The sequence below is a fragment of the Embiotoca jacksoni genome, unplaced genomic scaffold (genome assembly GCF_022577435.1).
Source record: "Embiotoca jacksoni isolate LCO1_2020_lvr unplaced genomic scaffold, fEmbJac1.0.p SCAF_14, whole genome shotgun sequence".
In the NCBI taxonomy this organism is placed as follows: domain Eukaryota; kingdom Metazoa; phylum Chordata; class Actinopteri; family Embiotocidae; genus Embiotoca; species Embiotoca jacksoni.
This window is the reverse complement of record NW_027185274.1, coordinates 17003897-17244549: the sequence shown is the minus strand read 5'-3', so window position 1 is coordinate 17244549 and position 240653 is coordinate 17003897. Positions and strand designations below refer to the sequence as shown.

General features: G+C 41.9%; 2 protein-coding genes across 4 annotated transcripts; one reads left to right on the top strand and one right to left on the bottom strand.

Moving 5' to 3' along the window:
• Window positions 1-31135: 31135 nt before the first annotated feature.
• On the top strand, window positions 31136-192467 carry cadm1b (cell adhesion molecule 1b). Of its 3 annotated transcripts, XM_069148362.1 has the most exons (11): window positions 31138-31262; window positions 142844-142864; window positions 148461-148607; window positions 154039-154191; window positions 155035-155172; window positions 163264-163422; window positions 164982-165078; window positions 166169-166341; window positions 176178-176228; window positions 191938-192066; window positions 192210-192466. In XM_069148362.1, the coding sequence occupies exons 1-11, from the start codon at window positions 31187-31189 to the stop codon at window positions 192326-192328; spliced, it is 1263 nt and encodes a 420-aa protein (XP_069004463.1). In that variant the 5' UTR covers window positions 31138-31186; the 3' UTR covers window positions 192329-192466. The 3 variants fall into 3 exon arrangements, with proteins under 3 accessions (XP_069004465.1, XP_069004464.1, XP_069004463.1); XM_069148364.1 differs by lacking the exons at window positions 191938-192066; window positions 192210-192466 and adding an exon at window positions 178072-178449 and having other exon boundaries at window positions 31136-31262; XM_069148363.1 differs by lacking the exon at window positions 176178-176228 and having other exon boundaries at window positions 31137-31262; window positions 192210-192467.
• Window positions 192468-210774: 18307 nt separating this feature from the next.
• Window positions 210775-237714, bottom strand: arhgap32a (Rho GTPase activating protein 32a). Its single transcript, XM_069148361.1, has 22 exons — window positions 237232-237714; window positions 230034-230147; window positions 229034-229139; window positions 227970-228061; window positions 227659-227743; window positions 224197-224283; window positions 223976-224113; window positions 222977-223069; window positions 222152-222274; window positions 221895-221972; window positions 221064-221145; window positions 220808-220957; window positions 219783-219885; window positions 218104-218248; window positions 217669-217751; window positions 216812-216919; window positions 216539-216684; window positions 216246-216459; window positions 215320-215474; window positions 215077-215151; window positions 214283-214957; window positions 210775-214118 (listed from the first exon to the last, which is right to left on the bottom strand). The coding sequence occupies exons 2-22, from the start codon at window positions 230120-230122 to the stop codon at window positions 211870-211872; spliced, it is 5076 nt and encodes a 1691-aa protein (XP_069004462.1). The 5' UTR covers window positions 230123-230147; window positions 237232-237714; the 3' UTR covers window positions 210775-211869.
• Window positions 237715-240653: the final 2939 nt, after the last annotated feature.

The following is a 240653-nucleotide window of genomic DNA, read 5'->3' as shown; positions in this document are numbered from 1 at the left end:
TGACAGACATGCAAAAAAATTGGAAATCAGGAAGGGGGCAAACACTTTTTCACACCACTGTATATATATATGTATATATCTTTTTTTAATTTTATTCATTTTTTTTATTATTATTATTATTATTATTATAGATTACTTAGAAGCTTCTGATAAGATCTACTTTTAAGTGGCCATCAGATATCAAACAATTAATTTATTAGTCATTTTTAAAGCAAAAATGCCAAACATGTTCCTGATGCTGCTTATAATGTGTGAGGATTTGCTGCTTTTGTCAGTTTTATTTGATAGTAAACTGAATTCTTTGGATTCTGGACTCTGGGCTGGACAAAACATGCTATGACACATGGACACCAGGAAATGTCTGTTTATAAATCTTCTACAATTTATACCCAAATTTAACCACTTAGATAAATAATAAATTAAAAAAAATAATCATAGTTGACAGCTGTTGCTGTCAAGTAGTGAAATGTCCCTTTTGACTTGAGCATTATAGGATGTAGCTGCAGACAATCTGGACCAAAATTCATTAATTAGCATCTGACTGTTAACAAACTACCAACATTAATAATCACATAGTCTAATTAAAAAACACCAAGAAATCCTTTTTAATCCTTTTAAATGCTGCCTTATTAAAAAAGTATTATCCCTTAAATTATTTTGCCCCCCATATCTTATTTTTTTTCCCCATATTTATTTGTTGGTTTAACCATCAGTTCTGTTTCCTTAAAACTGTCTCTTGCAGCATGAGAGTTCAAAGGCAGTTCCAAAGCTTTTACCACACTGCCAAGAGGATAATTCTGGTGAGAGAAATATTAAATCCATCTCCATCTACTCTACATTTTTTTTCAACAAATCCTAGAAACAAAGAGGCTTGAGTACAGCCACATCCCTGATAACAAATCTAATGATGAAGAAAATCTTAAAGCAAAGTCAATATTTTAAGTGTAGGTAGGACAAACTGAATGTATTATTTATTCTGCCGCTGAGTTTGCAATTAATGAAAAAAAGTTCTCAATCAACTCTGTTTTGCAGAAAAAGAAAGCAACACTGCATGAATTCTGCACTAAAGGCTGATTGCTGAGCGCCACACATATTTGAAATACATTATGTCTGCATGCTTTTGTCCACGACTGCTGTGAGCCCAACGCTCTCCCAACGACCAAAGGGAACAACCTGCAGTGCACTTCTGAGTGAATGTTACCTGAGAGAACAGAGATGCGAGGGGAGGGGAGCATTGTTTGCTCGCTCAGCAGGGCTGGATCGTAGCCTTGGGCACCCTGAGAGGCTTTTTATTTGCACTGTTGGCGAGCAATGACATGCAATCGGCCAACATGTAATAAATACAAATCAACTGTGGGCTGGCTGAAAATTTTTTGTGGTTAAGTGTTGCATATTTTGCCTCAGCACACCATTTCGGAGCGATTCCCTCCAAATCGTTCCGCCAAAGGGAGTGTGGCCCCCAATTATGTTCACAGACACTCCTTTTCCTCCTCCAACCACTAAGAAGTAACCGGAGGAGGCAGCAGAGGAACAAGCAAGTTCTGTAAGTTTAGGGCTGTGTGGGGAGAGGGGATGTTTGACCAGCGTTTGTGCCTCAGCATCACATATGTATGACTCAGCGGATGACTCATAGATATAAATGCCCTCCAAATATACTGTAGTGTTTTATTCAGTGTGCATAAAGTTAAAAAGCTGATGTGGCTTGTATTTATTTTTAGGTTTTTTTTCTTGTTAGCGTCACAACTCGGCAGCATTTGAATTTCAAAGAAAATCTAAAGCGGTTCCTTCTGAAGGATGTAAATTAGGATAAATTCTCAGAAATCTGCTGCTTGAGTAATTATTGATGGGATCTCACAGGTCCAGTCAGCTACATTTTTTTGGTGTTAATTCATTTAAATAATAATAATAAAAAATAAAAAACACAACAGGAGACATCTTTTTCTATTAGCTGGCAGTAAAGTGACAAAATCAGCGAAGAAATGTGTCCAACATTTAGACAGCGTCGGGCTTTTGACTTTGTGGTTGTCTAATTTACGTCGGTCTCATCTCCTGTGTGGCAACTATAACACTGATTGCCACTTGCCATGATCATCTTCATAAAAACGTCCTTTTGCAGATCAACTCTGCTTTTGTTTTTTCTAACTGAATATGCTGCCCATTTGCCCTGAAGCACAACATAACATGCTCTCTCATCTACTCAGATTACCCAAAATCCCTTTCAAAACCTTGCCAAGATCTATTTGGTTTCCCCCCCTCTGATCTAACATATACAGTAGTAGTAGTGGTGGTGAAAGTAGTCGACGGTAGGAGATGACATCTCATCTCCGTTTGTGTCATTCTCTGCTGTTTGACAGAGCTCAGGATGGCTCACAAAACAAATGTCTACCTTTCTCTCTTTTTTTAGTTTATCTTACTCTCCTGCCTCCTCTCATCTTCTTTCACCCAATACAGCCGTGACCACACATGCATACTCTCTGGAGCTCACGCCTACATGCACATAAACACGTGCAGCACTGTACATCCATGGTTTTAGTGTTTTGTCCTGCTCATATCTCTGTCTGTCTGTCTGTCTGTCTGTCTGTCTGTCTGTCTGTCTGTCTGTCTATCTATCTATCTATCTATCTATCTATCTATCTATCTATCTATCTATCTATCTATCTATCTACGGGAGGATTCACATGTGCATCCTCCACTGTGGGAGGTTTTAAAATAGCTCGTATTACCTCCTCCACTACTGTACCAGAAGGCAACATACAGTCCTGATGTGCACACTGGTTTCTGGGTGACGGGAGAAGAGTGCAGGTCAGCGGCGCGGTGGAGGTGAGGTGCAATGTGTTCAGCGGAGATCAGTGTGACTAACAAGAAAAGATACGCTGACTGAGTAGCATCGTTTTGAAACCAACCTCTTCTTCTGACTCTATAGCTTTATGGCATGTATATTACATAATCATTATAATTTCTGTCCAGTTCAGACAGAAGAAAGTCAAACAAAAACAGAGTGTGGCAGCTGCCTGATTAAAAATGCAGCTCTGTGGAGTCTCACCAACTTTACTATTCTTTGACCTTGTGTTTTATCAAATACATTATTCTTCTTCTTCTTAAAAAAATAAAAAAATAAAATATATATATATGTATATATATATCGAGCCGTAAACAGGCCACTTTTCATGTGAAAGCAGCCCAGGCAGAGGCTCAAACATCAAAGACACGGACTTCTCTGCAGTGACGCTGAATGACTCGGAAGAAAAGCTTTGAGAAAACTTGGGAGAGCTCCGTCATTCAATTATCACCTTTAGTGCAGAAAGCCTGTGCTTCCTATAATCTCAGGACCAAGTGGGTGCGTATCAGTTGGCTTGGTGTTGTCACAGTGCACTCATTGTCCCCAGAGTCTGTCCGGCTCGGCACACAGGGCTCCCTTTGTGGACCGCAGATATTAATCTGCGTAGGCAGAGATGTGGAGGAGTCTGGCTAAGCTCACATACAACCACACACACATCAGCGCACACAGGGACACACAGAGACGCATCCATATGCATATTCATTACGTAACAGCATGAAGAGAGGATGCAGTGTCCCGTCCCCCACGGCGTCCGCATCATAAAGATGTCATTCTTCACTGATGATTTACACAATGCAATTCAGACCACAGGCTCGTCGTCACCGCTGCAGACGTGAAGTGTCGCTGCCAGATGTCGTCGCAACCAACTTTTATCATCAGCAAGCACAAAGAGGCCTTAGTTCTGCTCGGAGTCCGGTGTTTGCCTGCCAGACCAGTGACAACATTTCACCTCTGCCTCATCAGCATAACCCCAGAAAAAATATTCCCTGACCACATGTTGACAGAAATCACACAAATAATTAAAATTGAACTCAGAAGAGAAAAGTCAGTTTACAAATGAAAGCGGTTTAAACTGTTCAAACACACTTCTGTAAATGAACATTAAAACAAAATCCAAGTCCAATACATGTGCACCACTAATTAGATTGACATCATAGTCAGTCATGTTTTTCTTCGATCGCCTGTAAATCTGCAAATGTCCTGTAAGATACATATAAATGATGCTGTGAGATGTAAATACTGTCTTTGCTGCAGCCTTTCATTGACCACATTTGAGGATCTCGATTAACATTTTGCACTGCAACTTATTTCTGTATTTTATGTCTTACACTGCACTGTCACTTTTATCCTTTTATTTCATAAATACATGATGCTATTTTAGCTTGTTTCTATTTCATTTTTTTTTTTTTTTAATTTTGTGTGCTTCTTTTCTGTTTTTAATTGTTTTTAAATGTCTTTTTGAGGTGTGTTTCGTTTGCTTGATGCTTTGAGGCTTTTAATGTTCTTGCCTCACTTGCAGCTCTCAAAGTTGTGCGTTAGTTTTACACTTAATAAGGAGCTGCATGTCAGGGGCTACAGAGGAACAGAAAACAAGCTGAGTCAGAGAAAACCATAAAGATGTTCTTATAAATACATCTCAGCTATCTGCTGCCACCTGTAGGGATTTAAAAACATTACAGCGTAATAATGGAGCCGCAAATATAAAAAAAAAGCCACGACATTCTGACACAGCACTTTGCATGTAATATCAACTTTATGACATGTGGAGGCAGTATTTCTCTCCTTTAAATGGGATACTCACCCGATTTTCTGTCCTTCTCTATGACTACTGCATGTACAGAATACAAAGGCAATTAGGGATGAATGGTGACTAATGCTGATCACCTCCGTGCTGTAAAGAGATGTCATTTAGACAACAGTACATGATATGTTTTCATTCTGTGCCCTTAATGTGTGGATCCAAACGGAGCACTCTGCCTCTGACCCAATCCTCCAGCTGATGGGAGGTTTAACACACACCAAAACAACTGCAGGGATACGTATTAAATTTGGTATGGATCATGTTTGATTGATTTCTTTCTGTTTCCTTTGTTGTTTTCAAGCAAATGCACCCCTTGTTGTTTTTTGTTTAAACCTCTCCCGCAGGGCTTAACAAATTGCATCTGTTTTTTGTGTGTGTTTATTTTGTGATATTTTCCACACCATTTTTCACACTTCACTTTGTGTCTGTGGTCTACCACAGTGCAGAAAGTTTAAATTATACCCAAACCGGCAGCAATTCTACACAAGACACACATTACATCCTTGATACTCTGATATCAAATAAAAGTATCTGACCGATCCCAGTCTTAGAACATTTTGCAGCACATTTTAACCACTAATGTCCACATCTTACTTTTTGAATTGCTTATTTTTTCACAAAATACTCACTCGGTCTAATTGCTACACCACAATAGCAGACAAATTAGTGGAACAGATCCCTGAGATACACTAAAATTACAATCTGATACCGACATGAAAAAAGTTCAATACATGTGTTACATCTGGACAGACAACAACCAGCTGACCAGTGGTTTTAAAATCCACCAAAACACAAGCAGAGCGCCTCCTCTCCAAATGCACGTTATTAACTATAAAGGGGATTAATGATGGGAGTAACAGACTGATTTTAAGACCTTCTCTGCAGACAACTCAAACATCAGCTTAGTGTGAGCCAGCTTCTGTAATGTGCAGAGGCAGCTCGCATCAGATCTTCGGTCTTTCAAGCGGCGTGTCACTTTGACTGAAGCTGTATGAAAGCCCTCAAACATATCGAAACCCCGGGCTACGCAGAACGCTGCTCTCTGCCTTCAAACTACATCAGGATACTCTCTGCAATATGGAAACACTAAACAACCAGAAGTAGGAAGAGGAGAGCCATAAAATGAAATGTGAGATTGATGCAGGCAGTCGTTGTTGGCATGGAAAATCTTTTAAAATGCATGTGAACGCAACATGTTATTTTCAACGTATGTGTTCTTACCAACACAAAGGCTATTAGTGTTATCAGGCACCTGATAGGAGCCCGGGGCTAGAGTTGCTCTTAGTGTATTTGTTCCGGTCAGTGTGAAGTGCTTTTTATCCTGCGAGCCAACGGTTTGTTGGCTGCAGGCCCGACCACAACTTCAGTCTGGGTTTTGAATACGCCTTTTAGGCCGATGCTGAAAAATAAGGTGCGTTTTAAACACAGGTGGACACCAGCTGGAACAGAACTGGGCTAAAAATTCAACACTCAGTAGCAAGAGGATGATGCAAAATCTAAATCTTATAAAGCTAATTAAGAATACGTCAGAAAATCTGTAAAATGAAAAGAGTGTGATTTAAAAGGGTTGGTTGGCATTTATTAGATTTTACTTAGTAATGTAAGGTGTCTGTAAAATGTCCCGTTGGTTACATTATTATCACATCTATTTGTTGGCCCCTTGCACTAATAGGATACACCTCTTGTATTTAACGAACCGAGCACTGAATTATTATAAGAGAATAGTAGCTGGAAAATATGCCTATTCGCTGTTTTGTTTGTCTGTTTGTTTGTTTATATAAGGCTGCAGCCAGCAGTAACTTATTTTAGCTTAGCATAAAGACGGTAAGCAGGACGAAACAGCTAACCTAACCTAACCAATTACATTAACGTCCTAATCAATCGGCCAATGTATGCAAAAAAATTGTTGTGAGGTTCCTCTTGACCCTCCACTGAACGTGTCAGTTTTACGAAGAAACCACAAACAGTCTAGAAATGAAACGATTGGTCGATTTGTCAACTGGCAGAAAATCAGTTGAAAATTAAAAAGCTATTTCTTCACGCAAAAATGTCAAAACTTCTGTGGTACAAGTTGTCACATTAGGGTTAATATTTGGTTTCTAAAATTGTAAAACCTCCCTGACATTTTACCTCTGCAATAATAATTGTCAGTTGTAGTCTGACAGTGTGTCAACAATGAATTAGCACCATGTTGCCTGAACTCTTCTATGTGTTAATTATTTGAAAAGAAAAAAAAAGAGAAACACCAGAAGCGACCTGATAAAACAACCTTTCCCTCAAAACTAGATTTAGACACAGAGTCAATATGAGTCTACAAAATGGAGGACAGAGGACCTGCCCTCATTAATATTCTGTATACTTCAGGGTATGTGCTGTTAATCAGATGAGGTAGACCCAAATAACACGGAGTATCCCTGGAGCTTTGGGAGGTGCTGCGGCTCTGCGGGACGTCTGGGGAGTTGCTCGGTTTGCCCAGTTGGTGATCGAGCCCGTGTCCAAGCCCCTGTAGAGCTCACTGATTAACATCTTACATCATATTCTTTTAAACGGCATGAAAACTGAAGCAAAAAAGAGCAATTTGCTGTTTTACGAGGGGTAGCTATTTGCTCGTGGGAGTATAATTGCAACATAACCAGTGGAGATTTCAGGCTACCAAGATACAGTATGTAATCAACTGGCACTAGTCTTATTTAATGGACAATACGAGAAAAGGTATCACTCTCCGCGAGAAAGAGAAAAAAAAAAAAAAAAAGAAGAGGAATTTTTATGCTGAATTACATCATGTATGAATTATTTAAGACGTTCTAGCAAAACTCTTTATCTTTATTTTTTTAAAGCGGGATTCGCCTGATGAGTGAAAGTTGCTAACAAACTCCAGACTGCTCATTAGTTCCGTGACTTTATATAATCCTCACGCTTAAAAAGCCAAAATCAACCGACATCCACAAATTGAATATGTGTAGCAATTTGTGTACTTTGTTGTGTGTTTTAAGAACCACAGCTGTGCACGAGTATTGTATGTTTTTTCTTATTACTTAAAAGGATTCAATTTAAACGCTTAGGGCCTGATTTACTGTTCCAAAGCTTTGCACATTTATTTTGCACTTGTTTTGCGGAGTAAAGACTTCTCTACTTCTTCTTTGATTTCCCTGCGTCTCCTTCTCACCACAATAAGAGCAGCCATCTCTGCAAATGTGTACATCAGATTTAAATGTGCTCTTTAGTTACACTAAAATACACACAAAATCACTTCTCCTATTTCCACTTTCAGGTTTTGTTGATGTTATTGCGGGTGCTAAATTTATGTATTTGCATTTCCACTCCCAGTATTTCGCACGTTCAAGTAGAAACACCCAATATTACATAGGTATTCAGGCAAACATTCAAAATGGACATTGTGTGTTAAATTGCACATTTGAAAGACACAATCCTCGCTGTACGTCGTTAGTAGATCAGCTTAGACATTTTTTTGCGGGTGATGTGAAGTTTGCAGGTGATTGTACACACGAAGACCTCTATTAAATCAGAGAAAACCATTGTTTGTTTTTCCTCTATATTTCCACACAAAACTTTAAAAGGAGCCCAGGTCAGAGTGGTATACCTCTGGCATTTCTCTCATTTTGAAGAACAACACAGATTTCAAACGGAAGAAGATGAACTTCGACAGACAGGTGTTCAATTTCTCTCCCCTTTCGCTTCTATTCATTTTGTGAGAGAGATAAGAACAAAGAAATTTAGCCTGTTGCTCGTTTCTGGCGGCCCAGATCACAATTCGCAGCCTTTCAATCATCTCGATTTGTCTCTGTTCTTCATCTTGAAGTAACCTGAACAAGTTTCTTTTTGCGCCTCAGCCTGACGTCACAGATGTCATACTATTTTCTTCGATATCCAGACTGTCTTTAAAGAATGATGCCATTGTGTTGCTGTTCTTTAAATGCAGATAACGTATCTGATGTTTACAGAGTAGAACGAGGAACAAGAGATTGATGCCATCAATTTCATCCCATCAAAGAAGCATTTAAAAGCATAAAAGCATGTCTTCCATAAATTTTTCATGCCATTCTTCATTACACCCTTCATCATGTGGATCGATGTGGTAGAAATTGGCAACCAAACATCTCTACAGTATTATTCCAGGTTACTTCAGTCGGTGTCACTGAGAGATAAGATCATAAGCATCAATCTGCTTCTGTATTAAATCTCTTCTGTCATCTTTACATAGACGTGTTTTCATGGCTGTTTGTGTGTATTTTCGCAATTTATTTTTGGTCAGCATTTCAGACTTTTAAATTGTTCTGTGTTTTTTAATAATAAATCACAAAAATAAGAACAACTTGAATTACCACTTAGAGGTTATATTCCTCCGCTTAGCACTCAGGTTGTGGTGTAAATGCAGTTCATGTACATGCATGTACATACATGTTTGTTTCACATTTGTACGGATTTCCTCAAGGTGTTCCTAACATATCAGGTTCATAGTGGGAAACGGATGTGAAGTCGTAGAGACTTTTGACCTTTGACAATCAATCAGTTCATCATTGAGTTAAATTTACAATTTGTGACAAATCTGAAGAAATTCCCTCCAAAAGTTCCGGAAATACAGCGTTTACAAGTCTGGGCCAATGTGATGGGACAGTAACCTTAACCTTTAACCTTTGACCACCGATATTTTAGTAGTTCATCACTGGTACTAAGTGAATGTTTTTGCCAAGTTTAAAGAAATTCTGTCAAAGTGGTCTTGAGATACCGCATTTACGCGAACGCAACAGATGGATGAGAAGGACATGAGGTCACAGTGACCTTAAACTTTGACCACCAAACTCGAATCAGTTCATCCTTGGTATCATGTGAATGGTTTTGCCAAGTTTGAGGAAATTCTCGAAAAAGCTTTCTTGAGATATTGTGTTCAAAAGAACGTGACGGACGGACAACCCGGGGAAAGCATAATATCTAGCCTGTTGCCGATGCAAAGGCATACAAATAAGAAATAAGAATAGCAGAAGAGTTTGGTCACCTAAAAGAAATATAACATCATTACGATGAAAACACAATTGTGTGTTTAAGTTAACTAAAAATGCAGAATTTGGGATGGCGAGAAAAGTTTATTTATCAGCGTTCTGTATGTCAAAAATGATCTCTGTATCTTCCGTATGAGACTCCTAATGTGCTTCTTCAGGCTCAACTAAGAAGGAGAACGTCTGTAACCCATCAGTGATGTGCAGAAGGAGCAGGAGGTTTCCACCTGACAAAAATCAGGTGTCTCGCTGAGTCTTTCAGTCTGATTTGTTACTACAGGGGGGAGGGTGACTCCAAATACAGCGCTACTGATTCAGGTTTGACAGATACTGAGATAATTAGAGAAATCACACTCAGTACGTCCAACCGTAAATTGCTCTAAAACACAGGTTGAATTGAAGATTGATGAAATCTGACTCGCTGTGGAGTCATATATCCGCGAATGCCTGATCTCAGCTGAGTGATAGCGATGACGAATCTCACATTGCATCAGCCGGTGTGCAGCAGAGATGGAGAAGGTGTGAACCTCAATCATCCCAAACCCCCTCCTGCTGTTTTAAGATAGAAATTAAATTGTTTCAGTAAAGTGCAGCATGATACTGTAAAAGCAGAACAGGGTCAAAAATTGGTCAATTCTCCCAGCTGCTCCTTGATTACGCAAATTAGAGGTAACATTAAAAACTCAAACCAGCAAGTATTTTCAAAAAATATGCATTGGTGGACTTAATGTCTTTGTAAAATGTTATTATTTTATTAACAAATACATACTTAAGTGTTTAATAAACATGCCAAGATGAAAATATTCCATCTATTAAGAAAAAGTTTGGTAAATTTGCTTTTTCATTTCTGCTGGGAGTTGCATAGGAAGCTTGATACTTCTTTCCTGTGTTGTGAAATTTCTTCAGTAAAGCAAGTATTCACAAAGAGAAGCTGCCTTTTATTCACACATATATGTGGGAGGGAGCCAAACCTTGTGAGAGCAAATGGACCCCACACAAGGTCAAGCACTTGTTTTTATGCCAGAGGCCGCATGGTATTCTGAAATGCTGCCTTACAACCGCGGACTCGCTCACAAGAAGTTGTCCATGGACGTGTGTGGACATGAACACAGTAAAGCTATTCACACGTTTCCATTACACATGTTTGCATGTCACATATGAAGCTAAACCTGGTTAGCTTTTCATTAAGACTGGATACAGCTGGAAGGAGCGGCTTTGCCTTCATTCAAAGAGAAAATACACCTACAGCACTTCTGAAGCTCATTAATTAACACTCTATCTGACACATACGGTGTAAGAACACAATCCTTAAATGGCATTTCCACTATGAGAAAAACATGGCCTGAGATCTCGGGCACGTCTTGGACAAACAGTAAAGATTTATAGTTTCTTCATCCTGTGATGATAAGAGAATAAATAAAAGCATCGGTCCAGTCTATTAGTGCATAACATTGCCAGCCTCTGCCCATTTCACCGTATTAAATGCCCTCATGTCATGGTTTTCATCATTTTTGACAAAAAAAAGAGACAGAAATGGAAATGCTGTTTTGCTAATGAATTGCTCTGCCTGATGGCTTGGCTGTCCGTATGTGTCCACCTGGCCCATTAACTTTCAATTCAGGGAGTGGATTTTCACACCATTTCCACAATCAAAACAGTCAGGGCATGTACCTCTCAATTAATTCTGCTGACAATTCCTAAAATTGATTGCTCTCATTAGGCTATTAAATTTCCTTTTGAATAAAAAATAAATAAATTAAAAAAATTAAATGACCTCTGCAATAGCAAGTCAATACAGTGCTCTTTTATGAAGCTCATTTGATGATTCTGAGTGTTGAAATTACTGAGTCGTTCAGGTCGCCTCTAATGTCTGTCTGAGCTCCGACAGTGTTCGTATGCATGTCGCTTATGCCTAATTCAATTAATCACGAGAGGAAAAGACAGCACTATCACATTTGGTGCTTTCTGTCAGAGAGATTTGAATCGTGTGTATCTCTCAGTACAACAAAAGAGTGACGTGAAGCATGTCAAGTGAAAAACAGCCCAAGTGACGGGCCTAAATTTAGCTGTTGCATAGTTGTGTGGTGAAACACACACAAAAAGAGATAAAAGGCCAACCTGATAGTAATGGCAACTTTCTCAAGGTTACATGTCATGTTAAGGGCACCAAGAAAAGAAGCGAGAAAACAGTCCTTTATGTTGGTTTCAAATGGAACACATGAGCGATGTCGTACACACGAAATGCTCAGCGATCAAGTGGTTAACGATGCATTCAGGAGCAACTGGGAAGTGGGAAAGTTTCAGGGAGGGGGGGGCACATCTGAACGCCTGTCGAACTGGGAATTTACCACATAGGAAAGTTGGAGGTTTATGAAGGCGGTTTGATGTCACTCATGGCAGCGTTTGTGGTGAAAGGTAGCGATATACACGCTGAGCACAAAAATAATCACTTCATGGTTAATTTAGGTCAAACTAGTTACAGCAGGGTGTTGTGCTGTTAAACAACTAATTACTGTGCTGACAGACAAAGACAAGTCGTAACAGTCATCCTACACAACCGTTACTTTGCTTGCTGTTTTAAACGTTATCTGCTAAAAAATTATATCTAGAAATGTAATACACAAATACTAATGACCCTCTGAACTCCATTTCGTCTCCGTGATGGTCTAAATTGGGTGACTGGGTTGTTTGTCACTTTTCTGTATCAGACAGCAGATATAGAGCAGATTTTCTGCAGGCTGCCGTGTTGCCTCTTTGTTGTTGTCATGTGAAAGCTCTCAACTGGGAGGTCGGAGGTTACCAAATCAAAACTTTCTCACTTCCCAGCTGCCTGAACACACCATTAGTCATGAGAAAACTGGTGCTTGTCAACAGCCTTTTGAAATGCGCCCAGACGCCACAAAGGGTAACGCATAAGCAAGTTAGCAGGCAGGTAATGTAATGCTGGAAATGCACTGGCATAAGGACAGAGGGAATATGAGGCTACTGGAAACATTTTACTCAGACGTATCATTAAATTACAAAGAAAATCTCTATAGATTATCATCCGACAAAAAAACCCAAAAAACGTTCATGGCTTTTTCATTATGGTGGTATTCACTAAAATCCCTTCTTCTTTTTAGTTATCTGGCGATCCATCTGAAAATAATTACATTATTAATTAGATATTAGGCCGCCGTATATTTGGAGGGGTGTCTGTTTGATTGACAGGTCTGTAGTGCAGTCAGGTGGGGGCGTAGTGTCCTCATGATCCCAGTCCGATTGCGTCAGATTGACTGTTAGCTCCTCCCCAGCTTGTCCAAATATGGTCACTACTGGCTCCAAAAGAGCAAGATGGCGACGGCCAAAATGCTGAACTTGAGGCTTCAGAAAGGCAGCTCACAAACAAAAGGGGGACATTATGGTTGGTTGCTGCTTGATCTTAATTCAGGTTATATTAAAGATCTTTTAATTAAAGTTATGACAGTAATCAGAGTTGAGTACTGTTGGGAGATTTACACTGACTAGTTTAAATTATTTTTTTTTTTAGAACTTTTTCGCTTTATTGTCCAGTTCTAAGCACTAAACTGTAGGGTGAGAATAATAGCAGGCATACGAGCGAACAGACAGATTAATAAAACACTCCTCCATCGAGTGGGTCAATATATATTGCTGTTGAAGTCATCAAGTCAGCCTCCTGAGGCTTGTTCCAGTAGATTAAACCAGCTCCACGATTCTTATTTACATTACTTCGATATAATAGTTAAAATAGTTACATTACTTATTACATTTATAAAGAGTAATTAGTAATCTGTACTCTATTACATATCAAAAATAACCTTCCCAACACAGCCGACTACAACTGTGTATATGAATATTGGTCAATGTTGGCCAGAGAGTCTCAAAGGATAAAAAAAACAAAAAAACACCACAACCCTGTCTTCAAAACACTCAGATTCTTCAAGGATCATTAATTAAGCTGGACCAAGTGTGTTTAACAGGCTGTATAGTAAAGAAAGCACAGAAAAGACTTTTAACCCATCTCCCAATAGACAATATTCACTCTCAGGTTCTTTTGGACGTATCTTTTTTTTTTTTCATTATTTTCCATCTTTGTGGTCCCTTTAAAGCCGACTGAAGCCGTTAGAAGGCAACTGTCATGTTTATTGGTGCAAAAAAAGTGGAACAGAGGGATTTACAGTGTGTCTGGGTGACTAACTGAGACAGACAACGACACTTCATTTCAGTGTGTCATTGCGTTGTGGCATCACACGTTTAGATACTTGTCACTGCTGGGGCAGAAACTCATGATGCAATGTTTGCTCATCCACTTTGTACAGAGCAGGAAAGGAGATATGGGACTTAGGCAGACTTTGTTACGAAAACAGAGAGACACCTTGAGGAATTTCTTGAAAATTGTCATTACTGTGAAGCAAAGGTACCTCAGTTGTTTAAAGGCGACTTTGGACATTAGAAAGGAGATTGAAAACATGAAATATAGCTCCCATGATGCTTTAGGGTACATAAAGAGGAAGCATAAAGTTGCTACGGATTTGAACAGCTGTGGACTACAGACTGAGATAGGGCTGGGTTAACCAAAATCAATTTACTCATTCAAATCGATCTCCACTTTAATGATCCGATATTGATGCATAAATCCCAAGATCACATAACATTTGGACCACCCATTAGCATTCCATCGGAGTTTTAACATCATCGACTTACTTGTCTACAGTGCTAAAGTTCATGGGTATACTCACGTTATTAGCAATAAATCCATGCTGTATTAGCAATAAGCAGCAATGTGCCCATGGATAACTGTTAATGAAAACTTAAAAGCCTAATGATTCTCAGGCAAGTTATACTCCTTCAATTTAGTTCACTTTAGTGACATGAATATTAATAAGTACTTAAACAAACAGCATACAGCATCTGATTTCATGCAAATATTTACCCAGCAGCCCCGGGGCGTAAAGTGCTATGATTATTTTAGAATATCGTTTAGAATAAAAGACCACAAGAAGTAGAACATAAACACACACTTCAACCCTTAATTGTCTTTGTTATGCTTCTGCGTGAGTATTCATCAGTGCCCAGAGCCACACGGTATGACTGGCAGCTCTCTGCAAACTCAAACTTCTTGTTCATAAATTTCATGATTTATACAGATTGTGTTGTAATCTGGGGAGGCATCCCGGCATGAAGGATGAGGATTATATATTTTTCATCTCAGAAATTAATTGAAAAGACCCACAATGGTGTTCTTATCACGTGTGCCCAGCTGAGCTACGGCCGAGGTGAGATATGACTGACACAAAAAAGGGAGACTTAATGAACAGTGTGTGACTGTTGAATAGGCCGGTGCTGGATTAAAGACCTGGACGTGTTTTAATAAAGCTATTGTATATTAGTCAGTATTCAGTCTTTCAGATTCACTGTTAATTCTTACAGTCTTTTGTATTCACCTTTGTAATGGATGAATGGGCACCAGAAATGCTCTTTGGATTTGCAAGAATCCAGTGAATAAAAAAATCTTCACATTAACTATACATCTAAATACAGAACTGAAGGATATAGCCATTTAAGTCTGATTATTGTCACAGTTCTTTTGTATACCGTGATTATATGATGAAAGGGAGATTTACGTAAATTTTCAAAAACTGGTACAGTAATACACAATAAGTTAGAAACAAAAACCTGATTAAATAAAAAGGCAGACACTGATAATACTAATAAAAGATGCTGAGCGGGTGAAAATATATCTGATAAAGGTTAGCATGATCACATTAAACCAAATCATTTATATTGTTTGTCATTGTTTGACCCTTTTATTTTGGCATTCATCTGGACAGATTTTAAAATTAAAAATCAAATTAGTTGTGGTTCCTTCACTTGATGCTCTGGACTTTTTGTGGATGTTGGTTAAAGTAAGCTGAAATCAGTTTTCCTTAAGCAGCATGGTGGAGTAGTTTATCTCTGCCCTTCATCGGTGCTCCACCTCTGTAGGCCTGTTTGATCAAGCCTCGCGACATCAAAGGCGCCATTGAATGGAATATTTGGACTAAAGCTCCGTCGTACGGTGGCAGTTTCGACTTTAGAAAAATACACTTTACACAGCAAACGTCAGTTCATGTCTGGCTGCACCCTCCACTATTTTATCTTCACTTTAAAACCTGCCGCAGGTGGAATACATCAAACCAAAGGTCAGACTGAGGATGAGTCAGGTATCTGGAGGACAGTCAGAGGATGAGATCTGGGTTTAAAAGGTGGCGGGTCCAGTGCGGCTCATCATTTCAATGCGGATGGCCTCCCTTTATGTCTGCTCAACAGTTCATTATTTTCCTGAGGTAAATGTTTTGGGAAGGAGGTCAATGACTCCTTTGAGACTAAAAACTATACGCAGGATGATTTGGAGCGGTAAAACAACATAAGGTACTTTTTTTCTTTTAAAGGTTTAAAGTTCATATGAATTAAAACCCCTTCTTGGAATCCCTTCCACTCATTTTGGACTGCAATAAACTACGCTGCAAAGATAGATTTGTTTTAAAATTCAAATTAGATGAAAACATGAATAAAGCCACAAGATTGAATTAATTAGGGCCCGAGCACAGATAGTGCGAAAGCCCTATTGTTATTCAAGCGATTATTATTATTCTCCACAAAGAACTGGATTTTTGGAGGCTTTATCATATTCAAAAACTCATGAAAGTTGGTACACGTGTCTCTCAAGGCGAAAAATGTTGTATTTTAGTGGAGTCTTTTGTGTCACTTTTTTTTTTTCATGATTTGGATGCTATAGTATGATAAAGGTAAGCCACACGGTTCACGGAGGGTGAGTCCCCCTAAGGGTAAGCGACATGGTTGCGGGTTTGCTGGTTGCGGATTTGCGTTGTAAATGCAGTCATACTAATACCAAACCAGAGGTCAACGACAACAATACAAAACAAAAACTCAAACAAAAATAAAAATCACTAACAAAAAATAAAGGGTGTCTAAATCTTCTTGGATTTCTGTCCGAACTAACACAAACTCCCATTAATACATTTTAATGCTATAGTATGACTTTTTTTTTCATATTTCGGACAACATGCTATAGTATGACAGTGGTGCAGTGGTTAGAGCAGTTGCCTCTGTGAGGTGTAACTGGGTTCGATCCCCACTTGAGGCATGCATGTCAGTTCAGAAAAAGGTCCAAAAAGTAATAAGAAATTCATACTGTATGTCATCCAAAATATTAAAAAAAAAAAATTCATATTATAGCATCTCGTCCAAAAGTGACACAAAAGTCATTTCTGTATATAGTATATAGTATATACAGTGGTGTGAAAAAGTGTTTGCCCCCTTCCTGATTTCTTATTTTTTTGCATGTCTGTCACACTTAAATGTTTCAGATCATCAAACAAATTTAAATATTAGTCAAAGATAACACAAGTAAACACAAAATGCAGTTTTTAAATGAAGGTTTTTATTATTAAGGGAGAAAAAAAAAATCCAAACCCACATGGCCCGGTGTGAAAAAGTGTTTGCCCCCTCCTGTTAAAACATAACTTAACTGTGGTTTATCACACCTGAGTTCAACTTCTCTAGCCACACCCAGGCCTGATTACTGCCACACCTGTTCTCAATCAAGAAATCACTTAAATAGGACCTGCCTGACAAAGTGAAGTAGACCAAAAGATCCTCAAAAGCTAGACATCATGCCGAGATCCAAAGAAATTCAGGAACAAATGAGAAAGAAAGTAATTGAGATCTATCAGTCTGGAAAAGGTTCTAAAGCCATTTCTAAAGCTTTGGGACTCCAGCGAACCACAGTGAGAGCCATTATCCACAAATGGAGAAAACATGGAACAGTGGTGAACCTTCCCAGGAGTGGACGGCCGACCAAAATTACCCCCAAGACCTCATCCGAGAGGTCACAAAAGACCCCACAACAACATCCAAAGAACTGCAGGCCTCACTTGCCTCAGTTAAGGTCAGTGTTCATGACTCCACCATAAGAAAGAGACTCGGCAAAAATGGCCTGCATGGCAGAGTTCCAAGACGAAAACCACCGCTGAGCAAAAAGAACATTAAGGCTCGTCTCATTTTTGCCAGAAAACATCTTGATGATCCCCAAGACTTTTGGGAAAATCCTCTGTGGACTGACGAGACAAAAGTTGAACTTTTTGGAAGGTGTGTGTCCCGTTGCGTCTGGCGTAAAAGTAACACCGCATTTCAGAAAAAGAACATCATACCAACAGTAAAATATGGTGGTAGTGTGATGGTCTGGGGCTGTTTTGTTGCTTCAGGACCTGAAAGACTTGCTGTGATTAAATGGAACCATGAATTCTACTGTCTACCAAAAAAATCCTGAAGGAGAATGTCCGGCCATCTGTTCGTGACCTCAAGCTGAAGCCAACTTGGGTTCTGCAGCAGGACAATGATCCAAAACACACCAGCAAGTCCACCTCTGAATGGCTGAAGAAAAACAAAATGAAGACTTTGGAGTGGCCTAGTCAAAGTCCTGACCTGAATCCTATTGAGATGCTGTGGCATGACCTTAAAAAGGTGGTTGGTGCTGGAAAACCCTCCAATGTGGCTGAATTACAACAACTCTGCAAAGATGAGTGGGCCAACATCCCTCCACAGCTGTAAAAGACTCATTGCAAGTTATCGCAAACGCTTGATTGCAGTTGTTGCTGCTAAGGGTGGCCCAACCAGTTATTAGGTTTAGGGGGCAAACACTTTTTCACACAGGGCCATGTGGGTTTGGATTGTTTTTCTCCCTTAATAATAAAAACCTTCATTTAAAAACTGCATTTTGTGTTTACTTGTGTTATCTTTGACTAATATTCACATTTGTTTGATGATCTGAAACATTTAAGTGTGACAAACATGCAAACAAATAAGAAATCAGGAAGGGGCAAACACTTTTTCACACCACTGTAGTATAGCCAGAGCGATGCGGCTAAGTTTGATGTTTCGCCGTGGCACAGGAAGATGATGTTTAAGGTCAAACGACGCTCCAAACCTCATGAAACTTGCGTCAGGCACCAACTTTCACGAGGTTTTGAAGATGTTAAAGCCGCCAAAAAAGCAATTTTTTTTTGGAGAATAATAAGGAATGAGATCGAGAATTTTTTTTTAAAACTGCAAGGGGGAATATGCGGACCCTCGCGTGCTGCACATCGGGGAGCCGGCGGCCCCGACCCGCTGTATCCCCGACGTGCAGCGTGCGAGGGCCCGCATATCACTGCTTGCAGTTTTAATTCAACATTGTTATCCACAAAATGAAACAGGGTAGCTTTGTTGTCTGCAGTTAAATCCTAAAAGACTGAGGGAAATTTGTATTCTTGTGAGATGACAGACTTTAAAAAAAAAAAATAAAAAAAAAAATCTGTTTTTTCATTTATTCTTGAATAAAAGCATCAGACTGGCCCTTTCAGATTTATTTATTTTTCATTAAACTCCTACTGTTACATTTTATAGTAAAATTAAATAAATATTTGCACACTCGTTGCACTCTAAAGCAGCTGAAGATATGTGAGCACAATTTAAAAAACGAGTAATTAGTGAGTCAAACACTGGAGTAATACACGTGATATTGTTCTGACAGATGTCGAGTATCTATCTTGCAGACATGACAAAGGTTACTGGGCCAACATACAACAGTGCATGTTGCTAATGAAGTATTTTGATAATTGGGGTCAGCCTGTAAACACAAGCCATCATTCTCCGCTCCGGTTTGAATAACTCAGCGGGTAAATTAGTTAATTACACCACCGCATTACCTCATCACAATGTATTTCATTTCAAATGTGGCTGCTTTTAATTTGCAATGATTCGCTGTCTGGTTTATAGCACTGAGCAATTATGAGAAAGTCGTCCTACAGTTTCTGAATTGCAAACTAATTGTGAGTTGTCATTATCCAGGTTGTCTTATTCAAATTTTTCTTTAACATAACTCACTCTGCACAATGAATATTTGCTTAGACATACATATTGAAATGAAGCCATTCCCCTGTGGAAGACAGTAAAACGGTGCTTTTTAACTCATCCAGCCTCAAGAACCACATTTTTCCTTTATTGAGGAGAAAATGTTTTGAGCCGCTCAAATTTGTTCAACAACAATATGATGTGTGATACACAAGGCCTTTGTGCGCCGTTCAAAACATAAAATAAACAACACAAAAGATTAAAATATATGCAAAGAAAATAAACAACAAAAAAGTTGTGTATTATGAAATGCAAATCACACAAAAAAAAGATATGAAATATAAACTGCATATTTACCATAAACTTTTCAAACGAGTTTAAACTAGTCACGCTCCTCAAGTCTCAAACACCTAATTTGAACTATGTCAAATAAAACAGCAGACGTTTCTTGAGTTAAATATCAGCAGGTAAGGTAATCCTACCCGTGTCTACAAATGTTCCAATCAGTAGCTGACTACTTATTTCTTGGTTGTTGTTGTTGTCATTACAACACTTGCAGCAAACAGCTACTACACGCACGCTACGTCGTGGGAAACGCAAAAACAACAGAAACAGCAGAAGTAACTTCAAAGTAAAAGCTTGATTTTTTTTTTTTTTTTTTTCAAGCATACAACTGCGGCCCAATTTTGGGACACGACCCATCAGTTGAGAACCAATGCAGTGCAACGCTCTTCATGTCTATCTTCTGTTGTTTAACCAGAGTACCTACAGTCGAGGGCGCTGACTCATTCACAACATTTTGCCGCCCTCACTTTGGACTTGTTACTGTTGTGGATCCCCTTTACTCTCAGTACGTGTCATTAGGCCTCTGCACTGTCCACCGCAGTCCGAACGAAAAAAAAACAAGTGCTGAGGCTATATTATTTTTGTAGCAGTCTCCCTGTTTGGAGCTTTACAGTGTGGCAGCAGCTCCATTCCGCTGTTATTCCAATATTAAACCTTCTCTAAGCGTGTGGGTTCGAGCTGCTTCAATGTCGAGGCATCGAGGTCTTTACTTGGAATGACCTCAATCTCTTAAACCGAGCATGTATGTTTCTAATGAGATAAACGTGATTTTATCCGAAGGCACTTCACCTTGAGCTCAGCAGGACTTTATGATATCTGTCCTTAGTATGAGAGAGGAGTCCTGCAATTAGAAAATTACAAATGATTGTGCAATCTTCCTGAGCTGTGGAGAACAGCTCTTTGAGCATCTATAGAAATGACCACAATGCAAAAGGAATGGTCATTGCAGCGACCATGTTTGCGCGAGCTGCAGAGGAGCGAGGGCTGGATCAGATTGAGAACCCAAGGACACTATTGTTGCATTCAAATGGGGACGTATCGACTGTGTACACTATAAGACTCCACATGAACTTGTGGTATTCAAGGCGACGGCACTCGAAATGTTCTAAAAGCCTCCAGTTCTTGAGCTCACGTGTTTGCTGAAGTTTACAGAAATGTCCGAGTTCGTTGAAGATCGTGTTTGGTTGGATGTTCAGCTAATCTATCGTAATTTTAGTCACGTAGAGTTTGTCTTCATAACTTAGATAACATCCTACGTCTGAGGAAAATGTTGATCTTCCAACAGCCTCATCTTTTCCCTTTGTGCCTTTGCATTTCCTGCATTTGTTACTCTCCTGTTAGCTTGCTAAATTGTTCGCCTCTGTGGCTTGTAGACGCTGTCCACATTGCCGTTGCTTAGCAGCGGTGTTTTTACAACGTACGGCATGCGGTACACCCGACTTCCCACGTAGTAAATACAAGCTCACGAGTTCCATTTGAACGCAGCTAATCAGTGTCGGAAACTTTTTACTTCGTATTTCACGAGAGAAGTTGATGTCATTTGAAAGGGAGTCTATTGGACCTAGGGATTTTTGGAGCCAGCCCCTAGTGGCCCTCGGTGGTATTGCACTTCAGGGCACTTCCGCATTGGCCTCATTTTCAGGCCTTTTTTTTATGGTTTTGTCTTAAATCATTGTTCAGATTAGAACATTTTGAAGGTCGGGGCCATGTTTTATACAGTACATCATGAAAAGTCATTTCATTTTATTTCAGAAACTACACTCAAATACAGCACATATTCACACCCACTAAAATACTAATAACAGATAAAATACCAGGGTCACTCCTTTATCCTTTTAAAATATAAAATCTGATAATTACTCCTTAAATGTATTGCAAACATGAAATTATTCAGGGACAAATTTTAAAGTGAAATATTTTCACAAATTTTACTTTTATGACAGAAAGTGTGAAAAACAAAATTGTTCTGCATGTGCACTGTTCATTAAACATACTCAGTACGGCTTCATGTACATGAATTTACAAGCACAGTCAAAACCAATATGTTATCTCAGTGCCACTGTGGCAGACAGATCAATTAAGATGTTAAGATGAGAACTAAATACTAAATGCAACACTTTATCTGTCTGCTTAAAGCTTATGTTTTTTCATCTCACATCAAAATCATCTGTTTCTTATTGAAAGGGCCAATTTGTCATCGACTCACTGTAACATACAGTATATTGATCCGATGAGTAGTGACAGGATTGAGACAGTTTTAGTTCTTCTCATTAAGAGGAAAAAACAATTAACAGCATGAGCAATACATTAGTGTAATGTTTATTTGTATCTCATAAAAACATTGTGTTTGACGCACCCTTAGTTACGCAGTGATTATTTGTAGGTTACAGCAGCTTGAGAGGAGACAAAGAGGAGACAAAAAGACAGAATCTGATTTTTGACACTGAATTTTGAATCGTTTAAATTTTATAGTTCGCAAGAATCTGATAAACTTTTAAATTTCACTTGACTCCTTCATTAACTTTTTATACCAACACAGTGTGGTAGAGACAAAGAATAAAAATATGAGACCCAATTAAGGCTGGCTAAACCACTGCTGTTCACACCTGATGAAATCCTGTCTGCCTTCATAAAGACCCTCAGACTGCGGTTCTCATCCATTTATTAAAAGGGAACTTTTTAAAACACAGGGGAGGAAAAGTAATCTGTAATGCTGAGACTGTTGCTTGATGAGCTGTGTCTTTTACACAGAGCTGATTTAAAAAAGTGAATAACAGCAGTCTTTCAGGATACAATTATTAAAAGTGGGTCATATATAGTTCGGGTATTTGTTCACTTATTTACAAAGGACAAGGATGGATGAGTAAAATAAATGTGAAAGCTGTGTTGGACTTTGTTAAACGTAGAGGGTGTTTAGCTGAAGCCAAACTACAGCTCTGGTCAGGTCTTTGGGTTCGTGGGGAAAAAAACAACAACAGCATGTATGTTTTAGTCTTTGTGGTGAACATGACTTTTTATGGACTGACAGTCCGTGCAGTGTTTCAAAGAGCATAAGAAATAGTTGCAGTTTAGTCAGATAATTCACTGAAATAAAAAATGTCCAAGAACTATTACCATAAAATTATAGATGTGATCTAATTTCAGAAAAGATATCAAGTAGAGGCTGCCCCTCAGACCATCAGTTCCCCGCAGAGTTTCCCCCAGAACTGAATAGTTTCTAAGGCCTTTTGCAGTCTATATTCGCACTGCAAACGGGAACTGTGAAATGAGGTAGCACCAGTACTGCCAGAGCGCACCGGAACGAAGCTCCGCTGCTATTTTTCCCCAAGTGAGGAAATAAAATGTTCTGTTTTCTTGATCCGGTTGAAATTCATGTACATGTTTTATGTGTTTGAGGATCCAAAGTGTACGTCACTCATGACAGCCAATAAAAACAAATGGAATGGTTTAAATTTGTCCTAATTACATTTAAGATGTATTAACTGATTCACAAAGTCAACTTGAAGCCTTGTTATGATCCGCTACCATTTGTGCTGTCAGTTACTGCATCATGCGTTAATACCAAGCAGCAGTTTGTGAATGACCATATTTGGGCGAGCTGGGGAGGAGTGAGCGGTGGATCTGACTGATCTGATTGGAAACCTGACGATACTACGCCACGCCCACCGATAGCTGTAACCTGACTGCACCACATATACCTGTCAATCAAACAGACACACCCCCAAAAACACGTCTTTTAGACCTTACATTCTAATTAATGACGAGATTATTTTCAGATGGACCGCCAGAAAACGAATAAGAAGGAGTGACTTTAGCTAACGACACTGAGATAATTGCTGGAAAAAATGTATAGACTTGGAATTCTATGAGACTAGTTGAATCTAGTCTATGGAGTCGGAGGCTTTTGGAGCCGACCTCTAGTGGCACTCGGTGGTATTGCAGCTTAAGACACTTCTGCATCGGAACAATTTTTCAGACCCGGAAGCTACGTCCACTTTTATATACGGTCAGTGGTTAAAACAAACTTACAAAACTACATTATTTTAAATTAAATTGTTAATTGTTTTATTAGAAAGAAACCCCTCGTAAAAACGCTTTTATTGTGAAACATTTACAGGAATGTGTTGTGACTGAAGTCGGATGATTACATTTTAGATGAATAATCCAGAACAACCGCTGAAAACAGCAGAATTATCTTGTTGACTAGGAGGAGCAGGGGTTACGCCTTAGAAACGAGCCCTTATGGCTTAATAAAGTGTGGACTATCGGTCCATTTCTCAGTCTTGTATTGCTTTAGTTTACCCAGCTTACTGTTTACACTGTATTTAACATATAGCGGTTGCCTGTGCTCCTGTGTTCGACCAATCACTGTACACATACATCAACCACCGTTTTGGTTTTTAACTGCTCCAGCCTCAAGAGCTTCATTTTTCCTTCGTCATCGTGGAGAAAACATTTTTGAGCCGCTCAAATTTGTTCCACAAAAATAGTGCAGTGATACACAAAGCCTTTGTGCACCGTTCAAAGCATAAGATAAACAAACAAAAAAAAGCTTAACATATATGGAAATAAAATAAACAACAAAAAAGTTGTGTATATGAAATGCAAATAGCTAAAAAAAAAACATGAAATAAAAACTGCAGATTTACCATGAACTTTTCAAACGAGTTTAAACTAGTCAGGCTCTTCAAGTTTCAAACACCTAATTTTAACTATGTCAAATAAAAAGGCAGACGTTTCTTGAATTAAATAATGAAGCACACTTTTCTAATCCTACTTGTGTTTACAAATGCTCCATTCATGGCTCACTCCTCCGCTGTTATTCCAATATTAAACCTTCTCTAAGCGTGTGGGTTCGAGCTGCTTCAATGTCGAGGCATCGAGGTCTTTACTTGGAATGACCTCAATCTCTTAAACCGAGCATGTATGTTTCTAATGAGATAAACGTGATTTTATCCGAAGGCACTTCACCTTGAGCTCAGCAGGACTTTATGATATCTGTCCTTAGTATGAGAGAGGAGTCCTGCAATTAGAAAATTACAAATGATTGTGCAATCTTCCTGAGCTGTGGAGAACAGCTCTTTGAGCATCTATAGAAATGACCACAATGCAAAAGGAATGGCCATTGCAGCGACCATGTTTGCGCGAGCTGCAGAGGAGCGAGGGCTGGATCAGATTGAGAACCCAAGGACACTATTGTTGCATTCAAATGGGGACGTATCGACTGTGTACACTATAAGACTCCACATGAACTTGTGGTATTCAAGGCGACGGCACTCGAAATGTTCTAAAAGCCTCCAGTTCTTGAGCTCACGTGTTTGCTGAAGTTTACAGAAATGTCCGAGTTCGTTGAAGATCGTGTTTGGTTGGATGTTCAGCTAATCTATCGTAATTTTAGTCACGTAGAGTTTGTCTTCATAACTTAGATAACAGCACCAGTTTCCTGTTGTAAAAGGGAAAATATACTTATCTGGGGGGTCGGAGCTAAAATTAAGTTCCCCTTGTGCGGACACACACAAAAATAGGGTAACTTCCTCCACTGTTCTTAGAGCTGTGAAATAGTTCATCCCTTGCTGCCTGCTCAGCACAACAGAGACATTGTAGTGTAGTATTATCATAACAAGGGGAATTTACATACAAATTAGGACACTATAAAGCCCAGCTAACAGTTTACAGGCCACTTACTGTCTAATTAAACCATGACATTAAAGCTAAAATGATCACTTGTGTCTCCATACGGCTTACTGTGCAGAAAAGAAATAGTTTTAACTTAAAAGAGGATGCGGAGATTCACTGTCAGACATTTCCTTCTCCACTAAGTACAACTGCTGCATCACCTTTGTCTTCATTGAAGGTACCTGCTTGAGTTTACTCTGTGGATGTAATGAGGGGATCAAACAGTCACTGCTTCAACAGCAGGCAATCAAATCTACAGAAGACAGTTGTGGAGTCAATAGGATGTTAGATAGGATGTCACATGCTCAATACAGTCGAAAAGACTATCATTGCTTTATGACTGGAAATAAAAATGAATGCACAATCATTCGTTTCAGCTGACCCTGCTCATTTTTATCTCTCTATAAAAAAAGGTTGAAAGACAACAACCTTTGCCCTAAAATATAAATAAATCAATAAAATTGCAGTTTAAAACAAATAAGACGTTTGTTTGCATGTTTCTAAGCCATAACATTAGCTCTTTTGATTTCAGTAATTGAAAAATGAAATTATTGTGATGTGTGAAAGCGCAGTCTTAGAGACTAATTTGTGTGTCCAATAGGATTACAGACGATTGCTGCATGCTCTGTCAAGGTTAAAGCGTTTTTATTGGATTTTCTGAGGTCTGATTCCACAGTCATTGGTGTGTGTGTGTTTGGCAGAGTAATCGTTGGAACTGTAGTGTGGACCAGGAGAAAATACCTGCTTAATTGGTAAAATAGTGGGGAAAAACATATCGGGGAAAATTGTTTGAGCTTCACCTCATGGTACTATTTGCTGACACTGACTTGAGCCCACATGCACTGTAGAACGAAGCGGCCTCTGTCCAACAAACAGATACAGTATGTGTAAAATCTGGATTTTTGCAAATACAAGCTTCATTTAAAGAAATATTCTGCCTAATTATTATCAGAATGTGTCCATAACAACATGTGATTTAATGCTATTTAGAGGAAGATTGTTACTGTCGTTAAACGGATTGAAACTGGAAAAAACTGTGATCTGTGTTAGAGCTGTAAATGAACGTGTCGCCCATTGGGAAAATTCCTTGGTTTTGCTGCAAGTCTTAAAGGTTTTTTCACACCTCGTAGTTTTTCCGACTAGAAGTGCTTCTGCACATATATATATATATATATATAACAGGATGTTATGTCATCAATTAGACTTTTAAATTATACATTTCAGTCATGTTATTCCTCATCAACAGCAGATATAGCCACCAGCCATTTGGCTCACCAGCGAGATTCACTCTGATTTAAGACTGTTGTCTACAGCTGATACCTGTGTTGTAAATGCAGTCCAAAAACTCACGTACAGAAAAACACCTTTTAGGAACTCAGTAAGATATAATAAGCCTTCTCTGCACTTTAACCGACGGGGATACTACTGCTGGTGTCATGGGGTACATTGAAAGGTCGATTAACTCAGTTATTTTTAAAAGAACAAAGTGATTATGATTTGATTTTTCCTTTTTTAAATAAATACGTACCTCAGACTCTGTAGTTGCAGTTGAGAGTGTGACACAAGTTAGGAAGCAATTAAATAAGGGAGACACTTCAAATAGTTTTCTAAAAGTATACGAATGAATGAAATAATCAATTGCTTGCTAAAGTATCAATTGGACAGAAATATGAAAAAGCTGAAATTAATAGATAAACAGTGAAGTAAAGGTTGTGGATAAACGGTTGGGTTAAAGAGCTAAGAGCAACACGTGAACAGTGGAAAAAGTCAACTGAAAGTGACGAGTAAAAGTTTGAAACATTCAGGTTTGTGAAACAGATAAATGGTTGAGACGTCTAGCTTCTGCATGCAAACAAATCGACTATGAAAAAATATGTAACAATGTATAAATATGTATGTATAAATCCTATTTGATCTTCATGTCTATATGGATTGTGGGCTACATCTGACAGAAACGGTCTGTGTGTTGGATGAGATGGACCACTTGCAGCAGAAGAAATATTCATAGATCATAAGAAAGACATAAAAGGATTGAAGTAGCCCAAAGTTGCAGAGTGCAAGTCCCTGCAGTCTCTCCGAGTTCAGACTAGCGCTGTGACATTATTTCTCTTCCGCATGCTTGGGTCTCTCCAGCCAACTTCACATACACTACACCCTGACAAATGTATTACCATTAAGCCCCTGTAGGGCACCATGTGACCTCTGATTTATTACAATCACCTGCTATTTGTCTGCAGATGCAAAATTGCCTATACAAGCATCAGCTGATATAAAACATTTTTTTTTAAAGAAAGTGTAGCATGTGTGTAACAATTAGGTGTTTACCTGTTTTCTATTGGGGAAAATGATGGAGATTCATTGACAAACACGTACACAAGATGTTGGATGTGTATGTACTTTCTCTCACAAACAAGCAGTCTAAATTGACCACAAAGTGATTTATAACAGTCAATAATCAGTGGAAAATGCTCAACTTAATGCAACACAACTGAGAAAATGTTTCAAAGCGTCTACATACCATTTACTTAAGGGTGAAGGAAATTTACTGCATGACTTCCTGCATTAGTATCTCATTAAATCATCAGGAAGTAACATGAGTTCAAAGTCTTTTCATTTATGATCTCATGCATGAACACCGCATTATTTTAACTAAGGTGAGGGCATCATCAATGATTATGATTAATTCTGTGCAAAAAGTTTTTGGACAATTTCTTGGAGCTGTCCATTTACCTGCAGGTTACTGTGAATAAGACACAAACATACCAACTCTGACACACTTTGAACTACTACTTCCTGAAGATTCATGAGGTATTTATGCATGAAGTTATGCACAAATGATTGATAATTCATGCACCCTTACCATCAAGTGTTACCTCAGGTCAGGTTACCTGGCGCCGCGCTAGTGGCAGCCTGCTGCAGCAGCTCCCCCCTGAGAGCCCCCCTGCTGTAGTGAAGAAATTTCCCCTCGGGGATTAATAAAGTGTATAAAATCTAAAAAAAAATAAAAAAAAATCTAAAATAAGAGTTTCCTTCCTCAAAAACACATGTAGATGTGATCTGCATGTGGTTCCTACATGTATGTAAATGTGACAGAAAAGAGGCAGGAAACCAATCGAGTGCACGTGTTAAATCCCTCACAGGCGTAAAGAATTGATGACCTGTGGTATTTCTGGTAATAATTTGCGATGAGCGGGGAAAAAAAGAAAGAAAAGAAAGATAGACAGAAATGTGCAGCAACACTATTCTACTTTATAAATACTGTTGTGCTATAATAAGTTTTTTTTTTTTTTAAATCCTCAGGGTGGATAATTGTACAAGATAGAAGCTTGAAAACACTAATTTCCACATATATGACTTCAGTCGATATGTACTGTATGTGAGGAAAACTGCATTCTGCTTGCGCCTGTATGTTCACTTGTGTGACGTAAGCATGAGAAAATCCACATTTCGTTTCAATAAGCTTTGTTCTGGCTCAGCCGTTGGGGTCACTTACAACAGTCTGATTCAATTATTCTTCCTTTCAAAACAGGAGGAAAACATTTTCATGGTGAATGGTTTGCTTAAATAGATTACCATCTCAAATAATTCAATTTCCGTTAATTTGATTGATTTCATACCAAGGGGAAAAGAAATCTTAATTTAAAACCATTGCATTTCTAATCAAACATTAACTGAGAAAAAGGCCCGGGTGAAAATCTTTTATTACCAGTTTCTCTGCTAATTTAAATAGCAAACGCTGACGGCTGCCCCATTAAACGCCACCGCCACTACTCAGTGCATGGCTGGCTCGTGCGGAGGGAGATCTCCAAAATAAACTACTTAACAGCTTGAAACACACAGAGGACACACACTAACATGCACACAAACACAGGAGAATCTATGGCAGGCCGTTACTACAGAGGATCCAGATGAAGCAGTTCAGTCATCTGATCCATTCGCATCCATTATTCATCCAGCTGGGGGAGACAGAAATGCTGGGCTCCTCTTCTCAGAGAGAAGGAACCCCATCTATCCTCGGGAGCAAAAAGGAAATGCCAAGCAGTAGTGGAGTGAGTCACAGAGACAGCGACAGAGAGAGGGAGATACAGAGAGGGGGAAAACAAAAGTTGAAGGTGTGGGGGGCCTCGCGGTGAACAGGAAGTGACGTGAACCATCAGGCGTACTCCGAATTACTACAAAAAAAGAAGTTTAAAATGTAGAAAAGACATAAGAAACTATGATTTAAAAAAATAAATTATAACCTGAATGTTTCTCCAGGTGAACTCACAATCTGATGCCCGTCACCACCGACACGCCTTCAGAAAAATAAAGAAGCCAGGGCCGGCGCTGAACGCGGGGAGGGAAAAAAAAAAAACACCTCGTGGAGACGTCATGTGTGAGTGGCAGGCAGAACTGGCAAGCTGCCACAGATAATAACATCTGAGATAAAAATTTGATGTGTGGAATTCAAGCTGTAGTGATAGGAACGGCCGAGGCATTAGAGCCAACTTCTAAATGCTATCTGCTCATCCATGGAATGAGGACTGACACGCAGTCTCAGAGAATAGATTGTGCAATTAGGAGCCTTTTGTGCCGTTCTGACACAACCAGAAAGGGAAATGAGATTCAAAACATTGTCATGGCAGCAGCTCTCCGTAAGCTCTGCGATTTCCCTTAAGATTGTTCTCATGTTCCTTTTTTACAGGTGAGAACAAATCCATGAAGTCCAAACGTTAGGCGCTAACAGAATACAGTGAGGGAATGAGAGGAAGTTCCGGCGGTCACACTTATTAACAATCTGTTCAAACTGTGTGACTTTTATGGTGGAATGGTGAATCCTGAAGTGATTTTTCTTTTGTACTTTTGAGCAGCATGCCACCCCAGCTGCAATTACAACATGTAATACACGGTTTAAAGGAAAGGGGGCGCTCTTTGAGTAGGCATCAAGCAAAACGGCTTGAGAAGCAGACACTTTGTTAATTATCCTTTTGATTAAACAGGTTTCCTTTTAACACACGTGTTCCTTTTATTTTGCGATTAAAAACATTTTTTTTATTAACAAGCCTGTGTGACAGAAATATATCCACAATTAGGTTCAAATAAAACATCCTATCTTTTATCTGCAGCCTCCAAAGTGTCCAGAAACATACAAGAACACACAGTCTGCTCCTCATTGTATAACAAACATCAACTAAATGCCGTGTTATCTGAGAATTATTCCTCCCTCAGCCATAAAACCCAGAGTGCAGCTAGCTGAGTACAGGTTGGTCTCACCCACGTGAACTAACAGACTATAACCATAAAATAAAAATTACTATAATGATCCTATAAAGTGTGTGTGGTTCTCGTGGTGAATTCATGATAACACTTGCCATGCAATCACTGTAATATTCCCTCAATATTCCTGCAGGGAATTACTGTGCGGAGGATAATACATTTTTTTTAAAGTGTCCTATGGCATCACTTTAATATTCCTGCACTGTTTTATAGGCCGAGTTGTCGTTGCAACATAACGCAGCCCAATATGATGCCGGGCTCCCTGCTTAAGCCCTCCCTCCGCCTCTCATGTGTCTACATTTCCATCCCATGGCCGTCTCTAGGTGATTTAGCGCCGCCAGTCTCAAGCAGGTGTCCAACATGGCGATCACGGGGAGCGGATCTCTCGCTATTTCTTTCTGTGTTTTCGTGATTTCAGCGGCGTTACTTCCACAAGGTAAGTTTCTCCTTTTGTATGTGTGTGTGTGAGGGTGTCTGTGTGCCTGTGATGCCGCTTCCGAAGCAAAGAAAGCCCGGCGAGTACCGGGGAGAAGTTGTGGTGCGTTTTGCGCGCTAGGAACGCACAAGCTTCCCCTTCAAATCTCAGCATCACTTTCCATCGCTCTCATTCTGCTTCGACTCCAAAATACTCAGTGTTTCTGCTAACTGCTCGGCTACTTATCGGATGATTTCAGCTCAGACTGAGAGGCTGCTTTTTTACTGCAATACGCTACAGAGCACTGCAATAAAAAAGTAATGTTAGTGCTGCACAATTGCACCGCCGGAGATAAAAGTATCTCCAGTGAGAATCGAGTGAAGTGGTCGGACAGTATTTGGACCTGCAGGGGCAAATAAAAGGCAATTATTTAGTGAGACGTGGCTCTATTTGATCAAACCGAGACCGATTGCCACGGCTCCAGCGCACTTGTACCCTTCAGTTCTACCGCATAAACCTTCACAGTCCCAACTCATCCCCACATCTTCACGTCTCTCCAGTCTGCGCTTCAGGTGCGCTTTTGGAGGAAAAAAAAAAGAAAAAAGAACACGCATTGCAGCTCTGGTGTCGCTCAGTGTCCTCTGGCTGCACAAACTGCAGCCCCTCGTGTCCGCAGTCCTACACTTCTCCTCTCCCACTGTCACCGAGGCTTTGGACACCTATACAATCTGCTATCCGTCGCTGTTAGGCTTCTGCAGCTGCATGAACCAGGGGGTGCCTGAACGTGCAGGACCATTGCAGTCCCCCCCCCCCACCACCGGGCAGATATCATTTCCGCCGTGATTCCACCGTTGTTGCATCAGAGTTTCATGCGTCAGTTGTTTTGTTTTTTTCTGGAAAACGTACCCGCTGACAATATGACGCATGTGAGGCTGTTAAAATGTGTCAGCTCGCAGCCACTTTAAATCCCTCACAGGGGCAAGATGGACATGTCGTTGTGTTGTCAGGTTGTTAAAATGGCCAGCAACAGTTGGGATGTCAGGTAGAGACACCTGGAGACCACTTAAGCAACTCATGGGGGTGGGGGGGTGGTAATTTCTGTCTCAGGTTTTTTGCCATTAGTGGTAACACACTGAGGCTTCACCCATCAACAGGTCTGCAAACTCATGTGTGTGTGCCTGTTAAGAGATTGACACTTTTTAAAAGCATTTGTTTTAGACAGCGTATGTGTTTGTTGCGGTTCACTGCTTACAAAGCTTTCCCTTCACTTATTGAATTTGTTATGGTCTGTGTTGAATAGCAGTTGATTGACATTTACAGCTTCTCCTTGTCACATTAATTTAATTAACCTCAAGTCCAATAAAATAATAATGCATCATGAACGCACAAAAAAAACAACCCAAAAAAACCCCAGGATTGCAACATCAAGGAAAGTGATGCAGCATCTAAAATCCCCAAACAAGAAGTGGTCTGATGTGACCTCAGGGTTTTCATTTGTCTGATTGTCTGTGTGTGTGTGTGTGTGTGTGTGTGTGTGTGTGTGTGTGTGTGTGTGTGTGTGTGTGTGTGTGTGTGTGTGTGCTGGGAGTCTTCGTAAAGAGCTGACATTCTGCTTTTGTTTTTTTACATCGCTCAGATTTTCTTTGTTAATGATCCCCAATCAGAGGATTTGATCTTTTGTTTCCACATCTGGTGAGGAAAGGAACAATTGAATGTTCCCTTCCTTCAACAGGCGTCCTCTGTACAGTAGGTGAGAGGAGCGTTAATTAAAGGAAGACGGACAGATCCTCAGAAGAGGAAGTTGGCACTGATGAGGCTGAAGGGCTGCCTCGGCTGAGCATCCTGCCATGAAACGATGACACTTTGCCTTTTCCAAAAAGAAATGTGTTTAGCAAAGTCCCCCCTCCCCCTCCCTCCCTCCCCATCCTGAAGGGTCAGCCTGTTGTGGCGCATCAGACGGTCAGATTTCAGAGGGTGGATAGTCCCACTTATTGCCAGTTTAAAGTCATTCGTCAGGACTGAGCGATGGTGAAGTGGATCAATACGAGCTGTCATGAAGCCTCGAGGCGCCGCTGAATGACAGGATCTTGGAGAAACAAAAGGAAGCATGCAGTTGTTACGGTGCTCTCGGTTGCCAGTTGGCATGTGACCCTGCGAGTGATTGAAGTTGTTCGTCTCCGGCTGCTTTTGGTGGGTGGGGGGTAGGGGGCGAGGGGGTTGGCTTTGAAACAGAAGACTGCTGCAATCTGCTCACAGTGTGCAGCTCTGCCCTCAATTTGTGTTTCTCCACTCTGCGCTCAGGAGGGTGGTAGTTTCTTATTCCCTCAGTTATGGTGCAAGTGTCGGATCTGCCCGTGTTTTCTGATTATCCTGTGACAGTTGGTGCATGTTGGGGCTTACGGGAAGTACATTTCTACTTTTATTGGGTGTTTTACTTTAGATATGATCATTGGAGGGAGCACAGAACAGGACCAGCGGGAGAAGAAGTATTCAGGAACTTGTGTGTAAACAATGCAACAAAAAGTTGACTTGACAAAACTGAAAAGAAACAAAAATAGTTTTGGCCTGTTTTAATGTTGTAGTTGTTCAAGGTGGAGCCATAATTAATTTCTTTTTGGAAGTTTCATCTCTAAAATTGCAATTATTAATTGAACCTTTGTTTTTTTGTGTGAAAAAAATATTTTGAGAAGTCACTAATTACGAGAAATATCAAACAAATGTAGTGGAGTGAAAAGCTCGACATTCGCACTTCAAAGGTAGTGAAGTAGAATTGTAAAGTAACACAATGGCGTTTGAGTGGATAAAAATGCTACCTCAATATAATCATTGAAAAATGATCCAAACAACAAAGTTAATATCAAAACAGCTGCGGATCAATTTCCTGTGGAACCACTAATGGATCAATGGACTAGTTGTCTGATCTCAATACATTAGTGCTGTTTGTGCATCACACAGAAGAGTTCCTCTTCCTACTATCTGCGTAAAATAGTAATCACAGTACAGTGCAGTGTTTCAGGATAAATTTAATACCACAGTTAATGGCCCTTTGATATGTTCCCGCTTGTGAAGTATTTCATCGCCTTGCACGGTGAGATCATCACAGTACATCATTTGTAACAATAATATACTCTTCTATTTAAAGAAGTGAATTTATTGCTCATTAAATTTACATTAAACCCTGCTTAATAAGCCTCACTCTAATTGCCGGATAATGCATGGCACTACTTTATACCGTGGCAGCTAATCTTGCTGCTGGAAAGCGAGTGGCTGGCAGAGAATTGGCAGCTGATGCACGGAAGGAATTTAACCACTTGTGGCAGATGAAACACGGAGAGTGATGCGGGTCATCACTCGTTTCTCCGAGGGCGTTGCCAGCCTGCGTTTTTTTTTTTTTTCTGTATCTGCTCAAACTTGTCGACTTTCACACAGTTCCCAACAGGTTCAGGTGATGTGGACGTGGAGACTCATGCCGTTTAGAGGGGAGCGTAGTTATTTTATGTAGCTATAATTTACAGATGTCCCCTAAAACACATCGCATGCAGACTATTGTCAGATGCTACAATTTATCATGAATGCATTACTTCCTGCATGAATACCTCATGAAATCATCAGGGAGTAACATGGGTTCTTTATTTACGATCTCATGCATGAACAACACATTAATTAAAGCATTAACTGAGGTGAGTGCATCATCAGTGATTACGATTTATTAAACATGATCATGAGGAATTCTTTGCAAAAAGATTTTGGGCCAATTTTTGCACCTGTCCATTTACCTGCAGGTTACTATGAATAAGACACAAATATAATAACTCTGACATCATAATAATCGAAAAATATTCGTGCTCACATGAATTGTTCTCGCACTTACTGGATGGTAAAGACCAAACTTCACGTCAGGGGCCTCAAACATGATGAACTCATGACTAATGATGCTTCGTTAATGATGATTTTAGATGTGCTCTGTGTTTCAGAATTCATCATGATCATGTTTAATAAATCATAATCATTGATGATGTACTCACTTTAGTTCATGCTTTAATTAATGTGTTGTTCACGCATGAAAGACTTTGAACTCATGTAACTTCCTTCGTGATAATTCATTCACCGATAAGTGAAGTGTTGCCAACATTTGAAAGAGAAATCGCACCTTTGGCTCAAACAGTGAAAGACATCGCTGTAGATCTGCAGAGCTGTACGTAGAGCTGTAGATCTGTAGATGTCTGGCCCCGCTGTTGTGGTCCAGCCAAAAATATTGTGTTTATGTTTTTTACCGAGTTTATGAGCACCTGTTAAATTTCAGCTCATTGTGAGCGTCTCTGCCGTTTTTTACTGTCACTCGGTCGCGCCAATTTCTCTCCTCCGTTTTATGAAGGGCAGGGCTCGGCCCCCGCTGCACACACACACACACACACACACACACACACACACACACACACACACACACACACACGGAGTGCAGCAGAGACAGAAGTGAACGTAATGTTACTTAAATTGACGACAAGGACACTCGTAACGTAAAAATAAAAAAAGCCAACAAGATTAATGTAATGGACAAACATCAACCCCAAACAGGCGCGAAAGAAGAAGAGCGAGAGGAGATTGTCTACGAGTTCCTCGTCTCTGTCTACCCTTGACTTTATGTTCTTTTCACTTCATGAAAGAGTCCAATCTCTCCTCAAAAATATCAGCGCGGCTGCCGGGTACAAGAGTTCTTGTCCACAGAGTGGGACCTTTAAGTAAATACTGTGTCTGCTTGTTTTGTCCAGGTTTACAGGAGTGCTGCTGTCGGCATGTTGCCACTTTGAGTCATGTAGATGATGTATAAAAAAAAGATAAAAGAAAAAGTAAAAACTCAAGCCGTTTCTATGGTGGGGATTCGTACCGCCGTGTCGAACTGAATGACAAACTGAGGACGATCAAAAATGTGTGTCTGTCTGTCTGTGTTGAAATGGAGTAAACAGTCAATTAGGAGAAGCAGACAGATGACAGGTTCTTTCATGATTGCCGGGACAGAAGCTTCCATTCACAGTGCCGTGGTAATGAGGAGGAGAGCTGATGTCTCCGCTTATGAATATGACATTGTTCTCTGTGTTCCCCCGGATCTGAGGGGGACCTCACCGGATTGGCTGCGATGCTCAGACGCTGACAATCAGGTCCACAATGACAGAAAAAAAAAGAAAAAGAAAAGAAAGGAAAAGGGAAACGCAAGGATTTTGTTTCTGAAAGGGACACAGAGTTCACATTAGAATGGGTGATGGAGCAATTACAAGCTGCCATTAACGAGGTGGAGCACTCAAAGTGCAGCACTTCCTAAATGAAGACCTCCACGAGGCTGATATCCTCCGTAACTTCTAACATACTACAACAACATCCTAAATGAACAAACCAGAATCCTTTTTCCTCCTACCCAACATGGAAAGTGTTAAATTGTTGGGTTCCTTCGTGTAATGCTGTAAAGTTCTGTTTAAAGGACTTTGCCGTGCTAAGTGCCCTAAAATCACCCGTGTTGCGATTTGGCGCTATATAAATCAAATGGAATTGAATTGTACCATTATATAGATATGTAAAAAATATCTTAACGTGATCTCCTCCGTCCTGTTGTGCCTCCTGCCGTTACGTTTGGGTTTGTGTTTCTGTTGTGGTTTTTTTTGGGTGTTATTACCAGGATTAAAGCTGTAGCAAGTTTTGACCTTCACTAAATTTCACCGCAGTCCACCGTATCAGCAGATAATTTTAAGATTAAAGCTGGAGAGGAGAATCTAATAGGACCAGCCGCTCCCAGGAAAACACATTTATTCTTAATGCTATTAACAAATTAATGAATTAATAGAGTTATTCATGAGTGTTAATTACTGCTCATGAAAATCCTCGTGTTGTTTTGGCTTAATGTTGGTTTCAACTTTGTTATTTTTGTTTTTTGGTTAATTTGTATTTAATTGCTTAATTATTACAAGTGCACCTGATTTGTTTTTTTTCTGTCTGTTGTTGTGCAGCACGTCGGTCGGCGCTACTCTTTTCTATATTTGGCTGCAACTTGATGGAAGTCTGCATTTTCTGGTTTTCTCTGATGTGGAGATGGTATTAATTGAATACCAAGATATTCGAAAGTAATTAAACATATGAGTAAATACGGGCAAAATATATGATATAGCCATGAAAAATGCCTGACAACTGACACAAAAATGCAAGAAGTTGCGTTTAACGCCGCAAGGTTGTGTTTTTATGACAAGCACGAGCTGGTCTGGGTGCCAGGACCTCAGAAGTGGAAAGGGTTGAATGATATTTCGAAGAAGCTTCGCTGGCTGTTTGGTCGGTCGAGGCTAAAGAGAAGTCCAACATAGAGAGAACCTTGAGAGTGGTCGACACTCTCAGCATTACGACTGAATAACAGCTGGAGGAGAAAGCACTGGTTCTGTGAGAGAAGACTGAACCTCTGATCAATAAATTCAGTTATCGAGCTCCCGCTAATCCACTGCTTGGATTGGATTGGAAAAGGTGCTGGTTCTCTGCTGCGGTGTTTGGCTTTCAAAAAAAGGGGAGACTTTGTTTGTTTTGTTTGCTCCCATCGAGAGATATCGAGGTGCCTTCGGCTCCTTTGGACCAGGTGTCCTCTGCGGTTTGATGGCAGGCCACTCACTTCCACAGAAGTCGGAAACGAAAGAGCTTTTTCTCTGTGCCGGAGCTCTGCTGCACCCTCAGACAACAGGAGAGGAGCATCACCTCTCTGCCTCCTCTCCGGGCTTGTTTGGCCAGATCTCAGCTGGATAAAATAACCGCTGTGTACCCTGAGTCACAGCAGGGGGAAGTAATGCAGCGCCGCTCTACAAAACCAAAAGTACAAGTACAAGTGTTCCTTCCCAGCAGAATGCAAATACTGCACTAATCAATACATCTTACACTAATATAAAGGCAATTATCTGCAGCCGCCACACTGAACTCTGAAGTTAGAGTAAAAAAGAAACACATTTTCCCAGATTTATGTCTTGTATATACAGTGAGATATCATGAAAGACTCCGTTCTTGCTTTACACCACACAGTGGAATCAGTCACTCCCTGTCTCATCGGAGTTCTGTTTGCGAATGCATTTATGCAGACTGAATGAAATATTATTCCCTTACGCAGCAGGGTATATCTCGACTTGGGGACTATATTAGAGTATCCCAGTCCTTCAGAGTTTCTGTGTTTGCTTTTTGTTTTTTTTGTAATTTTATTTGAACCACACAGTCAGGCATGCCAGCTAGAAAGAACAAGCAAGTCTGAAAGACACAACGTTTAGTACGCTAAAGGACCAGAAAAAGATAAGAGACTTCTTTATGGCCCAAATTTAAGATGTGTTGCTGTTGTTTCATACTGTCTAGTTAAATATTTAGAATCTAAAGCCACTTTTAAAAAAATCCATTTAAAATGATAAAAAAACAGAACAAAATCTGTAAATCCTCACATTTGAAGAGCTTTAACAAGAACATGGTAGAAACCTTTTAGAGAAATTAATCATCAAAACTCTGCTGTGTTTTCTGTGTTTTTTTTGTCTACTCAGAGAATTGACGGTTAATTTCAGCCTGTCTGACTCACTTTAAATGTTTGTGTCCTTAATTTTATGTTCTGGTGCTAACGGTTCTGTGTTACATTGATAAAAGCTTGTATTATTTGTCTTTCTCATCCATAAAGACTGTATATTAACACCTTACACTAAGTGTTACATGGCAGCTCCACAAACGAACGAGTCAAAGGAATAGTTCAACATTATAAATAGAGTTGTCATGTGCTCTCTTGCCCAGAGTTTTAGGATGAGATCTGTCCACACTAAATATGTAACTGGAGCCAGTTAGCTTAGCTCAGCATAAAGACACGAAACAAGGAGAAACGGCTAGCCTGGCTACAGTTAACTAATTCACTGTATGTTGTTGGTTAAATCCAATCAAAGATCCGACTGGAAGTGTCAACGAACCAGTGGAGGCTCCAGGAAGTCTCCACTCCAGGAAGACCAAACCAGAAATAGGGAAGCCAGGTGAATGGTTTCAAAGGGGTTGAACTTGGCCTCTTCACTAAACATAGGAAATGTTTTGGGCCTAACATGGAACAAACCAATCGTCTCTTTAAAAGCTAAGTTCCCTTTCACCATGGTGGATTTCCTACCACTTGGCAGATTTCCCAAGTAGTACAAAAGAAAGCTTCTCTGCTTGTGTGCAGATTTATGTTCACAATAATAACCTTTTACATTTTAATCTTTTAATGTTTTGCCTGTTTGTGCGCTGCATGTCCCTGTTTCACATCGCTACATTAAAAATATGACCTTAAAAGTAAAGTAAAATACTGCATAATTGACTTAAGACCAGGTTTTTCTTGGTCAATCACTTCCAGCTGCCTCAAGATATCCATGCACCAACAATGTGCCTGACCGCGCCTCCTTTTAAGACCAACAGGACCTATTTTAAACAAAGTGGGCGCTGGACAGAAAAATTACAACTTTGTCGATCTGAAACGAAGAAAGACACTTCCTGAAGGGAACCATCGGGTGTAAATCACAGCCCTCAGACTGGTGTTTAACCCCCCAGAAACGACACGCTGATGTTCTTTGGATTCTGTTTGTATTAAACAAAAGCAGGTTGATTAGCAACCTACACAGATTCTTCTGAGTGGATTTTGTTAGTTCTGGAATAAGCTGGTAAAAGTCTTTAAAAGTGCTCATTGTTACAGAATCGACTCGAAGCCTCCTCTCAAGGTGAATCCGAAGAAATTTTGCTCCTGTTTACTCAGAAGTGAGCTGTTGTCTGACAGGTTGGTGTTGCCTGCCTCGGGGGCATCTTGCTCTTGAGTTATCAGCGCGACGATAGACCCATCTTAATTACTCTCCGATACAGCACCATAATCTGTCATTGTCAGGCTGATCAACACGGTGCAAACCCAAGCACTGAAGCTCATTCACCCAAACCAGAAGCCTATTGATTAGTTCTCATACTTGAGTCATTGCACCGCGGAGAGCCATGGGAGGCAATAGAGCTAATGGAAGGGGGGAACTCAAAGTCACATTGTTTACATCCAAGATGACAGGTAAATGTATTTGAAAGGAAATATGGGCTCGTTCCATCGGCTCCCAACTAGCAGACCGTCTGCAGCTAACAAGGAAAAGAAACCCCTGACTCCAAGACAGCTTTTCCATTTCAGAATAAAACCTGTCACTTTGTTGTCTGAGGCCTTCTTGAAGCAGTTTAATATGATTTGTTTCCATTTTTCTTTGAGCACTGCATTGTGGGAAAACAGTTTCCATCGACCACCCAAGCGCCCAAGAAACGAAGGCCGTGTTAATCTGCATGCTGACTGTATTGAATACACTTTCCCAGTCTGTAAAATCCGATTAAAAGAAATGTGTCGCATTGATTTTAGGCACAACTAACAATTCGGTATGTCTTGATGGAAATCATTACTGCTGGAGTCGGAAACGACGCAACTGACCTGCAGCTCCGACGGCGTTGGCTGTGCGTCGCGTGTTCTACCGCTCATCAATGACCGGCACATGTGACGCTGCAGAGACTTTTCATTGTAAGGTTTCATATAAAAAAAAAGGCTCAGGTTGAAACACTAACTTTATTGCCTGATATTTTTGTCGTGATATTGAAATTTATATCGAGATTTTTTTTGTTTTTAGGTAGTGTTGGCATCGACTACCAAAATGTTTTTATCGTGACAATCATACAGGTTATATGCATATGACGAAGCTACAGTGTCGTTTGTTTCACCTTCACCGATCAAGAATAATCACAAATAGTTTGTTATACTTGTTTTACAAGAAAATACCACATACCTGCATCCACGGTTCGATTTCCAGCCAAGGGATGTAGGTTATGTTGAACGTCACTTCCTGTCACTCGCTTCTAGCTGCCAAAATAAAAGCAAAATGTTAAAAAAGATTACACATAAATAGGACCGATGGCAGTTTGCAATTCTGTGTACTGATTTTCTGTTTGAATCAGTGCTTTAAAAGAGAAAAAGGTGACGAAACAGTTTCAACCAAAGACCCCAAAAACATTTCAAGAAATGTAATTACAAAGTTTGAATCTTCTCATTAACAAATTTTGTACTCATTTTCACCAATAACTTTGTATTAGTTTATGTTTTTCTCTCATTATGTTGGTATACAGATATATTTTTCTTCTTTCGTTTTCCCAGTGGGGTCTAAAGAGGGTGTTGACGCTCCCTTAATGAGCCACGGGCCTTAATGGACTTGCCAATGCAAGTTTTTTCCTTTATCGTTATGTCCTTGTTTTTTGTGCTTCTACTTTAAAGCAGTTTATAACTTTCCGATTAAAAGTCTTGTAAAAGAAAAACCGTTGTACAACTAAAAGTATTCACTGTAGAGGGAACTAAGCAACGAACCTACATTAATGCTATTCATTTGTCAAGATAAGCCGATTCCACATGTCAGATTTTTCACTCAAGCTAATTCTTTCATCTCGTCTTCATACTTTGTTCCGCCAGTGTACCAATTCAGGGCAAAATGGAAGAGCAGTTATATTTGCATGTATAAATATACTCAAAAGTGCACTATTTTTTAATGCTTTTAATGCTTTTGTGAGGAGGCCATACCCATCGACACTCTTGTCCCACATTAAAAAAAAGTATCCTTCCCTTCTCTAATAACATTTCGAGAGTTTATTTTAAACCTCCACTCAAAACATTTCTGATATATTAACAGATGAACAGACATAATCAGGCATACACAGATACAGTATAAATCCCATCCAACTCCCTATATTTGTTCGACTTGTAATGTTGCATTGAATTAAATTATAGCTGAAAACATCAAACATGTATGACAAGCATTCATCCCAAAGAAAGATATTTTTTCGAGTCCTCGCCTGTTTGAAGTTGTAATATCTGCCAAGTTGGCTGCCACGTGTTTCTATATATATGCACCACACACTGGTAAATTTGCATATTTTAACAAATCATAATACAGTAGATAATAGGAAGTATGCAAGCAACAGGAAAGCTCAGTGACAGAATAACTAAACGGCACCTCTGCTCACCCTTCTAGAAAATTAAGAGTCAGCTCTCGAGCAGAAGGACCTTTGTCTCCGTGGATGACGCTGTAGCTCAGGACCAGAAATCCACGCTTTAGTGTGTACACAAGCTGAATGAACAAGCAAAGTACATTTCTCACACAGGAGCACTTTTAGTTCTTCGTGCTCTTTTCTGCAATCAGGTCTCATATAGTTTTGACGGTTCGTGAATTTAATTGGTCGTTAAAGAATCTGGCAGAACAAGCAGCGGCGCTCATCGGCACAGAGCTGCTTTTCACCTGCCTGTTTAATTTGAATTTTGCCTTCATGCTAAGCACAATGACAGGAGAGTTTACAGCAGCAAAAATATGTGGACACGGGGTCTCGGAGCTCAACCTCTGTGTGCACAGACTGCACTTTGCTCAGCGCCTCATGTTGTGTATGAACCACATATGGGTTTCATTTTTTTTTCTCTTGTGAGCTCCAGTGTCGCTGCGTCTCTTGTGAGGACTGTCAGTCCATTCACTGGAGGTGTAGCGGCTGTGTCTCCTGTACGGCACAGCTGTATCCTTCCTGTCAACTCCGAAGCCTCTGTTTTCATGCGGCCGCATGACACAAAACTTTGCCGTCTTATTTTCTGGAGGCGTGGCGGTTAATAAAAAGAATCATTATTTGTGAGTCGTTAAGAGGATCGTTACTGGAAGTGTCAGTTTATGCAGCCATTAACACGCTTTTATTCCCGCTCCAACAGCAGTGACTTAGTTGCATGTAAATTCAACCAAATGTAGTTAAATGCTCCTTAATAATAATTAATGTTAACGAAAAACAATAAGAATTGTTATGTGATGTGTACAATATTATTTAAAGCTGCGTATCTGGTTAATGTTTGACATCTGGCCCCTCAACAAATAACTTTCAGTCCCTGAGTTAGTTTTTCACGCTGTGTTTTCAAGAGCCCGGCTGATACTGGATTTTTCGGCCTGATATCCATGTTAGTGAATAAACTGACCGATATTCTTTATATTCCTGACTTAACATTTTTTTACACACTAATTGTTGTTTTTGTCACGAGTATTTTCAAGCAAAATTTTTATACTACGCAGCAAAAAAACCACAACTTTTTTGTTTCTCAGAAGAAGGTGGCGAGTAGAGGCATCAACCAAGCACGTTGTGTGAAAGTGTAACTAACATCACAACGCCGAATGATAATGTTGACTGTTTGTGTCTCCAGCCACCTCGTGTTATATGACAAAGGGTACAAAAATGACAAAGACCACATCTCGAGGAAAATGTACTGGGCATCCCGGCTGTCAGGATAGTGAGGAGTTTATGTAGTTTAGAAGACAGTCTCACAGCTGGTTTGGATAGCAAATAAAAATCTCTTCTTCTTTTGTCAATGAGGAAGAGCAAGACAAGATCATCATCACTTGATGATGTTAAATCGATTATTTTTCTGGAGAATGAGCTGACGCGAATCTTCTCCAACCTTTTTTTTTAACAACTGTAGCAAATTCGCAACGCTGGCAGTATTGATTTGCACGTCTGTGTCGTTTATTCGTCATGCCTCCCACATTTAAGGTCTAGGAGTGGAGGCACTCGTAGCTAATCCAAAAACAGGCAAAGAGGTGGTGCATGCGTGGAGCTGAGGTGGCTCGAATGAAGCCTGGTTGTTGAAACCTGCACTGTGGAGAATCTCTGTCTGTCAGTGGCTGGTACCTGCAGCCAGGAAATAGACTGGACGGTACCTGCCTGTCACTCCATGAAGGCCTTCCCTAAATTATGCATAAGCCTTAATACATCTTTAACGTGAGTTGGAAAATGTTTTTTGACATTTTAACATGGAGGTCTATGGGGATTGACTCACTTTTGGCACCAGCTCCTGGTGGCCACTTGAGGAACTGCAGTTTTTGGCTCTTCTGCATTGGCTTAATTTTTCAGTCTCAGGGGTTGCTGCTTGTATACTATAAAACACACACACGCACACGCACGCACACACACACACACACACACACACACACACACACACAAATGGAACAATGTATTAATTCACACGAAGCATCTTTTTCTGCATTACGTGATACGTTCAGTATATCTGCTATGGACATCATTTTCGACAATACATTTTGTAACATTAGTCGGGCTCGTGTTTACACTCGCAACTCCTTCTGCATCCGGGATGAATTTCCTCTCAGCACACACGTCCCATTTGCACATCACAGACGGGAGACCAGGGCTTTTAAAAGAGGTGAGAGGAGCTCATGTGATTGACCCTGATTGATACTAGCTCCCAACACTGTCACTGTTAATGGAGGATAAAAGCTTCTGCCTAATGTCAGCCTGTTTTCATGTGCTGAACGGGTGAGCCCTTCCCATTCCAGAGAAGTAAGAAGAAAAATGGCACGGACAGAGATCTCACGACGGAAATGACTAAAACTTCTCCAACTTTGATAGGAGACTTTGTGTTCTTGTAGGACCTCGTGACTCGTGACAAGAAACTGATTGAGAAAATGTGTTTTCAGGGTCCTTTAAGCCTTTGCTTTTTCAGTGTTTTCCCTGCCATTAAAACACTTAGGCACAGCCCCCAAGAGTTTTTCACAGCTGAATGAAAAGAAAGATAAAGTATCTGTAGAAATTGTGGTCAAAGGAAAGAGAGTGCGCGAGCGAGCGTGTGTGACTGTGAGGTTGATGACCGGAGCGGAGTATGAGCTGGGTGAACGTGCTGTGCAGTGTGTGTACACTTTGAGCTGCTTGTCAGTGAATAAATGCAACAACTCCTCAAGACCAAGGCCCGTGTCCAGCTTTCAATCTGCAGATTAAAGTGAAGGCGGTTAGCCCAGAAGTTGGCATCAACGGGTTAGCATTTCACCTGAGCACGCTCATTTAAGGTGGACCGACCTTTAAGGTAGACCAGGTATTCTCATTTTAGTGACAATCTGAGAAACTCCCAAACAGAGAATGTAGATATGTCTGGCTGCTGAGTTTAGCTGAGTTTGTAACATTTATTAAAACTAGTCAAACTCGTGTTCAGTTAGCTGCCAGCTGAGACGACAGCCCCGCTGCCAAACCTTTGCATTTTCTGCATTATGCTACCCGTTTTACGACATGACCACTTGTACGGCAAGCGTACGGTGCACACGATTTCTCATGTTGTTACCACGAGTTCACAAGTTTCATTGAACGCAGAAAATGACACAATTTCCTCTAGTGGACGGACGTGTGTATTACACGCTCTGCTGCAATACCGGGTTGAGAGGACGGAGGACAGACTGATACTGACTGATCACAGTGTTCTTCATTCATTGTAAATTTCACTCAGTATTTTGATGTCAGGAATATTATACATATTATTGGAATTTATAGATTTCTTTTCAGTGAGATATTGTGTTTACAGTGACTTTGCTGTTGTAAACATTACTGTTGCTGCTGTAGAAACAATATTTTGTCATAGTTCAAATATAAATCTATTGTAATCTTGTTGTGAAGTTATTTATTTTAAATTTGTATTATAATTAAAAAAAAAAAAACATAAAACCAATAACAGTACTGATAAAGGACTAGGCCGATAAGATTAAAATTACATTTAAATTATAAAAACCTCCAGCTGCCAGCTGGAGAAACATTATTGGAGGATGATATAAGCCTTGTTTTACAAATGTTTTGTGATTATTATTTTTAATGCACAGTACATTATTTAAATATATAGTGATTAGAGTTGTCCAAAATTACTTGAAAATGCAGAATTTCTCGTCAAATCATTGCCAACCCTCCTCACAGCAACCCTCCAGCAAACCTCCAGAAACCCGGCACAGAAATATTTCCATACTACATCCAGCTTCAGATGTGATGTGGATTATTAAAGTTTAAGTGTATTTCCACTCAAACATACTCACCCACTACTGCCTGTTCAACTAATTTGTATGCCAAATGAAATTTTAACGGATAAACAAATCCACTTTAAGCTCAAGCAGATGTTATTTGCCACCTTGAATCTGATGTCAAACTCAATTAACCACTACTGTCTGTTATGAATGTTTAAATATATTAGATTGTCAGCAGAATGCGTCCAAGGACAGAATATGAGCAAAATAATTTTACAGCCTCAATCTGTGGTCAAAACCAAATCCAAATTTCTGTTTTGTCGGCATGTGTCGAGCTCAGCTCGGTACGGAAAAAGCTCAGCGGAAGACAGAGTTGCTCCAGTCTAAAAACAGATATCAATAAATGTAAACAGCACTGGCCTAGGGATGTCATTAAAAAGAATAGCATGTCTAGACCTCATAAAACCCAAACATATTGTTATTTCTGAGCAGCAGGAGTTATTGCCTGTGAGCACTAAGATGACATCCATCAATTTAGGGTTTTATTGGAAAATGTAGATGGGCTGCTTGGGAGATGTAAATGATTTACTTAGCATAAAGTTTTGCTTGAACAGGCAGCGCGATATTGTAGTTAGCGAGAGGCAGAGAAGTATGTGTGTGACACGGGCGGTTTTGAAGCAAAAGCTGATTTCCCCACGCCTGAAAGAATCACAATCTGTGCATGAATAATAGGCCGGACCTGCACGACGTGGATTATTCTGGTTCAAATATCAGTAGACTTAAGGGTTGTCAAATGGCATACATGTGTAATAGGATTGTTGTACACTTCGTTCATTTTGTCACTTGTACCCAAATGTCATATCTTCTAAGATTTACACTGATTGTTTCTCACTATGTGCACAAATTACTGCTTTTTTTTTTTTTATTCCCTCTGCCTTTTCATGTGATACGTTCAAGCCAATTTAACTGAACCGCTTCACATTTAAAATTGTTTTCATTGAATTTCGGCTGATATGATGGAAAGTGAAAACTTTGTGTGCAATGAAGACAGTTTATACAACAGATGTCAGAGCACAGACAAATCACTATTAACGTCATTACTACCTGCCAGTGCAATGTGACAATATGCAGTGTGTGGTGTGACAATGGTCTGAATATATTTAATTAACATGAAAAACATTCTAAATTTGGTCCACAGAAGTTTGTCAAATTGTAAGCTAGATTTTTGAAATGCTGGAGCTTCAAAGGGGAGAAGGATTTGCATTCAGTTGTGTATCACTTTGACATGTTGGCCTCATCTTCCAGTAAATCTCAAATCTACATTTATTCAAATGTGCTCGGCGCGGTGAAGGTTGACACTGCATAATCCGTCAAAATGTTCCGTTTGAAGAGAGGAGCTGGAATTATTTGAATCATCAGAAAGCAGCCTTGCAGATATTAGGAGAGAAGGAGCTCAAAGTTTTAACTTAAATCTTCAAATCTGTCGATATATATGGCATCAAATCACAGGAACTCAAGTCAGACTGAACCTTTTTCTCTCAACGTGATGCTACCATGTGTTTCTGGCAGCAAAGCATCTGAAATAATATATTTTATGTCAGGTGCAGGTGTGAAATAAAAAGGGTTTAAGATTAGAGACATTTCTTCATGAAGAACTGAACGTTTCTTTTCTATCAAAGAAATCAGTGGACTTTTCTTCCTGCTCACAAGACAACTTTCATCTGTACTGTCACAGACCGAGTCACCTGTCAATTCATAATTTAAGAGAATGGCGTAAATTGGTTGCAAAAATACAGGTGATGTCTTTTGACAATTGTCCGATTTTTGTGATTAACACCTATATTTCACCTCCTGTTCATAGATTTACATGAGTTTTTAATTTACTGTGTGTTCATTTTGTTGCACAGTAATCCTGCTAAGTCATAGTTCCTTTTACCTTCGTCTGACTATCCAGAGTGTTGGTATAAACGTGCAGTCTCGTCCTTTACCGCAGTCTGTGTGTTACCGCTGAGAGATCTGGTTCATGCAGTAAAACAGATCTGCTCGGGTCTTTTGGAGGGATTTAGCTGTTGCAATGCCAGGGCTCGACGTAGCTTCCTGGTCTGACAAGCAAAGCCAATACGGAAGTGCTTTAAAATGCAATACCACTGAGGGCCACCAGGTGTTGGCTCCGTAGACTCCCATTCAACTTCTCTCATGAAACACAAAGTTAATACGTCATGGTGTCATTTTCTAAAGTCACTTCTTATTAATTTTCTGGCGGCCCGTCTGAAAATAAATCCATCATTAATTAGATATTAAGCTCAAAAAGCAGTATGTTTGAGGACGTGTCTGTTTGATTGACAAGCCTGTGGTGCAGTCAGGTTCTTACTCTAGGTGGGCGGGGCATAGTGTCCTCAGGTTCTCAATCAGATCCGAGTCAGATCCACCGCCCCCCTCCCGCCCAGCTCATCCAAATATGGTCACTTCTGGCTCCAAAATAACAAGGTGGCGACGGTCAAAACCAATGGTTGACGTCACTGTTGGTTGCCGATTTCTCCCCTCGTGCAAACCTTACACCAAAACAAGTTCCTCTCCCCAATATTACTTTGCAAAGGGCACCATCGCTGCCAAAGCCAGAGCGTTTTTTTCTCCTGCACCACAATCACACTTAATTTGGGTGGCGACCATTGTTCAGCACTGAGAGGGCCGAGGAGATAGGTCTGACAATGCAGCACTACTTTTTTGCATTACCTGTTTGATTGATTTCGGAGCTGCCATATTATGTTTGTGGCAAAGGAAAAAGGACTGAAACTTTTAAATCTAATATAACTATAAAGTATGTGTTGGGAATAACATATATCCATGTCAGCACATAAAAAAGAAAATCACTCCTTACTTTAGAAACAAACTCATGGAAATGTTTACATATACATACAGTGGGTACGGAAAGTATTCAGACCCCTTTACATTTTTCACTCTTTGTTTCATTGCAGCCATTTGCTAAAATCAAAAAAGTTCATTTTATTTCTCATTAATGTACACTCAGCACCCCATCTTGACAGAAAAAAACAGAAATGTAGAAATTTGTGCAAATTTATTAAAAAAGAAAAACTGAAATATCACATGGTCATAAGTATTCAGACCCTTTGCTGTGACACTCATATTGAACTCACATGCTGTCCATTTCTTCTGATCCTCCTTGAGATGGTTCTACTCCTTCATTGGAGTCCAGCTGTGTTTAATTAAACTGATTGGACTTGATTAGGAAAGGCACACACCTGTCTATATAAGACCTTACAGCTCACAGTGCATGTCAGAGCAAATGAGAATCATGAGGTCGAAGGAACTGTCCAAAGAGCTCAGAGACAGAATTGTGGCAAGGCCAAGAGATCTGGCCAATGTTACAAAATAATTTCTGCAGCACTCAAGGTTCCTAAGAGCACAGTGGCCTCCATAATCCTTAAATGGAAGAAGTTTGGGACGACCAGAACTCTTCCTAGACCTGGCCGTCCAGCCAAACTGAGCAATCGTGGGAGAAGAGCCTTGGTGAGAGAGGTAAAGAAGAACCCAAAGATCATTGTGGCTGAGCTCCAGAGATGCAGTAGGGAGATGGGAGAAAGTTCCACAAAGTCAACTATCACTGCAGCCCTCCACCAGTCGGGGCTTTATGGCAGAGTGGCCCGATGGAAGCCTCTCCTCAGTGCAAGACATATGAAAGCCCGCATAGAGTTTGCCAAAAAACACATGAAGGACTCCCAGACTATGAGAAATAAGATTCTCTGGTCTGATGAGACCAAGATTGAACTTTTTGGCGTTAATTCTAAGCGGTATGTGTGGAGAAAACCAGGCACTGCTCATCACCTGCCCAATACAATCCCAACAGTGAAACATGGTGGTGGCAGCATCATGCTATGGGGGTGTTTTTCAGCTGCAGGGACAGGACGACTGGTTGCAATTGAAGGAAAGATGAATGCGGCCAAGTACAGAGATATCCTGGAAGAAAACCTCTTCCAGAGTGCTATGGACCTCAGACTGGGCCGAAGGTTCACCTTCCAACAAGACAATGACCCTAAGCACACAGCTAAAATAACAAAGGAGTGGCTTCGGAACAACTCTGTGACCATTCTTGACTGGCCCAGCCAGAGCCCTGACCTAAACCCAATTGAGCATCTCTGGAGAGACCTGAAAATGGCTGTCCACCAACGTTCACCATCCAACCTGACGGAACTGGAGAGGATCTGTAAGGAAGAGTGGCAGAGGATCCCCAAATCCAGGTGTGAAAAGCTTGTTGCATCATTCCCAAGAAGACTCATAGCTGTACTAGCTCAAAAGGGTGCTTCTACTCAATACTGAGCAAAGGGTCTGAATACTTATGACCATGTGATATTTCAGTTTTTCTTTTTTAATAAATTTGCACAAATTTCTACATTTCTGTTTTTTTCTGTCAAGATGGGGTGCTGAGTGTACATTAATGAGAAATAAAATGAACTTTTTTGATTTTAGCAAATGGCTGCAATGAAACAAAGAGTGAAAAATTTAAAGGGGTCTGAATACTTTCCGTACCCACTGTATACTCTTTCTCTATATAGAAGTTTTTATTTTTTTGTCTTTTACTTGCTGCACAATTGGCTTTAATATCTAACATTTTAGTTACGTAGTGAGGTAAAGAAATTAGTTTTATTCTTGCCGTCAAGTGTAAAAATAATTTTCGTGCTCACTCATCTTTTTGCAGCAGTGAAAAAGTGTTGTGATGAATACTGAAGAGAACGAAGAGGATGTGTCTCAGTGACTTCAGACAGGCTGTGGTTCAGTGGCCAGTTAATTTTAGTGATCCTCAACTTCCAACAGTCTCACATCAAAATATGTAATGCCAATGCTGGTCCACAGCTCGAACTGTATTAGCGTCACAAAACCAGCTCTAAAGTTGTGAGATGCCGACATTTAAGCCTGGGCTGTGAAAGAAGTAAGTCGGTGTTGGAAGAGTGACAATCACAACCCGTCATCAACACGTTTCCTGGTGCGATCGGATAACGAGTGGTCACCAAACGTACCGGTGGAAACGCAGTTGGGACGCATCGAGATCCGATCTGCTCAGGTCACATTCGGAGGTGGTCTGAGACGCTTGTGGCAACATTAGCTTTGCAGTGGAAACGCGATGCATCCTGGTCCTCACTGGACGACCACCTACTCAGCTGACGTCCTCTGAATAAGGACTAAAAAATAAATCCAGCTGCTGTTTGTTCCGACGTGTCACCGTCACATTACAGCAGGTTCGTTAGTTTGGGATTTTTTTTCCCCTCCATTCAATCTTTCACGTGAATCTTTTAGGGGTTTTTTTGGTACCAGAAGAAAATGTGATTGTGCTGAGCACAGCTGAACTGTAAAAAAAAGCAGGAGAGTTTTACTTCAAACTGGCTCTATAAAGCATCCTTTTAGCGCTTTAAAACAAGCTGCTACATGAGGCCTGTTTCACCAAAGCCTCCTCTGGAGCAATGAATCAATCCGACCCGAATCAATGGGGTTCTGACATTCAGGTTCCTGGTCCTCTGCTTATTTGCTTGTGTATTTTCGTGACATAGCCTACGTGTTCATTTGCATACAGAGCGGGGAAGTGAGATCTGATCTTAAGTGGAAATGTGGAGACGCATGAAATGCCAGGTGGGAACAGACGGCTTAAAGCGGGCTACTTGTGAGTCGACCTCACCAGGAGGCCTGTTGTTGAAGCGAGGTGTAAACAGCCTCATGGTCTGCGTAGTGAGAAGTTCAGAGGTGGTTGGATGGTTCGAGCACGGGACTTTCACCCAGGAGATGGCTGTTTGAGTCTGAGACGGAGACAAAAAAAATCAAATCAGTACAGCGCTCTGGGGTTCACAATGTCAGGAAAGGACCTTTTAATTATGGACCAGTTTTCAAGGAAACATTTCAAAAAGTAAGACGACAATTTCATGGATTTTAATAGCAATTTCTACCACCTTTCCAAAGATAAAGAGGAACATGTCATGATTTTCTATGATAATCACTTTCTATGATGATGAATTTGCGTTGACATTTTGATTGCAAGATCGCGATTACCTGGAGCGACTGAACCAAAATAAATAATGTCCTGTGGTGGTGCCAATTCTCCACTTGTGCCTGTAAAAATTGTCCGTGGAAGGAAGAGCAACAGCATGCATCGTTAAAAGAGTCACACTCTCAAACTCTGACAAAAATATGAACTTCCTGTCAATTTCATCCAACTGTTTTTATACAGATAAATAGAAACGATTATAATCATTATGCTAAATGATTGCGGTCAGCTCATATAATCACGATCGGGCAGTGATGTAATATTTGTGACAGGTCTCCATACAGCATATGAAGAATAAATAATCAGAGTACATACACTATATGAAGAATAAGAATCAAATACAGTATTTGTGGCTCAACATGCAGAAAGTTCAGCCCGGAGATGGGAAAAAAAATTTTTTTCCAGAAAGTTTGCAAACTAAAAAGTCTGAACAGATTTATTTTTTACACTGTATTTAAAAAAAAATGTATGCATAAACTTGTGTATTTGCCATCTCTTTGACTGTAGATTAGCAGGACAGGTAGATGAAGAGCGAGCGCAGAGGGAACTTTAATGCTCACTCTGATGACACCTTGAGCCCTCGGCTGATGAACTGTTGAATGAGAGCTGGCGGGCTCTCGGGGGAGCCGCTGTCTGTCAAAACATATTGTGAGCGCAAGTGACATTATGAGGAAAACACTGTCACCTTGTGCTTACATAAAGTGTAAACGCTGAAATGATACATTCGTAGTAAACAAACTATTAGTGCAATGGGTGACATGTTTTGTCCGGCGATTACGTGCAATTATGTTTAACGATTTCCCAGCGTGTCAAGACAAACCAACTGCATGTTAGTTTTTGTCTCCAGACATCGCTCCTCGTGTCGAGTAGGTCACTTTGGAATATTCATAACCTCTTATGTCATCAAACAGCAGCGCAATTTACAGCAAAAACAACCCACTCTTCACTCGGCGGCCGCGTGTTGCCAAGCCAGGCCTGTTCGCTCATCACGCATCCACAACGGCATAATTATGGAGTATTAAACCGTCACGATGACACATCCGTCAGACAAGATATGCAAAAATGCCCGCGAGGCCTACTTGGTTTACCCTTACTGTTGTCAGAATGGCCTGAAGAATGGAGGTTTGTTTGCCGGCGGATCATAATTACGACTGGTATTTACGAGAGCCATCAAGCCTTCAGCCGGGACGAGCTGCGTCTGAAGGTGACTCACATCAGGCCGCGGACACGGTGAAACAAGGCTTTCAGACAAGCTGTCTCCTCTCACCAAGCCTTTTAAATCATCATCATTCCATCCGGCTGTATGATAGTTCACATGATACATCACCTGTTAGAGCGGCAGCATTACACGCCACCAGCAGCCAGTGACAACGAGTCTGGCAGCGAGCCTTTGCCCCTTTGAACGGCCGCCGTCGTTCGACGCTTCTGTTTCCCGTTATTAAGCTTTCGCTTCCGTGCTGTTAAGTTAAGCATCACTTAAACTGCCAGTTAGCTTTCGGTCTATTTTCCTTTTGGCGCTATTTTTTTTTCTTTGTCCGACTTGTTTTTGTTTTGTTTTGTTTTTTACTGATAGGGCCAGTTGAATTTTTCATGGTTTCAATCACCTCGAAGCAGCTTGTTAGACTGACGCCTCTGACAGTGCTGTAATGCTGCTGTCCGTCCGCATGTCGCTCAGCTGGAGCTCGGCTGTCTGCACATTTACACAGTCGGAGTAAACTCGATATTGGTCATAGTCCGGCTCGAGGAAATGCTATTTCGTGCGTTCAAAGCTTGCTGTTGTGATTTGGACAATATTGCATTCACGAGCTCAATTGTCGACATAATGACACTGCTATACAGCGACAATTCACAGGGAAATTAGGTGGCATTTTTTTTTTCTCGTGTTGGTGGCTGACAGTGGAGAGATGACAGGAAATGAGGGGGGAAGAGGAGGAAAATGACTTTCTGCAAAAGTCCCAGAGGTTGTTGTAATCACATGATCAGCATCTTGGAGCTGTAGGACACCAGGACACCGTGATCGCTGCGGTGCATTCAAGTTAAACTGAGGTCTGGTCGGTAATGAAACATGATCTTTTACTGGCTTTACAGAAGAATCTCATTTTGAAGCATTTAACTGTTTTACAAGTTTCTTTTAAAAATGACTGCGATTAAATTTAAATTAAAATCTAACAAAAGTAGTTGTTTGCATATGAAAGTTAGGTTTTTTTTGCATTAATTTTTCATATTGTGCACTATGCCTATAGTAGAAAATGTCCTTATTTACATTGTGACAGTTATTTCAAAGGGGATATTTTGCATTTGTCTTCAGCTGCCGATATAAGCGGTTTAGATGAAGTTATTAAACTGTAAAGTCATTTGTATTGTGTCAGATTTCCTGTCCGGCTGTTGCCATGACCTCATTGTGAAGCCGTAGTTTCATTGTGTCCAGATATGTTCATGTTTAAGCTGCTTTTCTAATTTTGCTATAACCAAGAACAAGACTTTTAAAGGCTTTTAAATTTTACTTATTGCCAGGAAGTCCCATCTAATTCAACAATTAATTGATCCCACTTAACCCTCGTGTTGTCCTCGGGTCAAAATGACCCGCAGCTGTGTTCAACCAAGTTCTATTTTATTTCTATATTTTTATATTTTTTGGGATCATTTGTCATCATTCTTTAAAGAAACCCTCACAGCTTCCTTGTCACCAATGATCCCAAAAAATATGAAAATAAAATAGAAATTGGTTGAACACAGCTGCGGGTCATTTTGATCCAAGGACAACACGAGGGTTAACATTATCTGGGTATACAAAACCTGTTTCACACCATATATAGTACAAATTACTGCAAAAACAAACAAAAAACGCCAATAAAAATGAGCCACGAAGCTGCGCATTATTGTGTTCAACATTTGCAGTTTATTTTGAGTTAATCTCACATCCGCTGCCATTCATTCTTGAATATGTATTAATCCGCAGCTCAAAATAATCCCCAACAACTTCTCTTTGAGAAATGTTTGCTAAATTCTAGAATGCTCAGCAGTTTTAGGAATTTACTGGGCCTTTTTCAGGCAAATAACATCATATATTTGTGACAAATTTTTGAAATATTTCTGTCAATAGTTTCGTTTTAGGAAACAAACAAGGAAGGGAAGTTGGAAAATATTGAACTCCTGACAAAAACGAATGTATTTTTGGTCTTTTCATATGTTTTTATGGAATATTGCCAGCTTTATGTTTTGATCTGATATTCACGTTTCTCTTTTGAAAAGAGCCTTTGTCATTAACAGGATATGTAATTCTGATTGAGGGAAAGAAATCTCACACATAAAAACCCCTCTAATACTTCTAACACAGGTGAGAGAAATAATAATTTAAGTGGTAACACTAGAGAACTGTGATGACTAAACCCGCTTAGGTGTATGACCTGTTTCGAAGACGGAGGTCATGTGAAAAAGTACAGAGACATAAAGCAAAACAAAAAAACAACAACCCAGGACTTTCACCCGGAGAATCGATGTTCGAATCCACGACAAAGCAAAAGTTAATGTGAATTTCTTTTAAGTAACGTACATACCGTAAAGTATTGAACTCACGAAGCATACATTAAATAACTATCATGGTGCATGTCAGGGGTCGAGCTGCTCATGTTTAGTAACATATATTCACATAGCTGAGCTCCACCCAAACCAGCTGAATAGCTCGTTTTAGGTGAACAATAACAAACTGATAGTCAACGCACACATTTTGTATTACAACAGCTAAAATTGAACAGTATGTGCACGTTTTTTTTTTTCTGTATTTCTTTATGTTTTCAATTGAGTGTGTGTGGGTGGTATTTTCTGTATCTACAGTTACATAGATGTCAAATTAAGCATTCTAACATAAGATTTAACGGGAAAATCTAGTGTTTCCCCTTCAATCGGGACCCCTTGCCCCTCCTGAAAGAAGCACATCTAAGTCTAGAATGTGGCTGGACACTTTGTGAAACTGGAGGGCTTTTCATTTGAAAAAAAAAGTCTCAGTTTATGTCCTCTGATCTCTGTGTGTCAGTCTCTGTGCAGAGCGGACACAGGTGGAGGGAGCGAGGGGAGATTTTCCACTAATTAATTGACTGCGTTGATAACATTGTTTTAACTCCAACCATGATCATTTCCTGACCCTAACCACGTGGTATTTGGCACCTAAACCTATGATACCTCAGCTTTCACGCCAAGTTGAGGAAAACGTGACACTGACACGGTATCGTCTGGAGGACCGACATGCGTATTACACATTACACACAAACTGGGTAATGTTTATGATAAACTACTACCAGCACAGTAGGCTCATATGAAAGCATCTGCAAGAGCCTGCGTTTCTCTATTTCCCCCCCTCAGCCTCTTTTTCTTTGCTTCATTCTTCGTTGTGTGCCACAGCCACTTATTACAGTTAGGGGGCAGGTGTGTCTGGCCTCAGCTGGGCATTATCCCGGCCCAAATTGTCCTTGGACCCCCATGTCTGTCTCGCGACCTCGGCCGCGGCAGCCCCATACATCATCGGCTATTCTTAAAGCTATCTGTACAATTGATTAACCCCCTCCTTTTAGTCCGAGTCAGAAATGATCAAAGGCGAAGCTTCAAAGCATTTTATGGAAATAATCACTCACTCATTAGCCATATGTTTGACAAGTACACCGTCCTGGCATCGAAGTCCTCTCTATAAATCATAAACACGGATCTGACAAAGGGAGAGGATCAAATGATGAAATATAGAACCTGACTGACAATCAGTGAGATTATATTATTGATGGATCACAGAGCAAGCTGTCATAAAGTAGCCTGGTCTTTTTCATGATGTATGGCTGCTGAGAATATATTTTGGGTCATCGTTGCTGCCTCCATATTTCTTCGCACTCCGTGTCATCATTATCAGTCTGACCTGCTCTGGGAATTTTTCGTCCCCCATTCAAACACCCATGTGTCAACACAAACAGCTTGTTATAACTGAAACAATCTAAACAAATGATCTCACCGGCCACCTAAACATGTTTTCTTCCACATGATACGAAGATGATACCCACCCCGGTCCTTCCTCCTCGTCTTCCTCCCTCCAAACCGGCCACCCACTCTCCGTCCCCAGCCTTCCTGGGCGATCTCCCCGGGCTGTGAGGACAAGACAGGACAGGAGAGAATAAATTACAGCCACAGAGCACCCGGCTCTCTCTCTCATGCTTTCATTTGCACTGGCAATTAATCAGCCATCACTGAAGAGCTCCTGCATGTCAGGGTGAGGATTTTATTAGGGATGTCCTTTATGGGCCTTAATGAGACTTATGTCTTCCTTGAGTATTTAATTTGCTGCACATAGCTTGGCTGCTTGTAACCTTGAGGTGAGGATTTTTTTTTCTTTCTTTTGTCCTGAAACAGTGAAGCTTGGCAAGGATTTGTTACTCACCTCCAATGATCTTGACTTGATTTGTGCTTTCATCCTCTTCCTCCCTCACTATCACAAATCCTCCCGTCTTGCGGTTATCTAATTTTAGACACAATTAAGCCTGATTTGTTGTGTTTATTTTGACATCTCTCCTCCACGAAGCACTTTGCAGCAGAGGCGCAATACTGAAAATGTGCCAAGTTAAGCATTCTGTTGTGTGAAAAGCAGATGCAGCAGGTGCTTCAACAAGTCAAATGTTTTATTTTTATTATTGTTATTATCATTACATTGATAACACAGTGCTTAGTGATGGGCTTCTACGTGACCATTTTTTTTCTGTTTTTCTCTGCGCTGCTCGGGACTGGTTTGAAGTGGGCGGGGCTGTGGTGGCTGTTGTCGGGTTGTAAAATCGAATCCAATCACACTCACAGTCTAAGAAGCAGATTAATGAGTTTTTTTTTTTTTTAACTACTAATTAATTATTATAAATGTGGATTTCTTCCGATTTTTTGGGGCCTTTATCGGACAGTGCACAGTAGAAAGATTGAGAGGAAGCGTGAGGAGAAAGAGCGGGGGAATGATGTGCAGTAACCGGGGACTCTGCTAACTGTCTTATAGCTTATTCAGCTCAGTCAACAACTCACGTTTTATTACAGCAGCAGAACACAGTTAGAGTTTGGCGTCGAGGCTCCGGCCCTCATCTCTCCTTGCAGATATGATTACTTAAAGATATTGGGGAATGATGAGCAAATATCCAGAGATGCCCCGGGCCTGCAGGTGGATGCTGAGGTGGTGGTGGAGGGGCTGAAAGTACAAACAGCAGGGCAGCAGTGTCGCTGACGGGCGAAGGGGCGAGATGGGAGAATTTTGCAGCTTAAATCAGGGTTTCCACTGGTCAGTTGATTCCTGTAATATCCTGAAATTATAAAAAGTATTTTAAAGACATGGAAAGTCAGGGGATTCAATCTTCTCTTTTTTTTTAATTTTTTTTATCCAAGTCATGGGATGCCGTGGAGATTTTTTGTAGCATATTCAAATTTTTGTTGCCATTGTAAAGTATTTTTCGGTATAGTGTTGTTGAACTTGTTTCCTGCGTGGTTTTTATCTCCCTCGTCCACAATTACTTCAGTCAACATCTGCTTTTCCCTCCAGCTGCTAACGAAGACAAACATGGCAGGAAAATAATAAATTCACGAGTTTTGGCTTCAAAACGATGACTTCAAAGATTGGCTGAGTAGACGACAAAAAAAACAGACATAAATTTAGTAAAACTATTATTACTCTATTAAGGTCTGGGAGAGGGAGCCCTTCGTTACCACGCCAACAGTACGAAGCATGCAGCCCCTATCACTCCTCTGCTGCAGCCCGGTAGAGGAGAATAAATTATTTGTATAATTTGTTGTTCAAGTTGTTAAAACATTTTTTTTTTACGTTTTGTACTACCCCAGTAAATAAACAAACTAGTAAATAAATCTCTCAACTTGTTGGTAATAAAATGTCTGATTAACTCAAAGATGGACTGCTTTTCACTTCGTTCTGGGTCGTGGAAATTCAATGTTTTAGTCAGTGAGAGTAAGAGAATTTTATATTTTTTTTGGGGGGGGGGGGGGGGGGGGGGGGAAATGGAAAAATCTGATGCCAAAAAGCGATTGAGGAATAAATATCAGCTAAATTGAATCTGAATCATAGCTGTGCGAACTTGAAGAACAGCCAGGTTATATATATTGTGTCTTTTTAACCCTGTGTAGTTGATTGTGAGACTGGCTGCACTCAAGCAGCTCCAGCTACAACCAGAGTGGAAATACTCGGAGTGGGCGTCAACCAGTTCAACCGTAACCACAGAGTCGAGCCGTAAGAGGATACGGAGGCCATCTGGTAGCATTTGTACAGTATGGTGTGGCCGTTCGCCCGCGTATGCTGCAGGAAGGGTCGTATGACGGTCAAGAAACGGAGAGTCTCTGGAACTCTCCGGAGGACGCACACATGAATATTCCCAGCCCAATTTTCTGGGTCACATGGAAGCTCGGGCGAAGTACGCGACCCGATCACATCTGTCACCAGGTTGAATAATCAAACTTTGCGACCTTTAAAAACTTAAATGGTATCTTAACAGTTCATTAAGCTGCTTTTGCAGAAAATGATGTAACCTCAGGACGATGAAGGGGTTTTAAAATTACAGCGGCTGCCCTTTTTTTTTTTTTTTTTCAAAGACGCCACATGTTAGTAAGTAGGACATTTTACTGGGCTGCAACAAAGTTAGGAAAGGGTTTGAGGAACTGAACTAAAGCTGGGAGCTGAAAATTATTACTAAACAAAAGACAGAAAACAAGTCTGTAGTTATTAGTAATGGTCCATAACATAAAGGTTCATTTGATGAGATTCTTGTCCATCTTTGTTTTTATTTGGGTACAGGAGTTTTCCCTTTGAAGTATTATCGAGAGCTCTCAGCTACATCGTGGTCGTGGTCGCAGCCCCGGACTCTGATTGGTGGCGGTTGAACTGCAGTCTAATTACAGTCTGCAGGTCCAACCTCCACCCCTCCACTCAGTACTGGAGAACATCTGCTCACTCCTCTACACGTGTGTTTGGGTCAAATCTGGATGTTTTTATTTTCAGTAAATGTTCTTCTAAAAATGTTCCCTTGAACCATCAATCAAACTTAAGGTTTGAAAGGATGGCTGCAAGATAAAATATTTATGTTAATGTTATGTTAATAAAAACTAAGCACAGTTTTTACTTGTGTTTTAATAGCACGGCAACTTTAAGAGCATTTCTAGGACCCTGGCCTTACTGCACTCAAACACATTCACGGCACCAACCGAACTGCTTTGGTTTTATCCAGTATTAAAAACTGCCCCGTCACTATGCCAAATTTGGATCCCTAGAGCTTCATCCACTCTAACACAATGTTAATTTAAAAAAATGTGTACTCCATTTACTCAGGAACAAATCTGATCACTGTTAGCGAGCCAAAATGTCACACAGGCCACCCACTTCGACATAATCACTTGGTTTCAACATGTAAATCTTACGTTAAGATGCCTTATTTCACTTTTTTACAACTAATTTGGATTTGTGTCTCGAGGTTTGTGTGCTGTAGTAACTGGAGGCTTCTCTGTGTGGAGACAGCGAGCTACTGTCTAATGACAGCAAGTGAGGTGTTAAGGGAACATCTGTTACAGAAAATAACCTGATTTATATTCAACCCCTCTAAACTACATAAAAACAAAAAAACTTGTACTGTAATTTTGGTAATGCTATTTCCTTTCCTTTAAAATAGATTTTATAAAGTTGTTATAACACCCAAAAGCTCCTGGAACTGGACATTTTTGAAGGATCCTTAAGGGGCAGGATGGGAACTGTAAATCAGAAAAGAACTTCTTATTCCCATCGCATTCAAACACAGAACTGACGGGTCGACCCGAATTCAAAGTGGCTTTTTTAAACAGAATAACGATTAAAATTCTGTAAGAGAAAGTACACAAAGTCTTCCACCATCCTTTCAGTTACTGCTTACATGTTAATGCAATTCTGCTTATAATCCAATTATGCAATGGTCAAGTCATTTCATTTATAAAGAACCCTTAAACACAACACAGGTTGACCAAAGTGCTGCATAACTACAGAACAGAGTTAAAACACACTAAATAGAATTAGAATAAATTAAGCAATAAAAACTAAATAAAAAAAACAAAAACATTAAATACATATATTCAAAATATTAAGCCCAACACACAAAGGTCTATCAGCTGTCATTAATACTGTAGGAAGTCAAATTTGTATTTAAATTGGGGCTAATCTATACTGTTGGACTCGGGCTCATGCTGGTACAAAGCCAATATGTGTAAGCCCCCAGTCCTGCGTGTTCTTTAATGAGGCAATAGGAGAAGATGTCAAGGTGTTTATTTAACAGCAACAGAATAATCAGTGTTACAGAGCTCTGGGTCCAGACTATGTTTCCCTGACCGCAACAAAGTATGTGTCAGTTCACAAAGTCTGACCTCCTGACTCTCCCATACCAAGTCTTCTTACAGTACAGGAACCAAAAAGTAATGTATGGTGATGTGTCCTTTGTTGATTGGTCGAGGTGGGGGTTGTTTTCCTTCACAGCCTGGAGCTCTCGCGACAGCAGCTTGTTCCTGTTTATGACTCAAAGAACAACAGGATGTGACCCCAAAGGTTGCAGACCTCCCCCTGTGACCTTTTGGTTTGGCCCAGCAGTATCACTATCATCCACAAACACAGCCTTTTGTCTACACCTTAGGATTAACAGTTGACCAATACGACGCCACATATAAGCAATAGGACATGGCATACATATATGTTGTATTATTGTAAGCAAAGACTAGCATAGGATAGCACAATACCTGCTAGTTAGAAGAAGTATGTTGTGTCAAGAAATTTGAACACTTTTAAAGAGGTTGATGACCTCATGAAGTATGAAGGGGGAGGGTGGAGGTGATACTGAGAACTCTAAATCTAAAACAGATTTTAAACATCTTTTCATATCAGATTTTCTTTATTTTCTGATTAATTATAACTGCAAATTATAGACGTAGCCCCGAAGGCCACAAACACGCAGTACAGGTTTACTAGTCCATGCAGAAGAGATTCATTATTTTGGATAATAAGAATGTTGTTTAAAAAAGAACGAACGAACGAACGAACACACACACACACACACACACACACACACACACACACACACACACACACACACACACACACACACACACACTCTCTCTCTCTCTCTCACAGGTTGGTTAGTAGCTGACCGCCTGTCGATGGCCAGCTGTGTTCCCCGTTTGACAGCCAGGTGGTTCAGACTTCGGAGCAGCAGCAGCAGCAGCAGCTTCATTTAATTAGGTTACCTATTCGGCTTCTTGTCAATGGCTAATTCGCAGATAGAAAAAAAAGAGTCAACCTTTACTTACTTTAGCAGCCTAAGCATTGTATTTGTCTTCCCTAATGATTCGAGCCTGTCAAGTGGAACAGGACTGAGGAACGCATGCAGCCCCGTCCTCACATGCATAAATAAGAGTTTACTCTGGAAACGGCATGGCTGAAAATCAACACTGAACCGAGACCAGTTATTTACTCTACCTTGATAATGTTTGACAGAGGCTTATCCAGCTGTCAGTGTGTGGTTAGTATGAGGAAATCACTGGCCAAAGTGCTTTATCGGAGACGATGAGAGAATCACTGCAACCATTAGTGGAGAGAGTCAAGAAACTGAAAATTAATCAAGCATTTGTTTATTTTTTTTAGCCAAAGTGCCAAACCTTAACCGGTCCGTGTCTGTTTCTTTTTTATGTATTAGACTGAATGTATTTGATTTGCTGGTATTGTTTACTAGTTATTGACATTGTATAGACAAACATATGAATTATTAACTAATAAAAAGGTTGATGTGATTGTTAATCAGAAAAGCTCCCCCAATAATCCTAATCTAACACTTTCATCGGCCCTATTTAGCATTAATAATTGATAAATATACGACTAATAAATGGCTTGACTGTAATTCAGGTGAAATGGTGCCTGTATTAGCACCTGGGAAGCGCGAGGCTCCACCTGACTGCCCGCTGAATTGACACTATTTCACAATTATTTAAAGTGGAGAAGTGCCACTTTTCTGCTGTGTGGTTTCAGGACAGAACAAACCACATAGTCCATCTCGTAGAAGTCTGTGGGGGAATGAAAGCAGCTGAGAGCCATGTGATCATTTTGACTTCACCGGCCTTTTCCTGCCTGCCTCGAAGAAATCTGTAAAAAAAAAAAAAAAAAAAGAAGGTGGAACCTTTTTTGCATTATACCTCAATTAATTGGTCGTTTGAGGTGTGAAAGTGGTAAATAAAGGAGCAGAAGAATGAAATGACTCTGTGGGATTTGATAAACCAGAAAGTGCTCATTTCACCTTTGATTGCATGGTGTATTTAATGCCTACAGAAAGCAAATCTGGCGTCTAAGTCATGTGCCCAGTGTGCCTCCTGTTCGGTGGTGCATGCATTACACGGCGAGGTGTCCTTGGCGGCAGCGACGGAGGCGGAGAACACGGTGACCCCACAGTGTTTGCAGACATTGATCTCTAATAAACAAAGACAGGAAATCTCTGCGAACATTTCTCTTCTAAATACAGAAGAGAGCAAAGCTTTTAAATGTTTAATAGTTCAGTGATAAAATGGGGGAGCATTGATATTCCAGTCACAAGGTGTACCTGCGGAGCCTCGATTATTGCCTGTAGCTTGCACTGAAATGCTTTTATTAAAGAAAAAAGAAAAAAAAAATCACTCGGTATAATTTTTTTTTTTTGGATTACAAGTTGGTATCTTAAAAGAGCATTAAATATATGTCCTCAAATGGTGAACTAAGCGTCAGCTGACGAGAATCTCAGTGGACCGAGGTTTCATTAGTTGTTTAGTCGCTGGAAGAAAATCTTTTTAAAGCTGCTTTTTGTCAGAGACGTTATAAATTTCCCACAAGAAACCTTCGTCAGCGGAGGAGCCTTCTCAGTCATGCGGGTGACCTTGTGGGTAACCTGGGCGTGACGTGCGTCAAGTGAGCAACTCATGCTGACAAGCAACATTAGCAGCACTTAGCCGCAGCCACCGTGTGGTGCAGGTCCTCTCGTGCCCCGACTGTCACTAATCCTTGAGTATCTGAGACACAGACTCTATCAGGCTCAGATAAGAAACACTGCGCGGAAGTAAACGAACTTGAATGTTCCGTCTCTTTGCTGTTTGACCCGAAACATTCAGAATCACGACACTTTTGTGGTTAGCGTTGTCGCCAAGGCTCGCTTCTTGCACGTCCTTGTAAAAGTCACATTTCAAAAGCTCATTGTTACAGTTTTGTGTTTTTCTGTAATGTAGCTTCATGAGACTCACTCCATTCGTTGTCGGCCCTGAAACTCAAACCATTTTCTGATGCCTCGAAAAATATTTAAATTTAAATAGCTATAAATAAATAAGAAAATAAATTTAATAAACGTGCACGAACAACTGGTCGACTGCTCGCTTGAACTAGAAGTATCTGAAGTCGGTGGGGGCGGGGGGGGCAGCGCTAATAATAAAAGACAAAGCAGCAAATGCTCACTTTAAAAGATGGAACCTGCTGTTTGTTATTGTTGCTTGAAAAAAAAAATGTGTGAAAAGAATGATAGAAATGAATTATAAGTTACGTTGCTTTCAGCTCTGCCCTTCCTGTAAAGTTCAGTACAGTCAATCGTGTCGCTGCTGCTGCTGCAACACACAACTGCACTAAACAAACACTGGATGTCTTTCACATCATACTTTTTTTTTTTTTTTGTTCTCACAGCTTCAAAAAAAAAAAAAAAAAAATACACTTTGTGCCATCACTCAGCTTGTAAAAGGAATCACCATGTTAACAACATTTCACAAAACGCTGAACCTCGCAGTGCAGTACAAGATTGGAGGGGCAAGTAAAGGAGTCAGACCGAGTGACTTTTCAGCGCAGCCACCCACCAGCTGCCGGAGCTTAAATAGCAGCGTATCATTATGGCTGCAAGGAGGGAAAACACCCTGTGTTTTAGTTCTTTGCGGAGGTCGTGTGGCAATCAGTGGGTGTGTTCATGCAGCTCTCGCTGAGAAAAACAGGCTAAATTAGACCTTTATGATGAAGCCACGTAGATCCTCCGAATCCTCCAAATGGCAGTTATGGAAATTTTTGTTTTTGCTTATTTTCTTTGTACTTAAAGATAACTGCGTGTTTTCTGTGCCATTGATTGCGCCGACGCTCGAAGCTGATGGAGGTGACCCTGAAATAAATTAAATTTGTCAACATCTTATTTATGTCCCGTAAATATCACGCAGGTGGTGTTTAGTTTCAGTTGTTGTTTGTTTAAACGAGGTGATGTGGAGGGAATTTGATCTTTTTAAAGAGATCAATGCGTGTTTTGTTGCACACACTCAGCTGCAGGTTTGTCTGGAAGGAGCTCCGTGGCAGATAACTCGCTGGTGTGTGCCCTCCCACATGATGCAACACACAGCAAGTCCATATTTCTTTGAACTCGGGCTTTTCATGGTCGCCTACCAAATATTTATTCGCCGCTATTGTTTTGTTGCTTTTCTTTTGTTCCGAAAATGTAGCAGTTGCCACAAATGAAGCGTCTGTAGATACAAGTTTTATTGGCAGTGTGTTGTGTTATTGCGTCTCTGATTAGGATCTGTATTAGTTTTGATTTTCAGATATGATTCAACTCCAAGAATTCCAGTGTAATGCAGAGAATTGTAACGCAGTCGGAGATGACACGGTTTCCTCTTTGTTATCTCGCTTTCAGTGCTTTAATCTCAACATCTCGGCACCCAAAAGAGATTTGATGCTAACATTTGACAGTGCAAAGAGAAGAAGTCGTTTTAGAAAAGGGAAATTCGCATGCCATGGCGGTGAGGGGATTACGGCTTGCATGTGTCTTCTTTACATGTATGACTTTTGGATGTGGAATCAGCCGCTCCGCAGCATCTTGAATGAAGGAGTAAAACTGACTGAATTGTTCCCTTTCAGCTCGCCGTGTCTCCGGCACAGTTGATCTTCAGCACGTCCTTTTTTCCTCCCAGCATTTTTCTTTTTTTGGCCTCGTGTATTTCTGACATAGAAATATTTGGCTGTCATGTTCCCTGACAGTTCTGATGAATTCCTGGAATGAGTTCCATAAAGTGGCCCGTTTTTCCCAAGTGAGACCAACTGTTAAATATGCATGGCTGAAAAATAAATGAAGCAGCCTTCTAAGGAAACGTTGACACTCGTGAGGGACTTCAGAGTGATTTACAAGTCTGTTTTATTTGTCCGTTTCCGTTTTGATCGAGCAGTCATCGAGACGTTGAGCCGTCTTGTGTACCTTTCACAAAATGGAAGCTGCTCTTTGCCTGTCTTGCCACTTAGTTTTCATCTCCGCTGACTGTGAACGTGTTGAAGTATATATTTATGCTTTTTGTGGTCGGAGGTGACGAAATGAGGGCAGCGATTTGTCTGTGATTCCTTGCCAGGATGATTTTCTCTTTGCGCCTTTGATTTTCTTTCAAAGTAGGTTGGATTTAATGACCTGTTGGCTCATTCAGAGGAAATTTTAAACTTCCACTGTTAGCTGCCTAACACAGTTAAGCTCACCATATCTGTCCTGAACATCTGCATCATGTCCATTTCATCTCAAACTTCTGCAAACTCTCCAGCTGCTCTGTAGCGTTCAGAGATTTTAAAGGGGGACGGAACAAATACTTTTTTACGTTGGTAGAAACTTGTGTTAATTAAAGACAAAATAATCAGGGGCTAAGCACTTGCCCAAGTCAGCAGAGATCCATGTTTAATTTCTGGCAACGGTGTCGTCTGCTCACTGCTGTGATCCAAGGTACATGATTGTCAGTGTTAGTCGGAAGCACGTTTTTAAATGGACCTGATTAGAAAGGTTCACCTGCCCAAATTTGACATGCATGAATTGATTTACAAAAACAACAACAACTAAAATAAAATTGGATCATACTCTGACCCAAAGACCGTTAGAACTGGTACTGAAAATAAAAAAAAGATAATTAGACTTGATACAAAATTAGAAGCCGACAGACCCGAGCAGAGAGACACCATCAACAGTGACGGCAGCATGATGCGCCTCCAATTTGTAAGCAGCCACAGTTAAAAAACAGCAGCAGTGCAGGTCATTTTCTCTGCACTTCCCAGTTCTCACTTTCCACCGAGTGATAAAAAATTAAAAAAAAATAATAAAAACACTTTCCGACGGACTGCTGACAGTTACAGGGATGGCAAAACTGGTTTGTTGATCGCTCTGGTCTGGAATTAATTATCGAAACAACTACTGAAGAAATTGAACACAGGCACTCATCATCCTCAGAAGACGAGTCCTACTTCTCACGTAATGACAGTTGGATGAAATTCGCCCACCACCGGGGTCAACTTTTAATACTTTGGTTGATGTCCACATACCTGCAATTTGACTGATGTTCCCATCAGCCTTGGCTGCACTTTGGTTCGGTGCTAATTAGTGAATGTTTGCATGCTGACACGTTCCACTAAGCTGGTGAGCACAATTAATAATTACACCTGCTAAACATCAGAAGGTCAGCATTGTTATTGTTAGCATGTTGATATTTGTCCTACGTCCGGCACAAAGCGAGGACGAGTATGACGCAAATGTTTTTGTATTAGTTTCAGACCAACACGGTCGTCTTAATAACAAATGTACTTCTGCCCACCGCGACGTCACCCGTTGGTTTGTGAACAGCCGTTCTGAGGCGAGTTTGGATTTCGACAGTCGCCATCTTGCTAGTTTGGAGCCAGGAGTTAAAATATTTGGACGAGCTGGGGAGGAGCCAGCGGTGGATCTGACTCGATAAGATCGGGAACCCAACAATACTACGTCCCGCCCACGGACCTGTCAATCCAGACACACCCCTGAACATACCATTTTTTGAGGTCTAATATCTATTTAATGATGGAATTATTTTCAGATGGACCGCCAGAGAACTAATTAAGAGTGACTTTAGTGAATGACACCATAATGACATAATGAAAAAAAATGTTGACTTTGTATTTCACGAGACAAGCTGATGGGAGTCTATGGAGACTTTAGGAACCAACCCCTACTGGCCCTTGCTGGTATTGCACTTTATGATTCTTCGGCTTCACTTTTCAGACCTGGAAGCTACGTCTACTTTTAAATACAATCTATGACTTGTGAACATCTGAACACCCATGGGCATATTATTAGGATAAATATACGCATAGCATAGGTGGGTGCACAACCCGCATACATTCTGCTTGTTACACACACACTGACATGCAACAGCACACAAACAGGCACAAAATAAAAATAAAAAGATGAGAACGTGATAGACAATCATTGTTTACAATCAATCTGAGCGGAGAAGCGTTCTTTCCCACTAATTCCTACACCCACCTATGATTCATTAAAAGACAACCCTTTTAAATCATCATTTACATATAGCACTGGGTCTTTGTTACTCTGACTCAGACTTTTGCAGCAATTGTAGCTCCCTCTGGTTCGTCAGGGTCTAAATGAAAGTCGGAAAAGTGTTGGAGAATAGCTGCATTGGTTTCGCCTTACCAATGAAGCCCCGCGCTGGCAGCGCAGAGGAAGCTACAGGCCAACTCCTGTCTTTCAGAAGAGGCACTCGGGTTTCCCGTTCAGGCCGAGGGTGGAGTCAGCAGTGACAAGGACCACAGGAAAGCCACATTGGACATCTGAGGAGACAAAGGCAGAGACAGAGAGTTTATTGAATCTTATTTTGATTCTAACACTTTTAAAAGATGCCACTGACCTTCTCATGTCTTTAAAATCCCTGTGGTTCAGTGGCTTTGACAACAAAAAGTAACAAAAGTTTTGCACAAGGCTTTCCATTCACACTCGCAGCTTTGGTTCAGTTCAGCCGCAGGTTTTGACATATTTAATGCGGAGAAGAACTAAAGATCAATTCACACTCACTTCACACCTCGTCCATCACGCTGAGAATCACGCCGAGTATCTACCATCATGTCAAATAGTGCACTTAAAGCTATTCACAGGTGTCATAAAAATTCTCTAAAAGAAAAGAGTTTTTTTTGTTGTTTTTATCTTGTTTTTGTCTGGCAGTATCCTGAGAGCTGTCTTTGTGTTTCAGACATTTATTTTTAGATGTGCTCTTTAATCTTTCCAAATGGAAATTGATTCTGTTGGATCAATTTATTGTTTTACTGTCACAGATTTTAACATTTGGATAGATATCACATTATTCCATCAGCCTTTTATCAGACAAATTGTTCATTACTGTCAGCTAGAGGTGGAAGATAAATTCACTGCAGGTTTTAAAGTTGTCATCTTCTGCTTGGGGACGTATGTTCATGTGGAGACAGTGAACGGGTGGTGGGACAACCAGACACAACTGTCACCAGCGCACAGGCATGAAAATACAGATGATACAGATGTGGCATGAAAAATTCAGCCAATTATTTAACAAAAACACACAATAATAAATAACAGAAACAGGAGTCAAAAGAAATCCTCTTGTCAATCATCCTTCTTGTCCTGTTAACTTGGACGCGTTCCTTCTCGGAGCAGACCTTGCACCTTGAATATAAGCCAGAAAAATGTGCAAGATTTGTCCAGTTTGCCTTTGGAGGTTGTTTACTCTGGCAATCAAATTTTCCAGTTACGCTAACTGCAAGTCCAAACCCTGTTTCAGGGACCCCTGGTGACGTGGAACATTTCCCCCCTAACGGACATGACCGTGGGGATACTAGTGGAGGTTGTTTGAGCCGCGATCCCAAGTTTAAACCAGTTTAGAGTGACTTTTGAGAAAGACACCATAATGACTTGTGGAAATAATTTATTGATTTTCTATGTCATGAGAGAAGTTGAATGGGAGTCTTTGGAGCCAGCAGCTTTTTGGAGCCGACCTCTTGTGGCACTCGGTGGTATTGCAGTTTAAGACCTCATTTTTCAGACTTGGAAGCTACTTTCACTTTTATATATAGTCTGTGGTTTGAACAAAGACACATATTACAAATATTACTAAGCATTTCCTCGAGTATGTAATAAAAAGGCAGATTTACTTAATCTTTAGATTAATCTTGGACTGACGGGAACATTTTATTTCACTCGTGGGTTTGGCACAAAACCTTTCATATCTTTGTGTAATTTTATATATATATATATATATATATATATATTTCTGTATTTGCCATTTATTTTGAAAATATTCCGACAAGTAAAACATCAGACAAACCTCGCAATCATTTATATTTCTGAGCCGCAGGATGCTTTCATGAGTCATTTTGGCATTTTTGCATTATTACTTACACATGAAAAAGTATATGCAGTTTTTAGGAGCCCACACTGCAACAGATTTTGGCAAAACGTGTTGTCCTTCATTTACACATGAAAAGTGTGAATAATGTATCTCCATTTGAAAAGGTGTAATGGCAACATGGAGAAATGATCCAAACAAAAAAAAAATCATATTAACATATTGTCCAGTTCTACATTCAAATGTGTTTTCTATCTCAACATTCCCATTTCATCTTGTCGATGGTCGGACACTGGTTTCTTTTTATTTCCGGGATGATAGTTGACGTTGGCGAAAAAACGGACTCCTCCGTGGCTTTAAGCTCGCCTCACCCTGAATCAGCTCATCTGATATTCTCCCTATTGCTCCTCTCTCCTGGATTATGAATAAAATAATCATTGTTTGCTCAATGAAATTTCTACCCCACTTCCCTCTGCTGATGATTATCTTGTTTAAAGTATATCAGCTGGAAAATATACTGTGTAATTTAAATGCCAATGATTCCCCCAAATACGTTTGTGGAGAAACATAATATTGTGAGCTCTTATTGCTTTTTTATCTTTAGAAATGCCTTCGCAGTTTCCATTCGGAGGCTCAAGATTGTATGAAATGTGCAATTAGGCAGCACCAGCACCTTTGAATATGACCTTTATACATCCAGAATAGACTTTAACAGTGTGCACATGTCTGATCAGTGTTTCCTGATAAACAAATGTGTGTGTTTTTGAGAGTTTGTGTGTGAATGTGCGAATTCTTCATGCATGTTTCCAGCTCTGTGTGTCCACACGTGAGTCGGAGAGTGCCAGTTAGCCTCGCTCTCCTCCAGCTCCAGCCTTCAGCTTTCTTCGCTCTCTCTCAGAGGCTTTAATGAAGATGGGCGAATGAAGGTCAGTCATCCCTAACTTCTGAGCTCACACAACCTTTTGCCGGCCATTATGTTCCTCAACGCCTCTATTTTGTAAACACATATTACTCAGTGTGAGTGTGTAATAGTGCAGGTGTCTTTCTAAAGTTGTGAGGACCATATTTATGAGGACAAACACACATTTTGGGGAAGTTTAAAGTGCAATTTGAGGGTTAAGACTTGGGTTTAAAGTTAATGTTAGAGTTAGGCACTTACTGTAGCTGTGATGGTTAAGTTCAGGGAGAGGGGCTCGGGAATGCAGTATATCAATGAGCATCCTCACAAAGATAGAAAGACATGACTGTGTGTGTGTGTGTGTGTGTGTGTGTGTGTGTGTGTGTGTGTGTGTGTGTGTGTGTGTGCGCGCGCTTTGGTTTTGGTGGGTGGCCTGGTCAGTGGACGTGTGAATTGAATAACTGTCAGGTTTCTCGTGGTAGCGCTCAGCCATCTGGCCATGGAGACTTTTCAAACTGCTTTCTAGAGACAAGTTTTTTTTACACAAGCAAGAAAAAAAAAAACATGTATCTACGAACTTCCTCTCCAGCTGAAAGTGCAACTTTTTTCTTTGCCCTCTGAGCTCTTAACACATTAAGTATAAGATGTCAAAATACTCTGGAAAGTCAAGCATTCCCGCCTGCGATGTTTGCACCGATGTCTCTCCTGAAGAATAATTCATCATTATTAATATTCTGTGGTCTTTCTAGGTTTTTTTTTACATCAATGCTGCTCATAACTGCAGTGCTGTTTTTACTGAAATTAATAATCTGTCCGCGGCTCTGCTGGCTTGAATTTCTGCAGCGAGTTAGACAGATGGTTATAGCCTGGATTTCAAAGTGATGGAGTAAAACTAACGTTGCCTGCCTTCGCCAACTCAGATTCTTTCATCCCAGTGAGTTGCACTTAACGAAAGCAGCCCCTTGTTGCCCAAATGAAAGTGCACAACAAAGCGAATCTGCTGACTGTCACTACTCAGCACATCGGCCTTCATGGGTGCCACGCCATACTGAACGGAGCAAAGTGAAGCAGCTTTCTGCACTCAACTGCTTCTTCCTTCAGGCCACTGCGGCCTGGGGTCCTGAGAGGTGTATGGATGAATGGGAGCTTTATGGAGATGAGGAAGTGTAATGGTACCCTCCTCTCAATCCCGGTGGCTGGAACAGTAGCTCTCTGTGTCTTTTATCAGAGACATGAAAGGAGGACAATAAGCCTCTCTGCTATCAACAATATGGTGTCATTTGAAGCCGATTATCCCTCTGTTGAAGTAGAGCAAAATAAAAGACTGGGAGACAATGGATGGAGTCGTGAGCCAAGTTTTGTCCTCCGTTCTGCTTTGTTTTATTTAAAAAAATCTAATCTGCCAAAGTGCCCACTCATTGTCATGTGAGAAAATATTTCACACTTGTTTCTCTTTTATAAATGCCAAATTTGAACTTTTCTGAGGGCATGAGCAATTTAAGTCTCTTCCGTTTGTCCTCAAATCTGAATGAGCCTCAAATGGGTTTCTACCATCCAGTTAATGTCTACCGTGCACCCACTGATACGGCTGTTTCTCTTTGCTCAGGCATAATTTTGTTGTTCAGCTGTTGACAACAGGAAAGGGAGAAATGTAAGGCAGAAAATTCAGATGAAACAATATCAAATAAACTTTATATTGAAGCAGCAACTGCAGTGATGAAACCAATGAACAAATTAACTGATTCCTTCCACTGTTTGATTTTCTACTGTCAAATTTGACCAAATTTAGCATCACAAAACAAACAACTAGGGGAAAAAAAATTAATAACTTCAAGAATTTTATTTTAAAAGTTTGTCTCTTTCTGTAAGTGCACACAGTTTCTGACAGATGCAGCAGAGGATTAGTACTACTACTAATACATTTTATTCATATAGCGCCTTATATGAATTTTGGAAAATGTTTTCGCACTTTGGAGAGCGACATGTTCTTGTTGCATTAAGTTTTGCTTCAGAGTAACACAACAGTGACTGGCAGCGAACATTTAAACTTCATAACGTTTGAGAATAATGCAACCAGGCCTACACTGAATGATGGGTAGAAATAAAAGCCTATTTATTTTTATAAAGACAAATAAAAAGACATTAAACATAAAATGACTCAAGGCCATAGACTGTATATAAAAGTGGAAGTAGCTTCTACGGTCTGAGAAACAAGGCCGATGCTAAAGTGTCTTAAGATGCAATACCACTCAGTGCCACTAGAGGTTGGCTCCTAAAAGCCTCCGGTTTCGAAGACTCCCATTCAACTTCTCTCATCTAATACAAGTCCATAATTTTTTTGTTCGCTGAAGTCGATTATTATTAGTTTTCTGGAGGTCCATCTGAAAATAATCCCGTCGTTAATTAGAAAACAAGCTTCAAAAAGATTTGTTTTGTGGGTCTGTTTGATTGACAGGCAGTCAGGTTTCCACTATGGGTGTTAACCTGCATTAATTGAGAAACGGAGAGTAAAACATCGTACAGTAATCTGCAAAAGTTAGATTTAGATGCTTCTCTATCATGCAGTGCCATCAGGGGGCATCTGATCACTCTCAAAATCATTTCTGTTGCAAGACAACAAGCAAAAAGTCATTAAGGACTGTCTGCAGCCACTAGAAGAACAAAGAGTCGCGCAACAGATGGTCTGGCCCCCACAGAGTCCTGCTCGCCACATCATGGAGTCACTCTGGGATTACATGAAGGGACTGAAGCCACTGAGACAGACTGAATCCAAAGAGCTGAGGCAAGTTCTCCAAGATGCTCAGAAAAACCTGCTGGCCCTTAAAATTCTGAGCGTGAGAATTGTTGCTGCTTTAAAGACAAACGGACGTCACAACAGATATTCTGGATGGTACAGCTGATGAAGCGCCTGTGAGCAGTTTATTTAGACCGTTTTAGTTTTAGTTGGTCAGACTCCGCATTTCTTTTCTTTTTTTTTGTCACCTTTTCCCTCAGCATGTTATCTGTCTGCATGTGACCTTCGGTCTTTTGATTATCATCTCGATTAACCCACACATTTTCAATGCAAAAAAAAAAAATCATTATACAATAAGTAGTTCTGACCCAGAGATCTGATTGATCAACTGAACATTTGTAACGTGCCCAAATCATCATGACATCACACCCTGCTCATCACGAGAAATATCACTCCACCATCTCCATTGGAATATATAACAGGAATTACATTTCATATAATATGTAATATAATGTTGCTTTTACTTGTTATATTAAATGTGACCCATTTGGTGAAATCGGGTCTCTTTGGTCGCTCCGAGCACCCGTACCGTAATATCACAGATAGTCACGCACTTTGAAGCCTAGCGGCGGCTTCTTTGTTCATCAGATATCTTAGTTCCAACCAGACTGAGCTCGCTGAGCAGTTTAGTGTTTCTATGTGTTTGTATTTATTCAGTTTGAGAAACCATCTCCAGAAAGCAATAAAACGGATGACAAATCCTCTCTGTTGCTAGGTGGTTGCTAAGGGTCGGACTACTTCCTGGAGTAGTAAACATCACATACATTACATCAGAGTCTACTGACGCAACTGATTGTTTTCCAGTTCTTAGTCATACCCCACATGTTGCCACAGAAACGGTAATCGCACTAACAAAACGTTTTGTATTTTAAGAGCAAATTGTCTTCAGTGCCTCGGTCCTGACCGCCTCACTGTCGTCCCAAGCGATGTTAAAGTACACTCTCGTGTAATATTGCTCGAGTATGAAATGCCAATCATGATTTCCTATAGCACAAATCATAAAAGTGCTGAATTTATCATAATGGAAGACAAACAAATATCTGCACATCGGGAAAACAAATAAGAAGCAGCAACCTGAGGAATTTTTGGCACTTCAAATTAAAAAGCATTATTCAACACCAGTTTAAGTGAAGGCATCATAGCTCAGATACTTTGAAAATAAGTACCTTTAAAAAAAGACAATAACATCAAATCAGAGAAAACTCCACAGGCTCCAACGAAACCCTCCAATTGATGCTTGAACTTTAATCCTGCCTCCTTATGAATTCCATGTCAGCCTGCCCGCGCACGGTTTACATTGTGTTCGGCTTTCTTCTGGGTCAAACATAAAGTTCAGCCATCTATCATCCCTCGTCTTTGCCTCCCTAAAACCAGCTCCAGAGGGGCAGTTACGACCTCCTCCATCACGGCTCTGAAACAAGCCTCTGGCTTTAAAAGGTGACGCTCCTTCACTGTCCAAATGGAGACTAAATGCTGCAGCTGAGTGGCACAGTTTAGCACTTTACACCATCAGTTATCCTGCTGAACACTTTCTAGATTGAAATCTGAGCTGCACAACAGAGACGGCCTGTTTATCATTTTCACTGGTGATTTCAGCCGATTTTCGTTTGTATGATGTTTTTCTTTTTAAAGGCAGAAGCAACACACCAGTCAGCTGTTCAATGTTGTATTTTTTGTTTTTGTAAAAAGGTAATAGATAAACACTTTGTCTGAGTTTTGAACCTCGTGTCACGTCAGAATACGCTCTACTTGCTTGTTGGGCTCTCGTGTCCTTCACGGCTGTAACTTTATGTGAAAATAATCATTTATCTTCTGACCTTCTGTGCGACAGTCTGTGTGTAGAAAATCATTGTAGTGGAGACCAAATGCAGGAATGAATATAAAACATTGTTATTACACGAGCATGTGTCGTGTCTAATTAAATAAATCTTTTTGGGGGGCGTGAGAAAATAGTACGTTTCATAAGTAACATGGTTAACAGTGAACTACATTACAGAGAAATTAGAAACTGTAATAATGTGCTTTTGAAATATTTCTTTTAGCCGGCTGTCAACGCCAAAAGCAGTTATGATTGTGAATATGTAGAAACAACCAGCTCGCACGGTTTGTCAATTAATTTCAACGGAGTATCTGAGCTGACAGCTGAGTTGATGCTGCTAACAGATTATTGACAGTGGAGGCAGAAGAAAAATCTGCTGCAGATCTAAGTTCAAAGCATCAATAGAGACTCCTGTCTCATCCATCAGTTTATGCCCCGCCCACCACGTCCAACTCAACTTTATGACACAATAAAGAGGCTGGTTTCATGAGTAAAATTCGAAAGTCTATGACTAAAATAACAACAAAACTCTTGAGGGAGAATTTGTTTTCATTCCAAATAATTTGATTCTCAGTTCGAATATTTTTTTATATACAAACTTGATTTATGATAGCAGTACGAAAAATTTGCCCTCAAAATGTTTGTTTACGCAAGCATAAAAAAAGACCAAACTGACTTCGTACGTACGTGTGTGTGTGTGCGTGCGTGCGTGTACGTGTACGTGTGTGTGTGTGTGTGTGTGTGTGTGTGTGTGTGTGTGTGTGTGTGTGTGTAAATGACAGAGAAAGACATAGTTGTAGGAGGTGGGAACAATTTCTGGCTAATTGCAGTGAGTCAATCACCGCTGTCAACATGTACTGCGCAGCAGCGGCGACTACATGCTCCTAACGTTAATTTTCACATGCGATAGATTCCTACAACAAGGACCTCCGTCAACACTGTAACACGTTTCTATTTGAGTTATTCATAACAGGGTTTTTCTTTTCCTACAACTAAGAGACAAACTAAGTTGACTGAACTTTTCTCGTCAACTAAAGTTTAGTTCACACCTATATATCTATATACATACAGATGTACATGTATAAACACACCAATAATTAATTCTCATGAAATCAAAGTTGATAAAACAATATCAAGTGTGTGCAGAGGCTGTCGGGTCTCCGGGACCCCAAGCAGAACATCAGGCTCAAAGAAATTATTTGTTTTAATCCGGCTTCGTTGTGATGAAACGCCGGGATGTTTAAAGAGCGGCTGTGATTATATATGTGTAGATTATAAATTATGAGCTCCGTGATGTCGTGGGGTTTCTGCACGTGCGCGAGTAAAGAGAGAGTTAACGCGTGAAAACTTGTTGGGGAGACAGAGACAGAGAGAGAGAGAGAGAGGTGGAAAAAAGAGATGAAGGCAGCAGAGAAACATTTTTTGGGATCAAGCCAGATGCTTCAGGTCTCCATAGAAACTCCACACTTCACACTCTTCTCTGTTTTCCCTTCATTTCTTTATTTATTTTGTTGTCAGCAGTTCCAGAATAACTTAATTAAAGCCAAGGCAGGCTAGCATGCCGCGTGAGATGACAGGAGGCCTGAGATGATTTGTGATGGATTACGGCATTTTATCTTCCCTTTATTTGCTCAGTTGAAATGCACTGAAGCTTGCTATAATGCCAAATGAATGTGTGATAAACAGTGTTTTTGTGTTTGCTCAAAATGATTTAACAAACAAGTCTTTGCAAATATGCATCAGACACCCCCCCCCCTCCTCTCCTTACTTTATACATAATCCATGTTTTTGTTTTGAACCGGTGTCCCGCTGTCTGTGCAGATAAAAGCGGTGGCAGCAGCAGCAGCAGTGGGTACCTGCAAAAAAAAAAAGAAAAAAAAGCGGCGCTGCAGAGCTCCAGTGATAAACACGGCTCTTAATTGGACATCATGGGGGGAGTAAAAACACATCATCCTCACTTGAACTGCTTAACGAGCAAAGTTTGCTTTTCTGTTTATAAAACGTCACCGCAAGAATGCCACTCGCCACAAGGTCACCGAGATTTCCGGATACACAAATTAGCATCCCTGATAAATTCAAAGTCGGGCCTGATTTAACTTGAGCTTGAGGGGTTTTAAGATACAGAAAATCGGTATACATCTTAAACCCTCAAGGTTAGGTCCTCCAGGCAGAAAATATGACTCCCCCCCCCCCTCCCCCGCCTACACATCCTTTCAGAAATCCAAAATATAGACCCAGTTTCAGTCTGTCTTCAGTAAAAACCTTTAACTTCGATATGAAATACTGACTGAGCTGTCACACGCTGCCAGTCAAGCCACTGTATCAAGAGCTGTCAGTCACAGCTGAGGAGTCTTATTTTGCTATTTCGAGGCTAAACTATTGAACACGTCTCAGATTTTCTGTGATTGAAGCTTCAAAACGAAGTACAGAGTGAATGCACTCTTGTTGCCTCTGGTCGACTCTTATTCTGTGTTTGTTGCCCTGAATCAGAAACAGAGTCGAGTCGAGTTACTTTTTCCTTTAGCGGCTGCCGAGTTCTGTGGCAGTCGGAGTCAAACTCTCTGCGGGGTTTTGGAGGCAAATAATCCGAGCCTATGAGAGGACGGCTAACCGGAGTGGACGTGCTTTCCAAAACATTGTTTCTTTCTTCGGTAATGCAGTATATACAGAGCTGCCACTGCCTCTGAATTGCACTTAAGACAGTGTAACTGGGCTTTGGCTTTGCAGTTTTCTCTCCCTGCTAATGGACTGTCCTCAGCCAGTGGTGCTATCCATCACATGCACCACCTGAATTCTGGAGCCTCTATAAAGATTAGGACTGTTAAGAGAAGATGGATGGCCCTTGTCGCCGCCGAGCATCATCCCCGAATGCCTAAATTAAATCTAGAAATTCTCGTGGGGAGGGTTCGATTATCCTCGTAATAGCAGACACAGGGCAGGACCAGACTATCCCCCCCCCCCCCCCCCCCACTCCCACCCCCCGTTATCATTACAGCGGCATATCTTGAAACATTCATGAAAATTGTGAACATTAGCTTCCAGAGTCATTTTAAGGTTAGTTGAAGAGCGCTTCAGAGGTGGGAGAAAGTCTCACCTTGGTTAAGTTCTCAGTGATCTCTGTGGCACGAGACGTTATTCTCACCAGGCAGGGAGGAGCAGTGAGAGCTCACCGGCTCTCTCCTCCCTCCCTCCCTCCCTCTCTCCCTCCCCTCCCGCGTTTTTCCTTTTTTTTTTTTTTTTTTTTTTTGCCTCAGGGAATTAGTCAAAGAGCGAAGCAATCGTTAAAGAAGTCCATATTAGATTGACCTTTGTTTCTCAGCTTACACTTCTTTTGGTCTTTTAAAAGGTTTGTTGGTCCTGTGGCCTTTTAAAGCCAGTGGTTATGGATTTGTTTCCTCTCATTGAGATGGTTGACTGAGGTGGCATGGCTTTAATTCACTGTTGGAAGCCCCTTTAAAAAACAAACAAACACAAGCACTCCCTGGTTTCCTAGACACAAAGCTTCCTCTGCTTTGTCGCAGCATTTCAGAGAGGAGCCAAGTACCCGACTGCGGTGTAATCAGCTGGTATTTAAGCGCCACCAGGGGCAGCTGTGCTTCACTTTGAATGAACGTGCTGCTGTCTGGATCTGCTCTGGGCCGCCGCTTCGGGGGCGTGTCACGTCCTTATAAGCAGTTAATAGGTTGCTGATTGTTATTTAGGTGATCATTTTAGATCACCTGTTCACAGACAAAAATGTTCTTGGATTTCTTGATGCAAGAGAGGTAAACATTGTATTTTTATTTTTGTTATTTTACATTACTGAGACCAAATCTTGTCAATACAGATTCCCAGTACCTGGTTAGATATTCCAAATGTGCAGCTGTGATAGGTCTGACTTGTGCTGTGCTATTAAGTTTTTATTCTTTTGAGATTTAATTGGTCACGACAAAACAAATCTACCAATGTGCTTCATAAGTTTTTATTCTTTTGAGATTTAATTGGTCACGACAAAACAAATCTACCAATGTGCTTCATATACAGTTTGTTATAAATTCTTAAGCAAAATCCAGCATTCAAGTAACGGCAGAGTCTTAGTATTAGTAGATAATTAGTACAATGAGTAAAGCCTAATAAGACTAATCTCCATTTTCACAGCAGTGTTTCGATCGGTACAATAATGGAGTCATTGCTGTCATTTACTTCAGTTATTTTCAGCGGCCTTTCAGCTCTTTCTGTTTATGTTTCCAATTAAGGGCTCGCAACCTGTAGGAAAAACTTTCATTAAAAAAGTAAAACGCATAAAAGCAATAATGTGGTTCAGGTCATAAAAAAAACGTTTTGAATTTGCAGTTTGTCTTGACGGTGATGGTTGTGAAAAAACAGCAAAATGGAAGCAACTAGAAATAATTACCAATTAAAAATAACAATGTTGCAACGAATGATTGTTCTCATTACTAATGAAGCTGACAGTTTATTTCTCATTTAATTGATTAGTTATTTGTTTTTTTTTTAAATAAAAGTAGTACCTACATTCCCAGGAGGCATTGGAAAATGTCTCTTTTTAAAAATAAATACTTTTTAGGGCTATATTTGGAAATTTCCAGCTGAAAAAAAACCTTCTCCTGCATAACTGTGAGGCTAAAATGAACAACACCGGGCTCTACGGATGAGAAACACTGCAGAAAATTAAAAATACAATAGGTCTTCTTGCCCTTATCACCAGGACAGAGTGGGAATTGATTTTTTGATTTACTTCCAGTCGAACAAAACTGTAAACTACAGAGTAAACAACCACAGTTAGAGATGCTGATGTTACTAAACATGTTCTAAAAATGCTTCCAGCGAATGAACATCAAGCGTGAAACCACAATAACAATGCACACGTGGAGAGAAACCCCCTGGTAATATTCCTTTCTTTTTTTTTTTTTTTTTTTTAAGAAATGATTTCATTTTTTAAATATTGATTACTTAAAATGAAATCCTGTTCAATATTTTGGCTGCATCCACTCTCTAACATTATGATGCTAACAGGCTAATCAGAGTTTTATGGGGGTGTCGTGTCAGTAACTGAACATGAATCAGTCTCTTTTCCTCTCTTACTTGTTCGCTTAGTAGAAGAGTAACATAATATTGTAATTGGCCCTGGAGTATATATTTTACTTAGGCTCCTCCCCTTGCATTTCCCAGCATGTCTTCTTTGTAACTTTGGAGACTAAAGCAACCAAATTAAGTAAATTTGTCGGATTAATAGAAATGATATTTCCTTTGAATAAAACATGCAGTTTTGGAATATTTCAATCAAGACAAATTAAGATAGCTTACATAAAACAAGCAGTGACTCAAACCCATAAGTGCACAAGGTGGGAAGGAGGAATCGAGACCTGCCGACACACACATACACTATTAATGCAAATGGATTATTGTGCAGCCACTGTACGGCAATGAGTGCTTAATAGAATAATAATAGTGAAGTATTTACCTTGATGTTGGGTGAATCGTGTGTGTACATTGAAATGAAACCTGCCGATGCCACTGGAAAGAAAATCACCACATCTGAGCTGTAACTGCCTCTCTTAACAGAAAGAAACCTAAAACGCTGCCTCGCAGATTATTTCTCTGTTGATTGACAAATTAATTAGGATTTGATTGTTTCAGCTCTAAAAAACAGTGATGATAAAAACGTGATCCTGTCGCACCGGAGGCGTTAGTGATGGGAATAAAAAACAACAACACTTTAGCTCATTAAACCTGAACATAGAGGACATTCTGTATTCCAAATACCGGCGAACGAGGCAAATCAGGGCACAGGGAATAATATTTCTAAAAATCAAACATACTAACAGAAGAGGTGGATTTTAAATCAACATCTGTCATTCACAGAAGCTAATTTCAAATAGCCTACAGGCCTGGCTGGCTCTGCAGTCGAGGTTAATGGAGACTACGTTAAAAAACGAGCAGTTAAAACATACGTACTGCACAGTCGCTGCGCTACGAAGCTTTACGCCGGCTTCAAGTGCATTTGTATTCCCAGTCAGAGCGTTTTCCTGCATTTGGGTGGTCTGCAGTTATTTATTAAAGGAATGATAGCGAACACTGTAGGCATTGTGTTCAATTGATATCATTGTGCCTTCTTTTAAAACCCATCATGTCGAGCTTAAAAAGAAGTACAGTGTTTCTTCTGAGTCCTTTTGTGATTGGTGTTTTCCAGCGGCAGCGTGTTCAATAGCCTATCGTCTTTTAAAATACAGCACTCCAGCTCTTGCTTGACGCTCGACCCGGGGGGAGACTCGCTGCCAGTCAATTTCAGTTTGAAGTGTAATGAACTGCCACCAATCTTTCCTCCGCAGTTTTTATATTGTAACATTAAAATCAAGCATCAAGAATATCACGCTGCTGCTGCTGCAGTTGGTGGGAAGTATCTCTCCTCCCCTTGTGTCAATGCATCATGAAAGGTTTTCATAATTTTTCTTTTATCCCCCCCCCCCCTTTCTGCTAGCACTGTAAAGGCCCATGTGTATCGTGTCTGAAGGCTGCAAAGGTGGGAAAGACTAGCTTTTCTCATTTCCTCTGACTGTTTTGGAACTGAATCACATTAGCACAGTGACAGGGAGTGCGGCTAGATCATAAAACATCCCGCTTTCTCTCTGTCCAAATGAGAGATGTGTCTGCTCAACACTGCAGGTGCTCGCAGGAGCTGAAAGATGCAACGGGAATATTGAAAATTACTCTCCCTGGCGTTTCTTTTTTAGGCCAGCCTCGCCACTGCATCTCACTCTCGAACGGTTCCCATTTACCATCTTATCAGATTTAAAGCCATCATTACTGCGCCGTGCTCGCACTGTTTTATGGAGGTTCTGTTGCGCTGCAACTGTTTGGGACAGGAAACACTGTTGAGCAGCAGCAGCAGCGCTGGCAGACCCGAGCAGTGCCGGTCGTGGGTGCCAGGCCAAGATATGTCAAGGGAACAGACTGTTATTATCCGAGATGAAAATCCATGCTATCCTGACGGCTACAATTAGTGTCAGCTGGGGTATTGAGTCTTTAAAAAGGACTCCTGGCCTTTTGGCTCCCAGCCTGTCTGGCTATAGATGTCTCTAATGAGTCATTAGCCGCATGGCCTCTCCTCTCATGAGTCCACCCCATAATGGCACACCTTTCATCTATTTTACAGAGAGGCTGTCGTTGGTCATTAGTACAGCTCTGAAGTCCTATTACCTTTACGTCAATGATGAATGAATAGAATGCCGTTGCCAAGAACAATATCTCTTCGTATCCTGTGGTCAGCCATGACTCTGTTTTAATTCAATTTCTCCTCCACCATTAAGTCAAATTGATAATTGATGTGGTCCAACTTCGGCGTCAGAAGATGGTGAATTTTTAAACTGAGACCAAAGGGCCGACTCGTCACTGCTGTGTGTTTACCCGAGGTGTATTTTGCTGTCTTCGGCAGCGGCAGTGTGCTGTCACAGATGATGGCCTGACACTGATGTGATCCACGGGGAGCTGCAGCTCCTGGGGAAGAAGCCTCCTGAAATAATGAAGCTGCTTCAGCGATTTAAAATGCTGCACGATGGCCACAAGTGCCACCTTGCCTGCATGCCACTCATCGCTGCCCTTGTCTCTTGCTGAAATTATGCAGCTTTTTTGGATTGTTGTTTTCTCTCCTCGTGCGGTTGTTTTTTGACACGGGAGCAAATTTTAAGTGTTTGCGGTGGATTGACAACTCTGGGCAAGCTCAAAGTCCTCGGTTCAAAACGGAGGGCAGCATCGACAGGGTTCACAGGGTTATTTTGCATAATACCGCCTCTGGAAATAACCAAACAACCACTTTTCTTTTTACTTCTATTGAACGCAGCTCTGCACCGGAGTGTCAGTTTATCCAGACTACAGATCCGCAGCTCTGGTTTCACACACAGCCACATCGAAGGGGTTAAATAGTGAACGTGTAACTTCGAAAGCAGCGTAATCATTTCACAGCTAGAAGTGTCACAAGACTGATTAAGTAATTGCTTTAGGTTTGGGGTTAATTATTTAATCAGCTGATTTATTGTTAATCAGTGGTCTTTGTTGACAAAGTCTTGCTTCTTAATTGAAATAGTCAACCGGTGGTTTTTGCAAGAATTATCTGCAGATGAAACTATTAAAACGTCTCTGACAGACATTTTCACATCGATCTCTGGACGTCAGTAAATATTCACATTATCTGCCTGCGATTGGTAAAAAAAACCAGAGTGGTTTACTGAGATTGAATTCCTTATTCTGCTATTGATTTATTTCTTGATTCATTTATAACGACTTTGACTATAGTGAAGTCGTTTAAACCAACACATCTTAAATAAACTCCAGATTGAGGGTAAAAATAGCCAAATAAAGTATCTATAAAACACTGCAATATAATAAAGATTTCGTAGATATTTCTTAATATCTAGAGAGAAAAATACAAGAATGAGAAAGACCTTCTTTGTGGAAGTTCAGTTGTTACAGGAAAAGAAAAAAGTATAATTTATCCAGTCAAATCTTTTACTAAATGTTAAATCTTTTGGATTGTATGTCTCCTAATTTCCCGTGTTACTTACTGGCTCATAAACCTTTCTCATACTTTTCTTAAATTAATGAATCTTTCACAATCGAAGAATTTAAATTTACCAAAAAAGATGTGTATTAATATCTTGTTTAACTTTCCTTGGTGTCTGATTTGTGCTCTTTCTCAGTTTTTCAGAGATGTTAAAGTGAAAGCCGTGATGGCAGACAACTGCATACACTTATATCACCCAATTCTATTAACTGCCCTCATGATACTATTGTAATATAAAGTATTGCAACAGCTGAAGCCAGTTTGATCTCTCTCGATCACCCGTAGTGTAACTTTGTGAGAGTTGTGACCTCGCTCTGCTGCTTAGGTCCCTCGAGCTAATTCACGGCTCAGAGCTTTTTTATGGAGCTGGAAACAGTTTTGCACTTAACACTTCTCAAGGCCGGGAAAAATTAAGAGTTGGTCCTTTCTGGTTGTTGTGTCAAGGCCACAACAGCTGCTCAGTGAAGCCTTGACAGAAGTACAGCTAGAGGCCCTGGAATGAACAGTGTTATCTCTGCTTAGAGGAGGGATTTCTAGCAGAATTCACTGGATAGATGTCTCAATATTTAAAGGTAAATAGAATATGAAACGCTGCTTCTCTCCAGAGATTGTCTGTGTCTTCTCAGAGCTCGCAGAAAGGCTGATACTAATTCTATTGAATGGGCAGTCGCCGGCTCCCACCGAGGGAGACCCACTCAGGTGGACAACCTTGAACTCCACCTCACCGTTGACCCACCGATGTGTTCTGACTGATTATCAGTAGCAGTCTAGACAGTGTGCTCTTGCCCCGTGTCTCCCAGGCTTTGTGTGGGCCAGCCTGTCTCTGTGTGTGCGAGTCAATCTTTGTCCTGCTCTATTGGCTGTCACAGCTCAGCCAATTTAAAAATACATTTCCGAAGCACCTGGGGTCCCACAGTCCAATAGAAAGAAGGGTGGAGGCCTTTTTAATGATGAACCCAGACCAGCCAACAGGGAGCCGGTGTCAATGTGGCTCTGTTCTCTCTAATAGTTCAAAGCTAGCAGCAATGTTTTACTCTGATTCCCTGCACAGTGTTTAACCTAACCAACATCTCTCTATTGTTACTTTATTTTTTAACCTGTTCATTATTATTTTTACTATTAAAACATAATTGATTCCTCAATATTCAGCATCAGTAAGTAATTGAATACGAACAACTGATAAGTGGTTTATAATTATCAGTAGTTAATGAGGTACTGGACTTACTTAAGTACATATCATAAGTAATTATTGTACTTTTACCAACATCTGTCTGATTACTTCAACTGGCAGTACTTTAACTGTGTATTTGTAACAAATGTTACAATACTACAAACTAAGTGACTATGATATCATTTTATACAAGTTACAGTGAAACTTTATTAAGCTTATCACCATTTAAATTGAAGCAGCAACCAACAGTGACATCACCCGTTGGTTTGTGAACTGGCAATCTAAAGGCTCGAGTTTGGATTTTGGATGTCGCCATCTTGCTATTTTGTGCCAGTAGTGACCATATTTGGATGAGCTGGGGGTGGAGCGAACAGTGGATCAGACTCCATCTGATTGGGAACCCGAGGACACTATGCCGCCCACCTATAGCAGAAACCTGACAGCACTTTAGACCTGTCAATCAAACAGGAACGCCCCTAAAATGCCTCTTTTTTTAATTATTGATGGGATTATTTTCAGATAGACCACCAGAAAACTAATAAGAAGGAGTGACTTAAGCAAATTACACCATTATTACTTGTGGAAAAAAATTATTTGACTTTGTATTTCCTGAGAGAAGTTGAATGGGAGTCTATGAAGCCGGACCCTTTTTGGAGCCAACCTTTAGTGGCCCGCAATGGTATTACAGTATATATCTCTAAGTATTATCAAATTAAATGATAGAACAAAAACTGGATAGCCTAGACTGTCCTGAAAAAAACAAGATATAGTATGAAGGGTTTTCCCCTATTATGACCAAGATATGAGTTTAAAAGTAAAGATAGTGAAATTACCCTGAAAATAGCTTGGGGTTCAAGGTTAAAAGTAAAATGTGACGACAATGTGTTACATAAACAATAGTTTCAAACAGGCAAATCCTGTTTCACGTACAGTTAATTGTTGTCTCTTAAGCGCAGTAACCTCCTCAAGCTCTACTTAATGTAAGTGTATTTTTCCTCTGCTACAGAATGTCAACAGCAGGTACTTGATTGATCTAGATCCCATTGACTGAAGTCCTTCACACACGACACGCATCTCCTTTTATTTTCACTCAGTGGTTCAGCATCATCCCTTCCCTCTGATTGTTCATTAGCCGTGTTTGTGCGCTTGCTTGGCTTGCTGGACGGGTTGTGGGATTTCCGGACTTAAAGTGGTACAAATGGGCAGAGAAAGGGATAAGAGAATGTGAACAATCAAGCTGTGTGATGTAACATCCGCCATTGGAAGACATACTTTTCTTTTGATCGAGCCGAGTGAAAAAGACTTCACATGGGGCGGCAGGTTGAATACAGGGCTCAATTTCTCCCATGACTGAGGCACGAAATCCCCACAACGCACTGTTTTGTTTTTCCTTTTACCGGCTCAGCTTGGGCTTTTGCTCTGAAGCAAAAGATAGCTGCTAGCATTCATGTTTGTTTTACATTTTATTTACAATATTCTGTGGTTTTGATGAAGTCCAAATTGTTGCCTGAGATACACACGTGTATCGACCTTCGTTAGTGGCTGCATGTAGACACATTATAAAACGCTGAGCACCACAATATACGGGATAATCTCCCCTCTCTTCATTTCAATTGAAGCCAGAGAGGGTTAAAACTCTGTGGCAGTGCACTGTGCAGAGGAGAGATTGGCTAATCTGTGAAAGCGAGTCTAGTGCTCACCAGAATATTATGCTCACTGATTTAATGTCCTCTCTGTCTTTTTCTCCTAGGTAAGCACTTTCTTGCCGCCGTGTCGGGGATGGGGGTCGGGTCGCTAGTCGTGCTGGCTGCCTGCGAGGGCTGCGATGGCTGATTGAGGTGATGTACTGCAGTGTGTCCATTGACAACAGAATGGCTAGTAGCGCTTATTCCTCAACATTGACACACCAGGACTTTGGGAGAGGGGGGTGGGCGAGCTGGAAAGCTTTGTGAGGAGCGACATTGCTCACGCCCAGCAAAGTTTTCTATGCAGTCAGGATTTTTTTAAAGGGAACTTCCACTTACAAACAACCTGGGAACTACTTTTGCCGAACGTAATTGTTGAGATGAGAAAATGCAGCACTAAAAAAAAGAGTTGCTGCAGGACGGGGTACACGAGCCATCAGCCAACCAGACGGGTTTCAAACAAACCCCCAAGACAGACAAACTGATTCAGAAGAGGAAATAGGGGGTAAACATCAATCATAGATCAGCTTTGACTTCTCCTCTACTTCCAGTCAAGTTGAACCTCACAAAAAAACAAAGTTTTTGTTTTCTTGCAGTCTGACGTGCATACTGGGATAGAGCTGCACAATTAATCATAATAAAATCGCGATCTCGATTCATGCCTCTATATAATCAAATTTTCAAATGACAACGATTCTGCCGCATTTTCATTCGGGACATCAGCAACAGCTAAACAAGCGCTCCTACTCTCCCTCAACCAATAACGACGCAGTGTTACACCACATGATGCAGAGCAGCAGATGTCGGCGGCAAAGTAAACTCAGAGTGAGAGACAGCGACAAGAAGGCAACGCTCAGAAAAACACTGGTTCAAAGGTTGAACGAGAGACGACAAAAGACTGAAGCTGATTGTTTGTATGGTCTCTGACTCCTGAAGCTTAAAACAAAGATTCTGCCCGCCCGCTGAGAATTACATGCATCTCGCAGCACCGCGAGGGAAGCTGAAGGAAAACTACCAGACATCGTCATGATTTGTCTGCTGTTTAAATACGATGTGAACTTCTCAGGTGCAATCATCTGAAGTCGGTAGTTTTCAGCAAGTTTTCCTTGATTAATCACATTATTTATATTATTATCAATATTTGACTAGAAGATCTTATATCCTACATCAGGCACCATCAAATTAGATATTCAGATATTAGTCCTGAATTAGATAAATGAAAACAGTAAATATTGATGTTGAAAAAAAAAATCCCGACTCTCATTTTATCTAGAATTTTTCATTCATTCTATTCTGGGTCACTATAAAGTTGCTATTATCAGTACTTTCATATTAACGTCTGAGTATTATGTGAGATTAATTGTGCGAATTATCACCTTAGCTCCACAGATCATTTTAGAGACCTTCAGCTCATTGTTTTGGTTTTCACGGCCGTTTTTGCCTCATCAGTTACAATGTCTGCAGCAGCAGCCAGCTGCTCTCAGATAAATGCACTCTACACCACCTGATCGGCACCAGATGGCAAAGAGACAATGTCAGCAGCTTGCTGATGGACGAAGTGCAGCTTTTAGCTGCTAAAACAGTCGGTGTTTCTCTCTGGAGTTTTTGAGACATTGGAAGCAAGAGTACATATTGGATTTAGATTTATCAGGTGGATGCAAACACGGCTCACTGTGATTGCCAACGCTGCACCGACTCGTGAAATGCAATTGTTTGCAAACACATTCTCCGTGTCAACTTGAAAGGTCACACCATGTCAGTGTAGTCTTTATATTTTTACATATTCTGGTTCAATTTTGTGCGATTAACATTTAAGGTGTGCTCTTTCATTTCTTTATTTATGTTTTGCAGTGCGTGGTTTTGATAAATTGCATAAACTGTTGGCTTGTGTACAACTTCTCTCATCATCTGGCTTTTTTTGGTTGTTGTTTTGATCACATTAGCCCAGATTTCAGGAGCCACTTAGTGAGTACAATATTGTCATAACTGAAAGAAATGACGGGCCATACAAAAAAAAAAACGAGAGACGAACCACAAAAGATGCTGTTAAAAAAAAGAGAGGCAAATATCAATCAGAGCTTTGATTGAAGGACGCGCGTGGCTTTTCCAAAATGTTAGAATAACACCATAAGACAAACTGCTGCCCCTGATGGAGGGGTTCAGACTTTAAACTGCAGTTAATATTCTGGTAACCCCGCAGTATTGACACTGAGGTGGAACTACATCCACATCAGTGCAGCAGTCAGGCTGTGGTGTGGTCTGCTGAGCCTCCATTATGCATGAGCCCCGACCACCCTTCACCAGCTGTCACCGAGCTGACCACTGAATCCCATTTGGACCCTGGGGGACATCACCGTCCTTCAGGGAAGCTGTAAGATGAGCCCGCTGACACGGAAACTCCCACCTCAGATCCCACTTACTGCAGCCCTGCTTCTACCACCTGAGGCTGGGTTCCTCTCAGCCCTGGGTTCAAAGGTTGGGCTGCTGTTCTGAGCTAATACCTCGAATGTAATTTTTCTCTCTCCGGGTGCTGGTTATTTCCAGTTCAAGCTGATGTGGATGAATTTAACACATCCTGGCTATTAAAATCTTTAATTCTCATTCTAATCCCACACGTCGTTTCAATAATAAACTTGCGTTTTGATTTTCTTAATATGGAGGTACTAAAACATTCAGAGCCTTGTAAACTAGGATTCAACACCTTCTGTGAGATACAGGTTCAGCATGCTAAAACAGGCGTAATGTGCAGCAGTATCGTGTACAAACTGAAGTCTACTCGGTTAAAACGGCAAGTAACAATTAATTAGCATCCGACACTGCGAAATATGGTCTGACGTTTGCAGCATTTGGAACTTGGTACAGATGGAGCAGTGACTCACGTAGAGAATGTGCTCACAAACGGTCGAGTTTCACTCGATAACAACTAGTTCAAAAGATTTGTTTTCTGACCACGTCGGAAATGGAAAGGGTCTAAAAGTATTTCTGTACAGCTCCACGGGATATTGTTTAAATATAGGGATAAGGCCAACGGTTCGTTGGGTTGTGGCAACAACAGCCCGGCAGATAAATGTTGGTGAGATTTATGTAGCCATGATTGACAGCTTCTTGACCCTCCTACTGACAACAACTCACACAGGAACTGGACGATGATTAGTCTGAGTCATACTTGTAGTGATGCCAGTCTGCCGACAGACAAACAGCAAGAGTTTACAGCACTTTGATTGACTAATCTGATATCGCGAAAGACAAACATATGGTGCAGTTGTTTAAGTATACAAGCCCGGTTTAGCTAGTCCTCTCTAGAAGAGCTCGGCGTCCCTCCGTCCCCTCCCTCTATTGATGATGTCATAGCTCTGATAAACACCACCTGCGTTTGCACGTCGAGTATTGTCTATTCAGCATGTCTAAAAGTGGCCCTTTGGAGCAGATGGTGCTGGAGGCAGGAGACCAACCCTTCTCTCACCTCAATCTGGCTCGCAGGGCTCATCACTCCCAGTCGGGATGGAGTGGAAAAGAGTTTGCTCACGGCAAAACGAGAGGCAGCAACATCAAGACACTAGTGGCAGTAAAGTAATGCTTTATGTGAAAACATGTCAAATTGAAAGGAGTATATATGTACGTAACTCCTCCTCCCCGACTTCTTTCAGGATGCCATATGTTGAAGTGACGCACTATTCCAAAGGCCGATAGATTACTGTTAATAAGCACGTAGCGTACCGCAAATGCTCATCAGACAAAGCTTGTCATCACTGAAACGTCTTAGAAATAGAAATCATTATCAGAGCCTGTGTTCCAACATCTGATTGCAGAAAATTGAAGGGACTCCTTTATCTCTGCAGCTCTGCAGCTGTGCAGCTAATTAGAAATGTGACCAGCTCATCTAAAACATATCTCTCAATTACCTTTTATGCATCACTATGGAAGTCTTCAGTTGAGAATACATGCGTGTCTGTGTGCTTTTGTATTGTGCACACAAGTATTTCTAGGCAGACAATAATTGATAGAAAATGGAAAAGCAGAGGCGTAAATATCTTTTTTTTTTAGGTTGTATATACAAAAGGACAGTGACACACTTAAGCAAAACAATTATAATAATAATCTGGCATTTATTTTAAAGAAAGGTGGCACAAACACAGTTGACAAACAAAATATTCCAAAATCTGGACAACCAATAGTGTGTTGACTAGAAATTGCAGCCGTTTGCTTTGACATCCTTTAGCTTAAAATCAGGGAATGGATTTAAACTGTTTTTGTAATAACTATAATAAAAATGTCCTTCATGTTTCAGTCAACGAAGCTTTCAGTTCATTCACACTGGAGCATCAATGAGCTGACTGCTTTTGTTACCACCATTGCACCCCAAAGGATCTCCACAGGATTCAGGTCGGAGCTCTAGGCAGGCCAATCTGAGACTTTGATTTTTGTTCTGTGTAAAATACGCTTTCAACAGGCAGCCGGTATGCTTTCCTACTGAAAGACCCATTTCTGTCACTTGAGTATATTTTTTGTTTTTGGACTAATTTCTTTGAGTTTGTATCCAAAATTGCAAAAAATTCACCGACACTATCGTGAGAAAAACAGGCCCGGGCTCTGACGTTCCCACCTCCATGCTTCACCGTATCCTTTAGTGCAGTCTGGCTGGAAATCTTCCCCCGGCTTCCTCCACACAAACTTGCATCGGATACATGTAGGTTGAGTTTGGATTTGAATTTAATCCCAGCTGTTGTAGTCTTTGGGCTCGTGAATGGTTTCTCTCTCCTTCTGTGCCCACACTCATTGATCCCGTTTCAAATGGTTTTGTAAACTGAGTGGTATCTGGTCCTCCTCACTGATCTCTGAAAAATATTCTTGCAGCGGTTTCTTTGGCTGTTTTTCTTTATTTTACTCACAATTATGCAGCCCAATCATCTGCTGATCTTTTAGAATCTGCCCGCTTGCCTGCTGTTCTCAGTCGTTCAGTTGGAGGATGGAGGATTCGGGTTTTTTTGCTGATCGGACAGAATGGCCGTCCTTGTGCAAACAAATGATGCTTGACCTTTTCTTTAAGCTCACTTCCCTTGTCTTTGCCATTTGTGCAGTTGCTTTTAACTAATCGGTACCAAGCGGTGCTATATCTATAGTGAAAGTTAAATTCAAGTTCACACAGGGGCCCTAGAAGAGTAACCGCAGGTGGAGCTCATTACATGAGTGATGGACGACATGTTACACTAAGTTTGGAAAGGAGGGTTGTTGCTGCTTTGTCAAGTTACAAGTCAATTTTTTTTTTTTTTTAATAAAGCAGAAAATATTTGTTCAAAGTTGTAAAAAGAAAAAGGTTCTGTGGATCAGAGACAATTTGTTCTGACAATATGGACGTTATGGATGTTTGAGGAGAATTCAAATGTCAGAATACTATTTGGGGCCACTGCCATGTCGACCAAAAAGTTCTGTGACTGCTCCTGTTGTACGTGAATGGTGAGCAGCATTGTTACGTGCACAGAGCACGGGGAAGCAATAAATTGTGATTATTTCAAGTTTGGTTTTCTTGAGCGATCTTCATCAGCAGTCAAACGTGTTTTTGTGAGAGCTGGTCCGGGCTCACAGCAATTTCTGCACCCAAAACTTGAGCGGAGAGCGCACATCAAAGTTTGTTTCAAATTTTTGGGGAGCAGAAAGAAGCAGGAGGGAGTCAAATCCGGTAAATGGGCAGATACGATTGCGGGCGCTGTAATATGAGCTTCATATTTTACCTCTCTACATTTCAGAGGTACTGTCCTCCACTGTTGTTCTGCCAGTAACGTGTAACTATCCACAATAAGATTTTACATGCTGAACGTTCGATGAGCTCATAAAATGTGATGCATAGTTGGAGTTTAAACGAGCCAGCATTATATGGAGCAGTGAGGCTTTCCAGAAGGAGTCCGAGATACTCTCACCCGAGGGTTGAGCGGCGAGTTGGCACTGTAAGCTTAAAGCACGGGGCTGTATTTCATCATGTATGTTTATGTTCAAATTAAAACAGGTCTACTTAATTGAGAAAATTTCACATTTTAAAATACATTTTACCAATATTATAATAATAAGACGCTATATATCTATGAAGAAGAAAGTTAATAAGTTAATGAAATAATCAAAATGTCTTGGCACATTTTTTTCCTGCTTATTAAATAACAGTTGTTTTTTAGCCTGCCTCTGCAGGTGCATCCGACATGGACTTAACAGGTCAAAGTTACAGTCCAGTACAGCGAGATGTGTAACATAGCTCATGATGCTGTGAGCTTTTGAATGTCATCCCTCTTTCTACAGTAAAATAGCAGCTCTGTTTTACTGCCTCATATTGGCACTACAAACACCTTCCAGGATGTGATTAAGGTTTCCATCTGTTAAACCCTTTAGATGTTAAAATGGTTTACTTCATCTGTGCAGTAAAAACCTACAGTTTGGATAGAAAGCTGAGCAAACGGTGGAGATTTTGAAATGTTTCTCTTCAGCTAAATTTGTTTTGTAGAAATAACATTACGGCAGCCAGTGCACCCAGCAGTATATCTACTGCATTTTGTCTAATGGAGCAACACGCCTGAGCACGAACTCGTATCATAACTCATCTACATTCGCCTTCCTTTGTTAAGTCAGCGACCCATTTGTATTTTTTTAGAAAGGGCTAACTTCAATTAACCCACACCACTCACACAGTGGAAGCTGTAGGTTGCTGTCATGGATATGGAGGATATGCTTCATGTCTGCCAGCTATTGAATCTGAATCTCATTCATAACTTTGTTTCTAATATTAAAGGTCACATTAGCATTTGTGTTGATAAGCAGTTGGTATGCGGGGCCTATAGCGCCCACGTTGCTGCAGTTGTTGCTGGGTAGATTGTCAGCTCCTGAGGTTCCAAAATAATAATAATAAGAAGAAGAAAAATAATACACCATATTGTTTTGTTTCTCCGCTACTGTTGAACTGAGTCTGACACACAATTTGATGTGCTCTTATCTGTGGCGAAACTGCAGACGCGACAGACCACCGCTCACAAAAACGTGTGTAAAACATGCAACTCAGGTACTGATAACGATGACAAACTTGGAACACGTATTCACGAAGGTTACGTCCATCACGGTGCTACTTACTGTTCACACGCAACAGCAGCAGTCTCTGAACTTTTTTGATCGACCCTCGTATTTGCTGATTGATCATTGGTCATACCGAAGTGCATTTTATAATGAAACAACATTTCTGAGCACGAACTCGTATCCTAACTCATCTACATTTGTCTTGTTTGAGTTTGAGAATTAACTTGCGGTGGCGGGTGGCACAGCACGTGACCAAGGTGTAAACATGGACTCACGTAGTTTCTGTATTTGCTATTAAACAGATGCTCCCTGAATGACTACTGCAGTGCATGCAACTCCTGTGCGGCCAAACTGCTTTATAATTGTCAAATAAAGGATTCTAATTTAAGATGTTCCTAAATTGAAATCCTGTTTCCCCTTCGATTGGACCTCCTGCCCCTCCTGACAGAAATGCATGTTTAAGTCGAAACCTAAACATGTAAAGATGTGTGAAACTCTTTTGAAACAGCAGTTACAGCAGGGACAGACATTGCCTTTATAGTTCAGCTCTCGTTGTTGCGGTCTAGCCGAAAATATTGAATTTAGTTCATTTATGAGCACCTGTTTCTTTTCAGTTAGGTGGGAGAGTCTCTGCTGCGTTTTACAGTTTCTGTCCTCTGATCTCTGTGTGTTTCATGAAGGGCGGAGCTCAAACTCTGCTGCACTGACACAGTGCTGAGCAGACACAGGTCAAGGGGAGTGAGGAGAGACTGTCCACATGTTAACTGATAGATAGATAAAAAGATAAATAAACATTAGATATAGACATGTTAAAAAAAAAAATGCTGTAATGGTTCGCTACAAATACTTAGACGGGCGTCAATATACCTGGGCCCAAGTAAAGTATATTTGTGGGAAACATTTCATCACATTGTAAATTATAGTAAAATGGCCATGTATTGGTTAATGGATTAATATTATGACATACTGTGTGTAATATAAATTTGAATTTCTAATTCAAAACTCAGCCTGTACGAATCATTTCAGCGTCACAACCAATATGTTACATGTCTAATCAGCAAACTAATAGAAATGCTTTTCAGTTCTACATTAGAAGTCCATCAGAGTTTATTTAGTGTTTGTCAATCCCTGTTAATAACTGAGGCCAACCCCAGCATTCACTCAATACACTGAGTCATTACTTGACTGCAGCCGCCGGTTGTAACATCGTTTCAGAGCAGAGGGACATTGTTAAATAAACCCCACATCCAAATACTTTCTGCAAACTTTTCCCAGTCCATGCAAGTATATTAGGAGTTTTTCTGGCATCCTGATGGTGAGTTAATGCATTGAGAAGAAACCGCCATCTGTTTATCCGTTTTCTATACCGCACACTGTGCAGGAGGCCAGTCGACCCCAGCACTGAACATTCTGGACATGTACAGGTGAATATACAGATTTATTTGATCTGCTTGCAACATGTGCAGTATTGAACATAAGATTTTTGATGATTGAATTGATGTAACGTAGCAGAATTACTGCAGTCTGTTTAAGACACGATGCACAGTTTAAAGTATGGCTATCTCTGACACCCGATGATTTCAATCATCAGAAGTGAAATTTCACTTCAGTTGGATCACCAAATAGTTGTGTCACCGTTTACAGAGCATGGCAGGCTAACAACATGAACAGCATGGCGGACTCTCAACATGAACAGCATGGTAGGCTCTCAACATGAACAGCACAGGTCTGCTCTCAAGATTACCGAGCTACAAAATGAAATGTAATGGAAACAGAGGGGAGCGCTCTGGTGCTGAACAAAGTATTAACCAGACACAGACACAGACACGACCTACTCTGTCTACAGCTGTCTACTGTGATTGACACTTCACATGTTAGCAGCGGGAGAGAAACCCTCTGATGCAGTTTTTTTTTAATATATATATATATATATATATATATATATATATATGTATATGTATATATATACATATATATATAATTGAATACAAAACAACTTTACTGTCTACCTGTAGAAATTTGTCTAGACTTAATAATTTGTCGCATTACAGTCACATCTAGTTTCATGCATCAGTAAAAACACTTCAATACATCCCATTAGAGGCCGCTTCATAAAAAGCAAGGTATAATAGCTAAAACGAATCCTAGAAATCATATACAATTGTATTGAAAGTGCCTGAAAAACGGCGATCAGACACACACTTAAAGGTAAAACACGGTAAAAGGTTTAATTTGGAGCAGCTGCACTACATCGGCAATGTTACAGAGTATTCATAAAAGTAAAAGACGTGTCTATAGATAAAAAAAAAGTAGGAACCAAAAGGATGAATAAAAAAAAACCCCACATAAACAGGGTGTAAAATACAGACGTCCTCATCGCAAAAAGCTGAATATTTGGCTTTGGACTTAAGCCGAGAACAGAGCCGAACATCACAGCGACCGATCGGGAAGTGTGTGTGTGTGAGACAAATGAAAAACAAGGACACCTACAGGCAGTTTAAAGTCTCCACTTCCAAACACCTGCATGTTACCGGCTTGTTGGCAGTAATAATAACACGCACATTAACACAAAACCACGACAGTTTAAAGTGTTCCCGCTACTCTTGTTTATTTTTCTTTTACTTTGACAGTGAGCGTTTTATCGGCGCATCTGTGTTCACGTGTTTAATCTGATGTGTGTTCTCAGGAATTATGGGCCTGTGCAGTATTGAGTTGTGTGCCTGTGAGCTCTCTCCCCGTTTTGTGTCAGTGCATTGAATTTGTGTGTGTCTGCTTTTTTGTTGTTGTTGTTGTTTTTTTTCATAAATCCATTTTTGCTGGTTGTCAGCACTAACAGTACTGTCAGCAGCCGTTGATGGAGCTCCACTCTGCTGTAGGATTCTCTGATCTACCAGCTGTGACGTAACGCCCTCCTCGATCAGCAGCCCTGGGAACAGTAAATCAGAGCGCTGCTGCTCTGCGTGGTGCTAATGCTGCCTCCCCCGCTCCCACATCTACAGTCCAAACAGAGAGAACGCCTCATATTATTGCCGGGTAACGCAATCGCTTCCGATGAACTCACCTATCAGGAGCCTTTAAAAGCATTTACAGACCAAAAAAAAAAAAAAATAAAAACAAACAATAAAATAAGATTAGCATTTTAGACAATGCAGCTAAAGATCCTCTGAAAATATTTATTCAATTAACTGACTGCTGTCAGAGGCAAGATTGGCCTAAAAAGGGAAAATGACAACTTGAATGATGACAAAGGCACAGACCGCCCGTCCTCATCAATGATCTGCATATCCAAACATTCATGTTCAATCTGCAAGTCCTTTGAACTAAATCACAAAATATTTAGATTTTTATTCTCAGCAATTTCCTCTGAAATTTGTGCTGCATCCAAAGCCGTAGGCTGTTTCACATAAATATCAAAAACATAACCGAACAAAGAAAGCAAAACACTGAGCGACTATTATTAGCCGACTCAAATTGACTCAACTACACGTCTCCGGATCTGACGCTTTACCGATTGAGTCTTTCTTCGTGTTCCACGAGACGAGTCTGAACCTGGGGAGACTTCAGCGACTCCCGAAACGATTTACTAAAGCTTCTCAAAATCAAGACAGTTATACCTTTTTACTAATTAACTGCATTTTCTCACTGAGTTCATCTCCGTTTAATTATTTCAATTTTCTGAGTAGTTTGCCTTGAGATCAGGAAAAGGATGCTGATGATGATGCCTTTATTGGACAACAGTGTTTATCAGACCCTTCAAAAATCGTAGATTCGGTTGAGGCTGTGTCGAGCATCGTTATTAGGTTAAAAATGAATGTTTCGTTAAGGTTGATGTTGTCGTGGTTAAAACAATTATCACCTGGTTGAGGTTTGGGAGTGAAGATGGTTGATAAAAGAATCAACACCACGCCGCTCTGCGAACTTTGCGGCTTTATCATCACTTCCTGCTTTGCTCCAGACGGACAACAGTCACTTTGTCATTTAAACGTAGACATATGCTGCTTTTGACAATTTGACTAATGCTCTCATTTTTCTTGGGAGGACGGGAGGTGAGTGTAAGCAGCAGAGCCATCAGTGAGACGCAGGAGGAGGAAGTGATTCGCTGTAGGTGGCTGCAGGTTGGATATATTTGATCACGAATAAAAAAAAAAAAAAAGGCAAAACGTGGAGTACTGGAAATTGATAAACTTGGGAGCCAATGTCATGCTAACTCATCAGAATTAGAAGCAGGCAGCAGGGTCTTTGTAGTGGGAGGGACAGTGGGACTAACTACCCAGAGCCCCAGTGGAGGGGGAGCCTCGAAAAGCCTGGAATAAAAAGTTCAGTTTTTATTCGTTTTGTCAAAGTAGCTCTCAGAGGAAAAAAAGGTTGGAGGCCCCTGATTTAGTGTAATGACCGAAGAAAGGAAATGGCTGAATAAATGAGTTGAGAGGTTGATAATATATAAAAGAATCGAACAGTGAAGGCTCGCTGAGGCGTCAAATGGTTTAGTCTGACCGATCTGCACAAGGATTCATCTCTGTACTGTTAGTCATTTCTTGCCCCCGAAAAAAGGGGAACTGTTGTACCAAATAAACTAAAGAAAGAAATTAAACTGGAAAAAAAAAAAAAAAAGCAGCTGCTAACTAATTTCAAGGTGAGCACAACAAACTCAGTCCAAAAACGGTTCAAGCTAATATCAGCAGTTGTTTAGATCGAAGGCCGTCAGCCAGGAAACCAGCTTGGACTACATTTACACGGCGTAACCCACATACACTGCTCCTGTACGGCCTCGAGCTTCACCTTTGGGGTGAAACCTGAGATCTTTGTTGACCTGTTCGTCACAGAGTTTGTTTCAGAGGACACACGGTCGCCGAAAACGACACACGCTGACTTGGTGAGCCGATCGGTGCCGGCAGCATCTCTGTTTTCCTATCAGGAGGGGACGAACGGGGGGAAGAAACCCTACGGAGATGTGTGAACACGGCAGAGGTCAACAGATGGAGCTTAGCAGGGCAGGAGGAACGAGCTGCACCGTTCTCCTCATGAAGGCAGACGACCATCACCATCAGTAAAAACAGCGCGAGAGTGGGTAAAAGGACAATAGGTGAGCTTTTAAGAGTGTCTGCCCTGCGAGACCGAGAAAGGTAGCGGTGAGGATTATTGCTAGGGTTGTGATTTGTCACCAAATGACACGATCTTCTAAGTGTAACAGCTGTCATGGTCTGGAGGCGGGGAGGGTGACGTCAAGCTGCTGGCCGCGGAGCAGAACTGACAAGACAAAGGCTTTGTATTCAGGGACCGCAGAAGGAGATGAAATATCCATCTGGCTTTACAAGCAGTGAGGATGCTGGATGCTGTATTCGTTTTTGATCCGTCCACATTTATTAAATATTTGTTCATCTTCTCCCATGCAGCGTCTCCCCTCCAAGCAGCTCTTGCTTGCCGGGACAGCTGGTGGTGTAGAACCAGAGTATTGGATGGAGTTTCTGGTATACGTGGCTTAGTGCCCGGCTCAGACAGCAACGGAAAGCGATGGGTTAGTGACCGAAGCTTGAGCTCAAATCCCGTTTTGGCTCCGGCAGTACTGCTGAATGATGTGAAGCAGGGAAGTACATTTGTTGGGAGACATTGCCAATAAAAAGTCTGAGACTCGCTGTGAAGCGCTGCGACCTGAACCGATTACACGTCACTCAGCAACATCTGAACTGCCCAACGACCTGCTCTTATTGACAAACGATTATATATAGGTGTGCACATGTTATTGTCTTGTAATACACAATCAATAACCATATTTATTCAAAACTGATGTTAGTTTTGTTGCAGCACAAGTAATCTTGAACATGTTTAGACGGAGATGCTGAAGTCGGGAAGGTACATTCCTACATTTTTGTGTGCTTCGTGTTGGCTTAATCTTGATTTTGAATTGAATTGTTTTTATTGATAAAGTCTATTTGACTCTGTTTGTTAATGGGCAGCACTTTTCATCAAACCTTTAAATGTGCTATATAAATAAATTTGACTTGACTTGGTTGTTTCCAGATGGGTCCATAGAAAAGTGTTTCCAGTCGCTGCGTCCTACCGGGCGTAGGATATTAGAGCAGCCTTTAACCAATAAGCATTGAGCACCACACTCTACCAGAGCTGCAACTACATTTAGAAAACAACGCTCGGCTTCGACGTCATCACACTGAACCACCGACGGTGGTCGCTGATTGGTTGGCTGATGATGCGAACAGGGTTTCCAAGACTCTAATCACAGCGACGACAACTGAAGCTGGCAGAGCCAAACCAGAAGCAGGCCTCATGCAGGATAACATAAATGCTGGTGTGCGAGACCTTTAATCAATAATAATGAAATATGATATGATAATAACTGGCTTTCAGATAAAAGTAGTACTCTCACATGACTCTGCACAGCTGTGGTAGACTGATGATCTGCTAGCTTTATCTGGCAGAGTTTGTATTGTACTTCACTTTTGTTTACTTTTTGGGGTAGTGCCAAACAGAACTTTTTGATTTCCGTAGTCGTCTTTCATGTTTCTGCTGTTTGTATCGTAGCATGTAATCTCACAGCGCCACGTTTTACCGACACTTCACAGTAACCTGTTCTTCTTCTCCTCTTTTTGTTTATTGCTTGTTGGCAAACACTTTTGAGGTGCATTACCGGCACCTTCTGGTGGTAGTGTTGCATTACTGCTAAGCCTGTAAAGACGAGATGATCGTCGCATAAACTATTTGATTATTTTTTGGTGATTATTCAAAAATGAAAAAATCAGCACCATAAAAAAATTGTACTTAAGGAAATGTACATTATTTCAAATTGTCACTGCAGGGATCAAACCAGCTGAAGAAGTTGAAATGACACCTGAGTGGGGAGCAGGTGAGTTGAATATAAAGGGTCTTACTGTGTATATTAATGGGCAGCAGCTGACAGGTGGGAGTTTGAAGCACAGCTGGAAATTACCAGGTCCTTCTGTAAGAGAGCACAGGGAAATGTTAGGCTGGTAGGAGGGAGGATGTAGGAAGAGTCTGAGAAATGGAGCTGCAGTTTTGACACTTGTTATCGCTGACCTAATTTATCATGTTGCCTTTTCTTTTGTCAGGCATGGCAGATATCTCCACCACCTGACAAGCTGCGGTGTTACGACGTGTATATTTGGATGCCGGGAATCATTCTTAGATCATAACAGCTGAGGTGAACTGTGCAGAATAATGAAAAGACAAATCTGGAGTATTTTGTTGTGGAACTAGCGCTTAAAGACGCACAATTCAGTTTCTTCAGAGTGTCTTAAAACGTTATATTTCCAAGAACTGAGAAATACCCAATTTCAAGCCACCGCATTTTGCTCGACAACGCTCTCAATGGTCTGCTGATGTGTAACACAAAAGCTCCAGAGCAAAGTTAATGCTGTCAACCATGATTCTGAGGCAAAAAGCTTTATCTACATTTCCTCAGGGCAGCAAGGTCAGATGCATCTTCACAATCCAAAAGATAAATGGATCAGGTTTCCACGCCAGGCGTCGGTCAGGGCCCGGTCTGCCAGCAGCCACATAAACACAGGCTCTCGTCCTTAAACACAGGGTGCTCGGTCTAGTGAGGCTTGTCAAAATACAAAACGTCCCCGGGCTAAACGAGCGGTTTGACGTGATCGATGGACACCGAAGGAGACATTACCACAGATTCACTGGAGTGACCTGCAGATTTTACCCCTGGCCTCGCTCGGTGCGATGAAACGGCGTGTTTATGTTGAGATTGGAGAATCAGTGATTGTGGGATTAGTTTAAATTGCCACCTGTGGCAGGTCTGGTGTTTACGGAGCGACAGACTGTTTGCTGTCACCATGTGACTTTGCACAAATTTGCATATCAAAGTGTGTTTTTGTGTGTGTGTGTGTGTGTGTGTGTGTGTGTGTGTGTGTGTGTGTGTGTGTGTGTGGCGTGTGAGTGTGGGGGGATACCGTAGACAGTGTGGCGCCATTTTTCTGCCCCAGATCTAAAAGGATATTGCAGAGTGAAAAACCCTGATGCGTCCGTATCCATTTGACTTGCTGTTACTGCAACAGGTGTTATCCGCAGATAAAATATGGAGTGAGAAATATGATTTTCGTTTAAAGGATAGACATGTCTTATCTCAGATAACCACTTTACTCCTGTCGTAACCTGTCTCTTCTTCTGAGTTTAGCTCTTCTGATTGTGTGTGTGAGGGTGTTTGTGGGAGTCTGTGTATTTCGTTGTCTGACATGCATATACTCAGGTTGCATTCTTGTACGCACGGTTCAAATGCTGTAAGATCAAAAATGTGATTTAATATAAGTTAATGTGAAAAACTGATATTTTAATTCTCCAAACTTTTTGTGTGAGGAAATATAAACTATGTGCATTTTTGTGAAAACATTGTCAAAGAGAGGTATTTTCCATAGCTACAGTTGGTGTTGCTAGGAACACCCACTGTGGACAGCTCTGGTTCACCTAACTTTTCCACAACAATTAATTGCTGTTTATGTTATTTCAACACCTACTGATCGAATTATAGCACAAAGAAAAACAGAGCTACAAGACGACTGCAAACAATGTCTGGCACTGGTTGGACCACGGACTGTATGAAAAGTGGACGTAGCGTCCAGGTCTGAAAAGCAAAGTCAACGTAATAGCGCCATAAACTGCAATACCACCGAGAGCCACTCGAGGTTGGCTCCAAAATGCATCCAGCTCCATAGACTCCCATTCAACTTCTGTCATGAAATATAAAGTCAATAAATGTTTTCCAAGAATCATTATGGTGTCACTTGCTGAAGTCGCTCCTTTTTAGTTTTCTGGTGGTCCATCAGAAAATAATTGAATCATTAAATAGATATTATGCCTCAAAAAGCGGTAAGTTTAGGGGTGTGTCTGTTTGATTGACGGGCCTGTGGTACAATCAGGTTTCTGCTTTAAGTGGGCAGGGGCATGGTGTCCTAACTCTTTCAAAAGAGCAGTTCACAACTCAATGGGTGATGTCACTGTTGGTGGCCGCTTAGTAGCAACTACAGACTGTATATATAAATGGATGTAATCTCCGGGTTGGAAAAGTGAAGACGAAGCAGAAGCTGGTTCCAAAAAACTCCTTCTGATCAGTGTTGTGGTGGTCCTCCTGAAAATGATTCCATAATTAATTAAAAATAAGGCCACAGAGAGAGATATGTTTGGTGGCAGATCAGTCAGATCTGACCCTTTTGTCCAAATATGGTCAATTCTGATGCCAAAAAACCAAGATGGCGGCAGCCAAACTACCATGCTCAAGGCAACTTGGTGGAAACTGATACAACAAACCACGTTCCCAGGTTTTACTGACATTGTGTAGCCCAGCGCAAGGCTCCTGTATATAAATGCATTCATACACATAAATTCACTTTACAAGTTAACATTTTGCATGCATGATTTAGGATTATATTTAGTTTCAGTGCCTCACATTATGTGTTTTTGAACTCTCACTGTGTGTTTTTTAACACTATCAGTTGCCATGGGTTGTTTGGATTCACAGCTTCGCAGGTTAACTTTGCAATCTTTCCATGCTCCAAGCTCACTGCGGCCCGGACACTGCCGAAATCTCAACATTAAGTGAGAGGCAAAACACAGCATAAAGACGAAGCAACCTCTCAGCGAGATATTCGGAGAGTCATGATCCTACAGGCTGGACTGCCGGTGTTACTCGTAGAAATATTGGCACCGGTTCCTCTCTGTTTATAAAGCTGGCGAACCCCGAGCATGGGGTGGAGACAGTTGAGATCTCTGATATTTGGCAAAGTCAACGGTGGTAACAGGAGGATACTTCATCATAGTCACAGTCACTGTCAGGTAGCTGAGACCTTGCCAGCTTTTTCAATTTCTCCCTGCCTCATAGCAATTTGCCAAGTGGAGAAATAGCGGTTGAATTGCAATCTGTGCGTAATTTTATTTGTATAACACAGCGGAGAGAGTGACCTAAATGGGGCTGAAGGACACCTGCAGAGATATAACCAATAATACACTCAGAGGTGCTATATTGCTTGGCTGCCACTGGAGAAATGTCTGTTGGTTGCTCTGAGGAGGTCACCAGATGGCATGAAAGTCACCAGGCTTTACCCCCCGACAAAGTGGGAGCCTATTTAGTGATGACTGTCTTCACTTTCTGGTGTGAAAGTGTTGGTAAGCACACTTACACTGACTGTAAAATGTCACTTTTGTTGTTGAGGTATTTAAACAGAGCTTCCGTTTGGACTGGAGGACCTGCAAATATGAACGGCTTTACTCAGCTAAGTTACAAAAAAATATATATATATTTTTTTCTTACCAAACTCAAATGGGTAGTTTTACATTTTGAGAAATATTTTTGTTCGATCAAGAGTAGCAAAGAGCATTAAAGGAGCAATTTGTCAATTCCAACCAAGGGGACCAAGCCTTTTATCAGTTCACTACTATGACTTTAATATTTTGACCACCCTGGTACCTTTGACCGATGCAACAGTACAGTCGGTAATCCAGTCACAGGGCAGCCTCGGGTGGCAGTGTGTCCGGATAGGTGCAGTACACTCGGAGCATGTCAAACAGCAGCACCGGGCTAATGGTTTCCTGTGCGTCCCTGTGGGTTGTTTCACTATCGACAGGGAGAGTGGCTCAAGTCCTGCCATTCACCAACCTGGGAGCTGATAAGACGGGGAAGGAAAGCAGGCAGTGCCACAGTTCACCTGTCACTCCGGCTTGCTGTTCCAAACGGCTGCTGTTGATTTAGCTGATTGGAGACAGGCCCACTTAAACAAAACAGAGTGTGGGCGTCTGCCGGTGATGTTACACAGACAAAACACGCTGGTATAACTGGCCTCTTGTTTACTCTAACATGGCAGACGTGACCTTTGGTGAGCATTTCAAATAACCAGGGGAACCTGACAGGGACTAAGTTGGGCATGGGAGAGGAAGTTCCTGCTAGTGCTGACATTATGGCCATCTGCTTCAACAGGTCGACTGGGGGATCAGCACAGGAGCAGCTACTTAAAACTCTGCAAGCCATTTAACAGCTGTAGTTTCAGTCATATGGAGTTGTAGTTATTCATTTTGAACATCATTATTGTCCTCGTTGTTGAGGTTTTTGCTGGCATTATGATTGCCAATTGAAAATGTCTCTATTTTTTTATTGCAGCATTTAGAGGGGGGTTTTCGAGACGGTGCAGGTGATTCTCAGCCATACGTGTTTTGATTATATTGTTAATGAATCTATTAACCGTATGGTCTATAAAATGTCAGACAACAGTGAAAGATACAGCAGGCCCCAACTCCAATGTCTTTGTATTGCTTGGTTAAATACTGGTTAAAGTTTTAGTTCACCAACATTACAAAAGACACATTTTTCTGCCTTTATTCTATGTATCCAGTAAATATCTACAGCAGCCATGTTAATAGCTGGATTTGATTTATGCAGGTTTTTAATGCAGCGGCACACTTTTATTAACCTCCTGTTTTCTCAAATATTTCAACACGTTTTGTCAGTTAAATGTCAGAGAATAGTGACAATAGTGACAAATGTGCATCACTCCTCACTGATGAATATAGTGCATTTTATCTGCTGTACAATATCCAAAGCTCATCAGAAAAGCAGCAAATACATTAATATGTAAGAAACAACGTTTATTAGAACCTGGAATTCCTCTGTATTTTTGCTTGTAAATCTTTTATCAAAGTATTTTTTTAATATTTGAATGAAGTGGGAAAGGGTGAAGTGCAGTGTGTGTTGCTCCGGCCAATACAGCATTTTTTTTATTCGAATATATTCAAATGTAGCTCTGATTGTTGGGCTGCTTTACACTACATTATATTATAAATATGCTCGGGATGGATCATGATTTTTCAGTATTCAAATAGCTCTAAGCCTCGATGTTCACGAGTTGTGACGTGTTTGCTGACGTTTACAGAAATGTCAGAGGACATGAAAGTAAATTTTTCGTTGGATGTTCAGCTAATATATTGTAATTTTAGTCAAGTAGAGTTTGTCTTCATAACTTAGTTAATATCCTACATCTGAGGAAAATGTTGGTCTTCCTAACGCCCTCATCTTTTCTTATCTTTTCCCTCTTTACATTTCCTACATTATGTTAGTCACCTGTTAGAGGATGTTTTGTTATTCTGACTGAAATTTGAATATGAGCAACGTAACAGATTGCAGCTTTAAGGTTTTAAGTTTTTAATCGCTGCACTGGATTTCCTGGAAATTTGACAGCACAGATTCTCAGTGCTTTTCTTTATACAGCCTAACTTTCAGTGTGTTTTTATCCCTGTGTGTAATCAGACTGCTGCCCTTCTCTGGATTAATAATAGCTGTGATTTTCACGAGGTGCTACTGTATCATTGTGGCTCGGCTCCAAGATGTCATTTTGCCAAAGAGTATGAACCGGCAGCAGAATGAATGACTGCATATCCCATTACCCCCCAGTGCTGGGTTTGCATTTTGTCCTCTCGTGGAGCTAAACTGAAGGGTATTTCTTTCCAAAAAAAAAAAGAAAGAAAGAAAATGCTAAGGGTGTCTTTAGAGCAGAAGGAAATGGTGTGAGATTTCTTTCCCCTCGACACCCTGCTGATTCACGCCTCTCCTTATCCTTAAATGAGAGTGAAAGCTTGTGAAATCCTGGTTATTGCCGGGTTGCATCGCTAGCAGCAGGCATAATCTAATGACATGTTAAGATTCAGAGTGAAGAGTTCGGACCAGCAGGGTAGCAGAGTGACCTCAGCCGGGCTAAGCGATGGACTCAGCTCGTCTCCATCTGCCCATTGTGTTTGCCCTTGGCAACCCAACATAGATGCTGGTGTTGGTGAGTTAATGAGGACTGTGGAAAGGTTAAGTAAACAGGAGGGGCCAGCCTAACAGGAAAATTACTACTGCCATCATCACAGACCGTAGCTGAGCTGGACTCGGGCTGCTCTCATCATTATGTCATTCATCAACTCAGATTTTAATGATGCGTGGGTAATATTGAACTGTAGATTACAGCAGCCTGCCAGTCGTACATATTGGCACCCCTGGCTACTGAAATGCTTTGAATTCTAATTCAAATCCACACAGCTGAGTTTGGTTAAAGGAGTCCAACCCTTTTGTTTTGGTTCTGAAAATGCTGCGTGAAGCAGAGTGCAGACGGGAAGTGGCCGTTTTCAGCCTCGCCGTTCCTCACGCTGGTGAACCGCTCCTCGGAGCTTCTCCTCAAGACGAGCGCAGTCTGCCGACTCCCTGCATACCATGATGGATGATGGGATTGTTATTCAGCATTCCTGGGCTCCGCTCGGCTGCCAAGCCGCTGTCTCCTCCGATGGCCATTGTTCTCCGCTCGGCTGGAAGAGTCACCTTTATCCGATTGAAATAAATGAGATATACTCAAACTGAGACATTAATTACAAACTTTATCTCCCAGCTAAAGTACACTAATAAAGGACTCTAATAAGGCATCCATCATAGCCAGACTCGGTGGATGTGGCTGAGGGCACCGGCCAGAGGTCACCCGGTTTGATGAATGACAATCTGCAGGATGCAACAAAAGATATTATAGATCTCTCCCTTCTCTCGCTGGCTAGAACTGGACAAACATGAAAACACACATTCGCATGCTTTTTGATGTAAATGTCTTTAAAAATATGTTCGAAATAGCAGAATTGAAACATGATTCTCAACAAAATAACATTATTTTTGTTAAGATTTGGTCTGTTTTGAATATCGAATGTACTCACACTGCTGATCAGATGGTTAGTACAGCAAACTATGCAAACTAAAACACATGTTTGTAGTTCAGAGATGCAGCCCGGAGCTTCATGATGCTGCTCATCGTGCAGCTGGGTGTGTTCACGTACACCCTGCTTACTTGTCAAAGCAGAAAACCAGCACAACAACTGTAACTGCTATTTTTGTGCGCTTGCCTGCAGACAATTATGACAAATGTGCAGTCTACACCGCCGGCACTCACTGCTGACTGCTGCAGGCCGGCCCACAAATTGGTCCTGCTGGCTTGAAAGATAAACTCAAAAGACACAACCAACAGGACCGGGAGAGTCGTTCACAATTGATGAAGCTTTTCTCTATCCTCACCTGCGGGTTGGTGGACGAATCTCAAAGATTTTCAACCGTAACGTTACATCAAGAAAGTCTGTTTTTTTTTTTTTTTGTCCACATCATCCACTGCTGTCAATAATTGACTTTGTGTTGTCTTCAGCCAAACACGACAGCAGGAAGAATTCTCACTCGTTTTGTTTGTCGAAGATACAGACTGTAGTCGCACAAGATCGCTGCTTCCTGACACAAAGCTGAATGCGTGTGACATAGTTTACGTGAGATATTTACACGTGACGCAAATTGCCCCTTAAACATCCTCCAACGGCCACAGCTCCTTCCTCACACTCAGATTAACAAATCCAGGGGGCCCTAAACATCACTTTCTTTTCAAGCTGGATGTTCGGGTGGGAACTCCTTCAAACACTCGGATTAAAGGGGAAATTCAAGGTGAGAGCACGTCTTGTTCACAGGAAAATATTAACTCTGCTCTGAGGCTGGTGTTATCGAAAAAGCAAAGCACAGCTCTTCCAAATGAAAAATATCTGGAGAAGTGATATGTTCTTGTTGGAAAGGACAGAGATTTTTTTGGTTTTGTTGATTTCAGCGAGCGAAGGAAGCTGAAGATATATATATATATTTTTTATAAAGCAGGTAGATACAAAAAAAAAAAAAAAAAAAAAACCTTTGAAAGAACTCTTCTTATGCTCCACTAAGTCTTCAAGACTCTTTCTTTCTCATACAGAGAAGCAAATTGCCCATGCAGTGCAATTTTTGTGACCATATTGTGGCTTTGGCAGCGACTCAGAATGACTGTCTGACATCTCCACTGCTGCTCGGCTGCGCTAAGATTGCACCAGCTGTCTCCCGTTTGCTGTCTAATGTCTTCGTTGTTAACGTTTTATCATCTGTCTGATAGCAGCGTAACTGGAGGGCAGGCTCCCTCCAGCACCGGACTACAATGGAACAGAAAGTTGCTTCGCAAAGATGTGCCATGCTCGCGAGTCAAAGGGAAACAGTTACTGAGACGAGGGAATCTGCTGCATTAATAAATATGATACAGCGGACTTTAAATCACATCTAAATGGTGCGGGTTTGTTTTTGAACAGGCACGCCAAGCACATCTATTCTCATCTGTGTCTTTTATGTCCGACAGTGAGTTGTTACAACACAATAAAGTAGAAAAAGACTCGTGAACTCTTATTAAGAAACATACGGCAGTCCTTTTAACATCAAATGAAACCATCTGCTGTAAAAAACCTCTGGCTCTTAATCACCAAGCAGGTGTCACCGTGCATGTCATACATCATCCAAACATAAAAGCTCATTCATCAATGAAAACAAAATGACCAGCGTACTCAAGTGCACTACTTAACCACAATATGCAAAACAGCAGCTTCCCCTCATATGCAAAACAGCCTTTTTACTTCTTGAGATCTATTATTCACTTTCTTGCTTGCATATCCAATTACTAAATGAGCTTTGCCTCATTCCAACAACTCCAAAAAAAGAAAAACAAAAAGTCAGTGTGGTAGCAATTAGTAACACCGGCGGGTAGCATGGCCCGTCTTCTTCTTGCTCTCTTAATGTCTCCCTTCGGTGTCATTAAAAGGAGAATCTGCACTGATCATCCGGTTAAATTTAAACTCGTCTCCGATCCAAATACAGAACAAGCTACATGGTGTGTTTGTACACAGGTGACCACTTCCTGCAAATGGAAACGACTCCTGTCATTGCTGTGATGCCAGTTAAGGTCTGCGGTGTGTTGTGGCAGACGAGAGAAAGTGCCTGCATCATAATGGTCTCCGACTGTTCAGCAGCACATAATGCATGCTGTGGCTGGTGGTTGGTTTTGAAAGGACGAGGCCATGTTGTAGATGAAAATAATTTTACACTGGCTTTTTCCCTCCCCTCACTGCAACAGAAGTTCACCCCCACAGGCTGACCAAAGCTCGGTGGTTTGCCCTGGGCAAGCTGTCCTGCTCCCGCCTCTGCAGCTCATCTGTCATTGGCCAGACCTAAAGCTGCTGGATCATTGCCTGAAGACTTTTAAAACTCTGGCGAGAGGTCATACATTGAATAAGAAAGCCAGTGGGGGAAATATCTTGGTGCCGGAGTATTAAACTGCATTTCTGAGGCAGCGGAGCCTCGAGCATCACGAGCCCTGTCAGTCTGGGCTAATGTGAACTTTATTACAATCAGGGCTGAGGTTACCGACCTGCTGACCCATCAAATTTGGTATTGATTGTTTTTTTTTTATTTTTTTTATAAACACACACTGCATTAATTACAGCATGTACTGTGTGATTCACATTGTGTGGTCAGTGGTGGAGGATGTATTTAGATCTTTTATGTAAAATTACAAGTGTATCAAACTGTAATATAAAGCAAACATCATGGGAAACTTTACTTAGTTATATTCAAAATTGTTGCTATGAAGCAATGTGAAAATAAAAAGACAATGACATTTGATTTTTCTTCAAATATACCGGGATAGTTTTACCTGCAAACCTCCGGATCCCTGAAAGCATCACGTTCTTCTTCTCACCAGGTTATTTAATGGCGGCTGGCAGGCAGCTTTTAGGCGCATTACCGCCACCTTCTGACGGAAGTCACGCATTACAATCAGGTTAGGGTAAAAACAGGGTGAAATAAGGAAGAACAAAAGTCGCATGTACTGATCGATTTTGGAGATTAAAAACGACTATTTGAATAATCCAAATTCGCGACCCATCCCTAGTATATGGTGGTCAATGCCGACTGAGTAAAGGCTGCACTAATAGCTTCAAAATTAACCCCTGGTCTATGCCCAGCAGGAAGCAAAGACGACACACTGGAAACTATCCTCATTAGACCTTCTTCAGGGCAGACATGTTGACTTGTCATTGTAGGAAAAGCTCAGGTGTATTAATGATGGGTGTACTCCACTTGGGGAGGTGCCACTTTTGTGCATGTTGGATCTTTAGACTGTGGATAAAAATGGATGTAGCTTCTGGGTTTGACAAGTGAGGCCAGTGCAGAAACAATCCTCTGAATCTGCAGCTCCCCTCAGCTTTAATTTACGGGTTTTAGCTCATTATTTAGCCATCCAACCTGCAACTTTACAACTGTGATTCACTCTCTCGGGCTCACGTGGTGTTGATTTTGGACACAGCAGGCAGCCCATCTCAAAGGGAAAAAAAGCCACTGGACCAAACTGCAGAAGACACAATTAGTGACTAGCTGGTGAGCACAGTGGAGCATTTAGCAGCTAAACAGCCAGATATTCCCTCAGGAGTGGGTGGAGAACAAAGACAGAGCTAAAGGAAAGTGAGAATTGGACATCAAATTAATGCTAAAATATCTCAGTGACGCCGAATGTATAAATAAGAATTGCTTTGTAGGAAATAACCACACAAACTTAGAACAGCTTTAAGTAAAAACTACACAAGTATTATGACCATAGTCAGTAGTGAAAATATATGTAAGCAGTTATTCTCCATAATGTTAAGTGGTTTATTTGATCAAATTCTGTCATATTTAAAGGCTTACCGTACTGAGTTCTGTAGGTAAAAACAAAGTACAGTACTCGAGTAAATATTACGTTCCGCCAAGAGCCAAAGAGAAAACTGGTAGACGGTCCGTAAAGTAAATGATGTTCAAAATGGAATAATAAAGTAGTCCCGGAAGTAACAAGTAACACGAGAGTGAAATGTGGGAAAGCACACGTCTCCTCCCTCAGCAGCTTCTCTACACTTCAAGTGCTCAAGTGTTTGTCATTCAGCTTAATAAGGTGTCCTCAACAGGGAGCACCAGCTCAGGATGGAGAGCCCGGGTCAGTGCTGTGGAGGGTTTTCCACTGTGTTTGGTGCAGTAAATGGATTTGCATAGGGCTGCACACGAGTGGAGCTGTGGGAATCAAGTCACGAAACCTCTCTTCAGAAGTTGCATGAATTTCCTGGATCTCAAAACAGAGACCAGTTTGTATCCAATATTGTGATTTATTGAGAATTAGTGTTCGGTTTGCATGTATTCATGCATCTTTCCTAAAGTAAACGTAAAAAATAAAATAAAAAACATAGTCAGGTTTGGTTTTACAACACTGACAAGAGAGATGTGCAGAAGTACAACAAATAAATAAAGTATGAAAACTAAAATTCACCATGAGATAACAATTAATTGAAGATGAAATGTTAGTAAATTGAGAAGATATTAAGTTAAACTACTTAACGCAAAACTACAAAAACGGTAAAACAGAGATGTCCGAATTTTTCTTTTCTCAGTTAAATTGTAAAACCTTTAATGACATCGTAGTTGACAGAAAAAGCTCGGACCCAAACACCGGAAGACACTCCCGAGGTCGGAAGAACACAAAACAGGCAAAAGAAAATACAGGAAGCCAGCGGGGGCTGAGCCTTAAAAGCTCGGACCCCAAAACGTAAATGAGAACAGGTATGGATCAGCCAGAGGGAGCCATAAACCTGGGAAAGAAAAGTGTTCATGAGCAACTGGCAGGTGGGAATGTAAAGACCTCCTACTGGGAAAATAAATCTGAGTGTCTGTCAAACTAAGAATATCCCTCCAGGAGAGTGGGAGGTTCCTGAGAGCTCTGAGAAGCAGATTTGAAGTCGCTCGACGCGGCAACGTTTGTGGTGAAAGGAAAAAATTGACACGCCCCGAAAAAACAAGGTGAAATAGCAAGACTGGATTAGCCGAGGCTACGCAATTAGCTCGCTGTGTTAACTGTTCAAAATGGCGGGATATCAAAACACAATATTGACCTGTTGAGCTCCATTTTGTACCCGTGTTGGTTTATATGGACAATGACGCGGCTATTTGTCACTTTTCTTCGTCCCGACAGTGGAAACAGAGCAGATTTTCTCTGGGTGGCCATGTTGCCCGTTTCCCAGCTGCCTGAACGCATGAACCTCACGCCAGGGAGAGGAGGACAATGAGGGACAGCTAAAACTAATCAGGGAGGACAATCACAAGTGGGAAACCCACGAGGGCAGGAAGTGAATAAAGACACAAGAGATTCAAGATTACAAACATGAAACAAACAGATTCACGACAATAACATGTAAATGTTGTGAAATTTAACTTAGATTGGAGGGAATCCTGATTTTATTTCAGTTATTGTATGTCATAATTTTCACATGAAAATTTGCCTTACCATGAGTATTTGAATTCGCCTCACTGTTACTTTTCCATTTATGTTCTTTGCATAAATAAACATAAACAAAGCCGCAGCGAGCGCTAAGTAAAGACACACAAATAGATTTGCTTAAAAGAAAGCCACAAGTACGAAACCTTAGAAACAAGTTTTTACACTTCTGCTGCGGCAGACTCCATTACAGTGTCGGCTTTACATGTTGTTTTGTTTAATTATTCATCACTGTAATGTAAATATGTTCTAATAAATCATTTGATAATTGCCTGCAGTAAATGGAGACTACTGTAAGTAAATAGAGACTACTGTAAGGCGGTGAGGCTATAAATTATTAAAACAGCTGCCGTCCTATTATTTCGGCTACAGTGAGGAGGTCAGTAAAGGTCATGGTTCGATTCTTCAGCTCAGCTGACTGAGCCTGAAGTTCTTCTACTTATTGCCTACAGGAAAAGTTTAAACTTCAGAAATTAATTTCTCTCGCTGAGTTCAAAGCCTCAGTTAGGGCTATATAAGATGAATCCTGTGGGACATATTGTTTTGCATAAGTTATCTCCCAGACTGTGGCACTGCTCTCTCATCTCTTCTCTGTGTTTTTTGGGGCTGAGAGAGTGTTTTGGTAATATGATAATTCATTGTTTGTCTCAAACTTCACGTGTGTTCCCCTCTTGCCCACATCTGACTCATTAAACTTATTTTTGAACTCAAGAGAATAAATTAAAGAATGTAAAATACAAGAAATCCCTCCCGGTGATGGTCCTGAGTGACTCTCACTGCCAAACTTCACTAAATGGCCCGTCGAGCTGGCAGAAGTGGCAGCAATTAGTCTCAAACTGTACCAAAAATCTGAAGTGACAATCTGCACAAATTATAGAGGCTTTGAGAATTACACGACTGCAAGGGGAAAGAAAGAGAGTGATGACAATGGGTCTCCTGGTTTAGGCAATTATGACAGTTTATTCCACTGTGGAATCAAACTCTGTAAAACAACCAAACATATGTGATAATTAAACACCTCGTTTCCCAAAATATGGCTTTTAATCTACTGCTATCTTCCACTCTTTCCTCCCTTTAGACAACATTTTTACCCAGGCTGCAGAGATTTGCTCCAATTCAGCTACAATAGCATTAGTGAGGTCAGCCACGGATGTTGGAGGATCACGTCCGGCTTGCCGTCATCGTTCCACTTCCGAAGGTGTTTGATGGGGTTGAAGTCTAAGTTTTGTGCAGGAAAGTCGAGGTCTGCCACGTCAAACTAAGAAAGCTGGATTTCTGCAGAGGGACACTGAAACAAAAAGAGACCTTCGCCAAGCTCTTCATACTTGATACTCTTTGGATAAAATATCACGGTAGCATTTTGCATTTCCATAACTGAAACTGAGAGTCCCTAACGTACGTGTCCACATACCATCTTAAGTGGGTCAAATAACCATAATAATGTTTTTAATTTGAATTATTCTGTCCCAACACGGTTAATAGATGAGATGTGGCTAAAATAAGAAAAAGAAATGACCTGGGGCAGAATTGAGAGATTTAAATGTGAATACATATTGAAGGTACAAAATCCTACATCTTTAAAACCAAAGTTCATTTAACGTGGAATGTTTTTTTGTTTGCTTTACAACATCAGGTTTGACACCAACTTTTTTTGGTTTGGACTAAAACAGCAGGTGTAACGTTGGATCCGACTGAAACAGGCGGTCTCTGTCCGGATCAAACTGAACCAATGTTCGGTTCGTCTGCAGCGTGAAAACGCTTTTTGGATGGTGCGGACTTTTGGACCAATTACGATACGATGCGATACGATGAAATGGGACTACACTTAATAGCATAAAGAACTGTGAAGTGTATACTGGCTTAAAAACAATATATTGCATATGTACAGTGGGTATGGAAAGTATTCAGACCCCTTTACATTTTTCACTCTTTGTTTCATTGCAGCCATTTGCTGAAATCAAAAAAGTTCATTTTATTTCTCATTAATGTACACTCAGCACCCCATCTTGACAGAAAAAAACAGAAATGTAGAAATTTGTGCAAATTTATTAAAAAAGAAAAACTGAAATATCACATGGTCCATAAGTATTCAGACCCTTTGCTCAGTATTGAGTAGAAGCACCCTTTTGAGCTAGTACAGCCATGAGTCTTCTTGGGAATGATGCAACAAGCTTTTCACACCTGGATTTGGGGATCCTCTGCCATTCTTCCTTGCAGATCCTCTCCAGTTCCGTCAGGTTGGATGGTGAACGTTGGTGAACAGCCATTTTCAGGTCTCTCCAGAGATGCTCAATTGGGTTTAGGTCAGGGCTCTGGCTGGGCCAGTCAAGAATGGTCACAGAGTTGTTCCGAAGCCACTCTTTTGTTATTTTAGCTGTGTGCTTAGGGTCATTGTCTTGTTGGAAGGTGAACCTTCGGCCCAGTCTGAGGTCCAGAGCACTCTGGAAGAGGTTTTCTTCCAGGATATCTCTGTACTTGGCCGCATTCATCTTTCCTTCAATTGCAACCAGTCGTCCTGTCCCTGCAGCTGAAAAACACCCCCATAGCATGATGCTGCCACCACCATGTTTCACTGTTGGGATTGTATTGGGCAGGTGATGAGCAGTGCCTGGTTTTCTCCACACATACCGCTTAGAATTAACGCCAAAAAGTTCAATCTTGGTCTCATCAGACCAGAGAATCTTATTTCTCATAGTCTGGGAGTCCTTCATGTGTTTTTTGGCAAACTCTATGCGGGCTTTCATATGTCTTGCACTGAGGAGAGGCTTCCGTCGGGCCACTCTGCCATAAAGCCCCGACTGGTGGAGGGCTGCAGTGATAGTTGACTTTGTGGAACTTTCTCCCATCTCCCTACTGCATCTCTGGAGCTCAGCCACAGTGATCTTTGGGTTCTTCTTTACCTCTCTCACCAAGGCTCTTCTCCCACGATTGCTCAGTTTGGCTGGACGGCCAGGTCTAGGAAGAGTTCTGGTCGTCCCAAACTTCTTCCATTTAAGGATTATGAAGGCCACTGTGCTCTTAGGAACCTTGAGTGCTGCAGAAATTATTTTGTAACATTGGCCAGATCTCTTGGCCTTGCCACAATTCTGTCTCTGAGCTCCTTGGACAGTTCCTTCGACCTCATGATTCTCATTTGCTCTGACATGCACTGTGAGCTGTAAGGTCTTATATAGACAGGTGTGTGCCTTTCCTAATCAAGTCCAATCAGTTTAATTAAACACAGCTGGACTCCAATGAAGGAGTAGAACCATCTCAAGGAGGATCAGAAGAAATGGACAGCATGTGAGTTCAATATGAGTGTCACAGCAAAGGGTCTGAATACTTATGACCATGTGATATTTCAGTTTTTCTTTTTTAATAAATTTGCACAAATTTCTACATTTCTGTTTTTTTGTGTCAAGATGGGGTGCTGAGTGTACATTAATGAGAAATAAAATGAACTTTTTTGATTTCAGCAAATGGCTGCAATGAAACAAAGAGTGAAACATTTAAAGGGGTCTGAATACTTTCCGTACCCACTGTATAGTACAACATATTGCATAGTCTAAGAATACATTGAACACTTTAGGTAAGTTGAGGCAGGCTATCGTCTCTCATTAAACAATAAAAGAAGAAAAAGAACCAGAGGAGAAGTAAAAATGAGCACATGGGAAGAAGAGGAGACAAAGTATTTAACTTTAATTTGGTCCGACGAAGAAATCAAAAGTCAGCTTGAAAGAAAACGCATAAAAATGCTCGCAAAAAGCTTTCTGATTCCTTTCCTTTTGCTTTACCATTACTACAGAGGCACGGGATACGTTTACATGGACCAAAGAAAAATGGAGATTTTCTGTCCTTATTTGCGCATTAGTTAGTTGTTTACTGAAGTAGAATGGAGTTCTAAAAGTAGAGACAAACAGAAAAAGTTATTTCTTTGTCGCAAGTTGTCGCGTGTCGTGAATCTGGTCTGATGAGAACTGTGTGCTTTTGACAAGCCAAAAATGAACAAATAGTTCTGAAAATGCAGAAAATTAGAACTTATTCTCTGAAAGGTGATGATGACAGGAGATAGGTACGTCAGGCAAAGGTCTATATATTGCAAAACTACAATATATATATACCCAAATGTAAGCAATGTAACAAAAACATAAACCTTCGCTTGGATTTTTATGTGAAAATGCTAATCTTTAAAAAAAATATACATTAAAGCAGCAGTTTACATACAAGACTTCTGGTATTTCAGGGGTTGTGCTCCAGATACATCTTAACTTTGACTCTGAATTCAAATCTGACCATTTACACATTTCTTTTTGTTTTGTTTTGATGCAGTGCTCAAAGATAACGTTGCCAAAGTATGAAGGAGCAAGTCGTTCTTTTTGAGATGTAAAACAGGTAGAGGAGGGTGGAGGGTTTGAGTATTAAGGGGAGTAACCAATATATAGATTACTTTACGGGTGGACACGACAAAGTAATCTTGTATTCCTCAAAAGAAAAATAGAGACCTGAGTTCTGAGAAACTTCAGCTAGTTGTTGAGTTTCAGAATAATTTACCTTAAAAGGACTTCATTTAAACTAAAGCAAATCTTCATTCAATATTAATTCAGTGTTGGAAACTTTATTTATTTTTTTATGATTAATTTCATATTACGAGTAATAGACTCGTGTTTTAAAACGAGTTAATTGGAACCAACAATGAGAAAATGACCTGAAAGAAAATCATTAATTTTATTTTCATTTAAGTATCGTTTTTTTTTTTTTAATCAAAAATATTAATAAGTGGGCTAAGAATAGACTTCTTTGCTCAAGGCATAAGTTGCATGGTTGGCTGCAACATGCATGTAGGTCAGTTTTAGTATTTCTTTAAAGTACTGAGATCTGTTTGTTTCAGTGTTCGGTATCTTTCGCGTGGCGTGAGGCGACGGATGACGTGATGAATGTGGAGAGGAAGAACACGAGCAGGCCGACTTTTAAAAGCCGATATGTTGTGGTTAAACGGCATCTGCCTCCGAACACTGTGTCCGGCAGGACGCTGCCCGCCGTGAGCAGCTTTTCTCACATTTGACGAGCAATACACACGAGAGTGACTTTTTGACGTGAAAAATATCAAATGGTGCAATACAAATAGGATCACAATCAGGAGGAAGTAGTTCCTACTGGAGATGTTGACGAGACAAATCTTTGTTCATTGGGTTGTAATAATCTGTAATCAGAGCACAGCAAATGTGTTTTCCATCAGACTGTTTTGTAGTGCAGATAGATTTGAAAAATTGCCTTAGGGCTGTGATCAAACACTGGAATCACATCATCTCAAATAGCCAGCATTAGAATATTTTGTAAACAATGTTCTGTAATCGCTGTCCTTTATTTTATTTTTTTTTCTCTCTAACATAGAAAAAAAGAAAAAGACATCATCTTGTGGGGTTTTTTTCTTCCCAGAGTGGAGGTTGGCATTTAGAGTGAAGATGAGTCAGAGCTACAGTTTATACAAATACTGTTGACTTTAGAAATCCGACTTTTGGGAGTTAGTAGCTCCTCAAATAGCCGTACAGATTGGGCAGTGGTTCCCCTGGGTGAAGGTGTGTCCTACTTTGCACAGGAGCCAGAGAGGCAATTTGAAATGCTTTGATGTGCGATGCAGCGGAGGCTTGGGAGGGTTGGAGCGGGATGTGTGGAGTCTAGGAATTTGTTTGGAAACAGAAGTTACATGAAAAAAAAAAAAAAGGGTGGGTTTTATTTTGGCTATGAATATACATATCCAGCAGAAGACTTTGTTAGAAAGATAGAACCTTATTTCATTTCTAAATCTTTATCCGAAGCCAGAACACAAACCCGGCGTAGGCGGAATCCCAAAGGCATCGAGGATAAACAAGAAGGATTTATTAAAAAGCCTCTCTAGGCCTGCCGCAATTGTTAGAAAATCACTATGTATGAGCATTTTAAAGGAACATGTGATTTGATATTCACTAAACTATTACTAAACCATATGGTAGCGATGGATATGACTCAATCAAGCCTGTCAATCAAACGGACACCCAATAAGACAATTTTCTAATTAATGACGGGGTTATTTTTTAGATAGATTAACTACACCATGACAACTAGTGGAAAAAAAATTATTGACTTTGATTTTTATGAGACGAGTTAAATGGGACTTCCTCATTGGTGTAATTTTTCAGACCTGGACGTCCACTTTCACATACAGTCAATGGGTTCAAATTGAAGGGTCGCAGCTTTTGACTTTTTTGACGATTCGTAAACGGTGCTTGATGCACGTTGATGGTGAGTTAAACTATTTGATTTTTTTTTTTATGACTTAATATTTGACAGCAACAAAAATAAAAACCTATCCCTAAAAAATGCCTGATTGCGGTAATTTGAGAATTAATTTAGCATAATTGTTGAAATCAGTTCAACTTATCTGATTGAAAACATTTGGATTAAACTAACAGAAATGTCATTTCACGTTGTTTTCCACAGTCTCAGGTTTGACTGTTGCTCTTTTAATGATGTCATCTCACTTGTGGTTCAGATGTTTAATGCTAATAAACATCTTCTTCATGAGGCGTATTGAACTATGATTCAGGTTATACTTGATAGCGGCAGAAAATGAACAACGACAAGAAAAAAGCAATCATTTCTATGACAGTTAAATCGTCAATTTAAATTTCATCATCGTGACTGACCATAACCTGAGTTTCTTACAGTGTTTTACACATTTGTTTACTTGGTTATGTTCACTGGCAGAAAGTATCTCTTTCAGTCCAGGAAATGTTTTGAAAGTTTTTGCTTCATCACAGAAGGTCATCGCCACTTAACATTTTCAAATGAAAGCAATTCTGTTTTATCTTTTGAAGGATGGATTGGAGGAACCGTTTTCCTCACAGTTACAGGCAGCCACTGTTTTATATTCTTTTCCGCACGGCGTGAAAATCAATAAAAGCTTGAGCGGTCTAATTTATCACAGTAAATATCAAGCGTGCTTGAGCTTTTTTCTACGTTGTATTTTTTTGTCAACTGTAACACACATGAACTCTGCTCTGCACCACCTCCTGACAATTTAACTTAGACAAAAATGAATTCATTGGATACGCATTCAAAGGTAAAAACAGAGCGGCAGCGTTGGCACGGTGATCAACTTTGATTTTAAGTGTGTGTGATTAAGAGTAAATGGGCTAAATTATTTCAGTATTTAACCGAGACAACAACCTTTCTCTAACCTTTACTCAAGGATCATGAGCAGATAAACAAATTAAAAACATTACCAGTGAATGTTTTGCAGATCCCCAAAAAATATTCATCTTCACGATGATCAAATGTAAGCCAGGCTTCTTTCCGGATGTATTTTGTGTTACATATTATTAAGTTAATATTATGTACATTTCCTTTTAAGGAAGCAGTGTTTACATTCTGTGGTGGGTCTCATTACATTACTGACATGCTGATTTTCATGCCCATAATGAAGATGGGCAAGAACATTTGTTTATATGGTTTATTTAGTTCTCATCATTTGACACGTATATACAAATATATATGTGATAAATGAGCACATGCCGAGCCCTTCACCTAGAGACTCGTGCACATTTGGTGTATTGTTTTGTCATTTTACAGCTTTTTTTTTTTTACTGAATGTACATTAACATTTGAATTACTCCTGGTGGTGTACTGTGAATCTCTTTTGACTTCTTCTGATGTACGAATCAAGGCCAATTATTATTTCCATGGCAACATGCATGTGGCGTATAGTTCTGAATGCACATGTTTAAGAAGCTCTGAGGCTGCGGTGCAAACAATAATGAAGCAGTGAACATTACTAACCGATTTGGTTTCAGCTCAGATGGATAGGTTTCTTCGGATACGGTATATATACGTTACTGATTTCATTTAAATTTTTTAGAAAAGAATCAACTCCAGTTTTGTAAAACCACTCTGTACATTAGGAGCAGTGAGTGACTGTGTTTCATCTGTGCAATATCTGTGCAACACGCATACATCGATGTCTTTGATAAGGTAAATTAGCTTTTTCTTCCCATTCTGTGGATATTTTCACCAAAAAAAGATCTTTCATGTCGCACCTTTAACGTCATGAAGGATAATGTTGACATTCCATCGCCTGGGACTATGTACAATTCACACGGTGGCATTGAGATCACAACAACAGTGTCCATGTTTATTTGAAGCTGAAAATTAAGTGGCATGTTTGTTTAATTGGTGTGAATAACGATATGCTACGTACTGTTGCTATTTAAATTTATACGTAGAAAAATGTGAAGAGTCACACAGAATATATTATAGTACAACAGAATTTAGTTTAAAATTAGCAGCTTCTGAACCAGCCACATCATTAAAATGCTTTTTACTTAAAGTCGGTTTTGCACAGTGAAGCTGAGAGTGGATCTCAGCTGCTGTTTAACCGTCATACTTAAGAGTTAGATTTAGCATGTCCCTATCCTTAAAAATAGATGCGTAATGAAAGCCAGTGTTTCAGCAGAAAGTTCAAGACTTGAACTTTACCTCTTGTCATTTATTTCTACAGCAAAGACGGTCCTCTTTGCAGCCATACCATTTGTGCAGAGAAGAGAGTACATTACATTAATCCGACTAATGAGCTATCACATTGAATAAATAAATATACAAGAACAATAATGTATTTGAATAAGAAATGCTAAAGGGCACTCAGATGAAAAATGACCTCTCAAAAGTATTAGCCTATAGAATAAATCTGACTTCCTCTGTCTGTTGACACGTGGGGTCCATGTGAAGTTGATTTTAATAATTGATCACCACAAAGTGCTGGGAGAGAGCTTTGCTGAAAAGCAAAAGAATAGGTTTTTGTGTTTGAATCACAACATCCTATCGATCCCGTTTGAATAACGCTTAGTGGAAGAGTCACAGACTTAGGGAATATTTATGGATCCTTCTTGACCTCAGCATTTCCCTGGGAGATTGCGTTTAAGGCTATGAAATTGACTGCCAAATCTGCACCCATACAATGGATAAATCTAAAGTGACAACAATAATCAGAGTGGAGAGATTAGCACTTCTCTTCTTCTTTTTTTTTTTTTTGTCCATCCCACAAAGACATACATCATCATCAGCAACGGCTTAAGGTGGAGCAGCCTCACCTGAAGAGGTGGTCGCTCCTAGCTCGCATGTTTTTGAAACACTATTCTCATTTGTCACCTTTGATCCATCAACAGTTATTTTCTGAGAGACAGCACAGAAATGCTTCAGGTATAATACCGAGGCATACTCAAAATGTAAAGTGATGCGAGGGCTATTTCTGCACCCTGATTGTCCGTACTTAAAAATATTTTTGTGCAGAATACTAATCTGCAGCCTGGAGGCATTTTACATTTATTTTTATAAAAAAAACAAAAACAAAAAAAAACATTAGAAATGACTTCAAAAGTAAATATATATAAGCTTTTATGGGTCTCGCATAGATTTTGGTCGCACAAAGGAACTTATCTCGTCGTTATTTCTTAATTTCCTGTGCTGCCTTCGCTTGTCTGTTCGCACAATCTGATGATTTGTAGGTCGAAGTGAAGATGCCCAGAAACAAAATGGTTTAAAGATTTGTTTTATAGAGTGGACTCTATCTGCCCATCCTGCCAAACTAATACGCAGCAGTTTGAGAGAGAGCAATCAAATGGAAATGGAAATTTGAGCAGCTTAAAGATGAAGCTCATTTTTCCCTCAAGAGCCTGTGAGTGTTCTGCCAAAATGTGCGATTCTCTTTTTCACAGCGACGGTACCGAGGGTGTCCTGGCTGATGTTCACAGCCTCCCTCTGACAGACATGTTTCCTCTTTTACCATGCCTGATATCTCAGATTATTCCACAAAAACATAGCGCCAGTGTTTCTTTGGTCACCATTCACATATCATTTATTGATATTTGTCAGCCTAAAATGTTTATGAGTGAACAATGTTAAAGTTTTATTACTGTTTAATAAGTCATGTATTAAAGTTTTATAGCCCGGCTACGGTTCACTGAACCTGCACCCGTACAGAAAATGTTTCCTGTCAGGCTTTGGATTAACAAAAGTAATAAAGAGCTTAAAAAAAAAAAAATAATTACAAAAATTCCTTCTAAAACAAAAAGTGCAACGAGTGTAAGGAATCGATCAATGAATTCTATGTAGGCAACAAGAACAGGGCCGAATATGCTGCGTTCAAATATGGTCGTATTCACTTTGTACACGAGAAGAGTCCACATGAACGGCGCCCTCTTGTGGTATTCACGACGTCGGAACTCAAAACTTTCTATAAGCCTCGAGTTCACGAGTTATGACGTTTACAGGAAGGTCAGAGGTCATGGAAGTTCATTTTTTCGTTGGATGTTCAGATAATATGTTGTAATTTTAGTCATGTAGAGTTTGTCTTCATAACTTAGATAATATCCTACGTCTGAGGAAAATGTTGATCTTCCAACAGCCTCATCTTTTCCCTTTGTGTCTTTGTATTTCCTGCATTACGTTGCCTGCCTGTTATCTTGATAAACTGTTAGCCTCTGTGGCTTCTAGACGCCATTTGTTTTGCCGTAGCCAATAAACGGCGGGTTTTTTTTTACGAATGAACCACTTGAACGCCAATCACGCGGTGCTCACCGTGTTGTAATCACGAGCTCACGAGTTCCAGTTGAACGCATCATTACATACGAAGCACAAAACCAGAGAGCAGATTGTTTTTCAGTGCAGTTCGTGTCCAGGTGGTCTCAGTCTTTGAACTGCGATCGACTCCTCTGCAGTCATCTGCACGGACTCTCGAAACACGAGATTTACTTCGCGCTAATGCTCGAAGACCCAAAAACCATGAACTGACCTTCATGGGTTGACAGATTATATAAAAAAAATATATATATTTATATAAATATAAAATTGATCACAATATAATTATGATCATCTTGGAATCTGAATTTAATAAACAATGAGCAACATGTGTACCAATCCGAAGTGTCTGCTTTTATTGGTTAACTACACCAGAAACACTCAATGAATAACTTTAGATAAAAAAAAAAAAACAGTTTAAAAACCCTATACAAACGTGCTGTTGGAGTGCGATACCTATTATTCACTTAACATAATTTCATAAAAATAGTCCACATATCTTATAGTTTCACTTTCAAAGTGAGATATCACCGACTGCTGCGATCACAAACACCTATGTTAAACGTTCGTTTGTGCTGCTTCAAGGACTCGTGTTTGTTTCCTGAGCTTTTATCTTCCCTTCCACGCTGAGAAAAAGAAAAACAACTTTTGAAGGCTCGGCCCCACGGTTACACAGAAGCAAGTTAGTTCCTCTTTTTAAAACTGAAGCGGCGAAGTAGCTTCTCATTCGGAGGGCTGGTGGAGGCAGAGACAAAGAGCCGAAGTGATGAAAGGACGAGACAAAGAAGGAGCGGCAGAGAAAGAGCGAGGGGCGGACGCCAGGTGACGGGATAGCTGTCGCCGCCGACGTACTCACGAGGTAATCCTCGCACGTGTCTATAGATCCTATTTGGCGTGCCGAATCGATACGGGCAACGTAACTCCAAACTGTCTACGTGAGAAATTCCTGCAGCTGTACATTGTGCAGGTGGAATATTAACGAGCAGGCGCCTGTCTCCATCCATACATCAAAAAAGGAGCGCGTGTGAGTGGTATGAATGTTAATATGTAGTTATGGGGACCAAGTATTAGCGCTGGATTACAGGTGACTAGCAGGCTTTTGAATCTCTTTCCTGTGATGCCCTTTGAATGCGTTCACTCCCTTTGAAGTGATGTCAGTTTTAAAATATCTCAGCCCTTTTATGTTTAACCACGAGTGTTTGTGTTCCAGAATTCTTTTCTCTTTTTTTTTTTTTTTTGGGGGGGGGGGGGGAAGAGGGGAAGGGGGATGAAAGCATCACAACAGTCAGCATCCATCAAAGAGAGCGGAGGAAAAAAAAAAAAAAAAAAAAAAAAAAAAGTCTGGGAAAAGTCCTGCTCATAACGAAGCATGACTTGTTAAAACACAACACGGGGCTGTTGTTGTGTCTGTGATGGGGGGGGGGGGGGATGGGGGGCGGGGTGGGGGGGGGGGGGCACAGCGGGTTAAAGAGTTGAATGACAGACGGATCCTGACAGAACCGGCTCGCTCGCTGCTGTCACTGAATTTGATGGACTGATTGTGTGTTTGGCAGCGGTAATGAGCTTTACAGTATGTGAGTTACGTGCCAGGAGCTGATTCGTATGCTGGGTGAGCTAGCTAATTGTTCACCAGTGCACCCCCCCGCCCCCCCGGTCCCACGGCTCCTCTGATTTGGATTCATTTAGCCTTTATTTTACCTCATTATACAGGCCTATGTTATTGCCAAGTTGTGCGTGTGAGGTATTTTTGTATTGTTGAAACTGACTCGAGTAATTTAATTTGAAAAAAAAATATCACCCGTACCAGCCTGCACTCACTCCTCTTAAATACAAAACAGAGGGAAGGCACACATTTAAACTAAAATATATTGAGTGTTCAACCCAATACACACACACACACACACACACACACACACACACACACACACACACAAAACTATTCTCATCTCTTTGTCATTTTATTTTATTGCTTTCAACAAGCTGCTTTTATTAATACTTCATATTGCAACAAAAAGCAAAACTCCCCAGCTGAACTTCACCGACGACCTGTGCTCCCTTCAACCTCGTGCTCAAATCGAACGTGAGAAGCTGTTGTGTGTGTGTGTGTGTGTGTGTGGGGGGGGGGGGGGGGTCTTTGTTTTTTTTGTTGTTTGTTGTTTTTCTTTCAAGGAGTAAAGTTGGCTCACAGCACAGAGCAGGAGGACCGGGAAGAGGACGTAGAGGTTCAGTAGGTCCGTAAGCCGAGGGATGAAAATGTTCTCTGATGCTGAACCCGCGGTCGCTCTGGATCTCGAACGGCAGCTCGGAGAACTGACAAAAACCGAGCGTCGCCGCCGGCGATCCGGCGGCAGCCTCTCGCCTGCCCGGAACAAACTACGCCCGACGCAGAGCTCCGATTCTCCCGGAAGAAAAAAAACAAACAAAAAAAACAAACAAAATATCCCTCAAATACCCCTTTTTCTGGTCACCAAAGCCCGAACGGTCCGTCTGTGCTGCCGTATTAAGGCAGGACGCCTGAACCCGAGATGTGAAAGTTTGCATTTGAATTTGAATATATACAAAAAAAAAAACGAGGAATGATTCACGACTGCTGTGGAGTTTCCACCGCTGAGTCGTTGCCATCAGCCCGCAGAAAACCCTCGCACGCTTTCGGAAGAGATTTCCCTACGCCTTCCTTGTTAATCATCATTTGTCGATTCATCTTTATCTCGCTCCCTCTGACTGTGTGTGTGTGTGTGTGTGTGTGTGTGTGTGTGTGTGTGTGTGTGTGTGTGTGAGTGCGTGCGCGTGCGTGTTCCTGCGCCGCGGCTTGGCATCTACCACTGTGTGGGCAATACAGCCCCGAGGGTTGTACCCCACAAAGCGAGTAATGGCGCTAAGCACGCAGATAGAGGGCTGATTTGGAGCGAGAGGCAGCTCTAATCTTATGAGGTGTCAGCAGCATTGTGTCATAGATTAGCCGAATCTTTCTCTTTATTTCCTCAAAGATCGTTATCTCCGGCGCGTCCGCCTCCTCCGGCGAGGACCGCTGTGCAACATCTGACGCTCCCGTTTTATTATCATTAGTTCTGGTGGTAGTGATAGCTGCTCGATGGGCGTGCGGTGCGAGGGTCGCGATATTGTGATGCGAGTTCTTTCTCGGGTTGTGCGGAGGGATGTGGGACGAACGCCGAACACCGGGGGATTTTACAGCCGACGACGACTGTTCGTTAAACGTCAAAATAAGTACTTCGTTGATCAGATACACCAATTTGACTTCCTGCGTGACTGCTGGTGTTTTGCGCTGCGTTCAACATGTGACAACGTTTGCATGATTGTCAAATAAAAAATTTTTTAAAAATGGCTTCGCATAAACTTTTATACTTATAAAGTAAGATATCATCCCAATATTTGTCCAGTTGTGGTACTTTTTCCAAAGTATATTTTTAGGTACATTTTTCCGACTGTACGTTTCTAGTTAGAAGAAAAGTACTATTTATTTGACATCGGCAATTACAGGTTATCGACCAGATTGAGATTTTTTTTTTTTTTTTTAACTATAATGTGCAACATGGTAATAAATTACTCTTTGGAGAATAAAATTGCAAGTTTTATATGGGGAATAATTGTCTTATATTACTTCATCAAAATGTGGAATACAAGACTGGTATTACAGCTTGTAATTAAACCTGCATTCATCCATTTTATTGGTCAACAAGCTCTGAACACTAACATATCATCACCCTTCATGGTGTCATATTTATGTAAGAATCAAGCCTCGTCTTGTAATACCACTTCGTACATTAGGAGGCGACAGTGAGTTACTGCAGCGTGCCGTCTGTTCTCAGCCCGACAGTTTGGTTCAATTTTACAACATTTTTGCTTCGTCAGTACCATTTTTTTTTTAATTTCATAATTTCGGATTGTAAAGTTCAATTGCATGGACCCAGTCGTGGACTGACAAAAAAAAAAAAAAAAAAATGACGACCAGTTAGTTTACGTTAAAGCTCGCTTATCTTTGTTTTTCAGCAGCACCATCAAAGCAAGAAAACAGACACATTACAACCAAATATTGACGCCCCTCGCGATGCTTTTCGACACGGTTTGTGTTGTCGTTCGCTGCACTAAAGATGTGTCTCAATGCGACGTCGCCATTGAGTTCCACTTGCGACAAACAAACCACGCGCTGACACTTTCAGTGATGTTCTATTGATGGCTGCCTTCACCAGCTATCACTGGCATCGCCACAGCGAGCGTTAACCGCTGTCTTACTGACCGGAGGAAAAGAAACCAACTTCATGCCTTCGCTCTTCGCGAGCCGTCTCCTGGAAAACAACAACTCAACCCGGGCGTCTCCGCCGTCCTTGCATTTACCGACCCGTCCCTCGTAAGCAGAGGGCAGAGTACGCTGCTTCTTCTTCCTTTCGTGTCGGACCGGCGACAGACCGGCTGCCACGGGGACTCGCTGTCGCCCCCCGGAGGTGCGGGGGCGGTATTTTCCGAGACAGGAAGCGTCGAGCTGATTAGCATCTCGCGTTGCCCCTTGAAATTTGTGTTGGCAGACTTGTCAGCGAACAGTCACTTATTTGCACCTCCAGCAGATGTGTAGTATCAGCATTTTTTTTTTTTTTTTTTTTTTTTTTTTTTTTGAGTGTTTCTTAAAACTTTGTGAAAACTCACACTTCCTTCAGCTTTGTATTTGTCTCCACAAATACCTGAAGAAAACATCTGGCTCTTCAGCTGCTAAACGCCGCGCCGCGGTCCCCCCCGGCTCGTCTCGGACCTTTTTCCGCCTTGTTTTGTCGTCGAGCAGGTCGTGTGCGGTCGGCAGTTTTAGAGTTGTTGTTGTTTTTTGTTTTTTTAAATATACGGAAAACAAAATAATTACACGAGAGCAGCGAGAGTCGCTGAAACGGTAAAGCTGAGGGGTGCCGCTTTATAAAAGTATTGATTTGAGCTGCTCTGAGCAGCGATGCGTACGCACTCCTTCACCGGCGTGCGGCACAATGACAGCGGACCGATGTTTGAGATGCAAACGGGCAGACGAAGCGGCGATAGGTCTTCGTCATCTTAAGGGGAGACGTGCGGGCAGATATGAGCTACGGCGGGAGACACGATCGTGTCGGCTCGCTTTAAGGTGGCCGGACAGACGCCATCAGCTCCCCCGTGAATACGTTTCAGCCCGTCAGGCCGTTGGACGTGATTGGCGACGAGTCTTCGACGTTGTGCCTGCGAGGTCGGGGGGGGGGGGGGGCGTGGCGACGGCGTACGCGGCGAAGGTTTTTCTGCTTTAAGCGACACGGCGGTCTCGCGGCCGCATGTTTCCTCTGTCCTACACGTCCCGTTATCGTCCTGCTTTCGGAACAAATGGACTCGTTCCCGTTACAATAAGCTTCAAACGCTCGCTTTAAGTTGACAGTGCAATGCATGCTAAATGGCGCCGGAGCCGTGGGCGCACGATGTATTTCCCAAAGTAGTTACAGAGGTGTCTTTATCTCTTTCGGAGAAAAACGCAGAAGGCCATTACAACTTAAACTGTGCAAATTGCCGCGACCAAATGCGACGACCCCGAAGTCATGTGGGTGGCGCGCTGACAACGGTCTGAAAAGGAAAGACAGACGAACACAGCTCTGCATTTAAATCTGTTTATGCTGCTGCATTATATTATTTGCACTCTGTGCTACAAGGGTGTGTGTGTGTGTGTGTGGGTGGGGGTGGGGGTGGGGGGAGGGTTTGGGGGGCACTCCAAGATATGGAAGCTGGAAACGGTGGTGGCAGAAAAATCAGAGGAAGAGCGGCAGGGACTGTGGATAAAGGCGTCAAAGGCAGCGCAGGGTACGAGGAAAACCGATCAACCGAATCACAAAGGTGCCGATATAACCGCTAACGAGCCAAGCAAACGACCTCTGGAGAACGCCTTTCGAAAACACAGCTGAGACGACGCCACAAACGGCGCACGCACTTTTAAAACGGTTTCCTTTCGGAAGTCGGTTGCCGAAGTTTTGTTCCCGTCGCAGCCGGCGGGTCTCCGCGCAGCGTGGAGACGCTTTTACTGGCCGTATCCTCGCTGCAGTCGGACGAGCTTCGCCCGACGTCTGGCTTTCACAGGTTTTGTTGGAAGCGGTCGTTCTGGAGAAGCGCGTCTGCGGCGTCTCGCAGAAATCCAATATTTTTAATTAAAATTGTTTCGTTGAAAGAAGTTAAATAGTTTTCTTCAGAAGAAATATTCCCCCCTCCCCCCCTAGAGACGTGTTGACACCAGGTTGACTGGAGTTTCCAGAGGAAGGAAAATTTGGTGTGTTGAGGGAATTATTTGTATTTTTTTTTTTTTTTTTTTATGGGGGAAAAAAAAGGTCCTTATTTATCTGTCTCAAACAAACCATTTTGGCTCCTCTCTCTGAAAACCTACTGTCTCCTGATTGTGACCGTAGTGTTTGTCGTAGTTGCGACTCAGGTGTTGTAGAAAGTCGTAAACAAATTTGGCTAAAGTCAGCCATTTCAACAGCTCGACAATTACTGGAGGAAACTGACAAATGTTTTGTAATTTGGTTGGACCGACTCTTTACGGCATTTTTTTTTTAAGGTCAAAAAAGTACAATTCAACATTTAATTATCACTTGTCATTCAAGCTGTGTGAAAAGTGGAAAATCTGGACGTGTGGGTAAAAGATAGCGGCCCAAATCCTTTTATTTACATTAAACCCGACGTAGAAAGATGAATGTGTGCGAATGTCAGTCAGATGAGCGCCGACAGGTGGTCGCCTCCCAGTCCCGACGATGTCTCAGCGTAGCTGCCGTGTCTTCCTATTTGTCTACAAACAGTCTCAGGAGTTAGTGGGAGATTACGACTCCCTGGATCACCCCGGGTTTCTGCTTCTTTCCCTTTTGTAGCAAACATACAGCTGCCAGGCCCGGCGACGAAAGCCGGCCGTCGGTACGAGTGGGACTGTGGAGACCCCTGCGAGCCTGACAGTCACTGAGGCTAATTAGAATCCAAATATAGAATAATAAACCGGCGCTTTGCCCACACGGCTGGTCGTCATGGTTATACCTCCATGGGGACGAGTTTGAATGAAGACACCAGTCGGAGTCGTAGCGCCGCCGCTTTTCTTTTTTTTTTTTTTGTATTCCTTCTTGATGTGTTTTGAGTTTGCGCGCGTGCGTTTCTGGCCTGTCAGCGCGGCACATCAGCAGTCTTAACAGGCGGTCCCTGCGGAGGCCAGACTGACAGGTAGGTAATGATCAAAGAGGCCGTTTCCTGTGTTTTCATGTTGGGCTCGCGGAGAGACACATCTGTACCACCGGTGCCTCGGCGCTTTTAATGGGCTCCGGTGGCAGAAAGCTCGTCGTCGCGCACGCCGTGTACACGCGCGCGCACGTGCCAACACAAGCTGTAGTTATTTCGGAACTCGTTCCAACAACAGGAACTAAAACGTTTCTCAGACTCGTACCGCACTGCCTCCCGTTTAATAAATCGCTGAACTCTCGCCGCCTGCCACTCTCGCCGACTCTCAGTCATCCCCAACTGTATCGCACGTCCATAAAATATTAACCTGAAGGGGAAACACGGGCGAAGCCACCCGGTCTGTCTCTGGTCCGACCCCCCGCTCCTCCTCCTCCTCCTCCTCCTCAGGACTATAAGCAGGACTATCTCTCTCACTCAGGTGCCAGGCCACTCACAGCTATCTTACCCTCGATCTTGTGTCCACAGTTGCTGGTGGCTGTGTGGACGGCTCTGCGCTCCGCTCCACTTCGTTCAGCCTGCCAGTTTCTGTTTAATCAATTGAAGCAATTCAGATTGTATTTGAAGGAGGCCGAATCTCATCTGCGGTTGGATGTTGCTGGAAATGAAGTGCATCCTTGAGGATGAGTGTTAAAACAGCCTCACTTTATCTGGAAGATTAAAAACTTCAGGGTCACGGTAATCTGTTTTAATGAAACTGTCAAGTAATCCGAGAATCTGTAAACTCGGCGGCGGCGTTTCAGGCTCTCGCTTGTTGTGTATGTCTGTGTTTTAGCTGACTGAATTTATACACAATTTTTCAAATTACTGAATGGCAGAGAAGAGGGTTATGTGATTGCTATGAGAGGTAAATTAAATAGCAATTAACCAATGTTAAGGTAATTGCGTAGCCAATCAGATACAACTCCAGCAGGTAGGGGAGGCATGAAGTGCTGATTTAATCATCTATAAGATCTCCTCCTTTAAGCACTCTTTTGAACCCTTAATTCAGCAGATTTTTCCCTTCTATTTTTTTTTTTCCTACTTTCATTTTTACAAGGGATTTTATTTACTCGCAGCATTCACACTTTTGTACCACTGGCTTTGGCATTTATCAGGCAGGGCTCAGTAAATCTTTCCTTCATACAGGCATATCTTTAAAATCAAAAGATGAGTCACTCAAACATCATCTTGAACCCTTTCCTTATACCTACACTATTCCATCTTTATTTTTTTACCGGGGACAAAATCCTTCTGAAACCGTACACAAAAAAAGCCCCTTTATTTTCCATTTTCTTAAAAACTCCTTTAAAGAAGACCTTTTATGTGTTTTATATATATGTGTGTAAAAGGTTGAACGTTCTTTTCAATGTGGCCAGTAATTGAAATAATTAGTTAAATGTTTGTAAAAGGAATTCCTTCGAGCGAAAAGCTCAGGCTTCAGACTGTTCTGTACACTCGGCTTTCTTTCTATATTCTGTCTGTAACACCAAAAGAAATTATGCTCATAGCCTTTATAAAAATGGATGTACTGTGCATTCAGGCTGCCGGGAAGTGGGAAAGTTCCCGTTTGGGATCATTCGACTTCCGAGTTGGGAGCGTTCACAAACAGGCCAAATGGCCACCGTGAAAAAAATCTGCTCCATTTCTGCAGTTAGATAATAGAGCACCATCATCAGCATCTGTATAAACAAACATGGAGCTCAGGAGGTCGACGTTATTTGTACACTACATTTCTACACGTTTTGAAAGAAGGTAGGCTAGACGAACTGCAGGCAAGGCAAGTTTCAAAGCAGGTACATCTGAAAAACCCTCCTGTTTTCCGTGTGGGATATTCCCAGTCCGTCGGACATTCAGGTGTTTTTAGTCTCCGGGCCTGAAAACTACTGAACTGCCTGAAAGTGCAATACCACTGAGGGCCACCAGGGCTAGGGCGATAAAAATAAACTCTGGCTCCATTTAATAAACATCAACCTCTCATAAAATACAAAGTCAGCAAATGTTTTCCACAAGTCATCGAGGTGTCATGAGATAACTTCCCTCCTTCTGGTCAGTGGTCTGGTCCTTCTGGAAATAATTCCCTCGTTCATTAGATATTAGGCCTAACAGAGATGTGTGTTTGGGCACAGATCACATGCACACGCGTTAAGAAGAGACGAGGTGTTTCGTCCACGCAGCTTATTATAAGACGCACAGATCCATTTTAAAGTCATGTGACCTCTCGTGGTCGTATACATAACGACAATCCAGAGACGCAGTTCAGATGACGTCTGTGTAATGTCTTTTTCGTTGTCAGGGAGCGGCGTGTTGGTTGCAGGAGACTGCTGTTCGCTCAAAGCCTTTCACTGTTGCCACGACAACGAAGTTTGCATTACTTTGAGGAAGTAGTATGTATATAAAGGTTTTCATATACAGCTTGTGTTTGAAAGTCTAAATCCACCCTCATATCATACTGTAAGCTTGTAAAGAGACGTCCTGCTGTAATCTTTGTTGCTGCGGATGTTCACAGACATAATGACAGATTCAGACGTAAACATGTCAAACAAATTATGTTGATTGGTAGGTGCACGGTTTCCTTTCATTACCTCCACGCCGACAAGACGAGGCGGAGGTCACAAGTACTGCTGCCGCGCTGGAGGCTTCCTGGAAGCTGGCCAATCATAGGACAGAGGGCTTTAGGGAGGGAAGGGGGCCTTAAAGGGACAGGAACTAAAACTGCTTGCTCCGTCAGCATAGTATTTTTGTAGTCCGAAAGGTGACGAGTTGTAACAAAAAAGCAGCCATGTGTTTTTTTCGTTTCTCCTCATTCAGAGCGAGACACGGAGAATATCCCACCGAGACAGAGCAGCGACACAGAGAGGGAAAGCCCCGTCCTTTAACTGGGAAAAATTCTCTTATTGCACATTATCCGACAGCATATCATCTATAATCTGATCTGTTCAACTCTTCGTTGGACTGGCGTCATGTTTACAGAGTCTTTATGTTTATCATGGCTGCACAAATCGTTCAGAAATATTGCAGTATGGTTCAGGGACTGCTTTCTTTATTATGTACTTAACAGAAAATGGAAAAACGTTGTATTTTTATGTTTTGCATAAATGATTTAATCCAATTAAATCTGTCAGATTCTGCACTGATGCTGTCTTTCTATATGTATTGACTGGGCACCATCTGCATCGTCAGCATGACTACATAGTGTAAATATAGTTGTACAAAAAAGATCAAATAATTCAAATAGAGGAAAACGTCCGCTTCGTTTTAAACCCATTTCCTTGACGCTGAGGCTGAAATGTAATATTAGGAATCCCTCACCAACAGTTTCACTGCAGAGCAGGAGTTTTTATTCTCCCTCCCAACAGTGGGACGGTGGGATTTAAGAGGTTACGTAGTTCAAACATCAAACACGGTTTGATCATTGGTTTGACATTGATCTGAATGATCTCCTTTCATTCTCAGAGGGTGTTTTCCAGAGTTAGGAAAAAAAAAAAAAATCATAGAAAAGAACCAAGCGCACGAGAAGCACCGCAGTCTGTTCAGGATTAATTACCTGCCGTGTGTATTTTACCCCCAGTCTTCTCTGACAATGGTTTGTTGTAACAGCTGATATGCCTTTTGCAGACTGCGCTCCATTCATTATATGAACTGTATGAAATGGATTTTACATCAGTGTCGGGCTGAATTGTGAGTTTGGAGGCACTGAACATGATGCAGTGAGTGTTCAGTTATTGTAGTGCTCTGGTACGGAGATTGTGGCGCCGCATCATGGATGTTCAGATTTCTGTTCGCTCACTATAACGTTATTTACATTTACTTAAAGCTCAGTCTGTCTCCCTCTTCCAGAAAGAGCTTGTCGACAAACAGCCGCGAACTCCAGATTGACCCTCTTTCTACACTCCCGATGCTGGCAGAGAGATCCCTCTGAAAAAACAGCTGAATCTCTGGGAAAAAAAGGAGGAGGGGGCGGGGGGGGGGGGGGGTATAAGAGATGCATAGCTGGCAAGCATGGAAAGCTTCAAATGATTGATAGCCATTTGTTTTGCCTGCTTAATACAACATAAACTCTGCAGCGATTCATCACCAGAGTGAGGGTTTTCCACGGTGCCGCTGCAAAGCCCACTAAAAATAATTCATTTTCTGCGAGCGACAAGCCAGGCGCTAATGTTAAATATTCATGCGGGGTCCGGTCTAAATGATGTGGCCATTGGCACACAGTTAGAGCACACTCTGTGGGGGAGAGAGAAGGGGGGGGGGGGGGGGCGGTGTCAAGCTGTGAATAAATGAAAGCGGTGAAGCCGTACATTACCCTGCCACTGAGAATTTACTACAGTTGCCATTTTGTCCGGCCACTTCAAACAGGTCTCTTTTATGATCAATACGTTCGGTAAAACATCGACCATATTGCCACGTCGGCAAAAAAAAAAAAAAACAGGCTCGTTTTGTTTGCTCATCCTTTATTCACTGTTTGCGTTTGTTGCCTAATTTGTGCCTCATGAATGCAAACAGGACTTTGTGCTTCTTTCTGCTGTGGTTAGTCCGTGCGTTCGAGGCAATCAAAGCAAAACCAAGTCGACTCTCTTCAAAGACGTCGATGCACTCGGATCGCCTCGTGTCACACGAGATCGATGCAGCTTGTGCCTATGCAGATGTTATGCTTTGATCCGTATTGACCGTCGACATCACTCAGCTGCAATCACTTCAACACGCGCGGCGCGACGACACGGAGATGTTGTCATGGTTGCACAGAAATTGTTCTGAGCCAGTATAGGTCATCTTCTGCCATGATATCAGTAAGCACAGTGGAGGGGAAAAGGGCAAAAATATAATAGAAGTTACAGCGCCGAGTATCCATTCAGAGGAACTCAAATAGGGAGCATAATGTCCTCTGTGCATCATTTGGGATGGAATAGAAAATACTAAATGGCTTCATATTGACAGAAACACTCTACCAGTATTCATTTTTATCACACACATGCTCACATTAACTAACTAACACACACACACACACACACACCCGTCTTCCTGCAGTTTCTGACTAATGAGGCCTGGGGCTGGAGATGGTTCCATCAAGGAACTTCTCTCTCTCTCTCTCTCTCAAACACGCACCTGATTGATAGCGGTGATTTGACTGAGAAAAAGGGAAATGGGAAATTGAAAAATGGTGGAAGAAGATTGGAAACAACGTGCTGATTATAAACTCCGCCAGGAAACAAAAGGCCTTCCCTCGGCCTTTTCTCTTAGCTGCGAGGCAGCAGGTGTGTGTCTGACAGGTGCCTGATTGAGGCGCACAAAAGACATTACAACCGCAAACAAATGGACGTGTTTAGCGTCCCCGGATGCAGTTAGCTTTTTTCGGTGGCTGATAGAAGTGATTATGAGCGCAGTGAACGGTGGCAAAGCCGGAGGACGGCGCACAGGTGTTTTTAGGGGGGGGAGCGGCAATGGAAAAGCAGCCGTGTTATTGTTGTGATGATAATAATCCATCTATACAATTAATGGTATGTCACCGCCAAGGTCATCAGCCGCGGGGGATGTATTTAATATGTCTCATATTGTAATAATAGACGCACGCACGGGAGGTGTGAGACCACACAGATTTATCATCATGAAAAGAAAAAAAAAAAAAGGAGTGTGAATGTAAAAACTGAGAACAACAGTCACCGCGCTCCAAATTCACTGATTTACAAAATAACCTCAATTACCTCGATGCCATCGCCATTTATTTTGGTCCTTTTATGTTTATGTTTTCATGTTTCAGGATAGAAAAAAAAAAGAAAAAAAAAAAGTACTTTTATAACAGTGGCATAAATTAGTGTGTGTGTGGGTTGGGGGGGGGGGGGGGGGGGGAGAGAAGGCCTTTGTGCATTCCATAAATGAGGGAGCGTCTTGGCAGCGGCCCCGGCGGTGTAATATTCTCTGAGAGCTTCCAGACAGTGAGTGGTGGTGCAGCAGCTGTCTCTTGACCCTCCTGCCGGACCCCCCCACTTACCCCCTCTGACCACCTCCTTTCCACTGAGCAGGCTGTGGCGATGACAAGCCTGTCAGGCGCTTCTCGTAATGTCCTAATTACCCCCTCGCACACACGGACGACGTACACACAGTCCTAGTGAGTAAGCAGGTACGTCGGCAGACAGGCCGCAGCGTGCGCACACACACACTTCTGGAAGCTCAGGTGAATTTTTCTCCTGCCAGGAGCCCACGCTTCCCAGGTGAGCAAAGATTTCCTCCCTCAGGACTCTCGTCGGGGGGCGGGGGCTTTGATTCAGGGCGGAATCACAGCAGCGGTTTCTCTCCTGCGGAAACACACGGGGCGCTTGAAACACCGAAAAAAAAAAAAAGAAGAAAAAAAAAAGATGTTTCCGCAGTGCCGGCTGCCTCTGAAGAGAACAACGCACACAGAAAGAACAACAAAAAAAAGTTGCAGCGTCACTTGAAATAGACGACGAGGAATGAAACGTGACGCGTCACTTTGCCAGAGGTTGAGCTTTGCCTCGGCTCTAAACTCGTCCCCGCTTGCTTGGTTTCCGGGTGCAGGACGGCCCGCTGCCGCCGCACTTACTGTAAGAACATATTCAGTCAACCAGTCGTGTTACCGTAACAGAGTGGATCACTGTGCCCGCTTGGAAAAAGGAAATCATTGTACTTCCTAGGGAAAGCAGTTGCTTGATGATTTACAGACCTCGGTAGTTACTGCATTTGTTACGATCAGCGTGACTTAACGGCGTGTTTCTGTAACGCTCGTCCCGCCTCGCGTCATCTTGATTCGAGACGTCCTGCTACGCAGAATCTTTGTTTTGTTGTTAACGTAGCTTTTCACAGACGCGCCACTGAAATCTGAAGCTAACTTTTTCATAAATGACGCTTTTGATTGTGTCACAGGGAGCCGATCGTGTAAGGCTGACTTCCTGGCAACTACGGGCAGATACGTGTTAGCGCTTTCACCTTTTTTTTTTATTTTTTCTTGACACGACTGTGAGAGATGAACGCCGCCTGAGCTGTAAAGACTCGTCAACAAAGATGCTGGTCTTTGAAAGGTTTTTTTTTTTTGCCTCAGAGATATTTTCACGTGTATTATGAATGACAGGTTTTGGTTTTAAAAAGGTATTTCTGATGCTGTCATAATTTTAGCCTGTTATTCACTCATCTTTTGTTATTTATGTGATTGTAGATGCCCCCAGCACTTCACTAAAAGGGCACGGGGCACCAAATTACCAAATTCAATATATCTGCTTTTTATCTGAAGGATTACCCCTTAATATCCCAACGTAAAAACTCTCCTCACTCACACGCACGCGCACACACACACACACACACACACACACACACACACACTCTCAAGCCATCGACTGGACATTTACAAAGCATATCCCATTAGCAGAGAGCAATTACCCACCTCCGAGGGGATATTTGCAAATTCTTGATTTGTTACGGTTTCTCAAACAGGAATAAGCTTTGCATCTCCTGTAAGCCTACCTGATTATTATGTCTCCATTGACTCAGGGGAGAAGTAATCTGAATATTCCCGCTCGTGTTTACAGGTGAGCGTGTTCTGATATCTCGCCGGCTGCTTGGGTTTTACCTGGCAGCTGATTAAAAGAATAACATTTAATGCCATTATTTTAAAAACAAGCTGAATTTATTTTTTGCTGTTATATAAGGAGAACAAGAAAATACGCAATCTTTTCCCTGAGCTTTCAGCTGCATCAATGAGTCTTCATTGGTGGATGGAGTTGGCTCACTTTTCATTCACGTTCATCTTTCCGCACCAGGGCTCAGAAGCTGTAATGATTTAATCCAATTCTCATCTGATGGATTTAAAATAATTCCAGCTCAAGGTTTGCTCATCAGCCTTTTTTGTTTGGGAGTCAATTGCTATTTTAATTACAGATTGATTACTGGTTACAGTAATTTCTTGATTAATCAATTATTTCTAAGGTTGATTAAACACCTGACACATTGTTCTAAAACCCAAGTTGACTTTTAAGACTTTTTTTTATTTTTAACAACAAACAGACCAAAACTAAAATTATATTCACTTTACTATTAAATGGGTAAGAAATTCAGACTGTATGCATATCATAAAAGCTGAAGGGCTCTTGATATCATTAACTCTCTCTTCTGACTCTTTTCTGAGTGAAAGTAAACTTAACAATAGTAATAATGTTTTATCATTACTCATATGCTAATTATCTATTCATAATCATTTGCTTTCATTTATTTGTTAGCGTTGAGTTTTTTTTTTAGGAATTTAGGCGACTTTCTGTCTGTGTCAAAGGGTATTTTTGGGATCATGGCAATGGGACTCAATCTGGGCTGGTCAACGTGTCAATTTGTGTAACATGAAGAGGTCAGAGGCCAAAGGTCAGAGGCCCACTTTGTCATTTTGAAACAATGTTCTTCTCTACAAGGTTGATCTGTTTACTGAAAAGACTTGTGCGTTGATGATCTTCTGTATATGGTGATGAAAGGATGACAACATGAAACTATGTGTAACTGACCAATGCAAAGGGAAGTTCTGGTGACTGTATATAATCCACTGTATCACTTTGAGTTGGTTGTAGAAACCTCTCCATTTTTCCTAATTAACATAATATTACTATAAAAAAAATGTTTAGATGGACTGCCAGAAAACTAATAAGAAGGAGTGACTTTAGTGAATGACATTGACTTTGTATTTCATGAGACAAGTTGAATAGGAGCTAAACCCTAGTGGGCCGCGTTGGTATTGCACTTTTAAGCACTTCCGCATTGGCCTCACTTGTCAGGCCCGGAAACTACGTCCACTTTTATATACAGTCTATGACTTGGACCTGCTTTATGTTCGAAAAAATAAAAATAAAAAAATCTGAATTTATACAACATGGGATCTTTAACCATAAGGCTATGAGAAGAGAAGAGAATATCTGTAGGACATGAGCATAAGGAGTTGGACACACTTTGGTCTATTTTTTTTTTTTTTTGAGGAGAGCTGAAACTTTTTGATGGGGTTCTTTTGTGCAAACCCTGACCTCAAATACTGCCGGTGTTTACTTAGTCCACTCGGCGGGAGATCGTGTCTTCATCCGATTTCCTTCGAGAGAGAAAAGTTTGAAGCCCACCTGTGATCCTCCTAGTTAAATGAAAACACAGTGGGCTATCCACGGTAAGGCAGCATTTCCAAACACGCACACGCGCACACAGTCACAGAGGGAACCAACGTGGGTGTCTCTATAGGGAACTACACAGACATCCGCCAGCCGACTCTGTCGCATCCTCTTATGCACCGCGATCACACACTAGGTTGACATGCAACACACTGCAGATCAGGAGCATAAATAAGCAAGGGAATGTTTTACCTGAAAGGAAGAACATTAATTCAAAGGCGTCGCGCTAGTACTGAGAAGAAATGATGCCTCATTAGCGTTACCCCACTGCTTTTACTGAGCAGTAGCGAACGAGGGAGACAAAGGGAGTGAAAGAGAAGGCTATGTGCCACTCTTAGCACACAGACTTTTCTCGTCTCCAGAGATCTTTAGTTTGCCTCATTGACTAAAATAAGAAGTAATGCACATTATAAGGGATCGACTGGGGTGGCGATGTGTGGAATACCAGCGCACTTCGAGCCTCGCTTCTTATAGAAAACATGACGCTGTGCAGGAATATGCCCTTTTTCATGTTGCTCACAAAGGAGCCTGTCTGCGGCAGAAAAACATGGCGTCATTGCAGGTGGAGAGCGTGAAAATGTTCCTCTGAACACGAGAGCGGAACAGGAGGCAGAGATTCGGATGACAAGCAGAAGAGGTGAAGAGACAAGGACGCGCTTTATTCGGGAAGGACGGTTCACCCGCCCGCTTTCTCCTCCAGCGTGATTGACAGATTGATGTAACCGGTGCACCGGCGCCAACGCCGTCGCATGTACCCCCCCCCTCCCCCCAGGAAATCTGTCCATCAGCAGTGTCTAAGCAGAGCGACAGCCATGACATCTAATCACAGGCGAGCTGGCACCTCATAACTTCTACCTAACGTGCTGCAGGTACAGAGGAGACGAGGGGGAAACACAGGCATGACGCCGCCATCACGACGCTATTTATAGCCTCCTTTCAGAGGCCACCGGCAGGAAGTGGATCACACTGAAGGGTTAGGAAAGGTGTCACCACACTATATCACAGGCCTCGGTGTGCACATATAGGTCCCTGTTGACAAGATTAAACACGGAGATGCCCCGGTATCAGGGTGACATATTTCTGGGTTACACTCCCCCGGCAGGGCAACATAAAACGAGGGCAGACATACCACACACACACATGATGATAATGACTCATTTACATAATGTTGCTACAAACATTATAATTACCTGGCAATTAAAGCAGCTCAAAATGCCTCATTATGGGGTGTCCTGAGGGCTGGTTGGACTGGGACACACACAGAGTCCTATCAACCTCTATCACTCGCCAGAAGCCTCATTATGTCGAATTATCACCTAATAAAGGCTCCAGTTTTGACTGACACTGCCCGTTTTTTGTTTTTTTTTAAAGAAGCTGGTGAGATATCGCAGGCCGACTTCCGGACACTGTTCAAAATTTGTTTCCCGTCGTTTGCGATTTGTCACTCACACTTTTTGGTTTTTTTTTCGGGGGTGTCCACGGGGAATCGCTGACACGTGGAAAAAAAAAAAAAACACACAAAGGAGGCCTAACAAGGACATGTGTCATACCTTACGCCCTTATTACAGCGGCAATGACAAGCGAGACAAGCAGTCACTTTGACACACGGTACCGCTCGGCCCCGGAGCTCCCACTGCTCGCAGCCGCAGAGTAAAGAAGCCTCGAAAGTCTGTGTGAAATGTCAATATAATAAAAGATGGTATATGCAATATAAAAATGCGGAGGGAAAGGGGAAAAGGGAAGAGGGTGTGTGTGCGCGTGACGGGAGGAGAGGAGGGAGGGGAAATGGGGGGGGGGGGGGGGGGGGGGGGGGGAGGTTGTTTATGAATAGCAGACAATGAATGATGGAAGCTCTCCCGTGGGTGCAGGCCCTGAGCAGCGCTGCAGGGACTCGGGAACATTGCCAGTCTCCCATGCCCCCGCGAGATGCCAGTTTGGGGTGGGCACCGTTCCGAACGGGTGCTCGCTCATCTCCAGGATACACGGCGGCCCCCAGGGGAGCGTCTCCAGGCAGTGGCTGCTCCAGCGGGGCTGGCTGGAATCTCAATCAGGGACAGGAGGGGGGAGGGGGGGAGGAGGAGGGCGGGGGGTGGCAGGAGTGTCCAGATCTTCCTCTGTTCCTCCGTATCAAGTGTAACACTCACGAAAAAAAAAAAAGAAAAAAAAAAAAGGGATGAAGGGAGAAAAAGTGGCTCATTATGTCGGGACGTCGCACACCTGTGGGAACCCAGACTGACTGGATTGTCAAAATTACTCATTATGATGGTTTTTTTTTGTATTCGTTTTAATTGGGGGAGAATTAAACAAATAGTATGTTGGGGCTTGAATTTGATGAATTGCAACAGGAATTAGAAATTATGAATACGTTTTTGTGTGGAATATGGCGCTCTGCTTGCATCCTGTCTGCTCACAACCTGTCTTGTTTTTTTCCTTCCTCTTCTCCTCCTCCTCCTCCTCCTCCTCCTCCTCATCTTCTGCTCCTCACCTCCGCCGGCGCTGCAACAGGAGCTGCTGAAGCCGTGACAGGTACTTTTCTTTTTTACGACCTGCTGTTCATTTTGGGAGTGCTGGCTTCGGTCTGTGTCTGTTGATTGGCTGTCCCGTCGCAGTCTGCTCATCTGTGCATATTTACATGAATGGCTGGTTTCTCTTCAGGATGGAGGAGATCCACGTGCGCTCGCAGCCCCGACCGAAATCTGTAATTCTGAAACCAACATTTCGCCACATGTAATAGCACATTTACAGGTTCTGTTCAATCTAGTTCCCTTCCTCTTCAGTTTGTCTGTAGTTTTGTACTCCAAACAAAACTTTGTTTTGCCTTTCGAAAACCAGAAACACCAACTAAAGAGTAAGAAATGTCTCCTCTGCAAGCAGCAAATAAAGCTCTACTTCTCAGGCCAGGGATTATACCATTAGCTAGTTGGATTATTTTATATAGTTTACAGGAACAGCCACTGATGCTACTGTTTCAGAGGGTAGATGACGTCAGCGGTCTTATCATTCGATTTGTGAATCCAAACACTTCAAATTTGATCAAAACTCTTTTACGAGGGAGACCTGGTCGAGTCAGCATCCGGACAAACTGCAGCATAATGTACAAAATATACCAGCAAAACCGCTTTATTGACCTCCACGTGCAACTTCATGCCGCAGTCTACGCAGTCTTTGCGATGCCCCAAAATTCAGAAATGGATACAAGTGATACAAGTTGGTCCTCATCCTAAAAGCCTTTTTTTTCCTGCAGCACCAGGGACAACACAATTGTTACGTTTACACGGACAGTTGTCTTTTTTTGTATTTTTTTTTTGTATCGCCTTAACGTCCATATTGTTGCAAATAAGCACTAACAAAAAGCTGATCTTCAGTCAATAGTATTTGACCATTATTGTATGATCAGAATAGTGTTATGAACCTACGCAGACACGCAGCAGCAGAACGTTTAAAGCAGGAGTCTCCAACCTTTTTCCCCTCCGAGTTCTGTCATTTCAGAACAACTCCTGCCTCGACACGTTTTACTCCTTTATAATAAAAGTTCATCGCATACTGTCTTCTGTACGTGATAAATTCCAGGCTCAAAACTTGGTACTTTTCTCAATGTAGTAAAAGCATTAATAAAGTTGTCAGCAAACAAAATGCTTTTCTGGAGAGAAAATGAACATCATTCAGGGGGAGTTTTTACAACCTAACTAATGGCTTAAAACCGATCTATAAAGCAATTACTAAAGCTACAATATGTAAACCCTTTACAAAGTGGTATCCAATCACTCACCACAGTATAATAATCATTTCAATTATAACAGAACAGCCCACTTGTAAAATTTCCATTGGTGAATGATGTTTTCTCGGCTTGCTGTGTTGCAGCATCATTATACAAACTGAGCACACCAAGTCTCTGAGAACTCTTACAATAAGAAAATAGATGGTCAAATTAGTGGCTATGATTTTTTTTTTTTTTTTTTAACCTTCCCATGAAAAAGAGTCTCGGCAAAAATTGGCACGGCGCTAATTACACCCCGAGACAGAAGCCGTCTCACTCGTGAACATTTCATCATGGGGACGGGGATTTTAATGACTGAGAGGGATAAAGGCAGCATCAGAGACGAACGGGCAGAAACTTTTATTGTTAATGACCGTCTATAGTCCTGGTTGTTTCTTGAAAGGACACGACAGCGGTGACTCAAGGGAGAGGAATCGGAGGCTGGCTGTCCTGCTTTTCGCTGCCCCTTTCATGTCTTTTGATGTGAAAACAAGAGAGAAAAGTTCAAAGCCAGCGCCAACTTCATTCAAAAGGTGCCCGTCGCCGAACTTCTGATGGAGGAGCCGCTCCGCTAATATTTCCTGATTTCGTCAACTTTTGCAAAGAATTGGTCGGGTGGGGGGGGGATGCGGGAGGGGGCGGGGGGTCCACATTTTCTAACACGGCTGATGAGCTGAGCCTCCGTTGCCAGACACTTCAGGCCAGATTGTACATCCCCCAAAAGTCGGCGAGCGCGCCGACTTTTGAAGGTCTGTATTTCGCTCTGACTGTTTCATTCAGTATGTTGTGATGCAGGAACAGGAGGGTAGCCATGTGTGGAGATACAGGCACTTTACTCTCCCAGACAGCTGCTGGAATGAGTGTGAATTTATCAGCCAGTCATCTGTGCCATGCCTCTGCCCCCCCCGCCCCCAAATCCCCGCCCTCCCACCACCCAGAATTAATGACTGCCTCTCCTCATTTGCACCCAATCATGACCAGGATGCCGAGGCAATTGAAAATGTTTACTTCAATTGTGAAAACCCTCCATGTTCCACAAAGTGGCCTGTTTTCACTTTGATGGGATTGCTAATCACAGCCACGTTATTTATGTGTGTTTTGAATTGGAGATGAGCCTAGGCTAGGATATTGGAGGGGGACCAACCTTGCTTGGGGCTGCTAAACCTTATGGAGAATTTATCTTTGGCGTTCCCTTTTTCTCAGTCCAACAGATTGGGAGCAGAATAACCTTGCTTTGAGGCTGCTCTATGTTACTGTTTTGTCTGCCAAGTATATTACTTTTACAGCGATTAAATAAAATAGACATCAAAACACGCCACATTGCTTTCACCTCATCTTCTGCAGCGATTAGTACATGTACAAAGGAGCTCCACTTGACATCATTTCACTCTTACACATCGCAGCTTGAGACGTGTAGATTATTTTTGATTTGATGCTCAGATTTATTTATTTTCAATTTTCTAAATGGCAGACAACTCGTGTAGCTAAAAGTGACTGAAGGCTCATTTCACTTACTCCTTCATTCATTCGGTCGTTTCCAACACATCGCTCCGTGTCACTAATGGAGCATGAGCAAATTGCAAAGCTCAGTTAATATTACATGTCTTTAAAATATATTATGAAGGTGTAATTTAGGCTTTTTTGTGGATTAATAACTCCCTGAAAAAGCAGACAAGAAGAGGAAACTGATTTTAAATTAGTGTGGCTCATTAGAACTAACCAAGTGTCAAACCACCGTGACCCGCTGCTTTGTGAACTGTTGTTTCAAAGCCTCCAATCTGGCATTTCGGCCGTCACAGTTTTTTTTTTTTTTTTTTTTTTGCCAAAAGAGACCACATCTGGACGAGCTACGCCAGCGTCTCCCGCGCATGGACTTTACTTGGGCGACCTAATTCAGCATATTTATGAGAGAACAACGATATCATTGCAATGGATTTACAAGTGGACAAGCTCCCCTTCCTCTTGTCCACCTGTGTCTGCTCCGCACCGTGTCCGTGACCGAGCCCCGCCCTTCGTTAAACACGCAGAGATCAGAGGAAACAAACGAGCGAGACCTGCAACTGCAAAACGCAGCAGAGATTCTCACACTGCGCTGGAAAGACTCAGGTGCTCATAAATGAGGCAAATAACATAAATACAATATTTTTGGGGGAAAGGGGCGGGGTTCCAATCAAAGGGAAAATATGATTTCAACTCAGGTAAAATATTAGCCGATATGAAAACATTTCCTTTACAGAACAATAATGCAGAAAAAAGATATTTGGGGTAAATTCGAAATTGCTGCAAAATTTTATAATTCAGAAATTCCCGGGGGAGTTCAGCGTTTCAGCTCACAAATGTGAAAATAAACTGTAAAACATCTGGCCTCTACTACATATACTACTACTTTGTCAAAAGTGTAAAACGTGTGAGAATAATGTATGCTGATACAGGGCTGACAACCCCCGACACTCGACAGAGTGCAACGACAAACACAAACATTATAATTAGCGCGCATCTCAAGTCGGCGTGAGAAGCTACTTTCTGTTGAAAGTTTCTGGGAACACTGCGTATGATGATTTAGATAGATAGATAGATAGATAGATAGATAGATAGATAGATAGATAGTTACTTTATTAATCCCCAAGGGGAAATTCTTTCGCTACAGCAGCATTTATAGATACAGGAAAGACAGAAAATAACAGTAAAAACTATTAAATATAAAAATGCACAGTATATACAATAAAATAGAATAAAATAAAATAATTAAATTAAAACTAACTAAACAATAGTGCAAAGTTTTTTCTTTTTTTTTTTTAAATATTTAAACAACCAAGAAAAACAGACAACAGACAACGGTGTTATTGTTGTGTGATGGATTTTGCCAGAGGTGAGTTACTGTACAGTCTTACTGCAGTGGGCAGGAATGATCTCCTTTAACTAGCCAACTTAACTGTAGTCAAAATGCCGGGCCATTAATTCCCCGTGAAAAACAACATGTATACCTGCAAATATAAGCAGAGGTGGATCGTCTTCAATTTGGGTCATGTCTGCGAACAATATTTTAACACAAGGAAATTAGTAAACAAAAAGGCCATTAAAACCTACCGTGGGTTCACTACGACGCTTCAGTTGGCTGCATTGTGTACTTTTTGGACATAATCTGTTTTTACCTTCCTTTTGTCGTGAACCTGAGCCGCGGCAGCAGAGTGGAATGAAATGGGTAGTTCATTGCATCAGACAGGTCTGAGGAGCTTTTCTCCACAGGAGGTTAATTTCTTATTGCTTGCCGCATTCACAGAGTTCATTTTGAATCATGTTAGTTTGGCTGTCTATTCCCATTATCGCTATCTGAAAATGCAGGCGTTTTTTTTTTTTGTTTTTTTTTTCTTCTCCCTCTCTCCACTTTGTAAATGTCAGAATGCAATAGAGGTGTCTGACAACTCGGGCATGCAAATGTGCTTTTGATGTTTTCTTGGGGCTGTGGCTGAGAGTGTTGTTCCTCCATTGGTGTGAATCTGACACATTAAAACGTATTCTCTGCTTCGTCTTATGCTTTTTTTCTTTTCTTTTTTTTTTTTTGGTTCCTGCCAGATAAATATAGCACAAGGTGACTTTTGATCCTCTTCCCTCTTTATCTCTGAAGACGGGAGAGGGGAAGCCAGGCTTGTGTGTGTGTGTGTGTGTGTGTGTGTGTGTGTGTGTGTGTGTGTGTGTGTGTGTGTGTGTGTGTGTGTCGGGGTGGGGGGTTCAGTAGAAGGTGTAAGTTACGATGACAAGGTCCAGAGTCTGTCGGTGGCAACAATGCCAGTGTAAAGAGAGAGCGCCTCGGATGACTACAGCACTTTTATTCCTGGATATACCGAACAGAACCACTGAGCACACATTGGTCACATGGCGCCTCAGATGGAGGGCTCTGATAAGGCTTAACCATAAACAGCATCCAGCTCTGCTCGTCTATCTACCCTCCTCCTCCCGCTCATCCTCACCTCCTCCGCCCCACCCATATCTACTACTTGCCACTTTTGTACACTCGGTCTTTGTATCTTTTTCCCTCCTACCCTCTCCCCTCTCTTGCTCTACCTTCGTGGGCAGCAGAGCTTAGAGCCCATCTGGCACTGACTCACAGGGCCCACTCTGCGCCGGGGGAGATCAATAGTGACAAACCTTGCACATGGCTCTTATATTAAAAGGATTAGACATGGCGGCAAACAGACAATCTACACGGCCTAGTCGCGTATCTTTACTCAAAGCATGTGTTGACATGCAGTCCCCGTTGTAAGAAATAGAAATATTTGACAGACTGTAAATATCCAGACAGGAATGCTTTTTCTCCGTTTCTTTAAAAGTGTTTTGGTTTTTTTTGTCTCTGCCCGTGCTGTGCAGTCGAAGGTCAGAACCTGGCAGCTGACAACGTGTCGGTGGTGGAGGGGGAAACGGCCACGATCAGCTGCAGAGTGAAGAACAACGACGACTCCGTCATCCAGCTGCTCAACCCCAACAGGCAGACCATCTACTTCAAAGACGTCAGACGTGAGTGCTGCTTTCTGAGACGCGATGTTCGACGTATCGCGTGAAACCTTTCAGGGAGAAGTCTGGTCCTTTCTACATCAACTCACAGCGACGGGTCTTCGTACGGCTTTGTGTTTCTAAATTACGTCCCTGGGGAGGTTTGGGCACAGAAGCGACTAGTTTAGCGTGAGGGGAAGATACAAGTTTGGGTTAAAAATGATGACCTGGTGCCGTATTGACAAAGATTCTTGGACTCTTCTCAACGGGCTCTTACCTTGGCCTAAAATATTTTAGCGTGGAGTCTTAGCTTAGGAGAGATTTAGGAAACTTCTCAGCGAAACCCTGATCTTGGTGAGGAGGTGTGGTTGACCCCGTTGCTAGGCGACGCATCCTTTTAAATGACTGGCACACAGTGTGCATCTACTTAGGTTCACTCTTGAGGAGACATTTTTAAGATCTTTAAAATTGGTCAGCCCTGTTTTGACGTTTTCCAAAAATGTCTGACCTGCAGTGAATTTATGTTATTTACCTCATTTATGAGCACCCATTGCTTTCCAGCTCATTGTGATTCCCTGCTGCATTTTGCAGGCGTGTTGCATGTCGCTCTCGCGGTTTCTGTCCTCTGACCTCTGTGTGTCTCACTGTGGGCGGAGCTCCACCTCTGCTGCACTGACACGGTGCGCAGCAGCCAGGTGAAGGGAGCGAGGGGAGATTGTCGAGTCGTTGATCGATGGCGTTGATAGCGTAGTTCTCATGGACAGGTCAAAAAAGAAATACATTAAAGAAATGAATCGCCAAATGCACTTGGGTCAATATACCTGGGTCGGTCTGTCAAAGTAAGTCTGTGTGGGGGAAACACTCTCGCGAGCGATTTGCTTTGCGTTTAATAATTTAAACTCAAGTAAAGCTGATCAACAGACTCAACAGAAAATAAATCAGTGAATTTAACTTGCAATCATTTCGTTTTTTCAAGCAAAAGTAAAATGTTTAGATGCTCCTTCAGTACGACGACTTGAAATAATCACAAGCAATTTTCCCTATGTCTATTTTAGAGACCAAGCAATTAATTGGTCGTTTAAGAAAACAGTTGTCAGATTTCAAATAAAAATACTAATGAGCTTAAATTACCTTTTCTTACTAAACAAGCATGTAAACACAGCATCTAAATCCAAAGCAAAGGAGGAAGAGCACGAGTGAAGCTATTGCATAGAAAGGGCTGCTACGACATCCTGTGCGAAGGAGTCTCCGGTTCACGCTCTACAGCGAAGGTATCAGATATCATAACAATATCAGCTGCAGCTTTACGTGCAAACATGGCTCCATCTGTCCTTGACTTTTCTGGCCAAGTCCAAATGCTGCGAGATTAATGAGATAATTCACAGCGTTGCCATAATGGGAATACTTTAGTGTCCTTGTCAATTTTCGATTTTACGATAATCTCTTAGATTAGGATATTGAACATTATGATTATGCATGAGCATATGGGCTACACTTCTACTTTGAACCGAGCTTTTGTTTCAGTGGTTTTTTTTGGTGGTTTTTTTAAACTTGTTTACATCTGGGATCTCAGCCAAGATTCAAGGTGAACAATAAACACTCTTCAGTTCGGTCTATATTGCACCCCAGCTGTTATTTCACAAGTGGAGGTGGCGAGATGAGGGCCCCATTTTGTTTCACGTGAATCGCATCCAGCGAGTTTGAGCACACATCTTTTGTCATATTTGCACAAATCTCCCAAAGCCGCCTGAGCGTATACGTCGGAGAGAAATGGACCGATGGTGTCGCACTCTGCCCCTTAAAAATATATTTATTCAGACAACGAAAGGAGCAGATGGAAAAGCAACAATGAAAACTCATGCTCCTGCATTGGCACGACAATCGATATCAGCTCTGCAGCGTTACGGAAATCTTTTCACGAGGTTGACAACCTTTTCCTCCTTCAGTCTTTATTGAGCTGCTCCATGTGGGCCTGTAAACACATCATTTGTCTCCACTAAGTCAATTCAGTCACTTAAGAACAAACCGTTTCTGTTTATGTACAATTCAAACGCGAATAGACGTCACGCTTTCTGACAGGCGGCCAGAGGTGTTTGTGCATTTGTGTTTGTGGTGACGGGGTCCGGTGAAGCCCATGGCAGCGCTATTGTAGGCTCCGTTCTGCTGGTTCGGTGGGGAGCCCCCCTCGGCCAGTGGCATTGTTGCCTGTCAACGGGGCCGCCGGCACAGTGGCAGATCTTTGTGTACAAGAAAGTGAACAGCAGCGACACAGAGACACACCAGGAGCTACAAGAACAGCAGCTACGAGCAAAGTGGCAGCCGCACATAAAATGAAAACAGCTTTACAGCAACCAGTGAAGGCCGCGTAAACAAATTTCTGCTGCAGCAAATAAAGATGAATTATGTCATAGGTAGGAGCCGAGCGGGCCTTGTTTAGGATGAGGCATTTATTCTGCTAGATATATGCGAAATGACATGCAATTTGGCAGAGTTGTCATCTGAAATGGAAAAAATGGGCCTTTATCAGCGAAGGTGGAGCTCTGTGGATGGTGATGCAATTGAACAGCATTATTTATTCACCGCAACGTTCCTCAGGAGTCGTCTGACTTTGTGCTACAAAGGTTTTAATGTTTAAAGTCACACTGTGCCAAAATATTTTCCTTTCAGCATCAAAACCCCTGCAGGTTTAAAAGTCTCTGAAAAACCTGGTGTCAATTCTTAAAGCAGTTGTAATCATTATTTTCATAATAACAACGTATAAACTGACAATGTGAAAACAATGTGACAATGCGATCAGCCTGAGCTGCGGCTCCCCTTCGACTTCGTGGAGGTTTGTGGAGTTCCAGCTCATTGTTCAGCTGTCTGTCGACAACACCACCGGTTCAGTTTACTTCCGCGGGGCGCTCTCACTGGAGTGTTTGTACAAAGTGGCCAGTCGTTCTTAGTAATGAAAAGCTCAGGAGTTAGCAGAAACCCAGAACGCAGCTAAAATAGAGCGAATTCTGGATTTACACTCCCGAGGTGGTCGACCACGCGGAAATGCGGTTCCACCAACAGTTCGACAACAAGTATGTCACAACAACAGCGGTCTAAAACGCACGGTCACTGCATTTACTTAAAATCCAAAGAACCTTTTACTGCTGATTATGTGAACGCTAAATCAGGCACAAAGAGGTTGTCCTTACTGTCGTAATTAATCATCGTAGGTGTGTTTTTAAAATGAAAATAAACTCATCGGCGTGTCAAAGAAAGAAACAAGAAGTAAGGAATGATTCTCTGCTCGTGTGCAGATTCAGCTGATTGCTGTTCACAATAATAATCTTTCCCATTGTAATCTTTTTATTTTTAATCGTTTGCATGTTTGTGTGTGTAAACTGTGTGTTGTGCATTCTCCTATGTAGGTGCATATTACTACCTCAATAAAGCAGCCCTCAAAACAACAGTAAAATACTGCGACAATAACTTAAGAACAGGTTTTTGCTGTTCAATCCTTTTCCGTTGCCTCAAAACCGCAAAGCACCAGCGATGTTCCTGACCATCCTGACCACACTTATTCTAAGACCGACACATCCTCGGACGATCACATGGGCTCGTAGTACGTTTGCTAGATAAACAATCACAGCTGTGTCGCTCTGAAATTAACAAAGACACTTGCATTATCCTTGGCACTACATTAAAAACACATAAAAACTTCAAATTTACTTCATTTAGATGGCATAGTTGCCTGGCAACATAAATATGACTGTCATCGCAAACAATCTATTTCAAACCCGAGTCCTGACCACGTCGACTCGGCAAGAAAATGCAAGGTCAAAAGTACAGACAGAAACACACTCCGGATGGGCATTTCAAGCAAAACTACTGACATTAATCAAATATAATATAAAAAAAATCAAACAGAGGAAATAAGGAAGAACGATAGTCGCATGTACTAATCGATTTCGTAGATTATAACGACTATTTGAATATTGGAAACTCGTGCCGCATCCCTAAAACATACAGTTGTAATTTGGGGAGGAAATCGTCCGGCTCTTTAGCTGCTCAATGTCAGACTACGTTCACCGACTCGTCGTCAACGTTCGTCTGTGCGACTCGTGAGAGTGAACCGTAACACTCAACAGTTTTACTAATCCATCCATTAACTTTGTCTATTTTAACAAAGATGCTAAAGATTTGTTCCCGTTGTCTTCTTCAATCTAAACATTTTCTGGTTTCATTTTTTTTCCCTCTGACCTTAAACTTTCGACTTTTTGTGTTTTGGGACACTGATTTGATGAAAGTTGAATGTCTTATCTTCTTCCTTCGGGAAACAATGGTTCACTAATTTCTGACATGTTATAGGCCAAATGATTAACTTTGAAAATAATCAGCGGATTAACTGCAAATAATAATTGCTTTGGTAAAAACATGCCCAGTCTAATGAATGGTGAACACTGTGCTGCCGCCGTGCTCTTATGTAAGCAGACAGACAGTTATGAAACAGCCTCGTATGAATCTGCGTCTCACCGAAGGGTTTCCCTCCCTAGCAGGCGCTGCGACTCTTAAAGTGCATCGGTGTCATTGTTTCCGTTTGAGGTGAGACTTTCAAAGAGCTCTGAAATTACTTGGGTGGTGGGGAGGTTTCGTGTTGACACTGCCCCTAGACCTTCGGTAATGATCATGTTGCTAAGTGTAAAGCCTGAAGGGAATAATAAACTCCCCGAGCTTTAAACATGGGGGGGGGGAGGGGGAGGGGGTGTTTCAATACAGTTCGTTAGCTCAACAGATGCAGAGAGGACTTGATAAAGAAGGCAGGTCAGAACATCGAAAGGGCTCCCGATCAAATCAGCCGAAGCTGTTTATGTAAAGGAGGGTTGAGGGCCGAGCCACTTGAAAAGCAGCCGGTAAGAACTTGGGAGAGATAACGAAGCCGAGTTTGATAGCGTTAGAGGAGGATTTAGCCAATCTACGCAGGCATTAGTATACATGTTCCCGGCTACTTTTGGTTCAGCGTGCAAAAGCATCCGAGCCGCTCTACCTCCACACTGATTAATTCATTATGTATGTTTGAATGCCTCTCCCTTTTTCTGGAATATGCGAGTGCGGCGCATCCATCCGTGACCGGCCGCAGCCACGATTTCCACGAGTTGCCGGCTTGTTAGGATTCCTCATGAGCGCTCTCCTCCAGTCGCTCACTTCACACTATCCTGTCTGAGAGCGCCCTGTGGACTGTAAAGCTGCTTTATAAATCAACTTGTGTGACTCCGTTTGAAACTCACTTTATTTTTTTTTACTCAATTAAGGTGAAATCCCTCCGAAGGGGGCGGCGCTCTCCCATTTCCTCCCAGTGTCACCGTCCTCTTCCTCCTCCCCCCCCACACACACACACCCACCCTACTCACCCCCCACCCCGTGTCTCGTGGTCGTGTCCATGCTCTCCGTATCCTCACTCTCCGTCTCGCATGTATCCCCACAGCTCTCAAGGACAGCCGGTTCCAGCTGGTGAACTTCTCTGACAACGAGCTGCGGGTGTCTCTGTCCAATGTGTCACTCTCCGATGAGGGACGCTACGTGTGCCAGCTCTACACAGATCCTCCTCAGGAAGCCTACGCAGACATCACTGTCCTGGGTAGGTGTGAGGACATGTGTGTGTGAACATCACACACACACACACTTTTTATTGTATTTTTGCGCCATTAAAGACAGCGAATATGAATGATGATATCTTTGATCCCGTTATCTTTAGCAACTGAAACAAAAATGTCAGCCAATTAGGCTCTCGCGGTGCTTAACAGCATAACGAAAAGGAGCAGATGCTGAAACTGATGGCCCCGACCGCGCTGTTTTTTTTTTGGCAGCTGTGTTGACTCTGCGAATCCCGGTGAATGTTGACTTGGCTGCTTCGAAACGATTCCCCTATTGAGAGTCAGCTGTGCCACACTTTGATGCTTTGGAGTGAAATTACTCTAGTTAAGCTTTATTATACATGCAGACATCCTGGGGGATTGAAAGGAATTAAAAGCACTTTAAAGTAATTACTCTAGTTGTACAATTGAAACGTAGCTGCAGCAGCTCTGAGCCGAGGGTTGCATTGAAGAGTCCTTAAAATAAGCAACCCCGCTGACTTTTGGCTTTCAAGTAATCAGAGTTCGGCAAGTTGGCTGTGATGACGAACACAAGAGATTAAGAAGAAATGTGCCTTATCCTAGTTTTACACACATGTAACCATAGGTTGTAATCATATATACTTGTGCAAAACTGGCATTTAACCTTTGGCGGAACAAATCTTTAATAATGCACAACAAATTAATGAGTCACGATGACTTCAAATAACCGTCTTTAGGATTTAAGTGGCATCAAGCGGTGAGGTGATTCACATGCTCCTTATTTACTGATGTCATTAAGTGTTGACAAAACTGTGTGTGTGCGTCTGTAAATGTGGGCCTGCTGCTGTCTCTCTGATGCGGGTCAGTCCCGCCGGGCAGCCCCATCATCGACAGCCGCGAGGACGTGGTCAGCGAGGGCAACGAGACGGAGCTCACCTGCACGGCGATGGGCGGCAAGCCGGCCGCCTCCATCAGATGGATGAAAGGGGAGGAGGAGCTGACAGGTCAGTGGAGTAACAGCCTCTACCAGTTTGCTTCACATGCCTGCCCACTGGTCTCCGGGGGACGGGGAGGGTGGGATTGGGTGGGGGTTGGGGCTCCTCCGCAAACAAAATGCAGTTCTACTCCGAAACACTAATGCGTGTTGTACTGATTATGTTGCCCGTGACGTGTATATAGGAGGATAATCCTGCCCGCCATCCACAGCTGAAGGAGGTCAGCGCTGCCTTTCTCTCCTGAACCCCCTCCAGGTCCTCCAATTCAGCAGCTTCACTATGCAATGATCAAACTGTGCACAAGCTGCAATTCGGGCTCGTGTTACATTGCCGATATTCCATAAAACATTTGCCTAACAGGCAATTTTCATACCGCAGTTTTCATTTCAGAGATGCACACTCAGACTTGAAATTCCCTACATATTTACCATCAGTCTTTTGTATTTACTTTAAACCGACCATATGGGGTTGAATACCGTTAAGAGCTCGCGTCCTATTTGCACACAGCGTGTTCATTTCAGTGCCCTCGGCCAGCTACAGGCTGTTGCAGAAAGGCATGTATAAACTGCGCTGGTGAAAAATCCTTTTTACCTCAGTTATGATTAGAGGTCCTCAATTATGTATTGTATACTTATTGCACAGCGAGGTGGGGGGGGGTGGGAGGGGGTATTCATTTTAATCGTCTCGTATTTACACAGAGTGGATGTCTCTGTGCCTGTTGTCAAATGATATATGTATTAGAATGGAGAGGATCCATTTGGCCTGTTGAGAGATGAAATATTTGGACAAGAGTGAATCTGATGCTAAATGTCATCTGTGCCTCCAGTGTTCCCTCCAGGAGTCGAAGTCAATTTCGGTTTATGAGTTGCCAAGTGTCGTGCAGGAGAGACGTGAGGGTGGGGGGGGGGGGGGGGGGGGGGTTAGGATTAGTGAAACGCCGCTGACGTGCTGAGCGGGGCTAAACTACAGTGGCAGCGGATGCATAAAGAGAGCCGGAGAGTCAAGTCCTCCAGATCACTTCTCATTACCAACGCGCTAAACAATTCATTAGCTTGAGATGCACACGTCACGCTGGTTTTAAAGAGCCTCTGTGATCGTGTCTGTCCCGCGTCCATGTGCAGGCAAGATGGTCGTGACGGCGAGAAGGAGACTCGCCGCCCAATTTAAACGCGCTCTCAAATTGGCCGAATTGGTTTCGCAGCCATTTATCACGCTGTCAGGTCGGAGACTGATGGCCTCGCTCGCTCGCTCTGGCCGGCGAGAGACTCCACTCCGCGCACAAGGTGGCGAAACGCTTGTTAGCATAAATGACAGCAATGTTATTTAAATGAAATGCTCAGCTGCTACTGCTGCTAATGTACAGGGAAAGATTCCTTCCATCGGGCAGCTGCATTTCATCATGTGTTTTTAAAATGTGCATGCGATCATCTGAGGCTGCACGCATGAGATTCATTGAATTTTTTTTTTTTTTTTTAAGTTATTAAATTTAGCTTCTTTTTTTTTTTTAAAGTAATTATAAATAATCTCAGTGAAAAAACACTTAAAACTTCATGCTTTTAAATTAAACGATCAAAGCTGCCATTATACATTCAGTTTTGAAAGATGTTGAATTCTTCACTATTTAGCACAAATCATTTGGGGAATCCCATAATAAAAACTTTATTCGGTTTTGAGCCTATCTTTAATTCAAAGAGCTTTAGCATAGTTTTATACTTGACCTCTGGGAATCATATTTGTTGATATATATTCCAAACTTTTGAGTTTTTCATGATTTCCCACCTTCTACCTCGCTGCAACGCAACCTGCTGACACGTGAACAAATTCCATTCACTAAAGATACCATTTATCCATGGGATACAATTAAAAGCTGCATAAAAAAAAAATAACGAAGCAAGTAGTAGGTAGAAACCATCTCATCATATTAGAACAGCCACTTAATCAATTAGCTAATCCTTTGTACAATCGTTATATAAAGCAATAATAACTTTCTGTTTGCAGGAAATCCCCCTGCAGCACAACACTTGCACAGTGTCACTTCAAAGTGTGCAATACAGCCGTCAGCCCAGTAGAGGATAGCGTGTCAGCGTAACGTGTTGTGAGAAGTTCAGGATGGAAGAAGAAGGTCATGTGACAAAGCACAATGCGTGATTAAGTCAGAGCAGGGACGAGGTCGGGGTCGTTGGATTGAAAAAACACAAGACTTCCACCCGGACGCGTTCGAGTCCGTGAGAAAGCAAATAGTCAACGTGGATTTCTTTTGAATGACTAAGTTATGTACATAAAGTTCCGAATTTAACTTCCCTAAGTTACTTATGTAACTTCAACCGAACCGTGTAGTTTCCGTTGACCTTACTATTTCAAAAGTATTTTGATAATAAATAAAATGTTCAAACCTCACGATTCTCAGGCAAGTTCAAGAACAATGAGGAGAGTCATGTTTTTTATGATTTCTAGGCAGATTTATGGACGTTTATTCACGATGACGTCGTCATTTGGACCCCACCACAACCCGCTAACGCCCAACTCACAGTTTGAAAACCTCCGTTCTAATGAAATACATATTATCCCGTATTAATGTAGCGGGTGGAGCGAGTTGAAAATCGATATTATCTTTATTTCCGCCTGCTGTACTGATGGTAATACCGACGCTAGAGCAGGTTACCGTCTGAAGCATGTTGAAACGGCTCGATCGTTGGAGGCCGTGCGGGGAGCTGGCAGGCAGGCGACTCGGGTTGGAGACTGACTGAAGGAAAATGTCACCCTGAGAAGAGGCTATGCATGATTGCACTGGGATTGATCAGTGCGTGGTGCTCACAAGAGCGTTTGATTTGACATCTCGGCTGCAACTCTCAAATCTCCTCTGCATTCAGATTTGAGTCCTTCCGTGACCTGATCCACGGCTGTTTTCCTCATTTGGGTTCGGATGACGCTGATAATTGACAAGTGACGGTTGGCCCGTACATCGGTTACGGCGCCGTCTGTACGAGTCTGATCTTCAAAACATGACTCAGAAGTTTCAAAAGTACTTCAGTTGTTCCTCAAATCAACAAAATTTAGTCAGAAGGATCCCGACGGAAAATGATTTACAGTAGAAGGGAAATTAAGGAGGTTGTTTTTTTTTCATGACACTGCAGAAACGAGGGCGAGCTGTTCCGTTCTCCCGACCTTGAAACGTGTTTCGCTCGTCCCTTTGGTATTCTGCACACCGCAGAGGTCAAAGTGAGAAGCGACGTCATGGGACTTTCATGCAGATGCGGTAGTACAGGCTGATAATTTGGTAGAAATGATCTCTTTGACATTGCATAAAGGCAAAATCAGCAGTAGAGCCGTCCACGAGCTTTCCGTTGAGGGATTGAGGTCAAGACATGCCACATGAAGCGTGACCAAAATAAACCAAAAACAAATGTCGTTTATCTTTCATTTATACTTGTAATGTAGTTATTTATATAACTTTGCATTACATCATTTACAGACAGCGTGACGGCACTTACGGTGAGTCCACAAACACATTTTTGAAAGCCGCATTTGAACCTTTTCTGCCCTCACAATGCACGTTGGTGCACAGGTACACAGGTACACGGGTACACGGCGAGCTAAACACACTTCGAGCGAAGGTTGAGACGGCACACTGCCTTCGTACTTAATACCGGAAGCAGTTGTGAATACAGTTTAAATCCGGGGTCTGTCCTCTGAGAGCTACTCATGTAGTACTCATGTAACACTTCACATAGCTGAGCTCCACCCAAACCAGCTGAATAAGCTTCTTTTATGTGAACAATAGCACAATGATAATCAACACACATTTTGTATCACAACATCTTAAATTCAACAGCATTTGACTGTTTTTTTTTTTTTTTTCCCTGCATGAATTTCTTTGTTTTCAATTGAGGAGCCTTTAAGTTAAAGGACAACATTACAAGGTTGGAGCATTTCCTTCTTACTGAAACATATACAGTCAGTAGATCAGGGTCATTGGTGGTTCAATAAGCGTTTTTTTTTAAAAAAAAAATGTATAACTTGTCCTAGCTGTAATTAACAAAAAAAATTCAAATAAATTTGCATTAAAGGAAAATTTGCTCATTTGAGGCGCAGTTTGATTATTTGTCACGATTCTCAATAGATTAGATGTAATTTACGTTAATATACAGTACCACGTATTCTCTCTCTGTTGTATTTTGATGAGCCATTTCACCAAAATCTCTTTTACGCCAAACGACTGGGAGGCGGGTAACATGTCGGTGATGGGTCACATCACACAATCAAGCAATATGTGCCGTCTCGGTGTTTAGATGGTGACAGATTAAACATTTTTTACCATCCAAATTTTGAGTTTAAATTCTAAGCATAGCACACGTACTAACTACAATCTGTAATCCACAACTGCAGCAGGACAAAAGAAGCAGACAACAGAGGACAACTAAAGGTATGCGAGTCAAAAAACATTCAGTGTTGCATTCACCTACATGACTATCGGCATTGGGTCAAATCGCCACAACAGTTTAGAAAGAGAAAAAAAAAGACACTTTTCTTTTGCCAGGACTGTGTCCACACGTCTTCTCCTCTTCAGAAGTATTAGCGCTATGTCCAGAGCTTGTTTATTGTTTTCCTGCTTTTTCAAAGCATCTGCTATCATATTAATCTTTCTATTTACACCGTAGAGACGCAATTCGCCGCTCATTCACTGCAACGATGTGACGTGTTTCAAATTGGTATTGTAGAGTCTGTCAGAGATTTCACACCAGGATTGTATTGGACACATACACAGTGTGACACACTCAGTACACTTACATCATTGTTGCACAGTCTAACTGCACCACTGATTTTTATGATTTTTGTTTTTGTTTTTGTTTGACTGACTGAGAATAATGACTAAAACACCACAACCCTCCACTTCACTTAACTCTTCTGCATTTAGGACGCTTGTCCTGGCAGGTGCGTCTGGGAATGCCCTCATTGACCTTACAAATGTACTCTAATGCGCTGTGCTTTGCTCTGCTGATTGCACGGTGGCGTGGCAGCTCTTACTGTGACATTTCTGCTGTTATTTGGAAGGGGACAGGTAACCACTGATTACAGCAGTCTGTGCGACTAGAGATGTTTGGGATGAACTGATTCGCTGATGTGAGTCTAAACCCCTCACAAGTATTACCTAATCGGTTGACCGTGTCACTATTTCTCATCGTCAGCATTGTTTCTATTAATCCGTGTAAAAACGGCGGCATAAATAAGGGTCATATTTCCATTGCTATTTTTCCACCGCGTGCCGTTTGACTGGTGCTCTTTTAATGACATCATCACTTTGCTCTCTCTTCTGCTGCTTTAATGGCACATGGGGAATTAGCACCATCAACCAGTGCCGTGGGCAAAATGCAAAGTGAGACAAGACCTCTAATCTATGTTCTTTGTTGCTGAAAAATAAAAATAAAAATTACAAACACAGACAATATGTTGCTTCTTTTACAGTTAATGTAATGTAACCGGATTATCGGCTGGTATCAATGTACAAGGTAGTAACAGTAATGTTGCTAACAGTGATACAAAGTGGTTCATGTTTATCTTCTCTTAATAAATGACGATGATGACATGCTATGATTTGATTAGTGTGATGCAGAGGATGACTAGCTTCCCTTGAAATAGCCTCATCTGATTGGTTAATCATTTTATCAAGGGAAGCGAACTCGGCCTTGGCTTTCCCTCCGGGACGCGGATGTGAGAGCAAATTGCACTGCAATACAATGTTTCACCACACATTCACCCCATGTGACCTTTAGGGAGGCGCTACTCAATGAAAAATGCAGGAGACGGCAGAAACAGCCCAAAAGAATGAACAAAACTGTTCAATCAAATCTTAATAAATGTTTAATAAAATGGCAAATACAGTGTGGGAAAAAAAAAAACGGGGAAGCCTGGCTTCCCTTGGCCTCTGGGAGAAACCGCTACTGCCATCAACTGTTTTTCCCAAGGTGCTTAACCTCTCAATTTTGACTGACTGCATTTCAATGAGCATCTATTGACATGAACATCAATGATTTAGTTGCAAAGCCAAACACCACAGGGCACATTTTGGTTTAAGGCCAAATGAGAAAGGAAAGCCCAATAACTTGGAGGAAGCAATTTGTCGGATTTGCAGCAAAATGGTGGCCATTAGAGTAAATTGAACAGAAAGAAAATGAAATCGTTAATCACAATTATTTTTACGAAAATTTCATGATTGCGACTGCCCAGTTTGTGGTATTTTTCAGAGTGAAGTCAAATTACTCAGACGGAGGGACGGAGATTTTATTCATCGTAATAAAATCTCAATCTTAATTCACGGCTCTATACGATCTCAATTTTAAATGACAACAATTCTGCTGCGTTTTCATTAGGGACTTCAGCTGGATAAAAACAAGCGCTCCTACTCTCCCTCCACCGAGAACAACGCAGCGTTGCAGCACGTGATGCAGAGCAGCAGAAACCGGCAGCAAAGTTAAGCCAGCAAAGAGCGAGTGAGAAACAGCGACAAAAAGACAACGCTCAGAAAAACAATGAGAGACTACGAGAGACTGAAGCTGATTGTTTTTATGTTCAGTGATGCATTAATCTTAAAACAGAGTTTTCCCTTCCTGTCGTCCAGAAGATAATATGCGGGTATGTATGTGACGGGTATCCCGCCCGCTGAGAATTACATGCACCTCGCAGCACCGCGAGGGAAGCTGAAGGAAAACTACTAAACATGGTCACGATCGGTCTGCTGTTTAAATACGATGCGATCTCCTCTATCAGGTTCATCAATGTTGAGGAATCATCTGAAGTCTGCAGTTTTTGAACATTTTGAATCATCAGATCATCTTGTCAGACTCAGTAGTAGCATTTCATTGATATGATGGATCTGAAATGTACAAGGTTTCCTTAAGTAATCTCAATATTTATGTTATTAATTATAATTAATATAATATCTCATATCCTATATCAGTATGTCTTGGTTTTCGTCTTTATCTGCTAAATTAAGGCATTCAATTTCAAATCTAAGCAAAAAAAGAAAAATCGATCGTGATTCTTGTTTTATCCAGACTCAGACGTATTCTACCATTAACAGCACAAAGAAATATATAATATTGAATACATCTATTTTATAGCTACATTACAGGCTTTTCTACATCCTGTAATAGCTTACTCATTTTGGACAAAAAGGCAGTCAGTTTTATAAAATGAAGCCCCATTATATTTTATGGATTCCCTTTACACAATCCTACTTTTTTTTTTGTATTCCTGCTGTTGTATTATTATTATTATTACTCTCGCTGTTATTACATACTTAGCCTTCTCCAATGGTGAGTGAGCTTTTCAAACAGCCTGTTTTCTCCCTGCAGTTGGCTGAGTGGTCAAATTTAAAACCCTGGAGTGCAGTGACCACTCACTAATCCCACTACTTTAAATTTGATGTAGGCAGGTATTGGGTGTGTGGGTGTGTGTTACACAGGGGTTAATATCCATCAAGAGGCCACATACAGTATGTGTGTATTGGTGATCATCAACTGTGGAACAACTGTGTTTTGCCCTCCCAGAGTCCAGCCGGGCTCCCCTGTGACAAGGCTGAAATGGAAGTGTGCTGCAGGTCAGTGTGAGGCTGTAATTATTTCCTCACTTCATTAAATGCGAGTAAACCATCACACTCAGGACTGCGGCTAATGCGATGCCCCTGTGGCATTGTAATGCTCTCTAAATGAATGCCCCTCTGACAGCTTAGGGCCTAGTGGGCAGCAGATTACTGCAGGGTTGGCCCCAACAATGCTCAACCCTCAAGCAGCAGAAGCATTCATTATCGGGCTCGATATGACCCAGCCGCTCCTCGCTGGTCTCGTCAGAATCGAGGCCGCGGGCCTGAATCCTCTAAAGGCTCGTTCGGGCACCAAATCATAAATTAAATGTAAATGCCATGTGAAAGCATTTCACTTTGACAGGTAATGTGCTCCTAACAGGTATGACTGTTTGCTCATTATAGCCACTGCAGCTGGTGCTGCTGCAGGACTTCAGGTTTGTTTTTCGGTTGTTTAGCCATTAAATGTTGTTTTGTTCCTCCCCCCCCCGTCTCTCTCGTGCTTTCTGATGGTTTTCTAGGCGAGACAGCCGTCGAGGAGATGTATGACAGGATGTTTACCGTCACAAGCCGGGTGAGATTTTCGGTCACCAAAGAGGATGATGGAGTGCCAGTGGACTGCATCATTGACCACCCAGCTGTAAAGGACCTCCTGGCTCAAAGACACTTGGAAGTGCTGTGTGAGTGACCCAGAACTGCTCGTGTTAAAGCTCAGAGCTTGACCAAGGCCCATAGACAGTGCCAGAGACCGACTGTGGGGCTCAGTCCTATTACTACACTGCAGGTGATTCAAAGGTACAACCAACGGATGATCACAATCAATTCTATGAATAAGAGACGCTCGGGAGAAATATATAAATACAGGAAGTCTCCTTGTCCTCATCACCCAGACAGAGTGAGGCTGGAAAAACATCAGCAAACACCGACATATTTACTTCAATCGAATCGAAACTTTAAATGAGAGAGTAAATAAAAGGTTTACGACAATGAGTGTTACTATACAAGGGAGAGGACCCACAGAGTGCTGATGGTGTAATAAAAGGCAGGCGAGTTCAAGAACTGGATGAAAAAAACAAAAACACAAGGGCAGGAAGTAAAAACAAAAGAGACACAATAGGTGAATTGAAACGGGAAAACCCAACGAACTAAAAGGAAGAATGACGACATGCCGATTGAACTTGTTCTAAACATCCTTAACTGCAACTCTACCAAACTTGATGGACCAGAAAAGGAGCACAACAATGTTACGTCCATTGTAATGACCCTCTTTACGGTCTTTGAAATAATAATGCAAAGCACAAATCTTCTAAGTCCAAGATTCTCTCTCTATCTATTACCTGTGGCCAATTGTGGGGCCTCGGCCACCAACAAACTGTCTCCAGCTGTTCAGATCCTGAGCGAGTCGCTCCAGTTGTCCCGGGTGCAGCCAGCCTCTTGTGGCCCTCGTGTTATTGCGGTTTAACGCACTTCTGCATTGGACTTACTTTTCAGACCCAGACGCTACGTCCACTTTTACACACAGTCTACGGTAACATAAGAAAGAAGTCGCTTCAACGAGCCTCTATTGTTAAATTCATTGGGATTTACTGCCTACTTTTCTCAACTCACTACAACAATGGTGGCGAGTACAAAGACTTTCATGGTGTCCTCTGACCTTCAGCCCGCTGCCTTATCGATGCATCACGCAGTTGGCCTTCAAATCTTAGTGTCCTGGTGCTTTGGCCCATTGGATACAAAAAGGTGTCAAATGTTGGGTTTATTTATATTCTTTTAAGTGATGCATTGATTGAATAGGTAATACAAGCTGCCTTACACAGTTGAACATCAAAGTAAGGTTAAAGCTTCACTTTTGTTGTCGGTGGAGAATATACATTTTTTTCAGGTAGATAAATCGTTTGTCTGACCTTTAAAGGAAAAAAGGAAAGCTTGACTGAACCCACTTGACATTTTGGTAATCTATGGCTAGCAATGATAAGATGCGGAAAATAAAATCATTTGGCTGTAAGGTATTGCAAACTGACTAGGTGTCTCCTGAGCACATATGGTAATCATTTAATCCTCCCCCCCTGTGTTTCACTCTTGGCATTTTACTCTCATTTGGGAGTTTGCTTCTCTGAGCATTTCACTTAAGAGTCCAACAATCATTTCGATTTAGCTTTGGCTGCAGGTATGACAAAAAGAAAAAGGTCTCAACAAGAAAGTATTGGAAATAGTCATCTCTCTTTTTTTTTTTCTACAGATAAACCAGAGGTGAAGATTGTGGTGACATATCCTGAAGGTTTGACCAGGGAGGGCGACAATCTAGATTTGACATGTATCGCCGAAGGAAAACCGCAGTGAGTATTTACTGTGGTAAATTGATACACAATTTGCCGGATTGATATTTAACTTATTTACACGGAGGTAGGGTAGTAAAAGCTACCAGCTAAAAGTTAGCCTAAGAGCTAGCTGGTTAGCCTGTTAGCATTGACGGATGAACAAGGTGGACTGGAAAGCTGTTCGTTTGATCAAACAAACGGCGGCGGTGAAAGGCGTAAATAAATCCAACCTTTTCCCGGCGCTGTGATCGGTAGCAGTTCAACGTGTTGCTAGCTGTTAACAGCTAACGGCTAGCCGTTCTCCGACCGTCTGCTGACGACGTCGACACTTCTGGCCTCAGACGAGCAGAGCGCTTCAGAATAAAAAAAAAAAAAAACAATGGCTCTGCTTTGACTCATTCAATTACAACAGTACTTTATTATAACAATAAGCTTTTCTATTCATCTACCAAGTAGAAGACTTCTGTAATGGCCTGCAGACCTCTTAATTGCCAGTCCTAATGACAGAAAATGTGTGAGCGTTAAGGCAGAGCCAAAGCCGTTTATAGCAATGGCGCTAATGAAATAAAACTAAGAGCGGCTAACTGGCATGTGATGCGTGTTGTTTTTGGAAATATTACTCATGATATTTATATTCTCTCCAGAATACTGAACTTTTTTTCCCATCGTCTGCTGTTAAAAAAAAAAAACGAAACAAAAAAAGTGTAATATATTGTAACAGTGAATCGCCGGTCATTCAAAGTGGCGATATATTTACCAAATCCGCACCAAGTATCACGAAAGCATTGAATTGGAAGATACGCGCACCGTCCAAGCCCGAGCACTCGCACAGATGGATGCACTTCAACACATGAAATGTCTGTTCAGTTTCATATTTTCCACCGTCTAGCCCTTTCTCCGCCTGTCCAAACACCCCCTTAACCTTTACATTTCATTGTACCATTTAAATGTTACCAGTTGTTAGCATGCCACAAAAAGTACATCATTAGACGGGGGGGGGGGCCTGCCAATGACCCTCCTCGGACCGTCTCAGATTTGACCTTTACTTCAGATTTCTAGTGTGGATAGACAGCGGCTGAGCGATGTGCGTGGTATTTGTGCTCCCCAGTCCCCATCAGATCAACTGGCTGAGAGTAGACGAGGATGTGCCGCCTCACGCTGTGGTCACCGGCTCTGATCTCTACATCGAGAACCTCAACAAGTCCTACAACGGCACCTACCGCTGTGTGGCGTCGAATGCTGTGGGCGTGGCCTACGACGACTACGTCCTCTATGTATACGGTAGGTATGACGCTTACTTGCAATCCATCAGTCAAGTTAAGGCGCAAGTCGTCTCAGGGCACTTTATCTTGTTAAGGTCCTTCTAATATTACAGAGAGAAACCCGACAACCCCTCGCTGAGCAATAAGTTAGCGACATTGTTGATATGGTCTGTTTAGCTTTCATAGGAAGGTTTTAAAATGGTAGCTTTGCTAGTCGGGGAATTGATTTGGAACAATAAGGATTTAATATAGCATTTTTGTGTGTGTGTGTGTGTGTGTGTGCGACAAACACAATCTCTTTTGAAACGTGTGTGGATGTCAGCCATTATTGGGACGAACAAGTTAAAACCACAGAAGGTGGCTGCAGTTAACAAACATGGCCAGAATAAAAGCTGCAGCGTTGCTCTCAGACACCGTTCAAAGTTTGTGATCGCCATACTTAAAAGCTATTATTTCTTTACCCACGTGTAAACAGTAATCACAACCTTTTTGGTGGAACAATTGGTTGTGACTGTGCACTTCACAGTACCGGCTAAGACGAGGGTTATGCAGACATGCATCGCCACATTCACTTCAAGTTCATGCACATACAGTATGTTTCTCAGAGCAAAAATGATCCTAAATCATCATAAAACTCTGGACTATATTAGCTTTTCCTCTTCAACTTCATTTTTAAGGGATTAGGATGGGCTTTGGTGCTGTTGACTTACATTGAAGTGGGTGGAATTTCAATGTGTTCCGCAGTCAACCAGTAAAGGGCAATAGAGGGACCATCTCCCCCAGGACTTGACTTTAAATGCCACAGACAGTTTGCTGCTCTTGGTTACCCTCTCTTCACTGAGGCCTCATTTTATTTTTACCTCAACATGACTGTCGGCCATTTTGCCCCCTAATTGCCATATTTTTCTCGTTTCCTTTTCAACACATCACAATTCACAGCACGACAACGGCAAAACAAAGCTTAAACGCATAAAATAATCGCTATTACAACTGCTGTTGCTTCTGCCAGGGAATTTACAAGTAATCGGAGGAACGTGTTTGCAAAAAAACTCAACTTTTTAAAGGCACTGGGCATCTTTGCACGTGACTCCCAGAGGGGGAAAACAGTGGGAGGTAACTGTTTGAAGTTTTTAAACCACAAAGGACTTCATCATTTAGAAATCTCGTAACGTGACATCAGTGAAGTGCCCACTCCCCGGGCCTTAATTTCCTATTTTTGGTGGCTGGTGTTGGGGGGAAATACATTTTCAGCAGGTGCAGGCTTTGTTGGCGAGTTTAGCTTTCTCTCCTCGGAGTGTTTTGCTCCCTGCTGTTTAGAAAAGCATTTTTGTATTTCATTCCCAAGTTCCAATTTGTTGCTGCCTGTGTGCCAAAAATGTTATCTGCCAGCCACCCATACCTGAAACCAGGAAAAAAGGATGAGTCTTGATGTCAAGGATCTCAAATAATATGCGCAAAAAATGCATTTTTGCGTCTCCAGTGTACAATGAACATGTATTTTATATACTACTAAAAGTGTAAACCTCGTGCAGGAAGCTTGTAAAGCTTTGTGTTGGACAAATATCAATGTTTGGAATAACAATATTTCTTAGTGGAGTTTTGGTTATTGACTTATATATGTAGATATAGATATCTGTGTTGTTGTTTTTTTTAAAGCATGGTAAATCCAAGATGCATGAACTCAAGCTCAGAACATAAAAGTCTCCTCCCGTCGAAACTGTGATTGACTCATGATAACTTCACTTCAACATTCGACAAGATTGTGTGACATCACTGCTGGTTTGAAACCTGCCGATACTGCCAATAGGCAACTTAGGGCACAGTCGTACCATAAACCTTAAAAAAAAAACAAAAAAAACAAGCATGACGTACCTTCGCACCGTCGTCATCAGCGATCTGGGCTGCGTCTCCAAACACGATGGGTTCAATGACTGACGTGCGTCTGGCATCACCGTGTTGTCAATTCAGCCGGTTGCCTCTTCTGATTTAAAAGAGAAAAATCTATTTACAGATTGTCCACTATTATTGTAATGATTAGATTAGATTTAGACTTTGTTAATCCCACAGAGGGGAAATTTAGTCGTCACTGCAGCATAGAAACACAAAAAAGGTGCACACAATATACTTTTTTTTTTTTTTATAAATACACATAAAATAAGAGATAAAAATAATTATTTTAGAAAAACATAAGAGCAATGAATAAACACAAACACAGACTATACACACAAAAACAAATAAAATAAAATACATAAATACAGTTTAGGATGAATGGAAAGTTTCAGGTGCTATGAAATGAAATGATCGTTTATTTTAGGGTGGTGTTGAAGAGTCTGACGGCCGTCGGAATAATTATGATTACTACCCGCACGTTTTGGCAAATTAAAATACATTTTTATTTCTTCTTCAGACCAAATTACAATGAAATACTTTGTCTCTTCTGCTCGTCAGGTTATATGGCTTGTTTTTACTTCTGGCCCTTTTTCTTCTTCTCTTGTTTAATGATTGAGAGTAGCCTGCCACAACTTCCTGTAATTGGACTGAACCATCTGAATCAGACTCTCTCTCTCTCTCTGTGTGTGTGTGTGTGTGTGTGTGTGTGTGAGAGACAGTGACCAGACACTGGAGCACAGTATGACGCCTACTAAACGGACAACAGAGAAATATTAGGCTGCCGAGTTCACATTAGTTTATGACGTTTATTAAAACCGGTCCAACTCTGTCTGCTGTCCTCCTAAACAGCCGTCCTCCGTCTACCTGCAGCAGAGCAGGGGGACAGAGGACGGACCGCTGACCGATCATCATTACCGATGGCTGTTCTTCATTCTGTCTAAACTTCGTTCACTACTTTCATTGTCAGAGATATTATAGTGACTTTTCTGATGCAAACATATCTATTGCCGTCGTAAAAACTATTTTCTGTCATATTAAAAATATAAATATTCTAAGAAGTACGAGAATTGATAAAGAACCAAAATACTAATCATGCACAGCCCTAAAGCTGCCTGCTGAAGTCCAAAATTCAATGAAAATGTAATAATCTTTAGTCAAACGACCGCTGTCCCCCCCAGCTGTTCTCAAGAAAGACACACAGCAATACCACAAGCCAGACAATCATATTGATTAATTAGTTACAATACTTCTATTTCAGTATATGTTTTGCATCCAATCTAAGGGGCTTGATTTAGACAGAAAATAGCTTTTTGATTTCATGATATTTCCATATTGTTCTACAGCAAGGGTTTCCAACCAGCAGCTCCTGCTTGAGGCTGTTTAAATGTGTGTTGAGTATTCATTTCTTATTGTTCCCATAAAAGAAGCTTATTTAGGCGGTCTGGTGGAGCTCAGATATGTGAGTAAATGTTACGTTGCCGTTTCATTTAGTCAAAAGTTTGGCGACTCCTGTTCTCCAGAAAACGTTTTATCGAACCAGTCTAAGTATTTTTTTTTGTTGGTATTGTTGTGAGGAGTCACACAACAATGGGCAAATGTTTTTAAAATGAAATGGTCTGAAATGTGTAAAACTTACAAAACATGGTGCTTTATTCTGCGGTACAAAGCATGTAATTATATCTGATTCAATCAATGCAGATTTTTGATTCGGCCTCCAGAACAAAGACTCGTATTTAAATCTAAGGAGCGGAAAGCAGCAGCATCAGACGAGAAGAGGTTCAGGGGGTCGCGCTAAAGGCTGTTGTTATGAAAGGGCTTTTGTGTTTTTTGTGCGAGAAACAATTGCAGGTTTCAAACTGGTGATTTTGTTTTGCTTATTAGTCGGTGAGCTTGCTTAGGTCATGTTGACAGCCATGAACCGTGTGTCAAAAACCAGTAATGTAATTGTTTGTAGTATCGTCTGGATGGTTAGCAAATGTTTATGGCAGCTGCAGAATATTGTGAAATGAAATGCCTTCGTAATGGTTTTCACATCAACACCGTCTCACCAATCGTAGGGCAAACAGTGAACAGGATTTTAATGGAGGGACGAGGTCTGGAGGCAGCAAATAAATACAAAAAAATATTTTGGCAGGAAGAATTGAAGAAAAACAGCGAGCGTTGTAGGTGCGGGGCTAATGTAGTGACCTCGGACTGAATTTCTACACCTGGAAACCTTGAAAAGTTATGAATTTACTGCCTCCTAAATAGTTTATTGTGTGTTATTGATGGTTTGAATCTGCAGGAAGAATAACCATGTGGGGATGTAAGAATGTCTTATAAAGTGGGCTTTGAACACAGCAGGACCTCAACAAATCCCAATCTCCGAGGTATAAGGCTTTCAGAAAAAGCTCTGGTACTACAGTTTGTCATTGCTGAAATGTTTTCAGTTGCATTCAATAACCTAAATTAAGTACACACTTAGGGGAACATAACCAGATTTTTTTTTTCTTGTCATCTTATGTCTGGTGTTCAGCATTTCTATAGGTTGGCTGATGTTAAAGAGAAATTAGGAGTTCACTTCACCAGCTGACATGTGGGACTTTGTCACTGTGACGTAGGTTTCCTGTGACTCTCATAACTCTACCGCCCTATGGTTATTCATCATCGCGCTCTGCCAGGCAGATGATGACATCTGCTTGTTCCCAATGGGCCCATAATGATCACTCCCAAACAAAAGGACAGCATATGCCGGCAAATAGCTCACTCAAGGCAGACATTCAAGCCAACACGACTAAATTTCTAATTGCTGTATAAAGACTCCTCTGAATCTAAGATTTCCTGCTCTGTCTTTGAGTAAATCCTCTCAGAACCAAGAGGGGAAAGCATTTTTTTTTTCTTTTTTTTTTTCTTTTACACAGGTCTTTAAAGTAGTAATATAATATTCTAATGGTTCAGAAGTTTTCACTAAATTGCCTGCGGGCATTTGAGAACTCGTGCATGATGTGTGTCTACCGCTGTTAAATTCATGTATCATTTCATGCACCCACACCACTTGAACGACTGAAAGCAGATCTTCTCCGGTCCAGACTAAAAAAAAAACTATAGTATCCATGTTCGGGACTTCTTCAATTAGTAACTTCCTATCCACACACTTTACCAATTTCCATTAAACACTATTTCTCTGGTGTGTGAGTGTTGGAAGCTCTATGACTCCGGCTCTCTTTAATGAGACACGGGAGATTGGTAAAAAGGTGCTCAAACTGCATATAATTATATCCGCGACTCCCACTCCTCTTTTCTGGAGGATTTAATGCCAGACAAAATCATGTTGTGATCCATGAGCGATTGTGTTGTCCCAAACTAATCATGCTTGCTACAGGAGCTTAATTAGTGTGTTTTGCCAACACAGATGGGTCCTACCATGATAACCTTGCGCTATTTATGCGTGTCGTTTTTCAGCAGCAATGCACAACCCGAGCCGTCCATCAATGCCCCCCCACCTCCCCCGCCTCTTGCAGTCTGCTAACTTTAGTCTTGACAAGATTTGCATTTTTCTCTCTTATCTGGCATTTTTGCTGTTTTGTTTTGCAATTTGTGGGCTGCTGTTAAAGCCACCACACACCTGTCAAAGGAAGCCCTTTGTTTAACTAAGGGCATGCTGCAAATAGTTTTATTTTAATGAGAAATAGTTTTGCTTTTGTTAAATATTTGCTTGGCAGACTTATTGATAGAGCCAAGCTGAATTGCCCATCAGTTCTCTTTTTCGTTCTTTCATGCTGCCACCCTTCTACCAGTGCTGGTCCTTGGGCTGTTCCTATTTCAAAAAGACTAATGACCTCTCACTGCGCGACAGCCCGGACAGGTGCGAGGCCAATGTAAATCCCTCTCAAATCGAGTCCTATTGTGGTACCATGCGATACGTATGTGGCCGGTCGAAAGGCTGAGAAAGAGGCTTGTCATTCTTTTCACCACAAGAGAGTGTCTGCAATAGGCTGTGAATTGTGCCCTCCAGCTGGTGTGCGGTGTGGGAGAGAATTGGCCAGAGAAAGAACTTGCTTTCTCAGAGGCGACCTGGTGCTATAAGATCCCGTTCAGACCCGGCATCTACCCGTGTTCTGGGTGAGCCGACCACAAGTGGACCGCTCTGGGTACAGGTTGACAAACTGAGGACACATTGAGATCCATTCTTCTCAGAACTGGCAACATTCTTTCAGCCGTGTGAACACGAATGTGTCTTGGGCCACAGTAAAGGACCACCTACTCAACTGATGTCCTCTGAATACTCAATAGAAATAAAACATATCCTGTGTGATTATGACGAGTGCAGCTGAACTGCACAGACAAATTGTAAATTCACTAAATCCACCTTTGGGCTTTGTTTTTTTTTTTTTTTTTTTTATTTAATAGCTCACACAGTTCTTTATCCACCGCAGCACAGGCTCCAACCCTCTCAAACCCGCTGGAATAATGAAATAATATGAGCCTCATCAGGCTGAGCCTGACGGTTCGCGTTGTCAATTACAAATTCACGTGTATGGAAATACAGAAATGTGAAATACATTCAATAGGTTAAAATGAAGGCCGAGTGAGCAAAAATGTCTCATTTTGTTAACTTCCTCCTGCTCGATTCCTCTTTCTCCATGTTTTTATACGTGTTCACGCGCTTATTTATTTGTACATTTCCGTGATGTACGTGTTCAGTTGCATATAGACCAGAAAAGTGAGATCCGTTCACAAGTGGGCAAATTTTAATGCCAGGTATGAACAGGGCCTACCTCACACATATTGAAACAAAACAACAGCAACAACACTCCCTTTGCCACCTTGACTTCAGCCCGCAGTTGACTTTGTGACCTATAAATCTTTCACGGACAGAAAGTCTAAGATTCACAAGCCACTTAAAATTTGGGGTTTATCTGGGTTTTGACATAAAATGAGCAGACAGGACTTAAGGCTGTCTGAAAACTGTGTCCTTGTGAAACACAACGACTTTATCAAACACGCAACATAGTGCGAAGCAATTTTCAACACTTCAGCTTATATTTTTTCACAATAGGAATTCATTAGATTGAATCGTAACAACCTCTTTTGCCAACGCCTTGCTTTGATTTTGAAGGATAGCACAACTTTTAAGCAAGAAACAAACGGACAAAAAGAGACAAGGAAAATAGCTTCCTTCCTGTAGTGCTGGTGAGCAGGTTTAAGCAGGCACAGATAAACAATTTCTCCTACATTGTTTCACTTTATGGTTAAATTTTCTCATCAAATTCCTCACTGATACAAATGCTCCCTGAAAATATGGCCCCTGCAAATACACTCATATTTCAGCCCTCATAATGCTGAGCCCAGAGTCATCCAGCCTGGAAATTGCCCACGGAGAATTCTTGTTCATCTCGATATTATATGTGCCACATCCTATCCCAGCCTTTGTGAAGCCCCTCATCCCTGAATGGCCAATTTCCCCCTTCCAGACACTGACATTTCTGCTATCATACTGCCTTCGGTCACAGGGAAAGAAATCTATCCCACCCCCTTCTTCAAATACTGTCGGAGGAGAATCTCTTCCCGATACCCCCCTACCGCCATCAGCGCCACCTCTGCCATACACTCCATCCCCGGCGGCAACATCATGCTGTCCTTTATGTTTTATCATTTGTTTGGGAGTGTGTGGTTCCCCACTGCTGCCTTTTGATGGAGTTCAGACAGTAAAAGCATGGAGACAGCCAGCCAATTTCCCCCGCTGCGTCTCTCCCACAGCAAGGGGTCGTGCTATCTTCTCCCTGCACCATCGCCTGGGATATATCCCCCTGATGAGGAAGCTTTCTGCCCTCCTCGGTACTATTGCATACCTGAATTGCCCTCCATTTTGTCTTTCTGATTATTCGGTTTAGGGGTTAGCGACAGGCCTAACCAGTGCAGCGCGGGGCGGAGGACGCTGCCGGTGGCTCTGCTGTGCTGCAGCATGAGACCACCAGGGTGGTTTAATTTGCAGTTTGACTTAATTATTGTCAATGTGGAAAATAGCAATACCTTTTTATGATTGGCACGCACTATCATTCATTTTTAATTAGAAAATTCCTCAAAAATAGGAAACACAATAGCACACCATAATGAAAAATTATGGAACCTTTTTTTTTCTCCTTTGTATTTTCAGCCATGACAGTGGGATGACAATGAATAGCAGAGTTGGTATGCTGGTCTATGACTTTGGTCCCGACTGAAATATCTCAACAACAACAGGATGAAATTTGGTATAAACCTCCATGATCCTAACATGATGCATGTTGAACAGTTTGGTAATTCTGTCACCTGTCATGTAGCGCCACCATGATGTTTAGATTTTTGGTTTGAACTTAAATATGTCAGCAACTACTGAATGGGTTTGGGAAATGGGCAATTTGGTAGTCATTCATGATCTCCAGATGAAATATGCAAAATACTTTAGTGATTCCTTGATTTGTCCGGTGGCACCATCATGAGGGAATTTTTTTTTGTAAAATGCGATAACAACTACTTGATGCAGTGCCATAAAATCTGATTCAGGCATTCGTGGTTAGCAGAAGAAGGATCCCAATGGCTTTTTTTTTTTAAACTTCCACTAGTCGGCCAGTTTTCATGAAAATATCTCAATGTTTACTCAATGGATCGACTTAAAATCTGTTACAAACATCCATGACCCCTGGTCAATACGTCCTGTAGTGTCACTGTGACATAGCGACTTGGATTTTTAGTAAAATATAAAAAAAACTATTGAATGGACATCAATGAAACTTTAATCATTATAATTATTTTAACATTTTACCACTCGGGCAAGTCTTCCTTTTGTCCTTGACTTTGGTTCGTGACCGAACAACTGAAAAACTGACATTCATATCAGTTTCAGCTGTTACTGCGTGATCAGTGCAAATTAGAAAATGCTAGCACAGTAGCAAGCTAAAGTAAGACAAAAATGATACCCGTTAAAGATCAGCATGATAGCATTGACCCTGTGAGCATGTGAGCTTGCTGATATTAGCTTTCAGCTGAGTGCACCCACATTGCTAGAGAAATAGGTTCACATTTTCATGTTCATGTGTTTGTTGCCTTATATAAATTAGATCTGGTTGGTTTGGCTTTTGCATTGCAATTTCGTCCCCGTACTTCACACTGATCGCTTTGTTGACTGGCATTCGTCCGACGTTGGCATGTTGTCGACATGGCCGGTAGCGTGTTCCGTTTGAATGGATAAAAATGAATGAACAAATTCATTTTGGTGTCACTATATTATTATTATTATTATTATTAATATTATTATTATTATTATTGAGAAATTAGGAGAAATTGTTTAAGTTTTAGTTTTTTTGTAGTTCCAGTTCTTTTACATCTATTATTTAATGGATGATGATAACCTCCCTCAACATCGTGTTAGTCAGATAATTCAAACCATTCAAAACGTGTTTTTACACTGCAGATGAACTGAACCACGGTTTTAGTTTGATCCTGATTCCCGACCAAGACCACCTCTTTCGGTGGCATCGCATTTGTGTCCTTTGGTCCGGACTGTGGTCCGAAGCAACTTTCACCTCTGCTATTTTGGTTCAGACTAAAATGAAAAGGTCCGGATGAAACAGGATCAGTATCAAAGCACCCTCAGTAAAAATGAAGTGGGTATCTAGTTTTACTAGCACCACATTTCCTTATTTTGTTTCCTGGACAGTGTTGCCGTGCTGAGCTGCAGTGGATGATAAGTATATTTACTTTAATTAACTATTAATTAAGCTCACAAGCTATTTACAAGCACTTTAATTTTGAAAGACACTCACTTGATTTGACAAATTCAAGCTACTAGCGTGGGCTGAACTCGCACAGCGGCCTCAACACGTGCAGGTTATGATTTTTATAGTACAGCCTCTCACTTTCTATGACTTTTGTCTCTTTCTTTACTCTTGTATTTATTTCTTATACATGTTCTTTATTTATTTATTTTTTACTCTTTTCATCTAGATGCTCCCACTACTATGCCCACACCCACCACCAACCCAGTCAACACGCAAGGTACTGTATGCCCCCACTGCTCTCCCTCTCAGCAATCATGCGTGTGCATGCGAGTGTGTGAGCTTGCATGTACGTGTGATTGGGCCTTCGAGCTGAGAAATTACAAGGGCTTGTACAGGTAAGAGAGACGGGCCAGTTCCAATCAGATAGCGCTGCTGGAAGGTGACAATGAGGAGCGACAGCGCAGGGCTGTCAGAGACACCTGTCACAGCCTTTTTCCCGTCACATGTTTGATCCGAAAAAAGGCAGAGACTCTGCTTTGCTGCTCCGCTATCTTATCAGCATCTGCAGCGATATCGCGGCCGGCCCATCCATCATATTATAATGCCCTTTACATCTCCACAAATGCCAGTCACATTTCGTCTTTGCGAGGCCAAAAAAAAAAACAAAAAAAAAACATCAATAACTATTTTCTCAAAGACATACGAACTGAGTGAAAGGCAGTTCATTTGCAGTGTTTTTCACACAGCAACCTTTGGCTTCTTTTATGCCCTATTTTACTCTTTGATTTACCTCTGTTGCAAAAGTTCATTTTCATATTAACCATTACAAAAAAAAAAAAAAAAAATCTATTATTTCAAAAGCATCGGTAAGGCTAGACAGACGGTGTGGCAACCTTGGGAGTTGACATTTTGGATATGCCAGAATGTGACATTTCAATACAAAAACTATCCTTAAAGAATAGATGAGTTTATTAATAGCTGCTTCAGAGGTATGGCAATTTTGACTCTTTTGTCATGACCACTTTGAAAATCATATGGTCATGAAAATCTGAAGTGGCAATAAAATAAATAAGTGAGACTGCTTTGACAGTTTCACGTGGCAGCTTTCAGGCAGCGTTCATTCAATTAAAACACCTGGGTTTGTAGTGGTATTGCTGCATTAAGATATCACAAATCATGCCTCAGTATTTTTAAGGCTAAATGGGGATACACACTATACATCTCAGAGTGTCGGTTAAATGTTCCTTTGCAAGTCACGAGAGATGTCACAAGCACTTTGAAACAAACAAAATAAAATGCAAATGCTGGGTTTCTTTCCTGTTTGAAAAATAAACAGCTGCAAAATATACAAAATAAAAGATGATGTAAAACCAAATATCCTACATTAAAGAAAAGCAGATCTTTCTCTGAGAATGCTCCTCCGGTTGTTTTCACCATCAACAACAAAGTGACACGCAGCATGTTAGATTTCCATTCGCCGGCGTTATTAGCGGCGTTGTTGGCGTTCCCTCACCAGAGTACATTTTCTCTAGTCTTCATGACAACAGCTAATTACCGGCTTTACGGCAGTTAACCCTGCTCAAGCTCTCGTCCTCTTGTAGCGACTTTCTCGCTGATCCCGCAGTTGTCTACAAGCTATTTAGATCCGCTAGATAATTTCAGCATTAGCTTAGCAATTGGCGACACCGCTCTCTCTCTCTACCTCACACTCTGCTGCTTGTAGTGTCTTATGCTTAGTTCATTTATCTGCCTTAGCTGCACGTGTAATAAATGCTGTCTAATTACCGTGATGGAGGCGCGGCTCCGCCATAGACTGGATTTAAAAATAATTAAGTTGCTCGTTGGTTTTCTGGAGACTGGTTTTGAAGCTCGTTGTGGGTGTGGCGCTGACCGCCGCCACCTCGGCACGGCCCGGTTCGGCCGAACTGCCGGCTAATCGAAAAGTAGGCAAAGAGGTGGAGCCGAGGTGGAGCCGAGGTGGGGCCGAATGAAGCCTGGTTGCTGAAACCAGCACAGAGGAGGGTCTTCGTACAATAACAAATAATGCTCCTAAACGTTAGCACTCTTACTTGTGTAATACTTGACATTCAACAGGGCTATTGTTGTTTCAAACTCCACAGTACCATTCCGCACTGACGGGAAGTAACCGAAGCATGTGACGACATCCCCCGCCCAGCGTATCTGCAGCTTTAATTGTTTTACCCAGAAATGAACGTGTTTTCGTGCCCTCTGTTCAACTCAATAAACACACATCGATGGCTTCAATCCAACAACAGTATGGTGGTACTTAGTAACAATAAACACTTTTGTTCCATGTCCTACAACGGCTGCAGCTTTCTCGGACGGCTTCATTTGAAAATTCTTTACGTCGGCGGTCCCGCCCCTTTCCGCTACGACTCCAAGATGGCGACCGTTGAGGGTGAAAAATGGCCCAATGTGTTAACACAACATTTTTGGACCATTTTGAGTGCATCATCCAGGGACTTGTGGCACACCACATGTTTATATGCTTGTAAGTGTGAATGCATTTCTGAACTCAAAACAGTGAGTTTTAGTACGCAAGTACGCCATTTGGAAAACAGCATGAGACTTGTATAAGACTTGAAAGTGTTGAACCAACTGTAACAGTACCCGCCGTTCACTCAAAGCAGTCCCATCCTTAATTATGTGTATTTTGTAGCTTTAATATGATTTAAATGGGAGAGTTGTATTAATTAATGGGGGAATAAGCTCGTCAACCCAAAAGGATTTTCGTACAAGGCTGTGAACACATTTCTGCTGTAAGGTTGCTCATTTTAACGTGGGGTGTCTATTGGGATTGACCTGCTTTCAGACTCAGCCTCAAGTGGCCAAAAGAGAAACTGCAATTTTTTTTTTTTGGCACTTTCGTCCCCTTCTGCAGCCGGGAAGCGAGAGTGGCTGGTTTACCGTCCGAGGGAAGCGTCGCCTTAAAAGAGAGGCCCACGGTTCACCATCAACCAGCTCCCCAGAGCTGCACAGAGCGTGTCAGACGTAAATGGCACGGCTTTACAGATCGATTTATAAACATTATTGTCTCATCCTATATCTCATTTGAAAATATATTGATATACCTTAAAAAGGTGGATATACTGCCCAGCCCTGACATTATGAATCTTTTCATTAAAAATCAGGTGGTTTTAGAGAGATCTCCACTGTATATCTCACGGCTCCTTCCCCCCCCCCTGCATGTTTTTTTCTCATGTTTGTAATTTCCTCTTCAAACCTGCTTTTTTTTTTTTTCTAAGTATCCGCAGGACTGTACGCTAGAGATCTCGCTGCATTGCTGCGGCCTCATTTCAGAAACTCTGACTCGCTCTCCTCGCTCTCTCTGGGCGTGTCACAGTCAAACAGGAAGTTGCTTTGCAGCGCTGCGCATTACCCTGCAGTTTTCTCCTGAGCTCCTCTCTCCTCCGAGTTGCACTGATGCAGCCGTCTCTGTGTTTTCTGCTGTAACATTCCGGTAATTTCCGAAAGACAGGCTTGAAAGAGGATTTGCTGTGATTTATGCAGGACATGCTGGGAGGATGTAATTGAGCTTCCTTGCAGTTCACTACTCTTCTAAATACCCTGTCACAGGAGCAACGCTAAGCTGGCTCGCAGTAGATTGCTTTGCACTACCTTAATCAGCATAACAGCACACTATAGCATTTTCCTCTCGCCAACAAGGAAGCATACAGCACAATTTTCGAACTCGTCCATTATAAACACGGTGTGGGTTGGCATGGCGACTGACACCACCAGTGGTGACTTTCTGTTGTAACGACAGGCCGCTGAACAAACTGGTGATCCTGATGTATTAAAAAGGTAATAGCAGTGATTTTTTTTTTTTTTTTTTTTGCTGCGTACATCTTATTTATCATCACATCTCAGTTGAAGAGTCTGAGTTTATTTGTTGAAGTTTTTACACATTAGAAATAAAAGCGCTCGTAAATTGCACATCCCGAGTAACTGGGGAGGATAGGTTAATATACGTCTTCATAACTTATTGTAGCCAGTCATGTATTTGTAATTATTAGCCGATATATTGATCTGTTATTGAGCTGCAATTTTACCTATTTATTAACATTATTTATGGCCGTTTTGCACGGAGATCAGTTGGCTTTGTTTAATACATTTTTTGTTTTAGGTTTGTACTTTTAACATTGAATTAGTGTTCAAAGTGGCAGCCATTTTTGAGGACGCACCAAATGGGAAGCTAATAAAATAAACAAATGACCATAAATCAATGTCATAAACAGTGTACCGAATTGCACGTAGTCTGCGCATCTGAAAAGTGAAGCCAAGTGCCATAAAGTGTAATATCACTGAGACCCACTAGGGGCTGGCTCTAAAAAAACATAGGGCTCCAATAGATTCCCATTCGAAAAGCATCAACTTCTCTCATACTAAGCCAATAAAGTTTTCCCAACTACTTCACTCCTGATCAGTGCTCTGGTGGTCCTTCTGAAAATATTTCCAGCATTGATTAGATATCAGGCTTCAAACGGCGTGTCTGGTCAGATCCACCCCTCTCTCCTCCCCAGCTCGTCAAAATATGCTCACTTCGGGCTCCAAATTACCAAAACGGTGACGGCCAACATCCCAGACTTGATGCCTCAAAACCACAGTTCACAAAAAACAATAAGTGGGTCGCCACCTGATCAATACTTTGTAGTTTAAGTTCCTCTTTTCTCCACGTGGATCACGTAATCTACCTTTAAACATAATTTGTCTGTGAAATCTAAAAGCTTCCGGAGAATTTTGCAGACAGTTATGACACACTATACGATCACTTCCTATATTTTCTCCTCGGTGATGTTTCCATCAGCTGCCGGCCTACATGTTGTTTAGTGCAGTGGGGGAGTAAGCGCCACGATGAAGCTCAGAAACTCAAGAGTTGTTTGTCGTCTCGGCTCTTTCATGTTGGTTAAGTTTCACAGGAGTTCACGTTGTCAGGTCTTTCAATGTCTTAAGAGATGCGGAGAGGAGTGTTTGAGTGCGCGAGTGTGACTGTGGACCTCTAGGGAGGGATGAGTCACTGTTTCAGAGGAGCATCTCTTTCATGAGTTTTAGACCTAGTTTCTCTTCCAGTGTTTTTAATGACTATTTACAGTAAAACTAGAAGCTTTGAGATGACATGTTGTATCGAGACATCTGCGACCTCCTCTCTCAGCGGTCCAAACACTTGATCCGGGCATGTCGCGCCGGGCACAGGAGCACGTAGCGGTCCGCTGACAAATGATTCACTAATGGAGCAGAGCAGATGGTTACAGCGCTGCAGAAAGAAATACAACCGCCCCACTGGTTCTGTGTTCGTGGTCGTGTTTCCTTTGTGGCAGAGGGGAGAATTCATCCAGAATCTCCAGCTCAGAGGGAATAAAGGGAGTCTTTGGCGATAATGCTCCAGCTCGTCAGATGCTCACAGATGATCCAAGGCAGGGACATCATATCCTGGCTAAGCCTCTAGTAAGCCCACCTCCCCCTCCAAACCCCATCCCCCTCTCCCAACATGTCGAGAGGAACCAGGCGAAAGACGGGCGACAATGAATGCGGTCGTAGACTTGATTGGAAACGGCCCATGTTTGCTGCAACTCCACCGTCTGAGCCAAATTGTTGTTTTAAGTGGGACCTAAATCTTAATTTGATTTGATTTTTGATTTGATTTTATACACTTTATTAATCCCCGAGGTGAAATTTCTTCACTACAGCAGGGGGTCTCTCAGGGGGGAGCTGCTGCAGCAGGCTGCCACTAGCGCGGCGCCAGGTAACCTGACCTGAGGTGCATGTTTTTGGATGATGGGAGGAAGCCGGAGAACCCGGAGAGAACCCACGCAAGCACAGGGAGAACATGCAAACTCCGCACAGAAAGGCGAAGGATGGACGCGGGCGGTGAGGGGGTTGATGTCGCCCCTCGCCTTTATAGTTCCGGGTTCAAGTTCGTACTCAAGTCTCTCTGGAAATAGCACTTAAGATCCGAGCTGATAAACAATGTTGATGCATTTATCTGAGCCGCTTAATACTTCAGATACACGCAGGCTGCCCGTCCTTCCTGCCGGAGGTTGTTGGATCACACCGACGGATGAAATCAATGCTTTCAGACGGTACAGAGTTTTTCCCGAGTTTCAGGAAAGCATAGGTGCCGTGGTAGCGGTGGGCAGTTATTTGAATAAAAACGATGCATTTTCACAATCTTTTATGACAATATTCATTAGAAAAATGCAATGTTATTAAACTGCAATTTTCCCAAAGCTACAAAACATTGGAACAATAAAGTTTATAATAAAAGGATTTGAAACTGCAATTTTCCCATCCTCCCATAGTCAGTGTAGAGTGTAGGTAAAATTATATTTTCATTTACCCATACTCTTATCAGTCCGGTTGTTTTATCAGTAACACTGGTGGTATTTTTTATTTTTTTTCCATTACAAAAAAAAACATTATTTTTATTAAATCACAATTTTATTAAATGAATCGATTTGGAACAGGAATAGAAAGATTTAAATTTTAACTATGAAAAAAATATTGTTTTAACATCAGCAACAGTAATGTTTACAACAGCAAAGTCAAAATAAACTCAATAATATCTCGGTGGAGAGAAATTTAAAAATGTCAATATGATAAATGATTTGCCTGAAATCAAAATACTGAGAGAAGTTTAGAAAGAATGAAGAACATCGTCAGTCAGGGGGAGAGGGGTGGTTTGAGGGAGGGGGGTGGTTGACATCTCAAGCTAACTTGACAGGAGTTTGACAAGTTTTAATAAACATGACATCAACTGGTCCACCTTAAAAAAGGTCAGCCCACCTTAAGAAAGGCTTAACTATTCACATAGCTGAGCTCCACCCAAACCAGTTGCATCAGCTTCTTTTATGTGAACAATAACAAACTGATACTCAACGCACACAATTTGTGTCCCTGCAGCTTAAATTCAACAGCATTTGCAGTTGTTTTTTTTCCTGTATGCTTCTAATTTGAAAAGTGGCAAAATTCAGCCAACCAGCGGTGCAACTTTATTCTCTCATTAACTCAGTGACAGACACAGCCAAAAATATTGTATTCATCTAATATATGAGCAGTCGTTTCTTTTTCTGCTATCATGTCGATATTGACTTGGACAAGTCAAAAAGTAAATAATTAAAACATGGTAAAATGGAAAAAAAAACAAAAAACATATCGTTCAAACCTTCAGGGAGCTACTTGGAAACAAGTAACGAGCTACTGGTAGCTCGCGAGCGACGGGTTGGAGACCCCTATAGACACACGCTGCACACGGCTACGCTCACACAGCTGGACTGCTAACTTCATATCCTGCTCCGGTGTTTCGGCCGCCAGCCTCACCGTCTTATACACACACGCGCACAAGCTACAGTCAGCATATTTGTTTTATGTTGATTCTTCTTAGGCACTCTGAATAAACATTTGGGCCCAGCACCAGTAAGAGTTATAAATGGGAGGAACACACTTCCTTGGGTTTTGGGTTAGAAAAAAATAATAATGGAATAAAGACATCTAGAAATATTTAGCATTTTAAGTAGGGTGACAATACAGAGGTGTGCATGTATTTCTATTTTTTGTTCTACTTCCTTTTTCATGTAAAACACCAGTTTAAGGGGAATTAGTTAATCCTGTTTGGTCTTTTGAGAGTGTGTGTGTGTGTGTGTGTGTGTGTGTGTGTTCCGTTAAAACTCTTTTTAACGCAGAGACTAAACAGCTGTTTGGTGTGATGAGTTAAAGGGGAATTTCTGACGTCGACAGCCTTCTGGTTTGCAGACAGCACAAAGCTGTAAATTAAGTGACAATAAGAGCTTTGCAAGCAAACATTACACCGAGCACAAGGCCAGAGTCCGGCCTCTGGACTGCACCCTTTGGGCCTGATAGTACTTCTTACGATATCGGGGGGGGGTTTTTGGGGTTTTTTTTTTTTATTGCTTGCTCGGCTATACTGTCAGGGATTCTCCTTTTTTTTTTTTTTTTTTTCTTTTTTTTTTTTTTCTTAAGATCTTTACGATTTAATCATGAGATGCACAGAATACATTCAGGGTTATTGGCATGTCTTCGTTTTGGCACAACACATGAGATGTTTGTTTTTTTCCTGGTGAGAGAATCGTGACTTGGTGACAGGTGGTATTTTAGGAATGTGTCTAAGGCAGCTTTTCAGATGTGTTTTGTTCATTGTTCCCACCCAGTGTTGATAGACTTTAGGTGTTGGCAGGTTCTCAACGCCGTTTACTTTCTGTTTTAGTCCTTGTACACTATTGACTGGAACAAAGACTGCATTTAGTATTCAAGACAATTAGTCATTAAACACTGCTTTAACTATGGATCAAATTCCCTTTGAAGTATGTCATTGGTAAAGAAAATTAAAAAGCACTTAGAAATGCTTATTTGTTTTATTTTTCTCACGTGTGTTTACTTTGATTCATGGTCGGGATTGTTTTTTTTCTGATATGCAGTTTTTTTGTTTCATTCCTTAAAACACTTGTTAAAGAAAGAAAATATTGTAATGGTACATTTTAATTGGTCTCCAGGGAAATGGGTCAGTAATGCTGGCCCACCCTGAAGAGTATTTCACAGCTGTAATATCTTTTTTTTTCTTCCGTGGAGCAGTGATAAATCATTGAGAGCTTTTCTTAGCAACTTAAGGTTTGTTTTATGTGGCTGTGAGCTCACACTGTGTTCCTAATTTTCAGCTGATAAAGAGTACTTTTGTGGCACGTTGCTTTTAAAAGAGAGCAAATGTTTTTTCCTGTTGCCATCCTTCTCTGTTGCATTGATCTCCCAGGGGGGGAGGGAGGGGGGAAGCACTTTTCAGGGGAAGGCCGAGGTTTAGATGGGCGCTTCTCTCTTTTGTGTGCAGAATTTTTTGCCAATCTCAAAAAGACACAATAATCTGCCATCAGGGAGTTCAAGTTCACCGTGACAATTTCCATTCATTTGCTCCACTTTTAAATGTTGTATTTGTAAATTTTTAAATCATATTTTTGAATAATACAATAGAAAGGACTCTGGGAATCTATTTAGCGGGCGAGCAGCGGCATTGGAATTCAGCCGTGGACGATGTTGTGCTCCGTTGACAGTCAGCTACAACAGCAGAACAAGGAAATGATTTGGTGGAGATTGCCCCGCGTACGTGAATTTCATTACGTTTCCTTTTCTAACGGCAACAAATGCAGGAAGCCACGGATGTTAGCGTTTTAAATGCTGCATTATCCTGCCACTGTAAAGGAATTGGTTGCTGTGAGGGTCCATTCACTGCAAGCAGAGGTTTTTCTGTGTCCATGGAAGAGAGTCATTGTTCCAATTATACCCATGTAATTACACCTATAAATTATAATGCATTTGTGTTTGTTTGTGTGTGTGTGTGGGGGGGGGGGGGGGGTTCTACACCTCATTATGTGAAGACTTTATACAAAAAAAAAAAAAAGAGACGGGAAATCTGAAATCATGTCTCCATGTAATCAGCCTGGTGACAAGCTCGCAGGTCTGATCTCCACGGTGACGGTCTAATAGGATGCTCTGTTGCTGACCAGAGCGGCAATTAGTCATTCCAGCAGAGAGATTGAAAGGTGCGACTGTAAAGCATGTGGCACCGGGAGTTCAGGGGAGCAGATTTCACCGTCGCGCAGTCACAGGCATCAGTTGCAAATCCTCTTTATTCCCCCATAAATCCCTGCGGCTGTGAACATCCTGTCAGGGCTCCGGTGTGGGCATGTCAACAGTCCCCGATCGAGTTGTGAGCGGAGCTGTGCCGGCGGTATGGACACCAGCCACATTACACACATAATCAAATTCTACTTAATTAAAGTGAAAGGCCACAAGGGCTCCTGTTATAACGCTGTCTGTCATTCTGAGGTTTGTTTTTTCTAATCCAAGCACCTTCTAGTCTTTTATATATATATATATATATATATATATATATCGCACTCTTGATCCTGCATGTGTTCGAGTTCTGAAGGACAAAGGAGGAGGGACAAATGATCAAAATGACAATGAGACACTTCAGGCAGAAGTTCTTTCTTCTTGTCGAGGCCAAAGATCAGTACTTCTGGAGCATTTCAAGCAAAAACTACTATTTGATTATCCCCCGCTGCACACAGAAAGAAAGAGGCTCACTCCGGCCGTGAACTTTAGCTCAACAAATACCATTAAACTTCGAAACCCCCTCGCCTCCAACAAAGCCAACGAGAAGCACGCGTTTAGCTTCACGCTAAAGCTTTAAGTCGAGGGTCGTTGTATGTTCTGCACATCCAACATCAAACTCACTTCCTCTGGCGACTGAAGCGAGCCGTCGATTGTCGATTTGTGGGTGGACCGTCCGCTCGTGCAGTTCGATTCCTCGTGTCCACTTGGCAAAGTGTGTGTGTGCATGTGAAAGTAAATTCACCCGTTTATCATTATTCATATGTTAATCGTCTATTCATATTCATGTATCTCCAAGAGCTTTGGATGTCTCTTTGTTTTAAGCTTGACCTTGCGTGATTCCAAGTCCAGTTTAAGGTTAGTGTGTGTGTGTGTGTGTGTGTGTGTGTGTGTGTCTGAACATGTTTTTATATCCCAGTGCCAAAGAAAAACTGAATACACACCAACCCAGAGGTACAGCCTGCTATTTGAGGGTTAAAACTTGGTTTTAGGGTTAGATTAGGTTTAGGTTTCGGTGTAGGTCAGGATCAGGGTCAGGTTAAGGTTAAGGTTAGGCATTGCATTGTGATGGTTGAGGTTAGAGTACGGGGGCTAGGACTGCATTACGTCAATTCATTGTGAAACAAACGCGCGTTTGTGTGCGAAACATGATTTTGGATAAGGTCACGAATTATATCAAATGATGCTTTTTGGTGACTGTATACTATAAAGGCCAGAGCTTTTCTATCTTAAGCTTCGAGGTGGTTTGAAGACGACGAGTGTCTCCTTATTTCGCTGTATGATAACATATAATTAACTTTTCAATGACCTGCAAGTGTTGAATGCTTTCCTTTTAGTTCTCAGCATTGAGCAGTTTTTCCACAACAAAGCGAGACACTAAACCACAATGCTGCCTGATGTCGGGCATGCGTGTGAATGGGTGAATACAATGTGTAACACACTCTGCATACGATCACTACAGTAGAAAATGCAGTCTGATTACCATTCAGAAAAAGACGGTCCACTTACTGTTGTTCTCTGAAGCATTCATCCGGCTGTTGGGGGCGTCCTCATGGAGACATCTGTAGGTGTCAACGTCACAAATTTAATTAAAAAAAGGCTTTTACAAAAGGTTGTGATGTTATAAAAATGTGTATGTATGCTGTTAAATTACTGTTCCAGAGAATTGTGTTCACATAAGGCTGTTCAGTCCTTCCTTATGGAGTGTTTTTTTTAGTGAGTAACTCGCATAATTTGAAAAGAATGAACTTTTGTATGAATTCATCACTTTTAATTGGTTAATCCAGCCATTCATGGTCTGTGGCTTATCTTGGTCCATGCTCTATTAATTAAATTATTGTCATATAGTGTTATAGAGTTGGATGGAATGAGGAAATTAAATTGCTCTATATGATATCTTTTTATTTATTTTTATTTTTTTAAGTCTTAAACTGAATTTGGTGATCGCTACAGAAACCTTTAAATCGTTATCATATGACCTTTATTTCCATCGCAGAAATGATGTAGCACAGCCTGTTTTCAAGTCTATTATAATGGCAAATCACAACATACAGTAGGTCATCTAAGGGCACACTACATAATAAGGTCGAGACCTCACAACATTATAGAGAGAAACCAAACAATTTAGCAAGTCCCTCAAGATCGAGAGCTGGAAGGGAAATATCAGCAAGTTGATATTTGCAGAGGTATACTGGTATCGCTAAATACGAAAACTTTTTTTTTTCAGTTAACATAACACAGAAAATAGACACAAGGAGTATTTTAAAAATTGTTCTGTTTGTGTTTTTTTTTTTTTAGGTACTTGTAATTATTCAATTCTCTGTTTCGATTCAGGGAACTGAAAATATCCTGCCTCCATTATATATCTTAAAAGGGTTTCAATGACAGACTTACAGTTATTAATAACAGACCTGCAAAATATAGGGCAGTAAAAACGGTGCCAAAACACTCAAAAATAAAAATTAGGTCGCGGGTAAAGGGGCATTCTCTGACGTAAAAAACTTTGCGTGATTTTAATATGCAAATGAAGCCTTTTAGAGATTAGGTTACAATAAGACATCTTGTTTTGTTAAACACGTACATTTTATTGAATTCCTAGAATTGTATTTTTAAATATCTCCTAGTAAAGATGTGTATCTATACATCCTGTACATACAGTATGTATGGAAAGAATAACAATAACACAAAAAGATATCGGGAATGTTTTAACTCCCCGATACGGGTGGCGGTGGCTCAGCTGGTAGAGCAGATTGCCCACTAATCATAAAGTTTGCAGTTCAATCCCTAATCCACACGCTTGAAGTGTTGTTGGACGAGACACTGAACCCTCAAGTTGCTCCCCACGGCCAACACTGCTGTGTGAACGCAAAGCGCTTTGAGCCTGCTATGGTGATAAAGCGCTGTAGAAGTGCAGAACATTTACACTTTAATCTCAGCGTCAGCCTCGAAAATGCCGCATTAGTCCGGGTCGAGAAGAATCCTCTGACAGAGGCAGACTCGGAGGTGGGCGGATATCGGCCTCGAGCGTTGAGGGTGAGGGGAGAGCGGACAGTTTATGATGACTTTTAGACCACAATATAAGTAAAGCTCTGAAAACACTGCAGGCTACATTTCCCATTATGCAACCAGCATCATCTTTTCACCGCACGATATTAAAATGTGAGACATTAAGTATGTTTGTAGAAGTGGAGCACACGGCTCACCTTCATGTTTGAAACCATATTGCAATACACTTTAGACCTCTGTGTTGCATTGCATTACATTACACATCTCACAATCTCCTGTCAGTATGTTGCAGACTGTTTCCACGCCACGAAACGAATGAAGAGGAGCACGAACGAGACATATTTATTGCCTGTATATTGAATTTGAGACCAGCTGTCGTACATACAGAGCCGATAAACGGAAAACCAGTGTTTGGAAGTGTACTTAATGTAGGCAACACTAAAATGCACCTAACCTGAACAGCTGATACTGTAGGCGTTATGGGATTTTTTTTTTGTAATTTTTTTTTTTTTTTTAGTTTCTGGCGCGAATTTTTCCACCCGGTAAATAAAACTCTCCCTCGGTGTGCAGAGGCAGGCAAGACCCTGCGTGTTTTCCTGTGGGTGTGTCAGACGGAAGACAGCCGGGGAGCAAGGTGAGGCCAGGAAGGTGTGGAGGAAGGGAAGGTGTGGTGGGCGGGAGGGAGGGAGGGAGGCAAGGAGGGAGGGGGAGAAGCGACAGGACTGCGCACAGGCCATTTAGTGGGTGCATGTTCATTAGCATGGAGCATGGGCCGGTCCCTCTCCTCGGGGAATGAGCTGCGCTGTCTGACATCCCCGACACAGTAAACAAAACCCGCTCCCCGCTCCGCTGATGCACGGCGGCGGCAGCGGCGGCAGCGGCGGCGGGTCCATTTTAAGAGAGCGCTCAACTGAAACAAAAAAACGTTTTCATTAATTAAGTTTTATTGTAGCTCCATATCAGAGATGTCCTCGTGCAGAGCGAATGAAAGTTAAAAAAGGGTGTTGATTGGGTGCTGGTTGAGATGCGACCGTGTCACTCGTCTCGGAGCCCTCAAGTCGACTTATTACGCCTCACAGTGTTGAGAAATCCTGCACTCTCCACTGGTCTTCTATCAAAATCATTCAAGTTCAGGGCATGACTAGTGAGATTGATGGAAAATTGAGCTGCTCTCTCATGCAGCAAAGAACAGTGCAGCCGTTCCCTCACCCGCCACTCCTCCATCAGTCCGAATGTGCACAGATATAGACTATTGATAAATGCCTCTGAACTATTCTGAGACTGGGAATTTAAAGGCTTCAGATTTTGCCTTGTTCTTCTGTGGTGCACGGATAAATCTGGCCAAGTGCGAGACAGTGATACTCTCTGACACCTGAGGCAGCCACGTATTTCTCTGCATGGGGACACCAGGCGCCAATTTATCTCCAGACCTGAGTCAATTTCTGATGATTGAGCTCTATAACTTCCAGAAATGGCCTCTTAAATCACACTGTATTTTACAGCGTGTGAAGTCTTGCTGAAATTGCAGACGGTGTCTACTGTTTCATGGTGAAATAACCGTCTTCAAACATTTTTCAACCCGAGCTCTCTCAAGGGGTTCGGGCAGCCATATAAGCTAGGAATGCTCTTGTAACGAGCTGGGTTCGACAGTATTACGCCACAAATGTACACTTTATAACTTGAGAGAGACATCTGCCTGTATTTCAACATGTTCAGGCAGTAGATAATACTGTATATTCAAGGAATATTTCATCATTTTGGCAAGTATATGCATGTCTCTTGGATGAAAAGATCAATACAACTACAAACAAAAAGTCTGGACACTAAATTAAAAAAAAGAATGAAATGATTTGCAAATTATGTAAACTCATATTTAATTGAAAATGTCCTAAAGACAACACATTAAATGTTTAAACTGAGAATTTTTATTTTGTTTATGAAAAATATATGCTCATTTTGAATTTGATGAAGTTTAAAAAATGTGGACATTAAATTGCATTAACTCTTCTTTTTCCAACACGTTTGAGAAATGATGAGACCATTTGCAGGAGTTTTTAAAGTGAAACGTTCTCCCATTCTTGCCTGATACAGGATATCAGCTACAGTTCGGGGTCTTCTTTGTCGTATTTTTTGTTTCATGACACACCAAATGTTTTCAATGGGTGACAGGTCTGGACTGCAGGAGGCCAGTTTGGCGCTCCGACTCTTCTCCAGCAGATCCATGCTGTTGGAATACGTGCAGAATGCAGGTTTGGCCTCGTTTTCCCACTTTAGTCCAGAGAACACCACGCCCATGATTTCCAAAAACAATCTCAAATTTTGATTTGTTAAGACCACAGGACAGTTTTCCACTTCACCTCAGTCCATCTCAAATGAGCTCGGGTCCCCAGAAGGCGGCGGCGGTTCTGGATCCGATACAGTGAGGAACTGTGTTCACAGACGATGGTTTTCGGAGGCGTTTCTGAGCCCATGCAGTGATTTTAACTACAGAGTCGTGTTTCTGAAGCAGTGACGCCTGCGGCCCGAAGATCACGGCCATCCAATATTGATTTTCAGCCTTATCCCTCGTGTAGAGATTTGCTGGCATCAAATTCAAAATGGAGCATATATCTTTAATAAAACAATTCAGTTTCTCAGTTTCATCATTTGATGTGTTGTTTTTGTTCTAGTTTCGATTCCGTATGGCTTTATATCCGTCTCTCTCTGAACTCTTTGATCACACCTCGTACAGTCACAAGAGTGGTTTTGACTTTCTCATTTAACTCTCAGCAAGCAAGCAAATTTAAAAATGTTCAACCTGTATAATGTGAAAGGATTTGGTTAATTTGGATTCATTTGAATTTGAATGGTTTCATGGACAGTGGGATGATAAAACTGCATATAAAGCTGGGAGGGAAATTAGTGAGGACAAATTCAACATTGTAGAGAATAAAAAGCCTCATTTTTGGTTATTATCAAGTTGAATTACTGGCAGTGGCTTACAGGATTTGTCAGGAAGTAAGAACTAAATAGTTTGTTGCCAATTTGTGGGCTGTTTAGTGGCACATTGTGAACCATTTCCCATCCTCAAAGGACCAACTTGTGCCGTGGTATCATCTCATTTTTATTGGTAAACAAAATAAGATGGCATTTTTCTACACAGCCTTTTCAGGAGTTTCCACTCTGTGGGAAGGTCATGCTAAAATGCTTTGAGACAAAACAAACCAATTTGTTTATTTTGGCAGGCTAATAATTTAATGGCCAAAACTTCCAGTGCAGTCAGTGAAACGACATTAGCTTTGTTACTGGCTGAGAAGGTTTGCTGATCATGAAATTATTTACAGTTATTGTCCTGTTTTTAGACTCCAGAGCCGGCGATGGGGCACCGCAAAAAATTGACCATGCTGTCATCGGAGGAGTGGTTGCCGTGGTGATGTTTGCCATCCTCTGTGCACTCATTGTTCTTGGTCGATACTTCGCCAGACACAAAGGTAAAGCACCAGCCATTCAATCATACTCGTTCAAGAACACATCTTACGAGTTTGAGTGCTTTTTACAACCGGTGAAGTGTAATGGGATTGAAGTGCACGACGGGAGCGGGTCTGAGGCTAATTTGTCTGCACTCTGTTCGCAGGAACTTACTTCACACATGAAGCCAAAGGGGCGGACGACGCAGCCGATGCAGATACGGCCATCATCAACGCGGAGGGGGGACACAACAACACAGACGAGAAGAAGGAGTATTATATCTAAACTGGACAGGCCAGGAGAGGCGGGTGGAGACGCTGCTGGTGGTGGTGGTGTTGGTGGTGCTGTAGGAGCATTATGTCTAACTCTGATTGGTTACGGGACGGCGAGGGGGTGGGTGTGTGTGTGTGTGTGTGTGTGTGTGTGTGTGTGTGTGTTGGGGGAGGAGGGGGCGGGGGGCAAGAGTTAAAGAGGGGGAAGGAAGAAAGGAAAACAGTGGAAAGTAAGACTGACGTGGCCAAGTGGTAAGAGGAGGTGTTGCCGTGTCTCCTATCCGGACCGTTCCTGGATTGCTGGCGCCTATTCTGTACAGTTCAATTATTTTACAGACAATTTTGTGCCTTGTTCTATTTCTTTTGTTTGTTTCGTTGTTTACCCTTCACATGCTTGTTGGATTGGATTTTCCCCAACCATGTACTTCACCTGATCCTTTGCTCCGTTTTGGCTTTCGGAGGAGATTAAATGGCTCTGGTGTTTGTCCATGTGTGCTGCAGCTAGCTTTTAGCTGATGTGCCCAGATTTGAGGAGCCGACTCATCCACACTTTGTTTTTGAGTAATCTCCAGAGAGTTAGTAGATGGAACACGGTGTCAACACATCCCCCCCCCCACCCCACCCCACTGGGTTACAGTCCAAAAGTTACTGTGGTGATCGCTTCTATAGTCGTGAGTAATAATGCTCATCATAGAATGTATTTGTTCATGGAAGTGAAGTAGGAGTGTCGTAACGTATCGTTTCACACCAAACTGCAACAGTACAAAACGATCCCCTCTTGTGTTTTATGAGGATCTGACCATTAGTAGATGTGAGGAGCACAGTCTGAAACATCTGGACAGCTGTGATGTGGCATAATATGAAGTTTCAATTTCTATCTGTGTGTTTATCATTTTCAAAAGGCCTGTATCAGGATTATCGGATTGAGGGAAATCAATAATAAATCAATAGCACTAAGCATAGAATAAGTAAAACACAGTTCTTTTTTTGCTTAGATTTAGTTAAGATTGATACCACTTTCACGCCTGTACGATAAATATGAAGCTACAGCCAGCAGCCAGTTAGCTTAGCTCAGCATAAAGACTGGAAACGGAGACTCAGCTAGCCTGACCTTCATGCTGCCTTCGAGCGGGGTCGTGTACACGACAAGAGTCCATATCGACAACCTCTCCTCTTGTGGTATTCACGACCTGTGAATTTTCTGAAAGCGCCGACTTCTCTAGTTGTGATGCGTTTGCTGACATTTTCAGAAACGGCGGCGGCCACGGAGGTTCATTTGTCGTTGTGTGAACATTTTTTTTTAAATAATTTATTGTAATTTTAGTCATCTCGAGTTTTTCTTTGTAGTTTAATAATGCATCTGAGAAAAATGCCAATTTTGACATCTTCTCCCTCTGTTATCATGCCTTTCCATCTCCTGCATTACAGTACCCACCGGTTGGATTGCTAAATTATTAGCCTTTATGGTTTCTAAATGTTATCATTAATAAACCACTTGAATGTCAAGCATAGCGTGCACATGACTTCCCATGTCGTAACCACACGCTCCAAGGCAGCATTACTGGCTCCCATCATCTTTGGACGAAACACGGCTAGCTGGTTCCCTTTTTCTCCAAAAAAAAAGAAAAAAAAAAAAAAAAAAAGAAGACAGGCCTGAAAGACTCTGTGTTTGTTGTCAGACTTTATCTTGGTTGTATGGTCAAACTTTTACTTTCCCTCGTATGCCCTGTGATACCTAAAAGGGAGACTGGTAAAACGTTATTAAAATGTATTATTTGTTAGCTATTGGTGCAGCCTGCTGTGTGTGCTTTTGGATTAAACATGAAATCGTACACATTTTCATACCACCCGCACGGTCAACCCTGGACCAAATATAATAATCATGCCAGTGTGGATATATACAGTAAATGTTACTTGGATACAGCGAAGGCTTAAATTCAACTTTAAAGAAAACTCCACTCCAAATAATTCACTTTTTATCCGATAGTACAATGCAGTGACCATTTAACCAGGGTTTATAATCCAAGGTTGTATATTTTTTATTTCGACCGTGCTATGTCAAAGGGAAGAAAGGATGATGTTTCCTATCAGCGCTGTATAAGGCATGAAGGTATGTCCGTGTGAATACCCACAGCAAGTTGGAAAAAGAAAAATGTTAGTCTTTATTTGCTACGATAACTTCTTTGTCCCGCCCATACGCAAGTAAAAAGACATTCAATTACTGCTAACGTGAATTAGTTATATTTCCTTGCCGTCTGTAAAGACGTTTTACCTTCGGTATATCTTTGAGAACTTGGAAGGGCTCTTTACAAGTTATCAAAGATTTGCGTGTAGATTTAGACTTTGGTTTGAGGAAGATCATTTTCTTACTGCAGCCTCAAACCTTCACAGAGGAGCCGTATACTGTTACAATTTACTCTTTCAATTTTTCTGGTTCACCAACACAAATCAGCAGTGTGCACACCACGCAATGCTTCATGCCTCCATCACAGCTAGAGGAGTTAAACCTGTTTGGTAATTAGAGAGTGATTACTAGTATTGCCTGAATTGAACAAAAAAATAAAAAAATAAAAAAAACACAAAAAACATTGTAAAATTATTATGAAAAAGATAACCACTGCCTTAAACCCACCTCTTAATACTTATCATTATAAAATGAAAAGACTGAAGGACTTAATTTTGTGCCTTCTTCTTATGATTTTGAGGCATATGGTTAGTATCCTACAGTATCATCTTGCAGTATATCTTGTATATTTCTAACTTGCAGGGCCAAAACTCATCCAAGTTGTCTGTGTTTACGCACCGGAGAGTTGCATCACGATTACGACCCACAGCATAAAAAAAGCTGGAATGAGTTAAATGTTCAGAAACGTTTTTTTGTTTATTGCGCTGGTGTGGCAATTTCCACCGATGACAATGTCGGATGCCAGGATGTAGGAATTATCAGTCCCTCCAGGATTTCCTTTCTTTTGTATGACTATTGCAATAAAAAAAATTTAGATTTTGCAAAATCTTTTTCTCAGACATTGTGAAGTATTTTGGGGGAGTTTTTGGGGGGATTTCTTTTGCATTAAAATTGCAGGACTTGGTTGAGGAAGCTACAATCTAATCAAGAAAGTCATCATTGTCATAATCAGCATTTTGCATATCAGAAATACTTTTTGGTTCTAATATATATATATATATATATATATATATATATATATATATATATATATATATATATTTTTTTTTATGTTCTGATGTTAAACAAGAAAAGACTTTCTTTAGAGCTTTTGTTGGGAAGCTTTACGGCAGAAAAATTGCAGTAGTTTTACAAAATTGTAAGATCCTGCAAATATTGCAAAGATTAGTTGGATCTGCTTTAATGATTGCAATTGGAAGATTATGATTTCCTGGGGGAACTGATTTATTATTGATCCAAAATGTTCAATTTGGTTAAGTTCTCAGCTTCAATTCATTTGTTATTTATTGGGACATTTTCAAGGACAAGGCAAGACAAGTATTACCAGAGATCAATACAATACTCAAAGCTATAATACCCTACAATAAAGTACGTTTTAATGGATTGTAGAGTATCGCCGTCATGGAAACAGTTATGTGCATGACAAATCTTATTCTAGGGTTTGATATATACCCTAAATGGTGAGTGCTGCTTTTAATGAGTGACATTAAATGGGATTGTCAGAAGCATCCTTCTACTCCAATTTTTCACTTCTTTTTAAATACTTGATATTAAGTATGTTTGTTTTCACTCTCTCAGGTTCATGAGTGTTAATAGTTGTGTTTTTTGCATCTCGGGTAGAATGCAAATTTAAGTCCCCAAGTATATACTGTAATACCACAGCTATTCAAAAAGTAAAGAAATCACAAGATGTACATGTTTTTCTCAGTTGTACATGTTTATGTGTTCTTAATATGGTGCGCTGTTACAGTAAACGTCAAATATTATTTTGCATAGACCTAGTTCACAAAGAAAGAAAAACTAGATTTGTTAAGCAGATGAAAATTATGTACAGTCAGTGTCAACAAAATCACGATGATGTTCATGAAACTTCTTTCACTGTAACACTTTGCTCATACAGTATCGGTTATTTAGTAATTATAAGATGTGACCACAGACAGTCAACCGAGCATCCATTTGCATTCAGTTGATTCAAGCATAACGTTTCGTAGATGGAAATGGTGTATTTACTGTGACATGAAGTTTTCTGAATGATCTGTAACATGTCTTGGTGATGTGGACGAAACTCATGTTTAAAGCCTGGGGGAGAGGGTTGGGAGGGGGGGAGGGAGAAGGGCTGTGGTTGCTTGTTTTATAACCCCAAGCTGTTACTTTTGTGGTTGAACCTTAAATTTCTCTCTGTTCCCAGGTGCCATTTTTCTTTTGTCCAGTGAGGAGGATGTTTCTCATATGATCATGCATATTTTGTATTGGTTTACACCAACATTTTTACAAAAGAAAAAAAAAAATAAGAAGAGTACTTGTCTTAATAAAAAGATATCAATGTTTAAAGCAGTGTGTTGTTGTGACGTGGCCAGTGATGGAAATGAGCCGGTACTATGACTTTTTCACAGTACATCAGAAGTTCTCTTTACAAACTCCCAGTGCTCTTTTTGGCTGGTGCCAGGATGGGATTGTGGGAGGATTAGGATTAGGGACAGGGTGTGGAACCAGCTGACTGACAGTGAAACAGCCATTATACAGACATACATACACACATATATCTATCTATAGATATATATCTATAGAGAGAGAGAGAGTAATGTGATACTACTGCCAGAAGGTGGCGGTAATATTCCTAAAAGCTGTTTGCCAACTGCCATTAAACAACAAAAGTTCCTATCAGGGTCCCTCCCTCCGGCTGATGCAATCCAACACCAACCCTGTTCCCGTTCACGCTGGCTCCCCTTCTCTGTTGGCGGCTAGTCTACGTAACGTTACATTAACCTCACGATAAAGTTGGCCTGGCTTTAAAAGAGCACGAACAGAACAAACCGAGAAGGAGGATAACGCAGAAGAGCTTTAAAAGATTCAAATGCAGGTGGGGAGTTTAATGTCACTACTAGCAGCAAAACAGCCTGTTGACGTAACACTGCGGCTACGATTCGGTTTCACCCCAGCACATACCATCGGTGAATATTCTGTTATTCATTATGAATAACGGTGTGATTCGTCTTACCAAACATGACAAGTGCTTGCTGAGTTTATGCTACTATCAAATATTCAGTCACATAATACAACCCAATTGTCGGCTGTTTCTTAGAAAACAGCTAAAGTCCCCATTGGTCGGCTGAATGTCCCAACTTCCTGCATCTGTTCATACCAAGCGGCAACCAACGGTGACGTCACCCGTTGGTTTGTGAACGTTATGAAGCCTCCAGTTCAGATTCTGTCCATCACCATCTTGCTCGTTCGGAGCGGTTTTGAGCAGGAAGTGACCATATTAGGGCAAGCTGGGAGAGGAGCCAGCGGTGGATCTGACTCTATCTGATTGGAAACCCGGCAATGCTACTTCCCACACACAGATAGCCATAACCTGACTGCACCACAGGCCTGTCAATCAAACAGGCACGACCCAAAAAACACTAATAATAATAACAATAACAATAATAAACACTTTTCTAATGAATGAGGGATTATTTTCAGTTGGACCTCTAGAAAACTAATAAGAGGGAGTGACTTTAGCTAAGACCACCGAGATAATTGCGCGACACTTTTTTTTTGACTTTGTATTTGATGAGAAGCTGAATGGGAGTCCATGGAGCCGCAGGTTTTTTGGAGACAGCCTCTAGTGGCACTCGGTGGTATTGCAGCTTAAGGCACTTCAGCATCGGCCACATTTTTCAGAGCCGGAATCTACGAACACTTTCATCGGTCTATGGTTCATGCACAGGGCAGCCATATATTAGGTACCAATCCATTCTTGTTCCACTAATATTAGATTAAATATTATATACTAGTATCTTTTATTTACTGTCAAAATTGAGTGGAATATGACAGCTGACGGCAGACTGACGTGAATACGGCGAGGAGTGGCACTTATTGTTTCCCCTTACCTTATCAAAAGTGTTTTCACTTCGTATTCCTATTGTGCTCTGAGACAGAATATAATGTATTAACTTCTATTTGTTGCCAATTTCACCCCAACTGTTTTTAAATGTGCTGAATAAATTAGCTGGGTTGAACTTGCTGGCTTCATCCTGAGCTGATGATACTCGTCAAACTCCTGAAAGACGAAAGATCTTGATTTGAGACCAAAATACTGTACCTGTGTAGATTCAGTGTGGGTGAGCAGCAGCAGCAGCACTGGCAGCAATCTGAGCTCCCCATCAGTGACTGACATATGTGGTACAGATAGAGGCGACACACGTTTTACACGACACAATGAGTGACACCGACTGGCTCAGAGGGCCCCCCGTTAAGGTTTTCAGCAGAAAATGTGGAAGGTAGTGATTTGACAAATTGATAGGCATTGTGTGGAACAAGACCTAATTCATAACCATAAGCTATTCTACCATCAAAATTTTGTCAGGAGCAGAACATTTTCCCATTACTTTAAGTGATCCATTCCAGGTAAAGGTCAATAACATTATTCAGAATATAACGGGAATAGTTTAACCTTAGAAACCAGCCACTTTCCTCCCTTACTCAAACAATCAGTGAAACAAAACGCTTCTCTCAAGGAACATTAAACAGCCATGTATTGATTTTTTTTTTTTTTTTTCGTGAAACATGTCCTATTCTTAAAGTTATATCGTTGGAGTCAAAAGCAGATGCATACATTTCCTGTTTGTCTCCACACAGGTATAAAAGCATTCACCTGATAGCTGTCATCAAGATGCTGATTGAACAGCGCGATTATTGAACTGGTCACAACAAAAGGCCGCTCTATAATGTTTTAAATTTAACTAATATAGTTTTAATCCCGCAACGCAATCCCAAAAATGTCAAGAGTTTTTAAGAGAAGGTGCAGTTGGCCTGATGACCGCAGGCACGTCCACCGTCAGAGCTGTTGCCCGTGAACTGAACGTTCGTTTTACTACCGCAAGTCAACTCCAACATCGTTCCCGAGAATCTGTCAGTACATCCGGCCGGCCTCACAACCACCGACATCCCAGGCCTGCCAAGTCCAGCGGCTTCCCCTGCCAGCTGCTCCGAGAGCAGCTACGCAGACGGCTAATGCAACGGTCGGTTTGAGGAAGCGAAGAACTTCTGCACAAACCGTCGGAAGCTCTCTCAGGGAAGCTCGTCTGACCTTCGACTGCCTCTGGTACTTTGGAGAAGTGCTCTCGTGGATGAAGCCCGCAAGCAAGAATACTACTCCAAATTCGCACCGAAGTGTTCGATTGTCGATCAACTATTTTAGATAAGACGGCTCTTGGGTGCATTACCGCCACCTTCTGACGGGCGAAACGCATTACAGCCAAGCGCTGGCAAAAAAACAAAAAAAACAGGGGAGGAACGAACAACTATTCAAATATTCGAAAATCACATCCTGTCCATAGTACCCGGCAGATGGCAGGCAACACGCGAGGCGCAAGCTGCAGATGAACACGGGTGAATTTCGCCGACGGGAATTTGAACGCGCAGAGATATCGTGACGAGACCCGGAGGCCCGGTGGCGTGCCGGTCGATCCGCGTGGCGGCACGGGGACAAAGCACGGTCCCGTGTTGCAGAGATCCGCGCCGCTGAAAACACTCCCGCCGTCGCGTCGCCCCGCGTTCTCGGCGGACGCGTCGGCCGCCGAGCGCGTTCGTGATGCTCTGGGTCGACGTACACAACCGCGCGTTCCTGCCGACGACCCGTAACGTCCCGCAGACGTTGAAGAGGAGCGGGACTCCCCAGGCCACAATCAACAACCTGATCACCTCTACGTGAAGGAGACGTGTCACACTGACTGGTTCTCCGCCGCCGACCCCCCGAGAAAACATACACGTCTGTAGCCAAATGTGAAATTGTGCCCAACACTAAAAAAAAAAAAAAAGTCAAGACATACCTCTGCCCATATTAGAGTAATCCCGTATTTTGACCAGTCCAAAGCACGCCTGTGCAAAGGTCATGCTGTTCAGCATCTTGACTTGTCACGTCTGTCACGTCGATGAATTATCTTGGCAAAAGTCAATTGCTCACTGACACCAATTTTCACTAATTAATATCCAAGTTTTGGGAGAAATAAAACTGCACAAAAGAGGCTTTAGATCCGTCTATTGAAATCATTAAAAAAAATAGGAGCGAAAACAAAAGTGCATTTATTCGTTTGTTGAGTGTAGGATGGTGATGTTTCAGTTAGGTGAGACTAATCCCATTTAAATGTTCTATTTTAATTTGGAATGACATGTTTAAGTGTAATTAGCACAATGGGGAAATTGAGAGTGAACGAATGTCTGAGCATGGCTTGTTTGGTCGGCTAATTGATTGAGATTGATTGCATGTAGCACTTGCCTTGGCTGAGGTATAATTAAATGATGTGGGATTAAATAGTGAGTGAACAAAGGCAGCTGCAACAGGCTTCAGCTACACACTTATCTCACTGTATGCTGTTCAGCACAAAAAGTCAAGGACTTGGGTCACTCTTTTACTTATTGCACTGGTTGCGATACTTTTACTACCTCTATTTTTATTCTGTAGTTTCTATTGCTTTTGCCGCCTCTTCCATGCTGCTGTAATCTATCTATCTTTCTATCTATTGTCTGATTAAGTTATTAACAACAGGACACATTTTTCCGGTGTCTCTTTTGGAACTACATTTTTAATCCAAACACAGAACAGCATAAGACAATTTTTCTTTGAAAAGATTCGGGCCACTTAAAAAAAAGCCCCTATCTGAAAATTCAGTGCCATGATGACGGAAATTTCTAGCCTTGAATGTCACGCTGCATACAAAGTAGAAACATCTGTAACAACTTCATAATAGTAATACATCCTGGAGTACATTTATCAGAACACCAAAGCATTGTATCTTTGTCAATGAATTTTTCAGCTTCGTCACATTTTGAAATAAAATTATTATTTTTTTTTTAAATCACTCTTACAAAGGGCAAACAAAACATTCAGAGACTGTTCTGTGTTGAACACGAACAGAGTGCAGCACAGCGATGGGAACGGAAGAGGAAGAAGCTATAAGTTTAAGGAGGCTTTCAAAGAATTCACTTGAACAGAAAGGACGCGTAACACTTTTTGTCAACCTCGGGAAACCGTCAACAAACCGTGACGCTTCAGAAAGTCTACGGCGGTGAAGCGGCGAGCCGGTCGAGGTGTTCTGTGCGACGTTCACGTTGCGAGAGGGGCGGAGCTTCCCCTGTCCACATCATTTCGTCTGAACTGCGGCGCCGTGGCAACACGGTTCTCCAGCATAACGACGTGCTCGTTAAAGGTTTCTCTACCCCACCAACACCAATCCCCGCTGTCCATCGCCCCCGCTCACAACATTTGGCTCCCTGCAACTTCTCTGTTCCCCAAGAATGTTTGTGCGAAAATCACAAACGCTCACGTACCAGTGGGCACAAAATAACTTTGAAAACTTACTCGTGAAATTTACATTTTCTCCTGCGTCCTACATGTCCACTGTGCTGCGGTCTGTTCGTACTCGATCTCGCGTCGGTAGTCGGCCAACATATCCGTTAGGCTCTACGGTCTATGGACAGAAATGGAATTTATCTTTCATAATTACAGTGAAGGAAATAATTATTTGATCCCTTGCCGATTTTGTAAGTGACAAATGAGTGTGTAATCACCTGAAACTAAGACCTGTGGAGTTTTTGTGACCTTTGAATGAGCTATTCATTTCTATATAGGAAGCAGGTCCTCTTCGACGAAGCGCGCCATGTTGCACCACCGTGTTTCTACGGCAGGCCAGAACGGAAAAACCTTACGAGGGACTTTCATTTGGCTGCAATCTGCAATCTCGCCGCTAGATGTGACTAAATCCGAAGAAGTACATAGAAACTGAGCAACTTCAAAGCACTATAAGAAAAGACTTTCATTAAACCCAGTCCTGTGTCAAGTCAAATGAAAAGAAAAGAAGAAGAAAAAAAAAAAAGCCTCTACTACAAATAATTACCGAACGCCGACGGAAAAACGCCAAGTCATGTTCCACGAAACAGATGAGCTAGTTGTTTCAAACAATAATGAAGGACAAGCACCTGAAGCCCGTGATAGCCACGACACAATTATCTCCAACTGCTACAGTTTGACCCAGAGAAATCTGCATTAATTAATACACACACAACCCGCCAGTTAATCCTGTCTGAAAGTGTCAGGGAGAAGAGACTGGTGTTTGTGAGGTGATTAACTGCAAACCTGAAAGATGCTGTGAACAGCACTATAGGCTGTAATGTCAGCGATGCTGCTGCTGCTGCTGCTGCTGCTTGATGTTTAATACTTTGATACTTAATCAGGCAGTCATGGTTACGGGGTGGGAAGGGGTGCAGGGGTTCTTTAGGTGTGATTAAAAAGAAAACAGAAAAATCGGCTCTTTTTCTTTTTACCCTTCTCTCCTCTAAAAAAAAAAAAAAAAAAAAAAAAAGGTGAAGTGTTTCAGACAGGAAATCTGTAATTATCTGCTGAGCCTGAGCTTCAAGCAGCATCCTCTGAAGTTCCCTCAACCAAATCTCAAGGTGACTCCTCTCTCTGCAGAAGCAAAGGCAAGTTTTCTTTTCGCCAAATTCACATTGACGTTCCGCTTCGTAGCTGCCACCCGGATACAATAAGCAACGCAAACATTTCCCAATCTCCTCCTCTTATCTTTCACTCTGCTACAACAGCATGTAATCTTTATATCATATTTAGTATTGTCGATGCATAATTAGCAGATTCTTAATTTGAAACACTCGGATAGTTATTTGTGATTATCTTTTAGAGATAGCCGTTAAATAAAAAATAAAAATTGCTATTGTCGCACCAGAAGTGTATTTAGTCATCGGGCGTCTCTGATGCGCTGCAACTCCTCTGTGGATGTTTCTTTCACTCGTGTTTTGTGTGTTTCTGCTGTCAGCATATGAAAGTGTTCTATTTTTATGGGACAGCCTGTTACAGTCTAAAAAAAAATAAAAAAAATAAAAAAAAATTAAATGTCTGTACAAAGCTTTGAAGTCAGTCACATGGAGCCTTCATGAGCTGGTGAGTTGCTGCAAGAACCCTGCCACCTCAATAATTTATCACTCTGAGTCTATTTTCACATTTTAAATTAATTAGGAAGGTAATTAAAAGTTACAAGTTTTAATTAAATTGGCATTGAATTCTAACATAGGGCCTCCACCTGGAAAGGAAGGCATCGTGGGATGAAGTTCATCAGCTTGAACGAGCTTCAACTTAAATTCAATCCCATTTGGGAAGATGTGGATAAGTTAAAAAAAATAAAAAAATAAAAAAAAATAAAAAATTATCTGTTTCATGCTCCGCAACCATTTCAGTCACTCTCTTTATGCACAGGAATTGGAGATAGTAACACACTGCGCTGTCTGACAAAAGGAAACGAGCAATGGAGTGAAGTCGAGAAAAAAAAAAAGAAAAAAAGAAAGAGGGGGTTAAAGTTTCAAAGCTCTTACATAAAACTTCTATGTTTGGAGTCTCAAAAGAAAAACACAGCATGCAAACAAAAGACGGTCTTGTTTCTTCTCGGGTTTCAGCTCTTTTGTACCGATCTTGAAACGCATATTCAAAAAAAAAAAAAAAAAAAAGTGTCAATTATTTAAAAAGGCAGCTTCATGAAATAACTTCAGATTTCAGCAGAGAGGCTACCCTGCTAAGCTAGGCTACTCAGCCGTTTAACAGGATCGCGTTAAGTCACTTTTATTCTCTGGTACGATTAAAAGAGTTGTCGCGCGTTCAGGCAGCTGGGAATCGACGAAGCTCAAATTTCGTTCCGTCCTACATCTTCAAGTGAAGAGCCACACGTTTTACGTTCGCTTTTATATTGACGATAAGACGTCAACAACTGGGGCTCGCTGGGTTTCGGCTCGACAGAAGAAAAAAAAAAAGAGACAGATCCAAATACAAAGAAACTTTGTAATTGATGGTTCAGCGTTTGGTTTGTAAAACGTTACCGAGAAGAGGCGTCCGCGGCGACGCAACAAGTCCAGGTTGCGCAAATGCGGCGCGACAAACTACCGGCGGACAAAGGGAGCCGTCATCTGGAGCGCGATTCTGTCGCCGCTCTCTGCGTGTTCTATCTTTTAAGAAATGAAAGCCCGAGACGTGTAAGCAAGCCCTCCTACCGAGTCATTGTGATGTGAACAAAAGGAACAGGGAGCCAAGTGAAACGAGAAGACTGTGCACCCGACAAGAACAAAAGAGACGAGTTCGCGGGGAACAGGGATGGAAGACGGTAAGTTAATGCCAGAGTAGCTGTACCGAGAATATTGTATTTTTTTGAGAATTTTTAGAGGAACTACCGCGAAGGCGAGGGGCGAACGACGCTCTGCAATTAAGTGGGTAATTACTATGTCGTCGGGTCGTCTCTTACAACACAGTTCAACACAGTCCGTCGCTTCCTGGTCCGTATGGAAAGTGGGAACATTTCACTGTTTGTGGCAATTTGCTGCATTTCTGTGTCAGGTTGAGCCGAGTCAGCATTATTTACCTCCCAAGTAAAAACATTTTTTTTAAAAAGACATTTTTAATTGAAGCTCAGCGAACTATTCGCCGACCTCTGTTTGAGTTTTGTCTCAGAAACTGAAATTTAGAAGAGAAACTCAGCACAATCGTTGTTTTTTGTTTTTTTTCCGCGCATGCTTTCCTCATAATTAATGAGGAAAGCTATAATATAAACAACAGAGGGGGGAGGAAATGAAATTAGTTTACATTTAACCACATTATCTGTTCCATGTGCTTGCAAAGGCGTTTAGTGGTTATCCGAGACCTTAAAATGATTTTATAGAAAACATTTCGCTTCTGCCCCGCGGTATCTTTGATTTAGTACAATTTAAAAAGGGCACGTCAGAGAGATAAATTATGTCCGAGCATGCTTTGTTTCTTTATGTAGAAATTAAATTCAGGTCTTAAATCCATAAATTAAATTCCTAAGAAATGACAGAAGGTGGAGCCTGAAGTGAGGCGGGCGGCTGCAGTGCTAAATGACAACATGGATGCAATTACTTCTCTCCACAGTTGGAGGAGGGGTTGTTTTTTTTTCTACTCAATGTATAATTTCCTCACCGTGCCGCCGTCATACATCCGATTGGCACAACATGCAGCCGAGGCCCTGTTCGCACCGGGCGTCAACACGGCCGAAGAGCGACAAAACAAGTGAACACTTGTGATTGGATCTCCCTTCCCCGCTCTGTATGCACATGAATATGTACATCATGTAAATATACGAGTATATATATATATATATACACACACAAGAATACATTCAGAAAGGCGAGGACAGAGGTGTTAAAGCAAAAGGCAGTTAACACACGGACACATTCTTGCTCACTCGGGCCTCGTTTAAGTGCAGCATCGAGACATTTGACACATTTCACATTTCTAAATGTCTGAATGCTCGAGTTTGTGATTCACAACCTGACCGATCGCATCGGCTCCAGCTCCGATTATTCAACTATTCCAGCAGGTTTGAGAGGGTTGGGCTCTGCGCTGCTGTGGCTGTGTGAACTGTGCGAGGGGGGCGGGGCTCTTCCACAGCTTGATGAGAGTCAGAAAAAAAATACAGACGAAGGTAAACTAAAGAATAAAACTAAACCCAGCAGAGGCTTTGGTGAAACGCGTGTCAGCTCAACGGTGCGTGTTTTTATTCAGTAAACAGCTGCTTTATAGCCAGTCGTTCAGTTTGCAGGAAATCTCTGCAACTTTCTGTGCAGTCACGCTGGATATTTTTCTATTGGATATCGCTTTTTTTTTTTTAGGAAGACCTCAGATGAGTGGATGGTCCTTCTTCGTGTATGCATGCGGTCGCAATGCTAAAAGAATGAGTTCTCCTCCAAATTTGGTCTGGACATATCGAATCTCAATGCATCCCGCATGCATCTTGGCTGCATGTGAACCTGTACTTTGAGCTGTCCACTTGTGACCCGATCAACCAGAACACGTCTGAACAGGGCCCGAGTGTGTGTTTGTTTCTGTGGCCTTTCATCTGATGGTCACACCGAACACTCTGTGATCCGGATGAGGGCCGTAAACAAACATTCTTTTTTTGTTTGTTTGTATTTCTGATGGATTAAACCCACTCTCTGCAACATGGAACCTGTTGACTTGCTCGCCTTTTGTTGCCACTTGCTCATTAATCACGCTTTGTGCTTTTAAATTTTGATTAATTCATACCCATCAGGCTGTATTCCCCCCCCCCCCCCCCAATTTAAAAAAAAAAAAAAAAAAATACAAATAAATACAAATAAAAGATGCATCATTTACAAGTAAATGCCCCAAATGGATTCACATGGCTAAAGTTTACTCAACTGGTGATTACCTTTTAAACCAACAGTAAAGCTTTGGATAATTACAACATGTTTCCCAGGCTATTATTCATCAGTTAAAAAGGTCAACAGTATTATTTTGCAACCGAAGCTGAGCCTTGCATTGTGCGAGTCTCCGCATAGTCGTCCACACTTTGATATGCATGTGAATGCCCAATTAAAGAAGTAAGCCCTAACAGGGAGCCATTGCCGCAAGTGAGGAGCCTTTTGTGTAAACCTGAGGTCCAATCACTTATTCAATCACGAAGCATTGTGTCCCTGCTCTCCTCCGCCCTCCTGCCACCGCTCCCTCTAAAAAGCAGCTGATTTTCATCTTCCAAAACCATGGATACACTTGAATAAAATATATATTTCTGCCCATAGCCAGGGTGTAATTGGTTATCTCAATACAAACAAGGTTCCCTTGGTTGCTTTAATTAAATGGTAATCCATTGTCATGCTAACTAGGTAATTAAGTGAGACACATGATCTTGAAGAACTTTCTCTTATCAGCAGCACTACAATGCACTTCACTAACAAGTATAAACAAAACACGGTGGTGATCGCAACACAGTGCAACACTGCAGCTTCTCTTAACGAGATAAACAGTGAGATGTTGAAAAGATAACAGGAAGGTGCCTAAAGTAGGAACTGACACCTTTTTGTTTAGCGGTTGTGGAGATTGTGGCATTGAGCCAGAGTGTGGATACCACTTTTTTTTTTTTTCTTTCTTTTGTTCTCCTTTGTCACATGAACAAGGCAAAACCCCAGAAATTGACTTTTTAGCTCGTAATCTACTGAGGTTTCGCTCACTAAAACATCTATATTAAGGCTCGATTTCAGGCCATCACATGCTGCTATCTATACATAGTAGCAGCGTTACAAAAATAAAAATAAACTTCTTTATACATATTCACAAGAAGAAGAAGAAGAAGAAAATATCAACCTATACTTAGAACGATATGAATTCCAAAATAAGCCCCAGCAGCACTCATGTCTCTTTAAAGGAATATTTTAGAAGTTGATGCTTCTGCTGCACCATTTTACTATTTAAATACACTGCCCTCCTCAAAGTCAAGATCCATCAAAGAAACAATGAGGAAGAGTACATTCATAAAGTTCCAATAATGTTTGGTAATGGAACATTACACTGTAATGAAGAACCAAAAATGGTGCTTTATGGAGCCACTAAAGTGCCGCGAACCGGAGAAACACAGCTCCTGCCATGTGCTATATTACAAATAGATGTGCAGACTGCAGTCACAGTCAGCCCATTAAGGGTTTTAAATTGTTCCTGCAGAACATAAAAGAGTCTATAAAGCACAATTGTGTTCAACTTTAAAAAAAAGCGTAATCTCCGCAAGTGTAGGACAACCGTTCTCCTGCAGATCACCTGCCCCCGGAGAGGTTTGCGGTCCTTTCACCTTGCACCTGCTGCTGCTTGGCGCCACACGCCTCACACATCCCGTCTCTGCATCTGGACGACACCAGATGTTCTTGAATAATTTCTCACACAGGTGAAAGTTCCTTCCCTTCACAGCTGAACCTCTACTTGCCTCTGCTTTTTTTTTCTTCTTTTTTTTTTTTTCTCCTTTCCAATTCAGGCACATCCGGACCGGCCCATGCAATTTCTCCTCGGATATTTCTCACACCGAAGACGCCCCCGCCTCATTTCATTTGCCCTCGGTTGAAAAATAAGACTTTAACCTGATGCTGGAAGGTAGCGTGTCCCAAATGCATCACAATGTCCAGAAAAGCAGATGGCTGTCTAGCAGGGCAACAATTCCTTTTCTGAAAAGCTGAATAATACATGAAAATCTTGCCGTGATCCAGAGAATTCAAAAGCCTACAGAAAAGGATTGCTCTCAACGTAAACCATTTTGCTCGAGGCCGTTCACTTTCCTCAGGTCCAGTCTCCCATAAATAATTTGCCTTCAACCTTCACATGCATAAAAATTGCAACTTGTTGGTTATGAGAGAACAGTGAGGATACTCTGTGAATGCCAATGTGGCGATGAATAAACAATGGCTCACTGCTCCAGGAGCAATGTAGAGCTGCCAGCAGACATTGCTTTGAGTCCACAGGCTCTCTCAATGTTGTTTTTTTTTTGCCACAGACCAAGCCTTTCAGTCAGCTGTGAATGGGAGCCTGGTTTGATCTTGAGGGGGAACACTTTAATAATTTCTAACAAAGCAACAATTCCCCAGGCACCTTGGACAACCTTGTCTGATTCTCTCCGATTATCCTGCCGCCACTCAACTCTCTTTAAGCCATGATTGAGTTGACGTTCTGTGGCAACAAGCTCATAGTATATGATGAAAAGCCTTTTATACTCACCTTCAGAGTACGTCAAAAACAACTGAGGTCACTACCGTAGCCAACTGAAGGGCCCTATCATGCTGTGTAAATGAGGTCTCAACATGTTTCCACACTGAATCCAGGTCGTTGTTTTTTTTTTTAAATTTCATAACAAGCTGCACTGTAATTCAAAAGCAATACAAACAATAAAATAGTCAGAATCCTTTGCAGTGCCTCTGAACAAGATATGAGAAGCAAATCAAAGTGCTTGATCTCCCCCTGAACGCAGCAGGAGCTCCTGGCATTCCTGCAGTGCTATAGCGCCACCTGGTGAGCAGCGGACGCCACTGAGAAACTGCGAGTGGGTCTCAACCCGGAGGTCCCAGTCACAGGACAATTAGCAAGATAACAGAAAAAGAGGGCAGCGGGTTCAATAATTATTTTTGTTTTAAGACTTGTCCCTAATTTTTTTTTGCCTTTTTCGTGTGCAATACAAGAGAGTTTGACATCCAGTAGGAGAAGACAACTAATCATTGTATTTCCAGAACTTCAAAAACCCTGTCTGACAGGATGATAAAGTAGTCGATCCACAGAATAATTATCAATAATTTCAATACCAAAGCTTTTTACGCCACTGACAGTCTTTTTTTTTTTTAAGTACTGATACTCGAATCAATGGGACCAAATCAATAAGAAAATATCCTGTCATAAATAATCAGAAAATTGCATAAAGACCCTGTTTTTTGTTTTGCCTTTCAAATAGTAACATTTAAATACAAGTTAGTAATTAACTAATAAATAATGACCTCATATCTGGTGACTTATGAGGCGCAATCAAAATATAATTAGTGGAAGCCTAGTTATAATCCATTCACCTCATATATCATGATATAGTTCTCTATAAACACGGTGCAGCTTTTTTTTTTTTTTTTTTTTTTTTTTTAAATAAAATATATATCATTTTGACACCTGAATGATTCTCAGCGTGTACCTGCTTAGATTTAAGGAGAAATTGTCGCTTTTACGCATCAAAAGTCTATTCACGGGTGCGTTTGTGTAAATAAAAGCCTTTTGTGGCTCCAGAGGAAAATGTGCTAGACCGCCCTAATAACTGGAGTCAGCATGGGAGGTGGCTGAAAACACCTTTAATTGAGGAAATGGAAGAGTTAGAAAAGACGTGAGCTTACCGGAGCTCCTCTCCTGGATGGACTCCTCTGCTCTCCTGGCACCAGGGGAGGTGTTTCACAAAGGCGTTTTAGTCGGTCCACAACTTTACAGAAGACATAAATGAAGACACGGTGGGACTTTTACATCCAAACAAACGTCCGTTGCTAATTAAGCCCGACGTCACCTGCTGAATCTCTCTCGTTGCTTTTATTGCCCGTTGGTCAGCTTTAAGGAGCATGACGTCACCTCCTCTGTACCTCTTTTTTTTTTAATTTGTTTTGAAATCTGGCGTCGGGCGCGATATTCCCGCGCTTTCCGGGAGAACGCGTTATTTAGCAAATTGAATGGATTGAGCATGCGCACAAAAGACTCACGCTGATTGGTCCACCGTGCGGAAATTGGTCACTTTTCCGTACGTTGCTGCGATACGTCAACGCGTCCGCCATATTGGTCCGGGCTGTCATCACATACAAGCGAACGGCGTAGCTGGAGTTTTCCGGATAAAAAAAAATATTTTAAGGTTTACAATTCCAAACATCTTTCGATTAGTTGTATTTATTATTAACCCAGAACACAAGAGTTCACCAAACTATCATCATTGATAATATATCTTTATTTTTTTTTTACTCTCACTAAAATAACGCATTTAACATGTCTTAACAGAGTATCCTCATCTACATGTCTGGATTTGAAATAGCATCTTTTAATGAATAAAACAACATCATACTTTATGTAAAACACCACATTGTTAAAAGTTCCCTATAAAGAGGAAAAACATTTTCATTTTTGTGACAAAACCACAATGGCATACAAAATACACTTTTTCACCTAACTGAATGAGCTGATTTGCATTTATTTTTAGCATATCTCGCCACGGCAGCTTTGACCTTAACAGAAATCATAGCACTCTGCATTTTTTTTTTTTTTTTTTTTTTTTTTTTTTTTTTTAAGATTTCATTGTACAATGTGTGATAAAGAAAAATGTGAATAGTTAAAAATCATGAAGTTGTCTCCCATTTGATCCTCCCCACCCCAGCCCCCCACAAAAGTGCTAATTTAGCATTAAACGATGATTCAGAGCAAGCCGTTCCTTACAGAAAAAAATATATATGCAGTATATCAAGAGGCTTCATGTACACAACGTTAAGACAATGTGTTTCTTACACAGTTATCCTCAAAAGTGCTTGTAGGAGTCGGAGCAGACCAGAATAGAAAACAAAATGTACAGTACATTGGCCACGTTAGCTTTGTTATTCATACAAATATAATACATTTAAAATGAATGATATTTTATACACATTCCTAAGCTTTAAAATCCTAAAATTAAACCAGTTAATTTACCTTGTCATCCTCTGTCATGTTTAGATATTAAATAAAATATGTCAGCCATCTTTTTCTCAAACATGCTTCTCACAGTTACTTTCAGATCTTGAAATTTAAGACAAAATCTACATATGATTTGCTTGTTTCCTTGCAGCTTCCTCAGAAGCTGTCGCAAAATATGTACTGTAAGTACCAGAGATGCAGACTGCAGTTCCCCAGCGGCAGCCTCGCTTCACGCTTTCTGCAGCAGCTCCTGAAGGTTAAAACAAACACACTCTCAACACAACAGTCTGTTGGTCTGGCTGAGGATAAAGTGCAGTTCTCCTTTGGCCCCGATGTGGGATCAGATAAAAACCGGTGGTCAGAATCACTCGTACACACCGGCCTCTGCTCTCAGTGCAGCATGATAAAAAGCCTCGTGTCCCAGAGCCTTGGACAGCAGTCTTTGCCCGCGGTGAGACATGCAGCCCTGGCCAGGCAAATATCCTGCCACGGCTTTACCGGCTCTTGTGGGTTTAGTTTTGGGTGCTGCGTAACACCCCTCCATGTGGTCATATTGTGTGGGCCGGACTTTAGTGCTCTGAGTCCTTCTGTTGGAAAAGGATCCCAGATGTTCAGGATCCAGAGGGGATTTGGCGTGGTAGTGATAGTAGTGACGATTTTCTCTGGTGCTCTGTGACTGCCCGGGTCTCCTGAGGACGCCGGGTTTCACGATACCGGAGTAGCTGTTGGCGGCGGCGTTGGCCGTCTGCGATCGATCCGGGTCGTGACCTCGCACGTGGCTTCTGTCGTTGTGCTCGATGTTCTTGAGGTTAGGACAGCCTCTTTCTGGAAGCGAGGGGACTTTGCGAAGCGGTGGCTGCCTCGAGGAGCTCTCTTTGATCTGAATCCGCCTCGACGGTCCCAAGTCAGCGCTAGAACGGTGACCCCACTGCTGCCTGCTGACCTCAGGGTCTGCCTGCAGGCACCTCGGGGAGGTTGGGGATGTAACGACCGCGTCTTGGCTTCCCATCTTGTCGATGGAGAGGAGGCAAGCGTTTCCTGGGTCTGACTTGCTTCTCGTGTGCATTATGTCTCTGCTCCCTGTGCCAGTTGGCGAGACGGGACTCTCACGAGGAGACACAGCTGAATACGTGTTTTTATGTCGAGATCTACTCTCCTGCTTGACTGGTTGATATACGACCCTTTCGAACACTTCTGCTCCTCTGTCCCCGTAAACAACTCTGTCCCTGCTCTCTATGAAAAGCTCCCTGTTTAAAGGAGGGACACGATGTGGCGAGTAGTTGTAGTAATCCGACTGTCCGCTTTCTCTTGTGGAACGCACGGTGTAAGACTGACTGTGTCGGACACCACTTTGTCGGCAGGGCTCTACGTAATACCGGGAAACTTCTGGATTTACTTCTGGATAGGGGTTGTAGTAGTAGTCGGCATGCGAGCTCTCAAACTGAGGCCGCACAGGGTGGAGACCGGTCTGGATCAGCCTCTGGTAAGGTGCGTCCTGGCTTGTCGTCTGCTCTAAATAAAACATGGTGTCAGGGGGCAGGACTTCTGTCTCCGCCAACTCGTAGTGACTAATCTGAGGGGCGTGGAAGGAGCGAGCCCTCCGGATGGCCGGATGCCCGACTCCTCTGTCTTTTGACCTCTGATATTGGCTTTGTTGTTTGTGGCAGCCACTGATAAGGTGCTCTTCTCTCCGGTAACGTCTGTACTGAGGCGACAAAGGGTGCCTTAGACCTAAAGTGCTGTGACGGCTCTCAGAGGACTGCCTGTAGAGGCCTTTTGGCCCGGAAAGGTGAGGTGGAAGAGCGTCAGGCCGAGGGCAGTGAGGTGCGGGCGTTCGCCCGGGTTGTATCGGCCGGTGATGATGATAATGGTGAGGATGATTGCTGTAGACGTCCTCACTCATGCCCAGAGGTCTGTCCTCCTCTGGGCTGTAGTGATGGGTTGAGGACGACTGTAGCGGACGTGGAAAGACCTCATCAATGGAGGCAGGCATGGAGGTCTCCGCCAGAACAGCGCGGAAGTTATAAGCGTCGATAGAGTCTGCGTTCACATACACAGGGGAAGTTGACGGGCTCCGAGCCGAGCAGACAGGCTTAGTGGGTGTCGAAACTCCAACACTCTGGTAGGTGTGCTCATCTCGGAGCTCTTTTTCCTCTCTGCGGTCCCTCCTCTCTGCACTGCCTTCGTCCAAGCTCCCTGACCCAAGCGGGCTGACGTTAGGAGTGAAGTTACACGCGTCCTCCTGTCCGTCGGCGGCCTGCGGCGGCTCTGAGCAGAGGTGCGAAGGCAGGAAATGGACAGGATGAGGGTAGCAGTGGGTCTCCACGGGGCTGTGCACTGCCGTTTGCCACTGGGAGACAGAGGAGACATGCGGGCCGCCGTACTCCTGAGGATACACTTTGAGATCGAGGACGGAGGGCCGCGGCAGTCTGTCCTGGCCGTGAGGCGCTTCCTGTCTCTGCGGAGGATGCGGGGGGACGTTGCTTCTTCTCTGGGAGCCACTGCTGGCCTTCTGGGCAGATTCGGCCAGAGCCAGAGCCAACTTGCGGGCAGCACTCGTCAGGGGAGGGTGAGGAGGGAGAACAGACACTGAACTCATAAGTCTATCTGTTCCTGGGGAGGGATAAGACAAACAACGCTACAGTATGACAGGACAAACAAAGCTATGGTAAGACATGATGGGACAGGACACAAAGACTTTCATAAGAAACTACAAAGTGCATTAATATTTAAATAGACACTAACTATACAGCGAATATTATGTGGTGTTAACTGACCTGGATCAGGCAGGTTCTGTGCAGACTGACTGAGGTCCGTCATGGCCGACGCCTGGCTCACTGTGCTGAGTGGGCTGCAGTGTGGAAAGGACGCTCGGGGCATCTTCCCATCTGTCACCGGAGCATCAAACTTATCTGCACGTGCAGAAGAAGAAGACGGAACAGGGGGCAGAGAGGCGGCTGCAGACTGAACATCTGCTTGCGCCTTAAATGATTTCTTCCTGAGTTTGGGAGAGAGCTGCTTGGAGTTCACCTTCTTGCCACCTTTCCCCAGAACCGGACTGATATCCGGAGACTGCGGGCTGATGTTGTTGTTAGGTGAGGAGATGGGCTCCGACTCACTGGAGCACCCGGCGCTCTTCCTCCACCTATGCCCGTCTTTGCCGCGTTGCAGTCCAGGGGTCGCCGAGAGTGGGCTGCACTGGAAGGACATGGGGTCGAAGTCCAACGTAGAGATGCCTTCAGCCGGCGGGAAAAGGTCGAGGTCGTCCTCCTGGAGTGGAGGGGAAATACACGCCACGGTGTGGACACGGTCAGCACCGTTGTGCCTCTCGCTCAACGGGTGGGCTCTGATGTCGTCTTTACTTCTGGTGTTGCGCAGGTCGTCTCTGCTGATGGCAGAAAGGGCCTCACTGGTTGAACGAGGTCTGAGGGGACGGTAACTCGGAGGTTCCCCTGAGATAGAGGGAATACATATTAAGACAAGTCTTCTGTATTCAGAAATATACAAATAATATAAACCACTCAGAGCCTATTTAAAGTGTGAAAATGGTACAATTTGAATGTAAAATTACCTTCAAAATTGTGCAAAGAGGTGAGAGATTCTTCACTTTTGGTGGAGCGCAAGGTGCCGCTGTCTCCTCTCCCACCTGGAAATAATTTTTCTCGATAAATTAATTAAAACCTCTAAAACACCAACACATAAAGTCGTCATAATTATTGGGGAAAAAAAGTCCTGAATTCAAATGGAAAAAGGAGATTTGAAGAGTAGAGGAGCAGAAGCTGCATGTTTTCTGGCCGGTGAGCAGTGAGCTGACCTGGCAGTGCGATGCTCTTTATCTCGTTCGGCTCACTGGGGTGTCGCTTCAGTTTACGTTTGGACACAGAATGAGACTTGCCCAGGTGGAAAAAGGAGAGCCAGTTTCCCACAGGAGACTTCTTAGCCTTTACGGGAGGCCGCTTGTTGCTGCTACTGACACAAACAAAGGTTACCACGCAAAAGAAGAAACAAACACAATGGATAAAAAGATTTGTTTTTATTTTATTGTAGCGTCTCTCCTTTACAAATTTTGCCAGATGGTGCCCTGTTTGCTGAAACTTTTCTTTGAACCATACACAGGCTACTGTGGGCGCCAACTGATTCCCCTCTCACAGGTAGCTCGCTGAACTAACTGGGCAAAACCACATCACTTCCCTCCGCCATCTCTCCGCCAACCACGGCACAGTTTTCAGAGTCGAGACGTGTTAAATGACGCTTGGAAATCTAATTAACTATAACAATAGAATGACAGCTCGATTGAACAAGTCCCATTTACAAAAGTCAAAACGTCACCAAGGTCGTTACAATATGCTAATGTCATTATCATTTAGTTTACAACTAGAATTACCACTCTAGTTGTAGTATACATGTTTATCGGTCCAAACCCATATAGATACTAAACTCACAGTGACCTTGACCTTTGACCTCCAACATCTAAACATTTCATTGCTGAATCAAAATGAACACTTGTGACAATTTTTTTTTTATTCCCTTTAGGCATTCCTGAAAAATTTAGTTCACAGGCATGGGTTAATGTGAGGTGACAGTGACCTTGACCTCTGACCTTAAAACACCAAAATCCTATCAGGTTGCTACGAAGTGAATGTTTTTGCCAAATTTGAACAAATTCCCTCAAGACGTTCTTGATACACTGCGTTCAGAAGAACAGGACAGACGGATAAGGGGTAGCGTGAGTAACCGTACCTCTCCATCGGCAGCTCGATGACTGTGTGGAACTTTCCGAGCAGCGCTCCGGGTCCCTCCCCGACCTCGATGTAGTCGCTGTGGCTGAGGGAGGGCGTGGTGGCCGGCGAGCTCAGCTGCGCCTGAGTGCGAGCCTGGGCCTCCTCTAAAGACAGCAGCTTGGTGGACGGGGAGGAGACCATCAGGGACTTGGGTCTGGATAAGGTGTTGTTACCTGAAGATGAGGTGTTCAGATGTTACAGATACACACTGTCTTTTTGTCTTGTTTATTTCTTTAATGAGGGTTGACTTACCTGTGCTCTCCCTGATGATGGCATTCAGTTTGGAACTGAAGAGAGTCTCCGTATTGTTGAGGATGAACTCCACCACCACGGACTGGATACGCACCTCCATGAACGCCGCCGTGCCGCTAAAGCAGGCCGACTCGATCTGCTTGGACCTGAAACACAGCACGGCACAACCTACTTCACGGCTCCGGACCCCTTGAGGCGCGCCCCAGTTCACTGTCACAGAACGGGCGAAGAGGAAACAGCAACGCTAACGCGTGCTACGATAGTGAGTCTCACCTGAGGAGGTTCGGCGCCCAGACAATGGCGAGGTTTTTTGTGTGCATGTTGGTGACGGGGCTGAAGGTGGCCAGGTTGGAGAGGTGTCTCATGAGGAACTCCAGGGTCCTGTAGTTACAACAACAATGCAAATATTTAACATCAATTTCCCCCTGCTAATGACATAACTTTCAAATATTTTGTCCCTGTCACTGAGTGAGTGAGAGATCAAAGTTACGCAGTGCGACTTTTCAAATTAAAAGAAATAAAAGATTGAATGCGTATGTGAAGGGAAGTTATGTGATACAGTGATATGCAGACAGAAAATTAGGTAAAGTAATAAACACGGTTTTGTTGACGATGACAGATGTGACCAGTGTGAGCTTCACCAATTAAAAACAAAATGAAATACAGAAAAAAAAAATCATGCACGTCCTGTTAAATTTAAGCTGTTGTGATACAAAATGTGTGTTGAGTATCAGTTTGTTATTGTTCACATTAAAGAAGTTGATTCAGCTGGTTTGGGTGGAGCTCAGCTATGTGAATAAATGTTACGAAACATGAGCAGCTCTGGGACACTTTCATTTTGTCAAAGTAGCTCTCCCATCATTAGAGGCTCATATATGTCATCTAACACAGTCATCCTCCCTGTTACCAGCAGATGGAGTCCCAACTGGTGAGTTCAGTGCATCGAATACAAAGCAGAACTGTTGTGCTTATCAGAGTTATGGACATTTCTGCAGTTGGTTGGGACTCAGGATTGTGAAGAAAAAAGGGCTCTAATGCCTTGTTGTCGTCACAAACTAAATCAGAATAACAACAGAAGTAGCGCCGCCGCTTCGGGCCAGCAGGGGGAATCAGAGAGCTCTGAAGCTGACCTGTAATGTGGAGGAGGCAGCTGCTGGATGACATTGTGGATTTTGACCAGCCTCTCCTCGTCCGTGGCTGCAGACACGGCCTCCTGTGAAGAGACAGAGGACGAAGCCAGACGTCACTGCGAGGCCGATAATCTCAGCAGAGGGAGTCGCCTCCACGTCGCCGCTCTCTTCTTCCTCCCTTTTATATTCAGAGCAGCCAATTTCTTCAGCCCGCTTAAATCTGGCTATTCGGTTTCAGCGTTGCACATCCCCCACTGTTCCTCGAAAGCCCAGCGTAACGCAGTGACCTCATTTTGAACATCACTTCAAAATGAACAGAAATTTTCTTTTGTTCTTTTGTTATCAAGGAGAAACATGAGCTTTTTTTTTTTCTCTTAGTACCAACTCCCATTCCCATCTCTATCCCCAGCATAAGTCCAGTTCTGCGGTCCTTACTGAGAATCTTTCGTAGAGCTGGTAGGTGAGCAGAGGGTTGGGCAGCTCTCTGAAGTACAGCTTGCAGAGGGAGCCCACCGAGTGGATGTCCTGTCTGAAGACATCCCTGCTCAGGTCTGGGACCTGCTCGGAGTCGAACTCGTGCCTGCACGGAGACAGGAAGAAGATATAAGGACAGAGTGGGAGTCACCCTGTGTGTGAAAACACAAAAACAGGGAGCACTTTTTAAAACGAGAGCTGGGTCAGAGACGTACATCTTTAATTTACCATTTCATAATTTATGACTTTTAATGCTGCATTTATTTTAGCTTTCTCATCACAATCTACACTTTTATTTCTTCTCAAAATAAGTCGGTTTGTTTATACAGCCCATTTCAACACAACATATGTTGACTAAACTTCTGCACAACTTCGGACCAGAATTAAAACAGATTGGGCCATCAAAAATCTACATTGATTAATAATAACAAAATAAAGATGAATTAAAAAAACACAAGCCAAAACAACATCTGAAGGTTTATATGAGCAGTAATTTATACTGTATATAATCAAATTAAGAATTAATAAACAAAGACCTCCTGTATATGCAGGAAGTCTGTGTAAAGTAGAAATAAAAATGTGTTTTAAGTTCTTCACACCACAGATAAATGTGTTATCAACCACCCAGACCAATTTTAAGGATTACAAACATGGGCAGGTTTATTTAATTAGGTGAAATTGAGAGAAAATAAGCAGAACTTTCTGCCCTCAAATGCTGGGGGCGTGTCTGCTGAAGGCACTCAAACAAAGTCTAGTAAAAAGGACTTGGAAAATAGATGCTTCATCTAGCCAACAGCTTTTTATTCTGATGTATTTTCTAAAATGTCTAAAGGCTGTTTCATGTGGTGACGGTCAGGTTTTTAAGGTGAGAAAAGTCCTTTTGATTTCCTGTCAAACTCCATCAGCTTATGTGCCTCCGGTTTTATCTTCTGATGGAGGTTTGTTTCACACGTTCGTCCTGGCAAGCATGAAACAGACGAGGAGACCATCACAGCCACTCAAAGCTGCACAGCTTCAATCAAACTGTATTTAATGGGTTTCAGGAGCAGCAGTGAAAAATAGCATTTGGAGATCCATCAGAGCTGCTGGTCGTGGGCTCAACAATTAAGTTATTTTATTTGTAATTTAGCGATATTTCAAATTACTGCTCCCTAATAAGTGCTGGCCTGTTCATCAGCTTCATTAATGAAGCTACACTGAAATTTGTTAGAACTGAATCACAGAACAAAACGTTTGCAACAGCGTGCTGATTTGGTTTTTAGGTTTACAACGGTCGGAGTTTTTCACAGTATGATAACTGTCTCAGAAAATATCACGTTATGCTGTTATTATTATCATCGATATTATTAGCTGTAGTGACCCTTAAAGGCATTAAAACAGGGGTTTTTTTTGGAAGGGGGGGCTTTAGCAAACTCTTTAATATATTTTAAATTTTAGTGAAAATAAATAAAATGCATTGATGTAAAGGATTTTGCTGTTGTAGTTGGTTGAGGTGGAGCTCTTTTGAAGTGTTCTGTATGCAGCTGCAACTAATTATTATTTTCCACTGATTATTTTCTCCAAACTATGAAAATAGTGAGAAATACAGACATAATTGGGGTAAATTTGAAATCCAAATCATGCAGGAGACGAGCACAAACCTCAGTTTCTGGATGTTGGAGGAGATCCCTGACAGTCTGTAGATCCCGTCCACGACTCCGTGCTTCTCGATGAACTCGGCGCAACTCTTGACAACCTGAGGGACTGCAAGAGACAGACGACAGACGTGAGCTTCCTCTTGTTGTTGTGCCGCAGGACTTTTAACATTTCTGAAAAAGACTAGAATCACCAGTCAAACCGCAGTTTACATCCATGTCAGTCCAGACTCGTATAACATGCAAATATAGTAACGACTGCGGTAATTTGTCCAGTAAATGTGACAGTTGTTGCCATGACAGCAGACGATGCTTCAAATATCGACGTTTTCTAAAAAGCGGATGCTTCACACACATCTTCAATCAACAACACATAATGTCTAAACAATCAGCACAGTTTCAAGGTGGACATCCAAGATTAGTGTCACCAGTGCAGTATCTGACCGAATGTTAAATATGGTCACCATCTACCTTTCTGTTCCTGATTTATGGCCAGAAAAGCATTTTTGCAGAACATCATGAGGTCACAGTGAAGTTTACCTTTGGCCTTTTTCAATATAAAATGTCATCGCTTCATTATTTTATCCTGTTAGACATGTACGTGAAATTTTGTCGTAATTAGTGTATGAATTCTTGAGTTATGGTCATAAACGTGTTTTTTGAGGTCACAGTGACCTTTGACCTCCAAATTTTACTCAGTTTATCGGTGAGTTTGAGCGAATTTCAATGTGAAGAAATTCCCTCGAGGTGTCTCTGAAATATTGTTGCTCACGAATGGGACGGACAAAAATGAAAAACACAAATTCTCCGATCGCATCTGTTTCCAAAAAAGAGGCAAAAAAACCAACAACCAGAGACAACTTTTGGTAAATCCACAAGTATCTTAACCCAGGCAGCAGATTGAGTTTAAACCCCTCTTTGGGATTAATTCTCACCTGCAGGCAGTTCAAACTTAAATGTGAACTTCTGTGAAGTAAGAATTAAACCCTGGAAAGTAAGAAATAAAAGGAGCCCCTGTAGGAGTCTTTTACCCTCGTGTCCTGAGTTGTGGAGATGCTCCCCCAGGTCGCAACCAAACACTCGCTCTCGGAGGATCCCGCGCTGCCGCAGCTTCTGTGGTGGCGGGCGAGACTTCATGAAAGACCTCAGGAACGTTACCAGCTTCCCATGCTTCTTACACACTGATTAAAATGCACACACACACAGAACAGCCACTTTAAATCAATCTGACTCGTCCTGGGAGCGAGTCTGATATAAATCACTGAGAACAGACACCGAAGAGAGTACCTGGCTTCGGCACCGAGCTCTGAACGCTGGGGGGGATCTTGTCATTTATCAGCTCGACACAGTCGCAGGGGAAGAAGCCAACCTGCACGAAGAGAGACCAGACACTGAGATGGTGATGCAATTAAAAGTTCAAAGTACCAGAGGGGGTGTTTGGTGCTCGAGTACACTGACGTATGATGGAGGTCCAGAATCAGGTGCGGAACATAGACTGTATATTAAAGTGGAAGTAGCTTCCGTAGTGCCTTAAACTGCAATACCACCGAGTGCCACTAGAGCTTGGCCCAAAAAAAGCCTCCGGCTCCATAGAACTTCTTTCATGAAGCACAAAAGTCAATAATTTTTTTTCCACAAGTCATCATGGTCTCTCACTAAACTCACTCCGTTTTATTGGTAGTCTGGAGGTCCATCTGAAAATAATCCGTCATTAATTAGAAAATAAGCCTGAAAAGTTGTGTTTTTGGGGGCGTGTCTGTTTGATTGACAGGCCTGTGGTGCAGTCAGGTTACAGCAAACGGTGTGCGGCACGAAGTATCGCCAGGTTTCCAATCAGATCGAGTCAGATCCACCCTTCGCCCCCAGCATGTCCAAATTTCCTTCTTTCTGTTCCCTAAATGAAATTCAAGCTGAAAGTTCGTTGTTTTGACTCTGTGGAGACTCCCCAGCATGAATCTCAGATGGTGCTTACAGAAATGTACTTCCAGGGAGCGCTGGGATCAATGTGTCGCCGCATGAGGCGACGACTCTAAATGGGGCGGCGGCCAGATTTAAATCAGGTACTGTTGTTGTTTTTTATAGTCTCTGAAGTTAGTCTCTCGCACAGATGTTTTTTACCTGAAAGCCATGTTTCCCTCTCCACCAGCCCGTGTCTTCTTTAGGAGGCATGTCGATGACGGACACGATGTCTCCCACCTGGATCACAAAGAGTGTGAGGATGAGAATGAAGTGAGATTGCAGGGGAGGCCATTAAGGGGAATCACGACGGGACCAGACAGATGCTCAGGAAAGACATGCAGCGAAATAAAATCCACTCAAAAAAGTCAAATCTGAATTTAAATGAGACTCTGTTTGTCTTATATAACAGCGTTCACCTCGAAGGTGAGCTCGTCTGTGGCCTGCGCTGTGTAACGCTTGGTGACGTGGGCTGCAGCGATGGCGGGGACGTTGATGGAGGATTCTTCAGACACCAGCAGATGGTTGCCCTTGTTGTCAATCTAAAAATACAAAGTGACACGTTAGCTCAGCTTTTACTCGAAGGCCTGAAGCAGGGAGTTAGAAGTGACAGAGACAAGAGGCATTGCAACACAATCAAAGAGAACGTTCTCTAATTTTACTGTTTTGTTCCACACTGGGGTTTTGTAAATTGTATTTTAGGTTTTAGGGGCATTTTTATGCCTTTTTTTTTAAAGTGATCGTGGACACAGACAGGAAATGTGGGGCATTTGGTGGTATGCCCTCGTGTTCCCACCTCAATTTGCATTAATTTAAATAGTGTTTTTTCCTTGTGGCTGAGCCTGAACAAAGCAATTAAGCTAATCATGTATTCATTACAGCGTGTGTGAGATCAGTTTACAGCAAAGGTGTTTTCAAGTTAAAGTTAAATACAAATATACGTTAATTAAAAATGTCAGAAATGTAGCACATAAAATGACTTAAATGTCCCATGAACCCAACTTCACACAGCATCTGTAGGGTGTTTTTTTTTTTTTTACATTTACTCATGAGCTTATCGACTATATAAGGAACAAAAATAGCAGCAGAGTGTCCTACAACCAGTATCGTAATGCACAGAGATGAAATTCATTCAGTTTTCCTCATTAAACTTTCCTTCCTTGACTTAAATAAATGTCCTTACAATCAAGTAAAATTTATTTTTTAAAAACGAGCTTTGTTAAATGAGTAAAGACGCTGATTACCTCCATCCATGTTAACACCGGACCACAGTTGACCTTGTTGTCAGCGATGACAGAGAAGCGGGACAGGTAGGTGGCCAACATCGTGGTTACTAACTGAAGACAAACATCAGAAAAAAACAAAAAAACAAGTGTAACATCAAGCAGTAAGAAGCAGACACACCCTGAACTGTCTTTGATCTGTGAATAAAGTGATGAGAGGGTCACATCTGAAATGTGATGGATTACAGACTAATTGTTAAAAATTCAATAAGTAAATAAATATTCTGATCAAAGTCATTTTGATTGTTTTCCCAAAGGGGGTAACAGTTCGGTTTGACATTTTAATGTTGACATCATTTTTCCCTGCAGGTCAACAAGCTTCCCGTCACACAGTACTGTTAGAGTCTTTTTCTAACTTCAGACATTACTTTTACTTATTTCTGTACTTATTTCCCGATCGAGAACTCAATGTCAGTGTACGATAGCTTTTACAGTTTATCTATTCCTAAGTGTATTTGGAGCTTGGGAATGTGCTGATTAACATCTGCAGCTTCTTACACACTACTAGCATGTGAACAGTGTCACAGGTAGATATTTCACCTTCACACCTGGTACACTCGAGTCACGGCTTAATTTATGTAGGCGCTTTGAATTTTGTCTTTATTATTGAAATGTTCCAAAACGGCATGTTTTCCCAAAGATAAATATCATTTCTACCAATCTCTAACATCTTTTTAACTTGTGTGCTTTACTCTTAAAAGTTGCAAAGGAAGCGGGCATGCTGGGAAATGGGAGCGGAGGAGCCCAAGAAAAGTCGAATCACAGTTACGTCTCTCTGCGGCAGAGAAGTCTACTGAACGAGTGAGAGAGCAAAACATGCTTTTTTTTTAAGTTACAACACAACACGCGCATAAAACTCTGATTAGCCTGTTAGCGTCATAACATTTGTGAATGGAAGCAGCTACCAAACAAGACAGGGATCTGCTGACGATAGATAAAGCAGCTGTGGCCGTACGGTACCTCCACAGCGTCCTTCAGCGTGTTGTATCGCGGCAGCTCCGTGAGCTCGGAGTAGCGGCGGTCATAGATACACAAGTGCAGGTGTTTGTCCAGCACCCGGAAGTCCTCATAGGATCTCTTCACCAGCCAGTTTCGACCCTGACAGACAAAAAAAAAAGAGAAGTTCAACTGATATCACACCACCTATTAGTCCGTTTCACCAACGCACCAGGTGACGTTACCTGACAGGCGATCTGGACCAAGAAGAGCAGCTCTTTGGAGTCCAGACCCGCCTTCGGTCCTTCGCTCTGCCCCTCTGCAAAGGCCAACTGTGAGGAAAACGAACCAGGAAGAAAAAGAGAGACTAATACTGAGAGCTCTGCTTTCCTAAATAATGGACGAGTATAACGCAACAGCCACTGTAAGTGACCTAGTATACAAGAGGAACATCATGTCCAACCCCCTTTTTTTTCCCCCATTAAATAGTAAAACCACTTTTATGCTGAGCGGTGGAGCACAGAAACCTCTGAAAGTCAAGCAACAAGGAATCCTAGGTAATAAAGCCTGAAAAAAAAAAGTTGGATGTGAACATGATGTGGCGTATTTCGGAAATAAGGGGAGTATATTTCCTCTTCCACCAGCAGTAAAGGTTTATATTTTCGCTTCACTACAAATCCTGCAGTATGAAATGTATAATAGATTAGCTGCTGAGACTTATTTCTTCTGGGTTCTTCTCACCAACATTTAATTTGCTCTCAAAACAGAGCAGATGAAAGCCTCGCAGGAATTTGGGAATCTTGTTGAGAGACGTTACTGTAGAAGCGACTTCAAAGACCTCGAAGCCGAGGGAAGTTCTGGTTATTTATAACCGTTAGCAGCTCACTGATACACGCTTACACGCTTACACAACATCACACAGCGACCTAGTTACTGCTCAACAGCAACACGGCAAACCAGACCGGCACACAAGGCAAACTGGGAAGTTTTAACTCACGGTGGAAGAGCTCCTACTCGGGTTTATCTGAAATATTAGTCTGAACCGAGCAGCTAAATTAAGCGGTGAAGGGGGTCAAGAGGCCAGAGGGATGTGGGGAAGCAGGATTATTAACAGGATTACAGATTTCAAGAAGATATGATGATGAAAATGAAACAAAAGCAGCACAAATCTGAAAGTTTCCAGTGATGTCATGCCTCCTTCATGATGCTCAGGCTACTCTACAAACACAGCTCAGACCTGCCTTCTGTTATCTATTCACAAACACCAACGACTACCCGAAGCTCAAATTTTCACAGTCGTGTCCATGTTACCTGCCCCTCTCAGAAATCCATCCGCAGCTGCAAGAAGTGGCCCTTCCTTTGTGTGCCGCTGCAGTCCTGGACCTCCCCGAAGCTCCTCCGGCGAGCCCTTAAAATCTCAGCTGAGGGTTTATACGGGAGTTTAAGCGCCGCTCCTTGCTCGCCCGTGTCCCGCCGCCTCACCCTCCTCCCAAAAAAAAGCTAATTTACGGTCCTTTGAAAGGCCACGCGATCGTGCTCCATTCAAAGCAGCAAATATGAAAAGAGGATGCTTCCCACTGTGTGTGTCTTACCCCCCATCCCCCTCCCTCTTTCGATGCCCGACCCCTCCTCCCTCTCCTGTACTCCGTCTCATCCCCCTCCCCCCCCCCCTCTATCTAAACCGGTGACAAAAGGGGGCTTTTCTAGTAAACACAGATGCACGAGCTCATCCGTCACACAGAAGACAGACATTTCACAACAATTCACCTTCGCTCCGCTCTCAAGGCGAGACAGTCTGCAGGGACGCACAAATGCACCGCGGAGCGACGCCTCGTCCCCAAGATCAAGTCAAAGATCCATCAGACCGTGACATGTGCAGGCTGCATGTTTGCATCTTTTATGTGCAGAGCAGCCTTTAGCCGTCTCTCCCCAGACCAGCGTGTGTCTCTCTCAGCTCAGCTTTATCTCTCCTCGTGGAGATTTTCAAGGTCACTTCAGCTGATGTGTGCCGCTTCCCTTCCCTCCACCCTACTGATGGCGCCCATCGCCGTCGTCACGCCAAACACGGCCGGACACTCAGAGCAGGAGCATCCTGAGATTATAAATCGCGTCCAGCCTGCGACACTGTCGCTCATTAATGCTACGTGCAGGGATTTGGCCCCACAGCATCCACGTGCACCGCTCAGACACTCCTCTTTGTGTTCGGCTGCACTGGCAGCTTCTGGTTGTCCAGAGACGACTGACGCACTCTGCTGGCCAGAGAACGGAACTACACTGAGGTTAACCAGGCGGCTGACAACCACCTCCACACATGACTGAACAACTATAGGGCCTTCACTGGCTCTCATTAACACTGCTGTGAACCAGTGCTTCCAGGAAGTTCCCGAAAAATATCTGCCAGTCAAAAACCATTTAACCATTTGTTGCCAGGTAAAAGTACATACGGGACATCAGGATTTTCAAATTAATTAAGTACATGTTCAACATTTTGTCTAAATTTATGAGCAAATGTGACTAAAAGTTTACAGCCAAGCTCCCAGCGTTGAGCTAAATTCTAATATCATCATGCTAACATACTCACAGTGCTCACACGTTGATAAACTGTATATAAAAGTGTTTGTAGCTTCCGGGTCAGAAAAATGAGGCCGATGCAGAAATGCCTTAAACTGCAATACCACCGAGTGCCACTAGAGGTCGGCTCCAAAAAGCCTCCGGCTCCATAGACTCCCATTCAACTTCACTCATCAAATACAAAGTCAATACATTTTTTTCAGATATTTTGGTGTTGTTAGCTAAAGTTGCTCCTTCTTATTCGTTTTCTGGGGGTCCATCTGAAAATAATCCCTCATTCATTATATGTTAGGCCTCAAAAAGTTGGGGGCGTGTCTGTTTGATTGACAGGCCTGCGGTGCAGTCAGATTATAGCTATCGGTGGGCGGGACGATCAGATCAGTCAGATACACTGCTGGCTCCTCCCCCAGCTCGTCCAAATATGGTCACGTCCTGCTCCAAACCACTCCAAACTAGCAAGATGGCAGCAGCCAAAATCAGAACTGGAGGCTTCATAACGTTCACAAAATAACGGGTGACGTCTGTCAGCATGCTAGCGTTTGCTAATAGGCGCTAAAGAAGTGTAGCTGAGGCTGACGGGAATGTCCTTCAGTTTGTGGATATTTGGAAATATTTTAACTTTAACCTCCGCACCAAACTTCATGATTATTTTAAGCACTTCAGTCTGAACGGAAAAATCTTTATCTGCTGGTGGCACAAGAAGAAAAGCCCTCCTTCATTATTTAGGAATGCAGTGGAACGCTTTGTGGTTATCCATTAACCATGATGCTAATGTGGCTAAAATCCTCATTATAATGTATTATAGAGTACCTACCTCTACTAAAATTAAACTATAACCGAACAGCATATTCTGACACCCGTTATTGTTTTAGAAGTTCAGGATTTTACTGTTCAAATTTGTTATCAGTTCCCGGACAGAATCTGCTCCAATGTGGCATTTCAGGGAAAAAAAAAAAAAAGGGGGAGATGCAAAAATGAAGTCAGACTGTCCAGAAAAGACAAACAACATCATCGATTTAGCTGCCACACTTCATTTTAAAACCAAACTGTCCAGTGAACCCGAGCCAAAGACACGTCCACTAAACGCAGTGGCTCGCTGCTGCTGAAGTCTGCGGGTCATCCGTTTCAGGGCTCACCTGAACGTTGCCAAAATCAACGGTCTCATAGTGAAAATGGGCGCACTCTGCCAATCTGGGGAAGTGACCTCTGGGGAACGTCAGCCTGAAAAACACAGCACAACAGCAGCTCGTCAGTATTCAAAGCACACAGATGCAAGAGGGAACTGAAAGAGGCAGAAGAGGGAGGATTGTGAGAACGGGGTCGGAGGACTCGGTCTGTCTGCGTTCCCGCCCGTCACTTCGCAGGTCCTCATTTTTGCTGGCCTGGATAAGAGCCCTGGTTTACAGCCCATAATAGCAGCCACATTGTCGGGAGGAGGAGCACCTACTTCTTCATGTTCTTGACCTTCATGCTTGCCGTGCTGACGCAGGAGCGCAGGAGGGGCTCGGCTGGGTGCTCCGTGATGTCATCACTCCTCGCCTGCAAAACAAAGACAACAGCGACGTGATTAAAGTCCCCAGTAATTATGTTGAGCACCAGAAAACAGTGCCGGTGCAGCAAGAGAGGCGACATACACGCTTACACAGAATAAAGAAGTGAATGAAGATTAAGTTCAATCATGCAGCTGATGTCATGTTGTAAAATACTAATGTTATGCTGTACTGTATCCTGCAATGCTTTTATGCAACTCTGTGTTGTGTTTAATTGCACTATAGCCATGCTATAGCTTATGTTATATATATATGTAACGTTGCGATGCTAGGATAGTTGCTATGTTATATTACCTTTTTATTTAATATAAGTTAACCTGCGAACATTCAGGATCCTAAGACAATTCTGTCCGTGAAGTATGTTATTAGCATCAGCTGTAATGCAATAGTTTATGATTCATCATGTTTCATAATGTTATTTGTGTCGTACATAATTATTCACTCTGGATTGGTTTTGTTTGTTTGTGTCCATTTTTAATTTGATGTGTAATTTAAAATCAACATGATTTAATTTTATATGTATATGTATGTACATTGAGTAAACTGCTATGTACTGTCGATATAATAACATGGTACAGATATAAATGAGAAGACATTAAAAAAAAACAATTCTAGCCACTAAGTTTTAAAGCAGAAACACATGAGGAGGAGATACGAAAAACACTGGAGGGACCTGAAGGAAGCAGACGGGGAGACGAGACGACATCATGCGTCTGTCACCGAACACACAAGCCCACTCTCAGGTGACACACACATTTACACATGTTTAGACTCGAGTGTGTTGTGGCAGCTGTCACTCACACGTCTGCCAGGTGACTTCATCGTGACATCACAGCGTGAATCACCGACACAAGCTGTGCAGCCTCGTGGAACAACATGTCTGTTGGTGTTTATGTAAGTAAGAGTCGTGTGTGTGTGTGTGTGTGTGTGTGTGTGTGTGTGTGTGTGTGTGTGTGTGTACCATGGCAGTGGATGTCTCCTGTGGCTGTTTCTCTTCTGGAGGATTACTGTTGGTAGCTTGAGATAAGGCATCGTCTTTGTCCAGGTCAGTAGTTGGCAGCACATCACTGCAGAAAGACACAACAGAAAGATAGCACGTCAGTGTATTTCATGTAGACTGAGGTCTTAAATTAGGGCTTGTAGTTTGTTAAAAAGCACACCAGAGGGAGCAAGTAAGGGAGAATTCATAGTTTGTGGCTTGGGCTCAAATCATGACACTGCACCAGCATGGCCCAGAAAACATGCTGTACTTAGACTGGTGGGGAGTGGGGGGGGGGGTTAATCACCAAATCTATCAATACAAATTTAAAAAAAAACGAATTTGTTCAACTCCACAAATGCAGACAACTCATCCTTCGAAGAGATGAGTCTGAAAAAAAATGGCAGCGTCTTCATTGGAGCCAACAAAACAAGCCACAGGGCCTTTTATATCCACTCAGGAAAGCAAAGCTCGTCTATTCAGGCAGCCATAAAGGCGACTCAACCACGAGACAGTGCTTCACAAAACCGTCACTCGAAATGTGATTTGGGAGTGAAGGGTGAGGCCCGTCCAGCTCAACCTATATGAGACGGGAGAGGGAGCTCGGATTTGACGCACGTGACTCAGCGTGACGAGATCAAGAACACAAGGCCCACGAACGCAGACGCACATTGCGAGTTTATGTGATTCACACTGACACAACGAGTTACATAAACACAATGTAAATCGGAGAGGAGTACGGTGAGGCCGACGGAGCCCGAAACAGGGACGGTTTGTCTCTCTGTGTCACTCTGAGAACAGGGTCACGCTCGAGCCGTGACGACACGACGCTCCGACTTTAATTCACGCGGCAATCCCACATGCAAACACGCATGTAAATGAGCGCACGAGCACTTGCACACGCAGGCAAGGCAGACATCTGTACGGTTTTACATAACACAGATCAGCTGAGAAAAGAAAAAAAAAAGAGAGAGTAGCTCACCCCTCAAGGACGTCACTACTTCCTGGTTCTCCCTGGGGTCCAGAGGCAGCATTCTCAATCACCGCGGCAACCATGCATCCAGCCTCCATGATGCTGCCTCACTGCAACAGCCCGCTGTGGAGAAACGGGAACGGGAAGGAGAGAGGAAGAGGAGGAGAGTGAGGGCGGGTGGGTGAAGGAGTAGAGGACGGGAGGAAGAGTCCAACGCGATGAAGCCGCCAGACGTTAACCCACTTGAGGCCGCAGCGTGCAGTGGCTCTCAGGGCTACAATCCACAGAGTGTAATCTGCGATGACATCATGCTACAGGGCCGGGAGCGGCTTCGGTGATAAAGCATGTCAGGCTGCGAATTCACGGCACGGTTTCACCAGACTATCAGCCTTCTGTTTAGCGGAGCACTGACAGGTTTTGGCATGAAATCCTCCTCCTCAAGGAAATGTCAAGACCGTCACGGCAGCTTCAGAACGAGTCCCCGGAGAACATTTGGTGGTTCAGGGTCATTCATTTGACTCAAAATACTCATAAATATATTTATTTTGCTATTTATTTTTCCCACACACTTTCCACTTTCACCTCAGAGTCGTAACAATTGTCCATCCCAACATGAAAATCAACCCTATTTATGCAGGACAAAAGCCCAACGAGGCTCGTGTTGTTGCCCTTTGATCCATCGAGTGTTTTTTACAGGGACTACTGTCATCCGTTTGCTCTTTTAACAAAAGCCCAAAATGTGCTTTAATCTAATGAAACAAACAAAAAAAAAAGGTATCAGGACCAAAACAACAATGTTCACTGTGTTTTAATTGGTTATGTTTACATTTGTCCAGTCTTTTGACCTTTAGAGAGGCCCTTGATCAGATTTTAGATAAGACTTTGAGTTTGTGAGGTGCTCATCCACCCATCCATCCATCATACAGTATAGCTGCGTGTCCTTCTGGAGATGGCAGTAGGGAATCCCAGCTGACATTGGGAGGCAGAGTGCACCCTGGACGGGCCAGAGCGTGTCATACACCAGTCAGTCCACTGGAGGATATTGTGTCAGTGTCACGTTTAGCCAAGCCTTGGCGTGAAAAGTAAGGTGTCGAAAACTACGAGGTTTCGGGAAAAGATCGGAGCTCGGGTTAAAGTAAGACCTTTTTACAGAAGTAACATAACGTGTCACATAAGTCACTTAACATTTGTCACATACGGTACATTAGGTACGTAACTTAAATGAAATCCACGTTGACTTTTGCTTTCTCACGGATTTGAACAGCTCGAGTGGCGCACTGGCTTTCATACAACCGGATGAAGTAGAACATCCTGGTACTTTTGGTGTACTAATATTTAATGTACTAAGTATTAGGACGTACTAAATATTTGTAGTATGGATATTGGAACGCATTGACAGATTTTTTATTATTTGCTTAAATACTGTTATAAAACAAGAAAAACTGGAGCATACTTCTGATATTAACGAACATATTTCTAGAAGTGTCTGGACCCTTTTCACTCCACAGGAGGACAAATACCGGGATGGCCCGTATCATTTTCACTCTGACGGATTCCTTTACTACGACTCCACTCCTCATGTACTGTAAACAAACAGCGGAAAGTCCTGATTAAGCAAACTTGTCTCCTCTTCTACAATTTTCCCATAATTAGCTTTTAAACTTATGTGGGTGCTTAGCGTTAAATAATGACTTCAGGGCATGCGGGCGTGAAAATCTCACACCTCTGAGTTCCGTTTACGGCTCTAAAATAATCCCCCCGGTTAACACCGGGGCAGTTTTACCTCTTCGCTAAGTAGCTCTGCTAATCAACACAGAGATGTTCGGAGTAATGAGCAGATTCATCAGAGCGCTGCACTGTAGTAGCACTTTTTTTTTCCCAGCAGCCTCTCTGGCCCCGGAGCCTCGCCGAGCTGCTGTTGACGGACTTCCACAAAGCCGAGTCCTGACTCAGCAGAATGTGAGCAGGCAGGCGGCAGCGCGGGGCCAGACCGGACTCCACATCTAATACTGTGTCTCCCCTGTAATAGACAATACAACCTTGCCAGAGGAGAGCCAGTATGTTCCACAGGCAAAAAAATACATTTACTGTTCAGACGTGTGACATCAAGCTCTGCCGTGTAGGGGTCATTTCATTGTAAACTTCTTCGGAAAGTCACCGAATGTGAAAGAAGCACCTCATCAAATGATTGAAAACTTGTAATAAACCAAAAAAAAAAAAGTCATCAAGACGTTAGTACTATCTCATTCTTGTTTACAATATTTTGGACAGATATTCGTAGCCGTTATGTACAGTTATAAGGCTTAGACCATCAAATTAACCTTTCTCACATCTTATGATTGTAGCTTTTCCACAGAGTCTTTAGGATTTAGGATTCCCAAACACCCCCCCTCCACCCACACACACACACACACACACACACACACACACACACACACACACACACACACACACACACACACACACACACACACACACTACCTAAGTGCATCTAAGTGTTCCACAAATGTAGTCGCACATATTCCATGATATAACAAAATAACGACAGCAACCTTGCTGATTGTTCCAGATCAGAGAGTACATCTTTTCAAGTGTAGGAACATGATGTACTGAACACTGCAGAGGAGGCGGGCGAGCTGTGTGCTCTGAAGGAGCCGAAACCTGCGTGTCCTCTATGTGGGAGAAGCGCTTAAGACAAGCAACAGCAAACACCTCTCAGTTTTCAAGAACATCTCGGGACATGAAAAGACGACTGTTTTAGAAATGCCCCAAATAGCTTGAGCTATAAAAAGACGAGGCTGTCGTGATTTGAGGTGATCTTGACGAAAATGGGCAGGTGAGGAACACGTCAAACCAGGAAGACGAAAACCTGAAACAACACTGCACGGAGCTGCTGCAAATCATCCTCCGACTGCTTCTCCATCAGCAAAACCCTTCCAGATCCACCAATAACGACCCGCCCCCTCCTCTACCTGTCACACTGTAAAGGAGGATGCGGCGCTCTGATGTCAGGAGACTGGAGCAGCGAGCACAAAAGGATGTCGCCCCGGTATCTGATGGCCTACATGGAGTTTTCAAATAAAAAAAAATAAAAAAAATAGGGCAGCCGACACAATCTCGCACACAGTTTATGAAACCGGTATTGGCGAGTGTGTTGGCGAGAAGAAATGGCCACCTGTGTATTTGTAGCTACAAACACACAGCAGATGTGTCTGAATGAGTCACAGATAATTTATCACATGTGAGAGGACGGAGGACATGAAGCCAAGGAGACGGAAGATATATAAAAAAAAAATTAAAAAAATTCTGCAACAATTAAATGTACCTGCCACGCATTAATGCTAATACAACTCCCATATGGATATTAGGCAGCATGTTTGTGAACTTCTTCAGGTGATTAAGACTTCAAATTACATTGACATGCTTTAAGGTGGGCTGCAGCAGAGCCCAGTCAGATTAACGACACGATACGATTCTTCTTGATGTCGTGTTGCTGTATCCGGTAGAATTCCACTTTTGGACATAAAAGTATTTTCTGTATTTTTGTTTGTTTGTGTGCCATAAATAGAGAAATGTAAGTTTTTAAAAAAAAATGACTTAACACATTTTTAAGTCAACGTATTACAGCATAGTAGAAATTATTAAGAACAGGAAAGCCTAATGAGGAGGAGAGGAAAAACAAATCACCTTCAATAATGTAGCTGCAATTTCTTTAAAGGTCCCATGTTTTACACTTTTCTGGTGTTTTATTTGCAGTCCTGATATACATACAAAAACCAAAAATCATCTAATTATAGTTTTAAATCTCCTCTATTAAGCCTCTTGCGGAACTTTTACCAACAACAGGTTGTTTCTGTGCCTGTGCCTTTAAGACACATTGAGCGCTATGACCCTCTCTTCTGATTGGCTGACTCCGCTGAGTGACACGTGCCCAGGCCAACCACGGATGTTCTTTCTTTTCCTAAAGCTCGCTGGCTCCAGGACGGACTCGTCACTCCGTGATTTCTCCCCCGTAAAGGTTTGGGCAGCGTGCTGCGGGGCTGTCACTTTTTATTCGAAATTTGAACATTCCTGCGAACATAATTAACTTTTGAAGTAGTTTGCATTGTGTGCCAGCAGAGGGTGCTCTGACAAACCACCATCGTTGCGTGTCCTTCGGTATTCTTTCGAATATAATTTTGGGGAAAAAGTGACAGCCCTTGTGTGCTGTGCTGAGGGCAGACATATGACAGAGTGAGTTTGTGACATCACAAACTTATAGAAAGTCCAAACAGCACAGTTGCTGAATACTGGCTGAATGCTTTCACTGCATTTACATGTTTATGCAACACCTACACCTACTTTATAATAAAATTTAAAAAAAAAAAGAATTGCAAAGTTTTATCTTAAATTTTCAGCATTTGGAGAATTTGTAACACAAATAGTAGCCAGCAGGTAAACCAGACATTTCTGTACTTTAAATCTTGATCACAAGCTTTCCACTTCCTGGCAGGCGTCTGTCACTCTGTCCAAAACATTTCAAAACGCTACTCAAACCTGATTTCGAAACAGGCTATAAACTAAAGTGAGTAATCCAGCGGATACAGAGCGACATTCATTTGGATTTTCCGGTGACCTGGTGAATGCAAATCCAATATTTACTCTCTGTTTTTACTGCTACGTTCAGCAGCTTTGGGAGGCAGTTTTTGTGCGGCAGGATTTCAGGCCTGCTGCAGCTGCAAACGGTGCAGGCGGGAGCGGTTAGACAAAACAATCGAGCTGCGGGCCGGGAAAAAAACAAAACAAGGAGCTAAAAAACCCCTGCTGCAGTGCCTCTCTGGAGATACTTCTCTCTGGGTTTAACACCATGAGCGACCACCTTTCACATACACGGCCATGACATCCACTAACACGCCTCGGCGGCGTCGCTGCAGATCTCGGAGAGAGGCCTCCGGTTGTCAACGAAGGGGAAAGTTGGTTTCGTGCTCTCATTCTGAGCTCTGGACTGCAGTCAACACATTGGCAGGAAGGGACGCAGTAGAGAAAGTACCGGCGGTTGCCATGGTAACCTCCCTCTCTCTCTCTCTCCCCCAAGTCCATCGTGACTTGACGCTCCTCCAGACAGAGGATGAGGATGTGGCACAGCGCACGGTGGGCAGATAAAGCCGCCGAGAAGCTCCGACGCGCGATCAGCTGATCTGCTCCGAGGCGGCGTCTCCGTCTCCGTCTCCGTCGTCGCTCTGCACTGCAGGACTCACACGGCCGGCCTCCTCCAGCAAAATCAAACACCCTCACTGTCGCTCCAGTCACTTCTTCAGGGGAGCGGGGAGGAGGAGGTTGGAAGGGTGGACGGGTGGGTCATTTGGTCCGATAATCTTCTTGAAACCTACCAGAGTGAGATTAACTTTTACAGCTCAATCTTTGCCCAGAAGCCCTCGCGGTGATCCCTGACGGAGGGCAGAGAGGGGAGCGAGCAGCCGGCCGATTAACTTGTAGACAACGGAGATCCAAATATTTAATCATAAGGCCGATCAGCTGCGAGCTAAGCCTTACAGTGAGCTAAGGACCTCGCTGCGATCAGCTCGATTTTTTTTTTTTTTACCTAACGGGCGAGTGGCACAAAAGGAAAACAGCGACTAAGAGACGGTTTTAGGAGATTGTGAGGATTATAAACACACCACTCTGCCACTAACTCAGCGCAGAGACTCCCACACACTGATACCAGATCACGGTCGGATGCATCCCTGCAACAGCTGCTTCGTTTGTTCAGCCGAGTTGTCGAGGACTGCATTACGTCATAACGTACCACACAAGTATCTACCCACACATGCTGGCAGATATCAGGCTACATACTGCTTTTTTGAATTTTCTGTATTAATGAATACGGATCAATGGATCATTTGGTTTGTAAAATGTTCGAGAAAAACTAAAAACGGCCCACGATATCTGTCTTTAAATTGTCCTACAAACAAACTCCAAATATTTTAAAGTCGACAATCCTTTTATGACACAGAAAACAAACAAATGAGAAATATGAGAAGCTGGATTCAGTAAATTTGGGGATTTTTCTGCCAACCCGATTTCAGTGTTAGTATTTTAATTTCCTTCAATTCTAATCAATTTGTCATTTCAGCTCAGCGTAAAATACCAAACATGTACCTGTTATTTTGTCCTCAACATACAAAGAAGACGTGTTTTCTGTCAATAAAGGCCTCGCTATCCACAATTTTCTTATCTGCTGCTCTTATATCCTGGATTTGTTCTCTAAAATGGCTGCATATAGAAAGACATTATTTCCAAAAAGCCTAAAAAATAATGTTTTTAAATGACAAGTTTGGTTGTACAAACAAAAAATATTCAGTTTACAATCACATTTGACAAACCAAACGAAGCAAATATTAGCTATAAGCTATAATCAGTAGATTTGGAGATTTTGTTTTTTTTTGCGTAAAAGACTTTGACAATATATTGATTTTTAAAATAACCGAACCATTAGTGATTGCAGATCAGTGTGAAATTTGTCCCCGCCCTTTCCAACAAGTACATGATGGATTTAGGCTTCACAACATATTGCAGGGCAGCAGCTCTTTGCCACTTCATCTGCAAATCACTTTCATCTGTCAAACGGCAGGAGGCGAAGGGAAATCGATCAGCTGAAGACCTGATCGACTGATTCGTCCAACACGCACTCAGCGGCTGATAATGGATGAGCTTCAGAAACCGCAACACCACTTCGTACATATGTCCCACATTAACCGGCTTTAGGAATAAGACATCAAAATGTAAACTGTACGCATGACAGAGCCTGCACTTGTTGCAGGGCTGTTTCACTGTATTGCAGTAGATTGTACCACCACGTTTGTGGCCTCCTCGCTGCATTACAGTGACTCCTCGAAATAAAGAAAGAAAACACAAAACAGCACCAGAAACCTCCTGACAATAATTCACTCAGGCTTGTTTTCATAACCTGTGATGCAATCTCATTATACCAGGCTGCTGGGATCCGCTGGGAAAAGTTTACCACTGGTGTGTACTCTGACCTGTTGGGCCTGTCACATCACTGGACAAATGTATATGTATATGCACGCGCACACACACACACATATATATATATATATATATATATATATATATATATACATACACACACAGCTTCGATGCGCTGGGATCACACCTTCAGGGCTGCGGTTCAAACAGCAGCGTGGTTGAACGTCTCCGTGCAGCCTACCTGTAACTGTGCACGCTGCTCCGCTCCGCTGCCTCCTCTACGCCGCACGGCGCTCAGCTTCTCGACGAGCAAACATGTTGTCAGCATCTCACCGCAGAACAAACAAACAAACCCCCCCCACCCCCCAAAAAAAAAAAAAAAAAAAAAAAAAAAGCGCAGCTCGGTCTCTCTCGCGCGGCGGCTACAGCCGACCGTGTGAGGTAGGTGCTCCGGGAAGAAGAAGAAGAAGAAGAAGAAGAGGAGCCCCGGTCGGCTGCGGCATCGCGGAGGCAGTGTGGGAGTCTTTCCGGGGGAGCCGCGGACGGAGACTCTGCACTCTGCGCCGGGAGCGCGCGCCGCTGAACCGATGTCGTGGCCGCGCCTGGGACGTTTCAGCCCTTCAGGGGTTCCCAGACCCTTTTCAAAGTCAAGGGCCCAGATGCGAGGCGGCCGTGAGAGGGTGTCCAGAGCCCCGGTGTGGTAAAGTCCACCAGCCGGAGGAGCCCCCATCTGGCGAGTTGAGAGCTGTTAGGTAATACTTGGTGGAGAATTACATAAGCCTCCAGTGTAGGTGGGTGGTAACAGTGAGAGGAGTGAAACCTGGTGCACAAATCACTCATCCTAATACTTCATCTTTTTGTGCTCCTCCGCTGAAGGAGATAATGTGACATTACAGAGAGTCTTCTTTTTGGGTGGGGGGCCCAAACTGGGACTGTTTCATGAGCACTTTTAACCGGCTGGCATGAAAAGAAACTGTAACCGTTAAATAACCATTTGCTGCATTCAAATATTTTCTGTGTACACGAGAAGAGTACATAAAAACGTCACCTCGTATTCATCACATCGTGATTTAATATTTTCGGTACGCTATGCTGTGTTTGTTAACGTTTACCAAAATGGGTCGTGGAAGCTGATTTTGTTGTTGTTGTTGTTGTTGGATGTTAAACTAATATCTAATTTTTTAGCCATCAAGAGTTTTTCGTTATAACTTGAAATAATGCATCTAAGGAAAATATTCGATCTTCCCTCCGTGCCTTTTTGCATTTTCTGCAGTACTTTACTTTAGCTTTTTAGCTTGCGTCTGTGGCTTCTAGTCGCCCTCCCCCTTTTCCCGTTGCCTAGCAACCGTGCTCCTTAAGCCGTAACCACGTGAACGCTCAGCATCCGCCAGCTCACGCGCGTGTGCCCTTCGAGCAAGGTGCGTACGTCTTAATTATCGTGTTTGGTCCGCCCAACTAATTATATCCCAAATATTCTCAATTTACAACGATAAATGAGGGAAAACTGCAAAACCTCACATTCAGCTAGCAATCAGTTAGCATCCTGTTAACTACGCATAAAAACAGCAAACAGGGAAATAGCTCGCAAGGCTGTGTCTGAAATAAAAATCCACCTCTGAAGCTCACTAATTATAGCCACACCTATATTTATAATTCACTGACAGATTATGTTCCGTTTGTTTAATTTGGCCAAAAGTGAAAGATAGCAATAGCTAAAAAAAACAACAAATGTTTAGCTTTTTTTTTCTGGTGAAAAAATCATCCAACACGCAACCTTAACTAGACGGGGTTTTTTTTTTTTCACTTTTGGTTTAACAAACAATATATATATCAATAATTTGTGAGTTTTAAAGTTTTACAGCTAGGCTAAATGTTTGTTTTATTTTATGACGGCCATTTTTTCAAATTTAAGAGTAGTTTTAATAAAAAAAAAACACCCAAGAATGAAGTTACATCCTTGAATTTTCCCTCCAAAATGTAAGAGTGCCACTAAACATACAGCAGCTCATAAACAATTCTATTCAAAACAAAAAATCTGCTGTGAAATGGAGGCGACGTGGCCTCGGAGGGTGTGAGTGTTTGACCAGAGGATCAAATGAACCTTTCTTTATTTCCCTCAGGTGTGTGCGCGCGGCTGCTCATTTGTTTGCCTCTCTGCATGGCCAGAGGGAATTTGAACAAAAGCACAAAGGTCACTGTGCCAGACCTCATCCTCTTTCAGGTTATTTGTTTTCCTTGTTCTTGAACCGCCGCCACACAGTTCATTCCTCATAACGTCCGGGAGGAGCCTGGCAAAATATGAGTCATTGAACAACCTGCACGCTTTTTAACTTCCTTGTTCTGTTTGGAGTTGCTCTTATCAGGTCTAAAGGTAAATTCAAAGGATTTTGTGTGTGTGTGTGTGTGTGTGTGTGTGTGCGGAGGATACATTGAATTTGAACACTCCTGTGCTGCTCCTGCTCGTGTCCTAGAATAAAAATAATAATAATAATAATAATAATAATTAAAAAAAAGCCCCTGACCTGATTAAGCAGCTCCTTATAGCCGCACAATCTTCCTCCTGCTCTCTGCCCAACACTCACACCCTGTGTCCAGCCGATGAACTGCACCGCCTCCTTCACAGACCGCGGACACAAAACCACAAGGAAAAATAAAAACCTCTTTTCATTTTTTTTATTATATCAAAATACAAAAATTTGAGAGGAAAATTTCGTATGGGACTAAGCATTTGAAATGATATGGTGACATGAATACAGCACTGCTTTCATATTCTCATAGACATGCCATAGATAGAGCATAGATCATGTGCTAGGACCCATGTCTACGTCATGATGAGCCACCGGGAGTGAGCCTGTGCGTTTTTTCCCTATAAAGGCTGTCGCTGTACATCCGGGCCAGTCGGAAACAGGCCGGTGTTGCTTTTTTTTTTTTGTCAGTTTTTTTTTTTTTTCCAGTTTTTTTTCCAGTTTTTTTAACATCATAGTTTGTTCAGGTTTCTGTTTACTCGATAAACAAAACGAGATCCATGGCAGTTGAACATGAAGAGTGAGTAAAGACATGATCTCAGACGATACAGAATTCACTGGACAGCAGTGGCAAACGAGAGAAAAGTAATACAAATATTATACATAAGGCTTTGGTACAGCACCATACAGTATGAGTTAATTGCTCACAAAAAGTTAAGTGAAGCGTAAATACCTGATGTGGTGACTGAACAGAATGACAAGTCTAAAAAAAAACAACAAAGATATCAGGTTGTTTTCTAAAAGAGAGTAAAAGTACAAAAAAAAAATTATTTTTTTTGCTCTGAAATATTTACATATGAACAGTATGGAGACAGATTATGCACACACACACACACACACACACACACACACACACACACAAAACATATAATACAGAATGTAAACATGTGATGTACAGCACAGAGTTCAGTGGATTAAGGTGAAATGAAATGGAGTAAATTTTCTTCCTTTAAGCACTACTTGGTTTGCTTGAGTATGAGCATTAGCTAAAACAGTCAACGATGTAGTGCTTATTGTAGCCTACGATAATAATACATTCTAGTTTCTCAGTGCTGGTACACATGAAAAAACAGAGAATACAGAAAATACTACATATTTCTATTTTTCAGTCCAATAAACAACCAGCTCCGGATGTCCA

Bases quoted from the DNA above. Each gene is read 5' to 3' on its own strand.
- cadm1b (XM_069148362.1), top strand. From the start codon at position 31,187: ATGGCGATCACGGGGAGCGGATCTCTCGCTATTTCTTTCTGTGTTTTC. The intron at 142,865-148,460 runs GTACTTTTCTTT...CGTGCTGTGCAG, and splicing joins AGCTGCTGAAGCCGTGACAG to TCGAAGGTCAGAACCTGGCA. The intron at 176,229-191,937 runs GTACTGTATGCC...TCCTGTTTTTAG, and splicing joins CAACCCAGTCAACACGCAAG to ACTCCAGAGCCGGCGATGGG.
- arhgap32a (XM_069148361.1), bottom strand. From the start codon at position 230,122: ATGGAGGCTGGATGCATGGTTGCCGCGGTGATTGAGAATGCTGCCTCT. The intron at 216,920-217,668 runs GTCAGCTTCAGA...TTGTAACTACAG, and splicing joins CTGCCTCCTCCACATTACAG to GACCCTGGAGTTCCTCATGA. The intron at 215,475-216,245 runs GTACGGTTACTC...TGTTTGTGTCAG, and splicing joins ATCGAGCTGCCGATGGAGAG to TAGCAGCAACAAGCGGCCTC.